The sequence below is a fragment of the Vidua chalybeata genome, chromosome 6, assembly GCF_026979565.1.
Source record: "Vidua chalybeata isolate OUT-0048 chromosome 6, bVidCha1 merged haplotype, whole genome shotgun sequence".
NCBI classification, from domain to species: Eukaryota; Metazoa; Chordata; class Aves; order Passeriformes; family Viduidae; genus Vidua; species Vidua chalybeata.
The window spans coordinates 24,942,112-25,177,416 of record NC_071535.1 but is presented as its reverse complement, the minus strand read 5'-3'; the positions used below and the strand labels follow the sequence as shown (position 1 = coordinate 25,177,416).

At 39.5% G+C, this 235,305-nt stretch overlaps 4 protein-coding genes across 6 annotated transcripts; 2 read left to right on the top strand and 2 right to left on the bottom strand.

Annotated features, from left to right (window-relative positions):
* Nucleotides 1–16,479: 16,479 nt before the first annotated feature.
* Nucleotides 16,480–20,900, bottom strand: NFKBIA (NFKB inhibitor alpha). Its single transcript, XM_053944601.1, has 6 exons — nucleotides 19,849–20,900; nucleotides 19,413–19,521; nucleotides 18,684–18,894; nucleotides 18,106–18,194; nucleotides 17,705–17,965; nucleotides 16,480–17,214 (listed from the first exon to the last, which is right to left on the bottom strand). Exons 1-6 carry the CDS (start codon nucleotides 20,070–20,072, stop codon nucleotides 17,167–17,169), a joined length of 942 nt encoding a protein of 313 aa, XP_053800576.1. The 5' UTR covers nucleotides 20,073–20,900; the 3' UTR covers nucleotides 16,480–17,166.
* A 41,510-nt stretch (nucleotides 20,901–62,410) lies between these two features.
* INSM2 (INSM transcriptional repressor 2) lies at nucleotides 62,411–65,478 on the top strand. The gene has a single exon (XM_053944598.1). The coding sequence runs from the start codon at nucleotides 62,411–62,413 to the stop codon at nucleotides 63,812–63,814; it is 1,404 nt and encodes a 467-aa protein (XP_053800573.1). The 3' UTR covers nucleotides 63,815–65,478.
* Nucleotides 65,479–65,934: 456 nt separating this feature from the next.
* RALGAPA1 (Ral GTPase activating protein catalytic subunit alpha 1) lies at nucleotides 65,935–197,252 on the bottom strand. Of its 2 annotated transcripts, none has more exons than XM_053944606.1 (40): nucleotides 196,915–197,252; nucleotides 185,937–186,047; nucleotides 185,365–185,414; nucleotides 183,918–183,975; nucleotides 183,223–183,266; nucleotides 182,154–182,331; nucleotides 180,499–180,614; nucleotides 179,151–179,289; nucleotides 172,915–173,123; nucleotides 172,314–172,553; nucleotides 169,961–170,149; nucleotides 169,344–169,484; nucleotides 166,995–167,143; nucleotides 165,653–165,782; nucleotides 164,729–164,966; nucleotides 162,304–162,465; nucleotides 150,285–151,856; nucleotides 148,239–148,363; nucleotides 145,935–146,151; nucleotides 144,596–144,772; nucleotides 141,184–141,336; nucleotides 139,468–139,661; nucleotides 139,248–139,346; nucleotides 138,937–139,092; nucleotides 137,389–137,517; nucleotides 136,280–136,405; nucleotides 135,013–135,071; nucleotides 133,179–133,287; nucleotides 127,875–127,985; nucleotides 126,804–126,872; nucleotides 125,435–125,569; nucleotides 124,520–124,703; nucleotides 115,992–116,856; nucleotides 114,501–114,572; nucleotides 113,421–113,544; nucleotides 111,623–111,778; nucleotides 101,186–101,344; nucleotides 99,155–99,282; nucleotides 79,104–79,228; nucleotides 65,935–67,304 (listed from the first exon to the last, which is right to left on the bottom strand). In XM_053944606.1, the coding sequence occupies exons 1-40, from the start codon at nucleotides 197,018–197,020 to the stop codon at nucleotides 67,150–67,152; spliced, it is 7,659 nt and encodes a 2,552-aa protein (XP_053800581.1). In that variant the 5' UTR covers nucleotides 197,021–197,252; the 3' UTR covers nucleotides 65,935–67,149. The 2 variants fall into 2 exon arrangements, with proteins under 2 accessions (XP_053800581.1, XP_053800582.1); XM_053944607.1 differs by having other exon boundaries at nucleotides 151,689–151,856.
* Nucleotides 197,253–206,080: 8,828 nt separating this feature from the next.
* On the top strand, nucleotides 206,081–227,677 carry BRMS1L (BRMS1 like transcriptional repressor). Of its 2 annotated transcripts, XM_053946535.1 has the most exons (10): nucleotides 206,081–206,264; nucleotides 210,782–210,872; nucleotides 214,243–214,370; nucleotides 217,021–217,100; nucleotides 220,169–220,265; nucleotides 220,655–220,738; nucleotides 222,097–222,161; nucleotides 223,640–223,679; nucleotides 224,384–224,510; nucleotides 226,140–227,677. In XM_053946535.1, exons 1-10 carry the CDS (start codon nucleotides 206,129–206,131, stop codon nucleotides 226,261–226,263), a joined length of 972 nt encoding a protein of 323 aa, XP_053802510.1. In that variant the 5' UTR covers nucleotides 206,081–206,128; the 3' UTR covers nucleotides 226,264–227,677. The 2 variants fall into 2 exon arrangements, with proteins under 2 accessions (XP_053802510.1, XP_053802511.1); XM_053946536.1 differs by lacking the exon at nucleotides 224,384–224,510 and having other exon boundaries at nucleotides 226,140–226,263.
* Nucleotides 227,678–235,305: the final 7,628 nt, after the last annotated feature.

Below are 235,305 nucleotides of genomic sequence, written 5' to 3'. Positions count from 1 at the left end.
AAACTTACAAAAGGAACATTTCATTTGTGGAAGGAACATGGAATTTCCCAAGGTAAGAACAGCAGGTTGAAGTGATTGCATTTCCATCAAGCAGCTGGCATTCTTTCCAGTGCCCCACCTCCTCCTCTCCAGCCTTGCTTGCTTGCAGGCTGAGGGCAGCTGTGGCTCCTGTGGCTCAGGGCCAGCCCTGGAGCTCAGTGCCTGCCCACCTGGAGCCATGTCTGTTTGCAAGGTGAGCCTTTGTACATGAGCAGAAGCAACAGACGTGCACTGGGACAGCTTTGCTGCTTCACTCCTCTCCTCCCTTCTGCTGGGTGGCCCCAGGGCCTGCAGGGAACTGAAAACTGATGCTTCTGTTTGCCGTGGTAAAGCACTGAGAGCCAGCAGACTCTTCTCATTTTTTCGATTTTCTCTACTTCAATAGGGCATACACTTGGTCGTGCAGGTTGCGCTGACAGTTTCTCGTGGCATTCCCATCTCACAGCTTGGCCAACATCTATTTCCCTCGTGTCCTCCTGACCTTGATTGCTCACCTGAGGGGGCCCCTGTCCTACCTCCAACCTGCTCTGTGCTCCCAAGTTCTCCTACCGGCTTCTCTTGCTCATTCCCATGATAAGCTTTCAAGGCCCTCTCTGTCTTTTTATATGGAAAGTGCACAAATTCCACCTCTTCTTTCTTCCAGGCTCAGCAAAAGCCTCTGCCTGCTGCTAGGAAGACTTGCGGCTCCTTCCTGTCCTGGCAATTTGGGGGATTTCTAGGAGGGTTTTCCTGCATGGTTTGGGCCACAGGGACTTTAATTCTTCTAGACCCAGCTGTGGAAGAGGTTTTCTGTCTCCCTGCTCTCCCTTACCCCTCCCACTGGAGGTTGATTCCCCTTGGATGGCTGGTGGAGTAATTAGAGTGTCGGTCCCTCTGCTTGCTTTGGGCAAAATTACACAGGTTAATTTAAATTAAGGTACCCTGGCTGGTTCTGCCTGAACTGAACTAGGGGAAAACTCCTGCAATCCTCTCTGCCAGCTCTGATATGAGTGCTGTGGCAGCCAGGCAGACCAGGGTCATCAGCTCTTCCACCTGCCAAGCTGGGGCTCAGCAACCCATGTGCTATGTTGTACTTCTCCACAAAGGGCCAAAACCAAACCAGGTCTGTGCTAAGCAGAGGTGGGTGCTTAGCTGGTTAGCCAAGGCGGTTAGCTGGGAGCACTAGTCACAGGTTCTGCTAGAAGATCTGCCTATCCTAACATCCAGACTCCTGAGAGGCTGGTCCTGGCTGTTTCCTCAGCTCTGGTGTGAACAGCGCTGGCTCTCAAAGCCTTCCTCTTTTCCTCCTGAAATATGACAAAGTTAACACTCTTCCAGGTGAATACAATAAACTTCCAGCTAGGGAATCCACATGAGAAAGGGGTGTCTTGTCCTGCAGTGCAAAGGCCAGCAGGCACATTTCCATGGAAATGAGACCTGACATCCATGTAGGAGAGAGAGTGAGAAGAGGGGCCATGCTGTCTCCTTTTCTTCCCTAATTCCAGACATTCAGGACAGTGGCATAGGGTCAGGAACAGAGTGTGAGACTATGAGATTAGGTTGCTTGGCCAGGAGGGAATAAAGATCTAGCAGTCCTCGAGTGGGCCCATTGAAAGGTCCCACTTGGGAGAGGCACGCACCCATGCAGACCCCTGGCTGTTCGGGTGCTTCCAAGCCAAGAGAGAAGCCACTAGTGAGTTGTACATACTGCAGGAGGTATGGAGCTGCTGAGCACAGGCTTTCCAGGTGCTGGCTTTGGATACAGGCTTTCACAGACTATCAGCATCCTGATTTAGGGTTTGAAATCTCGTTTGGGATCCATGCCCAAGTGCCGATTTCCACTACTGGACAGAAAGTATTTTTTCCTGAAGCTGTGATGAAATAGTTGCTGTATTCCTGTGGCACTTTAGAATGCCCTTTTGTAGGCCCTGCAGCGTGAGCCCCACCTGGGACTGGATTATATTGCTCTTAGTTGTCCTGGTTTTGGGTAGTTAATATAGACACCAGCATGGGCAGAAGCATCACCCTGCACTGGCCTGAACTACTAATTGCTAAGAGCCCAAGTGATGGTGAGGTTATTTATATCTCAGCCTTTTCAGCATTGGTCATGGCTGAAGACAACACACCAGACTGAAAAGACCTCTGGGCTGGTGATTGGGGTGGCCTTATTAAGTGTCAAACTCAGCCTATTCCTCAACGAGCTGTTTTCTTTATGTAACCCAATGTTTTCTTCATGTTACCCTGACACACCTTGCAATAGCCTGGATGGAAAATCAATTGCAGCACAGAGAGCAATGAGAGCAGCACCTTCAGCGGCTCCATGTGTGCCCAAGGTTGATCATCCCTGACATTAATTATGGGTTTGCTCAACTCCGAGGATGAGGCCTCTGTTTTTCAGTATAATCACATGAGCTCAGATGGCCCCAAGCACAGCTTTGATTCTCACATGGAGCAAGCGCTGGGAGAACACGTGTGGCTGCTGCAGTGCCTGACAGGTAAACGTGCTGGGGCTGGTGTGGTGAGTGGCCTTGGAGCCTGTCACCACATCCTGGGTGCTGAGGCTGTTGTTGCAGTACCTCCTGCCAGGGGCTCCCCTGCTCAGGTAACTTCTGGCAGCCCCTTCCTGCAGAGCCGTCTCTAGTGGCAGTAGAGGCTGCCAGCTCCTGTGGCAAGGCTTCAAGAACAGACCAGTTTATCACCTCCAAGCTGTTAAATCTAATCAAACAACACACAAGAGTTCAGTGAGCTGAGAAACCTGCTTTGCACAGGAACTTGTTTGATTGGAGTGCACGCTATCAGAAGCCAGGACTGGACATGACTGGCTGCTCCAAGTGGTAGTGAGCTGGGAGAAAGAGGGAGATGATTTGGATTGAAACAGCAAAAGCACACCCTGGAAGCTGTGTCTCCTTGTAGGTAACTCTGCAGGCTGGATGGACGCCTGTCTCCAAGCACTGGTATTACTCTGTGGCTGGAGCGTGTCCCTACAGGTGTCCTTCCAAGAGCTGAAAGTAGCCTGATGGTCTGTGGTGTAGGGAGGTGGCTTTATTCTGGTGATAGAAAGGTTTTGGGGCAGGGGAATTCCCAGCTTTTGACATCATTTGAGTTTGGATGGCTGCAAATTCTTGAAAAGGAAAGCTGTGCCAAAATTAATGACAAGCTATTCCACATGCAGACCACACTGCTGAATTAGTTGCAAGTTTCTATCCAAACCCGGGCTCAGTCCATCCTTGGCACGCATTCTGCAGGGAAGGATTCCTCTGACCTTTTCCCTGCATGAGATCCACTGAGCACAGTCCAGTAACCCTGAGCTGACACGGAGCAACCCCAGCAAAACAGCAGCTGCGTCCAGTCACCGGAGTGTTTGGAAATCCTGGACTCTGGATTGCACAAAGTGCAGCTGATGTGCCCTGGCTGTACCGGGCAGACTGTCCCCTCAGGTGCCAGGATCCCAAGAGTATAACCTGCCAGACTTACCACATGCGTGCAGCTTCTCTCAGCACAGGAACCTTTATGTCAGGCCAGGAAACCCCAAACAGAAACAGGGCAACCCCTGCCTGCCCAAGCAGCTTGCTGGGATTTCTCCAAAGCAATGCACTGTGGGCTTTTTGCAGCAAACCATGGCCCAGCTTGCTTGCAACAAGTCACATGCTTTGCTTGGCCACGGAGCCCAAGCGTTGAGCTGGATCCAGCTTTTCAGGCAGCCTGCAGAGGCGGGCCCAGCAGCGTGCCTGGCTGCCAGCTGCGGGGGCAAGGGCTGCAGCTCCCGCATGCTTCGGCAGGGAGCCACGGCTGACGTGCCGGGCTGCCTGCCCTGCAAGATCGTCATGTTTCCTCAGGCAGGAGTAGGCTAAAGTGGTGGGGGGAGTGTTAGTGTGGAGTTCAGCTCCAGCTCTTCATCTGAGTGTCGCCTAAGTCTTGCTACAAGCGTATCTAGATTAAAAACACTGTATTCTTCTAGCAAGATATATATTCCCCTCCTAAGGGGCTGCACCCATGGGGAATTGTGGTTATGCATTTTCCAGTAGATGAGAGAGGGGCAAAGTATTCCACCTGCTTCCCCCTGCTCTCTGTCCTTCTATGCAGTATGGGTTTCTGCTCCCTGTATTAGAGTACCTTGGAGCAAGCCTTGCTCAGTTACTCTGTTATGGGAAAGGGACAGTCTGCTGTCCTAGGGTGTGCTTCTTTCAGCGTGCCTCAGATCAGGGGCACAAAAGCAGGGGCCACAGAAAACATTTTTCACAGAATAGATCTGTCATGACCTCTGATCACCTCTTTCCCCCTGCTGTGCTGGCCAGCCTGAGGCTGAGTGTGCAACTCTGGCCTTGACATATCCCTTTGCTTGTGTAGGCAGCCCTTTGCTCTATTTTCTGGGCAGCAGATGTGCCCAGTGGACTCCTGCAAGCCGGCAGGCACACAAAAGTGAGGTGATGCAATGCTTATCATTGCCATGCTTACACCTTTCCAAGGAACTGGTCTTTTATCTCCCAGGTCCACATCCCACTGCCATTTTGCCTCTGTACACACAGAAATGTTCTCTGTAAGGAGGAACTGGATTGTCTGGGAAATATCCTGCAATTCACTCTGCCAGCAGGTTCTGAACAGCTGCTCTGTGTGGCTCTGCACTTGCTAAGATGTGGTAAACAAATCTCCAAGGAGCAGCTTGAAAGAGAGATGGGCTTTTTCAGTAGATACAGCTGAATGCAGGGAAGGAGAGCACAGCAGGGACCTGAGATGGGAAGGAAACAGGAAGACCTGCCACCACTTTATGTGTTTTACTCTCAGAGCAGCAGCCGTCTTCTGTACTTCCCTTAAAAGAAAGAAAAGGCAAAGATGATTCATGTCCCATTCCCCAGCTCAGCCTTGAAGCAGCATTAGTGTGACTAAGGTCCTTGCTGCATCATTTCTTTCTCCATCTGATGCCGAGAAGGTTGTAGCAGGGCAGATTGTGATTAAGTGGAATTTCTTAATGTTGAAAGACATTTGAGATTTGTCCCAGTGATTAATAAAATTACTTGGGGGGCCATAGGAAAATCTGATCCTATACATTTTTTTCTGAAGAGCATGAGCCCTTTGAAAGTCCCGTGTGTGAAAGCTTAGAGAACAGCATTTGCATGGGGTGCCTCTGCCAGCAAAGCTGAGCAAAGGTGAAACCCATCATACCACAGGGCCCCTGCCAGCAAGAAATCCTCCTGAATTTCCACATAGCCCTGGTTACTGGTGTTCACAGCCTTTCACCTTGCCTTATTGCACACTGCTGGAGGAAGTCTGCTAGTTTAGTAGAGCCTAGAGCACGCGAGGGAGGCCCAGTGCACAGACAGCAGCCCAAATCTTGCCAATCCCAGCAGAAATCGGAGCGAGTGTGTTTGCAGCTGCTTTAATGCTGTAGCTGATGGTTCTACCAGTTCATGTTCCTCATGGCTCTGCAGAGGAGAGGACAGGTAGCCTGCCCTGGGTGTAAACACCTATTTAAAGGCAGTCCCTGCCCTGGGGAGTTTGCAGCCCAAAGCTGGGGCAGAGAAGCTGCAGGCCAGAAGCCTGTGTGGGCTGTGACTCCATGTCCTACAGCAACATTTTGTGTCTGCTGGTTTGTTGTGCCCTGAGATGCACATGCAGCCTGCCAGGGTGAGGAGCAGCAGAGCTGAGTGGGGTGGCAGTGGCTTTGCCCCAGTCACACACGTGATGAACAGCACAGATGGAGCCAGACCTGGTCTCTGCCTATCTGTGCCACTTGTTACTAGAAGGTGCTTCACAAGACAGGTTATGTTTTATTTTCTTATTGTCCTCAGTGGCGTTAAGGAGCGGACTGAATCCTCCTATGCTGCAGCATAAATCACTGACTATCTGTACCTCATTTTTCCCACTGGGGACATAGAAAATTTGTACTGTGAGTATTTTAAGTGGCTAGTACCACATTCGGTCAGACTCACTGCTGTTACTGCAATTCCTAATTTAAATTACTGGCTGTTTGCTAGCAAAAACATTTCTTTCCCTCTCCCTCATTCCTTTGGTATTGATCAGCCTGTTCTGTCCTGGCTTCTCAAAGGGAGGTTTTCTCTGGAGACATGTGCAGCCCCAGCTGGCAGATGCTGGAGGCATACAGCTCTCACAGAGGCCCCTTCTGGGGACTCTCAAAACTGTGCCAGCAGCAGCACGTCTGGCATTCTACATGAGTTCTGTGAGGTGCTGTGTATGGACAGAGGGCACAGCAGGTTGCTAGTTAGCAAAAGGGAGATGCTCTGGGTTTATGCAGGAGCCAGTTCATTAGGTACATGATTACAGCTCTGCAAGAAATGATTTAGCTATCAGCTGTAAGAGGGAGAGAGACACTGATGTAGCTGCTGCACCACATATGAGAAGAATCATCTGATCATCTGCAGCTTGATGCAGCTCATGCCACACACACACAGTTCAAACAATTTCCTCTTGCTTCTACACTTCTTGTAAGGCAGCCAGGCATGTCGAGCTCTCACTTTCAAGGACAGATCTTCAGTACATATTTCGATCCTCTCTGAGCAGCAGTCAAAAAAAACATCAACTGGTGTTGATGGGATAAAGGCACTTAACTTTGCATCCAGGGGAGCAGTCAGTCATTGCAGCAAAATTTATGTCAATCATAAGTCACAACCATACATTTCAGGGACCACAGGGCAAGCATGTTCCCCACTTTGATACCTTGCAGATATTTGCATGTATCACCACTGCTTCCTTTTCTAACCTCTACTTCATTAAAAAAAAAAAAAAAAAAAAAAAAAAAAAAAAAAAAAAAAAAAAAAAAAAAGAGTTAAAATGAAATTCCATGCAAAGCAGCTCCATCACTGCACCAGCTTGCACTTTCCTGTCTGAAGAGCTCTTGGAAGCTCAGTTCAGGGGAGGTGAGCTACTCCACTGACTGGAGGTTAAAAGCACAAGGAGCCTCTCTGCTTTAACCCTTTAAAGAGGGATGTTTTGCAGGGCTTGTTCTCATTTTGTAGCTTACTTGCTTCTGAATGTCATGACTGTTTATATCCACTGTAGGTGCATTGTGCCCTGAACTCTGGATTTCCACATTCCAGTGACAGACTGATGAGGTTAAGTGGGACCATACTCTGCACATTTCACTGATCTCACACATCTTGTCTTTGACTTCCTACTGTGGTTCACTGAGGCTGCTCCTATACAGCTAATGGAATAGGGCTTGGAATGCCAGGCACTAGAGGGGACATATCCTGGCCAGACCACAGGCTTTGATGGCAGGAGCACTTGTATCCAATGGCTGGTCCTGTATGAAGACTCAGCTGCCACCAGAAGCAAAGAGCAACTGGGCCCAGCTGTAAGTTCAGTGAAGCATGTGTCACAGCACTGCTCTTTGGGCTAAGTGGCAACTGAAATGTGATAAAAAAGTCTGTCCTCTCACTAGGGCATACTTGCTTCTCAGTTCACTCTGAAAAGACCCCTGTGTGATGGCACACAGCAGCATGCATCCATTTTCACCTCTGGCTGGCACAGGATCAGACCGAGCCTGGGTTAAAAGCTCCCCATCTCCCAATGGGCAGGCATGTGGGAGAGAGGGGACACTGAGAGACAGCACCATTTGTGCCACTGCCAGCACCCTGCCAAGCAGCAGCATCCTCACTGATTCACCTGCACACCTCAGCTCGGGTGGAAGACCAACCACGGCCTAAAGGGAGACTGTTCCCAGATTGTTTTCTTGGTGTCCTCGGAGACAGGACTCAGAACCTCTGGGACTGGAAATGAAGATGATATTCCATGTGTCATTTAGCAAAATTGTTAATAATACAGACATGCCTTTATCCTGTGCTTACAAGGATCATTCAATTTCTACTGACAGTGTTCAAGGGCCCAGCTGTAAATTCAGTGAAACAGAATAATTACAGAGATAACATTTTTCTTATGGTGATGTTGAGAAGCCGTCTGTGGTGGTGTTTCATGATGAATGTGCTCACAACACCAGGGACTTGCCTCTGGGAAGAGGACACACTGAGCTGTATTTGCTTTGTTGCTGAATGAAAGCACCTGCAATGGGAAATACCTAACACTCCCTTGGTGATGTACCTTGGCATCACACCGTGGGTTGAATCAGTCTCCAGATATGGTCTAAGTCATGGGCAAAATATCCAGTGGCAGGACACGGGTTGGTGTCAGAATCAGCATCCATTTACCATCCAAAAGCTGAACACTTGACACAGATTGCTTTGCAGCCCCAAAACCTTCAGCATGAAAGTGTCCTCAGGATCAATTTTGAAAATAATCACCTCCAATGAGCTGGGTTTTTTTCCTGGTATATTTAGAGTAGCCAAAAGATAGAGTCAATGGTTAGAGGGAATAGGATGTGTGTGTGTGAAGGGGGCTAGACGCTGTGAGGGTGAGAGAAAGCAGAGCCAAGCAGACCTGATGGAAGGCTGCTAGCTCTAAGGCTAAATGAAGACCTGCCCCTAAGCATGAGGAGTTGAACAGCTTTATATTATATGGATGGTAATTGGATGTAAATTTGAGGGCTGGCTTTTCAGAGATGGCATGTTACGCCCCAGGATGGAGGTACGCCTGGTGCACATGACTCAGGAAAAGAGTGGGAGAGGAAGGAAATTCTACTGTGTCGCAATCACAAAAGCTTAGGAGAAAACATTTTTCAGGTGAGTGAGAAAACAAACATCTGAAGTTTCCAATGAGTAAGAAAAAAATGTGAAATAGATTCTTGTTTTCTGAGCAAAGAAGTAATCTGTTTCACTTGGCAAGTTCTCAATATGGTTTTAGTCTTGCATATTTTTTAAAAATTTCATTGTTTCTAACTGAAACAAAGCAGAGCAAAATATCTGACAGGAGGAAAAGTGCCAGCAAAACCTCAACATGAGCAGAGCAGACTTCAGGCTGCTCAGGGAATTAGCAAGTAAAGTCCCCTGGGAAAATGTTTCTGCAGATGCCAGGGTCCATAAGTTCTGGTCACTTTTTAAACATCACCTCCTAAGGGCACAGGAGCTGGAAATGTCAGAAGTTAAGGAGGTAAGGCAGAAGTCCAGCTTGGCTGAACAGGAATCTTCCCTTGCAAATAAGACAAAAAAGGAAGGTGTATGCCCAGTGGAAGCAAGGTCCGGTGACATGGGAAGAATACAGAGATATTGATTGCCACCGTAGGGAGAAAATTCATGTAGACAAAGCTCAGCTGGTACTGAATCCAGAAATGTGGGGAACAATAAAAAGACTTTTAAAAAATGTGTTAATGGCAAAAGGCAGCATAGAAATAACATCAGCCCGTTCCAGGATGAGGATGGTCACCTCACGCGCAGGGACATGGACACAGCAGGGGTGTTTAACGCATTCTTTGCCTCTGTCTTCAAAACAGATGACAGATTAAAGGGGGTCTCAGTGCCCTGAGCTGAGGAACCATGGCCGTGACAATGATCAACTCCAAGTCAATCCTGAAATTGTGTGGGATCTGCTGCTCTGGCTGGATCCCTACAAATCTATGGGGCCTGATGGGATTCATCTGGGAATCCTCAAAGAGCTGGCTGATATAATCACAAAACCTCTTTCAATGATTTTTGAGCAGCCTTGGGAGAAGTCCCAGCTGACTGGAATCTGGTGAATGTTGTCCTGATTTTGGAGGGCAAGATGGAGGACCCTGTAAAAAACAGGCCTGTCAGTCTCACTTCAGTGCCTGGCAAAGTTATGGAGATTATTCTGGGAGCCACTGGAAAACACCTGAAAGACAATGCAGTCATTGGTCACAGCCAGCATGGCTTCGTGAGAGGAAAGTCCTGCTTGTCACAGCCGACTTCCTTTTATGACAAGGTAACCCACCCACTTGATCAGGGGAAGCCAGTTGATGTAATTCTTTCAGATTTCAGTAAAGCTTTTGATACTGTCTCTCACAGGATCCTTCTGGACAAAATGTCCAGCTCACAGCTGGATAAACACATCATGGGATGGGTGAGCAACTGGCTCACAGGTCAGGCACAAAGGGTGACAGTGAATGGGATGACATCAGACTGGTGACCTGTCACTAGTGGGGTTCTACGGGGCTCCATCCTCAGCCCTGTGCTCTTCAACAGCTTCGTAAGTGACGTGGATGCAGGACAGGAAGGGATACAGAGCAAGTTTGCAGATAATACAAAACTGGGAGGTGCTGTTGAACTCCCTTGAAGGCAGGGAGGCCCTTCAGAGAAACCTTGACAAATTGGAGGGCTGGGCAATCACCAACTGTATGAAATTCAGCGAGGGAAAGTGCTGGATTCTGCACCTGGGACGGGGCAACTCTGTGTGTGTGTATAGACTGGGGAATGAGAGGCTGCTCTCCATCAGTGCCGTGGAAAGGGACCTGGAAAGGGCAAGTTCAATCTGAGCCAGCAGTGCCCTGGCAGCCAGGAGGGCCAACCCTGTCCTGGGGTGCATCAGGCACAGCATCACCAGCCAGGCAAGGGAGGGGATTGTCCCTCTATGTTCTGCACTGGGGCAGCCTCACCTCAAGTGCTGGGGGCAGTTTGGGGTGCCACAATAAAAAAAAGACATTAAAAAGACAGCAGTTTCCCTTTTCTGCTTTGCGTGGACTTCTCTGAAAAAGGAAACAGAATTATCAGTTCCTTACTTTATGAATCCCTCAGATACAGGGGTGTCTTGTGGAGGGAAGTGGGTGATCAGATCCCCTTGGCAGTCCAGCTGTGTGGAGAAGAGAAGCTGGCTTTTTGTGTCATCACCCAGGGCAGGAAGGCTGACATCCTGGAATCCTGGCCTTCCCTGGGCCTGCTCACCTCCCTTCCTCTGGGACAGAGTCAGAGGAGAGGATGCTGAGGGCAAACCTTAAGCACTTCTGCATGAAAAGTGCTACAGCTGGGCTGAGCTGTGAAGGGCAGGAGACCACCTCAGCAGTGGATCTTATCTGCTGTTGTTGGTGGGTTCCCACCTAGCTTTTCCATCCTGGTGGCACTGTCGCCTTTTTGCCATTTCAGTTGCTGAACATGCCCTTGTTCTGTTTTATCCCCTGTTTGAACCTGGCTGACTGCAGCTGAAGCCTGCCAGCCTCCCACACAGCTATAGGGCCAGCCCTGTTTCCACCCCATTATTTCAGTTTCCATAGGTTTGGGTGCTGCCCTGCAGGAGTGGATATCAAGGCAGGAGACGCAGCAGTTTGAGAGCTAGCCCCTGCCTCGGTGGGGTAGTCCAGCAGCCCAGCACCAGGTGCTTCAGGGGACAGGGCTGGACAGGCAGGAGCATTAAGAGGTCTGGGGTGGATGGACAGATGGAAGATGTTGGGTGGTCGGTCTAGTAATTTTTTTAATTCCAGCAGCCCAGTTCATACACTGTTAGAGAGGAGGTGGAAATCAAGTGTACTCAAGGGTGAGGGGGACTTGAATCCCCCACCCAGGGAGTGTTTTCCCCAAGCTAGGCTTGGCACAGCCTGGTGTAAGGAGCCTCCATGCAGCTTGGGGGAGAGCTTGTTTGTTCGTTTGCTAGGGCAAAACATCTCAGAGAAGGTGCTGCCAGGGGACAGATCTAAGGTTTTGGAAGAAATCCAGAAATATCAGCCTCGACGCATGCTGGAATGGAAACCCATCCACTTAGAAAAAAAAAATGGAAAGAAAAGGGTGGTTTCCTTCACAGGCTGGACAGCCATACTTACTGACTTTCAGTCCTCCTCAGCTCAGTCTGCATGAGCTTTGACTGAGACGTGGAGTGTCCTTTTCCCATGCAGAGAGGAAAACCACCACACGTATCCTCCCACGCTGCAGGAGCAAACACCATGGCCCGGTTTCTTTTCCCACTGCTCTGTGCTCCTCGGCCGGGGCTGCCTCTCACTTGACCCCTGGGCACTCCCTGGTGGGAACAAAGCATGGCTGAAGCAGAGCAGCAGCACTCAGAGTCCTCTACAGGGCCTTGGGAAACTCCCTCTCCTTCAAGCTACCGAAATCCAGGAATAATAATTAACCAAGCTAAGTGTTGCACTGTAATTGTAGCTGTGTGCCCTTCAAGGTGTGCATGCATGTTAAAGATATTTGTGTTTTAAGGCTCTTTCTTGAGCCATACATTTGCTCAAGTTGTGCTTTCAGCTTAAGAGATGAAAATCTTACCTTGAAAGATGCACAGGAATATTAATCTGAACTAGCTAAAACTATGAATGAGAAAAGAATTTAAATTAAAGAGGTGCAGGCTTGTTCGTTCAGAGCAAGGAAGCCCCTGGGGCTGGTGGAAGACAGATAAGAGGCTGCAATTCTGCAGCTGGAGAGGCAATGGAGCCCAGTGCCATGGTTCATGGCCGCTGTAACAGGGCAGAATTGCAGAAAGGAGTGAGCAGGGAAAATCCCAACTCTCTTCTGACAGGACTGGAAAGTCCTGTTTGGAAAATTGGATGAGGAGGCAGTCCTGGGAAAATCTGAGCACTGGATCATGGCGAGGGCAGGCAGTCAAACCTCCAGGGTATCAGGGGGAGTTTCTGTTCTGATCTCTCTGGATTTAAACTTCTTGGATTATGACCTGATAAATATGCCAGCATTTAAAGGAATGTGCAGCTCCCACTCTTCAGCAAAGCACTGGTGCTGGGAGCACAGCAATGCTGGAAAAAGCCCTTCCTCCACCCCCCTGAAATGAGGGTAGCCATTTGTCCAAGGAGAGATTCTTCCCTGCCACCACTGCACTCTGTTTTGCAATTCTTACTTCTAGGAACGACCAGATGCTTAATTATTTTTACAGCTTAGCTTCCACAGAAAAAATGATACGTGCCTGGCCCAGAGTCCACCATCATTGAAGATTTCCCATTAAAACAAATCACAGATTATACTTGTCCTCCCCTTGGAGATCACAGTGTCTTTCCTTGTTTTTTTTTTTCTGGTTTCACCTTTTCCTTTACTCACTCAACCATCTTGCTCATCCAAATCTGAACTGAAGCTGTGGGGCAAGGCCAACAGCAGTGAGGCTGCTGCTTTTTGGAATGGGTTAAGAGTCATGGTGGCCTCACTGCCTTCTGGTGCATTGAGTCCTTGCCAGGAAGGCAGGTAGATGTGTCCACCAGCTGCATGCAGGACACATGGTTGGTAAACACTGTTGGCCCTGCTTCAACCTGTAGCTCTTGGTGTGCAAAATGCTAAGCAGCCAATAGGGACCCCTTCCTAATGTCAAAAGGCTGAAGGAGAAGAAGACAGTAAGGCTAAGGCCTCTAAGTTAGACCTCTCTCTCTTTGGGGAGCAGAGACACCCACATCTACGTGTCAGCCAGCTCACACAGCCCAAGCTGCGTGCAAGGAGTGTGCTGCACCAACACACAAGAGTGGCAGAACAAGCAGGTGGGGGGGATGGTGAGAGGGGTCTGCTCATGACTGCAGGTATCAGGCTGGCGCTGGAGCCACGGGGAGCACAAAGCCTCCCTGTGCATGTCTCTAGGTGCAAGGTTGCCTTTTGCCCTTGCTTTTTTTGTTTTCCAAAAGCTGCATGGAATGGAAGAAAAGGGCTCTAAAATACTGGGGGGAAAAATCAGGCCTTGGGCTCTGCTGTCCAACGTCGCCACCCTGGCAGTCTGTACTTTATTTGTCACCACCCTAAGATTCTTGAGAAGTCCAGGGCTGATGCTGAGAAAGCTGAAAGGCACTGAAGGAGGCATCTTGGTTGTGGCTGGGGTGAGAAAGGCCTACAGTGAGCAGGAATGCAAGGAGGAAGAGGAGGGTGTGGGAGGAAATGAGGAGTTTTGTTCTTTGTGTGGAATATAAGGAAGTATGGGAATATCCCTGTAGGATTATCAAAGAGATTTACAAGAATGGGCAGCAGGGAAAGGCTGGAAACAAAAATGTAACCTCATGCTGTGTAATGTAATGACGGGTGAATGAGCTGGTGTTGCAGATGAAAAGGGTGGGGGGGGGCATGCGGAAAGGGAGGAAGGGAAAAAAGAACAGGCAGAGGCAGATATGAGTGCCAAAGGCAATAAAAGCAGAGGACACAGGCAGGGCACAGGCTGAGGAAAGTGAGGAGGCTAATGGAGAGAGGGCCAGTTAGGAAACCAAATCTGAACTTCACAGGATCTCGATCTGCAGCAGCACGGATGCTCTTGAATCTTGCAGAGCCACACAGGGCATGTGGAAAATGTGCTGGGACAGAATTTTGAACCCTGGACCATTGTGAGGAGGCACTGGCAGTAGAAGCAAGAACAAGCTAGTGTGCTCTGCAAATAGCAGCCACGCTGTCTGAATAAGGAAAAAGAGATGCTGGAAGAATAAATGCATACGGAGTTCTTGCTCTATATCCTACAAATGGGACCATGCCACACATGTGCCAGAAAGCCAGGAAGACAGCATTAAGGCAGCTCATCACCAAAACCACTCTCACAAGATCTTTCTAAAGGCATAGGTGTGGAAAGGGCAGAGACAGGGTGGACATGCAGCAGTTAAAGGGCATATATTCAAAACTGGGGGTGCCAGGGGGATGTCCTGCCGTGGACAATCTTCCCATATCATCAAGTGAACCGGCAAACTCTCCAATGAGTAATCCTGCATTAGCAATGCACAAATACACAACATGTCCCAACCTATTTTGCTAACGAGCACATGTTCTCACATTAATCTCTGTCCTACTTGCTCTACCCATGGTTCCCCCACAGATGTTGCATGGTTACTTTTGCATGACAGGTGGAGGTAAGCATTAGCAAAACCAGCATGTGGTATTTCAACAATAATTTGTTTAGCTGCAAAACTTCCTTGTACAGTAAAACATTTGCTTAATTTATTAAGTCATTGCAGAATTATTGTAAGATTATAGCAGTGCCTTTCTAGATACTCTTTGTCTAAATATTGCAATGGGCAGCCAAGAATGTACCACTGCCTCCAAAACTACTCGGCCAGCCTGGTACTACTGATAACTGCATTTTTCTCCATCCCTCTGGCCTTCAAATGAGAAGTATTTGCCTTCAGATGGTATTTATTTAAATATTTGCATACCTGGTCCAGCCATGCACCCAAGGATTTTTAGAGCACTGATAGCTGTAGCTGGTGAATGCCTCTGCAGGGCCTTGACAGCATTTCCAACTCCTACTTTGCAAGGGGAAACTGAAATGTAGCAAGTGGAACACTGCTGTTTCTATTTCCAGCATGGACTCACTTGGGGTTCTTTGCTAGTGAAAAACCTGTATAAGCAAGTGAGCAAACTCCCACAGTCAACACTCCCAGCTCAGAGTTAATGGCTGGTCAGAGTGCAGGGTGTGTTCCCAACAAGAAAAAAATTTTGACAGATTCTTATGAAGCCCCACACCTGGAAAATGCAGGTTTGCAGTGCAGATGTAGCCATGTCTGCCAGAAAGAAGTTTCAGTGCATATACCTGGGTTATGCTTGTGCAATGAGAGTGGAAGGGAAATAAAAATGACTCAGGATGACAATTTTTTACAATCCTTTCCACAGTGGCCTTTGGCTCCCATGCAAATTAGGAAGCACACAGCCAGCTGTGGTGCTCTTCCTCATACCAGCAAACTCTCCTTAGAGCAGGTTGTGTGTCAGGAACCCTTTGGGAAGAGCAGGACAGAAAAAGGTGTGGGTAGCCCTGTGCCACCTGGGGCCATAGCATTCTCCAACAGCCTGAGCAGGGCCAGGTGCCAGCAGCACAGAATTCCCCTGGCCAGCTCTTGGCAGAGCTCCACCGTCCTGCGTCAGCAGCTTTGCTGCTCCCTGTTTCCATCCAGGGGGTACAGCACAAACAGGGCACGGTCACCTTTTACACAACCCATCCTTTACAGGGACACACAACAGCCTGAAAGTCTGTTGCTGAAAGTAGTCCAGTATTGTGATGCACTGCCAGCAGATAATGAGGTGGAGCAGAGGATTTGGGCAAAGTGATTCTGTCTGCCTAAATGCTGGAGAGAATGCTGAGGAATAACTGAAGCAGTTAAAGCCACATCCTTCACTGCTATGAACTGACAGGAGCTGCAGTGGGGATGTGAGGGTGCCCCACCTGAATTTCAGGGGTGCAAGGCAGCTGCACAGGACGTGTTCCCTCTTCCCACGGAAATCCCCTTTGGAAATTCCAAAGCGGTCAGACTTCAAACTGAAGCTGGGCCAGGTGAGAAACAAGAGGTGAACAGACTCAGGGCTGTGCTGCAAACCTCCAGCTTCCCCTGGCAAGAGCTGCAAAGTATTTGAGCTGGAACAAAAGGTGCCACGAGGGCAGGTGGGCGGACGCTGCCAAAACCAGCCTAAAACCGCCTCTCTAGTGGGCCGGCAGCCTGGTGCTGGAAGAGAGGGGGAATCCCAGCCCCACGATCCGCCTGCTGCAGTGGGTACAGGAAACAACACCTACGTCTGCTTCCAAAATTAGCTGCAGCACAAGGGCTGAGAGCTGCAAGCTGCTCAGATGTCTTACCACTGCTGAGGTGAACCACCTAAAACCCCTGAAAATGTGATCCCAAATGGGCTACTAGGTGTTAAATGTTTCTTAAAAAGCAAACCAGGTAGATTCCCACAATCTCAGGGAGGTGGGCAATTAACCATTTCGCAGACTAGGTACAGTAATCTTTTTTTAATAAATACATATCTCACATGTACCAAAATAATTATAAACAAAAAATGTACAGTATTTACACAATATACAGTTGCTAAAAAGTGTAGCAATTATGACACACACAGTGTGAAACACACTTTTCCAATGCCCACAGTTAACATTATTGCTACTTTTGCCTAAGAGCCAAGATGGCACCAGTCCCTTGGTCTGACTCCTCCACTCGGGAAGCCTCACTGAGGTCAGTCAGAAAGGACAGGGATTGCCACCAGCCCAGCACAAATGAACGTAGAGTCTCTGAAAAGGGGGGTTGGCATGAGTCCAACTTGCCACGAAAGGTCACTTGCTCCCCGTAGTACCTGATGCCACAAGAAAGCTCCCTGTAATGAGCAGGTTGGATGTGTAGTCTGTTACCTTTGCAGGGCTGTGAAGACTGGCTATGTGGCTCTTTATCAGGTGGTGTGAATAATCACAGATCTGTACTGATGTTACACATCACACTCTTGTATTTAAACACAAGGGAGATCCCGGAACTGTCCTGTTACAATTATGTGCTCCTTCTCCTTGCTGGGCAGTGTAGTAGTTCCCTCCTCCTTTTTCCCTCCACATTGTGACTTTCTTTTTAGGTGAAGAAAGTCAGTCCTTTTTCTACACATATGTATACAGTCACTTCTTTTCAGAGAAAGCTCTGCTTTAAAATGCCAGTTGTCGTCCTCCAATAAGGCAGTCATCATATATAAGCTGCAAGAAAAAAAAACCCAAAATGCTGTTAATGCAAAAATCTTACTTAAAGTATCATATCCACTCTGGGTTAACAGCCAAATTCTACATACAAATTCTTCAGCAGTGTATAAAGTTTCTACACCAAAATGATTACATATGCCATTTAATGCAGCACTCGGAATGTCAGAAAAACAAATCCTAGGGAGAAGAAAACCACCCACTAACTTGAACTTTCTCTCATGAGGTTCTTTGTCAGCAACAGAACTGTGTTCAGAGAACCGTTGCATGAAGTTAACCTCCATTCCCTCATGCTATTTTCCACATTTTATTCTTACTCTGTTTACATGCTTGCCTCATCTGCCATTTTGCTGATTGCATAATCTTTGGTATAGCTATCTGTTACACAGCAAGAGGTCACTGGGGCAAGCTATCAGAGTGACACCAAAAAATACCCTGCACAGAACAGGATTTCCCCCTTTCTCTTGTAAAAATGAAAACAGCTACTTACTTCATCCTCCGTGAACTCAGGCTCCGATTCACTGCTCTCTTCATCCTCACTTTCTGGCAACATCTGCAGGTCAGCTGTGGTCAGCTGCTTCAGCTGTTCCTGTATGCTTGAGTTGTCTCTGCCCCATGTGAGTTGATAGGGAGAATAGCCCTGATAGGTCACTTTGTTCACGTCTGCCCCATGTTTCACCAGAAGCGACACGAGTTCTGAATTCTGCAGATCGACTGCCAAATGTAGTGCTGTTCTGCCATTGCATGGCTCCTGCGTGAAAACAGCGTAAGGTTCGGCGTGTTAGGAGACGCAGAGCCATTGTCAGATCTGCTGTTTCTTAAGATTACTGTTGATTCCAATCTACTGATTAAGAGCCCCACTCAGTTAAATTCATGGTACACATTACATACCTGTGCATTTACATCTGCTCCCAAGGACAGCAGATACTCAACAATAGCCAGGTATCCTTGGATAGATGCTAAATGAAGACATGTATGTCCTGGAAGACACAAACAAAGGAAAAACTTGAGTGAGTCTAACTCAATGCCTCATCATTACTTAAAAGTCAAGATGATAGGCCAGGATGATATCTAAATTTGCAATTCGTTAACGGCAAAAGGGTGTTTTCCAGAAGAGCTTTCTAGCTTCCAGTATAAATAGAAGTGTTGGATTGTGAAAAGATTTCTTGGAGGCTTTATTCCAGTGTTTGAGTGCAACTTATTACAAACAAAAAAGGAGGAGCACGGCAAAGGCACTCACTAAAAATGCGAAGTTCAAAGCCACGAGAGACTACAATCAACAGTGAGAAGGCCTCTAAGACAGTGCATTTCAAAAAAGTCAGACACTGCTGTATGCTTTGGGCTCCTCAACTCTCAAATGGGACATAATAATCCTTCTCCACCTCTCGGGAGATCTTTGAGATCACAGGAGACTGACCCTACCCTCAGCGCAGCACACCAAGCCCAAGTGTTCAGGAGTGTGGCCGTACCGTTGTAGTTGGCTGCCTGCAGGACAGCGAGGAGGTGGTGTGCCTGGCAGTACTGCGTGAGCACGCTGACGCTCCTGAGGGAGCCCTGCTGGCAGGCGATGTGCAGGGGGGTGTTTCCTCGGAAGTCCCTGATTTCCAGGTCGCATCCGGCCTTCAGAAGATGCTCAGCAATTTCAGGCTGATCAGTTATCACTGCCAGGTGAAGAGGAGTCTGCAAATGTAAGAGCAAAAGCAGATTGTGAGTTACACCACAAACTTGGCACCAACATCTAGACAAGCAGACCTCTTGTTCACTTTGTGATTTGTGCCAACAAATAAAAGCATGAAAGCACACACAGAACTCAGTTCTTCATGCTTCCCAAGTTGTTGTATAGTTGCCCATTCATCTGGAAGTGATGAACTTTGGGCTCTCTGGATAAACCAACCGCCAGCTGGTATGAAGGGTATCATTAACATCTCCATAAAGAGGGATGCAACCCATGGCATCATATTTGAAAAATGTGGGCGTTAAATGCCACCCTCTCAGGGGAGAGGAAACATTGTACCAACACCAGCTGGAGCTAGCTGGGGACTTTCCTGAACATAGGCTTTGATTCAACTGATTCCATCAATTAAAACAAAAACAAAAAAAAAAAAAATTAAAGGGACTTTTTGGGGGGAATTCCCCAGAAGAAGTGTGTGGGTGTGGCAGGGGCTGATCCGGATTTGGGGCTATCGAGGTGAAAGTACCTGGCTGAGGTTGTTCTGGAAGTTCAGGAAAGCCCGGTCACCGGCTGCCTGCTGGATCACCTCCAGGCTCAGCGCTTTTTCCTCGTGAATAATGGCCAAGTGGAGAAAACTGCGGGGGGGAAAAAAGGACGAATTAAGCGACACGCGTTAACCCCCCCGACGCCAGGCTAAGCCCCGCGCCCGGCGGGCCGGGCCGGGCCGGGTCACGCGCGGGTGTCGCAAGCCGGGGCTTTCCGCGGCCGCGGGAGCCGCCTCTCCCTGGCGCCGCCTCTCCCTGGCGCCGCTCCAGGGACTTTCCGCACCCCCCCTCCCTTCCCTCCCGGCGCGGCCCAGCGCGGCGCCGCCCCGCCGGCAAGCACATCCTGTCCCGGACCGGTCGTGCCGAGTTCCCCACCGCGTCCGAGCCACCCCTGCCCCGGCTTCGACCCCCACTTACGTGTCCCCGTCCTCCGTCAGCTGCTGTGCCCAGGCGGGCGGCTCGCGGGGCTGCAGCCGTATGTCCTCCAGCTCCTTCACCAGCTGCCGGTACTCCTCCTCCTTCATGGAGTCCAGGCCACTGTCGTGGCGGTCGTCGAGCGGGAAGGCGCCCTGACGCTCCTTCTTGGGGTGCTCGTAGCCATCCATGGCGGGCGGCTCGGCGGCGCGGCGAGCGGCGATCATGGCGGCGGAGCTGCGGGCGCTGCGAGTGAGCGGCGGCGGCGGCGGCGGCTCGCATATACAGCGCGGCCGGGGGATTTCTGCGGGGGAGGAGCCGCGGAGGACGGGAATTTCCAGCCAGTCAAAGCCCGAGCGACGGGTCTGGTCCTGCTCGGTGCCGCCGGCGCTGGCAGGGCGGGCGGAGCCGCTCGGGCCGCCCAGAAGGGGCGTCGGAGGGGAGGGAAGAGGCCGGGCCGAGAGGGAACTTGGCGTTTTTCCAGGGGGGAAGTACTCGCCTCTCCGGCGTCCCCGTCGGTACTTCCCTGCCGCGCCCCGCGGGGATTTCCCTGCCTTACCCTGCCCGATCCTGGCGCTCCCGGTGCCTCCTCCCCGGCCGGGTCCCACTGCACCTCGGGCTCCTGGCGCCTGCGGGGCCCCTTGAAGGCCGGGGAGCGCCTCAGTGCCGGGCGCTGCTGGCCCCGATTGCACCCCGCATCCCCCCTGGCATTCCGTCACTTTCCTAAGAGGGGCTGCGGGATCATAGAATCAGAATATTTTGGGTTGGAAGGGTTCTATAAAAAAGGTTTTTTTCCCTTGTCTTGCAACTATTTCTGACCTCACTGAGTGTGCTTTCTTTTTCATTTTGTCATTTTCCCATGGGATGCCATTTCTTTGAACAACAACTTAGGAGAAAATAAAGGCCCATCTAGACCAACACCTCTGCCGTGAGCAGGGACGTCTTCAGCTGCGTAAGGCCCCTATCCAACCTGACCTTTAATTTTTCCAGAGATGGGCATCCACCACCTTTCTGGGCAACCTCTAGCAGTAAGAGGTTGCCCAGAGGGTTCACCACCCTCATTGTAAAAAAATCTTCTTCCTTATATCTAATCTAAATTGACCTTCCTTCGTGTTTTAATCCCTTACCCTTTGTCCTATGGCAGCAGGCCCAGCTACAAATCCTGTCCCTATCTGTTTTTCTAGGCTGCCCTCAAGCACTGCAAGGCTGCAGTGTGGTCCTCCCAGGAGTCTGGCTGTAAGCATTAACACTCTTAGAAGCTCCATCACCCACAAGGTGCAGTGTAGCACAGCACCTCGTTCTTGCGCAGTCTGCACAATGACATCCCTGAGCCTGTGAGGATCGTTTTGAAGTCTGATGAGAGGGACCACCTTCGAAGTCATTAACCAGCACTTACCTAACTATTAGGAACAAGCTTTTTAGCAAAGTCATGGTAAAATGTCAGAGACTCAAACACCACTGGAGCAATGCTGAGGCTGCTACTGCATCAGTGCACTGCATCTGCCCTGCTTGGTGAGGAGTGTCACTTCTTGGAGAGATTCAGGCAGTATTGCACATGATGGGTGTTACGCTGCCATGCCTGCAAGTGTGCAGGGGTTGCCTCAGCATTTAAAGGATTTTGCATCTCTGCTGTGTAAGTTTTCACTCCATAACAGAACAGACCTTTTAAAGAAGAAATTATATTTTCAGCCACTCGTCTTACTTTTTCTGGCCATTCCTAGTGACTCTTCTCTGCTTTTTTATTACTGCTGTCATGGCATCTGTGGGTAATAAAAACTAGATAAATGCAGGATCCCACATGGATAAAAGGCATTGTCTGTCTGCAGAGCTGACAGCAGTGAATTTTTTCCTGGTGAATTTTTGCTTCTGCTTCTCAGATGTAGGGGATTCCCATGAAGAATTTTTCTTCTCTTGCAACTATTGCTGGCCTCGCTGAGTAACAGTGTCTGTACTTTTTTTCCTTTTGTCATTTTCCCATGGGATGGCATCCCTTTGAACAAGAACTTATGGGAAAATCCAAAGATAAAACGAAGATAAAAGGAGAGGAAGAATGCCTGTCTTTCTGTGAGCAAATGTTTCTAATTTTCAGCCCAGCTGTGCCATTCCTGGACTTCTTTTCAGTATTCATTACTTGGCTTGGGACAATCCAGTGGTGCTTTTGGGCAGGTTTAGAAAAAAAGCTGTAAAACTCTCTCTTTTTTAATTTAAAGGTTATGAAAGTTTCGTGAGCTTTTTGAAACAGTTCCCCCTTTTTAATGTAAATTGGCAGGGGAAATTTAATTAACAAATGAATCTCCTCCTATCCGCATCTCTTCAAAAAAGGAAGAAGGGAGTTGAAAAGCAAGCTCCTGCTCTGACTAGCAGGGGAATGAGCTCAGCAAGGACCTTGCTCTCTGCAGTTGGGATTTTGCTGGGACTACACAGACATTAAACTTGAAAACTCCTGTCCTAGCTGTGATGGCTGTAAATTGACTTCAGCAAAGGGAATTCTTTGCCTCCTTCTATAAGAGACCTGCAGCTGCCCTCACAGGCCATCACAGGACTATTTTTAGCAAGCATTTGCAAGCAGCTTCTTTTCAGAGGCACACGAGATGCTTTTATTTTGTGTGTGTTTCAACTTGGCAGTACTGCAGCCAGTTGTAGGTGGCGGAAAGGTGATGGAAAATGTTTTCTGGATGGAAAGTCATGCTGAGGTCAGCCCACTTCCTGCCTCAGGGAGATGCTGCTGCTCTGCAGCCTGGCCCTAGACATCATGGGGAGGCCAACACATGGGCCAGTAACCTGGGTATTAGGCAACGAAAAGCACCGCTGGAGAAGGGACTTAGCCCTAAACTCATATGCAAAGCAGCAGCTAGCTTCAGATGCAGGGGCCAGTGGAGCCCTCATTATCAATTAAGCAAATGAGGCTGTTTTCTTTGCTGGAACTCCTCACAGCACAGTCGTACAATACTTTCCTGAAGGGATGGCATAATAGAAGCATAATAGAAGCATAATAGCATAAAGCAAAGGTCTTGGAGTGGTGAAGGACATCGGTGCTGCTTTGTGCTGTTGAAGTACCATCCTTTTTCTTTTTCTTTTTTTTTTAATTACCACATTCAAGCAGTTTTTCTATGCAATTTTCTATATGGTACGCAAGAGAAAAATAATTGAAAGAAACAAGCTCAACTTTTTGGATATAGGGCGGAACCTATCACAACCCTAGTTTCCTGTGTGGCCTCTCACCCAAGTGTTGCAGTTCTGGGGAGCATAGACAGGCCCCCAGGGGATGGAGCAGCTGTTCCTATCCAGGGACAGGGTTGGCCCTGCTGAAACAGTAGCAAAACTTCATGAACGCTGCAGTCATCTGTGCCAACCTGAACCTTCTTTGTCTGCTTGTGTATTCTGGTTTAATACCTCTGCTATATCTGCATTGATTTCAGAGAAGTGTTTTCTGTGCTTGTCATTTTTAGAGGAGATTAACATTCTCTGCATTCTAATTTGGGATTATGTTAGCAGTCTCTGCTGCCTCGTCCAGCAGGCGCTTCAATGCCAAAGGACTACCTAAAAGTTACTTTAACAATGTAAAAACTGTAACCACGGGAGGTGATTTTGCACCTCATACCTAAGAGCTAGGTTTTGCAAAAGCCTCCTGCACTTTAGGCACCCTGAGCACTCAATTGGCAAGGCAGTGGTGCTGTAGGGATGTGATGTTTGTTTTTATTCTACCCTGCAGAAAGCAACTGGCAGGGCTCTGAGAAGCAGCCTCAAGTGTCTGAATATTGAGAAGGAGTAGTAGGGTTTTAATCAGTTTTAAAAGTACGTGAAGAATTCTTGCTGCTTCCTCCAGCAAACACATTAAAGTGTAATTTCCTGATTGCCACACTAATCATGACAACCATCTAGTGCTGTTGATTTACCAGAGTTGCTCCCACAACTTCATCCTTTTGTGACTGCTGCTGCAGATACCCATTAACTGTTTCCTCTCATTTAATCGCAAAGGCAGTATGTGGCTCCCAGGAAATATATCAGGAAATACATCAGTTAACAACATCCAGCAAGATCTTGGCCCAGGATGTTAAAAGCCAAAAGCAAAACAAATCAGTGAAGTAGACCTGCTGTCTGTACTTGTATGTGCACGTGCAGATACCCCATGGAATAGGACTCTGATTTGTTGCTTCAAAAGTCTACGGACTTCGCTGGTGCAAGGGAAGCCAGGGGACACTTGACATTGTCATTTTGATAATATTTTGCAGTTAAAATCCACATATCTCAGTTTCCCATTTACAGCTGCTACAGAGATAAGAACCAGGCAGTTCCAAACAATTAGTCCAGTGGTAAACAAGGAAAACGTATTTCCCTCCTGCTTTCTAATAATAATATAAGTAACTAATTTGAAAGCTTTAAAAAAACTAGCCAAATGAGAGAAAGGAAAGTTATGCAAGGTCCATTTTTGTCCACCAGGATGAAGGCCAAAGGTAGTCACATGTGCCATGTGGCTTGTATTCCTACCTTCTCAAACCTTTTCATCAGAGGTTATTTTGGGTTGGTCATAGACTCCAAAGAGCAGAATGGTGGATGCAGTAGGAAGCATTTCTGCACCTTATTTAAGCTGGTATGATATCCAAGCAAATAGTATGCAGGGTAATTTTTGGCACATAAAGCTAAGGTCCAAATTAGGGCATTTAAAGTCCTACCCATGTGCCACGGACACAAAAATATAATTAGCTGCAGTGTCCTGACCAGAGTTTAATGGATCTAGAGTTCTGGTTGGCTTTTAGTCTAGTCTGCTAGTCTGCTTTTATTTTTTGACTTCAGCTTATTTTTGGCAAGTCTTAAACTGATGCATTGCATCCCTGGGAAGGTCTGTATTTCTCTGCATGAACTGTGGGCTGTTTATCAATTGGTTGCATTTCTGGGGATCCTTAGGGATGAGATGTACTATATCAATTTGAACTGCTTTTATTGTTATGCCTTAAGGGTAAACATAAGTCAAGTAATTTGAAATTTGCTACCACTTGGAAGACAAGTTTTCTCTGGTGTCATTCCCGTTTTTCATGTGGAAGCTTTGTTAAAGCATGTTGCTCAAAAAGCTTTAAGCTGATGCTTACTGCCTGATGCAGCAAAGCTTGCTGCCACACTTGTTTCATGTAGGAAAAAAAAAATCTTGGAGAGGGAGAAGGCAGGTCTCTTGAGCTTGTTTTACTACTTTCCCTCCAGCAATAACGTTGCTCCCCATCAGTACAGCCCCCTATGTGGTTGCAGACAGAGTGGAAGCACCTAATGGGGAAAATATGAACTGTGAGCATGATAATAATTAAAAAGGGACTTTCCCCCTGCAGACAGCTGTGACATTTGGTAATGTTGCAGTCTCTAGTTCTTCCCAGCAAGTAGGGATATTGCAAAGTTGGAGAGGGCGGAACAGTGGGACCATGCAGAAAAACTGAGCTGGTGACCATCTGGGAGAGATAGCTAAGCCTGGCAGAGTGGACAGGGCTGTGCAAAGCAGGGAGCTACTTTTATTTCTGTTTGGATTACAGAGAAAGTCAAAACTGGATCTCGATATAAATTTCTCTGTGGTACTAGATGGTATTTTGTGCAAACTAGTGGCCTTAACTGAGTTACTCTGGGGCTGTCAGAGCCTGGCTGCCTGTGAGCAGTGAGAGATGTCTGTTTCAGCACATAGTTTGCTCCGAACCTCTAATGCTCCCGTGCAACCTCTGTGCCTAAAGTTGGTGGGTGTGAATAATCCTGGATAAACACAAAAAGCCAGCACACTGCTCCTGTGTGCACAGTGGGAGCCCAGTGCAGCAGACAGGCGCACAGCAAACCTCAATTAGAAGCTCAACTGCATTTGGGCCCAGGGATTTCCCTGGGGACGGATGTGGCAAACACAGGGGCTAATGAACTGAGTGCTGTAGCTGTGTGTCTGAGCTAGCAGAGGAGCTGCCAGGAGAGGAAGCAGGAAATACTAGACAATACTAACGGCAAAGCCCTGAGAGGAAAAACCCACAACAACAGAAGATGAACTTTGGGCTGTGTTCTTCCTGAAAAAGCCCAGGAACTGCCAGCCACGGGACTGTCGAGGTCAGCTCCTCCTGTGCACACCATCTTTGGAGGAAGGCAAGCTCTTTGCTCTCTGCTCCTTCTGGTGAAAGTCCTCTGGAGTCACAAAGCCTGGCAGACTGCGTGGCTCCGGGTGTGGTAACCCCAGTCTGCCATTCACAATTTGCCTGAGGCTTACAAGGGGTGTCGGCAGCAGCTGCTGTTAATATAGCCCTCAAGAGGAGCTTGGCTTTTAGATACCTCAGTGCAAAACACCCATCTGGGTGTTCTGGTGCTCTGCTCGGAAAGTTTCCCAGGGTTTTAACCTGAGTTTTTTCTGGCATAGTTGTGAGCTGTGCTCAGAGCTGGATCACTGGCTGTGTCAGCAGGGAGCATGCAGCATTGTCCAAGGGCTGGATGTGCTTCTGGTGCCATGTCCTGGTCCAGCCCATCCTTCTTCTAGGTAAACAAATGGCTGTTGATGGAAGTGGGGCTGCAGCACCTGGGGTGTCACAGTTATTCTTTGCAGGAGAGTAAGCTGGGAGAAAATCTTCAAGGGACAGCAAAGAGTTAGACTGCATTTAGACGAGTGTTAGGAGTGAATTCTGATTTACACACAGAGGGGCTAAAGGCAGGCTGAGAGAGGTTAAATACATCCCATGTTCTGCATGCTCTGAGTATTGCAGGCAGTTCCAGGACACAGGTTATAATAAAATCCTCATTTTCTCACATAGCTCTCAGTCTCTCTTATTTTCATGCAGCCAACTGTTTACTCTGAGCATGATCTCTCCCAGGTGATGACTGGCAGTAAGTTCAGGGCCACCACCACATGTGGGAGCTAGGAAATGAGCATTGCCATCCTGTGGTGCGCCTTCAGCTCTGCTGCCCAGCGGGTGGTCGGAAGGTGGCTGTTCCTGCCGCTCCTGAGGTACCCGAGCTGCATGTAGAAAATGGGAATTGGAAATAACACTGCATCTTACAGAGTGGGCTGGGATCAGTGGTTCATTATTAAAGCTGTATTGGGAAGGAACAGGGAGCAGATGGAGATTGCAATGGAGATTTTCTAGCCTCTAAGGAGTTTAAATTTATCTCTCTCCAAGGCTATATCCATTCCTGGGGTGACTTTTCATTTAGCATATGCCTTTTAGGGCTTTGATTTCTTTGGATTTCATGGAAGTTATGTACTAACTTATGGTTGTGGTGTTTCCTAGACAGAAATATCTCTCCAGGATCAGCGTCTGCCTTTCTTGGATAGATAGTTCATGCATGGCAGTAAATTCAGTTCTTCCGTGAGCTCCCCATCCTGTGCACATGCTGTGGTGATGTCTGGAGGGCCTGCCCATGGCATAGCCCTGAGGGCACATGTTGTTGGCCATCCCTAGATGTTCAGGAATCCTGTACAAATGGTGGAAACTAGTCCTTGAGTTCTTCCCAGATCAAATTTCTAAGCAGGCAAAAATATAACTTGCTTGGGAAAACACTGACCTCTGGTAACAGGCTTAGGGTCACAGGCTTGGTTTTATGTTTAAGTCAGGAAGATTCATGGAGGCTCTGAAACACATTTGTGGGAAAGCCAGCAAGGAAAGTGAGGTGGGAGGGAGTGATTTTCCCCAGAGCATTAAAGAAAATCTCTATCAACCCCTCTTTGAAACAACTGTTTGACTGTCACACTATTTAATTCTTCTGCCTGCATTCACAGACACAAATCCTTTTCTTGGCTGCACCCTCTGCCTCCCAAAGCCCAGCATCCCACTGTGGCCATTGCAGCGACCTCCTGCATCCTCACCAGCTGGCAGTTTTTGGCCCTGCAGACCTGGGAGACAGAAGCCATCCCAGTCAACGTGTCCTTGTGTCCCAGGAATTCTTACTGCTGTAGCAGTGGTCTGCCCATTTGGGCTTTTCCAGAGAGCTCCAGGTGGGAAAACTTTCACATCAGCTCTGGTCTCTCTACATTGTCATGGAGCTGTGCAAGCAGAGCCTTACTTGGGACCTTCTGAATGTGGTGAAGGACACCTGTGGTCAAGCCCAGAGCTTAACCACTGCATGAGCCCTCCCATGTAGGTAGGCACTGCTGCAGGGCAGGGGCTCAGCCTGGCTTTGGGGGAGTGGGGTGAGCCTCTCTGTGCAGGAGGGCAGGAGGGCATCAGCAGGGTCTCAGCTCATGGGGCAAGGGTGGGGTGCGCTTGAGAGGGTGGAGTAGGAAATAGCTTACTGAGCTGTTGCCCTGCTGCCCTCACAGGTGGCACCCACTCAAGCAGAGTTTGGAAAGAACCCATTTCAGCTTAGTTTAGCTCAGGTTTTTAAAATCCTGTTAGGGTGAGCTGCTGTGAGAAATCACACCACATATGATCAAGCATGCATTGGCAAAGGCAGGAACATTTCCCAAATGTTTTTTCCCCTAAAGACTATCCAGAGGCACCAAAATGTGTTGTCTTACAGGAAGGATGGATCCCCTGGGAGGTGTATTGGGCAGATAAAAGCCTTCTCCTTGGGAGCTCAGCTGCACATTAGTTTCAGCTGCATCATCAAAGTGAGTCATTCAATAAAAACAATTAGCTGAGGAAATATCACTAAACAGTAATAATTATCCAAATGTCCTAGCATTGACCATTTAGATGACTAAATCAACACAATCAATTGTGTTAATGAATGCTAATTCAAATCTAATACCTTTCTGGTTTATTTGATTATGTATAAAGAATTCACCCGCAGTGCTTGGACAGGATGAGGTGGCAGACCAGCGAGATGCTTGGTGACCTACCTGTCCTGTGGACTCTGTGAATGGGTGATCCCTAACCTGCCAGCAGCACATAGCAGGGTCCTCTCCATAGTCTGTGAAGCAGTAGAAGAGTGCTTAGATGATATCTAGGTATCCTTCATCTGGGTGGGCAGCTTTCATGGACTTCAGAGAGACTTATGCCCACACAGAAATGCAGGGAAGCCTCTCAGGAGAGGCTACATTCTCCTTTCTGCCTCCTTACCTGAAGGGTCTCACAGGACTCTGAATATCCTAAACTGGATGACTGGATAAAGTCACAAGAACACCAGGTATCCATGTCGTCTGCCTGGGAGTAAAGGGGAATGGAGGGAACTCATGCTTAAAACTGATAATTACAGTTTCAGTCAAGAACAAGTCACACTTGTAATTCATGTTGGAAACTGACCCTCTGGCTCAGATTTTTACTCTCTCCTCCTGTCCCCATCACTGGTACCTAGGCTCTGGAGACACAGGTGTTCCCTGGAGTGCTTCATGCTCTGAATGGACTTTGATCATCATTCATTTTTTTAATGCATGGATGTTGTTTTGTTGTGTCTAGACATTGGTATGATGCTTGCCACCTCAATATCTAGAAATTATGGATGTTATAGATCCAGTGGGGGTGCTGGAATTACCCTCACACTTCCCTTAAAGGTGCAATGAGCTCCTCCATCCCCACTGCCAGCACACCAACCCTTCTTAGTCCATACTTGTAAGTTCTTGGAAGAGGTTTATTCTTAAGTAAAGTTTGTTCTTTGTCAGTATTTCAAGAAAGAAATCAGCAAAGATAGATACCAAGAAGGCAGGCTGCCCTGAAAATGGATGCCTGCCATACTATTTTCATATGTCTGTAGAAATTGTTATGTTTAGCTCTCCTCATTCTCTTCTAACACAGGAAGGAGTGAATGTGTCTGGCACAGGGACCAGTGACACACTTTTGCAACATGGTGTGCCAGGGGTGGCTAAAACCCAGCACCTCTGAGGTGAGCAGCTGTCAGGCTGCACTCATGGCACTCACACTGATGCTGTCCACTGAACCACATTTTTGCCTCAGGTGAAAAACAGTGCAGGCATTGACAAGGTGAATTATTCCTACTGCCTGCTGTCCATTCTTGCTATGGCCTTGAAGGGTTTTCCAAGTGGGCTAACATGCAGGTGAGTCACTACAGTGTGCTGCAGCAGGTCTGCCTCTGTCCCTCCTGCACTCACCATGCACAGCTCCAGCAGAGGGAACAGGAGCCAGAGCCATGCCAGGGAGCTGGGAGCCTTTGCCATCAGCTGAGGGAGCCTGGCCATGCTGTTGGTAGGAGCAGCCCTTGTACCACAAGGACCGGGCTTCTTTGCTTGTCTGCTAGTATTAACATTCATTTGCTCTCTGAAACAGACTTGGTTTATTTTTTTTTAGGTCATTCTGTGTAACATAATCATATTGGAGTAGAATTCTTCTGCCTAATCAAATGAAACTTCATGCAGTTAGTTTGTCCTTAGCATTTACTAATGAATGTGATTGTGAGGATTTAGTTTCTCACATGGTTAATAGGAAGGCATTTAGATAATTATAGCTGTCTAGTGTCTTTCCACTGCTAATCGCTTTTACTGCCTGGTTCATTTCCAGACCAGCAAGTGAAACTCTGGCACAGAATTGTGCAGGGAAACTGCCCCTGTGGTTACATATTGCTGTATTCCTGATATGATGGTTTGTAGGTGTGAAGTCAGTTCCCAGATCCAACCTAAGTTTCATATGAATTTCAGAAAATCACAGCCTTGCTGTGATCCACCTTTCCTACTTTTCTACATCATGCTGGGCCATGCAGTCCCAGCACTCCCTCCCTGACACTGAGAGAAGACACTTAGAGAAGAAAAATTTAAGTAGACAACATGTAATGGTCCCACTCCTGGACTGTGCATCCAGCTTCCAGAGCTTTAGGAGCTTTCCATGCACCTTTGTTTAGAAGCTGCAGTGGATTTCCCTAATCCCTTGCTGGACTTTGCCACATCTTTGATCTCCATGACATCCTGTGACAATGATGCTGAACAGAAACTGCACCAAAAATCCATGGTGTTGTTTTAAAACTACTAGGTGGTATTTCAGTTGAGAAAAATCAATACTTCTGTTCAGAGAAACATGGAATGAGATTTTGTTTTTCACCTTTTTAGGGCACCTGTGATGTGACTGAGCTGTCACCCCCCTGTGCTGTCTCCTTTCCAAGCTTCAGCTAGTCCTGCTTCTATCTTGGCTATTTTTTTTCTCGAATGAGAACATTTCCATACCTGGTTACCTTTTACAGAACCTATTTTTTTCCTTACTATCTTTTTAATACAGAGTGCAAACTGTAGTCACGGATTTATAGAAAGGTAAAGTGATGTTTTCTGGGTTTTTTTTCCCTCTGTTTAGTCCTATTAATTCTGGTAATTCTGTTGTGAGTGTTTTGCCTGAATGGAGCCCTGATCTCAAGTACCCATTATAGCTTTGAAATTAATTTCCTAGTAAAACCAGTTTATTTAAAGTCTATGGCATGTATAGATTTTCCCCCTCAGGTGCGGTATAGTGCATTTGTTCATGTGGAATTTAATGCAAAATCTAACTTCTTATTGCTGTGCTATGTCACATTACAAAGTATTTCTGTACTTTTTAGCTATACTTTAATCTTTTGTGAATAATTCTTCATCAACTGCAGCCTTTGCTACTTTGCCCTTCACTTTGTTTACTTAGATCATGTGGTAAAAGACTTGGCATTATTTTCTTTTAAGATGTGGGGGAGGAAACACGCCTGTTACACAAGTTAGTGGAGTATGTTACAATGATGATTACAGTAATGATAATTCTCATAAACTTTTTTGTCATTGCTCTGTCCTTTGATAGTTATCTTGTTGCTAACAAACAATTCAGTAGCTGTTTGGAGTACTATCTCCTTAGGAGCTAAATGGGAGAGATGTCTGTACTGGTAAGATGAAGAGAAGCAAGAGGAAGCAGTTTTTGGCTAATATTAAATTAAAATTAGGAGTTGTGCCTACTGGTCTGAGAGAGATGAGGGACCCTCAGAAACTCCAGCATCCCTCCCAGCAGCCGCTCCTCAATTTACTATGACGGTATTTAATTTCAATCAACAAATTTTAGTTTAGTTCAGCATGATTACTCCCCCCAGGGTTTTAATGAGACACCCCTCTCCGTCCCACTCCTTCCGCGATGGTGGAGCAGGGGAAAAAAGGAAGGCGAAGGGGAGGGGGAAAAGGGAAAGGGGCAGGAGAAGGGGAAGGGAAAAGCGCCCCGTCCCCGTCCCCCGGCGGGAGGAGCCCGCCCGCCCGGCCGGCGAAGCGCGGCTCTCGCCGCCTCCGTCCCCGCCGCCCGCCCCTTCCCGTGCGGAGCTCAGGGCTGGGCTGAGGGCGGTGCTGGGTTTCCCTCTAGTGGTGCCTGAGCCCTGCAGAAGGACGCAGTGTCCCCTCCAAGAGGCCGTCGCTGCTTGGCAGGAATGGGTGGGTTCGGAGCCCGCCAAGCTCACCTTTCCAGCGGGACCCGGCCCACGGAGACGGCGATGTGTCTCCAGACGAGCTGCTCTGGCTTTACAGCAAAAACAGTACAGCCGTGTTTCCTCCCTTGGGCTCCCAAGTCATGTCTTTACAGGACTCTTCTTCTCTCCTTGACCACGTGGAGTCAGTGTTCTTGTTGCATTCTTGTTCAATAACGACACTGTTTGGTGCAGCCCAAGTCTGGTGGCGTTTGGCACGGCATTCTTGGCACAGTTTAAAAGCTTGTTTCCAGGAATCTCTATCTGGATGAGTTAGGATGCTGAAGCATCAAGCTTGCTCCTGGTCACTTGATGCTTCTTTGGGGAAGTCCATGTCAGGCTGTGTGACTTTCTCACTGATTTGCTGCTATTTGGTATTACAAGCAACAGGCAGAAATTGGTAAAAATAACAGTAGAATTGTTGAAAACAGCCATACTATAGGTCTTCAGAAAACAAAGCATTAAACATATGAAAACTGAAGTAAAAAGCCTTGTATTGATAAGAAACTCTTCACAAATAGTGACCAGAGATATTCACAGTTTATCACAGAATATTCTGAGTTGGAAGTGACCCACAAGGATCGTTGAGTCCAACTCTTAATCTTTAGCCATGCATAAACATATAGTAGTCTCCTTCTTCACAGCTACTTGCAGGGCCTTCAAGTTTTCTCAAGATATCCTGGGCAGGGTATGGGATTTTCACATTCTTTGAAAAATATCCTATGTCTAAAGGCAGTTGCAAGTGGTTAGCTAAATCCTCCAGCTCCTCTTAGACCTAGTATAAATGGCATCAGTGAGTGAATTGCAGACATCCTTAATGGCAACAGCTCAGAGCAATATGGAGCATGCTGGCTTGAGCCCAAAGGTGGGGCATCCTGCCTGCAGGGTGTCCTGCCCAAGGACAGGGTACCCTGTGCCCACCTTCCTGGAGCTGCTCTGGGCAAACATCATGCCTGCTCCTCACTGCCTGTTGACTGTGAATGCTAAAAAGCTAAAAGGTGCAGATATTTTTAACCTGTCCTGTGCACAATTAACCAAACCAAACACTTGGGAGGAGTAAGGTGCAGGACCTGCTGACCCAAGCTTCCAGTCTACATTGCATTATTGCCTTGTGCCCTTATGTCACTGTGTTTCAGAATAAACCTCTCTCCCCTTGCTCAGTCTGACTGCACATTCTCTTCTGAGACAGGCAAGACTGTTGAGGCAATGCCACCTGTTGTTGACCCACATTTGATTATCTTAGCACCTGCATGCTGTCAGTACCACATGGATTCTCCAGCACTGCCATTGGCTTTGCTTCCTCCATGTATTTTCCTGCTAGCCTGTTATCTTCCTCCCTCTGTCCCTTCAGCAGCAGCTGCTAGAAGCCATTACAGGGCTGCCCTGTTCTCATCCTAAATGGGTCTTGTAATGAGAAAAGGAAACGTTTTTTTCCTTGATGTCTGGTAGGGGAAGCAGGTGATTCTTCTGAATATTGCCCTTAAAATGAATAAGCTATTAAGGGTACTTTAAAATGTTATTAGTGTGTTGAAGTAGTAATGTTAATAGTTAATTCATGCTCAATAATATTATATCTTTTAAATATTATTATTATTATTATATTGTCTTGTCAGAACAGCTTTAAAGGTTCTTCATGGGCTTTTAGTTAAGGCAAAGCACCAGCAGTGGGAACAGCAGAGCAATGACTGTGGGTGTGCATCCAGCTCTGGGTCAGATGCAATCATGGGGCTTGGGCAGGACTCAGACACTTCAGTTCAAAGCTGTGACAATGAGAGCTGCCCCTCATTGATTGTCTGACCCTGGCCTGAAGGCTGTGGATGCCACACTGCCCATGCAGACCCACGGTCCTGGGGATCCTCAGCCCATCATCCTACAGGGCCTGCCTGGAGTGGGCCTGGTGTGCTGGTGCTTTCCTTGGAAATAACCTCTGCTCATTTTTCCAGCGAGTTGATGGTTATTGCACTGAGGACCTGGGTTGTGTCCCTCCTCCCAATGTGTCTTGGAAGCACCTAGGCCAGTGAGCTGCTCATCACACACCTTTGGCAAGGTGCTGTTTCATGTAGCCTCTTCAGAATTTCTTGTGTTGAAGAAAAAGGAGCAACTGGGGAATGATTTCTGCAGAAGACGTGGTGTCAGCTCCGGTCCCTGGACACAGCTACTCAGTGGCTATTTCATGGGAAGAATAAGCTCTCATTGGAGCATGGCCTGAAGCCCTGGATGTCCTGCTTTCCAGGCAAGCACTCCCATTCCTTCACCAGCTTTCACAATCTCCTGAAGATGCTGATTGTTTGCAAGAGTTCAAAAGTGAATGTATGGAAAGGCCAATCTATGAAATCTATTAAATCTATTAAATAAAATGACACCACTAAGAAATTGCCTGAACCAAAGGGGGCTGTTGAGAGAATATTTAGAGACAGTACCACTTTATGTTTTCCTGTTCCCACATTTGTCTCCAAGCACCTGCTTTTGGCCATTGCAGGAGACAAAATACAAGATTAGATTGACTTTCAGCAAGTAAGCGGGATATTTTTATAAAAATATATCTATAAAAGAAGAAGTATAAAATATAAAGTGCATATATATTTACAAAGCTACATAGGCCTTTCTGTACTGTCTTCTTGGTAGCATTTTACAAAATCCCAAGTTTTGTTGTGAATGAATTTTGGATGGTGATTCTAGCTGTATGAGAAAGCTTAAAATTAACCAGTAATAAAGTAATGAAAATTAGAATAGCATTAAGGTTGTAAAGCTAAGCACTTAGAAGGAAGAAAATACCAAAATAAAGGGACTCGTACTCTTAGGATTGTAGTTTTTTGAAAATTTCCAGTCTGATGTCCTGCTGTGTGTACCAGGAAATAGAATTGCTCCACACAGTAATACTCTGTTTTTAACACAGGCTCCCTCCCTGGTTTATATCACAGTGTGGAGAGTGACTAGTGTTGAATAAGAGCACAGAGTGAAGGAGAGAGCATCCTGCAGAGCCCTACCTCCTCCTCCCCCCTCCTCCCCCCTGCAGAAGCTCATGAGCAGAGAGAGGAGCTGCTGGTGAGCACTGATGATGGTCATCAAGTGCTGTGAGATGGCCACCCAGTGCCCCTGAGAGCCTGCCAGTGTGATGTTGGATGTCTTCAGTGAAATCACATTTTTCAACAGAGAGTTCAGATGGCTGCTCATTCTGGGTGCTGACTGAGGTCACCTGGTGCTTCGCTGTAGAAGTGTTTCTCCCACCTCACCTCCAGTCAGCTAAAGCTGTGTGTGCATGTTCAACAGCTCCACTTATTGCTAGTGAAATTTCCATGTCAGGGCCTACTTCTAAATTTCTTTTTCACTGGAAGCAGGATTAGCTCATAGTATACATAAGCACATATTTTGAAGAATGTGTTTTTCTGCTTAAGTGTCCATGCAGGCATTTATAGTTAGGAATTTTACTGTAAAAACAACATGAGAGCACGTGTTTTGATGACAACAGCACTGGTAACCAGAAAGTTTTCTAATGCTTTACATGCAAATACATGTAAAGGCTGAAAATTGGATATTTTGGTATAATAATTTTTCCACTGTGATCAGATATGCATATACAGATAGCTTTCATGCTGGCAACCTGATAAACATGAGCAGACAGCAACTGATACAAAGATGGTCTATCCTCTAACAAATGAGCACTATTTGCGGTGTGTAATACTGCAACCATGAGCAGTGATGTGTAATCCCTCTGCCCAGGACCTCCCCAGCCTGCTGGGCAGATGTTCTGGCAGATTTGGCCCTTGAAAATGGAATCTGCTTTTCCTTAATCCCCAAATTTTCATGAGCCATGATGTTTTTTTACTCGTAATTTTTTCAGTTCTTTGTTTGACTCTGGTAACACTTGCACTTACCTTAGTGGTTGCCTTTCTGCCTCAAATGTAACTTTTTTTTTAATCATCACATTTGTCAGCATTTCCCATCTCCATCTCTTCTTTTCATGTAGCTTTCCCGCTAGTGGCACTGTTGTTTTTTAGGGTGATCTTAAGGCTTAGGGGTGTGTTAGGAATGCCAAATGTACAGAATTCTTGGCCCACAGTAAAACTAAGAGTTTCCCTAGGGACACCGATGATGTGGAAAAAACCATGGAGACTGAGAGTGGGTTTGTCATGCTTGGGGCTGAGTCTTTCAAGGGCCACAGAAAGACCAAAAAAGCTGTCCAAAATGTCTCATTCAGGCTATGGTGAGTTGCCCCTGAAAGTTACTGTCTCATGAAAGGTGATTTTATCCCTCAAAAAAAACCTCCAAACAACAAAAACCTCACTGTTTTCATAATCTATTAAAAGATGACTGAGAGCGAAAGAGAAGACTGTATACATTTTTCTAACATTGTCATAGCCTTGCCTGAGAGCACCAGTCTGTGAAAAAATACACCTGCAGCTCAGCCTGAAAATTGCCTCCCAACAGTTAACCAACATATCACTTTCCTCTGGGATCAAGTTAAAATGTAATTAAGGTTATGTCACTTTGGAGGAGTTCACTGGTGACATGGTGGATAAAGGGAGGCAAACCTGTGGAGATGAAACGTGCTGGAAATTAGCATGAGTATTGTGTACTCACATCAATCATTGGTGTGTCCTGGCAGTTTGTCATGAGAGAGGCTCTTGAATGGTGATGCTTTGACTGTGATACACAATGTGAAAATGTGTGCTGAACAGGAAGGCAGCTGTGATGGGGAATTTTCTAGAGTATTTGGTCTAAACTTAATATAAACAGATTATTGGGGGCAGGGGGAAGTGCAACTAAATATCTACTGGCATCCTTTATCTGTGTAGAAGCATGAGAGAACTCCTTGAAGTGAGAAGAGAAATTTCTAAAGTAACAGTTTCTAAAGTATAATCTGCTCAGATTTTGTTATTTCCTGGCATGTCTAGAGGTTAGAGACTGCATCAAAGAGAGTGAAGTCTTTTACTCTTCATTTTTATTGTCCATTTTTATAATTAGAATTTGAAATTGTCATTTAGCAGCAAATTTAAAATAAAAAGAACATAACTTTCACAAAGTTCTCAAAGAAAACAAAAAATCCTATAGGTGTTGACACATCCTATCATCAGGTTTAGAAGATAAGTACCAGAAAAACGATTGTTATCAGGTGTGAATTAACATACAGTGAGTTTGCTCACAGCTGAAGAAGGTGACAGATATAACATATGCATTAATAAAAGCCCAAATGGAAGGTATGCCCATAATTAGAAATGGTACTTGAAGAAATGCTATCGATTCCAGGAACTGAATTTAATTTGATGGCTTTTACTGTAATTAACACAATTGTTTGTATCAGCATAGATCTCTTAATATTATTATCTGAGTTGACAAATTATAAAATTAAATGTTCATTTAAGATGTAATTCAAAAATTTTAAAGGCTTTCTTGAGTCAATGGGTCTCAGTTAATTTCTTTAAAGCTAAAGGATCTGATTTTTTTTTCTGCCAGTTTTCAGCGACTGAAGCTACTTCTGATTTATATCAATGCTGCAATGAAAGCAACATATACAAAGGAAACATTCACAGGTTCTGATGAGTTCTTGACAGCCCCTATTGCCTATACTTTGCAGACTTGAAAGGTATTTTCTTTGTAGCATTAGATTTTAATGGTACTGAATGTAACATGCACATATAATAACAATAATTCATTTTTCTTGTGTTTGCCCATTTACCTTGTCATATATCTGCTAGATGCAGGGTCTGGTTCTCTTCTCTTTTACACCTGTTTTACCCAAGGGCTGTTTATTTTGATGCAGTTACTCCTGATTTAGACCTGTGTATATGAATCTGTTATCTGCGAGAGGTAAATTAATGCTTTTAATCAAGACCACTCTTCTGCCTACCCATCAACATCAAAGCCTAGACATGCTATTAGTTATTGAGAAAGGAAGCACAGTGTGAGTAAGCAGCCCTTAGCTATCTCTGGATCCCCATTACCAGAATTTTAGCACCATTACCTCAAAACCGTGAATACTTTTATCCTCACAGTCGTTTGGACAGGCTATATGTCCACATTTTACAGACCAAAGCCACAAAAGGAAGCAGAATTTGGACAGAACTAAGGTGCCTAAATCCCAGTGTGTCACCCTTAAGACCATTTTCAGCATCTGCTACCCAAAGTCTCCCTACTTTGAAAGTGGCTCTGTTGTGGATCGCACATAACCTGAAGATTTTTTTTTTTTACCATACCTTGAAGGACCCTGATCTTGTCAGGTCATAGCATCTACCTGTTCTAAGCTTTGCTCTGTCAGAAAGGTGGCCTCAGCAGGATTCTCTCCACAGGATGGTGAATCTGCCACCATGTACTTAGAGCCTGCTGAAATCCTCAAGGCAGGAGGATTTTACATTTAACACCACTGGAGTCACTTTCTTTTTCTTTCTCTTTAGTCACATACAGAAAGCTCTGGCAGCCTTATCACTGGTTTTATATTTGGTGATTGAATGAATAGATCAGTCATGCAGGATGTAGGTGAGAGAGGAGGATTTGGGAGGATTCAGATCTCTCTGTGCCTGCTTTCAGTTAATTGCCCGTGCCAAGAGCTAAAAAGTAGGCCTTCCCAATTTACTAAGATCCACTAATTTCACTGAGGCCTGGTGAAGATGCAGTGCATCTTCTTTGTTTCTACATGCCATCCACTTTGCTAGAACCAGGCCACTCTGCTGAGCTTGTTTCCTCAGAGATGGGTACGAATCATTCATGCTAGATTCCTTGTTGTCTGGCTAAAATATTCCTGTAGGCTGCCAAGCTATAGGGTACTGTACAGAACAACTGTTGAATGAAGTTGTGTGAGCCACTCTTGGAGCATGGACTGGAACAGGTGGTTAGATTTTCCTCTGGTTGTCTTAGACACCAGGCAACAAAGTTGATTGTTCTCTTCCCCATTCTCTGTGAGTATTTTAATAATTCAAGAACATGACCTCATTCCTTCAGAAGGACTGGAGAGTACCCCAATACAACTAACTCTCATCAGATGGTGAGGGATACTTAGAAGGGGGGTGAGTGGACACTCCTTGGACAGATGTAAGCATCTGGGGTTTTTTTGTGTCTTGGATGCATGTGATAAACTGTTGTATGAGGGTGTAAAATATGGTGTAATGCATTACAGAAGCTCATAATCCCTTTTTTGTTTTTCTAAACACATGACTAACAAGCCTACCTTAGGAAGAGGGTGCAGGTCTCTGAATCCCAGGTGAGCAATGGCAGTTATGTGCAATGCTGCACCAGAATTCCCATGTCCTGGGGAAGGTTGGAGGTTACCATTTCGCAGCCCTAACAATGTTCTTTGGCTCTCTGAGGTGTTTCTCTGCTCCCTGTGACAGCAGCTGTGATCCCAGCTGCGAATGGTCCTCGGCTCTGCAGGTGATGCTGGGCGCTCAGGCGATGGCTCTGGCACCTGCCAGAGCTGGTGAGCTGAGTGCTGCAGCGAGCAGCCAGCCCAGTGGTGGCACCAGCAGATCCCAGGATTATTTAAAAAGCACATTTAAAAGGCGTTTCGGCACTGCAAGACATAGATCGCGTATATCTAGCGGGCTGGCAGGCCCACGCGCCGGGTCTGCCCACTCTGGTCAACTCCTCACCTCTGGAGGGGAATCAGCCAGGGACCCATGCCACGGCCTTGGCGGGAGGCGAGAGGAGCTCCGGGCAGGGAGGGGGGGGGATTGGGGCAGCGAGGCCGATGCCCATGTCCATGCCCATGCCATGCCCATGCCCATGCCCATTCCCATGCCCATTCCCATGCCCGTGCCCATGCCTGTGCCATGCCCGTGCCCATGCCATGCCCATGCCTGTGCCATGCCCGTGCCCACTCCCATGCCCGTGCCCATGCCCATGTCATGGCCATGCTCATTCCCATGCCGTGCCCATGCCCGTGCCATACCCGTGCCCATGCCCGTTCCCATTTCCATGCCCATGCCCGTGCCCATGCCCATGCCCATGCCTATACCCATGCCCATGTCATGCGGTGCCCATGCTATGCCCATGCCCGTGCCCACGCCCATGCCCATTCCCATTCCCATTGCCATGCCCATTCCATTGCCATGCCCATGCCGATGCCCGTGCCGGGACTGGGGCCGATACCGGGTGCGAGTCCGGGCGGGGCGGTGGCGCGGCCCGCGGCTGCCCTGCGGAGCTGTCCCGCCCCGCGGTGCTGAAACAGCCGCCAGCGCCGCAGTGCCGGCTCATCCCGCGCCGGCCCCCGCCCTGCTCAGCGCGGCTGCCCAGCAGGGACCAGCAAGTGCTCGGGACGTGGTGAACAACGGCCAAATAATTTTTTGCAATACACGGTCACACGTGTAGACTGCAGTTCCTCTTTATTTGCCGGCTGATTATAGCTGTAATTGCTTTGCTATTTATCTGTGAAGCATCCTGATCCATATTGAGGATAACATTAGGAATCATTGTGAAGAATTCTAACTAATTAAACCCAAAACTCTGAATTTGCATCCCTGCTGAGCAGTGAAATGCTCTGAGGCAATTATACATGCTAAGATGCTGCCCTGAACAGTATTCCTTATCAATGGCAACAGTAGATGAGAAAATATGGGAACAAATTGATAAGCAATTCAGCTATAGAATTATTTTAAGAAGATAGCTAGAAAAGTGCACGTTTTTCAAAACAAACATCGTTGTATAAACTGTTGTAATGTGAATTAATGAAAAATTAGCAGTAGTTTAAGAGATGGCCAAAAGAGAAATAATTCTCTAAGCGTAAAAACTAAAAGCTAAACTCTAGCTTTACTTCTGCACACATGATTTTTCAGAGAAGTAATGAATAAAGTTATAATTAATAAAAAGAATAACAAGTTTCTATTAATGCCTATAAACATATCTTCCTTTATCAGACAATGACTAATAGAAGGATTCAGAAAATAGTTATCTATTTTTTTAAACCAAGTGGCTAAGAAATATAATCCTACTGTACCTCAGTAATTGTTAAAGGAAGGACCCATTATCATAATTATGTTTCTGGAACAAACATTATTTCAATGTGATAAAGGATGACATGACAGTAAAGGTAAAGCCACAGCAGATGTTACATGAGTAACAAGACAATATGCCCGCATTCGGGTAATTTCTCCCCCCAAGACATGTTCTCATTAATCTGTGATTAATAGGATTTGAGTATAGTAAATGATGTTGATCTATTGTCTGTCTTTGTCCCACACCATAGAGAGAGCAATTTGTCAGCTCAGCTTTTGTGTGACTATTTAATAGCAAAGAGGGGGAGAGAAAAGACGCTAATCTTCTAATTGGCATCTATAGAGAAAGGTCTAAGAACACTGCCAGCCTGGAAATAGCTTGTGTGCAATTCCTATGCCTGCGAGGCTGAGGCAGACAGAAGCAGCACCAGGCCAGGTACCCATGGAAAAGGAACAGTGTGTCCCCACCACACAATGAGCAGCTGGCCAGAGGGACAGCGGAGAGCAGGGTGCACTGCACAACAAGGTGCAATTGCTAACTCTTCCAAGTCTGTTGTGTTGCATCCTGTTATGTCAAGGGAGTACTTCTTGACTGGTGTGACTTTAATAAAGACAGAAAGCTGCCTCCTTTCTAGAGCAGAAAGCAGAAAGCGGCAGGGGAAAAACAGGGGGCACTGATAAGGACCCAGAACAGTCCTCTCACCAGCAAAATTGGAATCAGTGGAGAGAACATGAAGTGCCCAAACACCTTTCCAGAGATGTCAGGTGAACAATGGCTTTGTGCTAATATAGTGCCACTTCTAACTTAGCTGTCCTTCTCAGGTGCCAAGGTTACCTAATGAAATGACTGCCTTCAAATACAAATAATTTCACAATTAAGTCACTGCTCCCAATTCAGCAAAACATGGAAGCTACTGCTTAAAACTAGGCATGAGGACAAGTGCTTTGTCTTTCCCCCATCCTCAAGTATCTATTTTATGCCCTTCATAAGGTCAGAATGAAGGCTTGATTTTTGGGTGCAGTTGAGGACTGGATCCCTCTGGCACATCTAATTGCAGCAAAATGCAGCTTGTTTTGTGTAATGATTTCTTAAGTGGCAAACACAGACAAAGAATTCTTTGTTCAGTTTAACCTCCTGAGCCATTCTGATAGTACATCATTTACGATAAAGCAGTAACTCTCTAAAAATTTTTTTGAGACCTATGTATTTTTTTTCATATTTAATGCACATTTCTTTTAGTAGTTTTGTCACTCCAGTGGGTCAAACCAGTGGAGTAGTCATCTCTTCACCTCTGGAGGGGAATTGCATCATGAAGGGTAGGACTACCTAAAATCAGCTTTATCACTTGGAAATTGTTCTGTGGGCCTGCACATAATGTTGATTCTACTGTGTAACTCTTCAATGGATATAGCATAGAAATAGCATGGCATTTCATAATGCATATAATCAGATTTAATGGAAACCAATGAAGGATAAAGATTGGATAAAGAGGTATTTTGCTAAAAGAAAAAAAAAAAACACGGATAGAATTGAATCTGATTTAAAATGGAGAAGAGTGGAGGGAAAACAGTTGACAATACTGAGGTTAGAGAAAAGGCTCTCAAAACTGTTTAAGTTAGCAATATTTACTGCCACATTTCACAAACAATCACATCTCTATTCAAAGCCACCAGAACCCACTGCTCAGGTGTATGAGTAGCACTTTGGCAGATGTGGTGTTGTCCGGCCTCTGCAGTGAAAACTGCTGGGATTTGGAGATCAGATGTGAGTCTGGGCAGGGACAAAGCAAATGGGGCAATTTGTACCATCTTGTATGTGAATTTGCAAACCCAGAGCATTTCCCTGCTGCTTGGTGGTGTTATGCAGCATGCTGAGCACAATTATCACCAAGCACAGAGCGTAGCCTTTTTTCTGCCTTTGGGGGTGAGCACTGACATTTGTCCCCATTTCAGGCATGGCAGAGAGCATGCATGCTCTCTGTGGAAACACCCAAAACTTTTATAGTGGAAAGACCTCCTTCAGTGGAGATGCTGGGTCTGTCCTTGATCTATTAGTCTCACACTGGGGGGTACAGTGCCAAATCTGCCTGAGCCCAGGCCGTTGTGATGGAGCTGAAGTGCAGTAGTACAGCCATATCAGCAGGAGTCTGTGCTCTAACCTGTGTGCCTTCCAGGGAAAGGAAAGGGTCTGTTTTGCTTCTGAACATGAACACAATGCCAGCCTGTCATGCAGCGTGGATGTAAGGTCTGAAGCTTGGGATGTCTCTGCCCTTGTGCTCTGGTCTGGGTGAACCCTGATGGGACATTTGCTCTTTTTAACTGCTTTGATCAAGCAAGAGGAGATTTCATCATTCAGAAGGTCTTGGCTCATGTCAAGACATATTCTGGACTAGCTAATTGACTCTACCACCCTCCTCCATTCCCTTCACAGAGGAGAGAGGGGTCTTGCAGCTTGGAGGAGTTCTACCCTTGGAGGGGTCAGGCAGTCTGTTTCCACACAAGTTGTCATAGATTTCTCTATAGTGGTCACTGGAAGAAGAGTGGCAGAATGCACCCACCTTAACTCCAGCTTCTGCCACCATTTGAAGATTTTCTTGGTGTCAGGATGTAGTGTCCTCCAAAAAAGCCCTCCAAGACTGCACACACCTCTATGTCCCAGCATTGTGCAGGGACACAGAAACCACAGGTAGCAAAAAAAAACCCAAAACCGTTAGTCATACCTACCTTTTTAGAGGTTAGGGTGCTTTTTACTGCTCAAGATATAGTAAAAAATGTTCCAGCTTCTGGGAGTTTCAGTCTAAATTCATACACTTAGGGTAAGGTCAAACTTTGTAATACTTTTGTACAAGTATATGTTGTGGCCAGGTTTAAATACTGCAAGCTTCAGTTCTTCTTTAAAAAATGAGGTTAGTTTTTATTTTCTAAAGGCTCAGAGCTGTGAGAATGGGGAGGTTTGTTAATCTTGTAAGCAAATAAGTAAGCAAAATGCCTTCAAAAGCTTACTCTGAGTAGACTTGGAGGTATTGGAAGGCTTCAGGTGACTGTCTGTGGTCTGGAATTCATCTGACAAGGCTCTCTGCATCAGGGCATGAATTTATTGCATTTGTCCATCACCACAGCTCATTATATGGAACATCAACTGTCACATATTTTCCAGCACATTATATCTCTATCTAGGACATGAAGTTGTGAGTGCTATTTGTTATTTGATATTTCATGCTCTCAGCCTGTTCAAAAAGCTGCTTAGTTAAGAGAGATCAAAATGCAGAGTGACATTTCTCTTTAAAAAAACATTATTACAGAGACTCTTGGACGGTTAAAATGCAAGAACACCATGATAGTAACAAGTTTTATAAAATGTTATTTTAAAGCATGACCTGCTTCCTGCTCATCACCTAATATCACTGTGCTTAGAGGGGGAAGAAGGCTGTATTTGGAACAGTTATCTCCTGGGCAGGCAATAGCATCTGGTGATATTAAAATGTCATCAAATGAAAATATATGCAATAGCGTCCACCTCATTTGAATATGAAATGCAAAGACAATCCAAGGCAGACAACTGCTTGTTTGGAATGATATCTGAATACAAAGGCTGGATCATCAATAATAGATAAAGGGTTTTTTGCTTGTTGTAAATTAGAGGTAGGATGGGTATTGTAGTTTTATTTTTTAATTATTAATCACATTAGCAAGGCTGGCTTTTACAAAGCACCAGGCAGAGTAAAAATGTAAAATAGGAAGTGAGAAGAATTAATTTTATAATCTGACACTAGAATAAAGCATCCAAACCCTCTATCAACTACACTGAAAATTAGATAGTAACATTCTGGTAGTTCTGTCAAAGTCAAATACAGAAGCAATTGTTAAGTGTTGATAGGCAGTGGATAGAAGGTGTAATCCACTGGGAAGGTTTTGATCCAAAATGAAACAGTTTTCTACCCCTGCTAGTCAGGCAGAAATCTAATTACTCTCTTTTGATCTCTATGGAGAGGTAAACCAAAGAGTTATAGGTTATGGACAGTTTTATTGATTTTTATCTCAGAAATCAACAAGTGCAGGCTTTACACTTTACACATACTTGCTTAGCTGGTGATAGGATCAAATATTTCAAACTGGCTTTCCCTGCTACCAAGTCAATAAGCCTTTTAGTTGTTTTGTTCAAGTTGCACTGTGGATGTTAATATTACAGAACTTTTTTGCACTTAAATGCTTTGGGGGAAAAGATTGCCAGGTTTATACTTGGGCATTTTAAACAAAAATCTAAGCATTTTTCCCCCATCTGCTTAGTTCTCTCTTGCAGGACTGCATTGTTATATTATGGCTTTAACTGGACAAGCATCTGTATTTTTGACAAAGTAGAAAAGGACAACGGCAATTCAGCTCGTAACAGCAGCTAAAACAATTTCTAGAGTGCTCATAAGATATTTCTAAGGTAGACCTGGAGTGCAAAGGAGTAGAAGGCTTTCTGTTCTGGAATTTCCAATGGACCTTTGAGAAATCAGACACAAATTTCACTGCTTGTATTCTAGCACTGAAATATACCTTGGTCCTTTGTCCTGTCTCTATGAGTGCAAACATTTCCACAAATGCCCACTCACATTGACTACAGCTTATGCAAATATTTAATCTCAAAAACCACTAGCCCTTCTTCTCCAAGCTACTTCCTGTAAATCCTAGCAATTTTGCAGGTTGAGTTCAGACATGGGCATGGAGAGAATGCCTTGCTTTTCATGAAGACCCTCTTATGGACCTTTTTGATGAAGTGTAAATGTGTGTGAAAGATTTCCCAGGTAGTCTTACCTAAAACATTGGCATGCAATCATACCTTCAATCCAACAAACAGGAGTTGTGCTATCAAGCTAAAAGATGTCAAGATTTCATGCCACCTTTTTAGAGGTATAATTATTTGGGGTCTGTTGTTAATTATACATATTCATGAAATCTAATCAGTCTTCAAGAATGTGCATCCAGTCAGGGTCTGCTTGTTCAAGTACACAAAAAAGCCAGTTATTCTCACTTAACTCCAGTGTCAGAGCCACAGCCACAGAGCCTGGGTTGAGTGTAGCTTCATGATTATTTTGATAGCTTCTCTTCTTCATGTCCTGGGAGATAAGGCTGTTTCTCCCAGAGCTGCACTTTTTCCTGAATGACTGACAACCCCTTTAAAGGAGATCAACCCCTCTTTGTGCCCTTTCACTCACTCGGAGGTTATCAGCTAAAACTGCACTCAGCATTCAATCACATCTTTCCCCTGTGGCTGTAACTCCTGTTAACACAATTAACCTTCTGATGGGAACATAAAATGAATCTAGGGAGGGAAAAAGAGCAGAAATACATTCCCATGTTAAGGATTAAATGGCCTTAGTGCTTATAGCAGTGTTTTTTCCATGTCTCTCTCTTCCACAATATTGTGTGCAAGGGGCTATTAGCAGGAAGCTGCCTGTCACAAAATTCTTCCTACTAATCCCAGCAGCTCTTATTTTATCAGTGTTGGGGTGGGGATTTTTTGTTTTGTTTGGAGGTTTGTTTTTTTTTTTTTTTTAATTTTAAGGTTAATGGAAAGTATTGTGGAACACAAAACTAGATAAACAAGCGAATACAAATTTGTATTTATTTGTGTTTTGGTTTGCTTACCTGCCAAAAAAATTAATCTAAATCTGAAAGATACTGTTCAACAGCCCTTTTCTTTGACAGGAGGGCATGATGGGGACAAATAATATCTGTCTTCTTTTGGGTGTCTTTTTCTATGGCAGCATTTTTAAATGATAAACAAACCCGTTGTATGTTCGTGTTTGTTCTCATTTCCTGACTGTGTTTCTGTACTGAGCTCTGTATAACTCTGTATGTGTCCCCCTGACTGTGCCCTAGCGTGTGACTACTCTAAGCATGCTTTAGCCACATCATTTTTGAAGAATCTGAGTATACCCCCCACCCCCGAAACTGAGATATGAATTTTCATCCCAATGTTCCCTCTTTAACTCCCTCTCTGCTCCATGGGTGGCTCATTGCCCTGAAGAGCCAGGGGTCTGAGATGGAGGCCAGCAATGCCTCCTTGGGCACCACACACAGCCAGGGGTCTGAGATGGAGGCCAGCAATGCAACCTGTGGCACCAATGGTGCTGTGCAGGTCTGGTGCTGGCAAAAACTCTGGTCTGGCTCTGGTTCTCATTCTGGTTATCTTGAGCAAGCTAATGCTTCGCCCTACATTGCTCTACAAAAATATTTGTGAAGGATTTCCCCTCAGTTTGAAGTCCTTGTATAATGAACTAGTCATCTATTTGAGCTGCTGAGGCAAAGCACTTGGAGGACACCCCTTGGGCCCACTGACTCCCAGTGGTGAGGCTGAAGGTGAACAGGGTTGGAAGGCACTTATGCTCTGACTGACAGTCTATACCCACTCTGGTCAGGAGAAAGAGTTGTAGATTCTGGGCTTTTTGAATTTCTCTGATCTTGCCTATTCTGAAGTGGTGTCCAGCAGCAGGTACTTGGCCTCTGCATGGTTTTAGTACTCCAGGTGTTTGCAGATTGTGCAAAACTGATTGTGAAACTTGGAACTGGACAAGGCATGGAAAATCAACATCATTTTTAGCACAGACACATCCTCAAGCACACAGTGGCTTAACTGATGCAGCAGTTAAATGAGATGAGGACATTTTGTGTTTTCCTGTAAGATTACAGTATTGCTGATTTTTACTCCACCCCATTTACCAGGTTTGCATAAACACAGTAAGTGGCCAAGTCTAGCTGCTGAGGTGTGCCTGCACTCTGCCTCTGTTGATTGAATGAGTTTTATGCAATGGCTCTGATGACAGATCTAGGGGACTTTTGTCATTGCATTATCAGATATTTATAATGAAAGTGCCAGATTTGTACTTCCAGCACCATTCTCAGAAGCAGAATTACTTAAACAGTAACTAAAGCAGGCAGAGAAAGACAACAAGCCACTCCTTAATATGTAATTCTTACAGATTTTTGTATGTTGTGATGCAAGGGATAATATTATATGCACATTGTAGGAAGAAATGGACAAGGCAAAATAATGATGTTTTTGGGACAGACTTTAATAATGTCCAGTCTGACTTGAACCTTGTTACATTTCCAAGTTTCTTCTTCATTTCCTTGTTATAACCCTATTCTACCAAGCAGGGGGTTAGGGGATGATCCATATCATCATGTAAAGTGTGTGGACTTCACAGTGTTTCTACTGTAGATTTGTAAAAGTGTCATGAGGCTCAAAGTTATGTTGAAAACACCGCAGTTAATAATGTTGGAATGTGTCTCTGGCAAAATGAAAGTCTTTGCAGCTGGACACAAGTGCCTTGTACTGCTGAAGAAGAGTCAAGGGGACTCTGTGGATCTGCCAGTTTGCAGATGAAGCTGCTGTAGGGCTTGCAAAAGAAGGTCAAGGAAACACCTGATGTTTTGGAAAAGAAAGATGCAAGGATATCAGCTGACAACTAAAGCTTGGGCTAATTTTCATTGTAGGTTTTTTCTCTATATCATACCTTTTTTCTCTTTTCAGTTCAGATGTGTTAGTTGTTCACCTGTCCTTGTCCTGAGAATTGATTGTTGCATCCATGGGAGATTTCTGGCATGAAGAAAACACTGAGAGTAATTAAAGTGAGGAAGGCTGATGTCAGGATTGTGTCTCCCTTTCAAAGGAACTATGAACTTCACCAGAAAACAGTTTTGTTTCAAAGTAACCTTCATTCCAGTGGATGCAGTATCCAGTTGACCCAATTGAAACATGGCATGGTGTAGTGCTGCAGCAATGGAGCGTTGACTGTGGAGTTCTGTGGTGGTCACCCTTAAGGTAAGGATGCAGCACGTAGAAAGACCAATAAAGGGTGAGGCAAGGTTCATAACATGGTGAGCCAGGCTCACATCAGGATGCTGTGGCTTGGTTTCCATGAGATATCAGTTAGCCATTGTTCTTCCCCACACCACTGCCCCAGTTCTCATCTTCTTACATGTTTCTGCTGCTGTATCTTTAGAGGACACAGAACTTGTGTGTGTTTGGCGGAGGTCACAATGGGGTGGCCTCAACAAGATGCATTGTGTGACAGGGCAAGGGCTACACCCAGGACATGAGTGCAGAAGTGCTTTCTGCTGGGCTGAGCCAGCTGGGAAGCTCATAACCAGCATGGTGGTGTGTTGCTTGGGATTTCCCACTGGGGAGAGAGACGTGGATATAAACCAAATGGCTGTAAAAATGTGAATGCAGAACATACTAAGCAGCTCTTATCCTCCCAAAAGACATGTGTGCTGGGGTGTTATGCAAATCTTGAAAGGATATAGCCTCCAGCTCATCCCATTGTTGAAAAGGATTAAGCCTCTGCGAGTGCTGGGCACATAGGGATTATGGTTCAGCATCCAGAGAGGGATGCACCCGGACTGACTTATGGTGTTTAAGGGCTTTATGCCTACAGCTGGACACCTACAACCGTTACGATTTCTTTTCCCTGGCTTCTGGAAATGTCAGGACAGATACTCTAACTTTTCCTTTGAAATGCTGATCATCATGAACTCTCTTTCCCTGGATCCACACACAGATGTGCTAATAAAAAGCAGTATTTGAGACATGGCATCATGTCTTCTCTGCTAAACTTGGTCACCATTATGCAGAGCAGCTACCATCTGTGTCCTGCTTCACTGCCTGAGACCCACAGCTATCCCAGGTAGATGTGTCCCCAATCCTCTCCCACAACAGCCTCGCTGTATTTTACAGCCTACAGCACTTCAGATTATTTCTTCATGTAAAAGTTCACTGTTGTGGTTTAACCCTTGGGAATTAGTGTCTGAGCTGGCTCTGCAGTACAAGGGTGATGTGGTTATCAAACCTTCTGATAGGGCTGGAGCAGCCACTGACTGGTGGGAGGGCTTGTGCATTACTACATAATACATCAAACCTCTGGTGCAGCAGCTTCTTCAGAAGAGGAGATAAATTTTTCAGTGCCTCGTGTGCCTCTGTGCAGGGGTCTGTCATTCCACACACCAGGGATCTCCTTACCAGCATCAGGGGACTCAACCAAGGGTGGAGAAGGTTAGGCTTGGTTATTCTGAAACACGTGACCTGCTTAACACAGCTGTAACCTTTTGTGAAGGAGTTTTCTCATATAGTCTGGAGAAAAAAAAAAGAAGAGCTTAACTGGGAAATTAACTGAAACAATTCTGTAATACAGATTATTTCCTCTTCCTCATCTTCAGGTGGAAGTACTGGCACAACATCCTGCATCAGTGACTGTGAGAAAGTTATACCTTCACTTTATCTTTTTTTCATTGAGATGAACTCCTTTTGGCACAACTCCAGTGTGCACCTGAGTCTATACAGACTTGCCTGTCCACTGCTGTTTTACAGTCTGCATTCAACAGCTCAGAGACACAATGGACATTAGTGACAAGTTGTGTCTCTCAAGGGTCTGTATTGGGACCAGTGTTATTTAATAACTTCATTAATTACATAGATAAAGGGTTCAAGTGCACCCCCAACAAATTTGCAGATGACACCAAGCCGAGTATTGAAACACCTGAAGGACAGGATGCCATCTAGAGGGACCTGGACAAACTCAAGAAGTGGGCCCAGGGAAATCTCAAGAGTTTTAACAAGACTAAATTCAAGGTACTGCATTTGGGTCAGGGCAACCCCCGGTACCAGCACAGGCTGGGGATGAACAGACCCAGAGCAGCCCTGCCCAGAAGGACTTGGGGGTGCTGCTGGCTGAGAGGCTGACATGACCCAGCCATGGGCACTCCCAGCCCAGAGAGCCAAACGTGTCCTGGGCTGCATCCAAAGCAGTGTGGGCAGCAGGGCCAGGGAGGGGATTCTGCCCCTCTGCTCTGCTCTGGTGAGAGCCCACCTGCAGGGCTGCATCAGCTCTGGGCTGCCAGCACAGGAAGGACATGGAGCTGCTGGAGTGACTCCAGAGGAGGTCACCAAGATGGCTGCAGGGATGGAACACCTCTCCTATGAGGAAAGGATAAGAGAATTGAGGTTGTTCAGCCTGGAAAAGAGATGGCTTTGGGGTGACCTAGTTGTGGCCTTCCAGTACGTGATGGGAGCCTACAAGAAAGATGGAGAGAGACTTTATACAAGGGCTTGTGATGACAGGACAAGAGGGAATGACTTCAAACTATATGAGGGCAGGCTTAGATTAGACATTAGGCAATAATTCTGTACTGTGAGAGTGGTGAGGCACTGGAACACACTGCCCTAAGAAATGGTGGGTGCCTCATCTCTGGAAGTGTTCAAGACCAGGCTGAATGGAGCTCTGGGCAACCTGGTGTAGTGGAAGGTGTCCCTGCCCATGGCAGGGGGTTTGGAACGAGATGATATTTACGGTCACTTCCAACCTAGATCATTCTAGGATTCCATCATTAACAAGTTTTGCTCATCTGAGCTGAAGCTCAGAAAACAATAGAGAAAACAAGGGAAGATGCTAATAGGGTTGAAACTGCTGTTTCAAAACATCTGCTGTTCTCCATTTTTTTGGCTTCTGCTTCCCACCCCTTTCATTTTAGAATCTCTTGATGAAACAGAAGTAAAATCCATTGGTCTGCATTTCAGAAAGTAGTCTTTAAACTTTGAAACACGCTAGACATTTTCACCTATGTTTTCCATGCACAAAAACTGCAATGGAAAAATATCAGAGCAAAATTGGCAGTGTGTGTCTGGAGGTCCTTTTAAAAAAAATTGACCCATTCAAAACTATATTCCACCCTTAGTCCTAAATAACTGGTTTATATTCCAGGTGAATTTCTGCAGCAATTTGCAGTTCTACTTTTTCAATTATCCATTTTTCCCCTATTGAGATCTTACTCATTTCCATTTACTTCTGCAAAGTCTTTTTTTTTACTGTTCACAGTGCCATTATGCTTTTCCCGACTATTTCTTTGAAATTAAGTGCTTGGTTCTTTATCTTTTCATCATTAATTACTGATGTCTTTTTGACCTCTGCTTTGTAAGCGACCATGCCATATTTCTATTTCCTATCTTTTAGGCTTGTTTAAGATATTTTCTGTCTTTAATGACCTGCTCTGAATAGCTTTGTTCTTGTTTTTCAGTCATTTCCCAGAATGGCCACACAGCCAAACCTTTGCCCTCCTCTCTTGTTTTTCATCTTGTCTCTGCTGTATCAATGGCCTAGTTAAAAATGTATTTTACAGCTCACTGAGGACAAACCTCACTCCATTTTTATAATTATGCTGACCATAATCTCAAAAACCTTTTGCTATGACTGTGCACCAGTTAGAACCTCTCTATTGAGGGCCAGAGGCAGTTGAGTGTGAGCAGAAGTGGGTGCTGCTTTTAGGCTTGGGGTTTGGTTTAGAAGAACATGAACAGAAGCCATGAATGTTGGATTAGTGAAATGTCAGTTTAAATGGCTGAGGATTTTTTCCTGTGTAAAGGTTGTGAGCTTTTTTTGTCTAGCTCTTCAGTGAGATGGGTGATAGTTTGGTACTTCAGGAAGACTCAAACCTGTCATTAGGTATCAAAATTATTTCTTGGACTGATTCCACATATACCATTTCACCATGCCTTATAGTGGCATTTTCATTTGCTTCTTCCTTCTTAATAATTCTCCAAGTTGTTTTTTTTTTATTTTATAATTGAAAATATTCAAATAGTTCATAAATTATTTTCCTATCTTTGCCAAATTTCCCATTAGTGTCAGTGGAATCTCATTTAGCAGGCAAGGTTAGACTCCACCATCACCTCTCAGTATTCCTTTCTCAAGAAGTGATGGCTAGGAGGGAAAGCCAGCTGTTTTTTTCAAAACTGTGAGAGTGCTGGGCCTTGTTACTGAAATATATTTAAGATATGTGTAAAGGGAGACATGATACATGCAGGCATTTGCTGTCATTTTGTTCTTTTAAATAAATAACTGAGTATAATGAGTCTCAGCCACAGAATGAACATAATGAACCTCCAAAAAATATGTTGTCTGAGAGCAATATTTACCACTGAGGAAGGGATTGTTACAGAAACTAGAATTGTTTAGACGTTAGCGGGTGAGGTAAGACTCTATTAAAGGAATTAAAAGCAAAGATGACTCATCACACATTTCTGCTTATTTGTAAGACACACATGAAAGGCAGGGATTTCAAAACATTTGTATTAGAAAAACATCAATAACAAAGCCCCCTGATTTAATTTTTCAGTCTCGTGGGCTTCAAAAGAAGATGTGATTTTTCCACATCTGCCTTGAAAATCACACAGCACTGGAAACTAGAAAAGGCTTGCTTTGCTTTGCTACATTTAATTTTTAGATTGGTTACCTATAGGTGAAATTTACACCATTTTCTTCTCTGCAAAAATCTAGAAACTGTTTTTGTTGCATTGAGAATCAAGTTTCTGATATGTCTCTAAGGGGAAAGTGCTTCTCCTGCTGCTGCTGCTGCTGAGGCTCCTGTGGCTTGCGAGGAAAGCCTGCCTCACCTCCTGCTCACCACTCGCTCCCCCTCTCCAGCCAACCCACTGCTCCCTGCTAAGAAATCCCTCTGGAACAGAGATCAAGGGAGTCAATCAGCTCTCTGTGCTTTGCTTTCCCTGTCATGGGCAGGAGACCCTTGCAATGGGTTAGTGTAACATTGATTTAGGCACAATACAGCAGGGCCAGGCTTTTATGAGGTTATGTGGGTACTGGAGCAAAGTGTCAAGCACAGCTGTGGTAGAAAATTGGTCTTAAAATGTTTTTCATGGTAGGATACAGATAATATTGATAATATTATATTATATTATATTATATATATTATATTATATTATATTATATTATATTATATTATATTATATTATATTAGAATAATATAAGTACAGAATTTTTATGGGTACCTTTGCTATACGAGGATAATAGACAACATAGGAACAAAAGCAAGAAACAGAGAAAGAAGTGAAAGCAGAGGAGAATGTATACACAAAGAAGCAAGCTGGCAAGTTGGCCAGTGCAGTGACTATGTTGGGAAAAGAAAGGGAGATACAGTTTAGCAAGTCTCAATCCCTTTCATTGTACCACTTAAGTTTTGCAGAACAATATTATTTCAGATGTCTCCTGTAATTCCCTCATCTATTAAAACAACCCTTGGAAATGAACTGGCTGGTACAAGCTCCTGCTCATTTTGACAGGGCAGTCAGTAAAGTCCTGATGTGGTGCAAAGTGGCAATAATTTGCCTAGCACAGGAGAGGTACCTCAAGGATCAAACACACTTAAAAGGCTGTGCAGCATCTGGGAAAGGGGGAGCCAGGGAGGAGAGGGAAGAATGTTACTCGGCTGTTCCCCAGGTGAGACAGAGCCACTTGACGGAGCACTGCTGGGGAGAGCTGCACCAGTGCTGCAGTGCTGCTGCTCCTCTCCCTTCCTCAGTTCCTGACTTGGCAGAGCCCAGTGAAACTGAGTGGTGACAGGCAGAGCCCTGCAGCTCTCTGACTTGGATGAGAAGTGCCACACATTCAGGAAAATTAAACTGTGCTGAGCTCAGGGCTGCAGGGTCAAACTCCTGCCAGACTTCTCCAGTCTGCCCCATGGGCTCACTCCCGAGGATGAGAAGGGTAGGCAGGGGGAGAGAGGACAAAGGGGCAAGAAGGTTCTGAGATCTCACATCCTTCTTCAAAAGGTGCTATCAGATTCAGCAAGGTCAGCAGAAAGTGAAGGCAGCTACTTTGAGTTCTGGAGCATCCTCCCCATGCCCTGAAACAGCATCATGTCCTGCACAGGCTGGGTCTAGTAGGCACTGAAACACAAACTGGCTTTTGCAGGCTTTGCTTTTTAGGAAAAAGTGATTCCTTTCTGAAGTGTAACTTTGTGGGGGGAAAAAACCCACCAAAAACCCAAACAATTTCCATTTTTGAGAATTAAGAAAAACTGTTTATTTTAATAACACTTTTTCTCTTTACTGCATACCATTTAAAAATGCCAAACTGCATTTTTTCCTCCCACTTAAAGGTACAATGAGCCATACAAAAATAAACCATAGGATATTTCAACCCAGGAACCAACTGCTTTCAAATTAATCATGCTCTAAGGAAAATGCCTTTATCCTAAGATATCCATAGGAGCTGCTGCCATGTTTGTTACAACACATGATGCTTGTTTTGTAAGTCCTAACTCTGACATTCTTTATTTCGATTTTCATTTCTGATACAGTTCTGTTTGTGTATCTTCCAACTGAACATACCGTGCTTGTGTTTAACTGTCTATTTATAGTCATAAGAGAAATAAACATATAAAATAAATGCATCTTGATGCATAGCTGTGCAGCAGTACAGATGTTTTATTAATGAAAATGAATCCAGCTTTTTGTAAGTCATGGCAGCAATATAACGTATCATTGTTTGCTTCTCTGCTAGATGGTCCCTGCTGTTTTTACATAGAAATTCCTGTAATACTTAAAGGACATCTGGAAGAATTCAGCCAATTAATCGAATTCACGCAGGAGCTAGGCTAATGGCTGTCTGAAAGGCAGATTACATTAAATCAAACTTGCAATATGAATGAAAGTACTTAATCATACATGCAACATTCATTAGACGTGGCACAGCAAGTGTTTTGATTACTTTAATGAAAGATCAGGTAAAGTGCATCAACTGAACAGATTGAAGAGACAGCATGCTTACAAATGTTTGATTATGTTGACTATCAACAGAAACAGTGCCAGTAATTTATAGCAAAACATATTTGGAGGAGGAGGAGGAAGATGAAGCTGGTGAACTTGGGAGGCAAAATGAAATTTAGGCCTTGTCTCCAAGCACTTTAATTAATATTTAGGATAGCAAGGCTTTGATTAAATGTCACAAAAGAAGCAAAACAAATGTAAGTGGAGAATCCTGCATGGCAGCTGCTAGGGATCATTATATTAACAGTACTTGGAGCATGATGCTGGTTTTGAGTCCCCTCTCCTGGCTTTGAAGTAAAAAGGGCTAAATCCTAAGTGGAAAAAATATTTTCAAAATTTTTCAAAATGAGATATATGCTTGATGATTTTGGCTTGGTGCTGCTTTTCCCCTGGGTTCTGCTGGAGACATCCTCCAGTCGCCACTGCCCTTGCCTTCTATGCAGCACTGGCACCCGGAGAGGTGAAGGAAGCTGAAGAGGAGCTCTGGTTTTAGATCCTCCTGAAGCAGTGACACATCTTCCCTTTTCCTACCTCATCAGCCAGCAAAGCATTTTGCCATTGCCCTTCAGGGTTGCACATGGCTGTTCACCCACAAAATAAAAAAAAGGATAGAGTCTCCATCCTGACACACCTGCCAAGAGCTGGCACTGCAACCTCACCTCTCTGAAGCTTCCTGCACAATGGGCATTTGCTAGGTCTCTTTTGTGAAAGAACAAGGTGGATGGACTCAGAAGCTGGAGGTGCATTGTCAGAAAAGAGCAGCAGCTCTCTGGCTCAGTGCTGCCTTTCCCTTGCCCTCCTCTGTGACATTCCCAAAGAGATCAACCACTGTTTCCTTTTGGGAGCTATCATCCTCCTTGTTGCTTTTCTGAGATGCAGGCATCCAGCTCAGATGTGGTTTATTTCCTTGTAATGCAATTTTCCATCTTGTTCCTAACAAACAAGCTGTTTCTAGCCAGCTTTCCATGTTGGTTTGCTTGTCTTCTCCCACCTCCTGCCACTGGTTTTCCTTATCAGCATCTCCCATGCTCCATCTGCCCCTTTGCAACTGTTGCTAGCAGTGGTGGCTCCTGCAGTGCCACGTGCCATCTGCCATGCCTGCACCTCATTCCACAGTAAATCCTGCCATTCCTTTGCACAGGCAAGCAAAGATGCAGTAGCATACTTCTGTCAGGAAGTGCATCCAGTTTCTGGCAGGAAAAGGACCTGGGAATTTGGTGTGACCTGAAGAAAATGGAGGGAGAAATAGAGAGGCTATCATGGAGAAGAGGTGGCAGAAAGGTCTTGGGCAACAGCCCTGGGGAATTACCTGTTGCACCTCTGAGTCAGAGGAATTTTATTGAATAAGGTGGCCTTAGAACAGGGGCATGAAAGAATTATTGGGACTCAGCTGTGGGCTCAGCTCCCTGCACCACATCCCTGCAGAACTGAATATGCTCCAGTGCCAGCACAAGGGCAGGATGAAATGTGACCATAACAGAATCAAGTATTTGTTGCTGTGATTCATCTGCTCCTGATCTCTGCTCTCTGAAAGCCTCCTAGATTGACCCCTTTTGGGAAATTAGACAACCAGCATGTTTCTCTGTCCTGCCTAAACTTTACTGGAGGCAGGCATGGAGTTTCCCAGACCAGCATGCAGCAGAGGCATCTCTCAGACACTTCATTGCTCCCACTCTCCTGCTGCCTTGTCTTCTGGTCTCTTCAGTTGTTGTGCTCTCTGCACACAGAACCATCCACCTGTCTGCACACACAGCTGCACCAAGCACAGCTGGGACTCAGCCTCCCCGAAAGCCACTACTGATACCCATATAATTGATAACCATGGCCTTCTGTACGAGGAGATCCTTTTTTCAGGGAGCTGCAACATATAGTGATGTTTATGGGGAACAGACTGCTGAGAATCTCCTGCCAAAGGAAGACAAATCTTCCTATTTATGACATGGTGAGATCAATAAATAACTCCAGCAGGCAAATCTGGCCAGTGGCAAATTGCTTCAGCCTGTGGGGTATGAGCTGAAATCCAGCTGAAATCTGTAATGAAGTAATGAAAGTCATAATGCTCCCATTGAGTCTCCTATAACTTTTGTAAGTTTGGGAACATCAGTCTGCCCCCTGGAGAGGACCTGGCTTCCCTGCAATGGACTATTGCAGATGGAGGTGGGGAAGAACCAAAACGTGAGATTGCTCCTTTGGCCCTTATGCAGCTGCTCACGTATGGAGTAGGGACAGGAGTCATGGCACCAGTGTCCTCCCAGTATCACCTTAGTGATGGCTGAAGTGATGTGACCAGTTCACAGCATCACTTTTTGTGGGAAAAGAGGAAGGTTAAATGTTTTCATAGTGTCTTCAAAACCCTTCAAATGCCTCTAACCCAAGTACTTTCACAGAACAGTGTTTTCTACCTTCCCTTACAGAAAGCTTTTTGTTAATATTTGAGCAATGAAGAAAACATAGCAGCTGTTAGCATCATTTTCCTCTTGAAGCAAATTGTCCTCAGGTAAAACAAAACACAATTAAGATACTAGCAAGGTCAGTTATATTAGACAATCTGTATCCTCATAATGCAGATATTTCCTTCAATGTCTGTCACCAGCATCAAATCCCCAACTGCAGGAGGATAATTGGCAGCCCTGTTCTAGGGGGAAGATGAAATGGCTTGTGTTGCCACCAAAACCAGCCTGGATTTTGTTTAAGTGCTGGAGCCTGGGGGTGGTATCGCTCATCTAGCTATATTGCTGGAGTCATGTATCAAGGACAGGCTTCTGAGGCAGCTTCTGTCTCCCTCCTATTTACTGCTCCATTAATTACAAACCAGATGTCAGGGCAAGATTTAAAAGTCAACTTTATTTGAAATCCTGCAATATAAAAAACTCAACCACAACATTTTTTTTTTTTGTGGTGGGGAGGGGAAACATGAAGGACAGAAATGTTCTTTAATCTTTTGCTTATAGTTATTCTCTATTTTATTTTTAACTCTTATTTTTTTAAATTGTGGTTATTTTTATTTTACTGAATGGCAAAAGGAATTTCTCTTTTTCTTTCTGTCCCCTTAGCCTCCAGAAGAGTTTTTAGGGTTTTCTCTGGGAACCAGACTCCATTTAAGGCCTTCTCTCTGCCAGCTGGCATTTCTGTCATACATTCCTCTTGCTGTTTATGCCCCAAGTCTGTTCAGAAATATAAATGCAGCTGCCCACTTGCTTGACAATGTTTTATTTGTGGACCATGGAAGTGTAGACCTCTTCTTCAGTGTCTGCACGGATTTCCAGGTGTCCTGGAGCTGCTGGAGACATGTCTGGGGCTGAAAGCAATGGTATCCCTGCTTCACAGTCAGAGATGAGAGTCTCTGGGTAGCTGGGATGTACAAGGATCTGGATGACGAGCTTCTAGTGCCAAACTCTGGAGCACCCTGGGCAATCAGATGGAGCACCCTCCAGAGTCACATAATCATGGAATTGATTAGGTTGAAAAAGACCTTCAAGAGTTCAACCATTGACCCAGCACTGACAAGGCCACCACTAAGCCATGTCCCTAAAAGAAAGCAGCAACAGGGAAAGGTAACTAGAGGAATCTGAAGATTGTCCTCACTTTGGAAGGTCCCCAAGAGGTTGGCCCAGCCATCACTGAATCTGATTGCTGAATCTTGGCAAGGCTTGAATGAGTCCCTCATGCTTATGTTAGCAGCACAGTTATGAACAAGGCTAAAAGTCCCCTCACACAAAATGAGAAACTTCAGCAAAAAGGAGGCAGAGCAGTGATGTACTACTCTTGTTTCCATTCCCTAGCACACCAGCATTCAGCCTCAACCAGGGAGGAGGGAATGGACTGAGGAAGCAAAGGATGCAAGACAAGGAACTGGTTCCTCTTGTTTTCACCCTGCCAGTTCCCCACTAGCTACTGCATTTTTCCACTAGAAGTTTGATTTCCTGATTACTGTGGGATTAACCTTTTGGTTAATCTCAGATCATATAAGGATGACTCTCATCTGTAAGCAGTTGACATGTTTAATCAAGGCCAACATGATTTTAGCAAACTGTAGAGAACACAGTGTAAGGACAGGAGCAATAACATCATTCAGCTCCTTGCTTAGAAAAGCTCTGATCTTAAATAAAGTTTCCCTGTAGTAGCATGTTCAGGAGGGTGTAGTACTGCACTCTCAGCTGGGTGATGGGACTAATGAAATTTAAAGAAAGTGAAAAAGTCAAAATCCAGCAAATTTACACAGGATTTGGAGGTGTGTCCCCAACATTGTTAACTACTATGATAAATTATCTGAATTTTCTAACTGTAAAATTTTTGGTAGGAGTAAAGGAGGATGGCAAAAAGATAAACCCATGTAAAAGTTTAGAAAGATTAGAAGCTTTGAGAATTGGGTGTAATGCCAGTCACTACGGTTACATTCTCTTGTAAATGTGGGAGGGGAAATAATCTAATCACAGAATAATTGTGACCCTTCCAAGTGGGAGCCAGGGCACTGGGAGTTTGTACTGGAGCAGAGACAGCCTGGGCAAACCAGTATATTTATTGAGAGAAATAAGTCACATGGTGGCTGAACCAGCTTGAATCCCCCAGTATTTTTGCTGGTGCATTTGTCAGACATCTGCAGTCCTTGGCACATGCTGCAGCAAGAGCAAGGTGGAGTGATGGGTTCTACAGTTTTGGGTCCCACCTTAGAAACTGATCATAAACTGGAGGCAAGTTTAGAAAGCTACAAGAGGGCTGTGCTGGAGGACACTGTGAGCCAGGGGGAGGCACAGACGGGCACCAGATCACAGGGAAGAGCCAAGAAGAACCACAGGAGGGACATCACCAGGGGAGATCGAGCAGCGATTCCACATCTGTGACTGTAGGTTACTCCCCAAGCCTTCCCATGATGTCTGGGCCACATCAGATGATGACACTGGGGGCCTGGAGAAACTCCCTGATGCAACTCCAATCTACAGCTTTTACTGGAAAAATGTTTGGCGTTTCAGTAACCACTCAATACACGTGCTTTCCAACTGGCACTCCACCTTCAGCTACTCCTGTGCCGGAAAAGGCATTGTTGGATTCCTCACCTCTTAGGACTGGAAACTGAACTGGACATTCCAGAACTGCACATTCCTACCACAGACTAGTTTTGCAATGTGAAAAAAGCAAATGTAACATTATTGGGAATATTGTTTACAAGGGGAAACTGAAAGAACTATTTACATATCGCTTGGAGGAGCAGTGTATCTGTAACCAGAGATCCAGTTATTCAATGAGAAATGTATCTGGGAAGTTCCAGCTACAAGGGTAAAAAATTTTGGGTAAAAATCAAGCAGCCAGTCAGTGGAGTGACCTAACTACACGAAAGCATGGCTCACTGGTCCCCGTTATAGTGGTTTGTACTAACAAAGGGTGATCTCTAGCCCGTGGAGTATATAATCTAATCTGAGATTCAGTGCAACCATGAAAATGGAGGGAAATGGGAGAGGAGAGTAATGTAAAACATGATTAAGGCTTTGCTAAGCAAATATAATTGAAGCACTTACAGAGAGAAGTGGTTTGAGAGAGTGTTTTGAGCAGGTGGGAGGAATTCTGGTCTTGCATGAAGGCTTCACATCTTTCTTCCATTTCTGGAAAACCCCTCGAACCAGAGGTGCTGTTTCTCCCTTTCTCCTGGTGCTCTCTACTTTCTCCGGCTAGGCGATGCTTCCAGCAGAGTGAGTCCGACCGTCCTACCCTGGCAAGGGCTGTCTGGCCCTGGTCAGGGAGGGAGCGAGGCTCTAGCGCGGTCATTTCCAATGGCACGCCATCTCGTGTATACTGCGGGCAGCAGGTCTGCGGGTGGGACAGCACCGTCCTGCCGCCAAACCCAGGCTCGGGGACATGGGCGGTCCAATAGGAGATGCTGGTACCGCGCGGTGGGGCCGGAGGGGCTGCTGAGACCCCGCTGCCAGTGCGCTTGGTTCCCCTAAAAAGGCGATTATTAGTGCTTTAGCAAACACGACTCCTGCCTTTCTCCAGGGGCGCACCAGCTGCCACCAGGCTCACGGCACCGGCGTTGCATCGGAGCGGGATGGGGGGAGGTTCGGGCGCTTTTGCAGTTTGCTGTACCTCAGTCTTGCCTCCCCTGGGCTCTGGAGGCTGCCCGCGGGTGAGGGTGCCAAGGGATCAGTCATGGCCACTACGCAGAGCCGTGATTTAGCATTTTACGCTGCGGTGGCAGCTCGGCAGCCCTGCTCTTGCATTGGGAGCTCACCGCAATACCGGAGCTTTTTGGCTACTTCTGGGAAAACTCCTGATGTGGCTGTGCAGAAGGACGGAGCCAGTTCCCAGCTCTGGCTCCCTTCAGCGGAAGGATGTGCGGGGCGGTCCGTGTGGCCCCAGCAGAGGATGAAGGCATCGGCACGAACAGCCACGACGGACGCTCCTGCTCGAGCCTCGTCGGCCTCTCGGCCGAGACGGCAGCGCCCGTGACCCAGCTCGGGGTCTCTCCCATCTCGGAGCCATTCCCGGCCCCACGCCTCAGTCAGTCTCGCAGGGCGCCGGGGCGCGCTCCCGGAGATACTCCGCCTGTTCCCGCAGCCGGAGCGCGCCCGCCCCGGCGGCGGGAGCCCCGGCCCGCTCCGGCCGCCGCCGCCCCCCGCCGCCAGCGCCGGCCCCAACTCCTCATTGGCCGCCGCCGCCGGAGGGAGGATGACGCCCGGGCGGGAGCGGGCGCCGGGGGTATAAAGGCCGGGCGGGCTGGCCGTGCCGCGCTCCCGCTGCCCCGCGCCGCCCCGCCATGCCGCGCGGCTTCCTCGTCAAGCGCAGCCGGAGACCCGGCGGCTCCTACCGGGCACGCCCGCGGGAGCGGGACCCTGACCGGGACCCTCCGCCCACCCCGCCGCCGCCCCCGCCGCCCGCCGGCGGGGACAGCCCCGCCGCTAGACAGGGAGCGGAGGAGGAGAAGAGCGAGAAGGAGGACGGAGCCGTCGCCGCTTGCCCCGCGACGTGGCCCCCCGGCGGCGGCTGCGGCGGCCCCGGGCTCACCCCGCCGGAGGCTCCCGCCGCCTGGGGGGCGACGGGGCCGTGCAGCGCGGCGGGGCCGCGGGCGGCTCTCTTCGAGCGGTGCCTCAGCTCCCCCGCCTCCGCCGAGTCCTTCCCCCTGGCCGCCTCCTTCCCGCCCGCCGAGAAGCTGCTGCTGCAGCCGCGCACGCCGCTGCCCGCCCCGCCGCTGCCGTCGGTGCCCGCGCTGAAGCGGCCGTCTCGGGCCAAGGCGCCGGCCAAGAAGGGCAAGGCCACGCGGAAGCTGAGCTTCGCCGATGAGGTGACCACCTCGCCCGTGCTGGGGCTGCGCATCAAAGAGGAGGGGCCCGAGGGCCGGCCGGGGCCGCCGGCGGGGCGCACACCGCTGGGCGAATTCATCTGCCAGCTGTGCAAAGAGCAGTACGCGGACCCGCTGGCGCTGGCCCAGCACCGCTGCTCCCGCATCGTGCGCGTCGAATACCGCTGCCCCGAGTGCCACAAGATCTTCAGTTGTCCCGCCAACCTGGCCTCGCATCGCCGCTGGCACAAGCCACGTCCCGGCCCCAGCGCCGAAGGCGCCGTCTCCGCCCCGCCGGGCAAGGAGAACAGCCCCGAGCGGCGGCCCCGCGGCCCCGCCGCGCCCCAGCCACCGCCGGGGACCCGTCAGCACCGCGGCGGCGCGGACAGCGCCGGCGGCGCCCCGGCCGCCCCCGGCTCCAGCCCCGGCCCAGCTCACGGCGGCGCTCCCGGTCCGGGCGGCGGCCCCGGCGGGGAGGCGTTCGCCTGCCCCTGCTGCCAAAAGCGGTTCCGGCGGCAGGCTTACCTCCGCAAGCACCTGGGCACCCACGGGGCAGCGCGGCCTGCCGCCTTCGGCCCGCCGGAGCGCGGGCCCCTCACCTTCGCCTGCCACCTCTGCGGCGCCCGCTTCCCCTCGGCGGACATCAGGGACAAGCACCGGCTGTGGCACGCCGTGCGGGAGGAGCTGCTGCTGCCGCCGCCGCCGCCCGCCGGGGTCCCCGAGAGCGGCGCGGCGGGCGGCGAGCGGCAGGGCTTCCCCTGCAAACACTGCCCCGCCACCTTCTTCAGCGCGCCCGGGCTGGCGCGGCACGCCAGCAAGTGCCACCCGCCGGAGAGCAGGCAGGTCCTGCTGCTCCAGGTGCCCGTCCGGCCGGGCTGCTAGGCCCGCGGCCGCCTCGGTGGGACTGCTCCGAGAGCCCGGGCTAGCCGAGCGAGCCCTGGCCACGCTGTAATTCCTATGGAAAGTCGCGGCTCTCACGGCTACGACGTCGGAGGAGCCGCCCGCTGTCTCCCGGCCGGTGGGTAGCGACGCGCGCCCGCGCCGGCACGGCGGCGTGTTCAGCCCACGGGCCGCACTGCCGGCAGCGCTCACGCCGAGCCCCGCAGTGGAGGAAGCGCCGCGCAGCTCCGCAGCCGCCGGGGCGGCCGGGGGACGGGGGGCGGCCGCCGGCACGGCCCTGGGCCGGCGGCAACAGGCAAGAAGCCCCGCCAGCATCTGCCGGGAGGCGGGCAGTGCCGAGGCGTCGGGTGGCGGCCCACCGCCGGTACATCTTCCGTAGCGACGGAGAGAAGTACGGCTGTATATACGGTATCTAAAGAGAGGAATTATTTTTCGTGAGAAAAGGAGCCTGATCTAGTGACCTTGTTTTAATAGCCTTAGCCCCCGAACTTCAACATTCGTGGTGTACTCTGTACTAAGGTAGCTGAGAAGGTAAATGTTCATATTAAGTCAGTGTCAAGTCACATAATAGCTAGCAAAACGTATGGGAAATTAATCGTGCTGTCTGCTTAATTGAAATACGAGGTGTTGATCTTCTATAGCTAAGTACGCATCTCCTGCTTACTCTGTGTCTCTGTACTCTAGCAACTGTGTGGTAGGCAAAGCACGCGTCTCTGGCAGCTGCCCGTTCCCAAAGCCGCTCCGCTCCGTTAGTGGCTCGTAACTGCGGCACGGTCAGCAGCCAGAAGGGCAGTTTGGTCTCACTGGGCTGGGTGGGCAGCGAGCGGCCCTGCCGGCCCCTGCCTCGCAGGCAGGCGGAAAGCAGCCTGTGTGCGGCTCGCCTTTTCAGGCGGCCTCCGACCCCTCTCCTCTGTGAGCTGCGCTTTTGATGTGAACTCCTCCGAGTCTTGTGAACAGCTGAAATTAGGACATGAAGCAGTCTTTAGACATGTTGCTAAAGTGCAGGTGATAGGCCACCTTCCTTCTCCCTAACGACACCTACCTTTAGCAAAGCAACCTGCGGTGTGTATTCCCTGGCTTTGACAGTGCTCTGGCCAAATGCTTTGAAATGCTGTTGAATTTACCAGCTACTGACACTTCAGCCAGTATTTGTTTGTTTATTTATTTATTTACTTATTTATTTTTTCTATGAGTGCTTGTTTCTAAGTGTGATAGCAGATGAGGCTAAAAATAAGGGCAAGAAAATTGAATAAAAAATGTAAAAGAAAGCTCATGCCCTTCTTGAATTCAGCAGGGCAAAGAGGGTCAGCTGGTGACTTCTGAAGAACCAAATTGATCCAGTCGTAGTCTTTGTTCTAACACTCTCTCTGACATGAGCATGCAAAATATTTCAATCTCTCAATTAGCATCCTCTAAAGCAATTATTTGTAGTTTTATATTTTGCTAGATGTATCATGCCCAAAGGCTGCAAGCAAGCGATAAGTGCTTTACATTAAATGTGCTTCACAGATTTTGTCATTTTAGTTCCAGAACCTGGACAAGTGAATTAATAAAATATAACCTAATGCAGCCAAGATTTGCTTCCTGACAAAGGAGGCTAAACTCGCAACTCACTAATATGCCAAAAATAAAGCATGTTAATTTAAGCTGTGCATTTTTCTGTCATTTGTTGGCAACAGAGACTTAGGTAAAAATGCCTGTTTATGCAATTAAATGAGTTTGCCCCTGGAGAAATTCACTAGTTTTTTTGGGTTTTTTAAAATCATGGTTCCTCTTTCTCTCCTTGTGTAGTCAAAGATGAAGGGCTCCAGATCACACAAATGTGATGATTATTAACTCATCCTACAATTAGCACTTGAACAACCAGCCTGCCGGAGGGAACAGCCTATGCTTTGTATTACCTGCAGAGCTACATGTAATGTGTTTTCTAGATCTGGGGGAAAGTTTTCATTAGGGCATTCTTGAGAACTTGTGTGAAAGCTTTTTTATACAAAGTAAAACTAAGCTGTGTATTGCATTTAACTGCTCCATGTGCATGTAATACACAATTCTTCTAAAATTGGACTAAGAATCTAATCAGTGAGGTGAATAATTAATATACAAAAGGTGGTAAGAATAATTTTATTGGATTATTAAATAGCATGTCTTCTTTTCAACCATTACAAATTTGTAGATACTACATGAATGACAATACATAATTTCTTTTTTTATTGTTGCCCATATATTTACACATGCAGTTAGTACCGATGCCATGCTACATTTTGTTAACAGCATTTTGTTGTTTACTAGACTCAAAATGTGAGCATTTAATTTTCTGTAGGAAAATACCTCTGGGTGGGTGGAAGTCGTGTACTAATCTGCGCTCACAAGGTTGAAATTATTAGCATTTCAGGCCAGGCTCCCGGAGCATGTTCCCTTTTCTTCCCTAGTACCCATCATCACAGCAATGAATTTTTATCAGGAAAGTGTTCGTTTGTTTGTTTTTAAATTTTTTTTTTTAATGTAAGAAAAAAGAATATACATCTAGATGAAACAGCATAATGATAATGGCTAAAACTCATGAAACTCAATGGCATTTACTATTGACACCACTTGGAAAAGCAAACATTATAAAAATATTTGGAAGCCAAGCATAAATAGAATTTCAGGACAGTGATTTTTTTTTTCTGGCATAGATTATCTGCAGAATTATGAAATGATACATCGCTTTATGATGAAAGGGTGCTATGAGCAAAATATTTCATTTGGATTCTGTGATACTTGAAACGCAATTGAACTATTTTATTCTCAACATAAATAATCTGTACACATCTTGTGCATTAACATTGTGACATCTGACAAAGACTTTACAAATGCAACTTCAATTTAAAATTGTACATTCATTTTCAAATTGTACATATTTCTTTCTTTGTTACAGAGAAAATTGCAATGGGGCACAATAAATATAGTGTAATCCAACTGCAGTCTCCAATTCCATGTTGACGCAAGATCAACCGGAGTTAAAACCCAAAGTTAATCATCCATAATCATCCAAGTAGGTAAAAGGTGCAGAGTACAAACTGCACTGCAAAGAAAAAAAAACCCGGCAGACTGGAGTTTGATAAAAAAAACCCAAAGCTAAAATATTAAAGTAAATTCCAGTGTCACTGTTTAAAATAAACATACAGAAAAGGAGTATGCAGGGCATAGGTGCACACACATGAGAGACATTATCCTTGAATGAAAGGCGTGAGCAGTAAAAAAACCCAAATCGCGGTGAGTCGCTGCGGGAAGGGTGGCCAGTGCTCTTCAACAGAAAGCTGCAGGCATCTTGCCACTTAGGACTTGTTGGCTGAGCCAGAGGAGCGGCGCAGTTTCATGGACATGCGGCTCTTGCTAGTCCGAGGAGACATTGGAGAGGCTAAGTCTGTTCCATCCACCTGTGCTGTTGCTGCTGCTGGAGTTTCTCCCGGCTGAGTCTCTGGGCAGAAGCCTGCAGAGGACAGCAAGAACCAGACGGGTCAGTGCCGCCTTCTGCACTCGCAGTACGGGATCTCATAGCAAGGGGCAGAGAGGAATTTCAGTGCTGCTGTCACTGCCACAGCATCTCCTAGCCCTTTAACAGCTGTGGGTGATGGTATTGCTTACGGAATTAGCAAGTGCCACACAATCCACCCCAACAGAAAAGATGATTCCAGAAACCACTGAGCTATGGGACTGCGGAACTCCCTCGCTCTGAGCAATTGAGGCAGCACTGAAGTGGGCAACGTTCTCCTGCTAACCAGGAAAACAAATAGCTCCAGTTCCCTTGCAGGGATGGGGAAATCATTAGTCAAATCACAACCCAGAAGAATCCAGTCTTTAATGAGAACATGAAGGTTAACAGCTCATTGCACATGAAGGGAGCTCTAGGAATGCTGCTGAAGAGGTGGAGTGAATTGGGGGCTGACTGAGAGAGCAAAACATCTTCTCCCATACCAACTTTAGTTTGTACTTCAAAAGGCAAATTCCTACAGGGCCCACAAGGCAGAAGCTTGAACAGATTGTACTAACTGGATGCACTATATGTTAACGTTTCTTTGTAAAAGGAACAAGATGAATTTGAGACAATGATATGTAATTCATTAGCCCAGTGCCCAGAGCTATGCTCCAGTGGCCTCAGAGTCCTCACTGCAAGGGGACAAAGCTCTTTCCTACAAACGGCCTGTCTCCAAATCTTCTTCCATAGAGATACAAAATGAAAAGGAGAAAATATGAAATCAAAATTACATTCTCCTTCCCATACTATAGAAAATTAATACTATGAACTCCCATCCATAAAACTAAACTGCGTTTTCATTAGCCATTTACAGCCACTGACAGTGTGATTGAACTCAACTACCTCAGTGCCTCTGAAGGCTTCTAACCCATATAATTTAGAGACAGAAGCCTGGTCCGGGTGTCAATGGGGAAACCCCTGCAGACTGCAGTAAGCCAGAAATCACTTGCTATTTCTTCCACATCATGCTATTACTGGTAATTCTTTAAAATAATAATGCAATAATCAGAACTGAAGATCTCTCTGCCTCAGTATACATTTCACATATAAAGGGTGCAAAAATCATTCAAAACTGGTCATGATTTACCCTGAAAGATTCCTCTAAAATCAAATGAGGTCATAAGGTAAGAAATCTAGGAGCAAATTTAAAAGATTGTCATAAACCTGTAGGATTTAGCAATCTAGCTGTTCTTGCCTGGTACCTCACCTGCCTGCTCCAGAGCAAGAGCACGGTACTTTCTATCTTCAAACTAACATGACCTATCAGAGTGACAGGGGAGAGAAAGGGCTGTTATTTGTTCCCCAGCTGGTGACAGTAATTTTGTTCATGAACTAGGTACTTCACTGCCAAACAATCTGGAAAAGCATGATAATGCCTGACTCACCGTGCCTTATAGAAAAAGGCAAGCAGGGAAACATGCATTTGCATTTTCTGAAATTCTATCTTGTTCTGATTTTACAAGAAATTAAAGCATTTCAAATGGTGGAGATTAGAGAATAGAAAATAACCGTTGTTGTTTTGCACAGCATACCATTCACAGCTAGCGTGAAAGACCTTCCGTTTCAAGCCTTTGCCCTTTACCTTGATGTGGCCAATGCTTTCTAGTGGAGGTTTTGGAAGGAGAAGAAATATCACAGCATTTCTTTCTTTGTTGAGAATGAAGAAGTGATGAGGAAGGAGGAGTGGAAAGAAGTGAGGAAGGGGGAGGAGAAAAGATAAAAGATAACAGGTGTGAGACATGAGACACGAACCGCAGAGATTGAAGGGTATTAACAGATGAGCACAGAAAACGGAATTTCGAATTTCATTATGCAATTGCTGCTCATGCTACAGGTTAAAGAGAGTGATGAGTTAGTTATGTGCAATGAAGCAACAGCTCTGAAATATGGCATCATACTTACCAACTAAGCATTACAAGAAAAAAAAAAGGAAGGGAGAGAGAAAGAAAAGAATTCTATAACATTATCCAGATCCAACAACCTTATTAATAGCAACTGAGATACATCCTAAACACTGTCTGAAATGCTTGTTTAACATTGGTGAAAACAGGTAAATACACACATACACACAACTGATAAGGAAAAACAAATGGCAACTTGATATATGGCTTCTGTTCTCCAGCTGTTTCACAGTACTGAATATGTTAAAATTATAGCTAGTCTTAACATGAGACTCCTGAAATCACGTAAAGAAGGAAAAGCAGCTAGTTTTAAGCTAATTGGTCTGCATTGAAGGGTTAAACCCTAGTGTGAAATTTTATCATGGGTTGTTGGATAAAGAAAAAGTCAGTCTGCCCATTATTTCAATTAAAGTATTATTCCAGTTGTAGCTTAAAATTTGTTTCTAATTCCTGTGGAGAAAAGCACACATATAACAACATTTTTTAAAAGAAACTTAAGAGCTATTGAAGAACAGAAGTCACGTAAAGTGATTTTCACATCTGAACATATCACACCAGAAGAGCGAAGAACAACAGCACTTAAAATATATTTAAAATCTGACAGAAATTAACAGATTAACTAGTAACTAAATTTCTTTGGATTTTAGATAAGCATATATATACATACATACGCTCATACACACATGTGGATATTAAATATGGTATATAAAAATTTTGCAGGTTTTGCTTCCCCTTCAGAGTTTTAAAATTTTCAGTATAAAATGCTATTATCTTTATCGCTTTCCACAACTGTCCTGGTTCTGGTCAGGACGGGGTAATTTTTGCAGCAGCCAGGAGGGGGTATGGCTAGGACCTGGAGGTTATTCTATATCATCTTGTGTCATTTTCTGGGTAAAGGCTCACTTATGGGTCAGTGTAGTGTGGTGGAGGGAGTGGTTGGGTATTATTGTAGGGGGTTCACATCCTACATCAAACTGCTTGCCTCTTTCTTGTACCCTGTGTGATTAGCACTGTTGCTGTTACTGTATGTTTCTAATCTCAATGCTGTTGCCAGTAAAAATAGTTCTTATCTCCTGAGCTTTACTTTTTATGCCTCCAATTCTCCTCTCCAGCCTGCTGAGGAGAAGGGGCGTGATAGAGCAGCACATGGTTTGGAGCAGCACATGGTTACAGCGGGAACCAGAACTGGAGAATACCATTCCTAAAACACAACACCCTTCTTTGGTGCCCAGTGTGAGGCACAAAGGGTTGAGACAACAACAGCTCTGCCCAGAGTGAGTTGAAAACAAATTTGATGTAATCTGATTTGATTTGTTGCATTAGGTCCTGATCTACTGGTCGCAATGTTGCTTGGTCTGCTCACGTGGGTGTGGTACCTAACCCTGTACATGTTTTTTGTATATCCACTATGTGCTCATAATGGTGCTCTTTATCAGAGCAGGGAGAGGGATTAGGATTGCTCTGTTGCTGTACTATGGAGTATCAGTTTATAACATGGTAAGATAAAAGGCAATGAAGGTAATTTGGGATTTGTATTTAATGTTTCTCTCCTATCCTTACTCAGGCACTAGCTCTAGGAGTCCATTAATAATCACACCCAGTCGTTGGGGGGAAACGGGGGAGATGATTTTCCCCAGCTTTCCACCGCCTTTTCCTCCTTCAGACCTGTTAAAACAGCTTTTGAGAATTTTAAATTCCTGCTGGATGTTAAGGAAAGCATATTCTTGTTACTAAGTCTGCCATGTCTCCTCAGCGCAGTCTACAGCATATTTAGAGTCAGGACAGAGATTTCTAAGGAGGTAGTTCAGAGATCTACCCAGAGGGCGGATGGTCATGAGTAGCATAGAATATGGGAGAGAATGGGCCAGCTTCTGGGGAAATTCTCTGCTCCAATGGTTTAGCAGTTCACCTACACAACCCTGATAAAGTGACAGAATACTTGCAAGGAGAATGCTGTGGCAGCTCCAGAGAGGAGCAATACAGAAGATGTGTGTGCATCTACATGATGTACTTTTACAGCCAACTTCTCTACCCAGGCAGTGAACTGTCTTGCCACAGTTCAGTGGCCCAGATGGTTTCCTTCTGCACTGCCAATCACCCAATACGCTGTTGTAGCCACACCCACAGAGTACTGCCACCATGCATGAGTCAATGTAGAGGCCATTCCTCTCATTCAGTGAGGAATGAGGCCAGCTGTGTGGCTTTCAGCTCTGCACCCTGCCTTGATCCACCTTGTCCCTCAATAGCTTCTGCAACTAGCCATGTAGGACTCCATATATCATCCTTCCATTTTTGATGTATCCCTACAAAATGCTAGGAACCATCAGTGAAGAGAGCGTATCCTTTTTCATTTTCTGGTAGCTGATTATATGGGGGGGTTGGAGTTGGGCTACTGAAGAACATTGCAAGAACAGACAGGTGGATCCAGCTGCCAAGATTTAAAGTGTCTCAGGTGGATCTGGACCAGAACATAAGGGTGAATTATTTTTGACTTGGTGGGCCCATAACACCTCAGGTCAACAGGGAAGAGATGCAACATCCAGATGGGCTTGTGATTGAGGAGTGGACACTATATCCCAGGTTAACCGTGAAACATGCACTGCAATCAGTCAGGCTAAATGGGTAAAGCCTCTTTGGTGTGGGGGACGAGGGCTGAAATAAAAATGTGAGGACGCCTGGCAGTTTGATTACATCGCACTCCTACAAATCTGCCTAGGCAAGCGCTGTGCGCTGACAATGGTGGAGACAGCCACTGGATGGCTGGAGATGCACCCTGTGCCTCACATCACTGCCCAGAACACCATCCTGGAAAAGTGGCTCATGTGGTGGCATAGCACCCCCAAAAGAATAGAGCTGGACAATGGCACTCATTTCAAAAATATCCTCATAGACACTTGGGCCAGCAAGATACTGAGTGGGTGCAACATATTCCCTATCCTGCACCAGTCTCTGGGAAACAGGAACAATACAGTGGACTGTTAAAAACCATATTGAAAGCAATGGGTGGAGAGACCTTCAGCACTGGATCTGCATTTAGCACAGGCCCCCTGGTTAGTTAACACTAGAGGATCTACCTTGCCCTGCCTAATCAAAACCTCAGTGTACTGCAGAAAGATATAAAGTCCCTGTGGAGCACATGAGAAATGTGTTGGAAGACAGTTTGGATTAATCCTGTCTCAAGCAAAGGTAAACCCATCCATGGGATTGTTTTTGCTCAAGGACATGGGTGCACTTGGGAGAGGGAAACACAATGTGTACCTCCAGGGAATTTGATTTTTGGGTTAGAACCATCTGTAATGTTGAATTATATAAAAGCGGTTGCCGAATGACACTGGCACTGTATGCCAGAACTACCATGGACAATGAGTACGAACTGCTCCAATTGCGAGCTCCTGGTGCAGCTTGCAACCACCTGACAGCACACCTTCCTCCTGGAAGATAACCAGGATGGACTGAAACCACAGTCATTGACTAAAGGAAGTCAACAAACACCCTGGAGGGATGGTCATTGCCTATGAAAATGATACTCATGTTTATGTATATATGAAGATACAGGTATATAGTTGGAAGGTGTAGGATCTGGGCATGATGGAGATGGTATAGACTAAGGGGTGGAAAATGTCCTGACTCTGGGCAGGACAGGGTTGATTTTTGCAGTAGCCAGGAGGCAGCATGGCCAGGACACACAGGCTATTCTATACAACTTTGTGTCATTTTCCAGGCATGGGGGAAGGGCTCACTTCCAGATCAGCGTAGCATGGCAGAAGGAGCAGTTGGATATTGTTAGGGATGGAGTGTGTCTGTGTCCATGTGAATTGTTTGCCTCTTTCTTGTTCCTTCTGTCATTAGTATTGATGTTGTTGTTGCTGCTGTTAATTTTCTTATCTTTTTGCTGTTTCCAGTAACTTGTTGTTATCTCAACTTGTGCCTTCAATGTCTCTAGTTCTCCTCTCCAGCTCGCCAAGGGAAGGGGGAGTGATCAACCAGCATATGGTTTGGAGTGGTTTCAGTGGGAACACTTTAATTGGAAAATACCATTTTTAAACCACAACAACAAAATATTTAGTTATCCAAAATATAAAAATAGGGTGATATATGAAGGCTTTATGGACAAATGATGTGAAGTCAGAAAGTTCTATAAAATAAACAAAGTAGATATCTGGATTTTTAAGAAGCAGAAAACATCAGGAAATGATCCATATTTTTCTCCTCTTAGATTTGACAAGTGACAAATACCATAGCCTGATCAGCTATGATATTTTGGGGCCATAATGCAAAGCCACTTCAATTGCTTCTGAACAAGGAGGTGGGTCAACAAAGTTGAAATGTGACATTTTCATACTCCATTTGAAATATTTACTATCTTCTAATGATAGTATGTTGGTTGTTTGACTCAGAAATCAACTATTTAAATCTAAAATGGAATCCTAACTACACACAGACTAAATTAGAAGTGAGGTGAGATGGAGGAATCTGGAGCTATCAGAACATATGCACTGCCATGACTAATCTTGCACATCAGTTCTGACTTTCAAAGGTGAAGAATTTACCAAGGAGAAGCCTGAAAGGGTGCTGCATGATAAGACTACTCTCAGTTCTTCTGACTTTATCACACTTCGTTGTCTGGTTCAGCACTGCCCCGAGTGCTATGTCTGTGAATGACCGCAGGGGAAAATAATTTGTGCATGTTGGTACATTTTGATGTCTTCTGAGATACTTCAGCATGTCCCACTTGACCTTCAGGGAAGAGGGCAATCATTTTTGTACAGCTTGTGCTCTTTGCCACTCTTCTATATTTCAGTCCAAATCTGGCCAAGTTGTCCCTCATGCTCAGCAGCCTTGCTAGAATCAAGTCAATTAAATCTCTCACTAATTTTGTGAAATGATGAAAGGAAGCCAGAAGCAGATGTAGAAAGACTGCAAAAGCAGCTACAAAGCAAGGCAAAAAGGTGAGGAAGAGATGATCTAAAGACCTGGGAGACCAGAACTGGGTAGAAGAGAAAGAACTAAGAGGCATGAGAAAGAAGACAGCAAAAAAAAAAAAAAAAAAAAAAAAAAAAAAAAAAAAAAAAAAAATTAAGTTTATGGCAAAACAGGAGCCAAAACCATGTCCAGTGAAGAATGCTCTTCAGAACCTAGCTGGAACCATGTGTGTGTAAGGTAAGTCTATTTCTCTCTGCCAAATAACAGTGAAACCCACTGGCAAAATTCCCAGTCTTTCCACTAGTGAAGACTGAGGCAGAGCTAAGAGACTTTACCATTCCTACAAACTACTGTCCTATCTCAGTCTGCAGGAGGTGGTGGTTCCAGAGGTTGCAGTTTGCTTATGTACCTGGAGCTGTTAATCAGTGTTACAGAAATTCTGCTTTGCCCTATACTTTAAAACAAAAATGGAAGTAATTACACAAGGCAAATTTCACAAGAAAATAAAGTCAAAAATTAAAAAACTAGGAAATGTCAGGATTCAAATTTTTTGTCCCCTTGTTTGTATGTATGGGATGCTTTTTAATTGACAATCATACTATTTTTTTCAGTAGACACATTTCATTAAATGTAGAAAGTTGATCTGTTTGGGTCTCTAGCAGTCCACACTGAATTTACCGTCTCAAAGTGCTGAGTGTACCTTCAGACAAGTGGTTGGTTGACTTTAAGACAATAGTTCAGAAATGTATAAGGTTTCCGCTTCAGCCATTCCAATATGAAAATTCTTTGGAAAAAGTCACTAAGTTTTGAGGTTTTGCTCTGATTTGGAATTCAAAAAAGAGTCCTAAGTTTGTACTAGAAGAAGGATAATGATAAATTCTTCCAGCCCTTCAAGACATAGAGCCCTCACTTCTGTATTTCAGCTTCACTTCCAGTCACAAACCACCACCACCAAGTGTGACTCAGATCCTTTTAGAATGACAAAAGCACCATCATTCTCATCTGTGAAGGGGTGGTACAGGGCCAAAAAGATTATTAATTTCAACGTTTCACACCAAGGAAGCAGCAGATGAAAATACAAGCTGCTGAACTAGATTTTTAATTGTGCAAGGCTGAAAGCATCATTATCTCTACATTTCCCTGATTCCCTGACTGTACAGTGGCAACCCCACTTACTCTTACTCTGGGAGTGGGGCAGCAGAACTATTTTGAATGCAGGCTTGAAAATACAGGAATGATTTTTGGGACCAAAAAGCCTGATTTGTCACAAGCTTTTGTTACAAGGAATATACTATGATGAATGTAGAGAAGTCTCTTTAGAAATTTACTGTAAATAAGGTACCAGTCTTAGTAGGAAGAAAGGGAACAAAAGAAGACAGAAAAAATTAACCTAAGACATGAGTACATTTTAAAGATCAGAATCTTTGCATCATGAGGTCAATATGCCCTTCAATATAATTGAGCTTATCATTGACAGTTCCCTTAACCTATTCTGTTGTCACAGAGATCTGGTTCACTCAATAGCTGCACAGGACGTGTTACCCTATTTAGCAGAGTATTTGCAGTTACTCAATGTAACAGAAACAGCACAAGGTAAAAAACACACAGGCAACTGAATTGCATTCTGTGATTAAGTACAGGTAAATCTCAATTTCTTTAAATGTACACATTCACTACACTAGTCAGGCTCCTACATATGGGAAGGTGGACTTGTCAGATATTTTGACAGGGCAAACTAAACTTCTAGATATAACAGCAGCTGCCACAATCACATTGTACTGAAGAGCAGTCACAATAAAAAAGGAAACAGCTTTTGCTGATGTCTGAGCCTTTGATAAAATAAATCCATCTGAGAAAACACATGAACTGAATGGCATGTTCTCTATTTGCTCTGATTCTCATAGCTCAAATGAAAAAAATGGTCAATGGGATCAAAACAGCAACAACAAATGTAACGCCTGGTGATGGGCTGTAGCAGACTCAGAGTTTCTAATATCTTTCTTAGATGAAAAAATATATTTTATATAAAAAAGAGCATTTTATAAATTAAACATATTTAGAAGTTGTAATCATGGAGATCATGATCCAATAGAATAATTTTGTCTATAATATCCAAAATGTGGATTTTTTTTTTCTTAGTGTCTTCTGGTAATTTTTTATTAAAAGAAGCCCCATACATAAATGATATATTTTGTATTTTAAAAATGTGATGTATTCTTAGAAGCTGGTTAGAAATTTTCAGATGACATGGACACATCTGGCTGGGAGCCTGCAAGATTTTGTCTGAGTCACCTTGAGGGTGATGAATGCATGTGTATTCCCAGGCAGGACTCCAGCACCACTCCTGTGTGTAATCCTGGCACAGTTCAGTGCTCTGTAACACTTTTAAGAAATTCACCTGTTGCAGGGCCGCTGGAAATTCAGGGGTATCTATTTTTTCAATAGCACTGCTGATGAACTCTTCTTCGGGATCACAGTCCCTCAGAAATTTGGGTCATCTGCAGCAACGTAGCTCACAGGCCTGCCTCTGCTAGAACAGGAAACCAGTGGTTTCCAGGCTAACCCCAAGCCCTGGGGTGACCTTTCTGGCAGGTAACTGCAGTGTTATTTTATACCCCCTGAGAATATTTTATATTCTCAGGCTTTAGGATTTGTGCCCTCTAGAGTCAGGTTGGAGGCAGATGGTTTGGTGCTATTCCAGGCACCTGTGCTGGGGCAGAGTATGGAGTTCCAGGAGCCCTGGATGGAACAGGGAGATCAGGCTGCAAGCAGGACTGCCAGAGCATCCCCAGCTTCCCTTGGCTGAAATGCAAGCTCAGAGTCAGGCAGATGTGGGGCCAGGCTGACTGACTCTGACGCTGGGTCACACTGTGCTGCATGTCTGTCCTAGGAAGCTGCTGCCTGCTCCTGACACTGATGTCTTGGTCACTTCCACTGCACAGTGCAAGGTCCAGAAGAATGTGGTTCCCAGGACAGGTGGTATGCAGACACACACATGCATGTGTGCAGATGTGAAACACATCACAAGCTCCTATTAATGGGATTCCTACAGAAAATTATTAACTTTGATAGAAAGGTTAAGTTAAAACCAAGTTTCTAAAAAATAATAACCTCCTTTCAGATCATGCTAGAGAATAGCAATTTTAAAAGAACACAGTTTAGAATTGCCACTGTAGAGAAGTGTACTCTGATGCACAGAACTAGCACAGAAAAGCAGCCTTGCTTCACCCTGAAAGAATGAATTAGAGGAAGAGAGCAGAATGACTTAGCTTGGAATGAGACTTCTTAAAAGGAATGGGCAGAACTTCAACAAGTGCACTAGAATGTAGAATACATACTAGCCATACAAAAGTGTCTGGTGCTGAATATTCACTAGGTCCCTTGACAGGAAATGTGGAAAGGACTGGTATCCCTGGTTATTGTTTTTAATGTTTGTTTGTTTTTAATGTCTCTAGTTACAGATTTTTCCTATTCAAATGTTTTCAAACTTTAAATTATGTTACTAATTTTTATGCTGCTTTAATTAAATTACTTACTTTTAATTTTGTTTACCTTTGGTCTCAACTATTTCCATTAGCATAATTATACCACTTATTATACTTTGAAACTGCACCTCATTTCTAGTTATCATTTGTATTTTAAAGTAAAGGAGCCTCAACATTTTAACATCTCTCAGTTGTTCTTTCTGTAGTCGTATCATAATACTTGTATAATTGAGAATTGATTTCTGTATATATTTTGGAATTGAGAAACAAATTTTCAGATACCAACTTGCCAAACTATTCTTACAAAATTTATTTAATTTAGATTTACAGTTTTTCCATGGAAGCACTTTGATTATCATGAAATAAGGTTTTTCTGAACAGGGGATTTCAAGTGTTACATATTCTTCTTCTCCATCTCTCCTAGGTTATCACTGCAGAATGTCTTACAACATCAATGAAAGACAGTACAGGGTACAAAACACACCACTGCCATCCAGTACTACTTGTTCATGCTGAGAAACAAAGGTCAACACAATAAAGTGTTACTCATTCAACAACTGTCTCTATCATTAGTTACCTTAATCCCAGAACCAGTGTTAGTGCTTCATGCAGACCTGAGGTTAGTAAAAGACTAAAACTTTTAGAAGATGTAGTGGTCATTTCTCAATCAGTGTGAAATTCTTTTTAGTGTTAACAAGGGCAACAAGGAAAGTTTGCATACAATTTGGTTACAAGCTTAGTGCTCTAGTAAAAGTAAGAGGAACAAAGGGTTTTTTTGGACACTTTGTCTTACCTTCAGATAAACAGAACTGATATTTAATGATCTAAAAAGAGGGGAAATAAAATAATGAAATAATCATAAGGAGTTCAAGAAATGTCAGAACAGGAAGGCCTTGAGTTACTCATTTTCTTTTATCGATTTTCTTATTAGTAACAAAAAAATGCAGCATCCTCTTATAAAACAGGTATTTTACTGGAAAGTAAAAACTACCTTAAAACCAACTTTGTGACTAATAACATGGAAACAAAATTAAGATTGTGAGGCTCAGATTTTCAGTTTAAAACTTTACATTCTAAACATGTAGTGAGTCTTGAAACTTTCTTATAAGGAAGGTGCACTTAAAAATGTTTCTACCTGAACCAGCCCGGATGACAGTACCAGCGTTTCCAAGCAGACTTTATACAGGGGATTGTGATAAAAATACAGGGTCTGGTTGCTATATTAAAACATCTTGCCAAATCTTAATGCCAGGTATTGACTTATGATGCCAGAAAAGAGAATGAAGATTTAAAGTTAACTTTGCCCGTGTTCTCAAGCATGTATGTTCTTTTTTAATTAATGGTAACTTTTCATGATGTGCAAAGGTCTGAATATTTAGTCTTTATAAGTAAGGATACTGCATTTCAAGTTTAAGATTTTATAAGAACTGTTTGTTACTTCTTACCCGTCTCTGAGGGCAAATGGTGATAAGGTGCTGGGCAGAAAACCTGAGCAGCAAAATCTTCAAATGTTGTAGGCTCTAAATGATGTTGAACAATTGTTTGCAGGTATCGTGCTCTCTCCTCATAACTGAGTTAGCCAAGAATTAAGGATGAATTTATATCATGCACTGTAACTGCTAAATGTCATTGCCTAGTAATTCAGAATTCTTGTTTTTGTTAAATACATATCATGTATTTCAGTGTACACACTTATTTTTAATTCTTTATATGACTGTGATATTGTGTGATGCATTGACATAATATTAAGTGTAAGATACATATGATTAATGTAAACCTTATGGTTCAACTGTATTCTTTTCATGTTTGATGCAGAACTTCCTGAAATTTTTTACAAATAACAACAACTTAAGTGCTCTCTTAAGTAACCAATTTGCCTGTATTCTGGTCACAATTAAATAGAAAAACATTTCAATTTTCAGGAGATGTAGCATGAAACATACCTTAGCATTAACAAAACAAATTACTTTGCACTTTTCCATAATAAACTGCTTTCATAATCCCTAAACACACACACATTTAAGACAAATATAGAGAAATTTCAGTATTGGGAAAAACACCTTCTTGATCATGTCATTAAAACAAGCAAGAATATCTGTAAAGAATCCACAGGACCCTTAAATGCTGGTTAACAGGGTGTTGGCAGGGCACCGACAGTAAAATACTGTACTTCTTATTTTTTTCTGTGTTCTCCCCCTCCAATATTACTGACAAGAGACTGGTATCTTGAAGTGTTGTTGTTTTTGAAGAACCCTCTCCACACTTCTTGTTCCAGCAGGCCCGATTGTGCTGTTAGCACAGAGAGAGCGAGAAAAAGAGAGAATATTTCTGCTGTTCATGAAAGCAACTATGGAAATGGCTGTCAAAATGTAGAGCAGCAGGCAGCAACATACAATTATCAAGAAAAACCACCATGCTGACTTCATGTTGTATAGTTGCTGAACTGAGAAATCAGTTAACCTTTTCTCACTTAACTTTCAGAGTCCTCCAGCTGGACTCAGTATACTGAATGAGGGAAACCTTCTCCAGCTATCTTACACAAACACAGAACGATCAGAAATTTTCCCTGGCATTCACGCTTGTGCCCACTTTTTTTTTTTTTTTTTTTCCATATTTTATTTGCAGGTAGTGAGATAATTTTCTTCTTATATAGTTCTGTTTTCCAAAAAAATACCCCAAACAAATCAGCATGCTGAGTTGGAGGAATGCATTCAAAATAGGTTTCTTTAAAATTCTGGGGTCTTATTTCAGGTCTGCTGCTCTTTTTGGGGGAATCAGGGATAGTGAGGAAAACCATCTTTCTGACTTAATTTCACCACCCGTGAAATGGAGATAATACTCACATTGCACATATTTTTTAGCAATCCAAACATAAAAACTGTATTACATATGATAAGCATTTTTAATTACTAATGATAACATTTAAAATAATGATTCTATTTTCAGTTATGATAAGCAGTAAAATTCCCAACACCCAATGAAAGTTAGAAAAAATAATCTTCATATTATCTTACAAAACTGTATTTCTACAATTACAGAACTCTTCCTACTCATTTTTTGCCATTTTTTCTCTACAATATTTACTGTAGATTTTACAGTCTATCTAAATATGAAAAAATATAGAAAATATATTATCTAGAAACAAGTTTCAGTGAATAAAATTATTTCTATCATATTTCCTTAGGCCATAATTTGCTTACATAGTGAAACTGAGAAACAGTTTTCCCTCCAAAATCTGTACTCTGAATTCTTTCTCAGTCCAGAGACAGCTGAACCACAGCAGAAGCCTCAGTTTGGAGAAGCTAAAATAGAAGCACTGGGACAAGAGAAAATACAAAATCTCCCATTGTAACGATTCTTAGGTTGGGGGATAAACACAGTATTTGAACCTGAACAGAGGACAGTAATATAGCACAATTTTTAAGAGGCTGTGTATAAGTGGTAGAGGATGAAACTGATGGTTGAAGTCTAAATAATACTACATATCTCACAACTTGTTGAAAAGCACTTTTTTTCATTGGGGGAGATTCACAGCTGCTGAATTTTCTGCAGTTAATGGAGTCCTTTGATTCACAGCAGTGCCCCTTGCACAAAAAATACTGGCCTTTGTGTATTACCAGAAACTAATTTTCTATTTGGCTGAAAAGGAAAAAATGGGGTTATTGCTTCTCCCTCCTACAGAGCTTTTCATTATGCCTGATGCACTCAACTTCTAAGCTCTTCTGAGAAAAAAAAAATAACTGAAGAGGCAAGAGGTAGAAAAATGAGCTTGTTAGCACATTAGAAGTGAAGTATCTTGGTGGGCCCTAGAAATTCCCAGTGGTGTGTTAACTTATCACTCTATGCATGCTGGCACTGATAGTCTCCCAATTGATCACTCTCTTTTCGCACCAAAGGTGCTGCCAGGAAGCAAAGGCTGAAGGCCCACAGGAGAGCAGTCTGCTATCAAAACAAGCTGTTTTTGAAAGTCTGCTTGAATGGGTAAAATGTTTCATGAAAAAGTAGGGTAGAGACACCTACTTGCTTTTAAAATGCTCTACTTTCAGAGGTCTCTAAAGGAAACCTTTTAGTTTATCCTATTATATCCAAAGCTTATACACAAATAAGGCAAAATGAAGGAAAGTTACTGCTTTGAACATGACAAGGACATTCTTTTTCTCTAGTCTTGGTACAATCTCCTAATCAAATACAGAAGTCTTGAGATAGATGCTGATTGAGGACGATAACGATGTTTTTGTTACACAGTGAAGAGGATATGCTTATATCAGTTCTAGAAGTCTAATTCAAATGCACACTTAGTACACCAAGAGAAAAGTAATTCAGCTACCTGGGTTGCTGCTCATCCTAACAATCCATAAAACCATCTGCAGCTTGTTAAAAACATAACCCACCTTAAAAACAAACAAACAAACAAAAAAATCTGAGGCGAATGCCAAATCCAAAACTTGCTCTACTCCACACTAAGAAATGACACACTCTCCCCAGAAGAACTCTGTTTCTGTATTAGAGACTGTATAGATAGGATACTTTTATCTTCTATTCATTTATGTTTTGAGAACATCCTAGTAATTTTGAAACTCCAATTCTATATGCTTTTGTGGCTAAGATAATCTAGTTCTACACTGTATTTGAATGCAACTGTCTGCAAGACTGACCATAAACCCATGGTAGCTAATTTCTACATCGCTTCTAATAGGCTAGACATTTATTTCTTTAAAACACTGCTCTCTAGGAAAGACTTATTAGCACTTACAGATTGAGTGGCACATACAAACTCAATGGCTACTAATAACAGGGCAATGCAAGCTGTATTCTTACTTCGAGTGGATGTTGCCACTGGCATCAGCAATTAAGATGGACTGGGAAGGATGCACAGACAAACCAATGGAGAAAGACTGGCAAAGAGAGTGACAAAACACTTAAACAACAGTATTGTGAGCTGTTTGCTTCTGAACAAGGTGCTAACTGGAACAAAACAGAATGAATAAAAATGTACGATATACATTAATTATGCAGGCACTCGCCCAAATGTGTCAGCTAAAAACTTGCAGATGCATAACTGCAAAAAACATATTACTTCATTATACTTTTTCCGAAGTACTAAAAAATAGAATCAGTACCAGGAAAATTTAGGAATCATATCTTTATAGACCACTCAGGTTGTAGTCACTCCAGCTAATATTCCATTTACATTAGGCTCCCTTTAACTTATTCTCTAAATCTGTAATTATTTCTATTAATAGTTATCGGAAAAGATCTAGTATTTGAAAATACTGTACTTTCCATTATTAGACCTGTTAGTTTGCACTTGGGAACAAGCACTGGAAAGCCTGGCTGTCAGATCACCTACTTATGCCCAATCTTTCTGAAAAATATCATTTCATGTCTTCACCTAATAGCTCTCCATCTCTGTTGATTGTATCACTTCCAAGTTTAGATTCCTATGGCAAAATACATCTACATCTTGCAGACTCTTTATGCATAATCTAAGCTAAAACTTTTTCTAGCCATTTATCTGAAAAGATTACCTAGGCTCTTACCTCACATCTCAGTTACTGCCATATCCTTTTCTCTGGCCTAAATAAATGCATTTTTAATCCTTTCATAATCTACTCAGAGCACTGCAGAATCCACTTTCTGGATATACTACTTAGATGGTGCATTCTCTCAGATACTGCCATCAGTCTGCCACTCCCTAGTGCAAAGGCAGGCTACTAATTTGAACCTTATAGTCCATACCTATTCCATCCATTTTACCAAAACCACTCACCTCCAGTCAGTTAATGCAGTCACTCTCACTAATCTTGACCTTTTTGGAAAGGCACTTTTGTACTTTCTTCTATGTGGCTTATGTGTAGCATCAGGTCTCCACAAGTGTCCACAAACAATTCCACCCCTCTCCCATCCCCCCCAACTCTCCCTTTGCTATGACATTTTCTTTCCATCCTTCTTCACACTTCTCAGTTTTACAGCTGACTAAAATGCATTACAATAAATATATCTAGTATTTTTTAGTTAAGGAGTGGATGCATGATTACTGCTACAGTCATTGGCAGAATACCAATCCTAAAATGACATTAACCTGAAGCTGGAAAAATAAAAAGAAAAAAGTTTAAACATGGAATCAGATTTCCAAGACTTTATTTAAGGATATAGCACTTTACAACTATGTAATCTACCTATTATGAGAACAACTAAGTGTTAGATTCTCAAATGGGCTGGAGACGAAATTCTACTGCCTGCTCCAAAAACCATTTGATAACAAATGTTTCCTGAGCATGGACTGGAAAATTCCTATCCAGGGACTCTCCTCTCCCAAGAAAGTCCTATAATGATTAGACTATATAGATGAGCATGTGTGTTTCCTGTGAATAAGAAGAAATCTTATTTTATGAAACAAAGAAAAATTTCAGCAGTGTCGAAGTAAGACACTTTTATGAAAGCTTTATTCATAAATCTTCCCTCCTCATACTTGTGTATTTGTATGTATGTGCAGTATACCATGATATAACTGTATATTGGTATGTAGATGCTTTGGTTCCAGAGCTAGGAAAAACACACAGGGTTTTAATGATTGCCTTGAAATACCTCTTAGGAAAAAAGCTAGAACATGCATTTCCAAATAGCAATATGGATTTTTTTCAGGTTAAATTACAAACTCCTCTCAGAAATACATGTACAGCTGCATCCCTGGCAGTTCCAACTGTTAGCAAAATCATCTAAGAAGTCAATATATATTGATATGATTGTGGAGAGTATGACTTTGTTTGCCAGGCATTTGGAAAATAATTTAAGACAAGCAGAAACTGAACTGCTGCTCCATCCTTACCTGGAAAATGAAAATCCTATGCCAAGAGATACTTTCTTGGAGGATAAATGGACACTTGCAAGAGGTTTTAAATTGCATATATACACAATTTACATAAAAGAGATTAACAATATTTTAAGAAAAGCCATACAAGAAGGAACTCTCTTGTTTGTTACATTTTCTCCCTTAGCAAATTTAGAAGCACACATCATTTTTTATAGGAAAAAACCCCAAATCTGTAGTATGGTCAACATACAAAAATGCTCCTAGGATATTAGGGACCAAAATAAAAAAGAAACAGTGAAGCACAGTGAAAAGCATATGTTGGTAGGAGATTTTAAGTTTTTTGCTCTCTGTTCTGAAAAGGTGTGCAAACCCCACAGAATGAATTGCTACAGCTTGAGATACTTAAAATGATGAAAAAATTGATTTTATTTGGCACATTCTTCCTAGTAAATTTCAATTCCTTACATCAAAGTGTGAAAGAAGAATGGCCTCCCCTATAAAGATAACAACTACAGGTTAGGATCAAGGTTTTAAGCTGAAAGGAAAACTTAGTCCCAGCAGAATTTGACTTCTACAGGAAGACGAGACAAAACCCCCACCCATCACAGAAATGGAATTTTTTTCTGGGAAATCTCACTCTAAAAGAAAGACTGTTCAGTGGTTGTCAAACCAGCTGAACTCACACTGAGTCACAGCAATTTGTAGGCTTTGTTGGCTCTTAGAGTTAAGGATGTAAGTTGGGCTGCTATTGATCCAGTGCTGGAAGCCTTGCAAGTAGCAGCATTTTGTATGTAAGTGGGTGATCAGTATCAACTGAGAGGAATAGTTAAAGTTCTCTTATATTCTGAAAAGTGACTCTGTAGAAGTGGTATCATGGTGTTCCCTACTTATTGCATTTCAATAATTTCCACATCTAGTTTGCACAGTATACAGAGGGTTTTTTTCTTCCAGCTGCATCTTCTGTTTACTCAAGTCACCTTGATATCTCAAAGTCAGTCTGGGTTCTTTTGTGTTTCTTAAAGACTGTCAATATTGAAAATGGCAAATAAATATTTAGCTAGGTGCATCTGTTTACAGAGCTATGCTGTAAATGAAAGAAGCTTCTGCACATACAACTGCACACCAGTGCTTCATAAGGCAGAATTCAGTTCATTCTCCTCATATCTCACCCACGTTATTTAGGTGAAAAAGAAGAAAAAAATTACTATTCTTGATATTACTAAGCAGGTGAAAGCATTAAAATTTTTATAGTCTTCCAAGGTGATTTTTTCCTACTGAACCACTTTTTCAAGACAGCTCTTCTGCAAGAAAATGTAACAATATATTTTCTTACTTGTAGAAATAGAATATAAACCTCAGAGAAATGAAAAATGTATTTCAAAAGTAAACTAGTATGTTGCATTTAATGAAAACATTTTAAACCCGCAGAAGGGGCTCTATAATTATCCCGAAGAAATAATTTTAATAAGTAATGTATATGTTACAATCTACTAATTAATGTAGCTATCTCACTAGTAAAATGAGAATGTATATGAAAAACAAGTAACAGACCAAGACTGTAGAATTTAAGCAAGCCTAAAATGTATTATCTAACATATTTAATGACATTCTTTTTTAACTCAAGCTGTAACTGCAAAGGGCTTTTTAAGGCAATTTCTTAGGTATATTTCTTCATTAAGAAAATAAGGGACTATATAACAGATAAATTTATACAAACTAATTCTGTCATTCCAAATATTGCAATTTGTTTCCAAAACATAGTTGCATCATCCTTTGAATAAATACAATGAAAATTGCTTTGAAGTTTTTATACTATTGAACAGTTAAATAAATATGTGATAAATTAAATGTTATCAGGCATTTTTGCCATTTGGAGGACATTTTTTATTTAAGATTGCTTATCTTACAGTTAAAGGATATAATTTACATTATATATACTCCATGGTTATATGGTAAAAAGTCCTGCAAGGTAAGTGTAGGCTAGGTAAAGTTGCAGCCATTGAGTGTTTCCAAATAAATGGTATTGTTTTCTGCCTAGTTTACCAACACACTACATATTGATAGGCATTGACTTTATCTGAATTTATGTAAGAATCTTAATTTTTACAGTGTGTGTGGTTTCAAAATTGCTAAATTACTGCACGAAATTCTACTTGATGCTTACATTTTCATTAAAAAACTCAACACATTTAACATTCTGCAAAACTGTCCTTCTAGGAAAATCCTTGATGCATTGTTTACTTTTATGCTGTTCCACAAAATCTTACAGCTCACTAAATTCATCAGTGGTTTCTAACATCTTCTAGGAAGAAAAAGCTGTGATTCATCAGTGCAGACAAAGCTGGGCTTTAATCCATTTCTATAACCATATTGCCAAGTCTATATTGTTTACATTGCGTCTCAATTAAGAGACAGGCAGGACACCTGGTACTTCTTTATCTAAGTCCCACGGGCTGCCAGATGACTCAAAATCCATAACAGGTGCTAAGGCAGTGTGAGTGGAGCACCATTAACACAAGCTGGAATTGGATAAAATTTGGACTACGCTTAACCACTTAAAACACTCAATTATGAAACTAAAAAATGTAACCACTCTGCACCAAGGTTCTTTACAGAAAGCTTATAAAGATATGTAGAATTAAAGTGCAAGTGAACTGAACCAAAAATAAATTTTAATTTCAGTATATTCTTTAGCATATAAACTACACAAAAACTAATTATATTAAAAAGTTTGGGTTCTTTTTAAGATAGTAATAAAAAAAATATACTTTACTGAATTAACTCTAATTCTGTTCATCTGCTTAGGCAGCAAAAATGACAAAAATTATGCTCAGATTTCTTGGAATTTCAAAATTAAGGGAAAAAATATCTGAATTAAGATTACTTATTCAATTCTTCAACTCCATAGAACCCAGAAGTTATTTTATTTTAAGGACTTTGGCAAATAGGAACATCTTATGGAAGGATTCAAAAACCAACAAAGGTTCAAGTGAAAACTTGTATGATAAAAGATACTCATTTGCACCAAAAAATCCCACTGCAGATGCCTTTTCAGCACTTTTTCATCTAAGGTGACTGAACTACATATTAAGCTTAGACTCTGACAGAACACACTGCATGAGAGAAAAAATGAGTATCAGAAATTTTACAGTGGACAATTACTTAAGAACTATCTGTATCTAAATGTGCAGTAATCCAATTAAGTTTCTATTTAATATTGTAATTATCAAGAACACAATATAGTGATTTTATTACCAGAGTAAGCAGCTACAAAGTACAGTAAACTGTCATTTAAGACAGTGTCAGAGTATCTATGATAAGCAGCACATTGGCTTAAACTAATGCACTATATGCCTCTAGGGAACAAAAGGCTCAGAGACTGGGGTTTAACATCAGAATCTATCCATTAATCTTGACTTAAATATAATCTACTCTGCAGTAAGAAGAAGAATGGGCATTCAATGAATTATCTGCTTGAACTATAGCAGGAGCATACTAATACTAACGTATAGCAGAAAGCATCAGTTTTGGTACCATTTATAGTGTATTGTTGGTTCTACCAACCCTGAACTGCATTTTAGCATGAAGTTAAAAAGTCAGATCAAACAGCTACCAGGATGGGAAGGATGAATACCTCAGCACAACTTTGCCTGGGTTTTTAGAAGAATAATGATAGTATTTAAAAATACTACACTCATCCATGTTTTAGTAACAGGCTATGGACATGAAAACAAAATAGTGAAGAAAAAAGGCTGAAGCCCATATGCAGGCAGAATTCCCACTCCAACTTACAGGGAGCATTTGTCTTACTAATGTATCCAAGATGGGAATCAATGAATCCATAAGGTATGTTGTGCTAATTGTTTTGAAGCCCATTACAGCTGCCACTGCTTTAGGCTCTCTCTGGAGTGACGGAGCGCTGCTCCTGTGGTCACCTGGCAGCTGTGGGTTTGCAGGAGGCAGCAGGGGAGGTGCAGGACCACCGGCCATGGGACTGAAATTTAGTAAAGCTGTTGTACCAAACATACCAACAAAAGATGTTAAGGTTTGGGCTGAAGTGATGACTGCAACAAATGAGGAAAACCATAGGCCAGAGGGGAACTACAACCCCACAAACTAACTCCTGATGTTGGGAGAGGAATTCATCCTCATTGTAAAATCTGGCACTACATCAGTTTTAACTCTAGTAATTAAGATTGATAGGTGTAAAGAATACAGAATCAAAACTAATTCTCTACTCTCTGGTATTAGCATGAATGCTTAAGCTCACTGTTTTCATACATTCAAGTATTTAAATTTCTACTTTAAATACCTTCTCTGCATATACAGACATATTATTTGATGAGAAAAACAGCAAATGCATTTTCATGAAGAAATCACTCCAAACTGCAAAATTCCAAATAAAAATTATATTAATATTAAATACTCTCCAGTAAAAAGACTACACATACAGGTATGTATTCATTTTCCATACCACACTACTAGTAACAAAGGAAACTTCTCTAATGAGAAATTCTGTCATTAACTCAAATCTGTACTTTAATGAACTTTACAACTACCTTTTAGAAATTTTATAGTTGATGAGAATGTTTTCTCTTTATCTTGGGTTGCTGCACTACCAGTAGCAGATAATCTACTTATAAGCCTCTTTGGAGAGCTTAAGTCAATTTTAAGAATGATTTTAAAAACTCAAAGTCAGGCTTCCATTTAAATGAAGGAAACAAATATTAATTTTCAGTTATTTCCCTTTTTATTAATATTTTGAACAGCAATTAGCAAAGTAGCTAATTGCTCCCCTCCCTAATGCCGTCAAGCTGTTGAGAGCAGTCTGCAGCACTACAATGGTACTATTGTGAACACAGCCTGGGCTTCCTTCCCACAGAGAGTTAAGTGGGCAGTTCCTGCTGCCCATGATTGGTGTCCAGTGAAACAATACTTAAGAGCCAGGTTTTATCAGTTCCACGCCAAAGAAGTAAAGCCAGGGAACCCAAGCCTTCATATCATGCTGAACCATATGCCAACCCTGCTGGCCCCTAAGGTTTATCACTAGGAATCAGGATCCATCATGTCCCCTGTGAAATTTCACTTCACATACCTTCTGTGAAGTGCATGGCTTTGCTGAAAACTGACCTTTTTCCACAATTGGCATGAACAGATGGATGGTAACTATGGTTTAGCAAGCTGAAATTAAACGATTTTCTAATAGCATGCATTCTTCTGTGTTTGGGAGGAGAAGCATTCAGAAGGAGATAGATGTATTTGTGACCCATGGATTTATTCAGCTGCAGCTAATCGGCAATTAAACTATTTTCTCGATGTCTAGAAAAGTATATTGAGATTAATTTGATTGGCCAGGCTATGATTAGGACTCACGTCCTTCGGATTGCCATATGGTAACTCCAATTACTGTAACACTAACTTTTAATCCTTGCTTTATGTTAGCTTATTCCATTTTTCTACTACATGGCAAATACAGAATAAACTATAATCTTTTTTGTTATAATGTTGACACTGGTAAATATTTTTACATGAAGTGCATTCCATCTCCGGCTAGATATTTCCACATACCGCTAGATGTTATATACGAGCCCTTTTTCAGTAACTGAAATACAGACCTGTAGGAGGATGAAGCCAACCAATGTGCTAGTTTCTATTAATCTATTTTTTTTTTTTTTGTACCTATGATCTTCTAATCCCTCTGTTGGCACAGGAAAGCATGCCCCAACTGTTTTGATTACCATATGCAGAATGATGCAGAAACAGTTTGCCAATATCTTATTCAACTCACCCCAAAACATCACTCTTATCTCAAAACCGTTATGGTTTTGCCAGTTTTGGTTGTTATAAATAATCTCCCACACTTCCCACCAATTTAAATATCAGAATCAACCATATGGAATGCCACTTACTTATTTTTATATATACATGGCTTTTAGTGTTTTAAAATACAAGCCTTGCAAGTTGTTTGCACATCCCTTATCTGTTATGAATTTATGAAAAGAAAAGGATTAAACCAATACACAATGCTGTTTTTTGCAATGTAAAACCAGGGCTTAAATAGTTTAAAATTATTTCTTTACATCTTAGGAATGTCAGGAAAAATTGTTTTATCTTCTATGCTTTTATTCACAGACTTCTGAGAGCTATCAAAGAAATCTGTATGAATTTTAACACCTTAAGGGGGCAAGAGTCTTAACATTTTAACAAAGGGCTTTTGTTACCCAAAATGTTTAATTAATTAATAAGGTTAAGTAGGTATTAACAAAAAACCTGTCAGTTTGTGTTACACACAAGGCAATCAACTCTGTGTAACATTGGATTAGTTTATCTTTTTCATTCCAGTTTAAGGACTTGTAGCCTTCTCCCTGCAAAATTTATTTTTTAAAAAGGGATTTATAGACTTTAAAAAAACATTTTATAATGAAAGAGTGATTCCACTACTAACTTTCAGCTAACAACATGCAAAAATTTCCTCCCTTAAAAATATGTTGTAACAAGAAAAATTCCCTTCCCTCAGGGGATCTGTAATGACATATCCAGACTCAGAAGTTCTAGAGGCTGATAAAGAGGCTGATAAAGCAGATCACTGCTTTTCAGGATAGCTCACTACCCTCCTTCTATCCTAAAACAGAATACCACCAGCATAAGCCTACCCATATTTTTGAGAAATCAGTAGAACCAATATTTCTCCTTCAGATGGGTAAATTATATTTATGAAAGAACGTAGAAGTAAAAGAATCTAGAATATATTTTTCCAAACAGTACAAAAAGATTTGAGTCTCCCCCATAAGTGTCTACAACATCAACAGAGCACTCAGGTCTTTATAATGCAATTAATAGCAGAAAACAACATTACTACAGTCAATCAGTTTTGCTAACTTTATATTTTGTGTTTTTACCACTTTCAAGAGAGTCTCATATACTTCATTACAGAAAAGTATCTAATAAATAAAGCTGTACTGCTGACTGATATATGGTGTAGATATCTTGTGATAACAACAGCACTATTAAATACTTGTGCTTAAACTGTACCCCTTTAACATGCTTCAGGTCAGGCAGTTTCACTTTAATGCCTGCAAAGGTCATGGAGCAGATCTTTCTGGGAACTATACTAAGACACACTGGGAAATAAGGTGGTGATATGAGACAGCCAACGTTGGACAAATCATGCACAAATTTGCTGGCCTTCTACAGCAGTGTTACAGCACTGGTACATGAGCCAAGAGTAACTGATGTCATCTACCTGGATCTGTGCAAAGCACCTGACACTGATACCCTTGTTCCTAAATTTGAGAGACATGGATTTGATGGATGGACCACTTGGTGGATCAGGAATTGTCTGGATGATCACACTCAAGGAGTTGTGATCAACAATACAATGTCACACTTCAACTTACTCCTCACATTAAAAATACATGAAAACCGAGTGAAATTTTGTGAAATTATATTCACTAGATGAAAATGTAGCAGACACAGCAGCTTGGTACACACATCTGCAAGTATTTCACTAGAAGTTATTTGAAGTGTCTATATGACAAACACGAAGGCAAGAGTTTAAAAGCCTATCACAAATGTTGGCTCAATCAGCTGTCTCTAGTGGCTAAAATCAAAGGCATTTAAGTGATGCTTTGGAATTATTCATTGCAAAACAATCCTATTCTTTCAACAGGTAACTAATAAATGATGGCTGAGAACAGGCTTGCACTACCTCTGAGATCCAATTGTTACCCAGAACACTGCCTGCTTTTGCTCCCTGGTGTTGCATTTTAACCCTAATTGCATGATCAAGCCAATAAATTGGACTCAGGGGACAAAAAACCCTACAAAAGTACCTATCCTGACAAAACCAGAGGTTTCAAGAAAATGCACTTCAAACAGAACTGAGGCATGATGAGACAAGCAAAGGAGAGGTACCAAGGCTTGAAAGATAGTCATTAATACTACAGATTACTGTAATTCTGGCTGTCAAGGTGATCGATTTAAGCAGCATATGCCAATCAATACTCTTCTCATTTACTGAGCAGCATGAGATATATAGTTAGGCAAGATGTCCCTAAGACAGGATTTCAAACCATACTTAACGAACATAAATAGCACAATTTATGCTTTGGAATCTTAGCTCTTTTTTCATTTAGCCTTTTTTTTTTTTTTTTTTAATTGGGCAAACTTCAACATGATGTTATTCATACAGAAGTTATTTTAGATTATTCTATTACACTGCATTGCCACTGTGCCAATTCCTTTACATAAGATATTTGAAACTGTACTAATTTTCTGTATAACATATTAAAACATTAATCTTGAACATGAACATTCTTAAATGCAGCAGTTATTTAAGTACTGGGCATTTTGGGTTTTTTGGCATTAGTGGTCTGTCATTCTGAGCACTTTAGCCATTCATGGCCATACAAGTAATCTGGTATTACATCTTTCTGGTATTTTCCCAGCAATTTTCCTTACAACAGCCTCTTTTTGTTCAGAAATACTTGTGAAATCACAGGAAAATACATTAATTTGACATATTACTTCAGAGGAAAAGTAGAGTAAAGGTAAAGATATAGCTATTACAGTCATTGCATACCTACAGTGAGACACACACACAGAGACAGAATTCTATATAGATATATATAGAGATCTAATACTTTTATATTTAGGTTTCTTATAATGTGCAGAAAAACTGCTACATGATTCCTTAAAACCAAAATACCTGAAGAGTTCATTAAAACGATCATATACTTCTACACATCTTGGAAATCTTCAGTTTTTCATGTTATGTCATTGTATGCAGGCATTTAATTAATCAGTCACATTTATAATTATTAAAATATCAAATAAGTTGTCAGCAGAACTAGGATCTGGGAGAACACCCAGAGCAATTCAAAGTACAGGAAAGTCCGAACATCAGATTCTGTATCTTATGAGTCTTGCTTGAACTAGGAAAACAATTTCCACTGCTAAACAGTAAAATAGATTTCAGAAATAACTGCATTTTCTTCTGGAAAAAACAGCAGGGGTCATATGACAAACTCATCCATGTCTCTTACTTGAAATCATATCAAACAAGGCTACAACAGTAGTCATCAGGAATGGAATAAATATGCACTGAAATTCTGAAATCTGTAATTATTTGTATAAAATATATAAAGTAGTTTAAAAAAAAGAGTACCAAGCATTATTTTTAATGTTGGTAGTTTCTCACCTGTGATGACAGGAAAAAAAAAAAAGAGTAAGAGGTATGTTAAAATCTTATTAAACGTCCTGTATCAAAAACATTTTGCCAGAAATACAGCAAACTTTCCAGACTCTTGGCATATGCCAGATAAAAAAAAAATTCTAAACCAGAAAATATGAGAAGAGCAATCATAATTTCATGCATTATTCCTTTCACTACACCAATACTATGAGAGTGAGCAACCCTTATGCCTCTTCCATTTGATACACAGTTGTCACTGATGCAGTGCCACTCTATTCACTTTTTTCCTTGGAGCTCATGCAGCTTTAAGATAGAAAACTTCCTGGAGAAAGGGAAACTGGCACTGCCAAAATCACTGCTATCCAGTTTTAACTTCTAAGTTTCTGTACAAATGAGAAATCTTCAAAATCTTTACAAGTTACAGTTTGAAAAATCAAATACAACAAATATTCTTAATTAAAAATGAAACAAATGTAGCCAGAAGTCTGAAGAATACCCTTTGCTCACTGTATGCCAGTAATAAAGAACACTTCACTTTTCCAGGGCCTGCCATTCTAACTTCAGGCAGGAGATGGTCAAGCAGGAACAACAAACAGCAACACTACCAGCTCTAATAAAACCCTTTCTTGGGGCAGTTGAGTATCACCTCAAGAAAAAAAGCTTTTTCTGAGTGATCTGCTTCTATTACAGGGCAAACTTTTAACAAACCACTCATAGACATTACTTTATTCATAAATAAGTTACTGCCTTTTCAGACACCATACGGGGTTAATTCCTTCCCTTTCTCTAGAAGACAACTATCAAAAGATTAGCTACAATACATGAAGTACCAACTGATTAGTCATACAATATCAAGAAAGTTAGGAGGATGTCCAATCCAATCCAATCATTCCAATTAAGATTTACTCTATAACATTTTTAGATGGAATAATTAAAGCGGGATTGTTTTTTGCTATTTAAATGAATTGGTTACATGTGACAAAAAAAAAAAATCAAAACTTTGCAGATTATTAGAAAGAAGTGAAAATTATGCTATGATGATTAAGGATAAAACAGTCATGCATATTCCAGGTATTCTAAAATATCTATAAATTTCAGATTTAAAAGATGCTAAAGAGGATTTAGCTTTTTACTGTGTGTCTTAGGTAGCATCTACAACAGGGGAATACTATGTAAGACAGAGTTTCTGAATTGCACTATCTGAAGTTTGGAATAATTGTCAACACTCCAGAATTTGTGTACAATGAAAAAAGTGGCACTTACTTTCTTCACAATTGCAATTTCACTCTTACAAGGTTTCTATCTAGTATTTGTCCTGCTTTGTTGCAGTAATTGTAAAAAGTTGGATCACTGAAGGTGCCTACTATGTCAAGATGTACCTCTTGGCATCTGGCTGACGTCTGCTGTTTATTCAGGAAGTTCAAACAAAATTTTATATGAAGCCACAATTTCTGTTGTTCCAAATACTTAGTATTGATCAATTTCCCACACAAGGTTGATTCTGAATTCAGAATGTGACAAAATGCTTGGTCTGAGACATGAGCCATGAATAAAACTCTTCATATCAAGAATTTCAATGCAATTCACTAAGTAAAGAGTATTTAACAATCCCTAAATATTGTCCTTCTTATTCTACATCATAGTGAAAACGACTGTTCTCAACATTTAGTCCCATTATTACATCTTCATTTTTGAGTTTTAGAAGTTTTCCCAACATATGTGCACCATGAGCATACTCAGGAGATACACATACATTTCTTAAGACAATGGCAAATGCAATGAGGAGAAGAAATACATCAGCTATGAGACAGAGAGGGGGTTACTGCTGCTTCATTAGCAGGACACCACGAGTATTTTGTGCTTCTGTCTGTATGTATGCCACCTCTTCCTGAGTGGGTATTCATACAAGAGAGCCAGGCTACCAAAAATTACTGGGGACCAAAGAATCCTTGAAGGAGAAACTAAAGCAAATTCCACACACCACTGTAAAAACTCCACCCAAAATAGCAATATTCTCTTCACACAGCTGCAGCAATGAGTGTGTCAAGAATCAAAAAAATCAGGACACCTGCCATGCATGACTAATGTTTGCTGATAAATTTAGTAAATTTTTAATCTTAGAACATGATAATATGGAAATATATAGTATCCTGAGCAAAGAATAAAACCACAGAGCAGATAAAACCTTTAAAATCATTAACCAAATAAAATCTTTAAAGTGTTTTGCTATCTAAGTATGCTATCAGAAATGTCAAAATAACGTCAGAAAGAGGAAGGTGATTGACAGAATATGTCAGTCTCAGAAACACATACTCCAAGATGGAGAAGACTGTAAGAGGGAGATGACCAGAATTTCTGGTATCCATGCAACCATTATTATAGCATTCACACATACTGCCATTGCCACACTGTGATTAACAGACCCGTGCATTAAGGAAAAGGTTGCAATCAGGTTACGTGAAGAGGACTGAATATCCCTGCTGATTGCAAATGACAGCTGATTTTTTCAGTCAGGTCTGCACTTAGAAAATGCACTGTCTCAAAGGGTAGATAAGCTCTCCTTAGAAGTAGGAGGGCCAAACTCAGTGCCAATTTTTCCCCATCTCATACACAAGCAAATCAACAGAGTCTTAGTTTAATTAAGAGCTTACAGTGATCCATCACCACAAGATCTACAATGTGATGTTATAAACATTCTTCAAAAATGGATAATCACAGGCCTACATATATATCGTTAGCTCTCTATTAAGTCAAAAAGTGCCCACCAAGTATTACACACTACCAGAAAACAAAGCACACACCTGCAGGCAGAGAGACATCCATACACTCATGCTGGCTTTGAAATTAACTACTTCTGCTGGTCTACTACTGTAAAAAGAAAGGCTAATACAGAAATGTAGTGCCTGACATCTGTTTTCTTTGACAAGTCTCAAGCACTCTTGTGCCCTTGGCATCCACATTCAACTGGATATCTATTAACTATCATCCAAATTCCTAATAAACTAACACTGCTCAGTATATTAGAGATTTGTAAGTAAGTAAATGAAGATCAGTTTCAAGAACATCACTTCAGGATTCTCTTTCACTGACACTGTTATGGTCCTGGACTTGTGGAAATCCTTGATCATCAGATTCACTTTTCCATTTCCTGTACTTTCTGAAAAATAGCACTTTTGTTCCCTTTTTCCTCCCTCTTCAAATGTATTGTTTTCACCACTCTGAGCCCTCTTTTTCTTTGCTGCAGAAATATTCCAACAGAAGAAAAGGCCATCTTGATTAGTGAATCCTGTCTGTCTTCCACAAGAGACATTAATTCCGGTAGTGTCTCCAGAAAAGCTACTTAACCACAGACCATAAAATATGCCTGTTCCTCACATCCTTTACTCTATTACAAACTTAAAAGCCAAAAGTGAACTGCTGCAGCCATAGCTAAAATATCCCAGAGGAAAAAAAGCAGGAGACAATACAGTCCTTGACGTCTTCAACTCCCTGCTGTCACAGGAACATAATTAGATTCAACTTTCAAATGTTCCTAGATAACAGACCATGTCCATGTTACAGGAAACATCCACCACTCTTAGCTATTCTTGTGTGAGGGAAATTCCTTCTTGACCTCAAGTCTGGCCATGGGTTGAACACCAAGAGCATGTCCATGACATTTTTAATCAAGAGGTTTTTATACCACTGAGACTTACACCAGACTTTGAAGTTTAGCATTTTTTGCTGTTTTCTACTGACACAACTGACTCCATCAGAGCCTAATTCAAGCTAGGAAAGTTTGTAGATCTTTTTTTTAATTTCACACCAAGCAAACAGGTTTTAAAGAACTTCCCACAACCCCATTTTAATTTTTAGATTACTATGCTGAACAGTAAATATAAGATACTCCAAACCAGACGGAAAAAGAATTCTACTGATTGTGGCAACAACTGACAACTTAAGAAAGGCACCCTTTAATATCAGTGTCCAGTCAACTGGTACTTTTTAAGCTTACCAAGTGATGACATGAAACCTACCAACCAATGCTATCTAAAATCAAATACACATAATGCTTCCCACTTATTATGCTAACCATTCCAGGAGACATATTATCAGCATTTTAGTGGAGTCCACATTATGTCATAAATGACATGCTGTGCTCTGATGCATACTAAAAAGTACAATTTGGAAAACTGAATTACAAATGCAGTGCACAACTCCATGGAACTGGCCAATTCCTATACATTGAGCTGGTAAGCTATGTCCAAGGAATGTAATAAACCTTTCATATTCTGTAAAGTTTAAACATACAAGTCTGTGGGGTTTTTTTTGGTACTGGAAGTTTATGATTTCAAAGTAAATTGTTTTCCAATTGCTCATCGCTATACATCAATATAATGCTCTAAACCATCACTTTTGATGGTTGATGATGATAATGATAATACATTTTAAATTCTTTGACTAAATTACTTGAGTAATGACAGAAAGATCGGACCTTTCCAAACATGAAAATACAATGAATCAACATGTGTCATCTACAGAAATGGCACAAACATCACTTAATGTGATCACATAAAACACATCCATCATTCATCCCTAAATCCATTTCATCATATCTAATCCAAAACTCTGCAAATATTAACAGTCAGTCACAGAAAAAATAGTGTTTTAGCAACAGCCTATCACATGACAAGAACTAGTATTTACAGCTTGGTTAGAAATTAAAAACAGAATTCTTTTGGATCAAAATTTAAACTTATCTTTCAGTTTATGAAATTCAGAAATTTGTTGATGATTTAACTAACATGATGATTTTAACTTGTTGATCTAACTAACAGAACGCAATCTAAAGTACGGAAAAGGGGTATAAGTGACTGACTTACCTTATGTTTTTTAATTTATGGTTGATAGATCTATTCTTCCAAGAGCAGCTCCTCCAAAACATACCATTTCAGTTCCAACAACAAAACCAGAAAAGATGCAGCCTTTTCTGACACATTTACAAAGATACTAACATGATTTTGAGATCAACTTTGTGTTCTGAGCTGAGTAACAAAATCTGTGTGACGGAAATTTCATAAACTTCTCACCTTGAAGAAAAGCAGCATTATTGGAACTAGAAAATAAAACTAAGTCACACTAATACTGGATAAATACTTAATATCTTAAGGAAAGAAAGATTATTAACATCATGGTATTGCTATTTTAGAAAGACTATTCACAAAACGGTCATTAAAATAATTTTGTTAACAAAAAATGACAAGTCTGTGCTACAAAACATTAGTAAACAAGCAATTTTTCAGCACTTCATCTATTGTTTATTTAATTTAAAAAATCTGGTCTTCATCTGAATGCTCTTCTATGGTTTTAAGTTCCCTAAAGGCAACATCACCGTTAAAAAAAAATTCCCTATATTAATCTGAAAAAAAGAAAAAAATGCCATGAATATCATATCTGTAGAACTGCAAGGGAATGTATATGCCTTGGAAACCATTTGAGTGAAAGGATACAAGTTTTGGTATAATGGGATTAATGATTTCAACGCACGGCTTGCATTTATAGCTGTTGCGCGAACCATAATAGGCAGAATTTTTCCATTCACAATAGCACCATCAAAGAGTGGACCAAAAAATGGAACCTGAATAAAAAATTAAGAAGTTCAACATAAAGCAAGACAAGATCATAGCTATAACAATTAGCAATCAACATTAACAATTGAGCACTCAAATATATGTCTTTTTCCCTCCTCTTTGCTAGATAATCAAACCAGTTATTGTGTTGCAAGTCAGACCTTTTCTCTTGTGGAAATATACAGCCATATAACTGCTTGATATCCTTGGCAACAGATAACACAGCATTTGAAAAAAATTAAGTAACTATTTGAATGTCTCATCAAAGATTGTTTCCAACATTTGCTGTAAAAATCCTAGGAAGTCATGCATATAATGCTTATGAGGTTGATAGGCTAGATGATAATATTATAGATGGTAATAAGCAAAAGAAATAATTACTCAAATTATAATGTATTTTTTATCATGGCTCTAGTTATTAACATATCTATAAGGACCAACCCACTGTGAAAGTGTCATACAGTTACTGGTGTACTGACCTTCACCTTCTGTTTTTTTTTTTTTCTTCTGTTCTTCTTCCTTTTTACATTATCTGAACCAAAACACTGTAAGCTCTTTACAGAAGAAATCTGTGGTGAAAGTTTTGCCTTTTTGGAGCCTGATTGTAAAACCTTATTTGTGAGATCAGTAGAAAACCTCAACATTTAGTATAGCTAGCCCCCAAAAGGTGAACAGAACAGATAGATCTTATGTTTTGGCATTACATATCTCTCTAATCCATCATCATTTTGCAACTAAAACAAAACAAAAAAAACCAAACATTCAGTACTATCTTCATTTCCTGTACATGCGAATAAAGTTCTGAAACTGCTGACATAAAGCAGGAGAAAAGCAGCAAAATTTGTGCATCAGCTCAGCAAAGGGAGCAGAGTGTACACTAAATATTCTTCCTGCTAGAAGGAAACAAATGCTGCAAAATAATTTTATATCCCTGTGTTATCTTTGCCATTAGTCATTTACTGTAGTTTTGAGAATACTGAAATGTGATGGAAGGCACTTTTTCATGCACAAGGACTTCTTTTTGGACTAACAACAATCCCTGTTTTCAGCAGTTTTTGCTTTCCTTCTTAACCTGCATGCTCCCAATAATACAACTATTTGTATTTAAATTAGTAAAAGAATATACTTATTAGTTAAAAATGTAAGTAATCCAACAATAACAAGACTGATTATTGTTTCATTCCTATCAATAGATAGAGGCAATCATCATAATGAGGAGATCCTATTTCTGCCATACCTCATTTACTAATATGACTGCTTGTAATAATAATTTTAATAAAGTATAGAAATTCATGGCAAGTGGCATCACACACAAAAGTTAGGTAGTACAAAAACTCATGACCACTTTTACTCAGTCAGTTTTGTGTTCACAACCCTAAACCACGGCTTTAAGAACAGGGCCAGCACTGACATTTGAGGAACAGTCATTAGAAAGAATGTGTGTTCTATGCCTAAGGGCTGAGTCATCTTGCTTTACTGAATTCATCTCCAAATTCTTGTGCGGAGATAAGAAGAAAGTAAAAAATAGGTTTCAGAGGAAAAAGGGGAATATGACATGGATGGAGAAGTTGGAAGAGGCCATTATTCTAACAACCTTGGTTATGTATCAAATTGGATTAAAAAGTTCAACAAGTTTACTGTAATATTTAAATTACTAATGCAGAATATTCTAGCTTTGTTTCTAGATTATGCTGTTAGCAGATATACTTTACAGCATCAGGTCTTTGCAATTTCAAGTTACTTATTTTACTATGCACTGTACTCACTGAGCTCTTCCCTCCTACCACCACTGCAACTGTCCATGCTTAAGACATCACCTTGTTGGATCAATCTATTATACCCAAACCTCAGATTCTAAACAAAACTCATGTTAAACACACAAAGGAAACACAAAAGAAAACAAATCCTTACCTCAGGCTTTTTCATGATCTGGATACTGAACATATGGTTTTTCATGGGATAGATAACTATAAGAACATCACCAAATTCTGTTGGAATTATTCCTCTTCTATAATCTCGAGTATGTTCAGACCAGACAATGTGTACTTCATCATTTCCTAAATGTCTTAGCTGGAAAATCAGGAATAAAATGCCATCAGTTTGAATGTTCTTAATTAATATTCTATAGCCATACAGCTATATTAAATGTATATATTTAAAAAGACAAACCCACTAAAAAAGGTGAAGAAAAATTAGTAAAATTACCAAATTACACAACAGTTCTTTTAAATTTTCAGTGTATTAGTTGACAGCACTGGTTTGTGCTATATATGAATATCTGTTTCCTACTGGAAGCTAAAATTTTGTTGATATTATCTCAAGAATGCAGAATGGTTCAACCTGATTTATTAAAATATGTTCAAGATTGCCATCACTGATAGGAAGAAAATTACTGAATTCTGTAAGAACTTCTAAAGTATATGAATGGAGATCTGTTTAAAAGTTACATATCTGAGAAGTTAACCTCATCATTCTTGCCAAATTCCAAATTGCCTACTACAAACAAAAAGCTTTTAAAGGAGAATAGTTACTGCATTCTCCACAGCTCCCAGACTAACTAAGATAAATGCTCATTTTCCATGAAACCAGGACATCTTTGTAAAAATAACACCCTTGCTCCCCTGCAAACAACAAAATGGTTCTTGATCTGGCTCAGAATGGCCAAATGGGTTCCTCAAAATCCATGCTTCATCCTCAGATGTAATCATATAACCAGATTAAGGAATTCCTTGAACACTCTGGAATTATCTGATTGAAGACCCAAAACACTTCTTCTGACAAACAATATCATCTGATACCAAATGTTCACATCATGTAGAGAGGCTTTATGTATACTGATCAAATACATTCAGATTATTAAATGTGAGATTCCTTCCAGTAATTATTATTTCTGAAAATTCAAACTGGAATATCTTTTTTATTTCCTAATGCATCACCAGTTATAGACAATTGTCTTCACCCTTGCTCTCAGTTTGTTTCCACAGTTTTAGGTAGGTGGAACTTGTCAAACAATCACCTTGATGTTATTCAAAGGACTGCACTGTTTAACACATAACATACAAATACCAGTCTGAGCATGTACAAGAAGCTATTCTATATAAAAAAGCAACAATTTGCCATAGCACTTTTAGAACACAATTGCACATTAAATGAAAGCAAAACACGTGCATAGTCTTCAGAGAAATTTAATTGCAATTATTCACTTCTTTATTTTACAAAACCTCCTGAAATGCTACCTTTGTCTTATCTGAAGGCCTACACCAGTTGTCAGTAGCAGACTCAAAAAAAAAAGGCAAAAAAAAAAGGCAAAAAAAAAAGGTGCAAAAAGAAGAAGAAAGGGAAAAAGAAGCTGAGTCTGCTCTTCTCTGTTAACTTTAAATGGTATCAGACTGAAGAATAGGGTTGTATTTCTATTAAAGAAAAAGGATTTTCTTCAGTGTTGGACTGGCCAAAGGACAGGTGGCTTCAATATCCTCTCTCTTCTTTGATGCTCAACAAGTAATTTGTTTTGTCTGGACCAGACTGTACATACACCTACTCTAAAACGACTGTGGTGCCTTTGAAGCCAGCTGTTCTTGCCTCTTGGGTAGATGGCTGAATTATTTTGAACAACACTTACTTAGGGACACTCCTGCACCAACACTTAAACTCAACCCAGTAAAAGAATTGGTTATATCAACATTCACTATGCTGAGCTTTATTTTACTAGGTTAGAATAAAGCCAGACAGCAACCTGAATGGCTGATGTGCAACAAACAGCAGCTGAAAGACCCCTGGATAACACTTTACTATGACAAACATCATAAAAGACAATTAATTGCAAAATTGACCGTCTCCTACCTTAGAATCGTAGAATCATTTAGGCTGGAAAAGACCTCCAAGATCATCTGTTAACCTAACACTGCCAAGTTCATCACTAAACCATGTCACTGAGCACCACATCTATATCTCTTTTAAGTACCTTCAGGGATGACAACTCCACCACTTCCCTGGGTAACCTGTTCAAATGCTTGACAACTCTTTCTGTTAAGTTTTTCCTAATATCCAGTCTAAACTGCCCCTAATGTAACTTGAGGCCATTTCTTTGTCCTGTTACTTGAGGGAGCAGATTGACCCCCACATTGTTACAATCTCCTTTCATGTAGCTGTAGAACGCAAAAAAGTCACTAAGAGCAGTAGGAGAGTGACAAGAAGCACACTTGGTTGTTTTTTCTTTCCAGGCTATAGCTTGGAGGACTTGATAAGATAAACTCCAAAACACACAAATAAAAAATCCTCCAACTCCCCAAAATCACCAGTAAAGCAACTTCTCCTTCTTACATTTTAGTTTTGCAGCAAAACACTAATTAAAGAAACCTTGCACTGTGGCACCAGAACAGCCCCATCCATTGATTTTCATCAGGGCAGGGTTCTATCTTTTAAGTTCACACAAGGCTTAGCTTCATTTCAGCCTCCTCTAGCATCACTGTCTAATAGATCATTATTCTTGGCCTCCTCTCCTTTGGCCACAGTTAACCAACTTCTCTCTTCAGGCATGAGACAATTTTTAAAATGGATCACAAACATGATCCAAGGGGGGAAAATATATGCCAGGTTCTTGTTTTAAATTCAGCTCATTTCATTGTACTGGTCTCAAACATAGCCCAAGAAAACAACTTGTTGGCACATTTTTTTGAAGCGTGACAGGAGTGGAAAGCAGGGTTGTCACATCTTAAACTGGCTATATCATCAGAGAAGTCAGTGAGGAATTGCACCTCAGATTAAAAGAATAAATTCTCATTTTGCTTCCCTAGTGAAGTGACAGTCAAACTAACTTTTGAAATATGACAATGATAAGGTATCAGGGACTGACAGGCTTGCACTTAGAAGTGAAAAGTTCAGGGAGAATGAGGCTACCCAGCCAAAGAGAAAGCATGAGGCAAATCAGTTTGGACATGAAGTGTTGTGGAATGTAAAAAACCCACATGATCCTAGATTGAGGGATTGCCATCTGGAGCACTGACTGAACTCATTGAACCAACTGCCAAAAAAGCAGAACTACACTGCACCACTCATAATTCAGCAATATCAAACTATTTACTAAAAGAATTTTTCTTCCTTTACTTGCCATCTTTGGAATCAGAGACAATAAACTCATAGACTGTTAGAAACAAGTGATGGCGACAGTGTACACGACAAATGAATAGCTTTAAAATCCAAAACATGTAGAGAGTTTAGATATTGCAGTTTCTGGAGGGCATAACTGCCTCTGAATTTCATTTGTCAAAGGTTACTGACACCTGCAGTTAAACAGATAGGATATGAGTTCTTGCACTTCTATGAAAGTTACCCAGATGGAGCATCACTACTGAGGCATGCTTTCACATTAGACTGAAACAGATTTTGTTGTGATAAAAGTGCACTGTGTGGTTATTTCAGCAGGATTACTGACAAGGGACAAATATTTTTGAATGCCAAGTGTACTGAAGCCACCAGCGACCTTTCTTTTCAATTTCAAAGTTTGCTTAATACTCATATATATGTGTGAGAATACATTCCAGGCTAAAAACAGAAACTTCTTCAGAGGAAAAGGAAAATGTATCAGATTATTTCAGAGTTCCAAGTCCTGTCAAATGTATTTCATCTCATGATTACTGTCAAGAATGATCTGGCAATGACCCAGTTTGAGTAAAATGTAGAATGGCATCTCTGTGACATGTAATGGATTAAGAGTCAAAATCAGAGGATGCAAGTAGGTGGATGATGGTATAAAGTATTAATGGTGGTATATAGGTGGTCAGATGTCTGACAAAAATAACAGACAAGAAAACAAGGGTTTTTTCAGAAGAATCTCTGACACTACTAACACAGTACTCCTTATTGCTTTTTTCAGATGTCCTCGCCTTGGTCAGCAAGAAAAGCTTCTGAGAAAGCACAAATGGTGGTAACTTGACTCATCAACAACACTTGATTCACAGAAGAAATCTGATACCTGACATTGACTTGAAAAGCTTTCCTGGCTTATTTCATCTGCTAGGTTTTGCATCTTTTAGAAAGAAGAATTTCAGATTTCTTCTCAATTTTTCATTTGAGAACCTTGAAATTCAGCAGTGCTAAACAACCAAGATCTCCTGCAAGCACAGCAAACATTTTGAGAATCTATCATTCACTGTAATTATTACACCACAGGAGAACCAGAGACTGACCTCTTTCAACTTTAATCTGGATTCTTTAATTCTTTGTATTGAATTGGAAGCGTCGCAGAATGCAGCGTCCTGGACACAAGTAGGAGAAACACACTGAGCTACAACTACCTCTGTTCATTGAAACCTTAAGGACAGATAAAAACATGATTTCCCAAGAAGGTGTGGTCCCAGTGTTACCTATCACAATGGGATTTGGTGCACACAGAATGGACAGCTGTCAAGACTGAATTCTGTGTTAATGGTTATTCAAAACTCACCATCAGTTGTCGTCATACTTATTTCCTGACCTTGTTTTCCTGAATTTACAACTTCTAATGTGCTTACATCACAGTAAGCCTAACAAAGTGCAAATCAGTACCAGAGATGTAAGTCACTGCAATAATATAAATAAAAAAAAAATCCTTATATAATGCTATACTTTGAGCTGTTGATACACTGGAAACACCTGCAATTATAGTTTACACACGAGTATTCTAATACTCTAAATGCAGATCACACTGCCCTAGAGAGTTCATTATCTGAGCATAAGACATGACACAAAACATGGAGATGGACAAATGCAAAGAAGTGTTTTACAAATGTAAAAAGGTGTTAAAGATTAGAAAAATGTTGTTTATATCAGCATTCTTCAGGAATGAAAGTGTCAATACCAGAGAAAGGAAGGTTTAGCAATCAAAACAACAGTTTATGATATAGAGAATAAATTTTAAGTGTGCGTATGGAAAGGCTATGTTGGAAGAAACATTAGGTGGGAAAAAGAAGAGTCGTAAGCACAGAATGAATGTAAGAATCCAGAAAGTGGACCAAATTAAAGATGATTTCAGGCTATTGGGCACAAGTGACAGGCACAATGGTCATGTTATCTGTGGTGATCCGGAAAGGTGGCAATGAGAAAGAGATTAAGAGCTCTGTTTTAGCCATTTTAAACCTGAGCTGTCGGGAAGACAGCCCTGAGGAGATAAAAGAGACAAACAGTTTTTTTTAAGTCTTGCTTTGAAACTCTACTCCATTAGAACAAATATATAAAAATGACTGACTGTTAGGTTACCTGAAATTTCAAATTTAACTCAAAATACTTTAAAATATTCTTACTCTATAACCATCATCATGTGTCAGCTCTCCTAATACATTTATGTTAACTGAATACAAAAGAAACGTGAAATAAATATAACCAGGAGGGATGATCAAATCTAATTTTGATACATTAGTGTCATATGCTGTACATGTTACAATAGCAGCCAGACTTTAAACTAAGCTGCAGGCTATACTGAAATTTCCAAATGGCAGATTGTTCTAAGTGATACCAAGTATAATTGAAGTAATAAACGATAGTAAAAGCAAAGCACACTGTCAGGAAGAATTTAAGTATTTACTTTTTAAAATTAAATGAGTTAGGTTTGGAAAGGCAAGACAAGTGAAATAATGCAGGGCTCAATTTACTGAAAATTCCTTTTATTTATCTGTTACATTAACCCTTGAACTCTTGCCAAAATTACTGTAATTTCTAATACCCACTTACCTAAAGGAGGCAGAAAAAAGCTATTATATTTTCTTCTGATAGAACAGCTAGCCTCAACTTTTTTCTTCTTCAAAAATGGAAGTGTTTATTACAAAAAGAACAAAAGGAGTAGAGATATATGAAAGAGTGGCTTTATGCAGCTACTTTTGTCCATTTAATGTTAACAGCACTACTGTCTACAGTGCATGTACCTTCTAGATGAATCTTTCACAAAACTTTGTCTCAATAACTATAGTGTGTTTGGGGGTTTTGTTTGTTTGGTTTGGGTTTTTAGCAATATGTGGTTCTAATTATAACTCAAAAAAATACTGTACTTATAATTCACAGCTATAAACCTTCAAGTTCCCAATACATGTCAGCAACACAATAAAGAAACCATAAGTACTGGTAGCTGTGGTTAGGATCATGTCATGCACAACTTAGAATTGCATAATATACCAAAAGCTCAAGATTAATTAGTATTCTAATCATTAACAACATTACTACTTTTTTTTTTTTTACATACTGTGTGTATAAAATTCTCACCTACAATGCCTTCATCCTTTAGGAAGTTTCTCCTAAGGAAGGAGGAACTAGATAGCTGATAGCTCATTTATGTGCCTCTACAACCTTTCTCATTCTGTGAACTGAGTCCTCACATTATTTAGTTCTCATATTCTCTGCAAGCTTGTTCTTGTAATGTTAGTGTAAATACTTTTTACTCTATCTTTCAATTGCAACAAAACCAGAATGGATCGCATTTTCAGCATTAAACCTTTAATTTTGTGTTTGCAAATTAAATAGCTGTTTTACATATGTATTTCAATCTTAAGTTCCATTACACAATCAGAAGTTTTCATTGGTTCTTGAATTCATGTCTTTTTTTGCCCTTGTTCATATCTTCAGAAACAAATGCTTCAGAGGTATCAAGACACTTAAAAGTTTAATTTACTACTCTCTAAGACTGATGGAAAATCAGTTTTAAAATGGCTTAGCCCCTGAAACAGCAGAATCTTGATTTTACAGTGGCTCAACTGGCAGGAAGAAGTTTTGTTTTAATTTAATTTAATTTCCATTTATAAGATGAACCTATCATGTACCTCTAGGCACATTTACAATATAAAAACCAGCAGCCATTTGAAGACAACTACTGCAAGTTTGCTTGTTTTTTTCCCATTGAATACAACAGACAAAAAAATCCCATGAAAGACCTGTAGAGAAGCTCAAATCCCAAATTTCTCTGAAGGTCATGAACAGTACATGCACTCAGAGCAATTAGAACTGTTAGCACTCACATGGCTCTCAAATAATTTTGAAAGTGTGTATGAGCTGATTTCATAAAACCTTTTGCTGATATGTTCAGTCCAAGCAGCATGAGTAGCTGCAGAAATAGTAAATGAATTAAGACTGTTTTCCTACTCATGTCTCCTGATAGCACTTGCTGATTTATCCCAAGATGTAAACTTCAGCTGATGTTTCTTTCAAGTTTAGGATGAATTTCTTAACATCTCTCTTTGCTGCTGGGTCCTTGATATCTAATACTTCTTCCCATGAAGTCTTTACTTGCTGAGTAGGAGCACTAAAAGTCTCACCTACTCTATCTCCTTTACTTAACGTATTATCATTAAACATAAACAAAATGAACAGCTTTTAAACATTATTAGATTTGATTGGAATGGGCCAAAAACTGTTAGGGAAGGGAGAAGAAAGAGAGAGAGAGGCTCACAAGCCTCTGTTCTTGGGAAAATATGCTGAAAAAGAACAAAATCAACAGATTGAGGAAGAACAGAAAAGAAACCCACAGAGAAATAAAGTAGTTTGATTTAACAGTCAACCAGTAGCTGAGTCACAAATATAATCTCAATCTATTGATACACTCTACATATCCATACAGACCTCAAATATTCCAAATCACTGATGAGTGAGACTGTTGGTAAAGCAGGAGAGAAACAGGCCTGGGGTAAGCTGGAATTGTGAAGAAGCTCAGCTGACAGAATTTTCACAAGCTGAGTCACAGGAAGCCTGGACCAGCACTGAAGCTTTCCTGGCAAGAACAGCTACATGTAGATGCAGGGTGTGTGTTGTGGTGTATCCCTCCCTACTCCCTTGGGCTTAGAAATCCTCGTTAGGCCTTAGCCTTGACAAACAGCACATGGGCTAAGTTCCTCTTTAGTGTATCAGAAACACTGTCTGGTCCCAGGAGCTTGTGCTATCTAATGAGCTACTGTTTTTTAATCAACAACCTTGGAAATTTGTTTTTCTTGCATGAATAACAGTCCAAGTGGAACTGGTAATCAAAGTTGTAATCAAACTTTCAAAGAAAGTTACCAACCCAAATTGTGGACAGAATGGAAAATTACTATGACTAAATTCAACTCTCTTGCACCCCTATAAACTGTGGCTGGAAGTGAGACCCTTTGAGCTCTCCTGGCTGCAGCCAGCAATCTCCTTCTGAGTAGAGCACACCTCAGAGGCAGCAAACTCTCAAGTTTGCTGTACTTAGAAGATCGCTGCCAAATGCCAACAATGGAGTCTGGGCTGATACTCTTGCTGCTCAAGGATCAACCCCTTTCACTTGTTGAGAAGATGCAAAGGCATCTGACATGAGTAGTTCACTGAACTAAAGGAGAATTTTTTACAGGTATATACCTCATACATAGTCCTTTAGATGTGTGTGCATGCAAGTGTAAATATGCTATAGCAACTGTACTATGAAAGTTGCTCTCAGATTAAGTACTTTAGATTTGTAAGTAAGTTAGGCCTATAAGTGGGCTATTGTTGTGCTACAGTAAATTCTATAGAACCTTTTGTTAAATTGTTTAAATTAAGCTGTCAGTGTTAAGTGCTGTTAAGTTTGCATGCTGGGAAAAGCTTTAAGCCTAAACTGTCATTCAAGTCTGGGGCTAAGTTTGGCAAGGGGATCCACTCTGAATCTTGTGACTCATTGGGAGGATCTTCCTCATTGCTATTCATCCTTAGCCTTTCCCATCCTTGCCCTTTTTTCATCCCCTGCCTCCACATAGACTATATTTGGTTGATTTTAGATTGATTGATTGATTTTACGTTTTAGTCTGACTTTGTGTGCTTTAAGCATGTAGTAGGCAGTAGACTGAACCTTGCCAATGACCTGTGTCACACTTTTATTTGAATTTTATTTATTTTATTTGAATATTACACCTGCTTTTGCCAATGCCTTGGCAGATCATTCTTTGGGCTACCTAAAACACTCATTCATGACATGCTCCTGGAAACAGATATGAGATCTTGCCTCTGTGTTCAGCTGAAGTCCACAGCATTTTCAAATTATTCACTATTAATTATTTTTCACTGTGACCCGTCTTCCCCCTTTTCAACACTTTGTAATGATCTAATTCAAACAGATTATAAACAAACATTGTAAGGTTAATTACGAGCTGTGTTTCATAAAACCAGATTTTTGCTTAAAAAATAAAGAAGCCAGTCAACTTAAACAGACCTCCCGTCCCACATTGTTCTATACTACAACAGTAGCAACAATCTAATTTTAAAATGAGTTATTTTTGCTATTAATCACTTCTATAAATCATTTAACAACCTTAGTATTACCTCAACTCTACTTCAGGAAATAAAGAACAGAAAGGATGCAGCATAATAGAAACACAAGCAAAAGCATTTTTAGTTAAAAAACCCCACCAAACCAACCTGAGATGGAACAGTGAGAAGTTAGAATTCAAAGTCAGTCTATAATAAGAACAATAATATTTTTTCTTCAAGTTGAACACAAAGAAAAATAAGTCATTAATAATTGAAGCTTGCCAGAGGCATGGCTATTTCTCTCTTTACTAACTGTCTACCATCTAATTTAATTACAAGTATTAAAGTCCATGCTGAGGTCAACCAGCTTCAGTTCCTCTGATATTACACTTCAACCAGTGCTCATTAACGTGTCTAGTGAATGGATTAGCACATCGGAAGATGTATGTATGCAGGATGGGGGGACAGTCTGAGGATAGCTAATTGTTCATTTATAGTAGGACACATGTTCGAGACTGTAACTTATTATCACTAATGTGGAATTTATTAAATTCTAAAGAAAAAAAATACCAATACAGAACACCATTTTTTTTTCTTAATGCAGCTATAAGAGATCATATCACTTGAGAATCTGTGCCTCCTCCAGGACAATACACCTTACATACAATAAACATCGTCTTCATATTTTAAACTTTTTTTTAAAGGGATAATTATGTTAATAACCTACACATGACCCTTAGGTGAATAAAAAGTCATCTCAGAAAGCACTCACCTCATATTTCTTAATTGGCATCTAAGGTTTCAAAAGTACTAAGACAACATTCAGATGTAGAGATCATAAGTGTGTTGCAAGAGGTCCATTCCAACTGCAGTGTATTTTTATATTTATACACACTTTTTCTTCTATACTAACCATTACTTTCCTGCACTTTTCATATGGTCTTGCCAACAATTCCAATGATGGTAAAAATCACCAGTATGGTAAAATTAGAAATTGGCAGAGAATATACCAACTTAGCAGGTAAAGATGTTATGATATTTTATGGTGGTTTTTTGTTGTGTTGTATTTTTTTTTAAGTTACTGGATTTTCTTTGACTCTAATTACTCTTGGTTTATTACCAAGAGAACACTGTTTATTTAGAGACACCTACCTTTTTTGTTAAAGAGTCATCTGAATCAGAAGGCATTCTTGTTGACACGTGGAACATTACTTCCACAGTTGAGGTAGCAAAATATGGAGTGGTCAATCCAGTGCTTTTGTTTTTTTGCAGTCCTCCCATAAAGCCACAATGGTTTGTGAGATTTACCTAGAAATAAAGACCAGGAAACTTTACAAGAAAAAAATTATCTGGTAATAAATACACTCTTTATACTTTAAAATGCACTTTCAACTGAACTTTAAAAGTGAAGATCCTTTTCCCAACAGTATAGTTACACTTCATTTCTAAAAGAGCTCAGACTTGCTGACTAGACTGGAAATCAACTACAGTGCACTAGCATTCTATGGTCACCACAGAAGCTACTGGAAAGATGAGGTTAGAAGAAAGGAAAGATTGTGTAAATAACATTTACTGCAGTGTTCCCTGATCATTTGACTGTAGTCACTTATATGTGCTTTCTTATTTTTTAAAATTCTCTGATACTACATCAACCTTGACCTGAGCTCTGGAAAAAACTCTGTGTAACAGCCAGGGAATTTATTACCTTCCCTATATTTTTTTTGAGAATTTTTCATTCTGTGAATATAAAAAAAAATTCACAGGAAACTAACTGATAATTTGTAAATAAGCTTTTAAGTCTTAGATCAATGGGAAATAGTCTGACACTGAAATATGTAAGCACGTTAAATGTGTTGTTTCACCTTCAAAACAGTGACTACAAAAAGTTGTTTTTCAGATGTGAATACATTTAATCTCTGCTTGCATGGGATATATATTTGTTTTCTTGATACTAAAGGATGCAGAATTTAATGTTAAAATGTTAAAATATTAGTTGTCTCATTAGGGACTATTAATCCAAACTAGCAACTCTTTAAACTAGGCTAATACTATCTAAGAGAATGAAACCTCTAAAGAAGGATATTTTATGGTACTAGTGTTGGTTTTTTTCCTCCTGAATGTGGGAAAGAAATATCTATGCTCATGAAAGTCAGCAGACTTGTAGCTGTTTTCCTCTGTTCCTGTGGGAAAGTCAGAGTCATTATCCACACAATTAATCAGGTAGTGTCCTTTTATACCTAAGGAGTAAACAAACATAAAGAACAAATAAGATAGACACTCATGTGGACACCCCTGATGAGCACAAGTTGCAAGAGAAGCAAAAAACTTGCAGCTTCCTATACAGCCAACCAGGACCAAAAGCCATTCCTGTATTCTGTGCAACAGTGTCAAATTGAACTTTACAGTGGTAATTAATCCTGTGCCTCTGCAAGAAAGATGGAAAAAAGGAAATCCTTATGACAGTATTGAACAAGTGACTAAAGAGCTGCAGGCCCACACAGATGATGGGCTAGATCACAATATTTCTGACTGCTGGAAGAGAAGTAGACACTACATGTCTGCAGTGGAAGGCAGGAAGAAAAGAGTATATGAGAAGCTGCTTGTCTGTACTTTTTGAAGTTCCGAAATTGAGCAAAGCTCAAACTTCAATGGACTTAACACTTTACAAGCTTACAGGAAAATCAAGATGTTTCCTAATCAGTCCATGAAAGCCAAGTACAGGACTGCACATTAAGGAATTCTCTTTGCCTGCAGACTTTCTTCAGTTGTTGAGAGCTTGAATTTAAATGGCTAGTAATGCTAAAACAGGAATTCTTCCCTAAATCCCATTTTTAAACTGGTGTAGTTCAGTACTTGTGAGAAATGCTGAAGAGCCAAAGACTTGTAATATATGAAGGTATCAGTAATTGCCTTTGAAAAAAATCCTAGGATAAAAACATTTAATAAATACCTCCCAGCCAAGACCAGCTACAAAATCCTCATAGGCTTGACTTCCCCCAGTATTCGTAAGAATGGAGTGTTTATCTTCCTGTCCCTCAGCAACATAAAACACTGCAATCTTGTGTGTCTCTCGGCTGTAAAACAGAATGGTCATTGCATGACAGTGCCTTAACCAAAATGAAATGAAAATATGCAAACAATACACACAGAGCATGGCTTTTAAAGCACAAAAAATGCATAGTGGAATTACAGTACAATTATATGGCTTCTTTTTGGATATCCCCTATATTTTCATGTCATTATTCTGTCCTTTCAAGAGTCATCTTCTCTGGAGCCTGAGGTTTTGCTATACATGAGCAGCATTTACCCCTTTCATCACTTCTAAGATGCAGGATGGTGCTCCCTGTACCAATTACTAATGGAATAATGGAATAGGTGGGCTTTTGACATGGGCAAAACCTGTAATGTGGGCATTATCCACACTGCGCTGCCCATTAACGACTGTACCTTCTGAACACTGTGAAAATGCAGCTTGTCCAACTGAATGAAGAATCTTTACATATTTTTTAAAGATCATAATAATTTAAATGTCTTCTGTTGACAGGTTATTGTAAGACATTGGAACAAATGAAGATGGTTTCTCACACTTCTACAACTTCCACTGGGTTTTGTTTCAACTTCTACAGAAACAAGTCCATTTTCAATTCTGTGCTACAATTCTAACTAGAAGTCCATATCTTCAAGTACTGGGACCATTTGAAACAGCTAAACAATCAACCAAAACTTAAAATGTAAAGGCTTTGATATATCAAAGTTTTAAAATAATTAAACGTTATGCATACACAAATACTTATAATTATAAGGTGTTTTGAAATTTGTTTATCTCATGGTATTTTACATGCAGAATTTGACCCTACAAATAAAACCAACACAACTTCAGTATAACAGAAAAAACGGTACGATGCAAAATACATTAATAATTAAAAAAACTATTAAAAAGTCAGCTCAACTCTCACATCTATGCAATTAGAGCCATTTGAGTAAAAGCACACTTAAAACGAGTAAGTACGCAGTCATTAAAAGAATTTACCATTGTCTTGAGTCCAAATTTCTGAGTTCTCGAAGTAACTTCTCATTTTTCTTCAGGAGATGAAAGCTCCTTCTAAATAGAGAAATTTGTAACTCTTTTATTACCTCTTCACTGATGGATACAGAACAGTACAACAATGGTACAACAACATATCCAGGTCCACTCAGGAACAGTCAACAAATGCTTCTGCCTTTTCAACACTCCTTTCTTAACATATAAAATTTAAGACATCTTAAAAAAAATATACAAGTAATTTTTCTTACTCCAGCAAATCTTCTGCATTCTTTACAGCCCTGAGTAAACCTTTATATCTTTGCACTTTCTTCTGTCAACCCATTGGATCTGACTGGGATCCATTTCTTCTCTACAGAAGAACCATAAAATATATATGTTTACTGACAAAAGACACTCCCATTGGTCTACTGTTGTAAGGAGTGGGTGCATTCAACACAGAACTTTTGCTACTCTGAACTGCAGAGCAGAACTCAGCTCAGTAATCACCCAGCCAGCTGTAACAATTTAAACAAAAAACGAAACCAATATGTTAGAGAAAGAAAGGCAGTTTTCATGTCTTTTCAACTGTGCTTAAGATGTTTCCCACAAAACACTGTGGAATTAAGAGCAGTCCTGTTCAAAGGCAGACTGCCTTGAGGAATTAAAGACCCAAATAAGAAGGGTTGTAACACCAAAGTTTTGTCTGATTCCAGTGATACCTCAGTGACACAGATGATATTTGTTTTACCAAATATCCATTTTCCTTCATAGTAGGAAAATATATAAATTATTCTTATATGGAATTTGAAAGCAGCAGCAGAAGAAGATTTCAGAAAGACTGATAAATTCTAGGATGCTAGTTTTTGTAATATTTGTACATACCCCCATATATACATATGCATACATATATATAGACATGCACTTAACCACACCCACACAAAAATAATAATGTTAAGAGACATTACTTCTGTAATTGAACATGGTTCTCTCCTGTTCTAAACAATATTCAAACAGTTCTCAAGCACAGCCAATGTTGAAATAACTAGCAGAGGACACATCTTTCTCATTAGCTAATACACATGCAAGGCTTTGAGGCTGCACGCAAGCATGCTTTTAGCAGACAAAGCAGCAGGACACTGTCCAGCGACACAATAGCTGAGAATACGACACTTTCTGAGTATTATTCTGACACTGAAATGTAATGATTTTTGCAGCAACATATATGGAAAGCAAAGAAAATACATGATTCCTTCAATTTGCCTTCCAACACTTCCTAAGGAAAGACTATGAATCACAATAAATGCAACAGATTCCTCCTTTCTGTCTCTCTAAATGACAGGCTGAAAAGCAGAAGAAAGCTGCCGTTTAGGCCTTAGATGCACATTCCCTTTCTTTTGTTAGCTGGCATGGAATATTTTTGGTTTAACAAACTCTATTATCAAGGTAAGAACAGCGCAGTTCCTTAAAAAAAAGTTCTTAAAATAGGAGCCGTTTTACCTTTTATCCCATGAATTCATTCCTAGTATACTGAGAAGTAATCTACAGTAGTAAAATGCTGACTGTGGCTTTTGTGAAGTTGGCTCGTCCTGCTCCATAGCCCTCATATTTACATCATTGAAATGCTTTTCAACAAACTCTCTCTCTTCTGTATGCTGTTTCAGAATTGCATTGATGACATCGTTCTCCTGCTTTTCTGAGATGCAGACTGGTTGAGGAGCAGGGATGTTGAGTGAAACACCAGTTCTCTGTAAGCATTCAGGGCTTGTAACACCTAAATACTGCAGCAGCTCATCAAGAGCATCTTCTTCATCCCTAATTGTATCCCATGTTGGTACAGTGTCTCTAAATTTCCTTTTAACTTGGAGTGTAATTCCATCTCTTGCAGATACATCCTCCACATGCTCAAAAGATGAAAGAGCATCTTCTGGTTTATCTTGCTGAGATAATGAAAGTGCAAAAGATGCTTGTTGTGAAGATCCACATAAAGACGATGGTCCATACAAAATGGCCGAATCCCACGAGTATTTGCCAGACAGATCACGCACTATAATTCTAACATTTGAATTAGCTGATGCAAGTCCAGCAGACAGTCCTCCCCCAGGCATTTCATCTTCTGCTTGGATTTGTATGCAAGACACCAGGGAAGTATTGTTTAACACAAAGAATTGAAGATTTGGGTTCTCAAAAAGTTCAGGAGAAAGCTCAGGACTTTCACTGTATGGATTGTCATTGTTTTCACACACTTGACTGGTCAGCATAGCAGGACCTCCGCTCATAGGATAGTGGCCTAAGTGGTTGACTAGATGTGTTATCACAGTACGAGCAGCAACAGAAATTAATCCTTGTTGCATGTGAGTTTTCACTGCAAGAGAAAGAGCACAGGTTTTAAAAGAAGAGTTCAGAAAACAACACTGAGATTTATGTGTTTCTTTTGGTCTCTTCCTGAGAGAATGAGCACGGCAAGCTGAGGATACATGCAAGTCAGTAATGGAAAAATATGTATGTTGATGACCATTGCTCTTGTATATAAACAGCATGAAAAATCCTAAAACAGTTAAAGAAGCACCTCCATTATTTTACAGCCATGTCTATGTCTACAGATTATACTTCCTTTGCCATAGCTTTGTTATCAGCACTATTCTAAAATGCACAATTTCTTATCTAGTAAAAATAAATCTTGAATTGCTGTTGAAGTAGGGATCATAAGTGTGTTGCAAGAGGTCCATTCCAACTGCAGCGTATTTTTATATTTATACACATCATTACACTGAGAAATACAAAGGAAGATAGATGCACAAAAGGTCTAATCCATCTTAATTTCCCTGGGGAGCATATAGATGTAGGTTAGCTTGAGAATAGCACTGGATAATTTGAAAGTACAAAATCAAAGACAAGGCTGTCTATATTGAACATGATCTAACATTATCAAAATTTTCAAAAATGAAATCTCATACCACAACTGCATTTTAAGAAGTTTCAGGTTAGAAAACCTTGGGAGGGAGAAAGAAAAGTTAATTGTGCCCATCTTATGTGAAATTCATCCTGTGAGATGCACTGGTATTTCAATATGGTTTTTGCCACCTCCTTCTTTGCTGCATACCTTCCACTTGCACGTTACGTCATCTAAATTCACAAAAGGTATTTTTTATGTTTATTTCACACCCTGCTAGCACAGTACTATATTGTTACTGAATTATTCTTATCAAGTCCACAGTATATGAAGTACATGAGCTGGACAAAGTGACTGTCTCAGGCAGACAATTGTCAACTGGTTCAGGGGACCCACTGAAGAACCCAACACAAAAATATCACACTGCAGAATAAGACTGGTGGAAGAGGGAACAAGATCAAAATGGCAAAGTACTTGTTTTCTGTATCCTCTCTCTTGTAACTGAATTTGGGATTTACAAAGGGAAGATTAAAAAACTGTACTCCTCAGGATTACATCATGTATTTTAAATTACATTAAACAGTGAAACTGCTGCAAATGCTACCTATCTTCTTTCTCACCAAAATCCATCAAACCAGAATGTTCTGAATGATGTTACTTTTTCATTCAGTATTTACTGAGAATATGTAACCTCTTGGGCATGGGAGTAAAGCTTAATTAATTCATCTCCCTTTATGTTGGATATTCATAAGCTGCAAAACCTAATGTTTAATAAACAAATTTCTCAGTTTCAGATGTCTTAATTGGTTTAACTGAAAAAATAAAGGCAAATTTGTGATGTGTACTGACTGCCATTATAGATCTTCAGTTTCTGAAGATGGATGCATTCAGCAACTGCAAAACTAAACAGGTAGTATGTATTTGCTTTTTTTTTTTTTCCCCAAAAGGTTTGGGTACAGCATGTAAGAGATGTTTGGGATTCTGGCTAGTCTCTTCCTTTAGGAAGCGTTACATCTGAACAGCAAACAGGGAAAAATTTCATCCAGTTAATAGCTGGCAAAATCAACATAGCATTTACACAATTCTAAAACTCATATCTATGCAAGTATTTTAATAAATTAATGCCTTGAGAATTAATACAAGCACATTAGAGATTATATTTTTATCATCTATGCTTCTTGAAGTTTAGAATTTACAAATACAAAAACATTCAGTGACGCTGAATTACATGTCCAGATACTGGCAGCAGACAAGGAAATTAAGTTATAGTGCCATCTGCTGAAACACAAGAAGGAACTGGAAGCAGATTTTATACAAAACAAAGAGAAAATAAGCTGGGTGCTTGAAGAACCATTTATCAGCACATTATTTACTAGAACCTAGACAATGCAGAGGGTGGCCCATCTTTATCAGGATATTTATACCAAGTATTTAGCACTTGTCACTGCAGAGATAAATAAGGTAATACTTTTCTCAGGTTCCCAGGAGCAGAGACACACAAGCTTTCCAGATACCTGAATTCCCATTCTAGAAAGGTTAAATGCCCCCTATTAAGTTCTGCTGAGAAACCTGAAGACATAAGGACCTTCTAGCATATGTTATTAATATTACTGTTGTGTGGCAAACCCTAAAGACCTCAAACTGACCACGGTTGTTTCGTGCCTGTGTGTGTGAATTTACTCCCTCAGGAGACTAAGGGATATATGGAAAAGAGAGGTGACCCAGTGATACAAAGAAGGGAACAATTAATTTAAATTTGGAAGATCCATTCTCAGTCCTAATACAGCCTTGCCCTGAAAACTTTGCACTTGAATTAAAATCATAAATCTGTCATTGTTTCTTTTATAAAATTTGAACACTACATCTGAGTCTTCTCTCAGAATACAGTGCTGTTGATCTAAAAATGACACAGAAAACTTAAATTAGAAGTATCAAGAGAAGTATACGGAAAAGTAGACTGTAAGATGCAACCTGTTATGTTGAAATAAAATAAAGTAATCTTGGAATATTTCTGCCACACAGAAAATCAGATTTTGATGATGGTTTCCCCAGCAATAAAAAAGGGAAAATCCCAAGCCATTTTGAAATTACGAAAATTTAAAATTAATTTTGCAACTTAATTTATTCTTAGATGCACATCTCCTCAATCAGGAATAACTGGACATTTAATATATTAAAACCTTAAAATGAGTATCTAAACCATGCTCTTTGTTTCTGGAGGGCAAATGAAAATAAGTAATAATGCAAGCTATCACAGCTTTAACACAAATTCTACAAATTAATTCCTATCTTTACCCATTAAGGCAGTCCAGCTCACTGCTTTGACCTGTCTTCCTGAGAGAATGCTGCTTTCTTTACAATGGTACTTGCCTCTGGCTTGAGCAGTGTAATTTAAATATGTACATGATCTTTGGGTAATTTACAAGCAGCATGTTATACTATTTATTTTTCTCAGTCCTGAAATTACCTCTTTTATGGAAAGGCTGAAGGTCCATCACTACTAATTTGTATCTGTGGCATGAATGAAGGATTCTGAGTTTCCTCAAGATGTGCTGCTAACTTTTTAAATTCAACTTTGGCTGAACAGTTTTAAGCAACTATTATTATGTAGTAGAAGTAAAAAGTAATGACTGAAGGGGGAATTTAACTCTCCTTATCCTTTTAGCTGTCTAAAGAATGATGACCTGTACAGACTAATCTCAAATCTCAATGGGATGAATCACTCTCTAAAAACACTTTTTCTTTCATTATGTTTATTGGGAGCCTAAGAGTGTTCCTCTTAGCTTAGTTTCCTGTATTTTACCTTAGTTTAAGCAAGTCTCATTCCTTTCTAATTTTAAACTTCAGCTATACAGACATGCAGTAAAGGAGAGCCCATCTCTAGAATATTCCCCAGAAAACACAAACAGTGTTAATCTAGATACAGTCTGTACAAAGTATTTTTTTAAAAGTGCACATTTTGTGTCCTTTCAGTAAAATGGCAAACAGCAAAGCCTTATATGAAAAGTATTTTATATTTCTACTTTTTAAACAAAAGCTAAGACTAGACATCTGGCAGGGAAGACTTTTTCATTAGAAATTGAAAAATATTAGAAAAAAAAAGATCAATGTATGCAAAAGAGTTTTAAATATGTTTGGAGAAATATGAATAATGGGGTAAAAATCAATCAAATCAATAACTGACAGACCACTGTATCCATGTAAGGTTACTAGAACCTTCCAATCACAACTACCTCCAACAGATCTGTGATCTATAAAGAACAGCTTTCAAAATGTTTTTGTCTATAATAGCAAAAAAAAAAAAAAAATTCTCTGTCATATATGTTTATGGTCCTGAAATGAAACAGAAAAGTTCAGAAGTAGGTTAGCAGGTTGTGGCATTATGCAGTCCAGGTTGGCTTAGGAACATCTAAGCTGGCTAGTTAGGTGCAGTTAATTAGAACAGTGGGTTTGTGTGGCATGGTTTTGGTAGCGTGGGGGTTACAGGGGTGGCTTCTCTGAAAAGCTGTTAGAAGTTTCCCCTGTGTCTGATGAAGACAACGACAGCCAGCTCCAAGTTGGACCTGCTGCTCACCAAAGCTGAGCCGATCAGCGATGGAAGTAATGCCTATGGAATAACAGAGTTAAGAAGGAAAAAAAAATTACTGGGCAAAAGGAAATTGCAGCCAGAAAAGAGCAGAGTGAGAATGTGTGAAAGCAACAACTCTGCAAACACCAAGGTGAGCAAAGAAGGAGAAGCAGGAGGTGCTTCAGACACCAGAGATGAGATTTCCTGCAGCCTCTGGTGCAGACCATGGTGAGACAGGGTGTGCCCCTGCAGCCATTGGGGGTTCACAGTGGAACAGATATCCACCTGCAGCCCCTGGAGATCCCATGCTAGAGCAGGTGGATGCCCAAAGGAGGCTGTGATCCTGTGGAAAGCCCACACTGTACCAGGCTCCTGGCAGGAACTGTGGTGCTGTGGAGAGAGGAGCCCATGCTGAAGCAGACTTGCTGGGATGACTTGTGACCCAATGGAGGACCCATGCTGGAGCCTACAGAACTGAGCCATATGAAGGGGACCCACAGTGGAGCATTCATGAAAAACAGTAGTTTGTGGAAGGAACTTGTGTTGTAGAAGTCTCCTGTGCGAGGGCCCCCATGCTGGAGCAGGGGAAGAGCATGAGTCCTTCCCCTGTGGAGGAAGGAGCAGCAGAGACAATGTGTGGTGAACTGACTGCAGTCCCCCAATCCCCATCCCCCTGCACCACTAGGGGCAAAGAGGAGGTAGAGATTTACAATGAAGTTAAGGCCAGGAAGGAGGGAGGGGTAGGGGTATGATGTTTTGAAGACTTGGTCTTATTTCTTATTATCCTATCCTGATTTGCTTGGTAATAAATTCGATTAATTTCCCCAAGTCAAATCTATTTTGCCCATGACAGTGATTGGTGAGTGATCTCTTCCTGTCTTTATCTCAACTCATGAGCCCTTCCTTACATTTTCTCTCCCCTGCATAGATGAGAAGGAGAATAATGGAGCAGCACTGGTGGGCAGCTGGCATCCAGACAGGGTCAAACCACACCATCACCATTTGAATGCCTCTACTGTAGCTAGAGTAGGTTGTTGCCTACACTAACTAGAGGAACAGTTCATCAGCCTTCACACAGACAAGCCCAGGGATTCTTTAGATGTATGAAAGCATCACAGACCTGCTGACTGCAAGTTCTGATGATGCAATGAAAGCTTCCTACTGATCTCCTTACTGAGAGCTGCTAAAAGTTCATTCTGGTTTAAATGTAACAGTTTAATATACTTAATACCTAATTTTAAAGTTATCCTTTCTATATCTCACTAAAATCTACCACTTCACCAGCTACAGAAAGCAGAACAAAGACAATTTTACAGATAACCCTAGGTCAAGAGCTTCCTTGTGTGTGACAGAACTTGTAAAGTTACTCAAAAAGAGAAGCCAATAATCATCTTCTCTCTCCACATACACCTGTTCCCAGAGGATTTAAGAAATCTTTGTCCTGCTGTTTATTGCATGGCTTGCTCCACACCTCTCAGCAGATGCTGTCTCCACTACACAGCTGTGTCACTCTAAGTCCTGTATCTTCTTGGTCTCATATCACATTATGCTGTGGCTAAGTATCCACAAAACTTGTGATGGATCTGACCTCGAACAATGGAGACATAACAGGGTAAATCAATCACATCCGTTAAAGCATCCTGTCTTAAGAATTCTGTCATTTCAGCAATTTCAGCTTTGCTTGTGACCTAAGGAAAGAGTCTCACAATTCCTACCCTGTTTTTGTAGAACTCCCTGAATTTTCTGTAACTTCTGCCCTGCTCATTTCCATTCCTTCAAAAAGATACTTTGATAGCCCTTTCACTCTGCTAAAAGATGCTGACCCATTGGCATACTGTTCTGCTGCTAGCTTGTACTAATTGACCCTCTGTCTTGACAGATACCCAGACTGGTTATTATCCACTAGTTTTACTCCTCTCACTCCTCCAACAATGCCAGGGAGAACAGATGCTGTGCAACCAGTTAAGCACTGCCAATTTTATTCTCTGCCTGGCAATGGGGACTAGAAGTGCCAAGGTTGCAGAACCCGGGTTGCATTATAATGCTGTAGTCTGCCAATTAAATTTCACAGTCTAGCTTACAATTCCAGAGCCCTGAAACTTAATTTATCTGCAGAGATAAAAGGAACATCTGAAATTACTTTTATTAAGAAATTTAACAAGAAATCATAAAAGAAAAGATCACGGTTGGAAATGCAAAATGAAGATATTGATGCTAAGGCTTTGTGCAACCGTATTCATTTAAAGAGAAATCTATTCAGGGTTGTCTTTTCAGATTGTCAGATTAAAAAAGCCACACAGCATTTGCTTCTAACCCATAATTACAGATTATTATGGAATACAAAAGATGCCAGGCATAAAAAGCTACTACAATTCACTACACTGTAATAGAACATGCAGTGGAAGTAAATTTTGGCAAATGCTTTAAATATTAGCTTTACATAATATGTATAGGTGAGACTGTAATTAGGACAGAATGAATCCTTCGAAGCCTCTTTCATTCTGACCCTGCAGATGATTACTTTTTACTAATAAGGCCACAGCCATTTGACAAAAAGCCAACTATAGTACCTTGCTTCATTCTTCAGTAAATTTAATAATTACAGCTTCTCCTGCCAGTAGTTCTCAGATCAGACTTGTTCAATCCAATACTGAGCTTATTAGGGGACAGCTCTATGTTTAGAATTCTTTGGCCAAAAAAGTACTTGAGGATGATGAAGCATGCCTTAGACAAGGGCACAATGATTAGCCATTTTCTCTACATAAAAAACAGCACGTAGTCACTACAGACCACAAAATCACCTGCTGTTAGCACACAGCTGCTACAAAGAACTGCTGCATTTATCTGGTTCTTAATACCTTAAAAAAGCCTAAATGGAACAACTTAATACAGAGGCAGAATAGCACTACACAGAGTTGCTCATATCTTAATCTCATATTTTTCAATTTTCTTCCCTATGTAGCCATTTGATATTTACTAGATACACTGCACAATACATGATAGTCCTCTGTAGCTTAGATTCTTGATTCTTTATTTTTGAGTTAAGAAAAAAATGTTAATTCCCATGTCTCCTAAGGTTTTAACTACATAAGAGAAAATGTATCTCTTTTTAAACAAATCTGTTGTTTTAAGCAGTGTAAAAAGAGATCAACAACAAATTAAGATAGGCTAAAAAATTCATGGAAAGCATTCAATACTGCAATGTCAAACAGGAACAAAAATCCAAAATTCTCCTAGAATAAGGAGCAAAATAAGGAAAAAATCAAATTAATTTACTGAAAGTAAAATGAAAAGCAACATTTATCCATGTTGCAGTACTTAACACTTCTGCTGATACACAGAGAACAGAAGAATCCATATCATATTGATCTTGATGTTGTTCAGAACACACTTATTTCAGTTAATCAAATGGTAATTGCTCAAAATTACATTTGCTCATTCCATACTAATGGTTCTTACCTAGCGTCTACATATAGCTGAAAACCTGTGCTGTAGGCCAACACTTCAACACTGAAAACCTAGACAAAATTTTTTTGAAAGAAAATGCATTTAGGCAATTAGACAAACCTTCTGTAACTGGCTGAAGTTTAGAAGACCTCTCTGAGTCTGGAGAATGCAGTGGTTCTGGTTCCTTTAAGCTCTCTAAATGCATAAAAGGATCATAATCCATACATGCCAGATCAGAAAGGCTTAGAGGAAAATATTTTGGGTTGCTGAAACACTGAGACCCATAGACACATCCATGCAGAACCTAGAACAAAAGCAGAATTTCATTACATTAACTACAGAAATTTATACTTTTTAGTTTTATAAGAAATGAAGTTTATTTTTATTTGCATTTTAAGAAACTATTCTGTAGAAGGCAGGCATGACAAAACGTTGGAAAATTTTAGATGCTTAATGTTTACAGAAACAAACTCTGGTCTGCAAAGAAACTATTACCACCCAAGTGGAATTTAACAATAATGAAACAAAACTTACAAAAAGGCATTAAGCTACCTTTATTTTTAGATCTCCTATCTTCTTTAATTACATATGCTAGGTCTAAGCTGCTAGAGGTTTTAATCCCCTTCCCTTGCAAAAAGGATAAAAATCCCTTTCTCCTGTGTTTCCAAAGACAGTAATTGTAACTTAGTGCTTTTTGCTTTGCTCAATGCTAAATGAAATTGCTTGATATATAAAAGTTACATCCTTTTGTATTAAATGTATAGTTAGTCTTCTACAATACAAGCATCTGCAATCTACATGACATACAAAAAAAAAGGGCTTGGTTAACCATCCAAAATGTAAAACAAAATCTACTACTCCAAATACACCAAAGGTCAAGCTGTTGCAGTGAAACATGCAAGAACTGAGCCAGCAACCTATATTTCAGGAGTAGTATGGAGGTCAGCTTACAGAAAACTTTTGCCTTCATTTCCATGGAAACTGACACTAGCCCCATATATAGAAATTCTTAATAAGTGAGTAAGAAACATGTACCTTATATATACAATTAAGAACAGATCTTTCAGTCTTATCATTTTCTGTTCCTGTAGTGTGAAGAGGCTGCAGCAAAGTCTTCAATGGCAAGGCCATTATCCAATCCAATAAGCACAGAAGTAAAGAAACCACCAACTGGAAAAAACACTTTCCATTACAAATCAATTAAGCCAGCACCTGCTACTTCATATTTATCCCTTGACTTTATTTCTCTGTTTTGCCTTCTTTTTTTCAATTCAGTAAAGTCAACCTTCTTCAGTAATGGCAGGTCCCACTTGTTAACCACTGCAGCTTCAAAACCTATGGCATCAGTAAAAACTTTGGCTACTGAGGTATTTAACAAAGGCCATCCATTCAACAGTTTCTCATCAGGGTAAGACTGTGAGCAGATACTATACTAAAGAGGATACCCACAGTTTCAAAATTGATTTGTAGGTTGTTGTTTTTAAAATGACAGATAACACAGGTCCAAATTAAGACTGATGTGCCATTTTGCACATAAATTTCACTGTAAAGTGAATCAAGGATTACACAAAATGGAACTAATTCACCTGTATTTAGTGCTTTATAAATAACACAGAATGTATCAATAATGTTATGCAGCACTAGGTATCATCTGAAAGAAATCCAACTGCTTTCTGTAGTGTAGGTTTCTCAGTTAGCAAAAGAATCAAATCCCTCTTGGGATGTTTTGAAAGACTCTGGAACAGAATTAGATTAAGACACAAATCCACACAAATCATCAATAACTTACAGAGTAAATAAATGTTTTTGATTTTCAAAACTCAGCTGTGGAAGAGAAGACAATTCAGATAAATATCTGCAAGATTCTCTAAAATATTTCTCAAGGTAAATAGAAGTCTAAAAAAAATCCATTTACCTAATATACTAATTTCACATAATTCATTCCATGTTTGTCCCTCAAAAGTATAATAAACCTAATGATGAAGGGCACTGAGTCTTTTTATTTTTAACCAATTTTTCAGAAACCCATTAGGACTACATTTGTAAAAATAGATAATTTTTTATTTGATATTTCATGTACAATGATTGACAGTAGTTCATGAGGAAACTTGGTCAATTATGGAAAGCATCCTCAAGGGAAAAGTGGGTAGCTTGGCCTATGAGTGTAGACTACAACAGCCCCTGACTTCTTGCAAACAGAGACAGAAGGTGAAACACAGCTTTGAAGACCAAAATGAACAACAGATGAACTCCAGCTCCTTGTGGGAATGGTAGCCCAGAATGATGGAGCTGTCAGCAAAAAACTGCACCGAAGTGCCCAAATTTGAATGACCAAATAAGCCCCACAGCAATGCTAATTCAGAAGAGTAGGAAGCAGAAAGTACTAGAAATGAAAAATACTTACCCTCTTGTCCTGCTCATAAGAGGAAGCTTCTGTACTGGGTAGCAGATGTGTAATAGTTGCTATCAGAATCTGGGGAAATATACCATATTTCTTTTAAAATAGAACTTAAATATTTAAGTTTAAAATGATTTTTAAGCAGGTAAATATAACATATTAATATTAATAATAATTTATATTAAAAATATTAATAGCAATTGATGCTAGATTCATGGTTAAATTCTATTACAGTGATTTTGAGACAAGTTACAGTATTCCTTGACAATTTTTTTTTTTAATAAAAACATTTCTAATTGAGTTTTGCAGAATACATTGAAGGAGTATGTTCTGTTTGACTGATGTAGGTGCATTAAGGACAATGAAATTACACAGCTACCTCAAATATTCAGGCATAAAAAGAATATGACTCAACACACTTGTAGGATGCGGGAAGAAATCTGGTGCTGGTTTGTGTAGGTGCTATCTGAGTTACATTATTTCTGAGAACAACTAGAATTTGTATATACCCTGTCTCTATTTGATCAAAAATATGTCTCCAGAAGAGCACAGAAATGCTTGCTGTGTCTCTTAAGAAGCTTTCACATGAAAAGAACCTGGAAGCCCTCTGTATTTTCTCTGTGGCTCAGACTCACAGAGGCAATAGTCTACTTCCTTGTTATGGGAAGCACATTCAAAATCTTATTTTTGTTTTATACTGAAAGTCTTTCATGGATATGCAAAACACAGCTGCAGATCCATATTTTAGGCAATCATTTTCTTCCTGAACTTAAATAAACATGTTTGAATATATTTAAGACTAATAAAAAATTATACTTTATTGACAACATTCTCATGACACTTTTTTTTCTGAGAAAAAACAGGCATGATATAAACACATTACATGTCAATACTTGAGTCAGGAAGTTAAATGTGCTGCAATTCCCTACTGCTAGTGCTAAGTAAGATTATGTTTATACTAATTCAATGTTTTGCAAAACGTAATTGTCAATATTCAGGTGTTTAATTTTAGGGTAATACATTGTAGTGTTCCATTTAAAAGAATTGAAAATTCCAATTAAAAAAAAAATTACTTACTTGAATAATTCTTAAAGGTGAATCAGCTTGATAGAGTTGAAGTCTATTTACATAATGTATCAGCATGTTCAGCATACTGCAGGCAACTTGGGCTACTGTTTTATTTGGAAACTGGAAAAGGGAACACAGCACAGTAACATGACAAAATTATTTCATGTAAGAGTACATTAGGTGGTAGGGTGGTCACAAATTTTACTCATAGTTTTATACATATAGTTCTTTAAGTATCTATTTACCAGAGGAACACAATTAAATTTTACAAAACTCAAAAGGAACTACTTTAGATTCACAAACAGATGTTAGCAGCTAACACCAAAGTTTTGGGACAGATATCCAGTGAGGTGCACACTAGGAAGGGGAGAAGTGTCTCCTAACTAACTTCAGACTGGTTAGTACAATATCATGAAGCCAGGAAGAAAGAATTAATTTCTTGTTATCTTGATGATTATTAATATTAATGAATTACTGCAAAGCCCCCCAAGGATCCAATTCTGAAATCAGAGGTCTTTGCTGAGAATCAAGGCAGGTGAAGAGCCACATGCCCAAAACACAGCCTGTAGTACTAAACATGAGCTGAATTGTTCTGCCATCTGCCAGCGACTGCTGTGCCCAGCGCATGTTGGAATGGAAATGAAATTCACCTTGGCTTCTGTGCTTAACTCTGCTTTTCTTTTAAAGGCAGGAGAAAGTTGCTGCTCTGCAGCCTGACTTCCACAGTTACTGTGCTGGTCAAAGCAGAAGGGAACACATTTGTATAACTAATTCCCAGTCTTAGGAGGGAATGCACACCCTGTTCTACACTCCTAAGTGGAAAAACAGAATTTAAATAAAGGGATGTGTTTCCCTAAATTGTTGATGCACAAGACACGTAATTGAGGTTTTTTTTACCTTCACTGCACTTGCTTTAAAACATTAAGATGTGCAGCAAATGACAAGGACAAAGTTAATATTACAAGTTAATTCCTGCATTATTAAGAACATATTTTATTTCAGTCTCACTGTATTCAGCAGTGAAGCTGTTACAGGTATGTGCTGTAAAATGGCTCTCTACTTCTGAACTCAGAAAAGGGCAATTATGCTGTAAAAACATTTAGATGTACTTTCTTGGCTTCATAGGCTTTTTTCTTACTCAGACCACTTCTATTAACCCTTCAGAGAGAGATGCACCTCACAAAATTTAAAAAACCCAAACCTTTAAGAAAGTTGAAATGCCTGGGCAATGAAGCCTGAGTAGAAAATAAAGATTTTAGAATAAAATTTTTGCATGGCAAAAACTTAAACTGAAAATACACTGGAAGAAGACTCTGTTCTGGGTCAGTGCTTCTTATCAAAGCAGAGCTATCAATTTTTACATTTAAAGTCTTGAAAAGCAATGTTACAAGCATAAGGAAAAGTCTGGAGTACAAAGCTTTAATTACCCTTTTTTATTTGTAGTAGCTATGTAAGCAAAAGGAAAGACTATGAATGGCTCTTGCAAGTCATTCAGGGAGTTGGAAACCTGAGTACACAATGGGTAGTTAATTCTTGTTCTGACTTTCCCTATTTCTCAGTGTATGTAGTTTCATGTTATTGTTGACTTTTAGCTCAAAACAGTAAACAACTCATATATCCAAATCTTCACAAACTTTATGACAAGACTATCATTACTTTTATATCCCTTATGAGACAGCCTCTCTCCATGCTGTGAAAGTACTCTGTAAGAGCACAGTGAGCAGGGTATAGATTCTAATGCTCGAGCTTGAGTGGCAAAAAAAAAAAAACAAAAAAAAAAACCAACAAAAAAACCCCAAAAAACCCAACCAACCAAACAAAACCCAGACACAAAAACAAACAAACAAATAAACAAAACCCCAAAAAACACCCTAAAAAAACCCCCAAACTGAATGCATGACAATTTGATGACAGAACTTGAGATCAAATCCAGATTGCTCAAAACATCCCCTAACAAGCTTGCAGGAAAACCCCAAAATCACTGGAGATGAAAAATGGGGTGCACAAACTGGGGTAGCTTAACACAGAGCATCCTGACCACTGAAAGTAAGAAAAAAATACCTGAGAAAAAGACCTGGAAACTTTTCAGAGTCACTGAATAATTGGCCATTCACTACTTAAAAACAGAAAGCACTTCTTTTTCTTAAATTTTTAATGGTTCTTTTCCTAAAGAGGCTCTAAAATGAGGAGGAATGAATAATTTTTATTATTACTGGCTGGTTTACACAAATCAGGTTTTTTTTTTTTTTTTCATTTAATAAAGGAACAAAAGTAAGCAGAGACATAAATTTCACATAAAGGATAAAGTGTATAAAGTAATGAATATAAATAAATTTAAAATCTAATCTTGCAAACAATTTTTTTAATTCATGGGAAGAGCATCAGGGAGGAAGTTTTGATCAAGAATATGGGGGTTGGCTGAAACAGATCAAATCCTTCATGTGCTTCAGAAAACTGTCCTAGCATGGTCAATATATCACATTTCAAAAGAATGCTGTCGCTAGGGTAGAGTTAATTTCCTCTCAGCAGCTCTTGCAGTGCTGTGTTTTGGATTCGGAATGAGAATGGTGTTGATAACACACTAATGTTTTGTTTTTTGCTATGTCCTGTTTATCAGAAGTAAAGGATTTCTTTTTTTTTCTCTTGTCTCATGCTGCGCCTGTGAGAAGGTGAGCAAAAGAAACTGGGTGGCAACCTGGCTGGGATGGGTGACCCAAACTGACCAAAGGGATACTCCACACCATAGGACATCATGCCCAGTACATAAACTGGGGGAGTTATCTGGAAAGGGGATCAGTCTGGCTTGGGAAGAGGGTATCAGTCAGCGGGTGGTGAGAAAATATATTGTGCATCACTTGGGTTTACTTTCCTTTCTCTTATCCTTACTATCAGTTACCATTATTACACTGTTTTACTTTGCTTTTGATTATTAAACTGTTGTCATCTCAACATACAAGTTTTGCCTTGATTCTCTTTGCCATTTCACTACAGCGGGTAGGAAGAAAGGAGACTGAGCGAGTGGCTGCATGGTGCGTAACTTCCAGCTGGGCTTAAACCATGACAAACACTCAGGCACCTTAGAACAGACAGTTCTGAGAGCTGTGGGTTCTGGAAGGACATTCTCCTGGATTCAAGTAGCCTCACTGACTATGTGTCAGGTAATGAAACATTCATTTTTCACCCCTTTCAAGTTAGTCATTTGGTTCTGACTTCTTTTACAAGAACCTTCAGAGGGGGCATGGAAATACCTGTATGATGCCATAAACATTACACCTGCCATTCTTTGTCTCTGGAAAATGTCCTATGTTATAAAGCATAAGAATTCACCACTTTTATATTTAGTAGAATAAATTGTGGACATAATTTTTGAGAACTCTCTTGATGGGGGGGGGGAAAGATGCCAATGAACAGGCACTTTGCCTGTTTCCCAACTCTCAGGGTTTTTCTTGGAAAGGTAGTCTTACTATAAGGTTAATTTTTGTAAGGGTTCATTCTTTCTGGATGTTAAATGAGGAATTTAACCTTGTCCATTCTTGAAAATAACCTATTGTTTAGCACTCATTCAACTAAATCTGTACAACACAATTTTGTGATGTATCTGCAGCATTTTTGAGAGAAGCAGAATAAAATCATAGGTCTGGATGACTGGTTAGGATCCTTTGTGCTCAAGCTCCAGCAGAGGCTAATGTAGACAGAGCAGTATTGCCACGTAGCTGGGAGAAGCACTAGCTATATCCAAAGCAAGCTGCTGAACTGCAGCTTTGGATATGCTTCTGGGATTTCACAAATAAGCATGTAATTGCTTAAAAAAACATTTCTATTCAATGTTATTTGTTCAATTGAACTTATCAGTAAGTCGGACTAGGCCTATAGCTCTCTACCCATTCATTTCTCCTGAAAATAAGAAAATAATCCATTCTGGGAGTTCAAACCTCTGACTACTTGGTAGCCAGGAGATTGCTAAGGTAACAAATTAGAGCTAATTTATTTCTCCCATGACAAATTAATGAACTTTTCATTTCGTTATTAAACTCAATTGTGAATGTATACCATTGCTCAGAACTGGGAAAAAAAGACAATGTGCATTGGATGGCTTTGCCAAAAGCAAAGTAGAAATATAAAGATCTTTGTTTTCTCATTCAAAAAGTAATTTATGTTTAATATAAATGAGATACAAATACTTGGTTTAATAAATACGTCAGAGAAAAAGAACATAAATCACTATGAATTTCCAGATTAAAAATAGTTCAAATATTGATAAATTGAAGCAGCAAGATAAAAACATCATTTGCCTTATACCAAACTTGCACAGGAACTTGATAAAATGCAAAAGTTAAGCGTCATTAAAAACCAAGGGCAAAACCTTGGAAGAGGGTATTAGTGGAGCCGCAAAGAATGAATGTGATTTTGCAAAACAGGAAATTGCAATTTAGAGTCTAATACTAAAAGCCCTGCAGCTACCTTATACAAAGACTCAAATCCTGCTTCACAGGATGTGAGCAGCTGATCTGCTAAGATATTTTTTAGATACCCATTGCTTAAAAGAAAATCATAATCCCCAACATCCGACAGAAGTCATATGTAACATGTGTACACTCTAATTTTTATTAATCTGTATATACAGAAAGACTAGACTATTCATAGAATTTTGATGCAAACAATAAACACACAGAAAGGTTCTGAAGATAAACTGGAAAACATTTTAAAAGTTGAAGCCATTGCTCACAAATATGCAAATTTGAAAACTGCTTAAAACCAAGATGTTTTTACTAATATTCTAATTATTCTATAAAATAAGAACAAATGCAAAAAGATTTAAATAGCAGGAAAACAAAAACACTCATCAAGGAAAAAAAGCCAAAAATATGCAGATCCTGGAATAAGCATAGAAAAGGACTCTGCCCCAGTAAATTAAACATTCCTGGTGCTTCCATGCATACAGTGTAAGTACTCTGCATTTCTCACTAAATATCTAGCCAGGGCTAAGAGGCAATATTGCATAATTCAATGACTTGAACTCAGGAGTGAACATGCACAGAATGCTGGGAGAATATCGTGGTATGTTAGAGTGATATATATCAAAATAAAGATCCACTATCTTATCTTCCCAGCACATGATTCTCTCCAAACTTAAAGAAGGGAAAAGAACTTTTGACATTTCAGAGATTCACTCATTAAATTGAATTCTCTCTTTTATAAGGATGGCAAATGAGACTGTGAAGTAAGGATGCTAAAATGTCATTATGACTTTGAAAATGCAAAGTATCTTTACACATAAAGGCAATATACATTGTAAAAATTTAATTCTCTCACCTTTAAAGAAACACATATCACATTCAATGCTTCCTTGATCTGAGGATGATGTGATTCATGGACTAGCTCCTCACAGATCCAAATACCAAGGCTGCAAAGAGCAACACATCTGTAAAACAATGTTGGAGGACAAGTTGTTGAGAAACATTCTACAGGAATGTGCAATTTTTATGATTTGTTAAGTTTTGCTAAAGACATATAACAACAAATATGTTTTTAATATTTCTAAAACAACTGCACAAAAACCTTTCTAGTGCTGTAGCTTATTTAAAAATGAGCAAGAAATCCAAAATATGCTGGTGAAGGCAGAGGAAAGGGCAGAGGAAGCACCCATCTGAGCAATTTAAAAATCCAAAAGACATCAAGAACTCCTGAGTTTCTATGTGTGCTTTGATTAAAAATATTACCTGAAATCAACGTATGAGAAATTCTTATATTTTCTTAAGACAAAGCGAAAATTGGGGTGGGAGCTTCCTCCTTCCTAACACAAGAGGTTGCTCATATTTAGAGCTTCTGAGACACAGAGATGAGAGGGGAATGTTACACAAAATCCTGGATAAAATTGGACAGCAATCCAAAACTGACAACAAGAAGGCTGGTCATGTGACCTGCAATGCATTACATCTGGGAAGGAAAAACTGTAGGCTAGAACAGAAACAGAAATGACTATGAAGTCTGTGCTGTAGAAAAAGGATTTTAAGGCCACACAGAATCATGAAAATGCTTACAGACAGCAAAAATACATACAAGAATTAATTGTACATTATAGTGTAAAACCACCCTATTTGTACATTGTAACAATGTACAAAAAAAATTGTACAAAAGCAATGTACAAAAGAAAAATTGCAAAGTGGAGAGTGTAATGCCTTTTAGAAAGCATAACATTTAGATATGCCTTCTTGTAACACAAAAAATTAAATTAATGCGATCTCAGGATATTCCCTCTTTTTCCTGTGTTGAGAAATATTATCAGCTCACATGAAGAAAGAGGTAAGTGGGCTGATGAAAAACTGCTCTTGGTTTTCCAAAAGAAATGTTTAAAGGTTCAATAAGCTGATTTTTCCAGGTTTGTTGCTTTTCAGTTATGTACTTCTAGTATTTTTAAGTGAGAATATATTAGTTGGACATATATATTCACTCTATCCAAATATGTAAGGCACACAAACACACTCTTCCTTGGTAGGCATTAGAGATTCCTGTTCCAATACCATACACAGGACTGAATGTTTTTGAAGATGGGTATAGAGGAATAAAATCCCAAGCAAATTAAGAAACAGAAAACTGGTAACAATCCTCTCCACAGTTGTTTATTTGATGAAGATGCTTAGGTTTAAACATCAGAGCAACCATTCCTAGTTTAATGCTTAGCTTACTTTTTTCTGCTTCTTGTCCATACCATAATAAGGGCTCATGTACACTGGATTGTTTCTGTTTTTCAAATTAAATAATGTGATCTAATAAAAAAAAAACTACCCTTCCCTCATAAAGAATCTTGTCCTAATCAAAGTAAAGAATGCATTTCTAGTCCAGAAAATCCCTGAGCTGAAAACCAGAGTAGTCTGGGAAGGCTTATTCTCTTACCCTATTTACACCCTTTCCTACCAGCCACTATCACAGAAAGAATACTGGACTAGAACAGACCAGTTTGCACATTTAATATCTCTGCTACAAACAATTTCAAATTCACATCATGGACCACAGTTTTGGCAGTGGTGAAGAAAACCATTAATAAAATGCAACAAAGTTTTACTTTAAGCTCTCTAATATATTCATCTCAAAACAGTCTAATAAAGAAAAGTATCTATTAATGCAGAAGCTCTTTTGTATGGCCTACCGTGCAGGACCAGATGGCTCCTCTCTTGCCGAACTTAAGACAGTTTTAATTATGAGTTCCTAAAATGAAGAGGAAATACTCACTGATTTACATGCAACTCATTCACAGAAAGCATCAAAATACTATTATAGTGCAGAGAGGCATATTGCATAGCTGAGTCCCTGCATTGTGGTCAGATGAATTCTTTGCTTACCACTACTCCAAATATCTAGCCTGTCCCAGATACTCGCTACTGTGCCACCCCAAGAATATCCTACACATTACTGTCCTAATTTCTACTGATGAGCCATGTATCCAATTTTTGTCAAACCATTTCCATAAAATATCAAGGGTAAAACAATAAATAGTGAAGGACTCCCTGAAGCTATCTTGAGTAGTGCTAAAGGGTATGACAGAAAACATCTTTTACTTTAATGTTTAAACAAGCATTTTTAAAAAAATTAATTGATTTAAAAAATATTTTCAACTAGTAGCAGACTCAGTGCCTACAGTGCCTTAAGAGTGCTGTCAAGAAGAACTTTGACTCAACTACAGTGAAACATCCCTAAAGCTGTAGGCTGCCCTTAATATAATTCACATAAACAGCAATTCTACAATAGAAATGAGAAAGAAGGAATTCAAAATCAGTCTCCAAAGAAGAGCAAAGTATAAAGCAGCTCTCAAGTCATCATTTCTCCCTAAATTGAAACGGTTTGGAAAACTTAATGGGAGCCTTTCTTAGACACACACTGAGCTCTGAGCAGTTTCAGTGTCACACTACCAAACTGTGTCATAACAGACAACGTAAGGACTCCATTAATATTTGCCTTTTGAAGAAAAAACACACTGCTGTACAGAACACACTGCTGTACAAAAATATTTTAAAACCTCTAGGAACACGGGCAGATGTCATCAGTTGTGAAATAAATAAAATGGTCCAAATAAATTAAATAATGAATCTTAAACCTCTCAATCTTCTTGTCCCAGCTAATTAAATCTGTGATACCTGCAAATCACCCTAGTGAGAAGAGGCTTAAAGGGTCAGATAATGTATCATTTCCTTCTACAAACATAAGAAAACACTTTATGATTAAATTAATAGCAATTATAATGTATCTTTAGAAGTAAAAAGTTTGACAAGACTTTATGGGATCTTGAGTCTTATGATCTATTTGAAATTACTTTCAAAAATTTTAGGATCTTAAAATCTTAATATTTTCTGCAAAAGCACAATATTAAACATGTATTTGGTAATAGAATACTAGCCAAATATTCTTAAAATTCCTACCTTAACATCTGTAAACTGAGACACAGCAATGTCAGGAATATTTGGGTGAAGAGCTGGTAGTTCATGATATAAATTGGGAAAACAGACTAGAGATCCTAAAAGAACCTGTGCTTCAACTCTTGGTGCCTGAAAAAAAAAACAGGTGGGAAGAAATATATATTCTTACTGCAATCAGGAAGCTGGCATTTCTAGCTGCCTTAAAAGAGAATGCTGGCTGAAATTGTACACAGCTATTTCCTTTCTCCTGGAAATTCTGAGCTCCTGCAAAGCTGAGTAAACAGAGACCTCAGCTCCTTGGATTGTTACTCATGCACACCCCTGCTCTCATTTTCCAAGACAGTAAAAAGGAGGCAGAAGAATTGTTAGGACTACAGACAAATGACAGAGCTTCTAACTGGGCTCAGGTCTTAGGTTCAGCTAATTGACCAGGATGTGGAAAACTACTAAATGTGATATGAGGCATTGCTGAACAGGAAAAGCTAAAGTGTAAGAAGCTGACAGAGACTTCAGATAGTACCTTGAGGGAGACTAGATTTCACAACTGGTTAGAGAGGGATTGATGGGAGAAACAGTCAAAATTCACAGACAGTTGGAGGAGACTATGGGGGATTTGAAAGAGTACAATATGCACAGCCAACAGCACCTAGGCAATCACATCAGTATTACTACATAAGGCTGAACTTGCATGAGTAACAAAATCAGAAATGTGAAAAAAAATCCAAACAGTGCACCTTTGAGTTCTCAAGCCTGATCATAAAAGTCATTCCATAGCAAAGACATGGACGAATAAGTACATTTTTTAAATGAAATCATAGTCAAAATGGACATTTACTTTAAAACATTTTCAAGCACAGAAAAATGGCAGTCACAATTTTTGTAACTCTAAAATAAGATTCTCTGCTTCAACAGTAATTTTTGCATTCTTCATGTATTTTCTGGAGAGGCATGTGTAGTGCTCTAGAATAAATCATTAACATTATCTGTATTTGATAAACACTGCATTGAATTCTGGGATCAATTTAACACCCTACTCAAGGAAAAATATACTGCTCAGTACTCTCTCAAATTCTTCCTCACCCATAAATGAGAATTAACTGATGAATACTTACATTGAGGAAAGAAGAAGCAGCCACTCTTCCTGCTGCTACAATGAAATCCATAATAAGCATGGTAGCACCAGGCAAACCAAGTGAAAAGAACTGAGGAGAGCAGTGCTTGATGATTGTATTGACAATATCCTCGCAGAAGGAAAAGGGAAAAAAGGAAGAGTATCAACACAAATCAAATGAAAAATGAAAGAAAAAAGGTAGGTATTTATAAAAGTTAGAAAGGAAAAACGTGAGAAAGAAAACATTGTGGCCAGTAGGACACTCAGTGAGAGAAGAGTAGCACAAAAAGAGAAAGTCCCTAAGTATACTCATATTAATCTAAGTAAACTTGGTATACTTTATAGATCAATTTAAGCTTGGACAATAGTTCATATATTAATTTACAGACAGCTTTTAAGAGTTCTGTAACTGATTAACCATTCATTTGAATAGGTACAGAAGAGACACACTAAGATAACCAGCTATTATACCTTAACAACTGCTTAATCATCTCCAGCAAGTATCGCCTAACTTTAAAAAAGCTTAGCCTCTTACATATACCCATATGGAACCAAAATTTGAAGGAAGATAACAAAGTGTTTTGTAACATTTCTGGTACGTAGTTAATCAGCACAGCATATTATGTTCTTGTAGACTTACAAAAATCATTGTACGTGTTGCAATTTTTTCAAAAGTACTTGAAAAAAAATATAAAATGCTTTAATTGTAAAAAAACATCCCAAGTCTACAGGTAGACACCCCCCCGCCCTTTTCTCCTTTGAATAATTCTCCATGAGTAGCAATATCCAACTAAATGGCAGTATGTCATAGGAGGATCTTCAATTCAGCAAGAAAAGCAGCATTAATGGTTGTTAGAGGACAGAAACTGGAGACCTGTCCTATCCATAGTCATCTGTGGAATAATTTTGGACTAATTCTATTCTTCCCAGTTAAAGAAAACTGGGCTGTTTGAACCTTTGATCTACGCATGCCTATAATCATTCCTCAAAAATGTTCACAAACTCAACTTTTTTACACTTCTGCAAAACTTCAAAAACTATTTAAGTCATACACTATTTTCAGACTTCTTAATATCAAAACCTATAAAAAAGGTCTACTCCCACTGATCAGATACGCTCAGTACATCTCAGTTTGCTGGTTCCTATACTTGCTGTAGAAACAAAGTCCTCCAATGTAGTGAGCACAATTTACTAGCTAAACTGTTGCATCAGGGAGCAAGTAAGAAGAACAGTAGACTTTAGAGAGATCTGCTTCCTTCTCTTTCTTGCATACTTCAATCTGTAACATACAATCAATAAAAAATGAGAGAGTACCTTTTCTGCCCTCATATTTGCTTGAAACGGACTACAAAAAAAGCATTTCTGAATAGAACCAAGAACATGAGGATCATTTATCAAAGTTTTCTTTTTAGAAAAAGTATCAGTCACAGCACTAATTTCCAAAACAAAGTTAAATTACTCAGATGAAAATACATTGAGTATTTTTAAGAACAGAATTTTATTTTCAGTCAAAACATTTATATTACCTTGAATTTCATAATTAACTTACTTGATCAACATGAAGAAGTCCACAGTGCATTATATTGTAGAAATGAGTTAAAAAATCCCTGTTTGGAGAAACATCTTGTCTTCGTTTCATTGTCTTACAAATAAGCTTATAAGCATGTAGCTTTCCTTGTTTGTATTTATCAGTCAGCATTGTTGCCTACAGTTTTAGAACAATATTTATTATTCATAAATTAAAAAATACATTCGTTTTAGGACAATATTTATTATTCATAAATAAAAAAATACATTAAACACTCTTCTACACTTACGTTAACTTTTATTTCTGTTTCACAGTTTAGTGCTCAAATTTACCTTGAAGAGCCATGGTGTTAGAATTCTCAATGGTGGAATTAAAACTGGGGGAGATGGTGAAGTTAGGTTATCTGTTGAAATACCAAGATTGTCTCTTATCTGCGATTAAAAACAAAACAGAAACAGAATTATTTAAGGGAAATATATAAGGCGGTGTTTTTTTCTTTTTGAAAATCCCACCCAAACAGGTCAGGTTGGAGAAAAGTTTCAGTTCTTTTACCTTGGCCAGATTCTGCCACAGTTCACACAGATAATCAAAAACCTGGGCATGAATTTCTGGATCCATGATGCTGTTGACATCTCCCAGAATTCCTAGCATCCTCCTCCACATCACAGTAGCAACATCTGCGTGCCATCCTGTAAGTGTTCCCCCAGCCATCACACTGCAACATTCTGAGGGGAATTCACTAGTTTCTGTAATGGAAGAAAAAAAGCATAGTGAGATCTAGCTCTCCAGAACTGCAAAAGTTCTGATACAACTATTAAATACACACTCCTCATAAAACTGAATGATCAGGCTTTCAGAATAAGGTACTTTTTACCCATTCAGCCACCTCAACACTGTATAGTTAAGCTTTGTCTATTATAAACTCTGTAGAGGAAGAATTATCCTATTTCTCATATTCTTTCATGAAATAACATTTAAGGTCACTGCTGAAGCTCTAATACAGATCTGATGGACCTAGTAATGCCACTCCTCTTGTATTTTCTTACATTCCTTGAAGTCAATGAATCTCCAGAACCCCACTTGGCTGATTTCAAGTAAAATTATCTTTCAACTTTACATTTTTCCTACTAATACATAAAGACTGTTTTCTTCAGAATCTACTTGGAAAGCATGTTATTGCAAGTCAAAGAGAAAAGTGTGACTAAACTTGTCTCTAGTTATTGTCCTTTACACAGGTAATTTGTATGAGTGGAGAGGCAACATTGAGTAACTTAGCACCACAGTCTTAACACCCACCTAGCTCTTCCCACACATCAGTGCTATATGAATAAACATTCTTTTTTAGGTGGAAGATGATTTATGTAGACTGTCTATATAAAGAAACCTTCAATAGCTTATGATGGCTCAAGTCTACTCAGGTCATGCTTAACTACCTAAACAGCCTCAAAATACTAGATAATGAGCCAGCTTGAGAGCAGCAAGCATTCAGAATTCTTTCCACCCCCTCAGGTGGATAATTCATTGGGATCTTCTGAAAATCTTGTAGCCTTCACAGGCATACCAAATCAAAATTAAATCTGAATTCAGCCTAATCACATAGCCTCTTCTTTTGTACTTCTGGGCCACTGTGGTAGAGACACTATTGGTTCCTAGGCTGTAGATTTTGAAGTACAAAGCAAAATGATCTTTCTGTCCATCAGTAGGCTACTTAAAGAAATATGGTCTGAAATACATAGCAGACACTCTTTTGTTTCCACAAGACCAAATGCGGGAGAAATATTCACATTGCATTTACAAAGAAAATGTATCTTAGAATTCAATAGCTAAAATAGTTGATGTAATTACAAATTGATTTAAATATGAAAGGGAAACGAACCAAACTTGCAAGGAGAAATTATAAGATTATGAAATTATGTCTTATTATTTATACATCAGTAATAAAACAGTCCATGGCAGAACCACATGCTAGATTAAGCTGCCACAATTCTAAGCAACTAAAACAACAATTATAAATATGTGGACTATTAATCCACTGCCAAAAACTCCAATGAAATGCAGGTTAAAATGCAAAAGGTTTTCCTTTACTTTTAAAAGCAATCACTGTAATTAAATATTTTTTGAAGTGCAGATGAAATAGCCTTGTACAGGACTGTTTACAACTCATGTGATACTAGCTACTTCACTACATTGCATTAGATAGAAAGAAAAAAAGAAAGAAAGGAAGAAAGAAAGAAAGAACAAGTTTGTATTTTCTATTCCAGATATTGCCTAGGTCATCTGGCGTCTGTAAAACAGAGTGGTGGAGCTTCTCATCCAGCTGCAGATCCTTCTGCTCATTATGATCTGCATGCAGAGTGGCAGGAGAGGGTGTCTGTGATCGGGATCCAAGAGCAGATTGGATTGGAGAAGCACTTTCAGAGCCTGCAAATGTAATTTTTAACAGTTACCTTAAAAGCCTTTTCTATTTTCTTGAGCTATTGAAATGTTGTCTAAATACAGTGTTAAAAGAAAAATGGGCTGCTTCTATGTATCAAATTGGGCCAAGAAAAGATAAAAAACAGTAAGCAGATCTCCCTGTGAGTGGTGTTCTGAAAGAAAACGAAGTACATGCAGAAAAACTGAAAGATGAACATCAAAATCAGACAGGTAAGTGGACTAGCAGACCTCTATTTTAGGTCCACATAATTCTAAATGTGGTCATTTTGCAGCACTTTCAGTGTTTTGCACCAGCTAAATTTCTCATCACATTCCCTCACCTAGATTTCTCTCTAGCAAAAAGTTTAGGCAAAAAAATTTCCTGGAACAAATGCTTTTCCAGGGTTATAGATGCATGCAAGTTAATTTATAAATAAAAACTCAAATCACTAACTGATAATCTTCAGTGTTTATCTACTGATTGAGCTGAGAAAATCCATAGGATGAGAAAATTCTGTAGAGTTAGAGGGGTGTTATTTCCTTTAAAACAGGAAATCACAAGTGTCTGAATGACAGTGCTACAAAGGCATTTTTCTGTGATAGTCTCTGAGCAACCTCTCTAGGCAATTATGTGGTCTCCACTGTGTGATCTGTGGAGAGGGAGTAAGTAGTTGTATTTTTCTTCTGTACTATCTTATGTTTCACATCCTGAATTAGTCTGAAGATCCTTATAAACAGCTGAGTTTAGCCAGAACAGTCACATAGCAGACAAAAAGAGAATATTCACAACAGACTTTTCTACACACCAGCACATGTTAAAATGGAAGAATTCCTATTAATTTTAATTCTTCGATAAATGAAAGAGGGACACAAAAATATTATGTGTAAAGTTTGGTATTAGTGATAAAGTGAACTTTAGGGACAGCAATTGAAGAGTGAGTCTTTTAAATAGCAATTTTCCCAAATTATTGTGAGAATAATTGACGAACATTTCTCACTTGAGAGAAGTGTTCTTTCTTATAAAGAGAACAAATTGTTTAAAGAATTTGACAGAAAATGTTATTGCTGTTATCAGAATAGAAATTGCAGAAAACAATCTTTATTAGGTTGTTAAACTGCAAAGGTCTCTATCTCCTTTAAATGGCTAAGACAGTGAAGCTTTTACTATCAATTTAAATCAACACCTCTAGGCAGGATAGAGGGACACTACTGCTTCACACATATACTGCTGTCTCATGTGACTTGCTACTGACTACCAGTTTTCCACATGCTTACAGAGATAAACTAAAATACACCCTTCAAAGATGTTCAAAGAAGTATTTTCTTACTTCATTTCCATCCTGCTCATTAACAGGGGACAGACGAAAGTAGTTCAAAGAAGGAGCAATAAAGAGTGATGAGGAAGAGAGAAATTGAGAGAGAGTGGGATAGAGAGGGAAAGAAAGTGAACAAGATGGAAAGAAAGAGCAGGCAGGGAAGAGAGGGAGCAGAGGAAGGAGGGAGAGATCTTCATATGATGGAAGAGAATGGACAGAAACAATTATGTAAAATTTGCAGAACTACAGAACTCTGTCATTAAAAGATACTCCAGCATACGTGGATCCGACTTTGACTGAGACTTTCACAGGTACAACTTGTTCTAGGACTAGTAAACAGCAGACAATGTCAACGTCATCATTTACTTAGAATATGATTTAATGCCCATATACCAAAACCAAATTATCCTTCCAAAACCCTTCAGATTTAGGAAGAGTAGTTTTCTGATCAGCAGAACCACTGAAAACTTGTTTATTATAAGTGTGTTTTGAGGCTGAGTTTCTGCATTGATTTGCTGGCATCTAATATAGTGAAATTCACATTGCAGCTTCCATCATGAGAGTCTGCATACATGCAATTTTCACTAGATAGCTGTCTATCTTTCATAAAGCATCGAAGAAAATAACATACTTTTGTTTTTATATGTCAATTTAGCAAAAATTAGACAATAGGCTGCAATATTGTTGTGTGCATGGAACAGTCAGAGATAGACAAAACAATTGCACAAGTATTGTTTCCTCGGGAAACCCAGCTAAATGCATGTGACACACAAGAGCTGCCTTTCTAAAACAGTGATTCAAGCAAGCAGAGTTAACCACAGAATCTCTCAATAGACAACTCAGTCACTAATTGCAGTCTTATCAATTCAATTATAGTCCACACTTGGACAAAAATACCAAACAGTAATGAAGTTATTAACATATTAAAACATACAAACAAACAGAAGAAGAACAGATCTACAGCAAGGACCTTCAACAAGCACACAGCAAATAGAAAAATGAAGAGAACACAAGTCAAGCTGAACATTGTGGAACAAGCTGAACAACAATGTCCATGAAAGCTAATACCGTGGTTCTTTCAGCAGAAGGGCACTTTTAAAAACTGAAAATTATGGCAGAGGAAGTAAAGATGTCTTTCCATAGCTCTGAAAATGCAGAGTTTGATTTCTAACAGAGAACAAGACACAACATGTAGGTACAAGCTTTCATAGAAATACAGATAATTGTTGCAACTTGTTACTTGTTACAACTAGGGTTGTAACAGGAATGGGAGCGTATAACAGCTATGGAACAAGGAGTATGAAAATGACTATGGGCATCTTTACTTCTCATGTACAAACTCTGGTAAGACACCATTCTTTCAGATCATCCTCATAGAGAAGCATTTTCTCTTTCACACAGGAGCCCATTCAGTTTTGGTTAACTGCATCACTTTTCAGTTATACAAATGCAAAGTGATGTCACATGGCCAAAAAACTAACATTTTGCATAATAAAACCTCTCAGTTACACAACAGACAATATAAAGAGATATTAAGATGGATGCATATAAAAGAATCCCAAGATACTTCAATATTATACACTAGTTTGAAGGAGCACAGTGAAAACCTTTCAAAGCAAAAACAATTTATGAAAATTAATTATTTAACTAACAGTAATAGAAGGACATTTGTAAGAGATCTAGCATACATTATGTTGTAAGAATTTCTCCTTGGTAATTGTATAGATTTTCTCATGAAGGGTTTAAAATACATTTAGGACCATAGATAACTAAGTCAGACAAAGGTTTTCCACTTATGTTATTTCACATATTACTTTTCAATAGCAATCAAAAAATAATTGAAATAAGGGAATCATCTTAAATAGAATAGCAGAAGCTGGAAGTTGCATTCTTCAGGATGGGTGAAAAATTTCTGAAAGAAATACTTTTTTTTTTTTTATCTACTTTACCAGTAATAGTTGCAGCTTCAGCAGACAATGGTTGCTGATTGAGACTACTTGTTTCTGAATCTATGTGGAGTGTAGTTAGACTGGCCACTTCTTGTTCCTCAGCACTTTGTTGCTGTCCTGAAATTGCATCAATGTCAGTAGAAGCTGGTGTCCCTGCCTCAGTGCCAAAGCTGAAATCTGTATGAGGAAAGCACTGTATTAACTTACAGCATAAAAATACCACTAATACAAAAAAAACCCAGAGGCCCAGGACCTCCAAACTAAACAGAACCTCAAATGTGCATCTTCTATGCTACTAGCACACTGTTGCAAAATTTAAATAAAATACAACAGCAGAAAGCATTGACTATCATGAATATTCTCTTTCCTGTCATAAAACCATTACTTGATGTCTGCAGAAGACATTTTTGTTACATGTCTGTATTCTGCTTAGTTGCTGTAAATGCATCTACACCTAAATAATGCAAAAATAATGGAATCATACACTAAGGAATTTATTTGTAAAATTTACAAGCTGGAAGAAAAACTCAATCTTGTTGTAAAAGCATTAACTTCAAACTAAAACCTTTACAGCAAATGACACTAACAGATGTTATCCTCAACACAAACGAAAAAAATGTCAGGCTGACATATAGACTTTAAATGCCATGACTATTTGCATAATGGAGACATATATAAAAATGGTAATTTCTTCCAAAAATTATACTATGTAAATATTATTTAACCTTATATAACACATGATGTCATAATTCCTAGCAGCCATAATGACCCCTTCTGATAAACAAGGGGGGGAATAGATAAACAAAATGAATGAAAAGCATTATGTTATTAAACAAAGCACTCTAATTTTAACAAAGAACACCAATTGTACCATGATATTACACTTAATATATTGATTAATCTATAGCTACACAAAGATCACTGTAAAAATAACAGAAGCCTTTAAATTTTACCTAATTACTTTCAAAAGAATTAATATAATTTCCAAAATAAATAAGCTTTAACTTTTATATTTTGTGCAAAACAGATAGATACGCTTCACAGAGGAGACAATATTGCTTTCTAACTTCTGTTCAATTACTTTCTCTTCTTTCCAAAGTAGTACTCCAGTGCTCTTTTGTTTTGGTATAGCTAAAAAAAACAACAGCCTCTCGTAAGAACCTTTCTTGTTCCATTAGCTTTCTAGTGATTTCAATGGAAAATCAAAATAATCTCTCTCTACAGAAAACGGCTGGCATACAACTTTATCTGGGAAAAAAAAAAACAACAACAAATGAAACAAAGGTAATTTGCACTACATTAATCAAAAATGCTATTACTTTTGGAAAAATGTACTTGCTTTCAAATTTGCGGCTCTCATACTGGAAGGCGCTGAAGGAGTCGGAGTGGCTGTCGGAGCTGATGAGGTCACTGCTGCCCGCGCTGGCGGGCGACGTCCACTCGGAAGGCACGCCTGGGTCATCCACAGGACGCATTTGGTTCTGCTTGTTCAATATATCAGGAAGGTCTTTAGGAACTTCCAGGCTTCCAGGGCTGCTTCCTCTTCTTGTCACATTCTAAACATTGAAGATACATAAATTATCTTACAATCTTGGATGGCTTATTTACATAAAATGGAAAAAGCAATCCCACATTTGGTGAAATCAGAATGTAACAAGCAGTTCTTAAGTACCTAAACAAGAAATTGCTATCATTCTAAATACCAAGACTTTCCAAACCCCCAAATGAAGAACACATGCAGTCACAGAATTTCATAAATACAAATTTTATTTGCACAGTGGATTTTTGGATGCATATCGAAAAAGGCTAGGATTCAGAGTAGCATAGGCCACATGGTAGGTAAGACGTGAGAGAGAAAAATAGTTACAAAGTATATCACATCTAAATAACTAAAGAAAACTTGTTAACCTTGGTTTCAGACAAAATGGCCTATAGGCCACCATACTATAATTAAAAACTTAATTTATCGAAGGAGCAAATTAATTTACTAATTAATGCATTAATCTTGTTATGACTAAAACACCACTTCAGTACTGGTTTGGAACACAAAAGACCACAGATAACAGAAGTAAGGCATGCAGATTTTTCATTTACAAGTAAGGTGGTGGGCTATTTGAATTCTTTAAGGCATTTTTTTCCACAGATAGCACTGTTTGCTTGAGAGGGAAGAGATAACAAAGTAGAAATGCCATTTTATGAAATGACTAGAAATTTGTATGCATTATGAGACTAAAGATGCCCTCCTTTTACACCAGGCCCAGTCAGTTCTGCATTCTTTTACTACTCTACCACTAATTTTAGGTTAACTCAGACTAACAAGCTTTGCATGATATGACTTTAGCATTCAATAGATATAGCAATCTAAAACTAATCTTAGTAAGCTTTTAGTGCTTTAAAGAGGCATGTCTGTTGTGTGGTAAGTGAAAAAAATGAGTGGTAGTTTTGGTGGTTTCAGTATTTACTCAAACTTATCTCAGCACTTTTCTGCTGCCTGAGGAAAGTATCAATACTCCTTCCTTTCTCTCTTCTGGAACCAGCTGTGATGATTTCTGGTTTATTAATTTTCAGACTAAGTTATCCTTTTTCATAGACTACAAGTTAGCATTTTGTTGTGTATCTCAAGACTTACTAACAACAATACTTTGTGCCAAGAATCAAGTTTCATAAACATGAGTTCAATACAAAAGAGAAAAAAATTATACACATGGACAAACTCTACTAAATTACTCTCTTGTAATTTATAAAAGATGATGATAAATAAACATTTTTTAATAACTTTGAAGAATCTTCTGTCCCTTATTATCACCAACTTCTCTACTGACAATTTTCTATAGAAGTATGTCTTACAGGACTATGTCTTCAAATGACCTTGAAGACTTTAAAGAAAAAGGAACTAAACAAATTTGAAACACTATCTTTAAATTATTACCCATTCTGTTCTTAATTTGCAACTTTTTTTTTAGTATTTTCCCTTTTGTTACTACTTAATAAGCACTTATCTCTTCAAATCAGTTGTAAGCATTCAACAGTAACCAGAAATTCTTAATTTAAAATTGATTAAAACTTCTTATTATGAATGCCATTCCAAATAACATGATGCTTTTGGAAAAGTGTAAGAAGAAAGCAAATGGAAAGTTGATTTGATTAGAAGAGCATTCTTTACGAGAAATTATTCAACACTTGGAAGTGAAATTAAAGAAATAAAGAAAAAATATATATATTTGAGTAGTTTTGTAGTCAGTTGCATTGACCTGCATATACCTGTAGAGAACAGTACTGTACTACAGCATGTTACTCAATTCCATACCATGCCAAGGACTGCAAATTTACATTTAAACTAGTGTTCTGAAAGTGTCTGTGTACAGGCAGGCATCTTTGCAGGTGCAATTAAGGCTGTTTAATTCAATGAGACTATTCATCTGACAGTAACTTCTGCATTACTTCCACAATGAAGATTCAATAGATATGAAAACACAAATGATATAAAATGGCAAGAATCTATGCCAAAGGCAAGGAATAATAAAGCAAAATTCTTAATTCTGATTCAGAAATACTTTTTAGTGAAATGATTTATCATGCCATTGACAAGTTCACACACATATGGAGACTTAAGTATTGAAATGTAGCAAGTTTAAAGGCTTACCAGTGCATTACCGCTGCGGAGTCTCTCAGCTATAAATTCATCCATGAGGTCAGGAACATTTGTATTGCTACTGCCAATATCACTATCAACAGGGTGCAGCTTTTGACTCATGTCCTCTCTATTAGCTAAAAGCAAATGGACAACCATTTATAGTAAAGAACACATCAAGACATTTTCAAAACAAAATGTAACAAATGAAAAAGACCTGCTAGTTAAAAGAAATTTAAAAATCAAAATTGCCAAACATGCATTTTAAGAATGTCCCTCTTTTAAAGCAGATTCTACTTTCAGAATTAGTACGGCTTCTTCTTCCCACTTAGCAGGGGTTAGTTGATTTCCAATTCCACCTTTAAGAGCAGGAAGCTTATAGGTAAGCACTATTCAAAGTTGTTAATGCTTGTTTTAAGGATAAAGCATATGTTCTTCCTCCGTATCACAAGTAAATAATAAATTCTAAAAAAATTACGTGATTCCTTCAGGCTCCTTCTTCATTGCATTCCTAATGAAAAGCAATGTAGTGGAAAAAGTAAACTAGGTTGTAATAGATACTAATGACAAATGGCAATGTGGCACTGTATACAGTTAGTATGAATAGTGCAAAGAAAATGTTATATAATAAAATTACATGCTAGTACATGGAATGAAAGTTCTAACTCTAGATGATCAATGGTTATGAACAATTAATGAAGTTCATTCCGTTATCAATGTTATATTTTTTTATATAACTATACTGTTCATATTTAGCTGTGGCTGTTACACCTGACTTTATGATATTAGCCTTTAAAATCTTCAAGTTATTCCAGTTCATGTTCTCTTTACACAAATTTTTCCCTCAGTGTCATCTCTCATGAGACCACAGTGCAGTTTATTTTAACCATGAGTTTCTGTTAAATGTTGGAATTTAAATAACAGATACTTCTAAAATTGGTGCTTCCTAAATATGTCTTTTTCAGAAGTCTACTTTCTGAAGAGCAGCAAATCATTTTTTTGAGACCTGTGACAGTACCGGTCTCAGGTGCTGTGCTTACAGAGACTGCCCTCAGGTGGCATTAACATCTTGATGCAGGATGCATTGCAGAATCCTCTGTTAATCATGCCAGCATAACAATGGGAAAAAAAGAAAACCTGCATTACTGCTGAAAGTTAATTTACTATTCATTTATGGTTATGTGAACTCTAATGTATATTAGAGTTGCAGCCTTCTTTTTTGATCATTCCACAGAGATCTCATAGTTAGCAGGCAAAAGACTATCACAAGACCTTCACAAACATCCAAGATTCCAAGAAAAAAAAGAAAGTAATGGAAGATGTTGCCAAGATTCAACTGCAGCCACTTGGATGAATGAATATAGGAAGGCCAATGACATGTTTTGAAACAGACTCAAACAAAACCTTGTGATTAGACTCAGAGAACTGTTGTAATGAAATCATTCCAGTAATAGCAGATTGCTATTTCAGACTATTTTTTAAAAACTATCTAAAATTACCTCCAAATGTAAATTTGAGGGGCTCTTTTTTGGTTTTGTTTTGGAGGAGGAAAAGGAGGAAGAGGATGAGGAGGAAGAAGAAAACACACTAAATGAACCAGAAATACAATTAGTTCAACCTGGTTGGTTGGGAGCTAGGTCCTCTGCAAAAAAAAACCTACACTCAGAGTGGAATAACACATTCTGATAAAATATGCATTGCCAATCATTCAGTAGGCTTAATTTGAAGGCTCTGCAATGTAGATGAAAATTCAAAAGTCTCAAGGCTTAATCCTTTATTAGGTCATTTACTGTCTCTTCCTCTTCCCTAATCTGATGATCTTCAGCAGAAAAGAGGTTCAACTAAATATCTTTAAAAGAAAAATTAGTAATTTAAAGTACGTAAACATAACTTATGCTGGGAGAAAAATCAGCTGGCTACAGGCGCATGCATAACCAAACAGGGAAAGCAGTGATCATCCCAAAGCCTTTTGATTGCTTATCAGAGCTTGCTTCAGTTGCAATAAGCCAAACTGGTGCTGCCTTTCTCCTTTGCGCTCTGCACACTGTTAGTGCTCACCTGCAGCTTTCCTTCCAAAATAGCCCATTACATGACTGTACAGATCCCTCAGTGGAGCCTCTGCTGGCATTCTGTTCTGCCTCTGTGGGGAAACATTTGCCTTCGGCTTCGAAAGAGCATGTACAACAGTTTTATAAACACCACCCAGGGAGCCCTGCTGTTGTGCCGACTCCTGACCTGATGCTCTAAAGGCACTACGACATTGGAACTGACTAAGAGCAAGACCTTCTTTCTGCAACACAGCTGCTTGAGTTTCTGTAGATTCCTTAACTTGCTTGCTGCTAGCCGAAGCAGCATTGACTGCATCTAGATGCCTATATATTCCAGGTCTAACAAGCTCTGTGGCAGCTGATGAGCTACTGCTTGCACTGGTACTGCTGTTGCTGCTACCACTACTGCTACTACTGAAGCCACCAAGTTTACGAAGTCTTGCTTTCCAAGCAGCCTCTTTGTTCTCAAGAGGATTGTAAAACTGAACCGATTCTGTAGATGGCCTAAAAGTAACATGAACGCTGTTTCTTTTTTTAGTTGCTATTTTCATGATTTTGGCCCTATGAGTTACAGTTTCAGATATACTTCTTTTAGTTGGTGCCAGTTTGCTTGTGCCTGTGATGTGAGGCATTTGAGGATCAACTTGTGCTTTAGGAAGAATTTTCTTTGCATGGACAATACGTGAGTTGGTCGCTTTTTCATTAAACTGGGCACTTTTATGCTTTTCAGCTACCGGTGCTTCCACAACTAAATCTACATCAGTTTCAGTGGCTGCTTGCCTGTACAGATATCTCTTCCCTTCTTTGCTGCTAGGATTACTTGACCCATGATCAAACATGCTTTCATATTGTTTATCAATATCTAACTGTCTGGCTTTATTGAGTGCTTGATTTCTTGTAAAAAAGTCTACTTGAGTAGGTGCAATATTGCTTATAAAGCCACATGGATTTTGTTCTAGTTGCAGCTCTGTGTTATTGGCTCTTTCTACAACAGTGTTGCTAGTTGTGCATTGACCAGTCTGATCTCTATTTTCTAATCCATCCAGTAGTAATCTATCATTCCTACTTACTGATGTATCAACTTCATGAGCAGAAGCCTCATATTTATCTATCTCAAAGTTACCGCAAAGTTCTTCTTTTTCTTTATAAAGATATTCTCTCAGAGAGGAAAGGAGATCATCTTCACCTTCAAGGTCAACACATTGGCTTTGTTCAAAGGCAGTGTTTGCAAATTCTACCGGCCCTATTAAATGACAAAGATGGTCATAAATACTATCCCCAACTTCCAAGGAGGACTCTCTGCTATTTGTATCAGTGATATGGCTTTCAGTGGATCTATGCATTGAAGAGGTCTCAGTGGAATTCTGTAAGCTTGGAGCATGATGGGATGAACTGTCAAGGACAGGAACTGCACCTTTGGCTCGTTCAACTGCGAATGGTTCCAGGATGTCAGAGGTGCTGCTGCTTCGTGGCAGTGGCTGTTCTTCATTTAATGCACCAAAAACTTCACTTGGAGCATCCTCACTCTGAGAAAAATGTCTGACTCGAGGTGGACGTGGAAGAATTTGAGCATCGTCAATGTCTGTAGGAAAAAAGTATATGTAATATGCACAAAAATTTACATACAGAGACAATCTATATTTACCACTACATCCTAATGATGTGACTTTAAAAGCCAGAAAAATTCAGAACCTTGTTTTCTTAGGTACAACGAAAACACTTTTTCCAATTCTAGAGTGTTAAAAACATACAGACATAATATCCAGTACATAATGCAATATAAATGAGTTAGACCACCAGAACACAGTTTTAAATGTTAACATGCATGAGAACAAACAGTGAGGTCATGGAACGTTTGGAAATACAGTTAAAGCTAGAGCTGTGCCAATAAGTTCAATAATTCAACCAATATTATTCCAGCTAGCTTGCTCAGGAAATGGTTATTGGAATACAAATAAGCTCAACAGCAGTACTCCCTTTGTGGAATTTACATATTTAGAAAAATGGGCAACTCCAAAGAGAACAAGGATGTTTTTTGGAAAACTGGGGTTGTCTGTTGAAGAGGCAAATCATTAATTAAAATATGTATATATATATGTATATATATATATAAAAATTACTGAGATTTCTGAAATACTACTATGACATGATTATAAATATTTTGGGATATGTAATATAGTGTGTACCTAAGGACTAAAGCTTTTAAATGACAAGGAAGAGCTATACAAAAATATGGCTATACATAACAGATAATTTAAAGATATACCCTTTTTCCCAGAGGAATGTTTTGTCTCTCATCTTCAAAATATGAAACTAAATACCTAATGAAGGCTTACCTCCCCCTCTTCTTCCAGTTTTACTCCAGCAAATGTAACATTTATGAGAATTACAGAATTAAGTACTCTGATACCAAAAATCATCCTGCAGCCTCACAACAGTTAACACTAGAGTAAACCCACTTTTGTTTATGAAAAGTTCATAATTTGTTATTATCATTTAAATTAGTGATTCCTTGTTTCTGCTGAGACTCTTAATATGTTAGTGTCAGTAAAAATCATAGTTAACTGTAATGAAACCTGCAGTTCCAACATGGATCACCTGGGAATTGTACAGAAGTGTCTTCATCTCGTTTCACATGATCCACAAAAATAAAGAACCTTCATGCATCTCTTCAGATTTCCTACTGTGTTATTCCTATAACATAGGAATACTACTATATACTATCAAATTACCACTGTAGGCAGGACTAAATATCCTTTACAGATGAGTAAACTAACTGCTATCCCTTCCAGTCCTTTCATGAGATAAGCACTTAAACAGCAAGGTAAAATCAGTTTACTCAATTTTCTGTTGGTTTCTTTTTGATAGAATCCTTTATTCCCTAGATTAATCTTTTATTACCTACTACTTAAAAAGTTGTAGAGATGCTTTCAAATCCAGGAATAACAGTAAATAGCTTAAATGAACACCAGCAAGAGTAATTTGCCACAATAAACAGACTTACCTTGTTTTATCTAGCTGATTTAACTTCAGGACTGCAATGGTGAATTTACTTAATATCAGAACAACATTTAAGCCCCTTTCCCTCCCCTAACTTTGATGTATTACAGCTAAAATAAAGTAACTATGTATGTAATTACATTTTAAAATATTTATATTATTACTAAATATTAGATATAAATATCACTAAGTATTTAAAATTATTACTTAATTTATCTATATATATATATTTCAGTAATATCAAATATTGATAATCTGATGTCCCCTTAAAACTTGTTTTGAGCTGCTTACACGTTTCTGAGAATGTTAGAGATGGAACTGCATCTTCTCATATTCTCCTTCTGAACAAAGCATATAAACCAGATGAAGGAGATATGTCTATACTTAACTAAACATGTGTTCCAAGAAGATAAAAAGTGCTATTTCCATGCTCAATTTTTCAAAGTTAAAATTTGAGAGTAACAGTTTCACCTCGTACAAAGTTTACTGAACTGTAAAGAAGATATTAGACAGGAAATTGAGAGATCTATACTGGAAAAAGAGAACAGACATCCAAGCTTTCTCAGAAAATAAACATGAACTGAAAAATCATTGAATACAACACTATTATTTCTTTTCTCTTCAGCTTTGATAAGAAACAAATTTCCCATCATTGTTCTTGTTCACCTTATTACTAACTATATGAATTAACACCCTCTGAAATTAATCATGTCTCTTTCTAGTTGGAACTGTTATTTCAAACTCCCTCTTGACTTAGGCAGAGATTAACAGAGGTTATGCTAACGTAGCCTCAAGCTATTTCTTACAGCTGTAAAGAAGGGACCACAGGATTCAGTCAAAAGTATGCACAATGACATATATGAGATTAATACATGCAACTATGATACAGTGATCTCATCTTGAGCCCTCAGTACGCATATTTAAAATCTATTATAAACTCAACGTTATCTAAAGCAGCAGCCTATAAATCCCATGCTGTGCATGCATACAGTGATCAGGACCTTCTAGGATGTTAAAAATAATTGGACAGCGAATCACAATGCACACAAAGCAGCTCCACACATTGAAATAAATTCAGCTAGATTCATTTCAATGTTGATCCAGAATTAATTTTAGGTGCTCACATATTCATGACAAGCACATACAAGTACACATCTTCAAACAAACATGTGCTTGCACCAATAGAGATTTCTTTTTTGTAGAACGGGAAGAAACTAAGGAAATGAAAAATGTTATTGCGATACCAGCACTGAAAACACAGACAATATTTAAAAAACCAAATGAACTGCTCCTTCACAATCAGGGATCACCCTTACACCCAGGTGTGCAGTCAGACTGGGACACCCAAAACTCCCAAGGAGTTTGTGTGCCAGCAGGCTGTAACTGACCCTGAGCACCCTTAGGAGAAACACTGCCCTGATTCCTCACATGGTAGAGTAAGGAAAAGATTGTAATTGGTACATCTGAGCAATCTCACACAATCACTACTGTCCTAAATCAACCTTGCCTCTCCTTTTGGTATGAGAAGGCAGAAAGAGAAGGCAGTTTTTCAGCATCAAGTGTGAGACAGATATGCTAAAATACAAACTAATGGAGAGACACATTTTGACAAGACAGTAGGAGTGCTAATAGGAGATCCCTGCATTACACTGGGGCATTACACTTTATATTTCATCACACAAAGACTGTTTGGGAAGTGGAGAAAAAATAACATGCTTTGCTTCTGAGCTTTCAATAGTTGGGTTTTTAAGAGAACACAGGCATTCCGTGAGTTTCTGATAATAAATTATTAAAGAATATTTATAGCCATACTGACATTATAATTATGATTTCTTTATATTTCATCTTAATGATTACTTAATTATTTGGGAGTAAGGTTGTAAAGGCATAATATGCATCTCCCTTTCATATTAATACTTGACTCTTTTAGTCCCAGTAGATAAGGAAAAATCTCTCATCTGCAATTAATTAGTTTTCCCAATGCTTCTAGGAATCCTCCCTACAATCACATTGACACTTTATTTCAGGTCTTGTATCTGAAAATCCTCAAGGGTTACAGAATGAATGGTCATTTCACTAGTTATCTTGTAAATGTGTAAAACTGGATTTCCTATTATTCTGACAAGCTAAAGGAAAGTTCTTTTTAGCAATATTGCGGATTTGCAACAGATATACTATACCAAATCACTTTATTAACTAAACACCTTAAAGCATAAATCACTTCCACTTTCTAGACACTACTTGAAAAGTTGCAAATATTCTGCACATGGAAATACAGCATAACCAAAACTACAAGAAGGAATTACAATCTTAGGAAAAGCATCCTTGTGGAAACCCAGGGCACCAGGTCTCCACACATCCTCTATAATGCTACATGACTGGATGTCAATATTGAACTTCTGCAATATATTTTATCAACCTAGTGATTCATCTCCAAATTATGTCTCACAAAGTAGAAACAGGTTTTCTGCCTTACATTTGAAAATTAATATACAGTACATAAGGTAAAAGTTTGGTCATAAATGCTTTCTGCTAGACTACCTGTCCAGATTCAGCAGTGGATCCACCTTTCAATGATGAGTTTCACAGCTAAAAAGAAGTTGAAAACTATTTCCAAAAACGTAATATTAGGCAGACTATTATTCTCGAATACTTTGAAATGTCCTCTCCCTCAAGCTGTGTTGGATTGTAAAGTAATTCTGGATAACAGGGATATTCATATAATCCTGTAATATGACAAACAGCTGTCACAACTAGCAAGACATCATTCATTTCCTAGAACACACTTACGATATAAACAATTTGATTCCTTCCCAAATTACATTCTGTATGTCTGGAAACAGAAGGCTTTCAGAAAATAATATACTTAAAGCAAGAAGAAAAGGCAAGGAAAATGATAGAGCTTCATGTTTAAATAAAAAGGGAAGAAGAAAGAGAGCACAATTAAAAATGCAGAAAATTAAAAAAGCAAAGTGCACTCTGATCCAGTGGACAGTGTTTCCCTTTTTCTGCTACTTCCCCATCAACACTCTAATAGCTTGCTTTTTTTCACTAGAACTTTTTAGTTTTCTGGCAATGTTCAAGATTCTTGGGCACATCATGAAGCTGCTGCAACACTCATTTGTTTGAGAAGACATCAAAACTAGGAAGGGCTTAGGACTTTTTCTATGTTAGAAGTGCGAAGGTCTGTAATGTCACTTTACTTTTACAATTACTTTGGTCATGCAGTTTTTGGATTGGATGAGTATCAACATAAAGAATAATAGCAAGGGAGCCAGCAGGTCTGGGACACATTAGAAGTCATATGCAAGCCAGAACTTTTCAGAAAAGCACTTTTGCTTTGTTTAAGAACGGGTAATTAAGTGTCAGTGATTATGTGATGAAATAATACTTCACTATGAAAGCTCATAACCCTTCTGCAGGTGTTCTTAAGGTCTTCAATAAGCACTGACTATTTCCAACAATGCTATGGCCAGGTAGGACACATTTTCTAATAGGTTAATTATGTATCATTCCTATAAAATCTCTATCTTCTAAGTTATAATAATTTGTATCTCAGAAGAGATACTCTTTGCACTCATACTTTTATTTATTACATATAATTTTTATTTTATTAAATTTTGGTTTTGGTGTCAAGAATTGTATTCAAATACTTTGTAATTGTTCATTGTGAAATTCTGGTCTCTCTAGAGTGGGTTATTTGAAACTTTCTTGATTTTTCAATAATGTTTTCAGGCTGAATACTAAGGCATCAAGTTTCTGTTTCACAACAAGAATTTTGTGACATGTGACACATGACAAAATATGATTATGAAAATACAGTTCTTGGTACTTCTCAGGTAACAAAGATGGGAAGGAGAGACAGAAAAGAAAAAGAAATTCATAAAAATATTATTGTCATTAAGTCCTTATATTTTTATGCCATTTTGACTATATGTAGTCCTCCCACTGAGCTTTCATTTTTTTTTTTTCCACTCATTGATACAAAGGCATAAGATGATTGTCAGCCTTAACACATTACAAATTTACACCTATGTAATATCTGGAAAAATTACGTTATCTGAAAACATGTATTCTAAAAGTCTGTGCTAGTTTTTGAATCTATTTGTTCAAAGAAAGTATCCAAAGTAAGCTACTGTCCAACATGTAGCCAACCACCCTGCTGGACCAAACAAAATCTTGAGGAAAACCATAATCCTAAAAAATTGATCATTTGGAAAATAACACCAAAATATCAGACTTGAGAATTCCACACTACAGATTTTTTTCATGTTTTTATATAGCAATGAAAAACAGGCATACTCTAAAGGCTATTATATGATACCATATTCTGTTTTCATGGGAGCTAAAGTGTATCATCATGGTTGTTCACACAACATCTATGACACTGAATTAAAAAAAATTACACAGAAAGATGTAAATGGCAAATTAAAGTAAAATTAAATTTTTCCTTTCCCTCCGTCACTCATCAAAAATAAAAATTTTAGATTAGTTGTACTCTCTGGTAGACAGATATCATATTGCTGCTTACCAATAAATTGGAAAAGTGGAAAGATTTCTCAAATTTTCTCTTTTATGATAGTAAACATTGGCACAGCACTAACTTCTAACAGTTCCAGAATGAATTGTAAAGTAGCATGGTATCTTACAAAACTCAAAATATTAATTCTTAATCTCTTCCCCTCTCCCACCATCCCCAAAGTATTTTTACTTTGAAAAATTTAATGGTTTAGCAGAATTTGAAAGCAGAAGGTTTAAAAAAGTGATAAAGGGGGTGCAGAAATTAGCAGAGGTGGCACTACCTGAAAGCTCATCAGAAAGGGGAGTGAGAACAATATCAGGCAAGAAGGGTTTGGAAGTATGGATCAGAACAGGAGCACTTTTAGCACTGCGTATATAGGCCGATGGCAGAGCACATTCACCAATGGATCGGCTTCTCATGGCTTTAAAAAGGAAAAGAAAGAAGTGGGGAAGGAAAAAAGAAGAGTGACTATAATGAAAGGCTTGTGTCACAGAAAAAGCAGCAACAGAGAAAACAAAGATAAAAAGGAAGAAAGTTCAAAAATTAAAACATTTCAGCACGGCAGATATTGGCAGAGCTGTAAGAAAGAAAAAAATCAGTGGACACATAAGACATTCTGAGTTTTCAACTTTTATGTAAAGCTGCAACAATGCCTTTATTATGATGATTACAGAGAATTTGCATTTGAAATCAAGAAGCTAATTAACACATTTTCCCACTGCATCAGGGGTTGAAAAATCAAAGTTAAAGTTACTCCACAAGCACTCTGAATTTTATTGTTTTCAACAGAAAAAGTAACTTGTATTACATTTGTATTTTTCTAGCTTCCTTCGATTTTATCCTGAAAATGCATCTCTGCATTATACATATACCCATACTCATGTTCTCCAAAAGAGATTCAAAATCATAAGGAGAAAACAATCAGTTCTGTGTGGAGAAATTTGCAATAAAGCTTGTTATAGTTCCACATTAAAAATGAAATGACTGAAGTGAAATGTTTTAACAAAGAAAAGCATTAAATTTTTTTATGGAGTCTGGCTTTTAATTGATACTGGATAAATCTTGCCAAACTGATGTTTATTCACCTTTTCATATCTCACATCCTGCCAACAGTCCTACAGAATGTTCAAGAATCTTTGACATTTGCTTTTCTTTGTCAGAGTAAGACACAGCAAGAATTGATACAGCATTCAACCTCAAAGTACTCTGGAAGTTCTTAAAAAAGTAATATCCATTGCTTCAAGTAGCTTCCTTTCATACTGTTGTAAATTTGCTAACTTGTTTTAAAACTATTGCTGATAAAATTCTTTAAGGCAAATTCAGAGTATCTAGCATAAATATTGTCAGTACAATACTTAACCAGCCTGAACTTTTCTCTCTATATCTGTATTTTCAAAACAACATGGAATATAGACTTAGGATCTTAGTGCTCCTGATCTGCACGGGAATCAAATGTATATGAATGCAGTGCAGTGAAAGCTGAGCACATCACACTTTGAAACCAGGTTAAAGAATTGCTGCTAATAACAACAGGCAGATAACCTGGGTAGGTCACATTGAGCAGAAAATACATTTGACAAAGGTAGTACAACTTAAGTGGAGTCTCAAATTCAGTTCGAAAAAACAATTTAAAAGACAGAGCTTTTAAGACTGAATGCTCTAGTAAGCTTTGTATGACAGAAACTATTTTTTTTTTAAAAGGCAATTATGTGTAAGGCTTTAGTATCAGTTTGATTAAGAGATACAGTAATAAAATTCAGGATATAGTTATAGTTAGGTGCATTACATTCATCACTGTGAATCCTACAATGAATGTAGGCAAGAGAAAAAATAAAAACCATACACTAAATATTAAGGATCTTTTCCAGGCTAAATTACTAGAAATAAATCAAGCTTTTAATATTGGATTCTGTGTTGATTACAAATTTTAACTTAAAGTGTTCCTTTTAATTTGACTGGATTTTTTTCCACCATATTACATTCAATTAAATAGTTAGGTGGAGGCAGACAATATCAGAAGATATTTGATAGCTTATAACCTTCCACTATTGTCTATACAAAAGCAGAACAATAGGTAAGTAAATTCTTTCTGACATGATATTTTTATAGGACTAGAACCTGATGCCTAAGCCAAAACTCCTGTATCTAACCTTACAGATTTTTCAACCCATATGCATACTATGCTTAAAGGTCCTTTCCAAAAATTATTTTAAATAAGTTCAAGCTAAAAATGTACAGATTGCATATCAAAACATCAAAGCATTGATTTTTATTAGAGTAACAGGCACACATACATATTTGGTGCAGCAATAAATGTGTGCTGGCATGATGATGGCTCAAAAAAGAGGTGCAAAGATGTACACAAAAATGTGTACAACATAAAAACAGATGAAAAAGAAACTCCAGCTTTTTCTTACCATAAAATATTCAACATGCACATCCCCCCTACTCAGATATTAAGAGTATATATTATTGACAATCAACAAGAATGTAATACAAATCACATATCATGCAACATATTTATGGTTTGACTCAATTCCAGACTTAACTTGTAAACCTAATGATAAACTGAAGGAGAAGATCTGACCAGCAAAGCATTCTAGATTTTATTTATAGTGATTATTTTTTTATTATTTGACCCTGAATTTATGGCACAGATTAAGAAGCAGACCAGAGAGGCAGTAACAAACAACTATTTTCAGGCAGTTAAAATATATGTAACATTTGATAACATTTTCCTCATTAACATCTAAAAAAAACTGAGGAGTTTGGGATTCTGGTTCTGGCAACTCTTTTTGGATTTACAGTCTTTTAAAATCATTCTAGCAATGCTGGGATGCTTGTCCACAGTTGGTATTCTGCAACATGAATAGAGTTGAAATTTTAACTGGTTGCAGTAATGCAAACTTGGCTTATTAATATCAAATATGTAAGATAATTGGAGGAAAGGAACAAAACCGTGGAAGCTAAAGTGCAGTGAAACTAAAATCAGATTACTTTGCTGCTAACCCGGTCAATATATAGCTTGATTAGGATAAATTCCAGTCATTTCAAGGCTAACATCGTATAAATAGCCATCTTTCAAATTGCAGCAAAACAAAAGCATTAATAAATTGACCAAACAACATAATCTTCCGACAGAATATCTGAAATATTAACAATTTGTGAAGGAGAAATTTTAACATGAGTTTTGTCTTGTTAAGACAATCAAGATTTAAAACAAAATCACCATTACACTTAATCACAGCAAAATTACATTTTAAGTATCTGTGATCCGTGAGGAAAACTAGGTACTGTCAGCATGAAATACAGGAAAAGCTGTGTAGCATTTGAATGTGCAAAAAATGACAGGAAATTTTGGAGTAAGGATTTCATTTTCTCTCATTTCTGTATGCCTTACAGCACAATTAATTCTCCCACATAAGAGCCTTAGGAGAGAAAAACATTTAAAATGGAGAATTTTGAGGACTAGTCAAATAGAAACTTTTTCTAAATAACCTCCATGACTTAAAAAAATTAACTTCAAATATTTTTGGAAAAAGAAAGAAAATGTTAATTTTTGAAAAGCTAGCACAGTTATATATTCAACTGCTGATATGCATCCCAAATTTTTAAAACTGTGTCAGAATGTACCTACTTCCAAGAAGTATCAGTGATGCAACAAAACAGAATGACCAAAGCCATTACTACTACAAAGACAGCAAAAAAGTAAGAGATAATCCTTAAAAGGTTCTTCTTTAAATACAAAATTAGAACCAGCTTAACTTTCCTTCATGTAAGCGATAGTACTGAGATCATCAAGATGAGACAACAGAGTAAAGAAATTTGTAGTCCAGTTCCTGTTAACATAGTCTAAGAAAATCATATGAACACAAATGAGCCTTGTGAGGAGTTCGCCTAAAGCACTGTTCAATATAAGTCATTTATAACACAGCAAAGTGTATCTGCAAGTAATAAAATTCAGAAATAGGTGACAAAAAATGGAGAATTGCATACATCTGTCAATCTTTCATTATCGTAATATTCTGGGTATAGTAAAAGACAGCACATTTTATAAACTATGTAGACTTACAAATATTTTTCCCCACTTTCCTTTGTAGTATTTGAAAATACTCAACCCATCTTGTGCAGTGTATGAAAACGCACACTTAAGAAATCTTCTCTTACCCACCTATCAGCACCATAGCTCAAACCACTCCAGCTTTTTTCTCCTTCATATACATAGTATTATTTTCCAATCCAGCTTAAGCATGTGATCAAATTCATTAAGAATTAATATAGCAACTGCATTACTTTCATTTGCACTCACTGTAATTCTAGTAAACACAATCTATTTAGCTACCCTCAAAGCACATAAGGCTGCATAATTTATGCTTTAACTAATGTGTAAATCATTATAGATAGTACATCTTTGTGGAAAGAAGCTATCCACATTGCTAGAGAAGTCAGTTATTAATTCCTTACCCTTTCTCAAATGTCACTTTTATCATCTCTTACAGATACTTACCCACTGTTTTCTGCCGTACAATGCTCCTCGCCTTTTCTGTTCCTGGAGAGCCGGTGGTTGTGGCACTGCGCTGTCTCATGGGTGCCTGTCCAGGCTGGTCACGGCTCCAGCCTCTAGAAAAGGACTTATCAACAGAAGACTTTGGGAATTCATGCCCAACTCCTGCAAAAGTAAAATTGCAAATCTATTCACTTCTATTCTGCTATCACCAGATGACTGTAGATGTGTTCTTTCAAAAAATTTTAAAGCTGGATGGAATAAATTAAGTTACCAAAGCAAGCATGAATTCCAAAGCTCAGCCAGCACTAAATCTGAGGGATACTCAAACTTTTTCAGAAATGTTGGTACTATTAAAGTACTGTAATTTTCTTTTCTGAAAAAATGGGTTTACACAGGTTGTAGTCGGATACTACATGAAGCTTTTCCTTTGCTGCTCCTACCAGATAAGATACACAAAGTCATACATTTCAAAACATTAATACTAGAGTGGCAGGTTTCCAAATAATTTTGCAACATTGAGGAATATGAAACAGGGATAACTTAGTTTTACACAAAATGCAAAAGCAAAAAAAAAAATTGGATGATGGGCTCAGAGAACTTTGGAAATTGACAGAAAATCCTATAGTAATATTAAGATGGAATGAATTCAGATTTGAAATTTATATTGAAGTAAATAAAGCTCATATGAGGAGCTATCAAAAACAGCAAGATGTAAAAAAAAAACCAAGTGAAGTAAGGAATATTTGCAACGTATTTCCTTATCCAGATTGAGCTCATTAATAATCCAAACTGACACAATTACAATCACTAAAGAGCCATCTCTTTGGAAAAAGTCAGCTCTAGTCCAACATGTTCATTATTATTAGCAATCAAACAGGGGCACAGAAATTTGGCATAATTTGTATGATATCTATTAATTCTAAAGCTGGACTTGACTCTGCAACCATATTTAGCAATGGAGGCTTTCTCTGAGACTCTGTCACTGAAGGTTAACATAAATTCTCCTCATGTTGCTCAGATGATTCAAAATGCTTTTTAAGCATATATTTAGATAACTGTACACATTCTTATCCTATACCAGCTCTTACATGCTCTTTTTTTTGGGCCTTTTTTTTATTAGGCGGTTTTTTGGTTTTGTTTTGTTTGGGGCTTTTTTTTGTTGGTTTTTTTTGATTGTTGTTGTTGTTGGTTTTGATTTTTTTTTGTTTTCTTGTTGTTTGTTTTTCTTTGTTTTGTTTTGCTTAACCTGTGTTTTTTAGTAAGAAAAAGAAGAAAGCTGTGTAGTATAGGAAAACAAAAAATGCATGGACTGGAATGACCTCTCAAGGGCAACTACAGAGAGATGTATTTCTGTACAGTTATCACACAGCAGAAACCAAAACAAAATGGTGAATAATGACTCTGCTTAAGACAAGGCACAGAAGCATGTGAAATGTTTTTAGCAAAAAAAAGCCTATAGCAACCTCCTCTTTAAGAGAGGGAACCCACATAGGTTGCTTCTCACTTGCAAACCCTAAGATAGCACCAGGAAGCACCTTCCCTCAGGTTTGACTGAAGAGATAAAAAGTAGCTTAAAAAGAACATGTTTTTACATCTTTGTTACTTACACACCCTAAATATAATCCTGCCTCTCACTATTAGATCACAATGCACTTTTAAAAGGAGAATATTATAATTATCCATGTTTTACAAAAGTGGAAATGAAGTGATTTCCAATTGTCACACGCAGAAGGTCTGTCTCCAAACTGAGAAAAGAATCCAGGTTTTGCAACTTTCTATCCAGGAGGACAAACTTCCAGTGCCTTACCAATTCCAGAACTGTGCCATTATAAGCAGCTACCTCCTCTCCCCATATGTCTTACAGAGTATTTTATGCATTTTTTTAGGAATCAGTTTAAAACCAGGTAGCACTCATGGATTATTAAACTATACTCTCTCTTAAGTAGTCCACAAGGTCTCATCGTAACCAAACCTATATTCACAATGGGCTAGTGATCAATTAGAAAAAACAAAACTATGCTCATCTTACATTTCATCCTTTAACATTTCAGGACCAATATTCCAATTGTGCTTGCAATGCCTTAGTTTTCACCAGCTGAGTAGTGTTTGTTATTTTCAAGAAGTTATGACTGGGACTCAACTATTTAATTGCTTTGATAAAAGGAGAAAGGCATAACCCACTACAGTGTAACATTTTAGATTAAATTCAACACACTTTTAAGAACTACATTCCATATGCGCCTATTTACAGAAATAACATGATTGTGTTGTGGCAGTTCTAAAAAGCAGATTTACCTTAAAGAAACAGGATTATTTCAGGTGATAGAGATGCCTAATTAGGTATACAAAAAATGGTGAGACCAAAATTATCCTGTGACCAGCAGCAGTTCAAATTCAAATTAACGTTGATACAGTGTTGTCTTACCTTTGCCTTTGTGTTTTTTCTGCTTCTGCTCACTTAATTTATCCAGTGGCAGGTCACTGAGGTCCAGGCTATACAAGTTTCTAGCTAATACTTTAGTAAGTGTCTCCATTGTCAGTGACCACTCAGTGGCCAGCTCTTCCCAGTATGTCAGTGATGACATTACAGACAGCAAGTCATCCCAAAGTTCTCGAGAAATGTACACATTTAGATTTGCTTTGATCCAAGCTACTATAAGAGTCTAAAAGAACAGAGAAAAGTTGGATTGTGAGCATAAGCTGACAAAATTCAAATGTTACTGTTCCAAAGAAAACTTCAAACTGCCACAGAAATTTCTGTGTAGTCCTGACATTCTTTTCCTCACCAATACATTCAGATTTTTAATGAATTATCAAGTGTTAACACACAGTTCTGACTTAGATACAGGAACAACTAGTTTGACCCATTATCTTGTGTATTCTTCTTTGTTCTGCTAAAGTAACTGGAGACTCTACAGGTCCTAGTCACTGAGAACTCACCACAACAGCACTTTGCAGCTATCAACTTTGAAAGGATTTGCTACAGCTTTCTGTAAGTAATTACAGAATTCTCTAAGAAATAAAAAAATCCACCAGTTAGTCACAGATTTCATGCTGACTTGAGCTTATTTTACTATGGCAGCAGGATAAAACTGCACACACTGCCAGTTATCTTTGATACTGTAAAATTCTTGAATTTTACAGCGCCTGAAATACTTTTGTCACAGTGTCAGTAAAATATAAGACAGATAGTAACAAATGTAACCAGCTCTTTGACCCACACCATTCACATTAGCTGGGTAACATACCAGTGATATAAGATGACAAACTAGCCAACAGTGGCTGCTATTATCCAATCTATTCATGAAAATTAGGCTCAATTAATTAAAGTGAATTTATGTTTACTTGCCTGGAAAAGAGGTCCTGCAAGTCTTCCAGCTAAAGTGGAGTTTTTTCTTCCTTGATACTGCAAGAAAGTTTGGGGTGGTATTTTCAGCACAGATTCAGTTACCCTGAGCAGCACAAGTAGCATCTGCTCCCTGCAAAACAGTATTAAACTTAAGAGTTACCATTTTGATATACCTCTGTATATACCAAGGTATTTTTAAAGGTAATAATCAAGCCTTATTTGCTCAAACACATTCCAAAAATGTCATAATGATTACAAAGAGCCAACTTGGTTATTGCAAAATAAATTATTCCAGTCTTTTTTCACACTTAAGAGTGAGTACTTCTTCCAAGTAATTCAACTGCTGTCACCTTCAATGGCCTGAAATTAGAGCCAAAGTTTTAACTATTTTCAATCTGAGCTTTTTCTTTTTCTATGAATTACAGGTTTTGGTAATTTTACATTATCATTAACATACTTCACCAGTTATTTTGTGTGGCACAATCTTTGCCATTGTGGTCTAGATTCACTTCTTTACATTGATGTGAAAGTGGGAAAGAAGATACCAATCTAGTAGAATCTACTATTATCACTCCCAAATTTCCCAGTGGCCAGATAAATTGGCTCCTCAGAAGAGGAGACAAGCTTCACATGACACATAGTGCTAGCTTTATTTACCCAGAGTTCAGGATAGATTGAATGCAAGTCAAGTTAAAATTTAAAATTTAATAATTCAGACATTTGAAATCCCCTTGCTACTTCTTCCTTGTAATGGAGAACGGTGGCAATATAGTACCTGATTACAGACTACTATTTAAAGGAGTGGGAAATAATAGAAATTCTTTTAAAGCAGGATCTCTTGTAACTGCTAGGCGCCATAAGAACTGGAAAGGCACAACACAGTTACACAGTACACAGACTCCTGTATACAATTACAGGTCAAGAACAACACACATCTGATTCTAATCATTATCCATGCTTGTCTGGGGCTTTTGTGTTTATTTTTAAATAAGGCTGTGAAGCTTCATATGTTTCAATAAAAATTTTAACACTCTGACACATGAGCAAAATGCCCTGCAAAAAATCATCAGTAGCTCCTTAATAACAGTCTGTATATTCCAGCTCAGTCCTCTTTACACTGAGGTCTGAGCTCTCACAAATTAACTAGGAGCTTACTAGAAGCTTTAAGAAAGCAGCTAACTTCCCCTGTGCTAAGTTGTCTGTAGTGTTGAAGTTTGTGTATTTGGTGATTTAGAGGAACTGGTTCATATAACCAATACCACTCTACAGTGTTTACTACCAAGTAAATTTTCAGATCAGTGTTGTGCACTAATAATCTAAGATAAAAGCATTGGCATTTTACCATGTCTTCTTGTCCATAGTCACTTGGACTACCATGTGGCGGTAGATATTGAGAACGCGTTTGCACATATCAGTGTGTTCATCCAGCAGAGCTTTAAATTCATTTGCAGGTTCAAGAAAAAATATATTTGAAGAATTTATTATAAAAACCTGTAAGCAGAAAACAGAGGATGTCATGATCCTGAAACACTTTGATGTTTTCAGCAATTCAGTTGGTAGAACCAGGAAGAAAAAAATCTGTAACAGAAAATCTTTATAAGAAAAGGTTGCATATACACACAGAAGTGCACATTTAAATATGTCAATTTGAAGTAATGATTAAGCAACGAGACTGATCTTTTCCCCATTTTTTTCTACAAAACCTATTAGTATATTTTTGTTCTCATAGACAGATGATTCAACAAACTACTCAATATGATTAGTTTAGTATGATGGACAAAAATGTCCCAGTAAGAAGTCCACTGCACAAAAGTTCCACCTCTAAGCCAGGAACTGACTAGTACAATATATGGTAAACTGCTTGAAATAGTCCTGGTACATAGTGTGTGCCTCAGCATGACACAGCCTGTATTATGTTCTGGGAAACTAAAGCATTCATCTCACTGGGATCAGTAAGGCTTACCAAAAGTAGGAAACTTTCCCAAAAGTGACTGACTTCAGTGGGCAGTAATTTAGGGCCTTCATTTTTCATAATGAAAATTATGAAAAAAGTAGGAAAGGACACAGTAGGGGCTACAGAAGCAGTTACTTAAGTGTTACTATATTTTTATGTAAGTTTAGAAAGCACTTGAATCTCAGACCTAGATTTTCAATTATTTTTTTACATGTACAGGAAGTCATTGGTACTAAAGTCATAACTTTTCTCTACTGAAAGCTTTGGATTTTTAATAATTAAAAACTATTAGTATGCACTTTTACATTCACTAGCCTCAACTAATGAACCTAACCTACTCTAAATGCCTAGAAATAAGTCTATGCAAGCATTAAATGGGAAAAAAAACTCAAGACAGAAGTCTTAGATTATTGATTCACAGGGAAAATCAAACGTAGTTCCAGGTCAGGAAATCTCTCAAATTGAGACATGGTACTGGGTTAGAATGATGTCTTGACTCTGTTTCAGGCTAAAAAAAAAAAAGATATTGGTAGTCAAATGAACCTTTGTCTAAAAAACTTCAACACTAATAATCTTCAAGACATTATCAGATGTGTAAGCCTTAGTAGTATATTGCAAACAGATACAGATACTTCATATTTCTTTTCTCAGTAACACTTCATATTCTAAATAGTTGTTGAAAACCAAGATTATGAAGCGTAAATTATTTTAATGCATTTGAATTTAAAAGTGATTTCAATTACAAAGTTTATTTATACGTTTAACAGCATACAGCACAAAAGAAAACCCTATTTATAAAATTATCCAAGCTGTAGTAATAATGAGTTTTATTTAGTTAGCATGGTCACACACAGTAGAAGTGCACACAGTAAAGTGGCAAATGCACATTATTTTATTTTGTTCAGAATCAATTTTCTGCTGGATATAAGAATGTTATGGAGGCTAGTCATATACCCACCTATATGAATGTATGTGCACACACATATACATAAAATGCACACACCTTATTACCATAAGAGCATTTCAAAGACCTTCAAATTATACCCTCCCAATTTTCCACAGTCTCACCTTCAGTGAAGCATTTTGCTAAACATTTGAAATTAACATGATTTCTACCCTGTCAAACTGCCTAGATGCTGTTAAAGAACTTCTGCAACTCTTGCTTTCCTTAATGATATCACCAGAGAGCTGTGGCACCTCATCAAACTTTTCAAACATGTGTAAATTCAGAAAAAGATGAAAAAATATCCCTGTATATTTTATTAATCAAACTAGAAAAACTACAGGATTGGATGTTTTGGCTTTTGTGACCAACAACGTAAAAGCAAAAAGCCTCTAAATACTCTCATAAAAAGCTTAATTATAATTATTTAAAGATGTTGCAGTAGCATGAGGATTATTTTTTCTCTAATATAATGCACAGGAGAATGCACATTCTGATGCAAAATTAAAAGATTTTTTTTATTGTGTTACCCAACATGGGTCTATACATTATCCTACTTCAGGTCAATAAAGATATAGTGAACCAGTGACATTTGGCTAACATTTATCATCATACTTGTTGCCTATAAAATAATTTTAAAATTTAGAGATGCTTTAGAGATGCTTTAGAGATGCATGGGATGCCCTGGCAGAAGTATTGCACTATATTCCACTCTTTATGTGCTGATAACAAGAATTTTAGGTAATTTTAGATAGACAATTTAGATAAAATTAAATACCAAGTCTGTTTCATACCTGCAATACTGATTGCACTCCAGCTCGTACATTTTGCTCTTCAGTATCAATTTCAGATGTTTTATGCAAAGCATCTTCATAACAGCCATTTCTTGTCCAGTTTGAATTTCTAACTCCATGACTGGAGTTCATCCCTTTTTCCTGAAAAATATTTTTTCTTAAAATTCCACAGAGTTTTAGACAAGTATTTTGGCTTTATACTAAAGGAAAAAGGATATACTAGGTATTAAATAATAAATAACAGCAGGCAAATGCACCTGAGACACAACAATATTTCATGAGGCTTGTAGCAATTATCTTGAAGTACCTGAATGAAGTAACTATTTTTGTCACCCTTGCATTTGTATATAATTTTTACACAGTTGATAGTTGGTATACTGTATAATTCACATCTTGAAAACAGTTCAGAAAATGATATGAAATTTTAAATTGAACTAAGCACATTAAAAAACTACAGCTAATGGATAAAATTGGTAGCTTGTCCATACAGTGTTTTACCATTGATTTTCCCCAATAAATGCCCTGACACCAAAGAAAACCACAAATAAGCTAGCAAGGAGGCCACTTCTCTGTCTACTGGCAGACTAATGCACAAATATTAACCAACAATATTTTACCTCTTCTCTTTCTTTTCCTTTCTCTGATGAATTATGGTCAACATTTTCATCACAATCTACAGCTGTGCACTGCATTATTTCTTCAGGTTCTTTCATAAATAAAGGTTTGTCTTCTTGTTGAATCCATTCTTGATACACCTTCACCACCTTCCTCATGGCAGCTGCTTCACATATTGGCAACAGAAATGCCTGCAAGTAGAAAAAGAAACAAAACACTGTTAAAATATTTGAAATAAGTTGGGCTCTATAATGTATAAGATCTAAGAGATAAAGGTGGAAAAAGACAGCCACTGTTGGATCCCAGCATACAAACTATTGCCAAACCTAAATGTTTGCTCACTTTCTTCATATGTAAACTTAAAACATGAAAAAAACCCCACATTTAAACAAAAAAGCTTATCAAGAAATACTTCAAAAGACATAAGAATCTATGTGGGCGTATCTAGTTAGCACCTAGGCTGCTGAAATTAAGACCCAAACACACATCAAAATATGTAAAACTAATGAGCAGAGGTTTCTATTACAATTCAATTTTCTCTTCCATTCAGAGGATTTGGAAAAGTGGAGTTAAACCAGCTCTAAATGACTAAGAAAAATTTAAGTGACACACAATACTGGTAGTCTTCTACCTTGTTTTTAGCTAATTAAGATTTTACAAAACAGTATCCTTAAAGCTAATTACTCCCTGGGAAGATTTCAGTATTATTGTTTCTACAAATCATGCATTTGAGTTGGTGAGATGGCTGATCGGTGCCCTCTTCAGAAGGTTTTCTGTATTGGCTGTGTTGGTAACAACTAGTCATAGACCAGAAACTTTTAACATTAGCCAGATTTTAGCTACAAATACACTTACCAAAGGCCACGATGCCTTAATTATATACTCAGAAGAACAGATAAACTACACTTACACACCGTTTTACAGGGTCTGTGCTGTGACTGTTGAAAACTACTTGCCCATGTCTTTAAGGAGGGCCCACTTAACACAGGTAGTATGTTCACTCTGGAAACAGATTTCATACCATTATCACACTAAAAAGAATTCAGCTGTGTATTACAGGATTAAACTGACAAGTCCAATCATAAACTTGCTCATCAAGTCTAACATTCTCCTGCAAGTCCATATATGTGTTTTTGTACCCTCAAGTCTAAAATGCATAAAAATTGTTCTCTACAGACCACCTTTCCACCACTCAGTACCACTGAAACCTCCTCTTGACACGAATAACTTAGTCCTCATGTTTTAGAAACATTACAAACATCTTGTGTATTAGAAATTATTTTACACTGAAAACTCCTAGCTAAATAATGATGTAAATAAGATTTCGTAATTGCACATGAAATCCAAATAATCTACACGAACTCACAGAGTGACTTGTAAAAAGAATGAAGAAAATTGCCTTTACTTCTTTTCCCTGTGGAGACAGTGAAAAGTAGACCAATGATAATTTATACTCTACATTCTCAGACTCTGTAAAACCCTTGAGTGTCAGCTGAATTCAGGTAACTCTGCTATGTCCTTCAGTAATGAGCTCCTCCAAGCTCCTGAATACAAGGGATGTGGATAAGCTTCTGACATTTATTTGCCTCATTCAAGAATTTTTACTTCATCCAGGTAAGTTTTAAAATGTTCAGCTTTCTGCTGTTTAAAGCAATTAGTGTTGTGCATTTAACTTGAAATGTAGTGTATCTTTCTTTAATACTATTCAGAAAACTCTGTTCGTCTTATGATCTATAGCATGGGGCATAAAGAAAGTTATCTTATTCTATTTCCCACACTGAACTCTAAGTTACTATTAATGAAGACTCCATATTCTGGCATATGTTCTCAGTTTAAATTTGTTTTAATAGTTTCCAGTAGAGAAATACTATTCTGAGTATGCTCAGCTAACATTTCTGGTTGCAGTGAAGTCAGAAACAGAAGCTGCTACATTTATAGCTGTCTGTCCTACTCTTCTGATGAACACTATCAAGGAAAGGGCATTCAGATGCTTCTAAAACAGCTCTATAACAGCTGCAGACTCCCACAGAAGGCTTATGTTAATATGGTTGGCTGTGAATTCTAATACGTACAGTGTTCATGTATGAAAACATTAAACATTCCTGTCTATGGGGAAATGTGAAGTCCAAGTTAAATGTTGCTAAACTGGTTATTAAAGATATAAAATGGGAAAAATCATGAACTAGGGTTACTTCAGAATGTTAGCTTCTTGATTTTTGAAGGCAGGATGACAGAAAAAACCTGTAACTTGGTATAATGTTCTGTTTAACAAGTGCTCTTGAAAGAAAACCATGTCATAATGAAACCATACAAAAACATAATCAAGATTCTTGCATTCTAAAGAGAGTTTTTTACCTGTCGAAAAATCTCAGTTAGAAAATTAACATTGCTTCTTTTAGAAGAGAAGACTTTCCGGACAATTTCAATATCAGTTAAATGCTCTTCATCAATACTGCAGAGGCTGGAAGAACTTGGTTCTCTCTCTGTTAGAGTACTTGTATTAGAATGAGATTGTTCTGGTTCTGTATTTCTATCCTGCTTATCAGTACTTTCATTTTTGCTGTCCTCCCTTGAAGCCATGCTAGCAGCTGCTCTCTGAAAAAAAAATTTAGATAATTCATTTTTAGTACAGCAATAAATCAATACAATTTAAGTATAATTTAAACAGTGCAAAGAATTAAACAAGAAACAAACAAACAAACAAATAAAAGGACTTAACTGCATTTCAAGGCTTCTAATGTACAGTTGATTAAAAACAAATTAAAAACAAAATTTGAAAAAATAAAGCAGCATTGCAGGTCCTTTCAAACTGAATTAATAAACATACAATTTGTTTAGAAATTACTTTTTTTTAAAAACTTTTCATTAGTCATAATTATTGGAGGAAAGCATACTGCTGACATAACAAATAAACCAAAACATGTAAACAAATATATTTTTGTATATTTGGTTTTACCTGAATATTCTTTGGCACATTTTCACCTTCCATCCCAGGAATATGAGGTCCTGTATGAGGTTTTGGCTCAAGCCAGAAAGACACCAACCATCGAATGACAATAACACGAGCCTTAATGAAAGGTTCCTTTGTGCAATAGATTGCCTCATTGGTTTCAGCATCTTTCTTAACTATTACGTAGTGTGGCTTTGGTCTCATTTGTGGTATATCTGTATGAAAATACAACATCTTAAAAATACGTGCAGAGAGAAAGATCTGCATAAGAAATAAATCCTAGAACCATAACCAGCACACATGAACTTTCAGAGGTGTAGTTTTGTTGCATTCACTGTTGCACCACTCATTCCAAGATGCGCTGGAATGAATGCAACAGAGAAAATGTCAAGAACTGTAAGACATCAAAACACTTGAATTTTCTCCTGAAGGGAGACAACACTGTTGGTCCAAAAGACAGAAACTTATTTCTGCTATGTGGAACCTTTAATTTTTTATCTGAAAGTGATTTCTATAGCCTTACGGTTTTGCTTACATTTTTTTTCTATATACGTAAACACATTTCATTATCTTCAGGTTCTTTCAAACTACCTTATATTCAATATTTAAAGATAAACTTCAGCAAACTCACTACTTCAAATTTTCATTGAAAACTACAAAGTTCCAAGTAGCAAAATAACTGTCAACTAGACTCTGACCTATACAAGAAGACTATTTTCATATAAAACTAATACACTGAGAAATCTAATCATGGCTACAATGGGAGATATATAATTCCAAAATGCAAATGCAATAAAAACAGCCTCTTCTGCCCCTGCAAAAGGTAAAAGATCAACAGAACGGAGAAACCCTGCTCCAAAGCCACATGAGCTTTGCAGCTTCACCTAGGGCCCCATTCGCTGTGGCTAATTTTGCTGGACTTTGCTGCCAGACCACAGGCATGTACATTTTACTATGACTTAGCTGCAAGATGACTCTGAGGCAATAGCTTCTATACTGGCTTGTAGGGAGTGTAATGAAAGATGCTCAGGGGCACATCAGCTGGCAAGAACTGTGATTGTTTGGGGACTAGAACTGAGAACTCCATTTTCGCCATCCCATGATGGTTCAGAACTGTTTAGCTTTTCTGGTTCTCTATTGCGCTAGAGTCATTGGTACTCCTGAATCTGCTTCACAAAAAACCATGACAGTATTTAACTCAATGTGGATGGAATGAACATATATGGTAAAAGCATTACAAAGATGGGGGACACATGGAAAAAATTTTTTAATTGTGCATTTTTCTGTGATTTAACATTGCAAAATGTCATTTCTGGGTTTTACAGCCCAAGACATGGTGCAGAATATTTCTGCATTACCATCATCAACCTGAAGCAGCAACAATACTTTCATGTGCAAATGACATTTTTCTGAAAGTGGTATGCCAACCCACCGTAGTCTTAGTCCTATAAGGGCAATTACGAGATATACTCCAAAACAAGAAGACAAATATTTGTGTGAGGACTGATTATGATATGCGCTGTCAGGACACCCTGATGCTAGTGTTTCAGTATCATGATTTCCATCTAGTGACAGCAAAAAAAAGGCCAGGAAACTCAAACCAAAACAAACACAAAAACCCAAAACAAAAAAACAACTAACAAAAAGACAGAAGCATGGAAAAATCATGGTCTTATCCATATACAGAGAGTGACAAATTGAACAGAGACAGTTATGTCAGCACTGCCTTAACTCTTCTGTCGCCTGCAGTACATGAGCAAGAGAGAAGTTTTCCATGGTTTTACAGGCCAACCAGAAAGCAGTTAAAGGATACTAATGGTGAAAGTCAAAGAAGATTTTAAAAAGTCACACTGAACAATATGAAGGTATTCCCTGACTGTATCTTCCTAAAGCAAAGTCAAGAGCTGTTTTAAAGGATCCTGTGTAACTTCGCCAGTTTATGATGTTAGAATCCAAGAGGGACAAATCTGGACAGCAGTGAAGAAATAATCAACTACTGTCTTAGCAATTATATTATGATAGCCTTTTTAAGGCATCTAAAGTGCAACCAATGTATCTCCAGACTGCTGTAAAGATTTCCTAGTTATCATTACAAATACACAAGATCCAGCACCCACACTGAGGATATCCATGCTGGTGTATCTCAGTGTCTTTTTAAAAGCCACAAACAAAAGTAGTGATAGAGCCATCATGATGCTGCTAAACTGAGGAATATTTTCCTGTACAAACTTCAAAACTACATCCACACTTTTCAATGGAAGCATTATTTTTGGAGGGAAAAAACCATGATTCTTGCATACCATCTACCTATGTACATAACAAATGCACAGAATACTCTTTGACAAGTTTACAAATGGTTTATTTACTGCAAATAATAAAACCCCAGTACATTGTTTTCATTCTGTGGAAAGCAGCAGGTTAGTAAGAAAATTAAAAACTAAGGTATCTTAAACAAGCATGTTTAACAGTACAATCTGCGAAAAATGAAGCAAATGCCTGGTAGCATAGCATTTAAAGATGGAGAAGTCAGTTCTCTCTGGTATCTACTAGCATTCAGCAGAGCACAAAGGCTGCAATACTGGCAGTATTTTCAGAAGCACTAAACATGCAGTAAACATGTTTTTGCAGCACACTGTCTCCTCCTTGTTTCATGATAACCTCTCAGAACATCCTCTTTTTATAACTTGTTTCAACTGCATTATGTGCTGCAGCTGCTTCTCAAATGTATCCTTCTTCCAGCTGCTTCTCAAATGTATCCTCCTTCCAGCTGCTTCGTGTATTTTCAAATTCTGTCCATCTTGGAAGAAGATTTCAAGGCTTCAGATGAGAACACAGACATAAAACCAAAGCAAAACAGAGCTTGTTAGATGGACTCACACAGCACAAGAGTAAATATTCCCTTCCCCCAACTTTCTGTTTTTTCTTTCCATTGTGTTTTGGGCTTTCCCTACCCCCTGCCCTTCCCCCTCTGGGAACTTGATGTGAGCTGATCACAAAAAGAAAAGGAAGCTGAAGGTGGTGGAAGACATACAGAGGGTAGAAAGTGAACAGGCTAGCAAAAACACACTTGCACACCTGTAAGCTTTGACCATGCTTAATTTTTAACACAATAAAGGGTTCATAAGGAATGAAGAGCTAAAGACAGCTGTAAAAAAGCCCACATTAGTGTTTCCCTGTAAATGAAGGAGCCTATCTAAATGGCTTGGAAATGGCACAGAAAGGCACATTACCATGATGAAAGAAGCAATGCTCCTGAAATATTACTGCCATATCTGTAGCTCTTACTAAACAACTTCTAACTCAATCTCAACAGATATTTAACAAAGACTTTACAAACAAAATAAACACTAAGGCAAAAAAAAAAAAAAATACCCAAACAAACCACCTCTAACCAAACAAAAATAAAAACAACCCCCCTCAGAAAACAATCTCATGGGCTTTTCTAATGCTGTATTCCTCTTCTAAGTCTGTAATACCAAAGCCAGAATTTGAAGGAGCCACAATACTTAGCCTTCTCGTAACTGGACTGCTTGGTGCTTGTTGCTGTAGGCAACATACTTATCAGGAAAGAAGCAAAGAAATCTCAGTCCAGTATACTGTCTCCAGTAAAGCCCTGTATCAATGCTGGCTTACTAAAACTACTGTTCTGATTTGTACCTCATGACTTCTCTTAAATTAAACATTACACCAGTAGCATGAGAACTGTTCTTAGTAGCAAGCTCAGTGCCCAAGTTTGCCCTGCCTTCTCCCTCAAGGCTGTAAATTAAGAACAAGCACAGGATTATTTTCAAATAGGTTGGGAAGATGCATGCCAGAGAAGAACATCTGGAGAAAAAATTACTCAACTTACCAATGCTTATGTTGTTTTCATCACTGTATTGTTCCAAAAATCCTCATTATAGTTGCTCACTGTGCACAGTCTAAGGCACTCACAGTAATTCTTGAGATCTGTGCACATTTCTTCTTGTTTCCCATTGTCCTCTTCTTTACTAAGGCCTTGGAAGTTTCTTGTTTACCATTCACAGAAAAACAGAGGACTACAGTAACACGTCTATGGAAGACTCAATCAAGATCTTCACAGAAAGAGAAAAATAGCATTTCCATATTTCTTGTTCTGGAGCATCAAGCAACAGTAGGTTTGCTTTCTCAGCACTGCTTACTGTCTCTCTTGTAGCTATTTTATCACTCAATCTCTTCAGCATCTGCACAGTAACTCTTATTCTACTGTTACTTATGGCTGTATTTATACTGGTTCTTCTCCTGTAGATGAGAAAGTTCAGTGTTTGTCTTTCCCAAGAGAACATGGCTTTGACACAACCATCTCTCAAATCTAAATAAATGTACATGGAATAGAAGAAGGTAAGACCTTTTCAACAAACTTCCCTGACAGTATAATTTTAGAATATGGAATTGTGTCAGGAGATCACTACTCTGCAGAGTCCTTCTAAGATGCTGCATCAACAGGTAAGACGAATGGTGACTCAAGTGAGGAAATGGTAACTTAAAGCCTGTGTACAAGGTATTGCTTTGCAAAGAGGAGTCTTGGACTCTGTTGGCCTACAACCAACATGTGTATGGGTGCATGCAAACCTGAGAGAACAAAATCAAGATTTGCAAACAACATTCTGGTTTAAAATGGCTAAAAACTCTGACTAAAACTCAGGTTTGGCTAGAAAACACCTAACATTCCACTCTCTATATGGAAAGATACATTCCAGCGCCATCAGCTTTGAAGACTGTGCAAAACTCTAGCTTCCTTTTTCCTACTGCAAGCTCTTGATAAAACGCAGTTGGCACAAAAGCCTAACTTCGCCCTGTCAGAAATGTGAACAAGCACTGTATCATCCAAACACTGTGATTCTGTACAGACAAAACCAACACACCCAAAGAACAGCACACTAACACGTTTTATTTTGGCAGCAGTAGTTTCTCTTCAGAGCACAACTGAGATCAGCAGTGGTTGCATTAGAGAAAGGTTTTACAAGAACATTTAATTTACCTCATTCAGGTTAACAGAGCAAGACTGACTCTAATGAAAGGGTCAGAGGCTTTCACAAACAAAGAAGTGAAAATCATAAACAGGAATCTTAACATGTTCTTTCATGACAAATACTTTTGAAGAATGCCCTTCATGAGCAAAATGACTCAAGCTAAAAAGTTATTTGCTATATTGTCTTGTTAGGAGTCAGAAAGCACAATTACCTGTCTCAAACATTGCTAAGACCACAGAAGGGAGGAATTTGTGACAGGAAGGTGCTAATTCCAGGCCTGACAGAGGCAAGATCTGGTTAGCACACTCTGGTTATCACACTCCCTCTGTGACAGACTGCATGACAAGAAGCACCTGTTTATATGCATATCACCGGTCAAAGAAGTAACATCCCAAGTTATGGGACAGGAGGCATCTGTGGCCACCAATGGCCACCAAAGCTCCCCCAAAGACATCTCTGTGGACAGCTGGAACCTGGACTGTCTAAAGGCAGTACTGCTGTCCAGGTGTTAGGACCTAGGGGGAGGTTAACAACATTTGGAAGACCGATGTATTACTAATAGTGGATACAAAGAATGCAGAGTTTAGGGGCCATAAGAACATTTGGCACAAGATAAGGAAGAAATTAATAAAACCATCTCAGCAATTCTGATGAAATCAGTTCCAGCTGGGTAAAAGGTAATTCCACAGGGGGAGATCTGCGACCACTGAATCACCAACCAAAGAAACCCAGCATCCCAAAAGAAGAGAAAGACTGAACAAGCAGACTAATTAACATATGATGCATTTAACCAATCGAAGATGGAATACTAATTAATAAGAGAACTATATTACTTGTAGCCAATAAGCAATAATTCCTTTGCTTCTAAAATGTATAAATATTGAAAAGATTTGATTATCAACAGCAGACCTTGTGGACACAGCACCCCTTTCAGCACAGAACTTATTAACAGATGAACAAACCAGACCCGCACCAAGCCCAGGGGTGAAGAAGGCCCAACAAGACACTGCTGGATCTACGGGTGGTGACCAGCTTCTGCTTCCACTCTTTCTCTCTCCTTTTCCATCTCTCCCTCTCCCTCTGTCTTTTCTTTCCCCATGTAGTCAATGTTACAAAAAAAAGTCAGCACTGTTGAACCAGCATTTGGTCTTGCTGTCACCTTAATTTGGGCAGAGGCAGCTCTCACTAATCCGATCATAACATTGCTACTAGATAAAATGTAATGATTTTATCAGCTGTTTTAACACTTACCAAGTATAGGGTTATACAAGCTGGTCTCCTTACAGATGTTTGGGAAAATAGAAGGTAAGTAGTATTTCTTAAAATTTGAGAATAAAAATGAAAATCCCTTTTCCTGGTTTTCCTTGTTCTTCCATTCTAAACTCTTAACCTTAAAACAAGAATTTGGACAAAGTAAATATCTACAAGTAGAATAAACAGGTAACTGATGAAATGTCCTCTTTTTAAGTTATTCCTTTGAAAGAAAATCATATATATTTTAATAAATAGTTTTTAAAAGACGAAACAGAAACTAGCTGGGAAATGTCAATGAAACCAAGACCATTCTCTTACAAAATATTGTTTCAAAATAAATTTGAACACAGAAAATACTGAAACCAACGGAAATATACTTGATTTTGCAGTCATCTTGCCAAGTCAGAGTATGCCCAAACTGACTGTTTTTAATGAAACTGTTTTTATATTTCAAAATGTTTAATAAAAAAAGAGTAAATACCCATGCCATTCAAAATATTTCTTTGACAAATTCTTTTAAGACATTTTGACTAACAAGTCATATAGTCATTATAATAGGTACTTGGATTCATTTGTATAACTGGCAACATGAAACAAACAAATTTTTCAACCACAAGCAGCAGAAGATACAACTTTGAAGTTGAGTTATGCAGATGTACTTTCATGGATCATGAGTGCTAAGCATTCCCCTTTATGAAATGTTTTCCTACATGGTAAGTGGTACCAAGCATGGTAAGTGCTCCTCAAGAAATACAACATGCAGTTTCCATCCTTGTTCCTGAGAATCCATCTGCCTGCAGAGCTAGGTAATCTACCAAGTCTATCATCAATAATATAAAGGAAGACTCCCGTCTCTTTTTTTTTTTTTCCTTTTCCCCTCTACTTCTCCATTTCTTACTCAAAGGCTGAGATCATGGAATCGTCAAACTTCAAAGGGAAGAACATGGTGTGTCTGAGCTGCACACCATGGACTAAATACTCATTCAACTCTTCATTTTCTGCACACAGCTGATCCACTGGTTGAAGACAATAGTACAGGGAAGATGAAAATGAGAAGGGAGATGAAATCAGTATTGCTAGAAGTGACTGACAAGTCTTCTTTTCTCTCCATTTGCCACAATCTGATGGCAGATCCTGTGGTAAAAGGTCTAGGAATCGTCACACAGACGACAAGGGAACATTTTTCTAGAAAAATTTGCTTTTTACAAAAAAGGGAGTGGCAAGGAAGGATTCTTTAAAACATTTTTATATGTATTTGCAGTGCTACAAGTAAAAAAACTTACTGTAAAGGACAAAGAGGTGTTAATTGTTTCACACTTGTTTGCTTGAAAAGTATGGAACGTACCTGAATTACCATGTATTTCAAAAGTGCTTCTAAAAAATAGCTTGTTAAATCTTCTTGTCCTTTATCTCCTGATTGTGGAGGAACAAGTGGAGTGATTTCTTCTAGAGTCACTTGAGCTATTTAAAGAAAAACAGAAGTACATCTAACATTTAGATTATTTCTCCTCATGTGTAATCATCTAAAAAGTTATGAAAGTAGAAATGCACTGCAGCAAGCAGAGACAGTTACAGGTAAAACAGTCCATCCATAGATTAATGAAAATCAGGAAATTTTAACTTCTAAACCACCATGGAACTAATTTCTTACACATATAAAAAGCACAGCAGACAATAAGTAGGTTTTCTCTATGCACTTTTGGAACCTACCTGCCAAATCCAAATTTTTAAAAAATTCTTTTGGAATTTATGCCAACAATTGTATAACACTTACGCTACACAAATGCCAAATCTTTATTTATATCTTTCACCATTTTCCCATTTAGCAGTTGATCAATTACATTTTTTTTAAGTTTAACTGTCTGTATCCTTCTTTGCCTCGACAGTGAAGCTAGTCAGAGTTGATTTTTCTCCTGTTCCTGTAGTTACATGTTCACATGTCAATCTTTGCACTCTGAATTTCAGAAGATAACGCCAAAAAAGGGTTTAAATAGGTAGAAAAATTTTACTTGCAGAGCTATCCTGCCATGAAATTCGTCTGCTGTGTTCCAGCAAATTTCATTTCTAGTCATGGAGACACTGCTCTCCTCTACAAGCAGTAAAATACTCAAATACTAAGGGAAGATGGAAAGAAGTACAACATTCAGGGGAAAAAGTGTTCAAGTTTTTAGTCCCATTTATGTGAATGCACAGTTTGCACTTACATTCAAAGACCCCATCCAATTGCAAATCATTAATAAATGAGCTTCAAATCCCACTATCAAGAATAAATTGAGTTAGGAGGCACTTAATACTGGAGTGTACAAAGGAAGAAACTGTCCTAAGAATCATCTTAAGAGAAAAATCATTCTCACTCTATTGATTAGGGCCAAGATAATGACCTTATCATTAAAAAAACAAAAACAAACAAAAAACTCATCTCAGAATGCTCAAGCTTTTCCACTCTTGCAAACCTTTAAGACCTCAAGTTTTGCAATTTCCAAGGTCTGTTTCTTTATGAAGATTCCAAGTTGCAAGAATGCCACAGCTTTAATTGCCTGGTCACATTTGTCCTTACACATTAGCCTAACAACCACGCATTCTCTTGAAGGCCACACCAGAAACATCTTTGCACAGCTGGCTCCCTGGACTATGAACAAAGCCAGTGCAAGTGTTCGACACAAGCAGAATTCACTTGTGCAAGTTTGCAGTAGATGCAGGATCCTCTTGCAATTTTTAAGAATTACACACAATTGGTCAGTTTATTTTCACCCCTAGGCATTAAGGTACAATAACCTATTTGAAGGGAAAAACCCCAACAACCACAAAAAACAACTAATTCTGAAAAACAACAAAAAAGACAGAAATTGCTACAGAAGAAGACCTGACAAACTGCTAAGAAACTCATCTCAGCTCCATTATCTCCCTGGGTATGTATGTATGTCAGTTACTTCAACTTGCCTTATCTGTGACAAGATTTGAATTACGTCGAGAATTGAGTAATATTACCGAATTACTTACTTTCTTGGACATTAAGGGGAGGATTAATAAGATTATCTAGTGTTCGGGGGCCATATTCAGACTGTGGTGATGAAAATCCAGGAATCAAGCAAGAAAACATCCATAATTGTTCTCTACTACAGTTATTTTGAAGTGCTTGCAGCCACAAAAGAAAGAGACGCACACCCTCTCGACGTATCTTAAAGGAAAAAACATGGAATAAGTTATCTTGTGCCAGAACAAACAAAAAAGCATTTCCATTTGTCCTGGAGGGAGAAGGAGAAGGGAAGAGATAAAAAAAAATGAGGATAGACAGTATGACCCCCAGCAATCAGCAGAGTGAAACTAACACATCTGCTGCTCCTGATGAAATGCAAGGGCAAGCCTGGCACCTTCACTGCTGTTTGCCTCAAATAATTTCTCACAGGGGTTTCTCTGAAAGAAGAGGAAGAAAACCAACGTGTCTAATCACTTGCTTGACTACACCACTGCAAGATGCCACATGAATTTTTCAGAAATACGAAGACCAACATAAAATTTCTAAATATGTTCATTAACTATAACAACAGAGTGAGTGAGCTTTCTGTATCAGAAAGACCAATTCTACCTTCTTCCATTTCTCCTCTAAAAAAGGTAATAAAGTCCTAGAGCACCCCCTTCCCAGCTCTCATACTGGAGAATTTCAGTACCAGAGAAGCCCACAGGTGGTTTACAGAGGAGTGGTGCAGTTGTTTTGTCCTAACCATTTAAATTACTCTTGCCACCAGCAGGCCTCCCTGGCCTAGATAATCTTCCACTTCCAAGGTAGCCTGAGCCCCAAAATCAACTTCCTTGCCCTAACAATGAACAGTTAATGCTTACTATTTTGTTAATGCAAAATCCTTTAAACCGCTGGCTACACTACAGAAACACATTACCACTATGAGTAGTTCTACTGAGATAAAGCTGATGATTTGAAGTCATTCTTTCATGACACACAAGTCACAATCTGGTTCTCATTCCAGGGTTTTTACTGTAAAAATTTGCCCTTGTGTTCTTATTTTTTCTTTTAAGTATTGTAGACAAAATTGCATGCAACTTTTTGCAGTACCTTTAATGAATTTCCAGTGTGCAGAAGCTTCTTTAAAATCAACCCTAAAAAAAGGAGAAAAAAAAATGTTTGCTTTTGTTCTTTCTATATTAAGTGAAATGTCAGAGTTCTCGGTCAGACTTGATAGCCACTTTTAAACAAGTCCTTGGCAATCTCCAATTTAATCTTGGTGACCTTGATACCTTCAAGCAACTGACTCAATGCCAGAAGGAAAAAAAAATCAAATATCACCTTTCATAGCCTACTCACAGAATATTTTTTCCCAAAAACTTTTGAGATGTGTACATTAAAAATAAATCAAGTCATCACAGTGCATAAAAATCAGCATTCCCTATTTACAAATACCTCATGTCAGTTTTGAAATGTATTACTAGGAGAAAGAAAATAAGGAAAAAAATATTTAAAACTCCAAATTTTTCACCTGTCCTTGTTCTTTCTCAGCCACTCTTCTATTTTTATATTCCCAGATATAAATCTATACAAAAGAGTATTCATTACATTGGCGGGGCTTTTTGTCTATTTCTTTTATTTTCTTTTTTATTTTCCTTCACCTAGCTTGGAAAATTCTCTAGACCAAGTTTAAGCCACTTAAACTTTAAGGAAATGAGTGGCATAGTAGCCACTAATTGGTAGCTACTAATAAAAAGTAAAATGAAAGGGAGAGGAAAAGGGAGAGGGAAAGAGAATCAACTTACCAATACTATGAAATTGCCACCTCTGATGAATCCTTTCAGGAAGGAGCTGTAAAATTTTCTATAAAAAACCAGAACCCAAGGATGTTTGTTGCAGATATCGCTCTTGAAAGACCAAACACAGCCCTTTCACAAAGGCCACAGATCAGAAGCTGAAGTATCAACTCAGAAAATTCCCACAATGCTTTCTTTAGAAGCATTGTTGTCCTTTCAAGGTGACCCCATTCCTAATGCTAAGAAGCCCAAAGGCTCTGACAGCCTGTCTGTAAGGTCTGCACTGGAGACTTCAGATGTTACTGCAGGTCATCTGGCTCCATTAGCTCTCTCACGGACACTGCTGCTCAGAGCATAGGGAATGGAATGGGACCAGTCTCTGTCTCAGTTGCTCTGGTTCACAACAGATTGCATTAAGTTACTCCACCTTTCTAATGGCTTCAGTTAGGATGTTCAGCTGTCAACCTGCCTCTGTGGCACAAGCAAATGTGCTTCAGCCTTCTCAACTGAGGGGTAATGAACCATAGCAAAACAGTGAAGACAAGACCTCTACAAATAGAATGATCGTCTCCAGAAACAAGAAACAAGTTAGTAATTCCAAATCTGCCATGTAAGACTTGCAACATTTACACTAGAGGCATTTGCAACTTGTAAATAACCTGATTTTTCCTGGCTGTGGCCCTCCAGCACACTGTGAAGCTGCTTCCAATGCACAGATCACATAATATTCCTTTATGTAGGAACTAGTGAACAAATTAATTAGCTCTCTTTCACATTCACCAACATAACTCACCAATAAATAAATAACAACTGAATTTGTATTCAACCATGTGATAAGCATAGATCAACTTTTAGTCTTGCATATTTTTAAGAAACACAACCCTTGTTCTATAATTAGAAGCCTCCATCAAAAAGGAGATGAAAACTTGACATTCTAAGCTATTTCTAAACTATAGTATCTGCTTATAAATGTTCTGATTTTATTAAATTATTTCATTATTGTCTAATTCATCTTAATTAATTAAGTCAAGATATGCTTTCAGAAAGAATATTGTGAAATGCAATTTTCAAATAATGAATATTTTTTAAAAGGATCTATAAAAAAAATTCTGCAGTAGCAATCTATTATGAGAAAAATCAGATATAACATGCAATCCAAAGGTCAAAAATATCATGACTAAATAGAGATCACCTTTCTATAAATTTCAATGTGTATAACACATGGTGGGGAAATACCACTTCCAAAGAGTAATCAACTATTTAGAGACACAGAAGCATCTTTTTCCAGTTTAGACATCTTCTTGCAAAACCACAAGTCAAATTTTTATTTTTAAAACAAAACACATAAATTCAGCTCTATGCAAATGCAAGACAGAATGCAGTTAAATGCAAAGTGTATTTACAGATGACTGTAGAATAATAGGACTTAAAGCAAAAAATATTGAAAATATCTTACCTCAAAAATAAAAAGAATAGAATCTAATTCTTCTCTCTGCGACTTGTGACCTAGTTGCAAAAATAAATAGTTAAAATAGTTAAATATAAAATGCACTTTCAAAACAAAGATCCTTAAATGTCTTCATACAACCATAACTTTGCACTGCTTCTGCAAATAAAAATTATACTCCACAAATACAGTTTATAGCAGCTACAATTTGCATAACTTCCTATTATGGCATCCACAACTGGGAGAGATTAAATTACACAGTATCCTGTTAAAAGACTAATTCTGCAGAACACAAAGTATAACACCTTAAGAATCCTCACTTTGAAAAGGGCAAACACAGTCATCGGAAAACAAACACTTTTTGCTCACCTCCAGTTGAATGCATATCTCACTGTTCTCCCTTCATTTGCAAAGTTAGTCCTTAGACATATTTCTGCATGGCTAATGTTGTCATTTGTGACCACACAGAGCTTTATTTATATTTATTTATATTTATATTTATTTGTATTTATATCACCCTGCTTTATTTCATAACAAAGTCACAAGCATCAAGACAAAAGAATTCTGTCTGAAACACTTACCTTTTTGTTTAAGGCCCACTTCAATAGTCACAAAGTTTTCAAAGAACACATAATATATATGTGAAAAATGTAGGTCAAAAAACTGTTTGAGATCAATTGATTCTGCATTGTCTGAAAAACAGAACAAAACACTGTTTATATTTATTTCAAATATTCAGAGTCAACCACTACATACCATTATCCAGCAGTATGAACTGAAGATATTTAGAAGAAAAATTATTGGTTTTAAAATAAATAACTAATTAAAGAAACTATTGAAGTTTTCACTCTTTACACTGAGGCTAATGAAATTCAGTATGGCATGCCATAAGTGCCTAGTGAATTTTAAAATGGGAAGCAGCATCTTCTTGCACACCCATTGTTTGCATGACAGTAATGCCAACAAATGCCAGTCACGAACCCTAATTCCATCAGGACTAGCACTGTACAGATTAATCTGGTTTCAGTTGTTAATTTAATAGAAATAAAGCTTGTGATACTGCCCAAACTCTACAACAGAAAGAACATCACCATCTCCAATTGTAATTACTAAGCACAACTAAGCTTACTAAATAAAGTGGAAGAAGGATGTTAAGTGAGGAACACATCTGCTCTGTAGATAGATAAGCTGGAAGAATGCAAACAACAGCACTGGATTCCCACTGTTGCCTTCTTACTCCCTCCAAGTTCCAAGATGCACTTTACGTTCTAGTCTGGCTCCGTCCCTGACACTCCTTTGATTGTGTGGTCTAGGGAAATTAGAAGATGGGATCTCAGAGATACCCTGAGGCAGCAACATCACTGTAAGTATATGGGAATGTGGTTTCTTGTGTACCCCAGGAAGCTTTCCAGACCCTCTTCCCACAACCCTCTAGATGGTTTTCTGCAAATTCCCGATAAAGAAATACAGTGATTTATCTAGATTAATTTTAAAGTGATCACTTTAAACAATCAAGCCTTAGTACACACTGTCTAGACACTCCCTGTCCTGTTATTCAACTACATATGACTTGAGAAACTAGGTGGACAAAACAATACCATGGAAGCACAGAGGAACAGGAAGACAGCATTTTAAATGACAAAATGCTCCTCTTTCAGAATACTGATGTATAACAAACAAAAGCAAAATATGAAGGAAGGTGAGGCAAACAAAACCTTTATATTCATTCACCAGCTGTATACAATGAAACACCCTCTTTCACTGTAGATATATATTCTAAAAAGCTCCTTCTAATTCTGTATTGGACCAGATAATTTTTAACCCTTTTTAGAATGACATCAATCTTTATCATCTCACATGACTGGATATACAAATGGCAGAGTATAAAGTCAGGAACAATGAACTGAAAGGATGGCCAAAAGCATGGCATATTTTCAGTTATGCTTTCTTATATAGCTATAGAGCAAAATTTTGACACAAATTTTGCTAAAAAGTTTCCAACACAGATTTAATTTTTGCTGTATCACAGCATTCTGCCAACATCTTGCACAATGACTCTAGTAGAGCCAGGGTGCTCTTGGAGCAGATAGTGCTATATCAGCATCCAAGATCAACCTTAAGCAAGGCAGCTCAGCAGGAATAAACAGTGGTCCAGAACAGCAAGCATCTGCCCCGGGTTTGCAGAAATTGCCACACCACCTACAGATCAGCAGCTGAACTGCTACAGTTTAGAAATGCAAATGCTAAAGGACAACAAAAACCAATTCCACTTCAAACAGGCTAAATTATGATTTTCAGTTGTTCAGGGAAATGCACACGAAATGGAGCTATGATTAGAGCATAGGCACAACCATTACAACCAATTCCACTCATGGACAGAGAGCCCTGAGTCCCTAGGCTAGGGACAAGAAAATATTGGAAGAAAAATCAAGAGATTGAGATGGAAGGATTAAAGAAAAAAAAAAAAAAGAAAGCAATAATTGAGGTTTTCAGGAGAAAGAATGGTGATAGAAAATATCTTGTAGTCCATAGGTTTATAGGACTGTATAGGGATTGCATGTAGACAGCAGTGGAATGGTTCACTCAATACAAAGGTGCAGAAAATACTAGTTCCAAATACTAAAGGGATAGGAAGCAGTTAAACAGGGTCTCTTCCAATCAAAACACAGGAATGCTGCATTTTTGCAGGCATGTTAAATGTTTTGTTTCCTGAAACAGGCCCTCGTTCTTTCCTCAGACACGGGTCAACTCTGAAGCAGACTAACAGAAAAAATCCCAAATGCCTAAACCAAATGTATTCTTTTAAACACTCAGTCTTAACATAACAGTCAGTAATTTTTGGAGATGCTACTCCTAAATTCTTCAGGCAACAAACTGAAGACTTGTCTACATAACCAGCTGAACAGTGACCGTCATTTTACTACGTAATTGCATATGCACAACTGGTACTGTGGTAAGACACTCTGCCTTTCAGTGGAAGGTGAAGTGGAATTTCATTAGTCTGTCCTTTTTTAAATTTTTTGTTAGTTTGTTTTGTATTTATTTAAGAAAAATGTGTCAAACACCTCAAAAAATGCTTGAAGGAGCAGTGGTAGACCTGTATTATTACCACTAACACCCAACCAACATTAAAAGCATTGAAGGTATCTTCAAAATACAGTTATAGCTTGCAAGAGTAGGAGGAGAGTAAAAAGTTCCTTGACTTTGCAATTTCTGTAGCAAATGCATTTCACTCAGATTCCTTTCCAAGGTCACACTTGATAGTAAAATCAAAAGCAAGTTTTTAAAATTGAAACCAGTTAGCAACAACTGTATTCTGTAATAAATACTACATTTTATTTAATGGAAATTTTATTCTTTTATTATGTGAAAATAATAGTTTTTTAAAAACCCACTAACTCATTTTGTTAATGCTGAAAAACAGCTTTCCTCCTAAGGGAGGGAAAACAGTTGTTCATTGGACAGGTTTGCCACCTACAGCAAAAGGGAACATCTGCTCATCATCAAAGGACATCTGTAGTGATTCAGAAAGTTGCTGGTACAGAAATATGGAACCTTGCATTTGTTGAGGAGTTTGAAATTCATTAGGAATACCCTGACATGAATTAGGGCAAGAAGGAGAAGGGCGAAAAAGAGCAGATACAGCATGGAGATAATTATGTAGACCTTAAGAGGGCTTGATCTGGCCACCTGTACACATCATTCCATTTCACAGCTACCTCTGTGCTGAACACAATACACATGAGTAACGCATGGAGAGAATACTGCTCTCCTTAATTACTGTTCCATTAAAACTTCCAGTTATATACTGCTGTTATAGCTTTCTTCCTTAATTAAGGGTTTGGGTTTTCCCCCTAATGTCTCTAAAATATTCAGTTTACCTCTATCCTTGTCATCAGCTAAACAAACAGCTCCTCAATTTTCATGTCATAACCATTTTCTCCAACACCATCTCACTGTCTCTTCTATATGCTCTCTCAAAGTACCATGCATGCTGCATAGAGGTAAAAGTCATTTCCTCTACAAGCAGCATATCCTTTTCAGACAGCCCTGAACTGAGAATTGCAGGAAGTTGTTTCTCTGCTTTGGCTTCTTAAGTATTTTGTCTTTTTAAGAAGAAAGACATAGCCCTTTTCTCATGTGAAGTGGGTTTAAACAGAAACAGGCTTTCCTCTACAACTTCCAGTGCATTCCTATTTTTTAATTTTAAACAAAAGAACTTTATATTCTTCGACCACAGATCATGTAACTAACACAAACTAATGTACTTCTTGTGTTCTTGTTTCTATGTCCAGACTGGGATGAGGGAAGGACTCAGAAATAGATCTGGCACCATATGAAGTAGTTGGAAAAGTTCCTCAGAATGTGAAAGAGAAAAACGGGATACTACTGTATTCCAAAGGGAGGTAAAAACTGAAGTTTCTACTGTACAAAGCATAGTTTCAGTACACTAAAATCCTGATTTTCAGCACTTCATGAAAGCTGTTTGACAAGAAAATGCAGTTTTCTTCACACTTTACAACAGCAAAAAACATGTATCTTTGCTGGTTTTTCCTCAATAATTTTCTGTAATTTAAAAACTGGTACAAATCTGATTTCCATACTAACTCTGTGTTCAAGGGTGCTTTTTTAAATTGTGTTTTGTTTTGGCGGGGTTTGTTTTAAGTTTGATATTTTAATTGTTTACCTTTAAAGTTCTGTCCTTTGCAGAAAAGTTATTTTACTTGCTTTACAATATTTTAATTTCACACAGTATTGTGTCTCTTTGTGCTTACATGTCGTTTTCTCCTTAAAAGAAAACAAACCCTGCCAAAACAGATTTTAGACATACATTTTAACTCTTCTGAAAAGAACTTCCATCAGTTCACACTGCATTGCTGAAATTTAAGAAAATAGTCTGTATCATTACAGATTAGATTGTGGCTAATTTTATGTTCTATTTTAAGAGTTTTAGAATGTAATACTATGTTTATATGTAAAACTGTCAGAGCACTTAGTATAATGAAAACATTATCCTTGTCTTATTGCAAGACTTACTGGCTCTTAAGTCACTTTCCCTTGCCCTTACCAAAACCCAAACTGACAACTGCAGCAAACAATGACCTGGAAGATGGCCAGAATTCTGGATCTATTTCTGTAAAGCAGAGGTCTGCTGTGGACTGACACGGTAAGTATCAACCCCTGTAACAAACTGGTGCCACTAGAAAGCAAAGGTTTGCATGTCCTCAGTGGATAATCAAACTTATTAATTCTTAATTCTCCATGCTGAAAAAATTAAGGGCTTCTTTACAGCAAAAGAGTAGAGAGATTTGGTTACATAGGGACTGTCTCGAATAGAAAAGCATGTAACTGAGAAAGGTTAAGTGGAAAACCTCGGGAACTAACTGGTGGCTCTGGCACAGTTAACAGACTGTCAAAGTGAAAGAGCCCTGATAACAGACCACAAATGCAAATCTATTACACAAAGACTTCACATTAGCCCTTACTGTTTCAGATCTAATCAACAGCTATTTAGCAAAACCATTTTTTTTAAAAAAGGTAGTTTTGTCAAAGAAAATATTCTTGAAGGTTTTGATACTGAAAAGGGAATATAACTTAAAGATATCTTCTAATGGACTTCTATTTTGCATCAGACAAGTCTGAACTCCTGATCACAATCTTTTAGATACAAATGAAAAAAAAAATCACAAATGAATAAGTAGGTTAACAGAACCAATGAACATCATCTGCATACAGACTGGTACAACACCAGTGCCCTACAGGAATGAGCAGAAGCAGCTGCCAGCTTTCCAAGCGAATTTTCTATGGGTGCTTGCAGGCTCAGAGTTACACTGGTAAACTCTTAAGAAATACTTTCACAACAATTCACATGTGCTCCAGAACTTAAGTTTTTATTTAAGCAACTTCAAACACTTCCATAGTAATGCATATATTTTCATTCTGAACTGTCAAAGCTAAACCCACACAGACCATTCCTTTGCAACCAAGTGGTCAGAGCCTCCCTTTTGTCTACCCTGGGGCTTTGATCTGGCTCCAGCCCTCAGCCTTGCAATTCAGCAGCCCTGGCCACTGCTGAACTCTGCAAGTCGAGTGTAGCATTAGTCAAAATATGAAAGCAGAATAACTCTTCCCCCTCTGCTCCTGACCAAAACATAACTTGTTCAGGGTTAAGTCAAGAGTGACAGAACATGGGGTCCTTACACTGCATGCAATCCACATCCAGATCCCTGAGTTACATGAGCAGTGACATGTTCTCTGCAGTTAGACTAACTGGGAAAGAAAAAAAAATCTAAAACTCTTGCAAAAAAAAAAAAAAAAAAAAAAAAAAAAAAAAAAAAAATCTTTGCACATCCACCAAAACTCCAGGCAGCTACTTTTGTTGTAGCTCCTCATTTGCTGTCACTTTAACAATGATAAAACATTTTTCATTTATGACTGATGTTGATGATGTGCAACACCAATGAATGCCATCCAGCTGAAGCATTAGGGCTAACTGCCAGTGAAATACATTTCTTAAATTAAAATCCCTTTAAACGAATGTAATCTCTGTTTAAGTGAATTAATATTAAACAATATATTAGAATGGATGTCCAATGCAGTCCATTTCATTCTGTCCCATGTAATTTGACTTTTCCCTTTCAAAGACTATTTACATGAGATGTCCAGTGCTAACCAATCACCAAGAATAACAAAACAAAATAATAATATAAAAACTATACACTTTAGATACTCTATTTTCTTGCATTTTGCAAGCATTCTCTCCATGGTTCTAGAGATAAAAGAAGTATAGTTTTAGATATCAGATGCAAATAAAATAATTCATGAGAAACAATGTATTTCCTTTTTTTCTTTACTCTGGATTAATAGATTAGAAACCTGTAACTTCTACTCTACAAAAAAGTGAAAAAGGAGAGGGGAAAAAGCCCAACCCACCAAGAAAGCAAATATCTTAAGAATTCAGCCCTATAAGAAAATTTTGAACCCATAGATTAATTTGATTTACTTGCATACAGTACGATGTTACAGAAATCATTACATATTTGGAGATTTTAGCTTTTTAAAAAAATACATAAATTTCAAAATTCAGACCGAACCTTCAAATTCAACAGGTTTAGTCAAACACCAACATATTTAATATCAAAATGAAAAGTGAATATTGTTAAAGTAGGTCATTATGAAGGGTAACATACCTAGCTGTCTTAATTATTTATAGAATGCTCAAAGCACTGTTTTAGCAAAAGGACATATAAACCAAGATCTGATGTTTGAAAGATTACTAGCACAAACTTTTATAAATTACCATTTAAAAATCACAGAATTTTAGTTGGATGTTGAAGTCTGATCAAACAGTGCATATATATATAAGAATAATGCAATATTATTTCCACTTTAATGACCCTAAAAATTGCAATTAGATGGTAATTGACTGGGGATTGCTTATATATATATATATACAGAGAGAGAGAGAGAGAGAGAGAGAGAGAGAAAGGGAGATTTTTTCTGGAAAATCATTGTACAGGCAATACCTGACTCTGTAAGGTACACAAAGCATACAGGAAGACAAGGCAACAGAGCAGGTTGCTAAAAACTCAGACATTGACCAAATCAACACCGGGGAATTGTACGAGACTCTCAGGCACTTCCCAGAACTGAGAAGAAAAAACCAAATGGAGCGGGATGGGGTAAACACTTCCTACAGGAAGAAAGGAATACATCTCAAAAGAATAAACTCCATGAAACCAGATAGTTACATTTGCTTCAAGATATATACTGCAGCAACATAATGATGAAAAGCAGATTACCTTTGCTCACACACTGCTAAGTCTCAATCTTTACAATTCTTCTCAGCATTTCTAAGCAAGAATAATATTTCTTACTATTTAGAGGTCTCCTAAAGGCTTTAACCTCTACTAAAAAAACCTTATACTTGTGACATGCATAAATGTGTCATATATTGTATTTTCTTTTAACAAATAATTTAATGAATTCTGATTTAGTCACCTGAATTTCACAGAATTTTCTCTGGTTCTCAAATTACAAAAAAAGGCTGAATGGAGCCAAACTGAAGCAGATCAGAGAACCAGAGACAGGACACTGGACTGAAGTGGCAAAGAGCAGTTATCTACTAAAGAGTTTCAGAAAAAAAATAAAACAGAAACAAAACCAAAACCCAAACCACAAGAAATGCATTTCCCCTCAGCATTCCTATAACTGATCACTAGCCTAGCATTCATGAGCTTTCCAAGACAAAAATCATTTATTGTAACTTCAAATTTGGTAGGCCTTAATAGATGTTATTTCCTAGACTTTTTCATATATGTTTACATCTTTTTCACCCTCTGTCCCTATACAAAGGAATTTTAAAGCTTTCAGTATCTTTCCACATTAAAGTTTTACTCTCATCTTAGTCATTCCCATATCTAAATCTTCTATACACAGACTATAGCAATGAGACTCCTAAAGCTGCAATGGTATTTAATAAAATGGTATGTCACTGCTTCACAAAAGACACAAAATTTTTTATATATACTTATGCAGACTCATTTGCATTTTTTACTAAATTTAACCTGAATTGTCACCAATGGCAGGATACTTTCCTAAAAGAATACAAATCATTGCACTCTAAGCTATTTTGTAAAAGACATTTAAAAGATTCCATCTAATGTACACTACTCTTAATTTGTTAAAAATAAAAGTCACAGGCCTTTGTGCTATCGATCCATTTAGCTTCATATTAGGTGCTTTATATTGTTCAGTATCTTCTGATCCTTACTAAAAGTGGCATTATACTAATTTAAATATTTTTAGACTATATGGTGCCTGACTTACACTATTGCCTTGGAGGACGCAACTCTCAGTCTTGTACCATAATTAAATTTTTGACATTTCTCTTTGGCTAGTAGACAGCCAGCAGTCTATACTTCACAACCAGGCACCTCGATTCATGACTATTCTATTATTTTGGCTTACTGGAGAACTGCTGCTTTGGATGCCCTGGTAAAATAGCAGGAAAATTAACTAATACTCCCTTTCCTTGCCTCAAGTCATAACCATGAAACCAAGGCCATACCTGTTTATTGTCGTTGACCAAAGACTAAAATGTAGAGCAAAAAAAAAAAAAAAAAACGAACAAACTGGTCGAATACACCTTGAAGGCCTACTGAAAGTACTCTAAATTAAAGAACAAGAGAAAATTCTATCCTTCTCCTGGATGTGAAACTGCAGAAAATTCTCTTCTGGATAGTCTTTCAGTCTCCAGTGTGCAGAGGCTAAGAGCAATAAACAAAATAAATAATTTTTCCTTCAGGAAGATGCTGAACATAGCTGACCTGAGATTTCCTGCCCTATCCCCTCAGATAGTTTGTTGGCAATAGCTAACACAGCTCCCCTGAACACATGGGAAATATGGCAATTATTATTCTGGGAGAACGGTCACTGAGGACAAAACGATGTGCAGTACTTCACTGCTCAAGCTGTGGGATGGTGCCTGCATGAGAAGCCACCTCAGCAACCAGTCTGTCTTACGTGGGCACCTTATTTTTTTTTAATCTCGTTCTGAAGATTAGTCAAAGAAAGAACTGCAGAAGAAAGGGCATAGAACATATGTTTTGGAAGCCACTTGAGGCAGCAGAGAAAGGATTAAGGCAAGGAGGTGACCACACCAGAAGACAGACTTCAAATAATCTGCTGTATACTTCTCATGCTTTACAGTGGGAATATGTATGGAAATACCTTATTCTTCTGCCCTAAAAAAAGGCCTTGTTTTTGTATCTCATGCACCTAAGAATATCTGCATAATGACAAAATCTTGTGGATGTATCCAAAACAGACAAGCTGAAGAGTATTGTTACACCTTTCCCTAATTACACAGTCACTCACACACTGTCACACTGCGTTCTCCCAAACTTGGAGGATGGATGAGTGGGAGCTGTGCTTCAACAGCTGAGATACACACAATAGGAGGGGACGAGGACGACATGAAAACATCCCCAGCAAATTTAGTCTGTCCTACAGCCAGTAAACAGAAACCTTAGATTAGATAAGAATGTCTGCTTGACATAGCTTATGGCTTGCAACTTACAGCAGTCATCCAATTATTAAGAAAGCTGAAGGTAAAAAACGTTGTAAATAAATTGCAAGCAACATAAATTCAAAATCTAGAACAGATCAGATCAAAATCATTCAGAATGTTTTGCAGACTAAAGCAAAACTAGAAATATTCAACATACTTTAGCCAGGAAATCTGAATTCAGAGAGGTACTTAGTTTCTTTAGAATGTGCTTTCCTCTTATGTTTCAACTGAGGAAGTAGCTAAAAGCCAACACAGAGCAAGCCACAGCTGGCCCAATACAGCTACTTATGAAGAGTGGTACATTCTGAGTGAGGCAAGGGGATGCATCTGACTTCTGAAGTCGCTTAGATAGCTACACAACTATTCTTCATTTCAAGTCTAGATAATTACTATGTTGCAGAAAATAACTCATGAAGCAGCAGATGGTGCAACATGGTAACACCTGTTCCTTTAAACACCAATACAAAACAAGAGAGCAATAGCCGTTTTCCTTTGAAAGGAAAGAATTCAGCTTTGGAGGACAAGATACATAAATACCACCAGACTGTGGGCAGAACCCAAAATAATCCATTCAGCATTCTGTGCTAAACACGGAATGCAGTTGCCCTTGACCCAGCCCTGTTCACGTGTTGATAAACTGTCAGAAGCAACACACGCATTTACAGGATTGAAGCGCCCAAAAGATACTCCAGAGCAAGCTTCTTTTTTCAAGGACAGCTTGATGACAATGACTTACATTTTTACAAACATATGCAACTGACAGATATCTTGGAATGGTTAACTAGGTTTGTTTTTGTTTCCCCCTGTTTTTTTTCATTAGGCAATTATGCCGTATAATCACAATTTCTAATTCACTGGTCAGGTTAAATGGCAGTTCACATGGAACTGCGGCCGCCCTTCAGGGCTTGTGTGTCCTCCTTTACCAAGTAGCAAACCAAGTGTTTTAAATCTGGCTGTATAGAAGCTCATTCACATCTACGCTAGTGAGCACTACTGGAGCTCTTACCTTGAAAATGTACACAAATAAAAATTGTTACTGTAAGAACGTAAAGGAAATGGATTCAGGAGTTACAGGCACCATTTGCGTTCGCCAGTCACTTTGATTCATGCGCAGCAACTTAGCACTTTGTGTATTCTATAGCATAATTCACATGGGAAGAACACCACTTTTTCGCCTCTCTCCACAGTTCCCAAAGCAATTCCACCTTCAGACGGAAACGTCCGTGTCTCAGTACAAAAGCGCCGAGCGAAGCATCCCGCGGGGTCCTGCAGCCCCCGGCACATTGCTGCAGTCTCGCCCCGCCAGCCCCACCATGCCGGGCAGGGGTCTTCCCCCGCTCGCCGGGTGGGTTCTCTCGCCGGGGCTGAGCCCCGAGTCCGCCTCCTGCCCCAGCGCCCAGCTGATAATTCCAAATTCCCGGTCTTTCCCACGCCGGGTCCCGCGGCCCCCGCTGACCCGCTCCCTTCCCCCCTCCCGGCCGCCTCACCGATAAGGACGCGGAGGTGCTTGAGTCGGGTAAGTGGGTCCTTGCGGGTGTCCAGCACCTTCTGCGTGGATTTCCGCACGTCCCCGTGCGGCTTCTTGGAAAACATCCCGCCGGGCCCGGCCTCGGGCCCGGCCCCGGCGCCGAGCTCCAGAGGCGGACAGCGGCCTCCGGATCTGCCCGCTCTGGGGCCCCTACATAGCCAGAGGCGGCAGCGCCGCCTCCACCTCCTCCTCGTCCTGACTCCCGACTGCGATGCGGCGAGGGCGGCGGGGCGCGGCGCGGAGCCAACTCCCCGCGGGCCGGGGGGCCGGGCTGGGCCTGGACTCCCCCTTCTTCCTCCCTCGCTTTCCTCCCGCTGCTTCACGACAGCCGTCAGGTACGACCCCAGTCGTCCCCATGGCAACCGCGTCGAGACGTCACGGCGGCGCGGCCCCGCGCACCTCCGAGGCGCGCCAGGCGGGGCCGCGCCGCCCGCGCTCCCCCGCAGCCCTGGCCGAGGATGGAGAGCGGGCGTCGGAGCAGGACATTTGGGGACCCGCTGCAGGATCCTCTGCGCAGCTCGGCAGCAGTAACTGGTGTGGGAAACTGTACTTCTGCTGTTTGTAAGTAAAGTGTTAAGTTATCCCATTACACAGCTACTCTGGCTGTACAGAGACACTGCAGTGTAAGGAGGCAGTGAGGAAATAAAATCCAGGTGAGGACCGTATTCACCACGGCATTGACTCCAAACCTTTTACTCAAGCCTCAGTTGTGCAACCAGCAATGATGTGTCTCATAGTTCCTCTTTCCACACTGATCCTCAAAGTGCTGCAACTCCTCATGCCGAGCTCCTGCCCAAAGTTGCTTCTCCCCGATTGCACTGCCTACGCCTTCAGCTGCAGTGCTGGCATCGAGGCCGAACCATCAGGCACGTCGGGGTCCAGCACGAAGGGCTGAAGCATCCTCATTTCATCTGCGCTCTGTTAGGATGGTCATGTCCCTTCTGCTCCTACAGCAAAGCCAAATGAGCTCAAGAGAATGCGTTTGGCTCAGTCCCACCATGCACAACCTCACAGCGAGGCCAACAACAGCCAGGAAAATCGATGAGGTGCCATATCAACTCTTGCTGAGGATCGAGTTACTTGCATCGAAAAAGTCCCAAGTTTCTCCTAAAAGTTTGTTTGCATTCAAGAGACAGAGAATTCTTGGACTTTCCAAAAGACATCTGCTGTAGTATCACTTAAGATTCTTTCCAGTATCTCTTTGCTGGGACATTTTTAAACAGTCACTGGTTCTCTGTTTTGGATTGAGGGTCACTTCTGTGAGCTGAGAGTCTGATTGGAACAGCTGGAGTTTTTCATATTGGAAATATTTCATTATTTGAGACTTGTTTTAAAATTCCAAGAATTGTCAACATTGACAGACCTGTCACATAAATAACATAATGCAAGTGTTTAAAATAATGATCAGTAACAGTAAATGTTAGAAGCACAAGGGCAGTGGGAACATAGGAGGGCATCAGTGAGGGACTCAGTGTTGTCTGCTTGCTTATGTGGTCTGCCCCAAAGCATTTAAAATATTCTACCATCTCTGTAAATGAGATCTGAAGATTAGCAATGTTAGGTAACAGCTAGTATTACAATTATTTAGTTTACTATAACGCAGTAAGTACATTTTAGCTCTCTAAGATCTGACAATGATACATTGATATATGTGCTTTGTTTTCTAAATTTCATTAATTCTAAACTCAATTCTGCATATTGAAAATCTTTGATATATCTTTTCTTTGGATAATATGCTTGCTTTTCTGTTAATTTTTAGATCTTTAACTCGAGAGAAGATTAAAAATAATAGAGTAAGACATCACTAAAATATTAAATGGCAGGAGGGAGTGGTGTTAACCAAGATAATAATGGCTTCTATAGATAACCTCCTTGTGCAGGCACACCGGGCAGGAAGGGCATGTTCTGTGCACTGGAAAAGCCATGATCTTGCAAAGGCTTTGACTTTGAAGCATGTGACTTCGGTTCTTTGAATATGCATGAAGGACAAGTTTAGAAAAGAGCAGGATTAGTTAGGCAGAGGTTAGGTTCTGCTGCATTCCAGGCTGCTATTACTGTGTCCAATTCTTTGCATTTCCACTCTGAAGAAAGAACTTTTAAAATATTTCTGTCCAGATGCATGGGGACTGTCATAACTAAGTGTAACTGAACTTTTAGAGGATTACTGTAGACAATTAAATGCTCAGAACTTTATTCCCTTCTGTGAGCTGTCATCAAGCCTGACAGAGTTCAGAAAGCATTCAGATAATACTCTCAGGCACATGGTGTGCCTCTTGGGGATGGTCCTGAGCAGGGCCAGGAGTTGGACTTGATGATCCTCCTGGTGGGTCCCTTCCAACTCAGCAGATTCTGTGATCTCTACAGGGCCCCGTAGGACACTTAAAGTAGTAGGGGGGCAATTGGATCACATTCATACCATCAGAAAACTTCTCCCAGTTTATCTAGGATTTGTGATTTCCTAAGATTTCAGCTGTTGCCAAATACTTCAGAAAACATATAGGTATTTTTAAATATATACTAGAGAGCAAACACCCTTCAGTTGTGGCCTAATTCAACAGTTCAACATGCCAAATGGATAGATTATGTTTTGAATTCTTGGATACACCTACAGATATCTAAGTTTCTGGAATTCTTGCCTTACTAATATTTACATCACATAAAGGTACGTGATTAAAAGTGAGCTAAAATTACTCAGATCATCAGTATGAGGGTTGTCTTGCTTTTGAGAAAGAAGGCTCTTTAAATTGTGCTGTGGACCTCTGAGTATGTGGCTTTGCCCGTGCAGCAGTATTCCTGTTCAATCGTGAGTAATAAATTTTTATTTAATCAGCAACTTTATGAAAAAGGCCCCCAAAACTAGATATTTAAGTTTGAGTAGTCAAAACCACAGTTCTGTACAATTTAATACTCTAGTGTAACATATTGATACTAGATGTTTGCTACTTTCACCTAAGCAGTCAAATATCAGGATCCTCTAATATATTTCTAGTATAATAATAATGGAACAGCCAGCTGTCCCTTCAACAAAATCCTCTTCCTATGAAGATGATGGTTCCCGTGACTTCCCATTGCATTTGCAGAACTCTGTATCTCACAGATAAAATCTGGAATTTGTATACTTCTGTGCTTAAGGGAAGGAGCTTTCCAGAGTTTATACTCTGCTTTTGTGTTGTTAGCAGTGTATCAGCATTAATAGCTCTGTTATACAAAGCCAGAACACTGCAGTCTTTCCAAGCACTGAAGATCACAAGTTTGAATAATTTTTTCCAAGAACTACAGAACTCATGAAGCCAGATTTCCTCCAAATTTGTATTCTAGCCACTGAAAGCCACGAGTCACCTCCCTTCACAACCATAAGCCTTTCTTTGTTTAGTCCTCCCCTACCTGTTCGGGATGGGCAAGAGGCTGGACTGCAGTTAAGTCTTAACTACATGTGTAGTTTATCCCATCCTCAGCCCAGGGAGATATCTTCTGTCAATGGGCCATTGAGTCTCACGCATGACTGATGAAATTACATCATCCCATTGTGAGAAGCTCTGCGCAGGGGGAGGAGCCAAGCATTCCTACCTAGATAAAAATCTGAGATTTGGAACGCCAGGAGAGCTTTTTTTCCACTGGATTCCCAGAGGAAGACCAGGCCCATCTACACCAGCACTGGACCTTCAGAGGAAAACTACAACCTTCTAAAGGATCACTGCTTCAACAGACCCACGTCTGTCACTCCAGGAGGACTGCAGCCACCATTTAATGGGAATGCTGCCAACACCCTGACCAATAGGGTGTCAGGTTGTATTCTGACTCTGACAGTGGGTTTTTTTTTTTTATTACTGCATTTTTATTTTAATTTTCCTAGTAAAGAACTGTTATTCCTATTCCCATATCTATGCCTGAGAGTCCCTTAATTTCAAAATTATAATAATTCAGAGGGAGGGGGTTTACATTTTCCATTTCAAGAGAGGCTCCTGCCTTCCTTAGCAGACACCTGTCTTTTCAAAACAAGACACTGTCCCTTGGACAAAAGCTAAGTGAACACATATCCCTCTCTGGGACATTACTAGGTTTTTGTTCCAAATGCTGTTTCACAAGACATGCAGAAACTTGGTATCTTTAATACTCATGCTCTCATGTAATATAAGATCAAAATCAGACAATGGCTTCAAAAGTAGCAGGGAGAGTGCAATTGAAAAAAAAAAAAAAACCAACAAACCTCACACCAACCAAATAAACCACCAAAACCAACAGACAACCATTACCTAAGTTTTGTTTCCTTAGCATGCTAGGACTGCGGCAGCCATGCTCAAAGAACAGAAGGTGTAAAGGGTCTGCCATGACCAGAAACTTTCATACATGTAGAAGTTATTTAAAATTGGTGTAATCATTACTAGTTCCTGGCCAGCAGTGCCAGAGAACTTAGACTTTTGCTATGCAAAGTCACCTCCAACTCACAATGTTTGAGTTCTAATGTAAGCACTAGCACCCATATCTGATAGGAAAGAGCTTTTGAAATGTGAATACTCTGATACAGTGGAAGTTGCAACAACTTTTCTTTTAACCAAAAGTACTCAAACACTCAACCACTGAGATGTTTTATTTTTCTTTCCCAACTTCTGAAATAGTTTTGCAATATTGACAAATGCACAAAAGAAACCCTGTACATGTCTGCCAGCCTCTTGGGGAGAGAGAATTTTGTACAGATTATTTCCTTTCTATCAAAGGAAATATTTTGCCCCGATGTCTCCTGTTATGTCACCCGCAGGAGGAAAATGGATATTTTAAAAATAGGTCATATCTCTTTGTGTTTCTTTTGATTGGTACAACTTTACACCTTTTGCAGCATATATCAAAGTATTTTGCCTAAAAAAAACCCATGATCTGAGGAATGAACATCATCCAACAGCCTTCAAACATAGCTCATAACTGGCACTCCATGACTGCTACTTTAAATTGCTGCTGATCTTGACCTGCATGCAAATAGTCTTTTCAGAGTTCTTGTGACCTACCTCCTAATATTCCACTTTCAAATTGAGGGTGAAGAATTAGATTTAATAAAGTATCCAGTGTATAATTTTTTTAGTGATAGAAAGTGAAATAATTTTGTTTGCTAGAGTCCAGACACCCCAGGGCAACCACTTCTTTCTGGCTAAGAGGTTGCTCTTCTGTCACCTTGGGAGGACCTCACCCCAACAACCAGACTTGTGATGATCAGTCCAAGACATGCTACATCTTTGACATGGGAAAGACGCCTAATGAGAAGTTATTTCCAACTCATTAAGATATAGTGCACTATATTGCACACATGGTAAAAGTTCTTTTGACCCTGCTTCTCCTTCAAGGTTTCATCTGTACCAGTATCCTAATGACTCACATTATGTATATACTTCTGGTTTCTCCCTTTACAATCTTCTTCTTGTCAGAAATACTCAGTTACTATGCAACTACTCACTACAACAAAAGCTGGCAATCAGGTTTATAATCTGAAAGTTAGGAACTGCTTTTCAGAATCTAAAGTGATAAATACTCACTGCCTCCATTCCATAAATTAGGTGTAAAATTATAGCTTTCCTTCCTAGCTTTTTCTAAAAGTGTCTCAAATTGGGAAAGGAGATACCAACATCTGTACTAGTCAGCATTTTATTAATAGTAATTGTTATTGCATCCAAATTTTTTCAATTCCAGTTTTGAATTTTGCATGGTTGCCAACTGTCCCTGCTAATGGTCTCTTTCTGATTGTTGAAAAATACCACAAAAAAAACCACCAGCTGTTAATCCCCACCTCCCCATTAAATGCAGAACCGAGCAGATGAGGATGATGACAATCACCTTCTTAATATTTATTTTACTGTAATGAAAGGCATAAGTCATGATCCAGAAAAAAAAAAAATCACACCTTTATAGGCACGTAACACTTGCATTTGCTTATATTGATGAAATGGTAATTCCAGAGACTGGTCGTCTGGTGGTTGGCTGGATTCATAGATGTATTTATACACAAAAATCTTTGCAAGTCCTCTAACAGGCCAGATAGAATTTCTTCTTTCCCCACTCCTTCTAGCATTTGCCTCTAGAGAGCTGATTAAGATAGGTGTTGCCACTTTATATGTTAAGGGCTTAAAAGTGATCTGATAAATTAGCTTTATAGTCTGGAAATAAACTAAAAGCTGCCATACACCCTGTGCCCATATGTAGTGCCAGAAGTACCCTTTGCTCTTATGTTTTCTAGCACTCCATTTGGACAGTCAAGTTAACTTCAGCCAGTACATTTTTTTTCTCCACACAACAGATTGCTTTAGCTGGGTAATCCCCCCCTCTCCTGGCTATAAACAGAATAGAACCATGTAGAGTTGTGTGTTATTAAAAAAAGTTTCTGTCTTAACTCCTCATCTTGGTTGCTTATTTCCACCAGGGCATGAGAACTTTGATTTCCTTCTGGGGTTTATTTTTAGCTCCTTTAGACCTAGTTCCAACTGTTTGAATAGGAAATTACAGTCAAGCCAAAGGTTTCCTGTTTTCCTGCCATTCCTTTCCCTGCAACTATTTCCAGTAGTTTGGGTTTTTTTTGTGGTTTTTTTTTTGTTTGTTTGTTTTGTTTTTTTGTTTGCTTTTTTTTCCCTAGTCCAGAATCTTTGATTTCTAGTCTTTTTATCTTGCTAGTCCAAAAGACAACACTTGAATTGGGGATTGTTAGACATTCTTACTTCTGGTTTTGTGTTTTGGGTGTTTTCTTTTCTTTTTTTTTTTTTTTCCTTTCTGAATTCCTATGGATATCTTAAAAAAAAAAATTCAGATCCAGCTGGTGAAATGTCTAGGTTTTCTTCTGGGATGTCTCCTGGTGTTGTTTCAGGCCATCTCCTAGCTCCTTTCAGCTATGACTGATCATGACCATTGACTATCAGTCATCACTACTAACACTTTAACCAGGCTACCTCAAAAGAATACCAGACTGGGGAAAAAAAAAAGTACCTTGGTAACTACTTTGGTCAGTTTTTAAAGCTATGTGAACCAGCACTTGGCCAGGCTTCGGGGACTCACAAGTTTCCTGGGAAAAACCTGGGGACAAGTTCAGCTGCTCTTGCTCCATGAAACAGCCAGAGCCACGTTTAAAAACGCTGGGCCAGGCCAGCCCGGTGCCTTAGGCCGAGGTCCGGCCCGGCCGCAGCACGCCCCACCCCGCACGGCCGGCCCTTCCCTCCGCACGGCCGGCGGTGCCGGGAGCGCGGCGAGGAGCGCAGGCAGCAGGAAGAGGCGGCTTCGGCAGCTGCAGCTGCCCACTGCTGCGGATCTAGGAAAGCGCTCAGGATTCCCACGTGGGCTACAGTTCTTTTACAAATCGTAGGTTTGTATTAGATGTTAGGAAGACATTCTTTACTGTGAAGGTGATGAGGAACTGGAGTGGGTTATCCAGAGAAGCTGTGGATACCCCATCCCTGAAGTGTTCAAGGCCAGGTTGGATGGGGCCCTGAGCAACTAGTGGAAAGTGTCCCTGCCCATGGCAGGGGGTTGGAGCTAGATTATCTTTAAAGCCCTTTCCTTCTGAAACCATTCTGTGGATCTATGCAGAAAAGATGAAAATTGTAATGGGTATGGAGAAAGCATGCCAAGTTGTGTTGTGTCCCTGGGTGACTACAAAGCCAGAGACAGCAAGAAGAGAAGGGATGGAGTTTGCACACTGAAGGGTGGGAGGTCAGTTATGCCTAGTTTTTCTCTCAGTGCTCTTGGAGAAGAGGTGGCACACCTACATACACTCTTCTTGGAGGAGATGCAGGGAAATTACTTGCATTGGATATACAGAGATGTGGGAGAAAAGAAGTGACTAACATACAGCAATGGTTATTGTGGTTGAGGTGGGTAGCTATTGCTGTGGAGGTGGAAATCCATAGGGAAACACAGAAGTTATTAACTGCCTCACAATATAGCCTCCATAACATCCATCCAGACAGCTGAGAGGGACTAAATTTGGATCTCAATATGAAGAACTGCTCCTGCCAGGCACACACAGCTTTAACTCCTTTGAAGTGGCACATCACATCACTGAGACACACTGTGCTTTTCTACTGCTCTTTCAGCTGGCCCAGATTTCAAGAGTGAGCCTGTGCAGTACAAGCGAGCTCACCTTCGGCCCAAAGATATCACCAATATGACCTGCAGGCCACAACCAGCTCTGTATTCCAGGACTCTTGAGGATCCCTGCCAGACTCCCTTGTATATCCGTATGTCCTGAGGGAAGTTAATCGGTCCCTCAGAGCAAGGGGACAGTTCGGACAGCTTTTTCCACAAAGTGTCACTTCTATTCAGTACATCTTATGTACCACAATTAATAGCAATTGGTGAATGAACAGACAAGTACTGATACCCAAAGCCAAAAAAATGATCCCAAACCTGCACAGATTGCAGTATTACCTCTTTAGTCAGTTCTCATATCCACTCTCAGTGGACAGCTGCCACTTTCAGTTAAGTCTGACTTAGTTTAAAGCATTGCACACGCACAGGACAGCATATGACACTAGGGAAGAAGAAAGTTCTGCTGGGGAGGCCACTATTCATAGAATCATAAAATGGTTTGAATTGGAAGGGACCTTAAAGATCACCTTGTTCCAAAAGCTCCTGGAACACCTCCAGGGATGAGGCATCCACAGCGTCTCTGGACAACCTTTTCCAGTTCCTCACCACTCTCACAGTAAAGAATTTCCCCTCAATAACCACAAGGACCTCTCCCCTCTGAGATCCGAGCCATAAGGGACGCACTGCCAGGATGCAAAACTCCTCGGCAGGAGGGTGGTGGGGCCACACGTGAGGTAGGGAACGGCCACGATCGAACCTCCCACCGCACAGGGCCACAGCCTCGCTCAGCGTCCTGCGGGAGACGCGGGCAGGTACGGAACTCTGCCCGGCCGCAATGAAGCCTCTCTCGGCGCCGAGCAGTCCCGTGAGTGTCCCGGGACAGGAGAGGGGAGCGAAAAGCCGCCGCTACGCACCCGGCCCCGCACAGCGCCCCGCCGGCCCTCTCAGGGCGGACCACAATTCCCAGAGCGCCGCGCGCGTCGTGACGCTAGACGGCGGCGGGACTCGGCCAATGGGCGGGCGCGCAGGCACCGGGCGGGGCGGAGCGGCCGGTGGCAGCGGCGGAGCGGCGGCGGGAAGGGCGGGCTCGGGGCTCCACAGCAGCGGCGGGGACGATGCCGGTCCATTCCCGGGAGAAGAAGGAGAATAATCACGATGAGATGGAGGTGGACTACGGAGAGAACGAGGGCAGCAGCTCTGAGGAGGAGGAGACCGAGAGCTCGTCCGTCTCCGAGGAGGGGGACAGCTCAGGTAGCGCAGCCGCCCGCAAAGCAGCGCCGCTGAGAGGGCGCCGCGGCGGCTCCCTCAGCGCTCGGCGCTGCCCCGGGGACACACCGGTCCCGCCCCGGCTCTGGTGGCTGTCGGTGTCCCCTCCGCTTCCCCTCCCCCCGTGACCCCGCCCCGGGCCAGCCTCTGCTCCGGCTCGGCGGCTCCTCTTCGGGCCGCCGGCCAGGGCGCAGGAACGGGGCGGGGCGCACGGGCAGGGAGCCCCGCTGAGCCCCGGGCCGCCGGCTCCGGAGCAGGCTGGTACCCGGCCATGGCGGACTGGGCCGCGCTGCTCCGCTCCGTGGAGGAGCCGTGGGTTGTGCCCTCCTGGGCTTGAGTGCGTCCTCGCAGAGGGACTCCTCGCTGAGGTCTCCACTTAAGGGCTTATATACATACGTGTGCATACATGAACACGTGTGTAAGTACGTATTTCCATGCAAGCTCATGAAGTTCAACGAGGTGTTTTAAGACCTGTCTTTGGGAGGGATATTGGAAGCCCTGTCAATACCACTGGCCTCTTTTGCAAATCACCTCTGCTCAGTTGATAGTCCCTTCTTTTTTCCATAGTTTCCATCTGGACTGTAGATTTTGAATTGCATTAGTAGCTGAAATCTAGCTTTAAAAGGATCGCTTTTTCTATGCTTCATTTACACTGTGTTATTAAGAAGGTTATTATTATATGTTCTAGGTTTCCTTGTGATTACTGCTTTCTGTCTTTGATCTTAAAACAAGTTTCCAAGTGATAACTGGTAGGAGTTTGTGGTGCCTTATTTGACTAGTGATGAGATACAGGACAGTGGATGGAAAGGAACTTGGACAGGGTTAGTGAATTGAGAAAATTCCTGATGTCGATGTGGACCAGGACCAGTCCTAGTTCTGACATGTGGTTCTGGCAGCTTAAGTGATTTAGTGCTGAGGCCCCTGTATCACCAAATTAAAACCATAGAATATGCTGAGCTGGAAGGGACCCAGAAGGATCATTAAGACCAACTCCTGACTCTGCACAGGACACTCCAAGAATCACACCATGTGCCTGAGAGTCTGGGATTAGGAAGAAAGGAAGTGTGTTTTAAGTGGATGTAATCTGTTCGTGTTTCTTTAAAACAATACAAGAAGCTCTCCAGATAAGTTTTGTTGCATTTCGCAGAGAAATGCTTTTAAGGGAGTACTTAAAGTGTGGTGGTTACAGAAAATTACATGCTTGTCTCAGTGTCTTGGCCAATATCAACATACTCCTTGTAAGCATATTGTTCCTACAGACTTAAAATGATTAGCACCCCAAGAAATAAGTCTTAATTGAAATTAGTAATGAATTTTTTTTGTCAAATCTGTCATTTGCTTTACTTGCATTCAGCCTTCTTTTTCTTTCTGTCTCCACTAGATGCCTGAGAATACACAAGGTGCTGATAGAGGAAGCATGAGTCGTCCTTGAGAGCTGGCACTCTTTCTATCTTGTTCATTTTGATATCATGTATTTAGTACAGGTGTTTTATTGACTTGGATATAGAATAGTTTGTTAGGGATGAATTTAAAAAGCCACAAGTTATTCTCGTTATCTCAGAGGAGAATTTGGCTATTTTTTGAAGCACTTTATATAGGCCATAGCTTATTAAAAAGAGCTATTTTAGGTGCTGTTACATTTTAAGTGCTGTGTGGATTTTTTTATCTTTAAAGCAGGTTGCCGTAATTACTATGTTAGACTGTTTGAGTATAGTAGAAAAAAACAAGTGATTTTGAAAGTGTTTTAAAGTACCCTAAATACTTTTTGCAGTGTGAAACTGTATGGTATATATGAAGTTTTGAGACAGGATGGGCCTATCAGCAGCTGTTTTAATATGGAATGAGCAATCTTCCACCTTCTGTGATGTAAATTTTCAATTGGAAAGCTATGAGATTTGATTTTACAACATTTTACTTTTTCAGCAGTGCATATTCCATAGTCTGTGTGTTGTTTAAGGCCATGAGGAAGAAATTCCATAAGTCAGGAATTAAATATATTTCAGGACTCTGAAAAATCTTCATCATTTTATGAATCTTCTTGAAGGAAGAATACAGATGAAACAATTGAAGAATACAGATGAAACAATCCGAATTGACATTTAGTATGAATGATAAGAGAAAATGAAGACTACTATGCAGAAAGTCAAAGATTTTTGAGAGTATTTGTAGCTGAGAGGAGATTGGAGATAGCTATGTGTTATTTTTTTATCTACAAGGAAGTCAGCTATACCCTCAGATACCAGTGAATAGCAATTTCCTTGCAACACAAGTTTAAAATGCAAGATGCAGTCCCTTTCCCCTCCAGCAGTGGGTGTGCTCTGATCCTCAGCCAGGATTACAGTTCTAGTTTTCTTTGCTTTGTACTCTGTAAATATAAACAATACCATCCATGTTAATTTAAGAAGAGCTTATGGGTGAACTCCTTACTAAAACATACTTAGAATTGAAAGCATAGCAGAACACATTTGAAACATATTTGAGAATAAAGGGGAAAAACTGTGGGTATCCCAGTGCTTGTTCCTGTTTGGTTTCACTGGGAAGTGCCTTCACATTTTAAAGACGCTTTATTTTTGTAGCACAGAAATGCTTTGGGCAACTCTGAGTAATATGATTGCCTCATTCCTTAAATCTGGCCAAATTATAAATTGCTACATCGATTTTGGCTTGGATATTGTGTCAAACAGTCACATAAAACTGTTCTTTCATATGATTTTCAGCCTTATGCTGGGATTATGGTTTTGCCTTTTGGGAACATTGTTTTAATATCAATAGTATCTCTTAATAGCCTGATATGTTCTTCCCCCACTCTCCCCATTCATTGCATTTTTTTTTAAGTTCTGTCTTCAAATTTTGCTCTGCTTTCAAGTACTTCAGGTTATATTGTGTTTTAAAACTTCCTTTTTGACTGTACTAACAGTAGTATGACAGACTGTACTAGGTCTTTAATTGGGACTCATAGTTGCCATTGTAATACTGATCGGTATTGCTGTGCTGACTGCTGGTTTTCATGTCCAGGCAGAGAAGGTTAGTATAGTTTTTTAGTCTTAAAAGCCTGGGATGATTTCAGGGAGAAGTTAAGTGCTGAGAGGCCTGAGTAGACAATCTGATTTAATCGGATCCTTCCAAGTAGCTAGTGGCCCTGAAGCTACTCCTTTCACCTCATCAGCTTTACAAATTGCCATACTGCTTTGCAAAACAATAAGAATAAAGAATGCTGCATTCTGTAGTTGGTGTAGGAGACAGCATAAAGCAGTTGAACATGTTTGTTGGAAAAGTGAGGAAGAAGCAAAAAGCTCAGAGTTGTTTATAGCCTAAAAGAGTGATCCCTGCTGGGTTCAGGATCCTACTTTTCCTCCCTGTCAGGAGGTAGGATTTTTCTTGCCAGAGTAACTGCTTACATAAGTAAGGGCTCCTTAGGACAGTGCCTTCTCTCAAGCATCTGGCCAGTTCAGTTACAGCTCCTGAGTGCATGGCCATCCCTTCTGCATGCCTGCTGCTGGTTGATAGTGGTCAGCTGTAGTGTAACTGTAGAGGGCTAATTCTTGCAGATACTGCTGTTATAAAGCAGTTTCACTTATCTTAGTTTTGAATATGCCGTAACAAAACCTTTTTTCTTTTTTTTTTTTTTTTTCTGAGAAGGCTGGGAAAGACTCAAGGATTTTGTATCTTAGTTTCTCAGTTTTCTAGTCTAAGAAAGGCCAATGGAGGTAACAACTGATGTTTAGTAACACTGGATGTCTCAATGGCAGTGTCAAAAGTTTTGGCAAAACAATTTGTATTTATGTTGTTTTATCTTCCCTAGGTAAACCACGAAAAAGAATCAGGAATATAAATTAAAATAAAACCTGTGAAAAGAGTTTAACACTAGCTACTCTTGCTGCATAAAAGCATATAAAGTCAAGTGCAGTGTTCTAGACTTCTCAGGTTAAGAAATGTTTCATTGGAGTGATTTCAAATGCTCATTAAAATGAACTGCAGATATTTTTACATTAATATTTCAACTTCAAAGAACTCTTCCAATTGGACAAATCTTGAATTTTATCTGACACATGTAACACTGAACATTCCAGGGATTGCTTTTGTTTGTACTAACCCAAGATACACTTGAATTTTCAGTGGTGGCTTATAACTGCTCATGCTTAATGTTGTCTTTCATTTGGTGTGATATACATGGTTTAGTTTTTCGGTTTCATGCATTCTTATCTATTCTTTGTATTTCAGTCATGAAATTACCCTCTTGAGGTCTTACAGTGCTGTTACTTCCTGTTTTGTGGAAGAAGAATTGCTGTTTATTGAGTTTATTCTAGAATTAGATCTAGGTTTCTTTCTTTGTAGTTTATATGCCAAGTGATTTCTCATATTCTGCTTTATGACAGTAATAGTGTAAGAGGGAAACTATTCATGGCTCTAATTCAGGCGCCCTTCTGCTCCATTCACTAGAAACAAAATGTCCAGTTTATTTGGTTTATATTATGTTGTTAATTTTTTTTTATTATTCTTAGAAATGGATGATGAGGACTGTGAAAGAAGAAGAATGGAGTGCTTAGATGAAATGTCCAATCTTGAAAAACAATTTACAGACCTTAAAGATCAGTAAGTATTTTAATGTTTCAAGTGCCTCATTTGAGGATCCATTCCATGAAAATACTGTATGCATCTGGTGTTTCTTGTCTTTCATATATGAGGATGCTACTTTTGGAGAAGAGTAAGGACTGGAAGTTCTGAAGTTACTTGCAGGCAGTTGCTCTAGAATGCTTCTGTATATTCATGTATTTTTTGTTTTACTGTAAGGATGGCTTTGAAATGTTCCTGTGAAGGGCTAGTCTGTGTCTGTTGCATGAAACAACCTAGTAGAACCAAGGAGTAGGGATTTTAGGGAAATTTGAGATTTTGTTTAATTACTTTTTCATTCAATATAATTCTCATACTTTTATATATGTGGGGCAGACTTAAGTGCATTGTCTTTGCTAAGTAAGGAGTTAGGTTGGGGTATTTTTAACAGCAGTAGTTTTTATAGTTGGTACCAATGAAAGTTTCTTGTGAGTACTGCAAACCAGGTACCAGTACAAGATAAAATGAAAATACTGTTAGCTCTGTCTGCCATAATACCTACATAAGTAGCTAGCAAAAACCTACTTAAAAGAAGGGATAAACTTAATAGCCACAGTTATTCAAAAGTGATTGCATTTGTATTGCAGCCTATCATTTGTATCATAGAATCATGAAGGTTGGAAAAGACCTCTAAAATCATGAAGTCCAACCATTTACCTAACAGTGGTGGGTCCACTAATAATAAACCATGTCTCTAAGCACCACATCTGTGCATATTTTTGAACACTTTCAAGGATTCTACTGTTTCCTTCAGCAGCCCGTTCCAATGCTTGAATACTCATTTTCTAATATCCAATCTAAGCCTCCCCTGCAACCAATTTCTCTGGTCCTGCCTCTTGTTACCAGGTAGCACAGGCTACCCTCATCTCGCCACAAGCTTCTTTCAGGTAGTTGTAGAGAGCAGTAAGATCTCCTTGAGCCTCCTTTTCCGCAAGCTGAATAAGCCCAGCTCCCTCAGCTGCTGCTCACAGGACTTGTGCTCCAGACCCTTCACCAGCTTCATTGTCCTTCTTTGGACAAGCTCCAGCAGTGTATGTGAAGTTAAATTTGTTTTAACTTCAAGTTAGATGCATCTGTTCAAGTTTAAAATTGGCGGCATTTTGGCAACTAACATAATAAAGGTACTTGGTAAGTGAAACTTTAAGAAGACCTGGTCTGTTCTTGGGCCATATGCTTTAATTGAAAACTTAGTTTTTCTTATGGTTCAGATGCATATTTATCTTGTGAGGTAGTTCTTTCTGCTACAGAACTGAGACATATAACTTGCTTTGCATAACAGGACACTGTGAGGTCTGGAAATAATAGGGTCTGGAAAGAATTGCCCAGCAAGAAATTCCTTGCTGCAGTGTCTAGAGAAGACTGTTTGTCCTGCTGTTCTTTTAGGATGAGCATGGAAAAACCTGGGAAATGCAGTCATTTCCACTGATGCAGCCATTTCCAGTACTGATGAGTACTGGAGCCGGTCAGTACTGATTGGTTTGGCATTTGGCAAACTGTCAGCTTTTGAGTTCAGCGTTACTCTTCCATCTGTTCAACAGCTTGGATGACTGAAAACAATTTGTGGAAACAGATCTTTAAGAAATGAATATGAAAGAGGGTGGTCCTGAGAAGAAGGAAGCAAGTACTTTGGGGGGCTTAAGGCTTATAAATGGTGTTTGAGAAGAGGTAAGGCTGTGCTATATGGAAGAAGGCATTGTAGAGACACATTGGTTGGTTGAGAGATAGAGATATTTATGTAGGCTGAAAGAGCAGTGATTGTGGGAATACTAGAAACAGAGCATTAAAATGATGGAAGAGGGATTATAGGGAGAAGCAGCTGTGAATGGGGAAATGATGACATTGGGAAAATAGAAAAAGATGCATAAACAAGGGGATTTTTGTCCAACAGCCAACAGCAGAGATGGTGTAATGATTGGGTCTGCCTCCTCATCCATTTCAGGGAAACTGAAATTGGATGTTATGAAATGAGTAGCATTTACAGTGCTTTAGAAGCATTTATTCATGTTAGAAAAATCATTGTTTGAAAGTACTGGATAAATAGTTGTGGTCCATCAAGTATTTCATGGTACCAAGTGCTGACAGCACCCAGTCCATAACTGCTTGCTCTTATGTAGCTGGTAGTTGGTGCTGTGTAATCAATTGTTAGTGACTGACCCAGTCAGGTGCACTGTGCACCCAGGCTTATGGTCTGGCTAAGTAATTCTGCTGTAGCTCTGTGCTAACCACCATGTGCAGAGCATGCTCATCAGGGTTAAGCCCAGCAAACTGGGGTTTGATCAGCTGCAGGCTGTGTTAGCTGACTGCAGGACAAATCCTGGTGACAAAGTGAGCAGGCAGTTATTTCTCAGAGGTCTTGATATATCAGTATACATGAACTTTATTTTGTCTAATTAATTACTTAACCTGTGTGCTTTAAATAAGTAAAAAGTGTCATCCTTGTCCCAAGGACATCTGTTATGTCTGTGTAAACAAGTAGCACCTGATGTATTTGTAACACTTAGAGAGTTTGTGCATGTTTGCTTTAATTTTACACCTTTTGATTGTGGGGTGCAAGGTGAAAAATGAGAACAGGAGAAGATAATTATATTGATGATTCTAACATGGAACACTAACAGTTACAAGTAAGTGGAGCTTTATTGAGACTGAAGTGTTTGTAATTGGTATTATATAAATTCCTCAAAGTGCAGGTGGATTTATTAATTGTCTGCCAGAAAATATCAGCTTTTATGGAATGACTGAATTTCAGGTAAAATAAAAATATTTTTAATTATACTTCCTTTTGGCAGGAATGTAATATGTCAGAAACTATCTCACGATATTTTTAATAGTTTGCAACATGTAAATTTTCACAGGAGATGAATTGAGGGTTGCTTTATTAAACACCTGCATCTCTTTTTCCTTGATTTATGGTAGTGTGGGAGCAGATATGTGAACACAAATGTGAATGATCATTTCTGTTGACAAACTGTCTATCTTTCTCTGTCATGACATAACCCAGTTTGTTCTTATGCACTGTATTACCTTTTCATCTCCTTTTCCATGTTAGTTCATGTTCTGTTATTAACATATGTGCAATTTTTTTTTCTTCCTTAGAGATGGAGATACATTTAATTTTATCCATTCTGCAATTCTGATTGTTTGCGTTTGCTTTTCAGAAAGGCTTGGTAGACATGGACACTGTTGTTCAAAAAGAAAATATATATTGGACAATTCAAATGCTAGCAAATCCTCATTTTGTTTCAGTGTTCCATAACATTAACAAAGGGATGACAAATAGTTACTTTAAAAATATTTCTTCTAACTTGTGTTTTATTTTAAATAAAATATATTTTTTTATTTCTATTACTTTAAGACTTTACAAAGAAAGATTAAGCCAAGTGGATGCAAAGCTACAAGAGGTCATAGCTGGAAAAGCACCTGAATATTTAGAACCATTGGCAGCTTTACAAGAAAATATGCAAATCCGAACCAAGGTGGCAGGTAGGCATGTAAAATGAGTATTGCTGTTTCAAAGTATAAACTTGCTATGCATTTTAAGGCCAATCTTCTGTTTTCTTTAGAATTGTTGAAAAAGTGTGTTTTAAAGTTAGAAATATTGTAGCATAATTTTAAATATTAAGTAGTTTTTAAGTCAAAATTAGTATGTTGCTTACCTCCGTGCATAAGTTGCCTGATAGCATCCCACTAAAATATGGCTTTTTTTACTGTTTCACTTAATAGCTGCCTATCTTTGTGTAGTAAGAACAAAAAATTACTGAGTAAAAGCTAATAATTTTTTTAGTCAGAAGGTTTGGGATCAAGTTTACACAATGGTCACTTTTGAAGAGGTATGTAGGTCATGAAATGTTTGCTATCTAATATGATGACATTTTTTCCTGCTCTTCTAGTCTGTGTCTCTTCTCCTCTGCTCCTGTTCTTCTGTTCTGTCTAGGGAAGGAGGAAAAACTCTTGTCCTTGGTATTTTCCTCTAGGCTGAATTTTAGTTTTTAGAACTGATGTTTATACAGGTTCTTGTGCTCATAGAAAAAGGCAAGAAAAAGTTCTTCTTGTATACAACCATATATTCATATGAAATGCTAATATTATAGGAAGACAAAGTTCTGTACTTCCTCATTGTAAATTTGTTTCATGTTACAGCTTGCTTCTGTTAGGAGGATTCAGCTGTCTAAGGGTTACCTAACACAGGCTGTCAGAGAGCCAAAAGACAGACACCTGTGATCTCTCTAGGCAGAGACGCGATACCAGTGTCTTTTCTAAGAAATTTAGCACAAACATGGTGCAGGCTAACTGAAAAATGGCAAGCCACCTTATACTTTTTATAACACTAGTGCTGTTTTAATACTACCCAGTATGTCTTCATTGGTACTTCTGAGAATTTGAGAATTTTGAGAATTTGAAATCTTTTGATCAATTGTATTTCTCTCCCTCCAGGTCTTATCTGTCATGCTTTTTCTCAGCTGCTGACCCAGCATTACTGGGTTTTAAGTTCTTAGCCCGAATTTACATGACTAGTCCTAAGCAGCCCACTAGGCTTTGCAGGAGGATCTCAGTTGAACTTGCAAGAGCTTTGATATGAAAGCAACCTTAATCCACGCCTTTAATTATCAGTGTTAAATGTGGCTGTCCATCAGTGCTTTCATGTAGATAGGTATGGGGTATGCAGAACATTCTCCTGATTGGTCTTCAGCACCATTGAAGGGCCATGTTTCAGTGTAAAAAAAAGCCCAGCTTAAAAACAGCAGTTTCCTTGAAGCTGAGAATAGAAAATAGGAGGTTTTTCCATTTGTCCCCAACTGAATGACTTTGATAAAATTATTCCAGAGAAAGCAAGAGACTGCAGAACTGCCTTATTTGCTCTTACTGTTTGAGAGCTTGACAGCAGTGGGTAATAGCAGGACTTGAGTTCCAGCAAGTAACCCATAAGGACCTGTGGTTACCTAAGAAGGAGGAGGAAGTGGTGACAAAAACCCTAAACTAAACTGTATTTAGCTAAACTTAGGATATAATTGAATCTGTGTTAGAAAAGAAACTTGTGTTCCTCAGCTCTCTAAGGTGCTATTCACACAAAATAGCAAGTCAGAAAAACAACTTTCTTCCAGGTCAGTTCTTCATACCTATATTTTTCAATTTCGGGCAAATAAACAGTGACCTAATTATGCCAGTCAGCTGTAAATATTAAGAAAATAAAAGCCAGCATAACATAGCAATGTAAGAAAAGAACATTTTGAATTCTAGAATAGCTTCACTGTGGAAAGATGATTGATGCAACACTTACTGGTTTGGTTTTCAGAGAGATAGCTGCTAGTAGTTCTGTTCCTCTAGTAGTGTTCATTTATAATAAGTTGAATTATAAGGGAAGGTGATTTTGAAAGTTCTTTAGTTGCAAGACACCACCACTGTATGTGCAAACGTAACTCCTCAAGTTTCTAATCTGAAGCAATGTAAGTGTTTTCTGTTGAATGCATTGCATTTTAAATCAAGTTCTATAGATGCTTGCCAGATACTACATTTCAGGTACCTCATAGTTTTTTTCAGCTGCTTTGTGGACACATCTCCAGAAATGTCTAAAAACGCTCCTAATACTTAGAAGGGGTACCCTTTTTCACAAGGTGACTGCTTTTAAGAATGGAACAGTCATGTTAATTATTGTAGTTTAATAAGATCTTGCATTATAAAGTAAGTCTTATTCCAAATATTAATTTGTAAAACCTTTTTTCTTTCAACCAGTTTTCTAGCTGTTTTAAAACCCTAAAACCTTATTTTAAACTCTAATTAGAAAATAGAAGAGGCCAGTCAGTACTTAAGTTTGAAAACTGATAATATTCAGGATAGTTTGATCAGAAATATGAAATGGATATGTTTTCTAAAGTTAGTGTGACCACTGGTGTAATTTATTGGCTGACAGGAGAGGGAGTTAAAATAGCATTTTATTTTTCTCAGATCTTCAGAATTAAGGGTTTACTTATTTTTATTCTTTTAAGCAGCCAGCCACTCTAAGCACCTAATGTAATTTTTCTGTATTTTCCACTGTGTGCATATATGTTGGGACTTGCAGGCAGTCTTAAAATAGAATTCTGAAGTCGGATATTTGCTAAAGAAAGTAATATTGCTGTAATTTGTCTGATTACAGGTATCTATAGAGAGCTTTGTCTGGAATCTGTGAAGAACAAATATGAATGTGAAATTCAAGCCTCTCGACAGCACTGTGAGGTTGTGCCAGCTGTTTCACATTGATAGCTAATCTCATCTAACTGTACTGTCTGTCATGCTTTTCAGGTTCAGTGCATGTTTTTATTATTGCTGTTATTTGCTATTTGAACGCAACTGTTGTGTGATATTTAAGCCCATGCAAGAGGTTATTTGAAACATCTAAAAATTAGAATAATGGAATGTGCTGAGTTAGAAGGGACCCATCAAGATCATCTAGTCCAATTCCTGGCCCTGTGCAGGACACTGAAGAATCAAACCATGTGCCTAGGAGTGTTGTCCAAACACTTCTTGAACTCAGACAAGCTGGGACCACTTTTCTGGGGAGCGTGTTCTAGTGCTCAACCACCCTCTGGGTGAAGAGCCTTTTCCTCAACCTAAATCTGCCCTGGCTCAGCTTCATGCCTTTTCCTCAAATCTTGTCCGTGGTCACGAGAGTAAAGAAATTGGTACCTGCCCTTCTGCTTCCCCTTGTGAAGATATTGAAGACCAAGATGAGGTCTCCCTGCAGTCTCCTCAGGCTGAACAGACTAAGTGACCTCAGCTACTCCTCATATGGCTTCCCCTCCAGAACCTTCACCATTCTCCTGGCCCTCCTCTGGACACTCTCTATTAGCTTAATAGCTTTCTGATATTGTGGCACCCAACCTGCCCCCAGCACTCGAGGTGAGGCTGTCCCAGTGCAGAGCAGGACAATCCCCTCCCTTGCCCCACTGGCCATGCTGTGCCTGATGCACCCCAGAACACAGTTTACCCTCCTGGCTGCCAGGGCACTGCTGGCTCATATTCAGCTTTCTGTCATCCAGAGCCCCCAGGTCCCTTTCTGTGGTGCTGCTCTCCAGCCTCTCATTCCCCAGTCTGTCTGTACATCCAGGATTACCCTGTCCCAGATGCAGAATCCAGTACTTGTTCTTTTTTAAGTTCATTTGGTTGGCAATTGCCCAACCTTCTAATTTGACAAAGTCTCTCTGCAGGGCCTCTCTGCCCTTGAGGGAGTCAGCAGCCCCTCCCAATTTAGTGTTGTTGGCAAACTTACTTACTATTCCTTCAAGTCCTGTGTCTGAGTTGTTAATGAAGATGCAGAAGAGCTTTTTATTAGTTTGGCTTTGCATATATATACATATAGCACTAAGGCTTCTTATTTTTCATTATCAAGTTCTTATTAATAGATTCCCACATAATTTTTTTTACCTTTTTTACAAAAAGGTTACCAAGAAGGTAACTAAAGTATCTGACATAATTTTAGCGAAAAATGCCTTACATTTTAATAACAAAACCAAAGTCTTTTTGAGATACGTTATACAGCTGCTGATAGAGTTGTCATTTCAAAAGTAGTTCCAAGAAAAATATATTTCCTTGAACATAAAGGTTCTGGTTTGCATATCTAAATACTGGATACTGTTGTACAAACACTCAAGTACCTGTATGTCCAGTGCTGTACATAGCTGCTTAGATCCTGAGCTTTTCATCATAGTACTCTTCAGCCCCCTTACAGTTGCTTAAAGGTGTTTTCTTCTGAGTGGTTCACACTATATTCCAGACTTCCTGGTTCCTAGTATACCAGTAAAGTAAGAATATGCATGTGTACTTTAGAAAAGTTTTCCATTTTCTTGATGCCTTGGGAAGGAATTAGGTATTATGAAGGATGACTCATTACTGGCTGTTTTTGCTCCTGAGGCTGGACAGAATCTTGTAAGGCTTGCAAGGTCTCTTATCTATGATTGAATGATTTGCTTTGGCCGTGTATTATTCCTCTTTGAGGTGGTCTTTGTCCCTTGTTTTGCTGTTATGTGAAATATTCAGAATTCACCATCCAGTACAAGTCTCTTGCGGGGAAAAGCTCTATTAAATCAGAAATGCTGCTTGTAGAATTACTGTTGCTCTGGAATATAACTATTCAGTAAGAATGCCTCTGATGCCTGTAATAGCTTTTCACATCTTATTTGTTACCAGCTGTGTGAAGCAGAACACATATCTAAACACAAACACTATTCAATTTTAAAATGCAGTTTTAAAATGGTCTCAGAACAGATAACACTCAGTTGTCACTTCAGAGATATGTAAAGAGGCTTCTGCCTTTTAAATTCACCTGGGAAATGTTTTTTATAATGATGGGTTAAAAAATATGTGAAAGGAAGTCTTCAGAATTTGAGTACTTTGTCACTTGAGGGAATGGTAAGTGTGACAGTCATTTAGTGGAATAGGGTTCTTTGTCCATTCCTCGACTGATTTGCTTCACTCCAGCAAACCAGGTTGAACACTGATTAAGGGAAGTTTCTGTTGCTGTGCTGTGGGCAGGAGCAGTTGAGGTGCAGACATCTGCTCATTTGGCTGTAGGGAACTGCAGCTTCTGACAGACACATGGTAGCAGATAGCTGGATGCATTGACTTGAGCTGCTTCCGCTGTTTTTTCAGTAAGTCCAAGCTCTCTGTTTTCCAGAGTTGTTGAAGACATTGCTCACTGAAAGTGAATGTTAAAATTGAACAATTGGCTGTATTTTCTACTCAGTTTTGGAAACGTCCAAGCTTATGAAAGAGCAGTAAAGTTATTTCCTTAAGGCTTGGAACTCGGCTTAATTACAAGTTACTCTTTTAGAGAATTTAGTGGGTTTTCATGCTAAAGAGTAACTGATCTGTAAGAAACTGTCATTTAGTGTAGGAGGTAGCTTTATAAAAAGCTTCCCATGAAAATATTAGCTTTTGTGATTTGTAATGAAAGGTGGCTTAGAGGTTACTACTTCACATAAGTGAAGTGAATAAATCTTTTCTTTCCACAAAAATACCATGTGTCAAAATGCAGAGAGTTATTCTGGAGGGATAGCTGCGTGCTTTTAATTATTCTTGGTACCAGTAGTTGATAAATGCGCAATTATATTTTCACTTGTGCTAAGCGAGTGTGACGTCTTTAAGGAGATAGGATCTCATGCTAAGAACGTGGATAGAGGGAGATGTCATATGCTTTGTGGCTTCTGAAAAAGCTATTCTTATGTTCCTTCCACTGATGCCTTAAATTGTCAATATTTAGATTATTGAACTCACGAATGTAAAAATCTGTAACTTTGCTTTTATAGAGTGAGAAGCTTCTCTTGTATGATACTGTACAAAGTGAACTAGAAGAGAAGATCAGAAGACTTGAAGAGGACAGACATAGCATTGACATTACCTCAGGTGGATAGAAATTCAGTTTGCTTTTTTATTATTTGTTTTCAATCTTCTGCTGGGTACTGATTAGTTGACTGTACACATAGTAGGTCTGGTGAGTTTTAGATTATCTGGTAGAATGTTATTCAACTGTAGACTTTGGGCAGGGGGTTGAATTTAAACTTCAGCTTTGGTTTAATAATTGTCAGCATCCGTTGTGTGTTTTGAGAGTATTAATCTATGTCTACATAATCTTGTAATTCTTTGAATCTTGAATAAGCACCTTTATTCTGTTCAGAAACAGCATCTCACCTGAAAATGTTATTTTTTGGTTTTGGGCAATGTTTTCTGCTATAAAAAGAGATAAACACGTAAATGTTTCTGATTCATAGCATGTTCTTATTATACTTTTCCAGAATTATGGAATGATGAGCTCCAGTCCAGGAAGAAAAGGAAGGATCCATTTAGCCCAGATAAGAAGAAACCTGTTGTTGTATCAGATATCCTTTTACTGAAATCGTTGTTCTTTTTAGTAGAGTTTGCAGTTTTATAGCTAATTTTATTACATATGTCATTAATATGAAGTTGAAATGATAATGCATTATCAAAACTGATTATTGCATGGCAGACATTGTTCTAATTCAGATTACAGAAGCCACGTTGACACATCATACCATCATGAAAATTGAAATTAAGATTCTCTTACCTAGCTACTAGTTTAATGTAGAAAATGTTTCAAAAAGTTGATTTTTCTAACTCTTAAAGAAAAAGATTTACAAGGCAAAAGCAGAATCAAGTTAGGCCACTTGAACTTCACCAACTGACCATATAAATAGCATTGGATTCTGTGAATTGTGAGTTACCTTGCCATTTTAGAGTATGTTCCAAACCAAAAATACTAATATATAATATTCTGTATAAAATCTCAGCAATTTCAGGCTGTTTATAAAGCTAAAAAACCTTTCAGTTTTAAAGTAAATTAATTTGTTCCTTTTGATTGTAGTTTAGAAATAGTTGTGAACGTGTCAGATATGTGCAAAGCAAATACTAGAAATTTTACTCAGCGTTTCATTTTTAATTTTTTGCTATTCAGAGAAAAAGAAATTTGAAAGCGGTTAAAGATTTTTAAAATTTCAAATGGAGTTTTAAGCTTGCTCTCCATTTTAGGAGATTTTTTTTTTTAAAAACATCCATAGCACCTTTTGCTAAACTTATTTTTCAGAGATGAAATGGGTAGAAACAAAGTAAAAAGTGAAGACTATTGTAATGGAATAGCTGTACTATATGGAATTATGTTCTGAAGTTCATGTATTGTTCTAGTACACATTTTTTACTTGGCAGTTGATTGTTTAAGGAAGGGGGCTTTGCCTTTCTGCCTCCTGTTTTTTAGATATTTGATATTCAGATACGTTGTGCTGATCATGCTTTTCTCTTGAAGTTACATGATGCAGAATACTGTAAAAATAATTATTTTATTTAAGCTGATACTAGTGTAGGTGCTGTTATGTAGTGGTATGTTGAAATTGCAATGAATTTTAATTGTAATTTGAATTACTGCAAATAGAATAATTTTTTTAACTTCTAGGAATGGAATGGTTGTATCTCAGCTGTTTATCCTATCCTTATATTGAACTCCAGTACCCTGAGTATCTACATACTATTACTATCTCTTTTAATAATTCTTAAAGTGTACTTCTAGGTTGCATAATTCAAAGATGGATGTGTTTGCACTGAGCTTTTCTTTGTGTTTGTATACTTTTTGTGGAAGATCTGCAGAACAGAGCTATTAATATCTTTCTACAAATATTAGAATATTTTTATTATTTGTGTTTAAAAGAGTTTTCCCTAACATTTCCACGCCCTTATATAGTTTATATGTTACAAGACCTTGATATACTTGAAGACTGGACAACAATAAGGAAGGTAAAATGAAAGGATGAATGCCAATACTGTGGATTTAGTTGGGTTCATGTCTAGTCCTTTTGCTACTTAAAATTATGAAACTGGATTTCTTACATGATCAAAACACAAAATAGATTTTTCTTTTTTCAGTAGTCAGTTAATCCTTTCACTTCAAGCTGTAACTGCTATTTCTTCTAATTCTACCCAAATCATAGAGAGGAATCCATTAAAGGGGTGCAAGAGGATATCTCTAAAATGGGAAGTCCATTTTCCATGTAAAAGCCTAAAGCCTGTGTTAAGTGGATCTGCTTTCTCATAGTTTAGGCTAATTGGGTAGAAACTATGATAGGATAGTCTGAAAGGATTTTACTTTATGTGCAGGTTTTTTAAAATCTCATATGGTAATTTTCATATAGTAAGGTTTTTATTATATAATAATATATATAATATTTTATATATAGTAAGATTTCTGTGTTTTGACCTCTCCTTATAATTTTTTTACATAAAAATGGGGAGCTGTGTTTTTCTCAGATTACAAGAGAATCCTGGTTTATAGGAAGAGAAATTTGTTCAGTCAGTTGATATATTTGAAAAAATAAATCCGGCTTTTAATTGCATAATGCCTTTTTTAGATTGTAAGGCAGTTTAAGGATCTTGCTGTAATGAAATGCTATCCTTGCCTTGCATCTGCAGTTGGAAAGCTTCCCCTAGTATCCTAGTGCATCCCAGCTTATGGAATAGCAATCCACTTAGGTGAATTCATTATCTTGGTGGGGAGTTGACTATGAGTCAGTTTCTAGCCTGTTTTTTTCTCTGTACCTCTTTCCTAAACAAGAAGTAAAATATGACCTTTATATGAGAACTTGTCTGCCTTTTCTCTTTCTATTGCAGCAGAAGAACAGACACAAAATATCTTTCCCTAGAGTTCTTTTTCTGTCGTTTTTCATAGTTTTAAACAATAGCAACAAACCCAGGATCTACTAGGGTTTTGCCTTTTCTGGAAATAATTTTAAAAATCCCCAAAAAGCAAACAAATGAACCCCCAAAAACTCTTCAGTGCTTTTTTTTCCCCCCCAAGGTTATGTGTGGTCTGGAGTTTACATGAAATAATATTTGTGTGTTTATAACATATAAATTAAAATACTAGGTTGTTTGTATGGCATTTTGTTTTTCAGAATGAGTTAATGTAATTTTGTGTTTTCTTGACAGAACTACATAAGAGCAATTTTGAGGATTTAATTTAGAAAAGGTTGAGTTATTGAAATCAAGAAAGAAGGTGATTTTTTTTCACCGTCAAAATGTTTTTTTATTTAGCTACTGAGTCACTGTTGAACACATTTTTATTTTAGAATTCTCATTGTATTTTTTGTGCGTAAATGCAAGTATATACTTGCATATAAAAGCAAATACCACTGCCTGCTGCTCCACAACTAAAGATGGCAGTTAAGACAAAATGACTCTGCCTGCTGACTAACTTTAATTTTCTTTTGTGTTTCAAGGCAATGGCTACGCTGGGACCACACAGGGTAAAGCCAGAACGTAAGTAAGCATGGCCTAGTTTCACAAGACAGAACTTGCTGTGTCCAATGATGCAAACTGCATCCAGGCAAATTGTATTTATTACAGTACTGGTATAGTGATGGAGGATGGGGTGAAGTAGATGGAAGATGTGGCTTTTGTCTTTCTCCTCTCTGAGATGCTGATATCTGTAGCTTGATTGGTGTTGCTTCTGTTGACACAAATTCTAGAAAATATTAAAAAAATTATGCTTCTAACAGTGGTTTACAGCAATTCATATTAGCAAGCTATGCCTGTGTTTGCACAAGATTAAGCAGAAAGCTGAGAGCGTCTGGACCTTTCAGGTGCATTTCAAAGTTTGTTCACATTGACTCCAGCTACAATCCTGAAAAAGCAGAACTGTGGGAAAGGAGCGGTATTCACATTTGGCACTGAAGTGAGAAGCATGTTCTTGCTAAGTAAAATCACATATTTGGAGGTGAGGAACATAAGGGACAGTAGGCATATAGGTGATAGCTTCTATTTGAAAATGAAAATATAAGTTTTAATTATCTGACTGGAAATAAACAGGTATATTGCTTCCAATTTTCCAGTGTCATTATTAAGAGACAGACTACTGTTGGAAAAAATGTGTATTCTGTGTAAATAACTTGATGAAAACATATTTAACCACCTAACTGATTTCTGTGACATTAATATTAAATCACTTTTATTGCTGAATTTAGCACCTGTCAAATTAGAAAAGCATCTACATAGTGCTAGATCTGAAGAAGGAAGACTCTACTATGATGGCGAATGGTATGGACGAGGGCAGACAATATGCATTGATAAGAAAGATGAATGTCCTACAAGGTAAAGATTATTTAGTTTATGCAGCTCTGTACATTCATGTTAAGCAATAACTAGGATGATGGCATTGAAGAGTAGGGCCTGTATGGAAATACTGCCACCTCAGTGACATTTACTAGTTCACATTGGAAGGCAGGTATTAAGATGGGTGCTGACCTGCGAAAAGAGGCTAGTAAAGGTTGGAATTGACTGAAGGGTTGACAAGTTAGGATCTCTCTCAACAATTTCAGCTGTTACTCATTTCTGATAGCCTTGGAGTAATTTTTCTAGTATCTTGGAAGTTTGTTGCTTTGAGAATTTGATCTGTTGGCCCACCCAAAAATACTTAATTATGGAAAAACACTATATGCTGTTGAAGATAAGCTTTGTTTTCCATTGATTAGTGCTCTGAAAAAAGAGAGGAACTTTTTAATGGTATTTTCTTCTGTTAAGAAAGGTTCTAACTTGGAACAGTCTAAATACTAGAGTGCAAATTTGATTGAATGTTTAAGATCCATAAATGTGTTTTCTCTGTATGGACAGTATTTGTAAATTCTACAAGTCTGAGTGCATTATAAATTAAATTTATATCTTACCTTTTGCTGAATGGGGCAAATAAGTCTAAGCCCAGTGTTAATTAAATATGCACATGTACTCAGGAAAATTGACTTTAATTTTATGTCAGTAGTTTACTGTAGAACTGGCTGGTTTTTTTCTTCCTTATGTATGGTGAAGAGGAACAAATTTCGGTGATTTTGGTGTTTCTCCAGGGCTGAAACAGGAAGGTATTTTAGTAAATTACAGATTGTGTCTGAAATTTAAAAAACCTCTGGATTAATTTAGCAGAACACAGCACTTGTACTGGGCCAAGTAAAGATCTTAGTATCCAGTGTCTGACAAAAGCTAAAAGCTGTTGCTTAACAGGGCAGTCATGCAGTGGAGCTTTCCTGGGCTTTCAAGACCCTCACAACTTCTAAGACTAGAGGGAGTTGTCACATTCAGTATGCAATAGATCTTTGTTCTATTAACTGTTTTGATCTTTGGTTTTGTACTTTCTGTTTTCCCCATCAATGTACTCGAAATGATATTTTTTCTGTGGGTATGAGAAGGGAGTTTTGTTCACTATTTGTGTTAAAGGTTACCACAAGGAGCATAAAAGCAGGGCTCACTTAACAGTGAATCAGTAAGTCAGTTTTCAGTTTATTTCTTGTGATCTTGGCATAATGAGTAAGAGTTTAATACATTTTGTGCATTAAATCGTGGCTTCAGGTTGTTCAGCTTTTTTTCAAGTACTTCATATTCAATGTAATTTCAAGGCTTTTCCTGTTTTTTTACTGTAGGTAGTTTATTGTTGTGTTTTCTCTGTGTGACTATTGTTCTTATAAACAATTGAAGTATTTGTACCTGAGAATAAAATAGATGGCTGAAACATTAGCTACCTTCACTAAAGACACATGCAGTTCCCAAGGAATTACGTAAAAACTATCCTTAGAGTGGTGCTAGTATCTTTTGGGCCTAGCATTTACAACTAATGCATATTTTCATTTACTGTGTGGAAATACAGCTGCAGTTTTGAGGTTATTTTTAGCTTATAAGCTTTCTAAATTCTTCTTGTTTTTTTTCCCCTGACCCTTCTTCCCTCATTTTCTGTAGTGCCATAATTACAACAATTAACCATGATGAAGTTTGGTTTAAAAGGCCGGATGGAAGCAAGTCTAAACTGTATATTTCTCAGCTACAGAAAGGAAAATATTCAATAAAGCATAACCACAACTGACCATTGCTCACCGGATATGAAACAAGTGGTATTGCCATGCGTGATGTGCCATGGGGTGAAAATTGTATTTAATAGTGTTTTGTATTCCTTATATATTTACAGCAGTATCTAATGTGTATTGGTCGTGCTGTATGTAAGCTTCATATGGACGGCCTTCAGAAACCTGAGGAGGGTAAATCCTGTTAACAGACATTTTGCCTCTAAATTGGGTCCAGTGCCTAAGATGTGAAGTATGCTCTTCAAGTATAACGCTTCAAAACTTAACATATTTGTAATTTAAAAAGAAAAATTATTTTTCCATTGGTGACCAGTTGGTGTGAAAAAAGTGATAACCATAATTACCAGCAACTCACTTAATTTTCAGTGACTGTGTCATGCTTCTCTTGTGGATGTAAATTTAGCCTGCTCAGCTGTTGCTTTTGAATAGATTGTAACATGCACAAGCATCCTTTTATTCAAAGTGTACTGATTTATTTAAATTATTAATGTCCTCAGCAGCTCTGCTAGTACTGACTGTGTTATGTTTTGTAAGGTTTACTATATTGCTTGTAATGAGACAAAGCCAATATTTTGAACTATGTTTTTGAAGAGCACTTTTCTAGTGTAGGACCCTATTCTATAGCAGACAAATCATTGGTTATGTTTTTTCTTGATTGCCAGCAAAATTTATGGGTAAGGTGGACCGTGTTGCTCCAACCTGTGTTACATGTAGCCCACAAAGAACAACTGGGGGGATGGTTACATAAATGCTGTTGCATGGCCTGCATGTTTGGTCCAAAGTTGTACGATTAATTTTTGTTAGGAAAGGAAAATATTTCCCCGGAAGTCATATATCTGGGAGAATTTACACTGAGTTTTTCACCAAACACTATTGTAAAATTTCTGTATTCCATTTCATCTTACTGTACACCGGAAGTATTTCATGCAGCTTAGGAACCTGAATGTCTTTTAAAGTCTTGCTCTTTTAGCCACAGAGAAAAGTCCTAAATCCTTGATGTTACTGTGATGTGCTTCGAGCAACTAGAATGATAGATGGGGTTGTTGAAGAATTGTTAATGCGTTGGTTATGTGCACTTTAATCTCCACTTATGATGATTCTTCTTGGAGAAAATAAAGCATCCATTTGCTTCAAATGATCACAGCAAATAAATATTTTTATTGTAACATATAAATTAATCGTCTCTTTAAGTGCAGGGTGGTAAGTACTTTCCAAATGCCAAATCAGTTTCTGCTGAGTGATGCTTTTCTACAATTCTATGACATTATAAATCAAATGTACATAGAGTATCAATTGACATGTTGGCTTTTAACAATATAAACTGTATGTATACAGTTGTTTGATAAACTTTTTCTAATTAAATATTTGCATTTTTTAACTTAGTATATAAATAAACGATCTGTGGTAGTGGACATATTTTCTGTTGTTTTGCTCTTTGATTTTCTAGTCTTGTTGGAATTGTTGATCTGTCAAATGGAAAAGGGAAATATTTTTAAATCATCAGAAGGCCTAAAGCTTTTTAAAAAAACTTTTGACTTGCACCTTTTTCTTTTGATTTTTTGAGAGTTTGTATGTATGCATTTTGTTTTGACAAACTTAGAAAATACTTTATGTAAGCTTTATTTTGTGACACTTATAAATCAAACATAAGCACTGTTAAGAATCTCATAACTGTAGACGTGCTTGAAATCATTTGTATTTAGGCCGTGCTGGGTACTCTAAACTGCTTTTGTGATTCACCCCTTTCCTTTTACCTCTTCTGTATTTTGCATCTCTCTAGCTGCAGTTGATTATTCCTATAGCTTTTTCTCTTCTACAAAGCAAAACTTCCCTTCATAGAACCTTGCAGTTTGGACTGACGATTTGTAAGTCTGGTTTCTTAAGTCAGAATAAACATAATTCATATCAATATGAAGGGTAATAATCATAACAGTGTGCATTAGGGATCCGACAGCTGGGACCTACTTGTTCCATTACTAGGAGTACAGGAAACCGAGCTGTGGCTTTCCTTTGACATGTCACCATTTCTGCGTATCTCATGGAAGAGCTGTAAGGTTGGTTTTTGTTTGTAACTGGTTAATTGTTTCATGCTTAGGTGAATTATATTTGGTACATGCTTTGTATCTTTTTAATATTTGAACAGTTTCACTTGATTCAACATAAGATGTAAGAGAGGTCTTCCTCAGATTTTAGTCCTTTGAAGTAGAGACCTCATTAGCCTCTTGTCCATCTGTTTTATTTTTTACACCCCTACATTAAAATTTTTCAAGCTTTGGTAGCCTTGTTTTAACCTACAAATTGGATTTAGATCTCTGAAGTGTTGAAAGGAATTCTGTAATATGTGAAAAGGTAAGTGAAGAACAAAAGGCAATGAGTGACAAAAATAACTTTCTGTACGTGTATAGAAAAGGCTTCTTTATCAATAGTTATGTTTCAGAGGAGATGCAGTTTGGTTTTTGCCAAACACACAGAGTAAATTGATCTGCTCATCTTTCCCACAATGAAGTATCTGATACATTTAGTTTGAATGGGATGGATTTAACCTGACAATACTTACTAAGTATCATGTGGAGTTTAGCTTAGGTATTTCATAATAAGCAGGTCTTAAACTTTCCAAATGCATTTGAATTTTGGCACTTTATTATAGTGTTTGATTTTAAACTATAAAAATGGGCTATTTATAGTCCGTGAACATCTTACTCTCTATTTGTAAGCCAAGGCCTGTGTAAGTAGCTCACCACCTCCATCAAGTGGTAAGAGATGATTAAGTACTGAAATTTTCACTCATTTTGAAACCTATGCTGTCTTCCAACAATAGGTTCAATTTGTTCTGTGTGAGGTTTTGTTCTTTTTCTTTTAAGTAGAAAGAAAAAAATAGGCTTAGACTTTTATCAAAAGAGAGATGTGCTAATACAGCTTCCCATCTCCTGGAAAAAATTCTTCATTTATTACTGTTGGAAAGAACAGCTTTCCCCTCCTCCCCCCTTTTTCTTAGAGGACAAGGGAGAGAGGTAAGGAGAAAGAAACCATGTGTCCAATAGACTTTGCATTTAAATAGCTAAAATCTTCAGTCTTCTGTGAGGCTTTAAGCAACCTAGTCTAGTAGAAGGTGTCTCTGCCCATGGCAGAGGGGATGAAACTTGGATGATCTTTAAGGTCCCTTTCAACCCAAACCTTTCTATAAATCTATGATGAGAGATTGACAGATGACAGCCCTGTCCATACAGCCTTTTACACGTGGCAAAGTAAGCTCTATTCTGAGGGTATGTGATCATTCTAAGCAGGTTCCTAAATATGCTATTCCCAGGGAGAAGCATGGTTGCTGCTGGAATTAAGACCAGGTAGACAGTGTTATTACCTCTGGAATGGAATTTGTAGTCTACAACTGAAAAGCACAGCTTGTATTCAGTAAACCTGACATTTACTGGAAATGCCAGCCTAAATGTACTTGTATGGCATTATGTAGGCTTTTGTTTCCTTGCATAGAAAATGGTCCTGATGGATCAGATGTGACTTCTACCATTTAAGACTCAGTACTTTTTTTTTTTTTCTGGAACTACCAGTGGAAAGCTGAAAATTGATATTTTGAGCTGACTCCTATTTCAGTGTGCTGGCAGCCCTGCAGACCTCACTTCTAAAAATTTAACTTTCCCATATGTTGCATGAAAGGTCTGAAGGCTGAAAATAATCTGACAGATTCACTAGCTAGGGCTAGTTTAGGGCTAGATTAATTTAGCCTTAGTTACCCTAGGCACTGACTGAGACAGCATCACTTTCTGATGGGAGAAAATACTGTATGATTTTGTAAGTTAGAATTGTTTCAGATGGTAATGGGTTCAAAAAAAGGCCTTGTAGGTAAACTTTATGTTTGGTATTTGTAAGCTTCACAAGTGTCAATGTTACTCTTTCAGTTTGGCTTCTCTGTATGAAAGAATATGAATATATAGTATTCAGGCCATTTTAGTAAGGCAGTAATCTTCAGATTTTCCTAGAACAGGTATTTTAACCACAGACATGGTATTTTTTGTAAGATTTGAATTGCTAGATTTTTTAAAAATCTGGCTTAAATTTTAGAACATAGTAATTTCTTTGAAAAGCAGAAGAATACAGAAAGCACACTGTTCAAGAGGTGGTTAGCAGCAGTAGAATTTGTGTCCTGTATTATGGAAGGAATATCTTTAGACATCACCACTGTCTTCACAAATAGCAGCAAGCTGGAATAGGACAACAAAAATTAAAATAATCGGCATTATTTGATTAAATAGGGCAACACAAGTGGATTCTCCTTTTCCTATAAGTAAAAAATCTGAATCAATTGCCCAGAGTTGGAACACTGAATTTGCTTTTCTTCATCCCCCTGCTCCCATGCTCTGGAGATCCATGACGGTGAAAGTCTGCCTGCAGGTGGCAGTAAATTTATACCGAAGCTACTTGATGGTAGTTTCGAATTTTCTGTCTGGATCCTGTGAGATTTTTTTTTCAGTTTCTCTTAGTTATAGTACAACTACTGGTTTTAATCCTAATGCATACTAATTAAGGGATATTTGGAAAGAACAGTACTCAGAGTTCTAAAGGAGGATTATCTTCTGCTACTATACTGTGAAAGAAAATCACTATGTAAAGGCTTAGGAAGGAACAGAAATGGATTAGATTCTGTCTAGTTGCCATAGAAACAAAATATGTAATTAAACAAAATGAAATACATCTCTTACACTGATGAAAGTGTTAAGGAAAGGTGGGACAATGCAATGAGTGTTTTAACCTGCAACACCAAACCCAGAAATAAAAAGAGAGTTCAGGTTTATTTTTCTAATGCAATTTTCACTTACTGCACTTTTTGTGCTTGGTTGACTAAAGCAAAAAATGCTTTGCTTCCTAGGGTGAATCTATAAAAAGGAGTGTCAATAATAATCAGCATTAAGTAATGCCATGCAAATTTATGTCAATACTGTTGTAGGTTAATAACATTAATATTATGTGATACTAATAATACAATTAAATGAATCTTAAGCACATGCCTTATTTGGAAAAAAGCTAAACGGTATGAACAGTTTAATTACAATTTAAAATAATTTTTAACAGATCACTTCAATGTTTCTTATTCTATAAGATTATGCAGACAGTTTCTTACCTCTGCTCTATAGCTAATAAAGACAATTTATTAACAAAAAATGTGTGTCAAAAGAACTTCCTTTTAACCAGATAGTAAATGCTGTGGATTTAGGATGTTTCAGAGCCCACAGTTAGTGCCAGGTGCCAGGAGAGGGCACTTTGAGGTTTCTCTTGAAACACTATTTGAGGTTTCTCTTGAAACACATTACTTTTAAAAGAAGTTTAAGTCATGTTCTCAGACTTTTCTTTCTCATTCCTCTCCCATAAAATTTCACAACTTAAAGTTCAGAAATGTAGCAGTGATTGTTACTTCTCTTTGTTAGCTTAACCCTGAAGGTGACTACATTCTGCTATTTATAAATTGAGGAGACTTATTTCCATGGTAAGATCTCTTATTTACCACATCTCAGTGTGTGGCCCTGGGAGGTGAATGGAAATTGGCTGGCTTTGTATATCACATGACCAACACTACTCTTAAAAAAAAGAAAAAAAAATTATGGTATATGATTCTTACCTTTTTCCTTCAGAGTGAAGGAAAAGTCAAAGAAATCCTGCACTCAGTTCAATGTATGACTTCAAGTTCAGATGATTATGCCAAAACATGTCTAAAATACCAGAATCTACCTTATACAGACAATATTGATCTTGGAAGTACTTTATGTGGCACATCTGCATTTGCTTGCCAGGCTTCTATGTGGAATGAATAATTTCTTACAGTCCTGCTGAGGACATAGCAGCCTTGATTTAACACTTATTCCCACGGCTCTGCACCTTGGGGTGGAAACAAACTGGAGGAAACACTGAATGGACACAGAGAACCAGCTCTGCTGCAGAGGCAAAGTGTGTCCAACATCCCTCCTCACTCAAAACTAAAAGGAAAATGGAGAAAAGGGAGAAAAAGATTGATTCATAGAATTTTCTGGGGTAGGAATTTGAGATCTGCCTGCCTTTTATTCCTCAAGCAACCAGTTGCCTCATCCTCAGGTGTGTCTGTGTGTGTTTGGCTGTATTTACACTGATTTCTAAAGCATCTGAAGCATTAGTCCAGCTAACGAACTCTATCAGTGTAAGTATCTTTAAAAAAAAATCCCTCAAATCCTAGAAAAGTGCATTGATTTCCCCCCCCCCCCCTTTCTGGGGGGAGGGGGAAGCAAGGCTAGGATTAGGTCGGGGATGTTTAAACACATTTAAATCATCAATATTTTAGGATACCTGCCACTGGTAAAATTTCTGAAAGCACAAATTTTTAGTTTTTCAACAGACAAAGTTGCTTGGAGTTTCTCATAACTACAAAGCCTACGGCAACTAATAAACTCTTTCTTAAGTGTTATCAGTAGAAATTTTGTATTATCTCACAGGAATAAAAAACTGTCACAATTTATCTCTTGCCTTAAATTAACACCATGCTGTGCTCCAACACTGTGTTAAGGATCTGTAAAATACCAAATTCCTAATTTTCTCTAGCTAACACTATACTGATGTTCTTGTACTTACTAATGTTATAAATTTCTTGACTCCTAAACCATCTGCAACTTCCTAAAGGCTGAGTCAATTCAATGTTCTTTTCATCCCTGACTTTGTTTTAACCAACCAAATAATTTCCAGCCTTTCTTATAAAATGAGAGGTAGGGAAGGGCACACGCCCAAAACCTTGGGGGATCAAAGCTGAAGGTCCTTTTCAGGCCTCTTTTCAGCCTGTTTTTCAAGCCTCAAGCAGTTGAACAGCTCAATCTTATCTCAGTGTGACTGCTGCCCTGCTAAGTGGCCTGAATACTGGTGGTACCCTAGAAGTGGGAAATTTAGGGTGAGCCCGATCCCTGAAATGTGTGCAGTTGGTTTGTTGTTTGTTTATTTTCTGCCTAATCCCACACGGCTTGTTTCTTACATCTGTTGCCAAGGTTTCTGAAGCTGGAGGCAGCCAGCAGAAGGCATTGGGTGCTGTCTAGTGGCAAAGTTATTCAATATGAAAAAGCCCTACACAGTGGTGGTAACCAAATACTGAAGTGCTTCCAGAAAACATTAATGATAGCACAGGCAAGAACTTCAACTAGTGAAAGTGCAAGTCCCTGAGATTTGGTGCTGAGGACACTCCCTGCAGGTCTGGGATACACAGCTTCAGTGCCTGTCCAGAAATGGATGTGTGTTCGAGTCAGAGATGTTGTAGCCAGCTGCAGGCAATGACTGTATGTGTTTGCTCTTGCCTCAAAATTAGGCAAAGCTTTGCTACTCAGTTCTTAGGTACTACTGAGAGTTTGGCTCTTAATCCCTGAACTCATCTGTCCCCACTTGTAAAATAGCACTTCCTTGAGGGAAGCCAAAAGGTTTAAGGTGTTTGACATTGATTTATCAAATTATTTGGTTGTGGTTAACCCTAGAACTAACAAAATTAGGCAGTTATGTTACACAGAATGTATTTTGAGCACGACACAATAAATAAGTTCTTTTGCATTTAAAGTTGTGAAGCAGGATCTAGGTTTTAGTCATTCAAAGGATGATCATTGGATTGAAGAACAAGAATAACTGCAGTTAGGCAAAATCTGTGCATGGTATGTAAACGCTAGCTGACCTTTTCAAGTTTTTTACCATTTTAATAGCAAGAATCAAATCACAAATCAGTTTTGTGAGTATATAGTTTCTGTCTCCAAAACTCACTTGTGATGAATAGCCTAAAACTCAGCACCTATGGAAAAAGTTGTGAGATCATGTGTTAAAATATATTGTTAGTTGCACAACATTTACTAAATTCTCATCTTTGTCCAGGGTCTTTTATTCTCTGATTGTGTGGTCTTGCTGCTTGTATAACCGAAGTATTCATTATATCTCTAAATAGAAACCAAAGGAAAGCTTTTTGGGATGAAATGCATTTTTGGTTTGGTTTCGGGTTTTTTTTGGTTTTTTTTTTTAATTCTTCCAGTGTTTGAATTTTAAATAGTTTGAGATGCATATAAATATTCCTAATGATTAGGCAGTAGTCAGCCAACTCCAACTTGCCTACAAATGAACATTTTTAATCAAGCTTCATCTGAATGGGGTTCTATCATAAAAATTTCACACACAAACTTGAAGAAAGCTTATTGTTTCTCATTTTAAATAATGCTCATTCTTTGTGGGCTTCTGGTTGGTTGATTGGTTTGTTGTTGGTGGTGGTTGTTTTTTTTTCCTTTCCTGGGATATAAATAACCCAGTATTGTTTGAAATTGTATGGAATAAACTTTTTTCCTTGCTATGTAGGATTCAGGGTGTGGGTTGCTTTATTATTTTATGCTATGATACAAGAAATCACATTTGGTGATTATAACTTGGAAAAATTTTCAACACCACCAGCTTTTGGGATTTGGCATCCCTTCCTTGGAAGAAGCTATCCCAATGTGAGTGGGAAGCCACTTCTCTGGCCTTAAGGTTAAAACCCTAGAGCCAGGACTGGGCAGCAGAAGCATTCCTGATGCTTTAAAGGCAAGAAGTGGAAGATGTTGTAGATGGTGGAAGAGGAGCAAGAATGACATTAGCCTCAGCCCTCAGGTCTCCTCTAACTCCCTCCAAAGGGAACAACAACGCCAGCTGTTACCTCCCACCCACAAACTCTCACTTGCTGTAGCAAAGTGCTTTTTCTGAATCCCCTTGCTGCCTTGTCTGATGTAATTAAAGCTGACAAAGACCATTTTAGAGTGAAAGGACTGATGGACAAACAGATGGTATAGCTGTATCAGTCTCATTTGCTTGGAAAACTATACTAGATATGTATAGTTAGATACACTAGATATGTGTATTTAATATCTAAAATAGTGAGCAAGGAAACCTAAGCCAAGAATAGGATTTTGTTCCTTTTACTTTTTTTTTCATAACTTTTATAATGTGCGGCTTTGCGTTCTTCTCCCTCGTCCGGAGCAGCTCGGGAGCCCGGCTAAAGGCGCTGCTTCTCGGCCGGACCGGGA

Bases quoted from the DNA above. Each gene is read 5' to 3' on its own strand.
- NFKBIA (XM_053944601.1), bottom strand. From the start codon at position 20,072: ATGATCGCCGCTCGCCGCGCCGCCGAGCCGCCCGCCATGGATGGCTAC. The intron at 19,522-19,848 runs GTAAGTGGGGGT...TCCCCCCCGCAG, and splicing joins CTGACGGAGGACGGGGACAC to TTTTCTCCACTTGGCCATTA. The intron at 17,966-18,105 runs GTATGTAATGTG...GTTTTCACGCAG, and splicing joins GAGCAGATGTAAATGCACAG to GAGCCATGCAATGGCAGAAC.
- INSM2 (XM_053944598.1), top strand. From the start codon at position 62,411: ATGCCGCGCGGCTTCCTCGTCAAGCGCAGCCGGAGACCCGGCGGCTCC.
- RALGAPA1 (XM_053944606.1), bottom strand. From the start codon at position 197,020: ATGTTTTCCAAGAAGCCGCACGGGGACGTGCGGAAATCCACGCAGAAG. The intron at 126,873-127,874 runs GTAAGTAATTTT...ATATTTCCCCAG, and splicing joins CACCTTTAAGAATTATTCAA to ATTCTGATAGCAACTATTAC. The intron at 113,545-114,500 runs GTAAATTCTTTT...TCTGTTTTACAG, and splicing joins AATTTGGACTCAAGACAATG to CCGAGAGACACACAAGATTG.
- BRMS1L (XM_053946535.1), top strand. From the start codon at position 206,129: ATGCCGGTCCATTCCCGGGAGAAGAAGGAGAATAATCACGATGAGATG. The intron at 217,101-220,168 runs GTTGTGCCAGCT...TTGCTTTTATAG, and splicing joins CCTCTCGACAGCACTGTGAG to AGTGAGAAGCTTCTCTTGTA. The intron at 224,511-226,139 runs GTAAAGATTATT...CATTTTCTGTAG, and splicing joins AAAGATGAATGTCCTACAAG to TGCCATAATTACAACAATTA.